This window comes from Toxorhynchites rutilus, chromosome 2 (genome assembly GCF_029784135.1).
Source record: "Toxorhynchites rutilus septentrionalis strain SRP chromosome 2, ASM2978413v1, whole genome shotgun sequence".
Lineage (NCBI taxonomy): Eukaryota > Metazoa > Arthropoda > Insecta > Diptera > Culicidae > Toxorhynchites > Toxorhynchites rutilus.
Window position 1 is genome coordinate 11,341,988 of NC_073745.1, and position 254,148 is coordinate 11,596,135.

At 39.0% G+C, this 254,148-nt stretch overlaps 15 protein-coding genes and 2 long non-coding RNA genes across 33 annotated transcripts; 9 read left to right on the plus strand and 8 right to left on the minus strand.

Annotated features, from left to right (window-relative positions):
• Positions 1-4,706: 4,706 nt before the first annotated feature.
• Positions 4,707-7,013, minus strand: LOC129768782 (apyrase-like). Its single transcript, XM_055770658.1, has 7 exons — positions 6,789-7,013; positions 6,490-6,727; positions 6,224-6,433; positions 5,862-6,155; positions 5,521-5,805; positions 5,388-5,460; positions 4,707-5,325 (listed from the first exon to the last, which is right to left on the minus strand). Exons 1-7 carry the CDS (start codon positions 6,950-6,952, stop codon positions 4,823-4,825), a joined length of 1,767 nt encoding a protein of 588 aa, XP_055626633.1. The 5' UTR covers positions 6,953-7,013; the 3' UTR covers positions 4,707-4,822.
• Positions 7,014-31,311: 24,298 nt separating this feature from the next.
• Positions 31,312-33,083, minus strand: LOC129768548 (uncharacterized). The gene is made up of 2 exons (XM_055770275.1): positions 32,834-33,083; positions 31,312-32,773 (listed from the first exon to the last, which is right to left on the minus strand). Exons 1-2 carry the CDS (start codon positions 32,961-32,963, stop codon positions 31,638-31,640), a joined length of 1,266 nt encoding a protein of 421 aa, XP_055626250.1. The 5' UTR covers positions 32,964-33,083; the 3' UTR covers positions 31,312-31,637.
• Positions 33,084-49,861: 16,778 nt separating this feature from the next.
• LOC129765537 (uncharacterized) lies at positions 49,862-50,679 on the plus strand. The gene is made up of 2 exons (XM_055765940.1): positions 49,862-50,173; positions 50,230-50,679. Exons 1-2 carry the CDS (start codon positions 49,862-49,864, stop codon positions 50,458-50,460), a joined length of 543 nt encoding a protein of 180 aa, XP_055621915.1. The 3' UTR covers positions 50,461-50,679.
• A 7,504-nt stretch (positions 50,680-58,183) lies between these two features.
• LOC129765420 (centrosomal protein of 135 kDa) lies at positions 58,184-155,308 on the minus strand. 6 transcript variants are annotated; one of them, XM_055765735.1, is made up of 17 exons: positions 72,101-72,261; positions 71,526-71,859; positions 71,034-71,461; positions 70,827-70,901; positions 70,687-70,752; positions 70,455-70,622; positions 70,346-70,384; positions 70,112-70,267; positions 66,934-66,999; positions 66,728-66,871; positions 66,602-66,673; positions 61,119-61,199; positions 60,988-61,065; positions 60,695-60,916; positions 60,380-60,634; positions 59,722-60,186; positions 58,184-59,546 (listed from the first exon to the last, which is right to left on the minus strand). In XM_055765735.1, the coding sequence occupies exons 1-17, from the start codon at positions 72,111-72,113 to the stop codon at positions 59,299-59,301; spliced, it is 2,910 nt and encodes a 969-aa protein (XP_055621710.1). In that variant the 5' UTR covers positions 72,114-72,261; the 3' UTR covers positions 58,184-59,298. The 6 variants fall into 6 exon arrangements, with proteins under 6 accessions (XP_055621710.1, XP_055621711.1, XP_055621712.1 ...); XM_055765736.1 differs by lacking the exon at positions 70,346-70,384; XM_055765737.1 differs by lacking the exon at positions 66,934-66,999.
• On the plus strand, positions 75,642-77,790 carry LOC129765424 (uncharacterized). The gene is made up of 4 exons (XR_008741431.1): positions 75,642-75,852; positions 76,991-77,239; positions 77,305-77,572; positions 77,637-77,790. It is a non-coding gene; the product is annotated as an uncharacterized LOC129765424 (long non-coding RNA).
• Positions 80,095-107,498, plus strand: LOC129765421 (uncharacterized). Of its 3 annotated transcripts, none has more exons than XM_055765740.1 (5): positions 80,095-80,590; positions 105,435-105,827; positions 105,897-106,056; positions 106,119-106,983; positions 107,160-107,498. In XM_055765740.1, the coding sequence occupies exons 2-4, from the start codon at positions 105,442-105,444 to the stop codon at positions 106,980-106,982; spliced, it is 1,410 nt and encodes a 469-aa protein (XP_055621715.1). In that variant the 5' UTR covers positions 80,095-80,590; positions 105,435-105,441; the 3' UTR covers position 106,983; positions 107,160-107,498. The 3 variants fall into 3 exon arrangements, with proteins under 3 accessions (XP_055621715.1, XP_055621716.1, XP_055621714.1); XM_055765741.1 differs by having other exon boundaries at positions 106,119-106,927; positions 107,160-107,497; XM_055765739.1 differs by having other exon boundaries at positions 106,119-107,498.
• LOC129765423 (luciferin sulfotransferase-like) lies at positions 115,648-117,798 on the plus strand. Of its 4 annotated transcripts, none has more exons than XM_055765744.1 (4): positions 115,648-115,931; positions 116,559-116,968; positions 117,027-117,484; positions 117,546-117,798. In XM_055765744.1, the coding sequence occupies exons 2-4, from the start codon at positions 116,637-116,639 to the stop codon at positions 117,740-117,742; spliced, it is 987 nt and encodes a 328-aa protein (XP_055621719.1). In that variant the 5' UTR covers positions 115,648-115,931; positions 116,559-116,636; the 3' UTR covers positions 117,743-117,798. The 4 variants fall into 4 exon arrangements, with proteins under 4 accessions (XP_055621719.1, XP_055621718.1, XP_055621720.1 ...); XM_055765743.1 differs by having other exon boundaries at positions 116,576-116,968; XM_055765745.1 differs by having other exon boundaries at positions 115,648-115,914; positions 116,576-116,968.
• Positions 144,910-147,365, plus strand: LOC129765422 (luciferin sulfotransferase-like). The gene is made up of 4 exons (XM_055765742.1): positions 144,910-145,335; positions 145,398-145,852; positions 145,909-146,002; positions 146,068-147,365. Exons 1-4 carry the CDS (start codon positions 144,998-145,000, stop codon positions 146,186-146,188), a joined length of 1,008 nt encoding a protein of 335 aa, XP_055621717.1. The 5' UTR covers positions 144,910-144,997; the 3' UTR covers positions 146,189-147,365.
• Positions 155,309-165,829: 10,521 nt separating the features above from the next.
• On the plus strand, positions 165,830-167,774 carry LOC129768114 (general transcription factor IIH subunit 4). The gene is made up of 4 exons (XM_055769542.1): positions 165,830-166,187; positions 166,250-166,354; positions 166,414-167,326; positions 167,392-167,774. Exons 1-4 carry the CDS (start codon positions 166,030-166,032, stop codon positions 167,674-167,676), a joined length of 1,461 nt encoding a protein of 486 aa, XP_055625517.1. The 5' UTR covers positions 165,830-166,029; the 3' UTR covers positions 167,677-167,774.
• A 305-nt stretch (positions 167,775-168,079) lies between these two features.
• Positions 168,080-185,827, minus strand: LOC129768115 (BAG family molecular chaperone regulator 2). 4 transcript variants are annotated; one of them, XM_055769543.1, is made up of 4 exons: positions 185,678-185,827; positions 184,312-184,631; positions 184,062-184,204; positions 168,080-168,606 (listed from the first exon to the last, which is right to left on the minus strand). In XM_055769543.1, the coding sequence occupies exons 2-4, from the start codon at positions 184,479-184,481 to the stop codon at positions 168,245-168,247; spliced, it is 675 nt and encodes a 224-aa protein (XP_055625518.1). In that variant the 5' UTR covers positions 184,482-184,631; positions 185,678-185,827; the 3' UTR covers positions 168,080-168,244. The 4 variants fall into 4 exon arrangements, with proteins under 4 accessions (XP_055625518.1, XP_055625520.1, XP_055625521.1 ...); XM_055769545.1 differs by lacking the exon at positions 185,678-185,827 and adding an exon at positions 184,689-185,504; XM_055769546.1 differs by lacking the exon at positions 185,678-185,827 and adding an exon at positions 184,689-184,703 and having other exon boundaries at positions 184,312-184,484.
• A 4,328-nt stretch (positions 185,828-190,155) lies between these two features.
• Positions 190,156-191,508, plus strand: LOC129767998 (zinc finger protein 300-like). Of its 3 annotated transcripts, none has more exons than XM_055769341.1 (2): positions 190,156-190,734; positions 190,795-191,508. In XM_055769341.1, the coding sequence occupies exons 1-2, from the start codon at positions 190,487-190,489 to the stop codon at positions 191,480-191,482; spliced, it is 936 nt and encodes a 311-aa protein (XP_055625316.1). In that variant the 5' UTR covers positions 190,156-190,486; the 3' UTR covers positions 191,483-191,508. The 3 variants fall into 3 exon arrangements, with proteins under 3 accessions (XP_055625316.1, XP_055625313.1, XP_055625315.1); XM_055769338.1 differs by having other exon boundaries at positions 190,156-190,321; positions 190,386-191,508; XM_055769340.1 differs by having other exon boundaries at positions 190,198-190,244; positions 190,349-191,508.
• LOC129765538 (uncharacterized) lies at positions 191,508-192,755 on the minus strand. Its single transcript, XM_055765941.1, has 3 exons — positions 192,455-192,755; positions 192,004-192,394; positions 191,508-191,949 (listed from the first exon to the last, which is right to left on the minus strand). Exons 1-3 carry the CDS (start codon positions 192,606-192,608, stop codon positions 191,508-191,510), a joined length of 987 nt encoding a protein of 328 aa, XP_055621916.1. The 5' UTR covers positions 192,609-192,755.
• Positions 192,756-202,109: 9,354 nt separating this feature from the next.
• LOC129768304 (neuralized-like protein 4) lies at positions 202,110-214,489 on the plus strand. Its single transcript, XM_055769856.1, has 5 exons — positions 202,110-202,511; positions 202,569-206,137; positions 206,197-206,301; positions 213,176-214,008; positions 214,076-214,489. The coding sequence occupies exons 1-5, from the start codon at positions 202,359-202,361 to the stop codon at positions 214,411-214,413; spliced, it is 4,998 nt and encodes a 1,665-aa protein (XP_055625831.1). The 5' UTR covers positions 202,110-202,358; the 3' UTR covers positions 214,414-214,489.
• Positions 214,490-222,679: 8,190 nt separating this feature from the next.
• On the minus strand, positions 222,680-224,908 carry LOC129767402 (T-cell immunomodulatory protein). The gene is made up of 2 exons (XM_055768267.1): positions 223,380-224,908; positions 222,680-223,317 (listed from the first exon to the last, which is right to left on the minus strand). Exons 1-2 carry the CDS (start codon positions 224,752-224,754, stop codon positions 222,881-222,883), a joined length of 1,812 nt encoding a protein of 603 aa, XP_055624242.1. The 5' UTR covers positions 224,755-224,908; the 3' UTR covers positions 222,680-222,880.
• A 661-nt stretch (positions 224,909-225,569) lies between these two features.
• On the minus strand, positions 225,570-227,843 carry LOC129769282 (uncharacterized). Of its 2 annotated transcripts, none has more exons than XR_008741852.1 (3): positions 227,552-227,843; positions 226,357-226,538; positions 225,570-225,992 (listed from the first exon to the last, which is right to left on the minus strand). It is a non-coding gene; the product is annotated as an uncharacterized LOC129769282 (long non-coding RNA). The 2 variants fall into 2 exon arrangements; XR_008741851.1 differs by having other exon boundaries at positions 226,357-226,541.
• Positions 227,844-228,845: 1,002 nt separating this feature from the next.
• Positions 228,846-234,092, minus strand: LOC129765539 (uncharacterized). The gene has a single exon (XM_055765942.1). It carries the CDS (start codon positions 234,090-234,092, stop codon positions 228,846-228,848), a length of 5,247 nt encoding a protein of 1,748 aa, XP_055621917.1.
• An 8,431-nt stretch (positions 234,093-242,523) lies between these two features.
• Positions 242,524-243,459, plus strand: LOC129765540 (probable cyclin-dependent serine/threonine-protein kinase DDB_G0292550). Its single transcript, XM_055765943.1, has one exon. The coding sequence runs from the start codon at positions 242,524-242,526 to the stop codon at positions 243,457-243,459; it is 936 nt and encodes a 311-aa protein (XP_055621918.1).
• Positions 243,460-254,148: the final 10,689 nt, after the last annotated feature.

Below are 254,148 nucleotides of genomic sequence, written 5' to 3' on the forward strand. Positions count from 1 at the left end.
ATTTTCAAAAGGATCGGTCTACTGGGCGAATTTCTACAGCGTTTTTTCCGTGATGCAATTTGATGTGACACCCTTTATGTCAATGGTTTGTCAAGGGAAACATCTATGAGTACCCTGTGGAACACAGCCAGGTGTTTGCGAAACAAAAACCATACAAACGAAAACAAAGAGTATTCAGACCGATGGATTCTTGATTTTGCCAAAAAAGTATGCCCAGATTTTGTCCCTGCAGAAGACATATCTCGTAATACATCGCCTTCCAATAGTAATAACGAGACATTGTTTTCTATGAATGAATTCTCACTTGCACTTCTTTCGTGCAATAATTCAGCTCCTGGTTCCGATGGAATCAAATTTAATCTTTTGAAGAACCTTCCAAACGTCGCTAAGAAACGTTTATTAAGGTTATTTAATAAGTTTATTGAACAAAATATTGTCCCTATCGAGTGGAAACAAGTGAGAGTAATAGCCATTCAAAAACCGAATAAGCCAGCTTCCCACCATAACTCATACAGACCAATAGCCATGCTATCTTGCATCCGTAAGTTATTGGAAAAAATGATACTCCGACGTTTAGACGAATGGGTTTTTTTTTCCAAAATATATATTTTTATCAAGGCTCATATGGCGTTAGCCTCACGGGGCCGGGAGTTCAATACTTTGACAATTTTTCTTATTATCTATGTTAGTAATATGTAACCGATTACTCGCGGTTGGCTCGAGGTTAGTATTACAAGTGTTCTCATAATTGGTATGTTGCAGTCTTCGATGCTCTGTACGTGTGCCCGACACGGGATACCTCCTATTGGGATGCAGCTGACCATTAATCAGCTACGCCTCCCTAGTCTGTACCCCATATCTAGCGTGGTGCGTCTTTCTCGCCTCGAGGAATCCAGGATAGAATGGTCACTAGCCGGCGCAATCATCAGCTCGTGTAGAGTTGTCATAAGCGGTACAACCTTTGGCTCTTGTTGAATGATCAGTGGACTGCACAACCTTTGGCCCGTGTATCTGTAAAGAGTGTGTGTATGTATTGCCGCGACTAAGTAAAAGTTTATCGATCGGATAGGAGGGATATGAAACGGGGACACAACGAAGGAAACTAGACGAATGGGTTGAAGAGAATAACTTTTTATCAGATACGCAGTTCGGTTTCCGCAAGGGCAAAGGGACAAATGATTGTCTTGCGTTACTTGCTTCCGAAATTCAGACGACCTTTGGTAATAAAAAACAGATGGCTTCTGTTTTCTTAGACATTGAAGGCGCGTTTGACTCAGTATCAATAAGAATTTTATCCGATAAACTTCACAACCATGGATTTTCACTAATTTTAAACAACTTTTTGTTTAATCTGTTATCCGAAAAGCACATGCACTTTTCTCATGGAAATTGTGCCGTTTCTAGGACTAGCTACATAGGTCTCCCTCAAGGTTCTTGCTTAAGTCCTCTTCTGTTTAATTTCTATATTAATGATATAGATGATCATCTTGCAGATGGATGTACTTTGAGGCAACTGGCAGATGATAGTGTTGTATCCATATCAGGTACGAGAACTATTGATTTGCAAAGAACGCTGCAAATTTCCTTAAATAATTTATCTACATGGGCTGTGAATCTAGGTATTGAATTCTCAACTGAGAAAACAGAAATGGTTGTATTTTCTAGGAAGCACCAACCTCCCGAACTTCTGCTTCAATTGTTCAACAAAACCATCGTTCAATCCACAAGCTTCAAATATCTTGGAGTTTGGTTTGATGCTAAATGTACACGGGGAAAACATATTGCATATCTGAATAAAAAATGTCAACAGAGAACAAATTTTCTCCGGACAGTTACTGGAACATGGTGGGGTGCTCATCCAGAAAACCTAATACGGCTGTACAAAACTACAATACTGTCAGTCATGGAATATGGTTCGTTTTGTTTCCGTTCGGCTGCTAAAACCCACATCATTAAACTGGAGAGGATACAGTATCGTTGCTTGCGTTTAGCCTTAGGGTGCATGCAATCAACACACAACATGAGCCTTGAAGTCTTGGCAGGTGTTTTACCATTGCAGGTTCGGTTTTGGGAACTGTCCTATCGCTTCTTAATCCGAAGCGAAATCATGAACCCATTAGTAATTGAGAATTGTAAGAAGCTTCTCGAGTTGAACCAACGGTCGAGATCCATGGATCTGTACTCTCATTACATTTCTCAAGAAATAAAACCTTCAGCAGTCAATAATGTTAGCTTTCCGAACTTTTGCAGATCTTCCGTTGATTTCGATCTTTCTATGAAGGACGAAACTCGAGACATTTCAGATCATCCCTAATATTTTCGCTTCAAAATATAACCATATCAATTCTTCAAGAATGTTTTTCACTGATGGTTCAAGAATCAACGGATCCACTGGTTTTGGTATCTTTAATGAACATTACACTAGCTTTCATAAACTTGAAGACCCTTGTTCAGTGTATGTTGCCGAACTGGCTGCAATATATCATGCAATTAAGACCATTGAGTCCTTACCACCTGATCACTATTTTATTTTCTCGGATAGTCTTAGCAGTATACAAGCCATTCAATCCTTGAAACAACAGACGAAAGCATCATATTTTCTTATCGAAATTAGGAATGCATTGAATTCTCTTGTTGATAAAAGTATTCGAATCACTTTCATTTGGATTCCTTCCCATTGCTCTATTCCTGGTAATGAGAAAGCGGATACACTCGCAAAGATGGGTTGTATGAAGGGCACAGTTTTTGATAGACAAATAGCGTATCGGGAATTCTTCTCCATTTCCCGACAGCATTCACTCACCAGTTGGCAAAACCAATGGAACAGAGATGAGCTTGGGAGATGGCTATACTCTATTATCCCCAAAGTTTCAACGAAGGCCTGGTTTAAAGGGTTAGATCTTGACAGAAATCTTATTAGAACTATGTCCAGATTGATGTCCAATCATTCCGCGCTAAATGCGCATCTCTTCCGCATAGGTATTGCTACTAACAATTTATGCAAACGTGGTCAAGGATATCATGACATCGAGCACGTTGTTTGGTCATGTAATGAATTTTGCAATGAAAGAATTAAACTGGTTGCCGATTTAGAGGCTCAAGGAGTACACTCACGCATGACAGTTCGCAATATCTTAGCTACTCGCGACCCTAATTTTATGTTCCCCATATATGTCTTCCTAAGAAGCGCTAATGTTATTATTTAGGTCACATCTCCTACTCCCACTGTCCATTCTCCCTTCCTTTCCTATTACACAAGCAGAACTTAGTACCCGTTGAGATAAGATCATTACAGGAGCTATTAACATAACAAGGAGGCACTCACTACCAAAGGATACCGTTGCTACATCAACTGGCGATGTAGTTGTTACGACCCACCACAGGCACTGTTCCAGACAAGGATAATACCGACGAGGCAACGAAGGAATGAATTATATTTTTTTTATATTGCACTGTGGTTTTAGCTAATTAGACTTAAGTTAATAATTATGTAGTTATAATATATTCAAATAGTTTTAAAATGTATTGTTTGATGGTGGCTCTTTATCCACTTGAGCCTAATTAAATCAATAAAGGAAAAAAACAACGTTTTCATGTTTTCTTTAAAAAAAAAACAAGCAATCGTAGTTTTGTTTAAAGTCAAGACAGCGATGTAGTGTATTTGATAAAGTTTTTTCTTATAAAAATATGAATTTTTGTCGAAGACATCATTGATGGCAATTTTCTCAGAACATTTCAGTGTGTAAATTTTGCCCATCTTCCGAGGTATGGGTGGAAATTGTAAGGGCTATTCACATAGTTAAAATTCAAAAAATATGTTTTTAGGAAAAATAAATTTTATTTTTTAATGAAAAAAAAATGATATCTTTCTACGAAAATTTAGATTTCCTACATTTCATCCTTTGACCCAGATTTTGTAGGAATTATAGTTATGAGTTATAATTTTTTGTTAAAATAAAAAAAACTTACCCTTTTCAACAAGTAGTCTATTTTTTTAATATTTCAAGTATGCAAAGTTGCTTAAATGTTTCACTGCTATGGTACTGTCAATGACCAGTCAAGTTGCATTGAATGCATTATGCATTAAATGCATTAAAAAAAGACTAATGATGGATGGCAATGAAAACAAAAACAACGAAAGAGATATTAGTAAGCCTTCTACAAAAATGCTTCTACGTTATTATTGGGTGAATTGCAACAGCCATGTCGGAAACAGTCAAGCAAATACTTTGCAATGCTTTGTTCCCGGAGTGAAGCTCCAGCCAGCTCCAACTCAGAGCGAATAGGTTGGATATCGTGATGCACTTCCGATGCGGCATTTAGAACATTCTCTCCCTTTTCGAGAAAGACGAGAGCATCGAATGGAAATCTGGTGCCGGACATTCAACAGTGCTACGCGACCGTAAAATGCAGCAGAAGCAAAGAAGGAGGACCGAGATCAAGGTGGGCACATCATTCTGCTTCTTTGGCCGGGATGCCAAAATGAACATTATGCGAAAGCGACAGTCGAGGTCGGTCGTGAGTACCCAAACGGAGTGGCTGAAGGTGTTGGTGAAAAACGTCTTCCCAATGAAGCGCAACGTCGTGGTTGTAATGACTGAAACTTGCCTGGACTTTCCTATGGCAACCATTTTTGAAGAAGACTTAACAAAAGTAGGATTCAAAGAATGTTTATTCCATTGAATTATTTTTGTAGATTTTTCCACCGGTATCCGAAATTAGAATCGAATTGTAATAGAAACTTTGTTATTATTTCTCAACGTTCTGCCACATATGATTACGCTTTGCTAAGAATTGATCACCCACCTACTGGCGGTGTTTATTACAATAGCGGAGTTCCATCTTCGTTCAATGAAAGTGCAACATTAGTCTTGCAATCCCAGTTGATTGCACAGACCTGAATGCGTCCTCTCTGGATATCATCAATTACACCCACCTTCGCCACATGTTCTGAAAATGCGTCCGAATCCAGCGGTCCGGTCTGTCGAGAGGTGGCATTTTTCATCCAAGCGAAACCATCTTTACCATCGGCAAGGTAGGAGGGAACCGCCACGTAATACTCGCTGGCAGTATTCAGTGGCTGGTAGACTTCGTTCTTGGTGTCGAATTGGTTGCGGACATCGATCGAAACAACTCGATTGTAGAATGGCTTGGTCACATCTATGCGAATTCTCAAGCCGGACACTTGAAGACAGTTGGTTCGATTTTCATCATCCCAGGTGAAGGAATGTTCTGCCGCTGCCCAAATATCTTGTCCACGAAGGCGAATAAGATCAACCGTTGACCCGAAGGGAGCAGCCTCGATGACAAGTCCATTTGTAATGTCTGAAAGTGATTCGGAGAAACAAACTTCACGGGATGAGTATCATGAACAAATGATAGCATACCTCCGGGGTAAATTGGGTTTCTGAAATTTCCTGCCTGGATGATTGCCGCTGGTCTGAAAGTTTCGTTAGTCCACTAAAGAACATTAAAGAGCATGGTTACAATGTAACATATTTATTGAATCGCAATACTGACTTGGCTCGAGAAGGCATCAGCAACTACGGTACCCAGAGAACATTCCAGGTATCTGCAAGAATCCCGATTCAAACGAACATTTGTGTGTCCGATAACGGTTGATCCCAGTTCAAGTACTCGTTTGCGCCACAGTTTTATATCTTTTTCGACTTTTCTGTCTTGCTCAACAGACCCATCAACATACACCGGATAGCCTTCCCAATATTTCAAATTACCATCATTGTCAAAGTAAACCGTGAGCCGGCCGACATATTTCCCAAATGCCTTCGCTTGGACAACAGGGGTCTATACAGAAAATCGAAATTGAGTTTAGATGATTCCATCGAAGCATTATCACTCACCATTTTCGAACTGTTCTTACTCTTCACCAACAGCGGATAATCTCCTTCGATCACATCCACCTTTGCGTCATATGGAGCCTTCGAGTCACTCGGATACAAGAAGGAATGTGAATGTGCGCCAACAATTAGATCGATAAGCTCACCTGCTTCGGTGGCGAGTTTTTTATCTTCATCCAAACCGCAATGAGAGAGAACAATGATATGCTGTATCCCGCGCTTACGCAATATTTGTGCTTGGTCCTTCACTGCTTGGATAGCGTTGGAGAAAGTCACATTGCCCGTTTGAGCGACGGTCTGAAAAAATCATACAAAATATTAAAATATTAATATTTTCGATGCAATCAATGAATCTATTCACTCACATGTGTTTTGTCGTATAGCACGCCAATAATTCCAACTTTTCTCCCATCAATTTCAAAGATGACTGACTTCTTGATATTCGAATGTTTTAGTTCTTTCTCTCCATTCAACTCTAAGTTGGCAACAACGGTAGGAATGTTGGCTTTGTCCAACTCCTTCAGATAAGGTGCCAGCCCTTTCGGACCATGATCGAACTCATGATTACCTAGAGTCTGTTGAAGAACAGAATAGAATTTAGTCTATTACAGAGCTTTACATACAGGCGTACCATAACAGTGGGTCGCAGTTTCTTGATGAATGCCGCCGTAACATTCCAGCGCAGCAAATTGTACCACAACGTTCCCTGGAAATTGTCACCGGCGTTCAAATAGATCACATTCTTGTTTCGGTATTCCTTCAGCAGACGTTTGATTGTGGTGTAAACACGCGAGATTCCAGCAATGCAGCCAACAGTGCTTCTCTCAGTCGCGGTGCAATTATTGGATTTTAGATTGGTTTCCTCGAATCTAAAAATAGCAAAGACTGTATCAACGGAACGCGCACCGCATACGCGGGTACAGCATTTACCTAGCATGAAAATCGTTGATATGCACCAGCGTCAGCGGAAACAGGTTCCGTAGCTTCCGAGCGTCGTCTGGCATGTTTTTGGTAGCCGAAACCTCGACCGCAAGCAAACAACCCAAAACAATCCATACCATACAAAACTTGTTCCACTTATTATACGTACCCATGCTGCCGATATTGTTCCTAATGAGACGATTATCGTCGAGGGAGAACTGTGTGGAATTTGGACCATTTCAGCGCTATTTAACATACTCCAGTGTTTACACTAGACCCCACTTGAGTCCAGAAAAACAAAAAGAAAACACGCATCGGGGATTCACTCCGTCTTGGAGAGAATCGATCTGCCGTGGCTGCCCGTATTTAGCAAACAGCATTCACTCGCGGGAAAGTGAATGGATTCAATTTATTGGATTTTTTCCTAAATTGATTAGAATGTTGGAAATTATGTTGTCAGGAAAGATCGGCTTCATACGTTGATTTGCACAACTGGTTCGTTTGTTGGTTTGCACAACGCAGTTCGTTAACATTCCTGCATAAGTAAAATTTCGATGGATTTGATGGCCAATTGCCGGCAAAAAAAGGCACTCGTGAGAAAATGAAAAAAAAAACACACGCGATTCAATTACACGTCAAAGCCATCAAAAGTGACAACATGTAATTGGACGAATTGCTTGGATTTATCTTTCACTTATGTTACCCTGATTTCTAAGTTAGCTCAAAATAATTTCTCATTGGACTTTTTGCTATGATTCGATGTGACCGAGTCTTAAAACCCATATCGTGACATAAAAACTATAAGCAATGCTTGAAAATCGTGGGCTATTTTAGCACTGGTGTCCGATAAATACTTATAATCCATCAAAGTAAGGTTTTTTTTATTCGACTTCTGGTTTTGAAAAGAACGTTGTTCACACAAGCGTCTTCGAAGCATTTTCCATCGTATGAATCAAAGTAACACCCTAAGACAAATTTTGAGAAATAAAATTGGTGAAAATAAAATCGCGTTTAAGAAATAAAAACCGTAATCTCGATCAGTGCATTCGGCATGCTTTTTCGAACACAAACATCTTGACTACTATTCATCTATCTTGTTCCTCGCGCAAATATTAGGATTACAGCTGTTACAAAAAGATAAGGCGTTCAATTCCAAATTATTGCGCTTTATACACGGTTCCTTTGCCTTGCACTCACTAGCACTCACCTCGCCTCACACACGGAGGACAAATACTCTTTCTAACTCAGGAAATCATTTCAACAATTATTTTAGTGATAGCAGTATCCGTACATATCAAGATCTTTGCGAGCGTAAATTCTATCAAATCTTCGCGCAGACTACCTATTCTTTCTAGACTTTTTTTTCTGTTCGATTGAAACAATCAAGACTTATAATTGTTGGTAATGTTCCATTAACTACCGTTTTCAGTGCATTTCCCAAGCCGTTTACTCTTCTAATGCCACAACCAGGATCAGCTAATGTTTCAGTTTAAACTGGATTCTTCCAGTTTTCGATCTAGTCAAACAGTTTAATCCTAAAAAAAATCCTGTTTTTTGAAATATTATCTACTTTTATGCAGTTTTTGATAAGTGTGCTTTTATGTAAAATAAATCCACAATGTATCTCTCCCTCCAACTTTCTTTCTTTTAGACCTTTATCGATCTTGAATCGATTTTTCTTTTTCTTACACACTCAACTCAATGTTATTTTTCTCCACTTCCTAATTCAATACGCGCAGTGCGTTTGGTGAAAATATACTGTTACTGTAAGCCATCCCATGCCAAACCGATATAGTGGTTCCCAGATTTTCGTGAAAAGTAGTTATTTTTTTCTGTACCACAAAACATTAGACCCGTATTTTTCATTTTTTCGCTAGGGTGACCATTTCCATTTTAGGGTGGTTCGAAAAATCAATTATTTCCACTTTTTCCCAAAAATGACTTTTTTTTTAAATTCATAACTTTTGAACCACTGGACCGTTTTAGATGATCGACATATCAAGTTGAAGTCTAGCTAGCTAGCTGGCTAGCTTTTATAAAAAAATATTGAACCAGCAAAAAAAAGGATTTATTTTTATTTTTTATTTTTATTTTATTCCACCATCTTCGACAACGTCGTACAGACTGAAACCTTAAGATCTAAATTATTCTAAGTTTCTTATTCTAGTACTAAACACATTCTTGGACAGAGTAAAATCAAACACATCACTAATATTGTTAAAAGAACGTAAACACAAATTGAAACTATTGTTGAAACCATAATTCGTTCTATGGAATGGCATAAGAAATAACGATGAATTACGAAAACGAAGGAGAGGAATATTCCACGGAACTTGACGTAACAGTTCGGGACAGTCCACATTGCTGGTTATTAGATTATAAACAAATATTCTTTGTAAAGGGTGTGTCACATCAAATTGCATCACGGAAAAAACGCTGTAGAAATTTAATTTTTAGGAATTATATCTTCAGCTTTCGCTTATAATCAGATAAGAGTGTATAGATCACGTTGGCCATGCTTCACTGTCAATTTTTCGTAAATTTGGAAAAATGTCGTCGAACGAAAAAGAGCGTCGTGAATTAATCCTGCGCACTCATTTCGAGAATACGGAGTTGTCACATCGGGACATCGGTAAGATGCTGGGAATCGTCCAATCCACGGTCAGCAGAGTACTAAAACGATACTTCGAGAACCTAACCATCGACCGGAAGGTGAAGAACGGCAAAAATGGATGCTCCGTCAGTGAAAAAGATCACAAGCGCGTAGTTAAGCAGTTTAGACGTGATCCGAGAAGTTCGGTCCGGGATGTCGCCAATAAGCTGAATTTGTCAAGTTCATTCGTCCAGCGGACCAAGCAGCGGGAGGGCCTGCGTACATACAAGGTTCGGAAGGCTCCTGACCGCGACGAAAGGCAAAACATGGTGGGGAAGACGCGAGCCCGGAAGCTGTACACCGAAATGCTGACGAAGCCGCATTGCCTGGTAATGGACGACGAAACCTACGTCAAAGCGGACTTTCGTCAGCTGCCGGGCCTGTTGTTCTTCTCCGCAGAGGACAAATTCAGCGTTCCGGAGGAGATTCGCAAGCAGAAACTATCCAAGTTTGCCAAAAAGTACATGGTGTGGCGGAGCGCCCCCTTCGTGATGACCGGCACGGTAAACGGGCAGGTTTACCTTAAGGAGTGCCTACAGAAGCGCTTACTACCACTATTGAAGCTGCACGAGGGCCCGACCATCTTCTGGCCGGATCTCGCTTCGTGCCACTATTCAAAGGACGTGTTGGAGTGGTACGAAGCCAACGGGGTCACCTTCGTGCCAAAGGAAATGAACCCGCCCAACGCGCCGGAGCTTCGCCCAATAGAGAAATATTGGGCGATTATGAAGCAGGCCCTCCGGGAGAACCCAAAAGTTGTCAAATCGGAGGCGGACTTCAAGAGAAAATGGATTTCTGTTCAAAAAAAAACTACAACCTGACGTTGTACAGAACCTTATAGACGGGGTAAAGAGGAAGGTGCGAGCATACGGGCTTGGGCTCGAAGTATGAATAAAAAGAAAATGCCAAAAGTTGTTTAATAGTTTTTATTTTACTGTCTAAAATTTTCAAAAGGATAGGTCTACTGGGCGAATTTCTACAGAGTTTTTTCCGTGATGCAATTTGATGTGACACACCCTTTAGTTTGGTACGCCTGGCTGATAGTGTTTCCAAGTCAATCAGTTTGCAACGATCAGCATAACTCGGAAGATTTATCGGATCATTCCAAGGGAGCTGTCGCAGAGCAAACCGCATGAAACTTCTCTGGATTCGCTCCAACGCAACGATTTGTGTAACGAGGAATGGGGACCAAACCGGTGCAGCATATTCCATGATGCTCCGAACTAGCGCGCAGTATAACTTTTTGAGGCAATACACGTCAGAAAATCCAGAAGCATGGCGACGAATGAAATCGAGCACAGTGTATGCTTTAGCGGTTGTGATTACTATGTGTTCATTAAACTTCAGTTTAGAGTCGATCATTACTCCTAGATCACAGATCGAGTTTGCGCGTTCTATGGGCTCCAGCCCCATGTGGTATTGGTGGCGAATGACATTATTGCAGCGACTGTAGAATATGGCTTTACACTTTTTACTATTCACACGCATACCGTTATCATTGCACCAGATTAGCAAACAATTAATATCATCTTGAAGTTTGATGCAGTCAATGAATGATGCAATCTCACTGTAAATTTTGAGATCATCGGCGAATAAAAGCTTGGATGTTGAAAGTAGCTCACATAGGTCGTTAACATACATCAGCAAGCCGTGGAATAAAGGTGACGTATAATTTTCATCAAAACGAATATTGCAGATTTTCTTCGTGATTTTTTTTTTCTTGTAGGTCATTTCAGTATTTTGAAGACTATTTCTCGAAGAAGTTGTGAAGTTATTGGAGCCATTTGTTTAGCGAGTGGAATTCCCCGAAGAAGATATACGAATTTTGAATTTTCAAGTGTTTTTCGGTGTGTGTGAAGCTTCCCGCTGTATTGAACCTTGGTGCAGGATATCTGAAGATTCCCTGCCTCTGGAAAATATAAAACAGCTAAGTTTTTGTTTTGTGTTACTTAATTAATTAATTAATTTAATTTAATTTTTTTTTATATATATACAAAAATAATAGTTTTATTTTCTGTGAGTGTTAGGCATTTTATGCTCTCTCTGCTCTCATTTTTATTACACAATTCTATCTAAATGGAGGGGAACGAACCCTCCGATGTTGATATGAGCATCGTAGCTTCTCCTAGTAATTGTTTTTCTGAAGTTCGTCCTTCGAAGAAACATAAAAAACAATCACAGTTAAATTCGACACAGCCAACAATTGATTCTGTTTCACTCAGTTCGGTTCAAAATCTAATTAATTCTCCTCAACATCCAATCATTGAGAATATTCCTCCCAAGAATCTTTCTCGAATACGACAATACCAGAACGTTTCGGGTTCATCGAAAAATCGTTGGGTGGTATTCTTCCGTCCCAAAGGGAAACCGTTAAGAGTGACCCAAATTTGTAAAGACTTGAAATCTAATTACTCAAGTGTCTTGGAGATTACAAAAGTTAATAAAGACAAACTTCGTGTTGTGCTCTCGCATTGTAAAGACGCTAACGCAGTTGTAAATAATTCTTTGTTCACTGCTGAATATCGAGTGTATATTCCGGCACACATTGTTGAAATCGATGGTGTGGTTTCGGAAAAATCTCTCCAACTAGCAGATTTCGAAAAAGCAGAGGGTATTTTTCATGATGTAAAACTTCCTCATGTGAAAATTTTAGAAGTTCGATCGCTGAATTCATTTATAATTGATGGCAACAAGAAGAAATATTTCCCATCTGGTTCTTTTAGAATCACCTTCGAGGGCACAGCTCTTCCAAATTATGTGCTCATTGATAAGCTTCGTCTTCCAGTTCGATTATTTACTCCCAAAATAATGTCATGCACTAATTGCAAACAGTTAGGTCACACTAAAACCTTCTGTTGCAATAAAATTAAATGTTCTAAGTGTGGAGTCGATCATGATGAAAGTATTTGCAACAAGGATGCTGATAAATGCATTCTTTGTGGAGGTGTTCCTCACACAGTTAAAGACTGTCCAAAATACAAATCCCGTTCAATTAAACTTAAACAGTCACTTAAAGATCGTTCTAAGCGATCCTTTGCTGATATACTCAAGGCAGCTCAGGTATCCGAGATTTCAGAAAATCGTTTCTCTGCTTTATCAGAGGATGATGAATCGGATACTACTTTCGATCCAATAATCGCGGGAAGAACCAGGAAGAGAAAAAATACTTCCTCCTCCAAGCCTGCTAAAAAAAGAGGATTATCCTCTAATCAACCAGAAGCTTCTTCTCATTTTTCTGCTCCTTCCAACAGTAACCCTCCTGGTTGGGGATCCTCTAACTATGACGTTCATTTCCCTGAATTGTCAAGTCATCCCAGATTTGCTTCTCGATCGGTTCCTGAACCCCAATCATTTTCAGGAGGTATTTGCTTTTCTTCAATTGTTAGATGGATCTTTGATATTTTCGGAATTTCAGATTCATTGAAATGTCTCATTTCTGCTTGGCTTCCTACTATCAGTCAGTTAGCTAAACAAATGGTTGCAAAGTGGCCCCTCCTCTCCTTCATTAATTTCGATGCCTAATTTATTGGATGAGTCAGAGAATTCTACTATTCTACAGTGGAATTGTAGAAGTCTTCTTCCAAAACTTGACTCTTACAAGCAAATGCTCCATTTTTTGAATTGCGATGTGTTTGCTCTATCTGAAACATGGCTTCGTTCGGACAATATATTAAACATCCATGATTTCAATATTATTCGTTTAGACCGTGATGATTCCTATGGAGGAGTTCTCATAGGTATTAGAAAATGTTATCCATTTTACAGGATTCCCCTGCCTTTAGTCACAGGAATTGAAATTCTTGCGTGTCAGGCACGCATCAAGGGTAGAGATTTGTGCATTGCTTCTATTTATATTCCACCAAGTACAATGCTTAATTATCGAAACCTTGTGAATATAATCGAGCTTCTTCCACAACCTCATCTTATTTTGGGAGATTTCAACTCACATGGCATTGGCTGGGGTGAATCTTTTGATGATCGAAGAGCTAATTCTATTTATGATCTTTGCGATGAATTCAACATGACAGTTTTAAATACAGGTGATATAACAAGAATTGCTCCTTCATCAGGCCGCGCAAGTCGCTTAGATTTATCCCTTTGTTCTTCCTCTTTATCATTAGATTGTCATTGGAAGGTTATCCAAGATCCACATGGAAGTGATCATTTGCCGATCACCGTTTCTATTTCAAATTATTCCAAATCGTCTGAAACTATAAATGTTCAGCATGATTTATCTAGAAACATTGATTGGAAGAGATATTCTTCAATTATTTCAGAATCAGTGGCATTAGTTAATGAGTTACCCCCGTTAGAAGAATATAATTTTCTAACTGGTTTAATTCATGACAGTGCTATTGATGCCCAAACGAAACGTTTTCCTGGGAATTCGTTTCGCAGACGTTCTCCTAATCTGTGGTGGGATCAAGATTGTACAAATCTCTATAAAGAAAAATCGAATGCTTTCAAGAATTGGCTCAGGCTCCTGCGAACGTTACGACAATTACATTTATCTGGAGCGTAAATTCAAAAGCTTCATAAAAGCCAAAAAGAGAGGCTATTGGCGTAATTTTGTGAATGGGCTTTCCCGAGAGTCTTCCTTGAGCACTCTTTGGAGAGTTGCCAGACAAATGAGAAATTCAACTCATTCAAATGAACAAGTTGAATATTCTGAAAGGTGGATCTTTGACTTTGCCAAGAAGATATGTCCAGACTCAGCACCTGCTCCACCTCCCTTCTTGGAGACATCTGATGATATTGCGCCTCCGTTCAGTATGGCTGAATTTTCGTTTGCACTTCTGTCATGTAACAATTCGGCGCCGGGGTCAGATAGGATCAATGCGAAGGATAATGCGAAGAAACGTTTGTTAAAATTGTTCAATGTTTTTCTTGAGCAGAACGTTGTTCCGCATGAGTGGCGACAGATTAAAGTTATAGCTATTCTGAAACCTGGTAAACCTGCGTCTGATTATAATTCTTATAGACCAATTGCAATGCTCTCTTGCATTCGAAAATTATTAGAGAAAATGATTCTATGTCGCTTAGAGAGCTGGATAGAATCCAACAACCTCCTCTCACCTTCGCAGTTCGGGTTTCGTAGAGGTAAAGGAACTAATGATTGTCTTGCTCTGCTTTCATCTGAGGTTGACATAGCCTTGTGTAGTAAGCAACAAATGGCATCAGTGTTCCTAGATATCAAGGGTGCGTTTGATTCAGTTTCCATTGAGGAATAATTTTCTTTTTGAAAAACTTCATCTAAATGGGTTTTCTCCAAAATTAAATAGTTTTTTGTTTAACCTAATGCGTGAAAAACATATGAGTTTTTCCCATGGTTCTTCGTCAGTTTTACGGATTAGCTACGTGGGCCTTCCTCAAGGCTCATGTCTTAGTCCAATCCTTTACAACTTTTATGTAAATGACATCGATGTTTGTTTATCAGGAAACTGTACTTTGTGACAATATGCAGATGATTGTGTAGTGTCGGTAACAGGCAAAGACAGTATTCATCTGTATAATCCCTTGCAGATTTCTCTTGATAATTTGGTTGAGTGGGCTTGTAAATTGGGTATTGAGTTTTCTTCTGAAAAGTCAGAAATGGTTGTGTTTTCAAGAAAACACCGTCCCGCACAATTGCAACTTAAACTTTTGGATAGAACAATTAGGCACTCGCCGTCCTTCAAGTATTTAGGAGTTTGATTCTAGAGGCACATGGGGTAAACACATAGGTTACTTGAAACAAAAATGTCAGAAACGAATAAATTTTCTCCGATCCATAACAGGGACTTGGTGGGGGGCGCATCCCGTCGATTTGATTAGGTTTTATAAAACAACCGTTCTATCTGTTATGGAGTATGGAAGTTTTTGCTTCAGGTCCGCTGCCCGTACTCATATTATGCAACTGGAAAGGATCCAATATCGCTGTTTGCGTATTGCTCTAGGATGTATGCAGTCAACACATACAATGAGCCTAGAAATTTTAGCTGGTATCCTTCCTCTTTCTGTGCGCTTTTTCGAGTTATCATTTCGTTTTTTGATACGTTGTGAAACACTCAATCCGATAGTGATAACAAACTTTGAAAAAATGCTAACCTTAGGCACTCAATCTAAGCGAATGTCGCTATATCTTGAATTTCTTACCCTGGAAAGCCCATCTGCTTTACTTGGTTTCCAGACCATTCCTTCAATTTTGTTCAATCCTTCTATTAATTTTGACTTGTCAATGAAAGTTTATGTGAGTGGTATATCCAGTGATCTCCGCCAAATAGTCATGCCTGCAATTTTCTTGTCAAGATATAAACATATTGACTCAACCAAAATTTTTTTTACTGATGGATCTAATCTTAATGGTTCCACAGGTTTTGGGGTATTTAATATTAACTTCTCCATATTCCGTAAGCTTAGTTTACCCTGTTCGGTGTTTGTTGCGGAATTGGCTGCAATATACACTGCATTACAACATATTCAGACCTTGTCCCCTGAACATTTTTACATTTTTTCTGATAGTCTCAGCTCTTTAGAGGCACTTCGTTCGGTAAGGTCTAGATATTCTTCGTATTTCTTGTCTGGAATCCAACATCTTTTAAGTGTTTTGATAAGTAGATCATTTAATATCACTTTTGTATGGATTCCCTCTCATTGTTCGATACCAGGAAATGAAAAAGCTGATCTTCTTGCTAAGAAGGGCGCTACGGAAGGACTGTTATTTCATAGGCCAATTACTTTTGATGAATATCTCCATTTTCCTCGTGAACGTGCACTTCAATGTTGGCAGACAAGTTGGAATGGTAGTGATAAAGGTCTGTGGCTGTATTCTATCATTCCTAAAGTTTCCCTCAAACCATGGTTCAAAGGATATAATTATTCTCGTGATTTCATTCGAGTAGTGTGCAGACTCATGTCTAATCATTATTCTTCGAATGCACATCTTTTTCGAATTAACATCAGTGATAGTAACCTATGTATTTGTGGTACAGGTTACCACGATATTGATCACATTGTATGGTATTTCTCTGAATTTCAAAATAAAAGGTTATCTTTAATAGAAAATTTTCGCAAAAAGGGAATGCCACTCAATGTTTCGATCCGTGACGTTCTGGCTACTCGTAATCTCGATGCAATTATGTTGATTTATTACTTCCTCAAATCCATACACTTTCAAGTATGAGTATGTGTGTATTTTTCTTTTATTTTTGATTATCGTTTACTTCTCCAACTTTTTTGTTTTGACGTAGGACTACGTCTTTCATTTCTATACCGGGGTGTAAAATCAAAGTTTCGAAAACGAAAGCGTTACGCCGAAGACCGAGATTTTGAGCGTTAATAGCTCTTAAACAACTGAACGAAATGGTATGATAAACATTTCATTCGAAAGATAAAATGTCTACGCGTTCTATACTTGTTACTTTTTGATCCAAAAACTTGTTTCAATAGTCTTAAAATTGTTTTCAAAACAAGCTAATGAAATCACCAATCGGTATATAAGCGAGCGCCGCTCGTAAATCCACTCAGTTCTAATTGAACAGCGATGGGAGCATGTTGTCGCTGTTGTGGTGAAGCTCTCCGTTTATCATGAAAGCGCGGATGAACGGTGTCACCTGTTTGTGCACCCTAGGTCAGAAGGGAATCCATCAGGAGGAGAGTGATGCCACAAACGGTTCCCCGGGAAGACATCGCTACACACACATACACGCGCGGAATTCTTTCCGTTTGGCTTTCCATTCAGCATCGAGAAAGTTCCGGAAAGATCTAATCATTTCTGGAAAATAATCTGCCAGTTCCTCTGGGAATTTAAAAATACATTCATGTGAAAGAGTTTATTTGAATGTTTTCTAACCATATAACACAGCGATCAAATACATTTAATTTTGTAATTTTTCAACCAAGTGTAATTAGCAGGAAAGCTTCTGAAGATTATTCTTCCCCATCAGTAGGATATTTCCGTATCCAATATTGTATGCGTAAGCAATCGATTATTGCTCAGTCGCCGAAAGTTTCGAGCTCAGAGAGGTCATTCCCCTCTAGTATGCCTTCCAAATTGCCATCGTAAACCACACCTTCTCTCGATTCAATCACACACAAAAAGCATACTTAAGCGATATTCTGGTGGTGAGACACATTTATTTTTCGTGAGGACATTGACAAGACAACATCGTTGCCTAACGTGCTGGAAGAGGTGGACGGCGAAGGATCGACACATACACGCGCAGAACTCTTTCCGTTAGTATGCCATTCAGCATCGAGAAAGTTCCGGAAAGATCTAATCATTGCTGGAAAATAATCTGCCAGTTCCTCTGGGAATTTAAAAATACATTCATGTGAAAGAGTTTATTTGAATGCTTTTTATCCATGTAACACTGTGACCAAATATGTTTCAAGCAAGTGCTATTAACAGATGGTTATCGAATTAGCATTGAACACTGGTGGGCTTCCAGTATCGAGGAAAATGTGGAAATATCTAATCATTACTGAAAATAATCTGCCAGTTCCTCTGGGAATTTAAAAATACATTTATGTGAAAGAGTTTATTTGAATGTTTTCCATCCATGTAACACTGTGACCAAATACATTTGGTTTTGTGATTTTTCAATCAATCGCAATTAACAGGATAGCTTCTGAAGATTATTCTTCCTCATCAGTAGGATATTTCCGTATTCAATATTGTATGCGCCCGCAATCGATTATTGCTCAGTCGCCGAAAGTTCCGAGCTCAGAGAGTTCATTCCCCTCTAGTTTGCCTTCCAAATTGCCATCGTAAACCACACCTTCTCTCGATTCAATCACGCACAGAAAGCATACTTTAGCGATATTCTGGTGGTGAGACACATTTATTTTTCGTGAGGACATCGACAAGACAACATCGTTGCTGAGGATGCTGGACGGCGAAGGATCGAGATCTGCCCTGAAACGCGAGCAGTTTGTTTGAAACTGTGAGGGAGCACAGAGAAGCCGATCCTTCAGGAGAAGAGAAGGTGACCATCGAAGCAGCCGCTACACATACACATACACGCACGGATTTTTTTCCGTTTGGATGCCATTCAGCATCGAGAAAGATCCGGAAAATAATCTGCCAGTTTCTCTAGGAATTTAAAAATACATTCATGTGAAAGAGTTTATTTGAATGTTTTCTATCCATGTAACACTGTGACCAAATATGTTTCAAGCAAGTGCTATTAACAGATGGTTATCGAGTTAGCATTAACCACTGGTGGGCTTCCAGTATCGAGGAAAATGCGGAAATATCTAAACGTTACTGAAAATAGTCTGCCAGTTCCCCTTGGAATTGAAAATTACATTCAAGCGAAAGAGTTTATTTTAATGTTTTCTATCCATAAAATATCCATATAATACATTTGGGTTTGTGATTTGTCAATCAAGTACAGTTAGCAGGAAAGCTTCTGAAGATTATTCTTCAGAACAAGATTTTTCGTATCCTATATTGGATGCATAAAACCTTGTGCCTCCAACGTAATGCTCTTGTTTACGAAGTCCCCCAAATATTCATTTATTCATTCATTCAGAATGGATTTAGATTCAACTTCAAACAAATGATCTCTAAATCAACGATAGTCCTACGTCACCCTTGCGGTTATACCATAGATATAACCCACTTCCTGTTTTTTGTTATGAATATTTTTATTATTTATCAATAATATAGGGTTATTAACGTTTTCATTTTTCTTCAACTATTTTCCTAAGAACTCAAAAATACTCAGATGCACGCAATTGCTCGCAATCTTCAAGGAGGTGGTTTTCTCTATAAAAAATCCTCAAGAAGAAGTCTTAAATAATATTTCATAATGAATTGTTGTATAATTATTTATATTGTTCTATTTCTTGAAAAAATCATAGGGTTTTTATGCCTTTATGAGAAAGAACATTTGCATAGTTCTACTCACAGAGGCTTTTCCCTATACATAAACACGGCTCATTGATGCTTAACGTTGATGAGCCAGTTGAAAATAAATTAAATTAAAAAAAAAAAAAAAATAGGTCGTTAACATAAATAATAAACAGAAGCGGGCCGAGAACACTTCCTTGTGGCACACCAGATGGAATGGTGAATATTCTAGAGCGCACGGAATTAACAATAACGAAAGCTTTACGATCCGATAAGTTCGAGTATATCCATTTGGTAATCCATGAGGGAAAACCAATGTGATTCATTTTTTGAATGATGAGATTGTGCGGTACTGTATCGAATGCTTTCACGAAGTCAACATAAACTGAATCCATTTGTCGCTTTGATTCAAAAGAACGTGATATTGCTGACACATAGCACATAAGGTTTGTTGTTGGTGAACGCCGTTTCATGAATCCGTGCTGGCTGTCAGTGATGATCGGTGCAGTCACTCTATACAATACTGCGTGAACCAGCTTCTCAAACACTTTACCGAGACAGCAGAGAATGGATACACCACGATAATTGGAAACACAATTGGAATTTCCGGATTTGAAGATCGGAACTATACATGCCATTTTCCACGCGAGTGGGAATACTCCGTCTTCTATGGAGCGATTGAAAACTGCAGCTACAGGTATCGCAAGCGAAGCGGCACAGTTTTTCCAAAACACCGGAGGTAGATCTTCTGTTCCAGGTCCTTTAGTAGAGTCGAGGTCTTCGAGAGCTTTCCTAATATCATCCAGATTAAACGGTATACATGGCAGATTAATGTTGAATGTCTTGATATGGTCATAGCAATTCTGTCGTTGAACAGGCGATGCTTTGCTGAATACGCTTTCGAAGAATTTTGTTTTCGTAATAGTTGATTGTAGCCGTTTTTTTTTTGTTGTTTTCATGCCTTTGGACTACAGAGCGCTATATTATTTTATTTATTTTTTTTAAAGCTGAGGATTTCATACATAACATATCTCGATATCAGAGATGATATTCTTTCGTTTTTAGGATATATTTTTCCAAAGTTAACCGATGATTCGAAAAAACATTTTTTTTACCTTTTTTCCATTACAAAAGTTCATTGCTTCTGAACTACCAATTCAGATGATCGACATATCAAACTGAAGCTTATGAGTTAGTTTTCTTTGAAAAAATATTACTTTTGAGAAAAAGTGTGATTTTCGTTTTTGAAATCATTGATTGAGTCAGTCTTTCATAGTTTTCTTGGTTAAAAATAGAGGGCGCTATATTTTTTATATTTTTTTCTGGAATGCTGCTTTACATAACATATCTCGATCTCAGAGATGCTATTTTTTCGTTTTTGAGATATGATTTTTCAAATTTATCATGTTTTAAGTCTTCGTCCAATATTCCTATGTGACTAGATTAGACCTATGCGACTAGAATCCAGTCTTCCCACACACGTAATCTTTTTTAGATAGAAGGTTAGCTCATTGACTTTAATTTAATACGTCGATCATCCAAATCGGTTCAGTAGTTCAAATGTTATGAATTTTTGCAAAAAGTTATTTTTGGATAAAAAGGTAAAAATGATTTTTTGGACCATCGGTTAACTTTGAAAAACCATATCTCAAAAACGAAAAAAATAGCATCTCTGATATGTTATGTACAAAATCCTCAGCTTTCAAGGAAAAACATTAAAAAAAAGTGCGAGGTAAATGTCAGATCCAAAAAAATGAAAACGATGAAAACGACAAAAAACAACTACAATCAATAATAACGAAAACAAAATCCATTGTTTTTGCAGGTTCAATATTTTCTAACAAAAACTCATTGGCTTCAATTGATATGTCGATCATCTAAATCTATTCAGTGAGTCAAAAGTTATGATTTTTTGCAAAAAGTTTTTTTTGTGAAAAAGTTGAAAAAAAGGATTTTTCGGACCACCGGACAAACACTATATTTTAGTCGTGTTTCATCTGCCTTATGGACTTCTGCAACAGGCGAGGCGAGTTGTAATTTGGTTCCTCCCATGTTGTCCAATTCGTCGGTTTTTGTCCAAAACGAAAAGCTTTTATGAATACTGGAATCTTATTAAATTACTTCAACGTTATTCACTTGCACTTCTGTTTGTAATTATTGATCTTTTTTCAACCAAAATCAATTCTGAATGGATCGATGAACGAAAATCGGATCTCCCTTTCTATGTGGTAGTATGTCGTACAAAATTTTGGTTCAATTTAAATTGGTCATATGATTATGATAATTCTGTTTACATTCATTGAAAATGCAACAATTTGATATGTTTTCCACTGTAAGTGTTCTATTTACGATCTACTGTGTAAGATCATGCAGTTTTTCCATCAAAATAAATGGTGTATTTGATGATAAATTCAAACTTTTTTTTAAGTCTATAGAGAATTAATATTAAAAACTTTTATATCTCCAAACACCTCCCCTTCGATATTTTCTTGTATATTTTCATTGGAAAGCCCTTCCAATTTTAAAAATGTTTGACGTACAGTGGGAACTCACCAAAGTGGAGATATGAATTTTTGAAAATTCATGAAGTTTTAATACTTTGTGAAATCGTAACCATTTGAGAAAAGTAACATGAAATATGGAGTCTACACGTGATTCTACATGAGAAAAATATGTATAACTTTTTATCCTAGAACTAACCGTTCTCGGGATATAACCAATTCAATAGAATTAAAACCATGTTCGTGAAATATTAGAAAATGCATAGGGGTGGTGGGGGCAAAGTGGTCACGTTCAGGCTGCTGTTGATGTCGTTGGCTGTTGTTGCTGGGTGCATGCTGCTGGTTGCTTCAAGTACTACGGATCTATGTTGCTGCTAATTATTACGTTTCACTAGTATGGATAACCCAAGTGGTATTCAATACAATCACTTTTGAAATTTTCGCGTCTAAGTAGTATATATACATAGTTTTTTTTTATGATGTTTGTAATTTTAAGTAAATGTAGTTTAAATTTTGCTATATCAAGACACCTTTTATTGAATGTTTTCTTAGTTGCTCTCATGTATTCTAATGGATGATCTCAATCCAACTAACAACACCTCTTCGAATGTGTGTTTACCGGGTGTTGTGTTAAAATCGGCTCTTCCAAATAATAAGTTATCGGTTTGTTGTTTGAATATTCAAAGCATCTGTGCTAGGAGAATGAGCAAATTTGAAGAGCTTAACCAGATTATCAGTACATCGGGCGTTGATATCATATGTATTGTAGAATCATGGCTGAATGAAAAAGTGAATGATAATGTTGTGCACATCGATGGGTACAATACTGTAAGACATGATAGAGTATGTAGGCTGGGTGGAGGAATCTTGATTTACATCAAATGTTCTATAAAGCACAAGATGGTTAGCAAATCGTATAACGTGGGTATGAATAACACTGAATTTATCTTCATTGAAATTTCAATGAATAACAACAAAATATGGCTGGGAACGGTTTACAATCCTCCGTGTTTGTCATGTAGTGAACTACTTTATGAAAAAATTAGTGAGATTGGTGTTGCTTACACTGACATAATCATACTCGGTGACTTCAATACAAATCTGTTGGATCACACGAATAAAGTATGTGAATTCAATAATGTTTTGAACAGCCTCGGTCTAATCAGTGCTGGTATTGAACCAACTTATTTTTATGCTCATGGTTCTTCGCAATTAGATTTAATATTGACCAATAGACCGTCCAAACTGATTCGATTATTATACTGCGGCTCCAAACAATGTTAGTTCTTATAGGGATTACAAACATGTGAACCCGCAATATGTTCTTGAACAATTTAACAATATCTCTTGGGATATCTTTTTTAATTCTGATGATCCTGATGTTCTTTTAGAATCATTCAATGAAAATATTATTTTCTTGTACGATACATGCGTACCACTTAAAGCCTGGCGTTCAAAAAAGCCATACAACCCGTGGTTTAATGCTGATATTCAACGAGCAATAATTGATCGTGATCTAATGCATCGCACATGGAAACAGTCAAGAGACGATCAAGACTTAGCAAGCTTCAGAAGAATGCGAAACAGAGTAAGCTTAATGGTAAAAAATGCTAGGAAGAATTATTTTAATCAAATTTTTACTTCGAACATGAGTAGCGGAGAGTTTTGGACGAAGATTAAGAGCGTGGGATTAATTAAATCAACAAAGAGCTATGTGGATGATTTTTCGGCCAATGACATAAATGAGTATTTCTCAACAAATTTTTCAAGTTCCGTTCCTACCACTAATTTTAATTTTAATGTAGATGACAGTGTTCGATCTACTTTTCTGTTTAGTTCAATTCACGAGTATGATGTAGTAAACGCAATTTACGAAATTCATTCAAATGCCATAGGATTGGATGGGATTCCCATTAAATTTATAAAACTAATTCTTCCAATATTGCTACAACCAATAACTCATCTATTCAACTCCATAGTGCGATGGTGTAAGTTTCCAAATGGATGGAAATATGCAAAAATCATTCCAATAAAAAAGAAATCAAATGCAAACTCACTTTCAAATCTACGTCCCATCTCAATTCTTTGTGCTTTATCAAAAGCCTTTGAAAGAATTATCAAAAAGCAAATTTGCTCATATATCAATAATGAAAACCTACTTTCACCATATCAATCAGGTTATCGTGCTGGCTATAGTACCAAAACAGCCATGCTAAAAGTAATTGATGATATTGCTGTTGTGTTAGACAAAAGTAATTCGGTAGTTCTGATTTTGTTAGACTATTCAAAAGCATTTGACACAATATCGCATGCTTGTTTATGTAGAAAATTAAGTCATAATTTTGGCTTTCGTATTGAAGCAGTCTCTTTTATAAATTCGTATTTGGAAGGTCGCCAACAAGCAGTATTTCATGAAGGGAAGCTTTCTTGTTTCTTGCCTATTACGTCCGGTGTACCACAGGGGTCAGTACTGGGGCCTATTCTGTTTTCGCTTTATGTGAATGATTTACCTTCAATATTGAAATACTGCTATATACACATGTTTGCTGATGATGTGCAACTATATTTCGACTGCACCAAATTCAGTATCGAACAAATAAATGTTATACTTAACGAGGAACTACAGAATATAGCAAACTGGTCTAAAGCAAATGTAATGCAGATCAATGCCTCCAAAACCAATGCTCTGTTCATATCACGCTGCAGATCACCTGCTTTGCCAGAATTGTTTTTGGAACAAGAGAGAATACGTTTTGTCGACCATGCAACTAGTTTAGGAGTCAACATTGATTCCAGTTTCAACTGGGATAGGCATGTTTTAAAGCAATGTGGTAAAATATATGGAGCACTTCGGTCCATTTACCCATGGGCTTATTATTTAAATACAGATACAAAACTCAAGCTATTCAAGTCTCTGATACTTCCTTATTTTATGTCTGTAGATTATCTGTTGACTAATGTATCAGCAGCTGCAATTTATAAAATCAGAGTTGCTTTGAACTCTTGTGTGCGTTTTGTATACAAACTTAACAGATTTTCTCGTGTTACTCATCTGCAGAAGAACTTGTTGGGATACTGTTTTTACAATTTCCCAAAAGCTAGGGCAGCCATATTCATTCATCAGCTCATTACTACTCGCAAACCTGAATATTTATACAACAAGCTGTGTCCATTTCAAAGCGCTCGATTACGTAAATTCATTATACCTCGATACGAAACTGCACAATATGGTAAATCATTTTTCGTAAGTGGAGTTGTTCACTGGAATGAACTTCCCCAGGATGTATCCAATATATCTAATAAAGCAGCATTCATTAAAAGGTGTCGCGAAATTTTCTAGTTTGTAATTTTTTGTATTAGTTTGTTATTTTTGTACTAGTTTAGATTTTTTTTGTCTCGATAATTCGTGGCGCACTTCATGTATACTTATTTTTTCGTTTGTAACCAAAAAAGACAGCAAGTCTTATGTTACTGAAGTATAAATAAAATAAATAAATAAATAAATAAAAAGTGGTCACCTGCTTGTTTGGTACTAAAATATTGACTATAGATGCCTTATTGATAATCACCTTATGTTTGAAGCATTTAATGACTTCTGAGTCACCCTGTACTTTAGTAGAGCTGTCGCATGTCAAAATATAAATAAAAACAGAAATTGCTCTCTCGATAGCCATTCGGCCGTAGCTCTGTCCGCATGGTATCTAAGGAATTTCTCGCGAAATTTAGTTTATTCAATCTGATATGATGAAATCATCAGTTTGGACGACTGTTCATATATTCTAGGAGAGCTGAAAAGATATTTTCTTTAATCTCAGCGATTAATCAGCATAGCACTCACTTTGATGTTTGGGGGCAAAGTGGTCATAGGTGAATAACGACTTACATTGTTCTGTTTACTAAAGCTGATAAACTCAACGCATTCTGCTCTTGAAGAGGTTCCTATTGTGGCTTTGACCTTAGGAAAATATGCCACTCCAACTAAACCAAACCTCATTATGCGGAACGTTATGTGTTTCATACTACGTTTTTGTATGCATGAGAAAATTTAAATTGGGACTATAGGTAAAAAGGCCAAGCCTTTTTCATACATGTACCTACTATATCAAATATTATTTGAACAAATTTGAACGAAATATATGTGCGAGTGACCACTTTGCCCCCACTAGGTGACCACTTTACCTCCAAGCAAAAAAAAAGTTCCTTTTTCTAGCCGTTTGCTATCTTGAACAACAATGAGTTGAACTATAATATTCTTCCAAAAACACGAATTAAAGCGGTATGTGGACGCCGGAAATGGGAATATTCCTTAGGGTGACCACTATGCCCCCACTTTCCCTACTGCTGCTCTGCCCTAATCTCGCAAAGTGACGCAAGCGCCAAAGTTGATTTTTTTCTTTTTTTTTTGTTATAGATTGTTATATCAAATACATAAACAAAACTGCGAAGTTTTGCAGAAATGTGAAAAAATGACCCCTTAAAAGCATGAAAACGGAGTGGCGTAAGCGCCATTTTCACAATGATTGAACGTGTAACGAACGTTCCCTGACCGTGACAAGCCACTTACGTCGAGGAAAGCTGTTACCAAACAGATGTCCAGCTAGAGGCGGAATGTTCACGGGTCTCGAATCCCTCTCCCCTGCGGGTTTATTGTATAGGAGCGTTCCTACCCACAATGAGGCAACTCAAAGGGGGGAAGGACAACATTCCGGTTCATAGTTTTTTTTTTGTCTTTTTTCTGATCATCTACTACTATGGTACTATGGTAGGAACTGCCAGGGTGTTGCGGCTCCACTCAGTTGAAGGAAACTCGGGGAAACTTGCACTGTGTCCTGGAGTCCCTCCCGAAGCCTCTGTCGGGTCATTTCAAGCATTTTTGGAGCACATTTATTTGAATCAGTTTTCTTCTTGTGGGTACCGTTGAGAATTTGCTTGAAAAAAACTTTGTTTTTTTTTTTGAGAGCAAAACGCTGGTGCTAACTTGCCCCAGAGCCACTGCGCACTTTTAAAAAAAGCTCTTGATTTGTTTCACAAAAGCGAATATGCACCATTATCTACTATAGAATGAAGGTTTCCTTGACAATGTAGTGTCGAACTTTCCAGTTATTTAAGGTAACAAAATCGTCATCCCCAAAATTGAAAAAATTAGATCAAAACAACGCAAAACTCTTTATACCTCACAACTTTTTGCCATTTTCATGAGATGTATCTTGTTTACATGTGTAAGCTACTGGTGTAATAATGTGTGAAACGAATACACTGTTGCCGAATTTTTATGCTTGTCTGTTTTAAAAAGGCCAATGCGCACCACGTCACCAGTGACTGACGCAGCCTGAGCAAAAACTCGGTGTCAGTTACCGGTGATTGACGTAGCAGTCATCGTGTTAAACATTATTGATCGAGAGAAAATAAGTGTAGCTCAGTGTACAATGTGACTTTTTGATTTAGACCGTATTGGTTTGGCGATTTGCTTAGGGGGTCCAAATTACCCCCATTTACCCTACTAAACTGTTAACTAAAACGCCAAATCGCCTCCGCCACTTTCTCTTCGTTGGGATGATAACTATATAATATTATAACAGTTTTTACAATTCAGTTGGCGCTGCTGAAAAATTCAAATCGCTTTTTTTCCTGTGTATATTTTTTTGCTCACTATTTTCTATATATTTCTCCTCTGTTTTTGGAAAATAGTTCAGCAGGTTCTATAAATCAGTAGTAAGAAACGTGCCGACAATTTAAAATACTGATAGCTCATTAGAAGTTCTTTTGTTTGGCCGATCAACGTGTTATAATAACGTTACTACAAGTTGCTTTTACTCTTTAATATGTCTTCAAAAAAAGTCGTTGATTTGTGTCTAATCCGTGAAAATCTTACGCAAAATGAATGTCTTTCACGCGCGTCGACTCGAATAAAACATCTGTTCTTTTAGAATTTTCCGCATGTAGCACATTTTGATGCATGAGATGAACTTCAAGCCCAGCAACGACAACACGGAAGCATTTGTTGTAGTTCAGGAAGGCTGCACACTACAAACAGTATCACTCAAGGTGTCTACACGTGTGCCCATGGATTGGTTGTCAAACGCATGCTGCCGATTGATCGCTACGAATATGCTACTAGTGATTCATCAAGCGTGTCCGGATTATGAGGAAGCCAATGTGTTATGTTTCGAGAACTAACCGGCATGTTCTGCCAAGAGCGCAGCGGTAGCATTTGCATCTCTTTGTAATTGAACATAAAAACAGGAAGTGGGTTATATCTATGGTATAACCGCAAGGGTGACGTAGGACTATCGTTGATTTAGAGATCATTTGTTTGAAGTTGAATCTAAATCCATTCTGAATGAATGAATAAATGAATATTTGGGGGACTTCGTAAACAAGAGCGTTACGTTGGAGGCACAAGGTTTTATGCATCCAATATAGGATACGAAAAACCTTGTTCTGAAGAATAATCTTCAGAAGCTTTCCTGCTAACTGTACTTGATTGACAAATCACAAACCCAAATGTATTATATGGATATTTTATGGATAGAAAACATTAAAATAAACTCTTTCACATGAATGTATTTTTAAATTCCTAGAGAAACTGGCAGATTATTTTCCGGATCTTTCTCGATGCTGAATGGCATCCAAACGGAAAAAATTCCGTGCGTGTATGTGTATGTGTAGCGGCTGCTTCGATGGTCACCTTCTCTTCTCCTGAAGGATCGGCTTCTCTGTGCTCCCTCACAGTTTCAAACAAACTGCTCGCGTTTCAGGGCAGATCTCGATCCTTCGCCGTCCAGCATCCTCAGCAACGATGTTGTCTTGTCGATGTCCTCACGAAAACTAAATGTGTCTCACCACCAGAATATCGCTAAAGTATGCTTTCTGTGCGTGATTGAATCGAGAGAAGGCGTGGTTTACGATGGCAATTTGGAAGGCAAACTAGAGGGGAATGAACTTTCTGAGCTCGGAACTTTCGGCGACTGAGCAATAATCGATTGCGGGCGCATACAATATTGAATACGGAAATATCCTACTGATGAGGAAGAATAATCTTCAGAAGCTATCCTGTTAATTGCGATTGATTGAAAAATCACAAAACCAAATGTATTTGGTCACAGTGTTACATGGATGGAAAACATTCAAATAAACTCTTTCACATAAATGTATTTTTAAATTCCCAGAGGAACTGGCAGATTATTTTCAGTAATGATTAGATATTTCCACATTTTCCTCGATACTGGAAGCCCACCAGTGTTCAATGCTAATTCGATAACCATCTGTTAATAGCACTTGCTTGAAACATATTTGGTCACAGTGTTACATGGATAAAAAGCATTCAAATAAACTCTTTCACATGAATGTATTTTTAAATTCCCAGAGGAACTGGCAGATTATTTTCCAGCAATGATTAGATCTTTCCGGAACTTTCTCGATGCTGAATGGCATACTAACGGAAAGAGTTCTGCGCGTGTATGTGTCGATCCTTCGCCGTCCACCTCTTCCAGCACGTTAGGCAACGATGTTGTCTTGTCAATGTCCTCACGAAAAATAAATGTGTCTCACCACCAGAATATCGCTTAAGTATGCTTTCTGTGCGTGATTGAATCGAGAGAAGGCGTGGTTTACGATGGCAATTTGGAAGGCAAACTAGAGGGGAATGACCTCTCTGAGCTCGAAACTTTCGGCGACTGAGCAATAATCGATTGCTTACGCATACAATATTGGATACGGAAATATCCTACTGATGGGGAAGAATAATCTTCAGAAGCTTTCCTGCTAATTACACTTGGTTGAAAAATTACAAAATCAAATGTATTTGATCGCTGTGTTATATGGTTAGAAAACATTCAAATAAACTCTTTCACATGAATGTATTTTTAAATTCCCAGAGGAACTGGCAGATTATTTTCCAGAAATGATTAGATCTTTCCGGAACTTTCTCGATGCTGAATGGAAAGCCAAACGGAAAGAATTCCGCGCGTGTATGTGTGTGTAGCGATGTCTTCCCGGGGAACCGTTTGTGGCATCACTCTCCTCCTGATGGATTCCCTTCTGACCTAGGGTGCACAAACAGGTGACACCGTTCATCCGCGCTTTCATGATAAACGGAGAGCTTCACCACAACAGCGACAACATGCTCCCATCGCTGTTCAATTAGAACTGAGTGGATTTCCGAGCGGCGCTCGCTTATATACCGATTGGTGATTTCATTAACTTGTTTTGAAAACAATTTTAAGACGATTGAAACAAGTTTTTGGATCAAAAAGTAACAAGTATAGAACGCGTAGACATTTTATCTTTCGAATGAAATGTTTATCATACCATTTCGTTCAGTTGTTTAAGAGTTATTAACGCTCAAAATCCCGGTCTCCGGCGTAACGCTTTCGTTTTCGAAACTTTGATTTTACACCCCGGTATAGAAATGAAAGACGTAGTCCTACGTCAAAAAGTACAGAAAACCCCGGTGGAACGATCTGATTTTCGACTGTTTTGCTCAGACTAAAATTATCTGGATTCTGATAGCACAAATTCTGATCATTCACATACTCTCGTCACAATGCGCAAAGTAGCGTAAATTAACGATAAATTGCTATATTTTACTATTGTTGCGCTGAATACAATAGTAAAATTATATAGTAAAGTTATTTGACATTTACAACGAGATTTTGAATGTGGTCTAAAGCTTGCTACTTAAAATACATTCAAGGCGTAATATTTGCCATAGAAATCCCAATTAATCCCAATTAAGTACTAATAAACATATCCCAACATACTCTACAATCGATAAAACTGATGAAAATAACGTGAAAATTACGAGGATTTGGTCCGTTGATAATTTTCCGATTAGATCCAGCACAGTTATCAATTCAAATGCACCTTTTATGGAAGTTGTCCATAATCGTAACATTAAGACCCCTGAGGAGGCAGTTCTTGAAGACCGGCCGGCCGTTAGGAAAGAAATAATACTGGTACTCCTGACTGTCTGTTGATACTGGCTTTAAGGTAGAGGAATGGGTGGAATACTATGCGTTAAATATACAGCAGCTGATACGAATGTTGGGGCTCAAACGCCAAGGTCTTTCACCAACTGGTGCATTATTCGTCAGAGGAGTGATATTACTGATATTTGGAGATCCCTTCTAGTACCATATTTTTCATATCTGGAAACTTCTAATTAAAACTTGACTCTACCTAAAAATTTCGAAGGCTTGACTTTTACTTCATAAGAGAATATCAAAAATGATTAGAATCAGTTATTTTAAGCAAGTATCAGAATTTCCACGAACGGTATCCGTATTACCGTCAGGATTTTTTTTTCTAAATAAAAATATTAAATGAAAACTTTCAATAGAACCCGATTTCATTTGTGTTTTTGAAATCCACAATTTAGTAAGATTAGATATGCTATCAAGACAATCTTTGGTAATGAAACGAATTAAACTCGATGTACCCACAAACGTTCAAATTCATGATTCCAGGGTTTCCCTGTTTCACAAGAACAGTAAACTACCAATTTATATAATAAATTATACAAAAATATATTTTATTGTCTTGTTATGGCTAAATAAATATTAATAAATAATATCATTGTCTTCAATATCAACTCTCTGCAGTCAGTCAGCTTCCAACATTGACGAATGTGAACATGGCCCCACCATAATTAGCTATGCCAATTTGCGTTTCATTATCAACCCTAATTATCAAACTTAGTCAGCGTACAACAAGTGAATGAATCAAAACAACTACACAACACATTCAGTTCAAAAACTATCTTCGTTCACTAACCAGTCCAGTAATGGCGAACAACTTGCTTCCGTTGAGTATTGTTTACATTTTTCTAACACTATTACTGTTGGTACGTATCTATCATAATGAATTACCTAAACTAGCAATCGCGAAATCTTCGGCAGTGGAAGATGCTTCGTCATAGCATTGAATTCGTTCACATCACAAGCGTACGAATATCCACCGGGGATATAATCCCGTTTCCATTGCACCCAATTGATTCTATCGGAAAGATCATTACAAAAGATGTACCCCTCTTCGATCTCCTCCAAAGTAGCGTGTGGATTGTTCACTCCCACCAACACAATTCCAGCATCATTCTCCTCGTCATGAAGAATTTTATAATAGATCTTCGGCACCGGCACCCGTCCCTCATCGTCTCCGTCAGGATCGAAATCCAAATAGATCTCCTTCATATCTCCATTGGCGTCTGCCAGTTCCAGCACTCCGTACGTTCCCGTGTAAACGGTTACATGCATATTTCGCCGAGCAATGAGATCCCTCACTCCGGTTTCGACACGCTGCCAGTTGACGGCATTGAACTTCTGCCACTGAGGAGCTGCGTTAATGAACCAAAAGCTAGCCCTTTGATGGTGGCTAAAAAAGAAGTCCGCTTTCGCAGCCAAATGGCCGCGCGCGAGAAAGAGATCCTTCTTGACATCCAACAGAGCGTCAGCACGTTCCGGTGACCCAAGGATTCTACCCAAAGTTCGCTTCTGAGTTTCGAATGTATACAGATTGGATATTTTGGTGTCCGGAAAAAAAGCACCCTGAATAAAGTAAGGCCTGGTGGTGGGTTGATGTCTGCTATTCCAGGGTGACAGGTGATGTTTAACGTAATGTGTGCGGCGAACTATCTCGTCGAAACACACCTCGTAAAGCTGTAGGAATCTTGTGTCCAGTTCAAATCCGATCTTCACTAGGGTGCCATTGTTGAAACAGCGCTCATCGGTCCGGATTGCAACGTGGAAAGCAGGGCTTTTGCAAGATAGCTGTGATATGTTGTAGAGTTCATCTCCGTAAACAAACTCATCATTTCCGTTGCATGAAGTGACGATTGAGTGTGCTTTAGAATCGGCAAAACCACGCGTACAAAACAGTTCTATCAGTTCCCCCTCGTGAAACAGTAGGTCTGTGGTATTGATAATCGGCGTGAAATATCTCGTCGTTCCCGGAACAAGAAACAGTGGCTGCTTTAGGCTTAGATCTTTATTCAAAGATATCTTGCAGCCTGAAACAAACAATTAAAGCTTAACGTTGTTGAAGCAAGTGATACATATGAAGTACTTACCACTGTCCTTCGAGAGTTCTTCCTCCAATAAGTGCTTAAAGTCAATTGTCGACGTCTCCAGTGAAATTCTCGAGAAAGTCAAATCGATTCCGAAGAACAGCGGGAAGAGAACAACAAAACAGTTCCACATTCTCCGGCGATCTCGCAAAAAAGATGCTTATTTCACATTCACCTTGACGAGCACAACAATACAACCGAAGTGTTTCGATGCGCGCCTAACGGTCAGCCCTCGTCGAGTGGCCGAAGCGTAATGAATACACTGTGCGTATCAAAACCACGTTCGCCTGTGCCGTTACAAACAAAGCTCGATGAACAGGTTGAATGAACGATACGCGTTAACCGCACTTAGAAAACAAAGCTGGAAATTCGGTTTGTTTATGCCGGTATCCAAGTTTGAAAATGGTCTAGTAAAAACGGAAGTGAGCCTGAGTTCTACAACATTGAGGAGATATGCAAGAAAAATTCTTGCGGTAACATCATTTGAGGGTATTATTTCGATAGCAACCAAACATTCAGTGACACACTTATTATCGGATTCGGTAAAATGGGACAACATTCTGCACTGGTAGACCTGTATCAAACATTAGTTATAAAACGATCGTTTGTGGTGTTTCGCTGCGTCATTTTGAGTTGTGATACGGATGCCAACGAGCACGCCGAAAATGTATTTTTGAATAGAAAGCTCAAACAAACGCGCATGACAGTGCAAGTCAAAGAATCGAACCCGAAGTATCCATCTCGACACGTGTAACGCTAATCATTCGGCCATAGTAGCCACTGAAAGAAAAAAAGAATAAGAAATACCAAGATTTAAAGGACATATCCCTGCAGAAATAACAGCAAAAGGCGTTCTCAATTGGAATACCCGTGAAGATCTTGTTTTTATCTTGAAGGGGAATTTCTTAGAAAAATTGCTGTCATTAGTGCTGGTTCTGAAACGGTTTCTAACGATATGTGTTTCGGTTGCGTTTGACGAGAAAAGTTTTTCGAAGCTTAAGTTCATTAAAAACTATTTTGGCTATATCGCAATCTCACGTTAAAAACAATCGATCTTTTAATTTGAAAACGCATTAACAAAGACGATTGAGTAAGAAAATGTTTTTAATAATTTTACTCCAATCAAGGCGCGAAGAGTACGTTTCTGATATGTTTGTAATTGATTTTTATAAAGTCTGAAGTTTAATTTTTGAACCGTACAGTACAATTTGAATGAGTTCGTAATGTTTTGAATAATTGAATTTTTATTTTTTTATCTAAGAAAAGATGGGGGAGTGGTGGGGTTGCAACCAGACTCTTCCGCACCGGGTGCGAATGCTTCACTCGACGCCACTGATAATGAGATTTATAGAAATATATATAAAAATACAGTCATTCCATGCCAACCCGATATAGTGGGTCTCAGGGTTTCGTGAAAAGTGGCTATTTTGTTCCTTATCGGAACATATTAGATCCGTATATTTTTATTTACTCAATAGCTTGGTTATTTCCATTTTAGAGTGGTCCGAAAAGTCAAGTTTTTCCTTTTTTTTTTAAAAAATTCATAACAGGAAGTCTTCGTAGCCTCATTGGTTGCGCGTTTGCTTACTAAGCGATCGATCGTGAGTTCAAAACTAAGGGCCCTCAATTGACTATCTTTATGTTGTTATAGAATAACTAGGTCCACGCAACAATCATCAGCGATGGAGATCGAACCACGGTCGAATGGAGATCGATTCACCCATGCAACTGCTCTGCTCTGCATGAAACATCGAGCTGTTGTTCTATTAATAACCCAACAATGATGAATATCAACTGTCTCCTTTATGCCTGAATGGCTATTACTCTGTATTTTACCATAATGTAATGGAACAGAAAAAAATACTCTTACGGCTAAATGGCTGCTACTGTGTAATGTACAATATATCGAATTCATGAAAACATGTAACATGTACGCACTGAATCAATCAGATTCTCCAGCATTGTTTGTGGAATTTTATTCCACTCATATCTAACAACTCACGAACTGTTCCAAATTGTTGTCCGCCAGTGTAAACATGCCTTATCAGAATTCCCCAAAGGTTCTCAATAGGGTTTAAGTAACGATCTGGCCAAACCTGAATGTTTTCTAGGGAAACCGTGACAAAAACTTCTTGCTGACGTGAATGGCCGGATTATCTTACTGGAAGATGATGTTGTCGTCCATTAGGTCTTCGGTAAACGGTATCAGTACACTAGCCAACAGCTCCAAAGAGGTTTCCGATTCATTATTGTCGAAATTGTTGCTAGAGGCGTCTTGAAAAAGCAGCCCATACCATGAGACTGCTCCTTCCAAAGTTCCTGCTCAATTTGAAGATTTTCTCGAAGATCATGCCAAAAATACGCTCAGCAGTCAGGACCATCAAGATTGAATTTCTTTTTATCGAATAAAAAACCTCATCCCACTTCGCTTTCCAATTCATGTGTTGTTTCGCAAATTCCAATCTCACTTGTACGTGCCTTTGGGTTAAGGTTAGGTTTCTTCGCCTTTTCTATGTAAATCAAAAAATCAAAACGTCATTTTGATGATTTGACGAGTGGTCGAGATATTGTCATTAAGGTTGGGTAAATACTAAGATGTCAACTGCGCGTATAGGAGTTTTACTTCAAAATATTAAAAAGCTCATTCCAAAAAGATAGAAGTACTAATGATTGCCGAAACAACATATTTACTATAGGAATACACACACGAAAACTTCACAATTGAGATTTTTTTTTTTTTAGCAGACTTATCTCACTTCTTAACTAGGCGAACCTAGCCAGAATTTTCACCTGCCCCCGGGCTACTGAATGCCAAAGGGGGACTAGGCTCTGCGGAATGCACGTATCTGCATGCTCGTGCTGTTTTAGTCCTGACCGAGGAATTGTCGGACAATCGCGCAGGTGCTAAGGATGACCGACTTTTGGATGCCGGCCAATTCCTTCTCCATGTTCAACACCTTTAGCGCTTCCAGAAGTGTCTTCGGGATAATTCCAGTTCCAGAGAGAACGACTGGAACAATTCTTGGGACCTCCCTTAGCCCCCACAGTTCCTTGAGCTCCACGGCCAATGGTCGGTACTTGCAGATTTTGCGACCGTGGGTCTCCTCCAGATTCTGGTTCAGTGGAATAGCGACATCGATGATGGTGACTTTGCGGTCGCTCTTGTCGTAAACCATTATATCTGGGCGGTTGTGGTGGATCGAGAGGTCGGTCAGAACAGTGCGATCCCAGTACAGCTTGAAACGGTCATTTTCCAGGACAGGTGCAGGCAGGTACCGGTAGTTTGGTACGTTGTCTTCCAGTAGAGCACATTGGAGCGCCAGTTGTCGATGAACAATACGGGCCACGTTGTTGTGGCGCTCGGTGTAGGCTGCGTTGGCCAAAACGGGACAGCCTCCCATAATGTGCTCTATGTTTTCACCTGGTTGATGGCACATCCGGCAAATGTCATCAACGTCTTGATGCCAGACGTACCGCCTGCAGTTTCTCGTCGGCATTATCCTGTCCTGGATGGCTATCATGTCGGCTTCTACTACTGAAGAGAGTTCACCACGCGTTAGCCACAGATTAGATGCGGCCTTGTCGACGTGTGGCCGGTCCAGTTGATGGGGGTGGGCACCATGCACTGCCTTCTGTTTCCAAGCTGCAATCTTCTCCTCCACTGTCTGCAGATTGCAGTTGAGTTGGTACTCCGCTTGCGCCAAGTGCAGAGCGCTGTATCCTCTGTCGGCGGCGCAGACAGCCCGGTATAGCGCGTTTTGGTTGGCGCGTTCTGCGAAGTACTCGCGCAGTTGTCGTACCTGGGCAACACACAGTGCAGATATGTCGACTATTCCAAGTCCCCCTTCTTTGCGTGGCAGTGAAACTCTCTCCAGTGCCGATTGAGGATGGTGCATTCCGGCCTCTTTGAATGCTTTCCTCATCCTCCTCTCAAGGTCCTCTAGGTCAGTTTTGCTCCATTTGACTACACCAAAACTGAAGGTCAGCAGGGGAACCGCGAATGTGTTGATCGCGCGTACCTTGTTCCCCGCGTTGAGGAAAGTCCTCAGGACACAGTTCACTCGACTCAAGAACTTGTCTCGCAGCTCCGTCTTGATGTCGGAGTGGCGAATCCCGGTGAGCTGTCGGAATCCAAGATATTTATAGGATTCGCCACGAACCATGTCTCTTATGAACTCGCCGTCATAGACCTCGTAACCTCCGGATTCGGTAAGCTGCCCTTTCAGCAGATGGACACAGCGGCACTTGTCGAGGCCGAACTCCATGCAGATGTCCCTGCTTATGTCTTCGACAACCCGGATAGCTACACCTAGACGCTGACGTGAATCAGCGTAGACCTTGAGATCATCCATGTAGAAGGTATGGGTCACTTCTTCGTGGGCGCCGTCGCCATACCTTATTTTATAGCCATGACCGTTTCTATTGAGCGTCCTACTGAGGGGGTTCAGTGCCAGACAAAACCAAAGCGGGCTGAAAGAGTCGCCTTGGAATATCCCCCTCTTTATCTGCAGCGTTCTAGACTGCAACACATTTTCCCCATCACTGAGGTGCAGAGACGTGCTCCACTGCCTCATCGCATGCTGCAGGAACCTAACGACGACGGGATCAATCTTGTATAGCTCCAATACCCGGACGAGAAACGAGTGAGGTATGGAGTCATAAGCCTTCCTGTAATCGATGTAGGCCATACTTAGGTTCCGCTGGTTATATACCGCCTGGCCGACTATGGCTGCGTCGATGATGGCCTGGTCTTTGCAGCCATGCGTATTTTTCCTGCATCCTTTCTGCTCTTCTGCGATGATGTGATGCTGTTCGCAGTGAGCAGAAACTTTGGCGGTAATTATGCTGCTCAGTATTTTGTACAGACTCGATAGGCACGTTATCGGTCTGTACTTTGATGGGTTCAATGTGTTGCTGTCTTTCGGGAGGAGGAAGGTGACGCCACGGGTGGCGAATTCAGGAAGGTTGTGTGGGTCACGTAGCACCTTGTTGAAGCACTCAGCTATCTTTGGATGTGCGACGGTCAGCTTCTTGTGCCAAAAGTTCTGGACACCATCGGGGCCCGGTGCTGCCCAGTTCCTCAGGTACCGCGAGGCTTCGCGGACATCGTTCTCTCCGACGATGATAGCTGGCATCTCTCCAATTTCACCACAACTCTCCTCCTCCCGTCTTAACCACATTTGCCCGTCGCGATGTTCTACTGGGGTCTCCCAAATACCAGCCCAGAAGTTCGTCACATCGCTAATATCTGGCAAACCTTCGCGGTAGTCGGGCTTCTCGTCGCTAATGTGGTCGTAGAACGCTTTTTCGTTATCTCTGAACATCCGATTTTGTTCCTGGCGCTTTGCAGAGTCAGAGTAACGTTTCAGCCTTTTAGTTAGGACGCTCAATTGCTGTACCAGTGTGTCGAGTTTTTCCGTCAGCTGGTGAGCTCCCAGCTGGCGAAGTTCAGTAGGTCGCACGATCACAGCAACTTGGCGACATAATTTCGCCGATCTGCTGCCTCTTTTGTACGCCATCAGTCTTCCAATTGCGGCGCGCTTGTTTAGGATCCGTTGCTCCAATCTCCTTCGCCATGGAGGCTCACGCCTTTCACGGAGATGTTGGAGCAGTCCGCCTCTTGGCCTAATACGGTATCCTAAACTTTTGGCGGTCGCCACAGCAGCACAGTACACTTTCAGTTGCAGCTCCTCCATGTTCTCAGCATCAACCAAGTGCAGCGGAAGAACGTGCTCGTTCATGAGCTTTACTGCACTTGTCAGCCTGCGGGAATGCTGCAACTTCGGGATCCTGGGGCGCGACAATGGGTCTGTGTCGCGGAACTGTGAGATCGCCTCGTCGTAGTGGAAGACCAGATCGCGTAGTAGTTGTTGATCTGGCTGTGGGTCTTCCGGCTCAGGGGGTTGTTGTACTGTGGCCTCCACTGGTGCTGATTCGCGTGCCCCACTCGCGAATGAATTGCTCAGCCGTACTGAACTTCGTCTCGACACATCGCTTGCTCTGTTGTTCCTGGAGCTTATTTCTCTCTGCACCTGCTGCTTGATCTCGTCGATTTGCGTTTGGGAGAGCATGTTGTTGCGTACTATCGCTCTACGCCTCGCGTTCATCGCGTTCTGATCAAGCCTCCCGACGAACTCTGGATACGCTTCCTCGAACATTGTTAGTATTCGAGGGCGACCGCTCATGTCCGTCTCCAAAGCAGTGCAGATGTAATAGGCGCGGATCACGAATTCATTCATTTCGTGTGTCCACATGATCCGGCGCCTAGTGGTACCCACAAGTGTGGACGACTGTCGTCTGGCAGTCGCAACACGTCTCGTAGGCGCAGCGTTTCTTGGGTGATGTCGATGGCTGCTGTTTCCGTGTGGCGGTAGCTCTTCGGGTTGAACCCGGCTGGTGGCCCGCTCTTGCACATCGCCCTCCAGCCGCTGGCCGCTCGCTCTTACACCCGTTCCAGGACCAGCTCCAGTTCGGGGACCCTCCTCGGGTGATCGCATTCTAATTATTCTTCGTGATCGTAGCTCCATTTTATTGGGTGTATCTCCTTTGCCCGGGAGACAGCGGGTTGGCAAGGCCTCCATGACCCGGGAGGCCTTCCCCGGGAGAGATATAGCGCTCTGACTCGCTCGCACCCCCTCACTTAGCCACTTTCGACACCCGTTCTCGGAGCCAAGACCAGGTGTGTGTTTCCAGTTCACGCCCGATCTAAAAATGTCGTCATATGATCTTCGTGGAGGCGTGAGATAGGAACATTTGAGACCAACAGGCAGGCTCCTACCCTATGTTGATCCCCATTTGAGAACCAATTTTTTTTTTTTTTTTTTTTTTTATTAATTCGTTTATTTTTACAGGCTCAGTTACTTAAGTTTAAAGGAGCCGAATTCTTAAATATAATTTTAAAAAACCGATTACTCGCGGTGTACTCGAGTTTAGGAGGGTGACATATTTTTAGGAGAAGGATGGGATATAAGGAAATTGTAACAATGTTGATGAACACTCATTTCTTAAATCTATAGCAAGGGGACGAATTACCCGCGAAGGAAGGAAAGGAGGGTAATCACAATTGAGATGATTTGGCTTATTTGGCTTACTATTAAAAAAATATGATGTAAAAAAAACTAGGTGCGTTTATAGAAATTTCTCCCACTGTATACCTCGATCAGATATATTCTCACCCGTTTACATTTCTGTTCTCGTGAATAAATCCTTTTATAGTTATAGGGGAAAAGGGGGGAATTTGGACCACATAAGCAAATCGCCATTCTTCGGCATAAGCTTCGAGTAACCGGTCATGTGCTGTGAGCGTCTCCGTTAAAGCATTGTTTTCGGTTACCGTTGGCTGTTATTTTTTTTTTTATCGCCCGGGTGTGCTTTTTTCGCGCGTTTTCGAACTGTTCGAGATATCGTAAAACGCAGTGTGAACTCGGAATTAGTGAGAAAAGCAGAATCATCAAAGCCTGGCAAGGCCAGCCGGCTTTCAGTTTTCGCCGATTTGTCGCCATCGCAATCGAAGTCGGACATCGGTGCTCAGTTGCACGCACACAATACCAGCGCGATTCGCTGTTCACTTACAGCAGTGTGAAGGAGAGCATCACTTCTTAGTGGTGTGTGATAGTGCCGAGCGCTCAAGCGCTCCGATTGAGAAGCAAGCAGCGGTTGCCAGTTCATCAGCACTGGGTGCATTGTGATTAGAGGTACCAATTACGGAATGGCAGAAGGAGGGGGAGGATCTCCAGATATGGAGATCTCTGATGATGACTCCCCTCTGGTTGAAAAAACAAATAAAGGAACAGCGAAGACACTTAAACGCGTTCCTACATCAGAGGATGTTTCGTCCGGGGACGAGTCTGCTAACTCTAGCAAGCCCCCCTCTAAAAAACCTGCAAATATCTCCTCTCCAACCCCCCTCGCTCCTACCCCAGCTCAGATTTCGCCTCCCCATCCTGTTGTCCCCGATCCCCTTCAATCCTCGTCATCTCCTTCTCCTCCTGTTGTCTTCTCTCCACGTGTCAAGGTCTATCCTGAAGATGCACCTGGAACTGGTCCGTGGGTTGTTTTCTTCAGGCCTAAGCCAAACGGAAAAGCACTTAATGTTATTCAGATCATGAAAGATCTGGCAAGATACTCCTCCGTGACAGAAATTACGAAGGTTAGACCGACCAAACTGCGTGTTGTCGTGGCTGATCGGAAAGACGCAAACGGTATTGTCGTCGACCAGAGGTTTACCCTGGAATATCGTGTCTACGTGCCTTCCCATGACGTAGAAATCTCGGGGGTGATAACCGAAACGGGTCTGACGTGCAAATCAATTATGGAAGGAGATGGCAGATTTAAAAAGCTGCCTTTGATTAAGGTTAAAATCTTAGAATGCCGACAACTCGGCAAAGTCTCCCAGGAAGGGAAAGAATCGAAATTTACGCCGTCCGACTCGTTTAGAGTCACTTTTGCTGGCTCCGCCCTCCCTGACTACGTTATGGTGGACAAATTGAGGCTACCGCTGCGACTCTTCGTGCCAAAGCCCATGACTTGCCTGAAATGCAAGTCAGTTGGTCACACAGCAGCTTACTGCGCCAACAAGGAGCGCTGTGCCACTTGCGGAGAGCAACATGTGGACAAATCCTGCAGTGCGATTGAGCAAAAGTGTCCATATTGCGGAGGAAATCCGCACGTGCTCTCGGCTTGTGAAACTTACAAGAGTCGCTGTTAGAAGCAGAAGCGCTCTTTAAAGGAACGCTCGAAGCGCACTTTTGCGGAAATTTTGAAGGGCGCTTCTCCATTGGCCCAACAGCAACAACCTTTAACCGCAAACAATGTCTTCGCTTCGCTGCCAGTTGACGAAATGGAAGCGGATACAGCTAACGAGGGCACACCGTACATCTTCCAAGGGAATCCCCGGCGCAAAAATGTGACCACTCCCAAAGTTCAAGGACAAGCCCCTCCGGTTATACCCTCTGTTAGCATGCCTAAAAAATCGAGTGCAGCGGACAAGCAAAATCAGGTTCCTCCTGGCTTCCGTGGGAATAATTCACCTTCGAACGACCCAGCACTCGAAGGGACATCAAAAACCCCAACTGTCCCTATTTTACCGACCAGTTCAACTTCCCAATCGGGATTTATAAAGTTGACTGACCTTGTGGCTCAAATCTTCACATGCTTTAATGTTTCCGACTCCATCAGAACCATTGTCATATCAATGCTTCCAGTATTAAAGACAATTTTGCAACAATTGATGCAAACATGGCCCCTCCTTGCAATGATTATCTCTCTTGATGTCTAATTCAAATAGAGAGGTCGGAGATATCACTGTTTTACAGTGGAATTGTCGTAGTCTTATCCCTAAATTGGATACATTCAAATTTTTAATTCATAACTTCAATTGTGATGTTTTTGCTCTGTCCGAAACTTGGCTTTCTTCGCGAGATGATCTCTCTTTCCACGATTTTAATATTATACGCTTGGACCGTGATGACAGATACGGAGGGGTGCTATTGGGGATCAATAAGTGCCACTCATTTTTTCGAATTGACCTTCCACCTATTGGAGGGATTGAAGCTGTTGCTTGTCATGCAAACATCAGAGGAAAAGACCTCTGTATTGTCAGCTTGTATTGGCCTCCGAGAGCTGCGGTTAGCCGCAAGCAACTTGTTGACATGTGCTCACTCCTTCCTGAGCCACGATTGATCTTGGGAGACTTCAATTCTCACGGAACTGCCTGGGGGGAACAGTACGACGACAATCGTTCACTGTTGATATATGATCTTTGTAACAGCTTCAATATGACACTTTTGAACACTGGGGAAACAACACGTGTACCTAAACCTCCTGCTAACCCAAGTGCTCTTGACCTCTCGCTTTGCTCGAATTCACTATCGTTAGATTGCAAGTGGAATGTAATCCAGGACCCCAACGGTAGTGATCACTTGCCAATCAAAATTTCCATCACCATTGGGTCGAATTTTTCTGAATCTATAAACATGGCATATGACCTCACAAGACACATTGACTGGAAAAAATATGCGGACGCGATTGCTCTAGCCATCAATTCCAGAGATGGTTTACCTCCATTGGAGGAGTATAACTTCCTTTCTCGTTTGATCTATGACAGCGCGGTTCGCGCTCAAACGAAACCCATCCCAGGCTCCACTATTCGTCGAAGGCCTCCCAATCCATGGTGGGATAGCCAATGTTCCAAGCTTTATCAGGATAAATCGAACGCATTCAAAGCTTTTCGGAAACGTGGAACCCCTGAAAATTTTCAGACGTATTTGGACCTTGAAAATCAATTTAAAAACTTGATCAAAGGGAAAAAACGTGCTTATTGGCGAAATTTCGTGGGAGGTTTGTCACGAGAAACGTCAATGAAAAAATTATGGAAAGTGGCTCGAAACATGAGAAATCGCTCTTCATCCAATGAAAGCGAGGAATATTCACATCGATGGATTTTGAATTTTGCACGGAAGGTTTGTCCTGATTCCGCTCCTGTGCAAAAAATTGTTCGAGATATACCACAAGATAGGTGCGATCTTGATTCCGAGTTTTCGATGGTAGAATTCTCTCTTGCTCTGCTTTCATGTAACAATTCTGCTCCGGGATCGGATAGAATTAAGTTCAACTTGCTGAAAAACCTCCCTGATGTGGCGAAACATCGCTTGTTGAATTTATTCAATCGGTTTCTGGAGAATAATATTGTTCCAGATGATTGGAGACAAGTACGAGTTATAGCTATTCAAAAACCCGGAAAACCCGCGTCCGACTTCAATTCGTACCGCCCAATAGCAATGCTGTCTTGTATACGGAAATTGTTGGAGAAAATGATCTTGTTTCGCCTTGATCGATGGGTTGAAACGAATGGCCTACTCTCAGATACACAATATGGGTTCCGCAGGGGCAAGGGGACGAATGATTGTCTTGCGTTGCTTTCTTCAGAAATTCAAATGGCTTACGCCGGAAAAAAACAAATGGCTTCAGTATTCTTGGACATAAAGGGGGCCTTTGATTCTGTTTCAATAGAGGTTTTGACAGACAAATTACACTCTCGGGGTCTGCCGCCTCTATTGAATAATATATTATATAACTTGCTTTGTGAGAAGCATTTGAACTTTTCTCACGGAGATTCGGCAGTAAGTCGGGTCTCTTACATGGGCCTCCCCCAGGGCTCATGTTTAAGCCCCCTTTTGTACAACTTCTATGTAAGCGACATCGACAATTGCCTTACACAAAATTGCAGCCTAAGACAACTTGCAGATGATGGAGTGGTCTCTGTCGTAGGATCAACAGAATCCGACCTACAAGAACCCTTACAAGATACTTTGAACAATTTTTCAACCTGGGCCATTGGGCTAGGGATCGAATTCTCCACGGAGAAAACAGATATGGTGGTTTTTTCTAGGAAGCATAGACCAGCAAAACCAAAGCTTCAACTTTTGGGTAAACCGATCACTCATGCTATGTCATTCAAGTATCTTGGGGTCTGGTTCGACTCCAAATGTACTTGGGGGGCCCATATTAGGTATCTGAGTAAAAAATGCCAACAAAGAATAAACTTTCTCCGTACAATTACCGGCACCTGGTGGGGAGCCCACCCAGAAGATCTTATAATGTTGTATCGATCAACTATTCTCTCAGTGATGGAGTATGGCAGTTTCTGTTTTCAATCAGCTGCCAAAACACACCTCATTAAACTCGAGCGAATTCAGTATCTTTGTCTCCGTATTGCGTTGGGATGTATGCCCTCAACGCATACCATGAGTCTCGAGGTTTTGGCAGGCCTACTCCCACTAAAAGATCGCTTCAATTTATTATCTCTTCGGTTCTTCATCCGGTGTAAGGTCATGAACCTATTGGTGATCGGAAATTTTGAGCGGCTGATCGAGCTAAATTTTCACTCCGGATTCATGAGTTCATATCATGAATTCATCTCCATGCAGGTTGATTCTTCTTCGTATATTCCCAACCGTGTTTGTTTCCCTGACTACATCAATTCCTCTGTGCATTTTGATCTGTCCATGAAGCAAGATATCCATGGATATTCAGATTACCAACGATCGAGGATCGCTCCAACGATCTTCGATGAAAAATATAGGGGTATCAATTGTGATAATATGTACTTTACTGATGGGTCCACTATAAATGAGTCCACAGGATTTGGAGTGTTCAACGGATTTTTTAGCACCTCACACAGTCTTCAGAATCCTTGCTCAGTGTATATTGCTGAATTGGCAGCAATTCATTGGGCGCTGGACAGCGTCGCCTCACGACCTGTTGAACACTATTACATTGTAACGGATAGTCTTAGCTCTGTCGAAGCTATCCGTTCAGTGAGGCCGGAAAAGCACTCGCCGTACTTCCTTGAGAGAATACGAAAAATTTTGAGTGCTTTATCCAGACGCTGTTATGTCATTACCTTTGTGTGGGTCCCTTCTCATTGCTCAATTCCGGGTAATGAGAGGGCTGACTCATTAGCAAAGGTAGGTGCGATTGAAGGCGATATTTATCAGCGTCAAATCGCCTTCAATGAATTTTACTCTTTAGTCCGTAAAAATACCATCGCTAACTGGCAACGCAAATGGAACGAAGATGAATTGGGCCGGTGGCTTCACTCGATTATCCCTAAGGTTAGCCTCAAACCATGGTTCAAAAGTCTGGACTTGAGTCGGGACTTTATTCGCACCTTCTCCCGACTCATGTCCAATCACTGTTCGTTAGACGCGCTACTCTTTCGTTTCAATCTGGCCGGCAGCAATATCTGCGTTTGTGGCCGAGGTTACCACGACATCGAACACGTTGTTTGGTCGTGTGAGGTGTATCTTGTTGCCAGATCGAATTTAGAGAACTCCCTTCGGGCTAGAGGAAGGCAGCCCAATGTGCCGGTGAGAGATGTGTTGGCTCGGTTAGACCTTGATTACATGTCCCAAATATATGTTTTCCTTAAATCTATCGATGTTCGTGTGTGATTATCCTTATATCCTTATACCCTCCATTTCTTCCTTTGTGAGTAATTGGTCCGCTTGCTATAAACAGAAGAATGAAATGTAAATTCACAACTGATGTACGAATAGATTTAAGAATTGAGTGTGTGTGATTATCAACATTGTAATAATTTCCTTATACCCCATCCTTTTCCTGAGAAAATGTCACCCTTTTAATCTCGAGTCCACCACGAGTAATCGGTTTCCCACATTACTAACCATAGATTTAAGAAAATTGTTCATATATATAGTTTTAAAAATATATTTAAGATTTCGGCTCCTTTAAACTTATGTAACTGAGCCTGTAAAAATAAACGAATTTATAAAAAAAAAAAAGCAAATCGCCCAATATTTCCAAACCAATAAGGTTTAAATCAAAAATGTCACATTATATACTGAGTTTGTTTTCTCTCAATCAATAATGTTTAATCATTATATCAAGCTTCAAACTACCAAATATATCATAAAATAAAAGAGATGATTTTTGGATATTAAAATTTGATGCGGGGTGATTTGGTCCAAAGTGCGTTTCATCGAAAAAAAACATGCTTATGTTTATGCAAAGTATTTTGGGATAATGTTACAATCAGTAACAGTGTTTTGGGATCGATACCAGGTGTTTTGGCCAGATTCCAGACCAGAAGAATTGGATTGACACCATCTCGAATTCTGCATGAATTTTTTCACTGTTGTTCGAGCATTTTCAAACACATTCGTTGTTGGTCAAAGAAAATCCGTTCTCGATGGTCTGCGTTGCTCTTTCAAGCTCCTCCTTCCAACGTTGTCTGTCCATCCTCTTTTTGTAATTCAGCGGCATCTGGAATCAATCAGACCAAAAAAAGTCTCAAACCTGTAGGACCAATTCACCCCACAGAAACGTGTCCATGTCACCCCACACAGCATGCAAAAGTTAAAATGCAATTAATTTCATTTATTGTTATCAAACTTCCAGTTTTGCTGCATCAAATTGTTCCTCTTCTGTAAGCGAACAGAACTTTACTGCACAATACTCGAAAAGTTTGTTTAATCAGCGGGAAAAACCTTAAAACCACGATCGGAAAACTCACATTTTTTGACAATCAAAGTGCTTGCTGTGTTCATGCTACTGTTTCCTTCCACCTGTCGAATTTTACCAAAGTTTTTTTACGTTAGTTACATATGGTTCAATAATAAAAGAAAATGACATTATAAAAAATCCAAGTTGAGCCGTACTTTTAAAAATAAGGTGTTACGGCCCAGTCCGAACAAATAAAAAAAACATTTATTTATAAAAAGCACTTTATTCATAACACATTCCTACACTTTAACACTCTAAACATTACATATAAAAACACTTTCTTACACACTATAAACACATCCAGACGGTAATCCAGGACCCGAATCCGCACCTGTAAAAAGAGGACAATTAGAGCAGATACATATTATTCACTTACCTTTTCATCGTCGTCCACGTATACCCAAACAATCACCTGAAACGATAATTATTTAGAACACATAATTGCACGGCACATAATACTTACCTTTGAAGACAAAACAATAACGGAATAGGGAACGCATGGAAATGAACCCGCTATACAAAGCGTATTGTTTATAGCGAACATTCGAGAAGGAACCCGACTAAAGAATCAATAGCAATTCAAATGACTATGGGACCAATCATATAAATAGGGCACAAAATGTTAAGAACAAGTCAGTAGAGGCGAATGAACTGCAAAGTTTAAAGCCTCTTAAAAACAAAGAAAGAAGAAGAACAAGTCAGTCGTAATAAATCCGTCGATCAATATAGATCAAGCGTCTTATCTATATTTCGATCATTTCTTCATTTCGCCACATCGGGTAGCCAGTCTACTCATCTACTACTCTGGAACTCTGCTCAGATACCTCTCTGGGCGGAGACATTATTGGCGCTGAGGACAGGATTCTCTACTCTCATCTCTACTACTAGAACTCTGCTCAGAAACCTCTCTGGGCGGAGATATAAGGGATGGTCCAATCACCCTGTATGTCCAACTCACCCCGTGTTACCCTACATATCCACAGGTATGATACCTTTGTGATACAGGTATTTTACTAAGCTTCATCTATTCAAAAGTTTCATTGGGCATGCCTGTAACAAGTAAACAAGAAATCTTTCAGTTCAGCCAAGTCACAAGAAGAAACGATTGCTACCCGATTAACCCATTCCATAGCATTTTCTGAGTTCACTGTAACCTGACAACTAAATTTGTGAGTTAAACTGTTTTAATATACAGATTATCAAATATTTAACTCGTTGGATGAATTCCAGATTGTAGCCTATCCGCTCAACTCTGACGGTTGTTTGCTTGATCCTTCTGAAATCGCTCATGGTCCATCTTTACTCGACAGCATTCGCTCTCTCGATCTTCAACCAAAAATCAATCATAGCTGTGCTCCTTTCAATATATGCATATTAAATTCTACAATAAGATCAAACTGTACTATGTTCCAATCGTTATCACAATTCATATTTCTCATGGTACACGCGCCTGCTCTTATTACTCTAATTTTTTCTTTTTAATTTTGATTTCCATAAAAATTATATCGCGATATCGTGCTTTTCAGCGCAGTATACAAAACTGAACTTAATAAAAGTACTTGATTCAATATAGGATTTTTCATTAGTAACTTTATCAGCCAAATAACCCCACAAAATTTCTATCGGTTTCAAATCGGAGAACTGTGGAGGCCATTCAAGTAGTTTAATTCGGTTTGATGTGAAGAACGCAGTGGTGTTTTTCCAGATTTTATCCATACCCTAGAGCGGCGTTTTTGTCCTAATAGCTCCAACTTACATCCGCCAGATCGTTGAAACCCTTTTCCAGAAGTTAACAGACGCTCAGCATATTTTCTGAAAAATACCTATCTCTTATTTCATTTTTTTTTTGCAATTTGGTTTGCAATTGAATTAAAAAACCACTTTTGAATTGCCGAAAACAGCGAAAACACTTTTGAATTGCCGAAACGATGTGTTTCGACCGGTTTTGTATCAAATGAAAAAAAAATTAGGTAGCGAATGCAGCAAATGCTCTTCACGAAAAACCAAGTGTCCAAGTTTTACAACAGCAAGAATGTGATGATTTTTATTGAACGGTGCTTGTTCTCGATTTACGATGATAAAAGGTTTGTAAAAACCATGAGATTCGTTGTAGTTGATCGCATCTTTACGAATCCGTTTTAAAATTCCGAAATCAGTGTTTGAGATACAGCGTACAGAGCGTTGTGAACTAATTTATCAAGGACTTTGGTCAAGAAGCACAGAATGGAAACGCCACAATAGTTTTTCACATCATATTTGGAACCTGCCTTGATGATTGGGCAGATTGAAGCTACACGTATCTTAATTTTCATAACAAAATGGCACACTTTGACTCGCAACTGTTAATTAATTGAAAAGCATGTCGAAATTGTTCAGTCATAGTGAACCGAGTCTTGAAAAGTGCTTCTATGGTTCAGTCAGAGTGGATCATGTACATATAAGAAGCCAAATAGCTGTCCGTTTTTGGGCATGAAACATGATGTTTTTTACAATTATCATACATCAATGTATTGCCAGAGAGTAGCTAACATTTCTGGGAACAATATTGAATTGCCTGGATTCATTCCTGGAATCCATCAATTGTTCGAAGGGAAAAATTGGGGGTAGCGAAGACCAATACTTTGAATAGTTTAATTAATTCATTCTATTATTCAAATAAATGTGGAAACACATGCTAGGAAGGTAAAGAAGAAAAACAATTTATCAAATTCGGACGAAAAATTCACTGGGGGATTCTGCCGATTCCCAAAGAATCACTGAGTCATTGTCACCCTATATTCTGAAGTGTAGTGACGGCCCTTAGGTTCAGCACATTATTAACTTCGTAGAGAAACAGCACCACTCCGGATGCATGAGAAGCATGATAGACCAATCGTTAGAAACAAGAACTGCACTTTAAATTGTTATTGCCGCTTTATCCATTTGTGAACTCATACTCAATCTATCCACACCTAGTAATACTGTGTTCAATTCTTTCTCACATAGCACGACGCTAAGCATGTGATAATGCATGAGATAAGCTTTTCGAGTAACAATGACTACATAAAGGCGTTCATCACCATCCAGAACGGAACATTCAAATCACATCACAGTACCACTGTCAATGTGGATCTTATGGTATATCAGAACGTTACCAGCGGGATGGTTGTAGCTGTGTCCCTGGATTTCAAAACCGATGGCGGGTACCAGAGATTGGTTTCTACAGAAATAGATTTTTGCGCTCCGGGCGTCTCCTACGCGGATGATCCAATGTTAAGCATTTTGATCGAAACGGTGAAGCTCTACGGCAATATAACCATCACCTGTCCGTTCTTTGCGGTAAGCAAACCCTGATACACATGATTGACTTTCAAATCTAACGCAGTTATTTCCAGGAATATTATGTCCTCAAGGAATACCCACTTGATGCTAACAAAAACATCATCAACCTTGCGCCACCTGGAAATTTTCGCGTAGGCGTCGCAGCAAAGCATAGAGTATCTCGAAGGAAAGCTATTCCGGTCTTCAATGCCATAATGGATATTTCCATTGTTGCTGATGAGGGGGAAGATATCGAGGGTGCTGCCACTGCTGACGATGATGACGAGGATCTAGAAGATTTTTAGCTTGGGTTTATATACGAGGGGTTATTTGCGAGGCTAGTAAATTGCAACTAGCACTTGCGTCTATCCGATTTTCCTGAATGAAAGTAACCGTTTAAAAAGAAATAGATTGACTATATTCTGTAGTGACAGAATTAATAAGTTCTTAGTTGGTTTTTGTATGACCATATAGTCGGTGTTCAATCAGACCTGACTAAGTAACAAAATAAGAAAAAAATGAATTCATGGTAGCAAACAATCAAGAATTTCTTAGCCTACATTATACTTTTATCAGATAATGTTGCTAATAGTTACAAAATCACTAATGTTGCAAATAGTCAGGTTTATGGCATAAATTTATTTTGAATGATGAACAAAAACTGATAATAGTATGCAGTCAGAGTGGACCAAGTGGATACGACCATAGCGAGTAGAGAGAAGCCACAACCAGAAAATGGAAGGAATTTCGAATGAAATATTGGATTTTTCTGTATCAGAAGATTCTCCTCTCTGTCCTTCAATGAACTAGGAAAGTAACTCATATTGAAACACAATGTATATGCTTTTCGAACAAAGATGATAGAACATATTATTATATCTTGTTCAGACAGTAATTATCTGATTACTAAACTTTTCATAATCGATTGAAAATCCAACTGTGGTCTTTCATTGACTGCAAGTAGCCTGTTTCAGAATCCCGTTTGTCGCTGAAGTATATTTTTTCTTAGAAAATAAAGAATCGTACATGGTTCACTGTACTATGTAGAGCCCGACTTGTGGTTTTTCTCCCATTATCGGAACGGCCATGGTCAGACAATTGGGTCGATTGATTTTAGAGGAGCTTTCTCGGTTACCTTTTCAGGTTTCCAAAATATACAGTTCTCCAACATATCGCTGGGATGATTGGTTTAGCGGAGTTTTCTCGTTACCTTCTCAGGTTTCCTACAGTTAACTCAGACAGTAAGGATTTCAACAAAATAGTATGTGAGTTGAATAGTAGAATATATAGCCGGTCGAATTGATTTAACAGGTCTACCTTTTTAGGTTAACTAAAAATAATTTATGTCGCGCGTTGTAACGCAAGAGAATTTCGCTTCGTTGAGTGGTCGATAGTTCGCGTTCACATAATCACATCACTTACCACAGTGAATCCTGATTCTTACCTCTCCCACTAACAACTATTCCTTCCATGATTTTCGCTAGGGAACCACGCTATAGAGGCGACCCTTCTGGCCTTCGGGCGGCGATTATCATACTAACGCTCCCTTCCTTCCCCTGGTGACTGTAAGGACGTGGCCGGCGTCGTTATTGACCATTTAAAGCTCGAATCATCGAGAATTGCACAACGAGAATGATTTGCTAGTCCCAAGCGTCATTCTGTGTGTTCTGTGTGCAATTTGGTTGGTTCAGGTCAATCATGGAGAGCAACTACGAAATGTACAGTCTACCCAAGCTCAAGCTCAAGCTCATTATCGGAACGGCCATGGCATTTCGAAGGTAAAATACACGGATATCAGTCATTTGCTGAAATACGCTCTTCCAATCCACCACGAATTTTACGAGAGTTTGAAGCAGGATGACAGCAAGGATGATTATTTAGATTAAATTTTGTAAAAAAGTTTTGAGGTGATGCAAAATTAATCGGAGTCGGAGACACAGAAAGCGGAGAGTCGATATTCGTGTTGCGTCTTTGAGAACGTTGAACCCTTGTCATAAAAGCAGTTTGTTTCATTGTATAGATTTAGTCGTGAAAATTGTACAGTTAAAAATCCACGACGACTGCGTATTAGATAAATGATATAATGTTGGAGAGTAACTAAAAGCTGTCGAAAAACAGCTGGGGAGAATGATTAAAAGCTAAGACTACACAACTTCAAACTTTGAGTTCGATTTACTGGAAATCATAATTATATTACGTTGTCCTAGAGACCTCGGGTTATCGTTCGATTAATTCAAATAATCGAATATCTGCAATTTTAATAGAGTAGGGTAAATGATCTTGGTTTGTCCAGTCGAAAATATGATCATGGTTTGCCCACTTTTTTGAATGCTCTAATTCAGCGCTCCTGTGTCAAATAAGGCCTTCGAATGTTTCGAAACATATAAATGAAATTGCCTTTTACATGATTTATAGTAGTTTGATAGTATATTTTTACGAAATCACATGTCCTTTAATTATAAAATACACCTTCTATTTGTGTCAATGCGCCCCTCATTCGAGCTAAATTTTAATTGATCACCAGATGATTATTTGGCACGTATTCAGACCTTTTTCGGATTACAACACTTATAAATATTGTAAACATCATGCTTGCTCACCATTTGTATCGGATTTACATAGCTAAACCATTAAATTAACGCATTTTGATGAACTCAATTCTGATCATGAGTTGTCCAATTCAATAATGTTGTTTTGTCCACATGATTTCTATGGCAACCGCTTGGCGCGCTGCAGTTTGTTTATGTTTGTTTATGGTGTGCTTCGCGCATAGCAGAAGTATGGTTTTTCTGTGTTGATTGTGTTGAGGTGAACACTTCTAAAATGCCCAAGAAAAGGCAATATTCTGAAGAAAGCCTAAATTATGAATGAATCAATATGATGACAGTAAACTCAAGCAATGATAAATGCAACATCTAATTGTGAATTCGAATGTTTTCATTCAAAAATGGAGATTTCTGAAACCGGACAAACCATGATCATTTTTTTTTGGGCATACCATGATCAGAGGTGGTCAAACCATGATCATAATTCTTCTTTAAGGAAAATCGTTAAAAAACATAAAAATTTTAATAATTTCAACACCTTATGGTAGTATTAGCAACTAGAGACTTGGGGCTTTTCAACAAACCCAAACTCGTATCGATTATGTGTGATTTGCATGAAGAAAAATCGATTTGCATTTACTAGTTGCGTAAAAACACCCCAAATTGGACAAACCAAGATCATTTACCCTAATTATGTATCGAATAATGAAAAATCAAAATATGAATACATGGAATAATTATCACAGTAATCGCGATTAATGAAAAAGGGAACCATTTTTTCAAAAAATACAGTACAAAATTAGTTCATCCATCATGTCGTTTTGTCAAAATTCATCGAATATACTAAACCTTTAACGGTTGAAGCATAAAAATAATTCCCTAAGGTGGAGAAGACTGGGAAGAACAATTCAGCATCTGCAGGAGTAAAAGACGGAATTGAAAGAGGTGGTCCAAGCTCCCGTACTGAAGTGGGCAAAGGTGCGCACCTAACTGTTGTCGTCCAATAACTCTTGTAATAAAAGCAAATAAAATTCAGTTTGCTTACCAAATTGTAACTATATATATTACCTTCGAAACGTAGTACAAGAATTTCGAGTTTGGACAAAAACCTATTTTGATACAAAATGACAAATGCGTACTTTTGCCCCTGCTCAATCGTAAATACTGGTCTGAACTACCCTAGGTGCTCGCTGGCACATCCCAGCAGAAGTAGAAATGTCAATAAAAGAAGGTTCAAATCATAAATCACTTACTGATGAGAACTGATTCAGAAATACCGAGGTCTGCCGCAATCCGACGCTTCGAGACTTCCTTCCGAAGCCTCTGCCGGGCCATTTGAGCGTTTCTGGAGTGTATTTCTTCAAAAAAAATTTTTTTGAGAGCAAAACACTGGTGCGAACTTTTGCCCCACAGTCACAGAGCACTTTTGCCTCACAAGCAATTTTTGAACTAATCGAATTTTAAAAAAAAGGTCTTGAACTTTTTCACGAAAACGAATTTTGCCCCGTGCGCACCTTCGCCCCGCACTACTCTACTAGTGGTCAATGATTCTATAAATAAACTTCTTTTGAACTAGTAGTTATAGGGATCACGAAGAAATTCAAATCTGTTATTTCAACAACATTCTGCTCGAAGAACAGGTCATTTTGAGCAGAAAAAAAGGATGTTTGTACAATAAAAACAGGAAGTGGGTTATATCTATGGTATAACCGCAAGGGTGACGTAGGACTATCGTTGATTTAGAGATCATTTGTATGAAGTTGAATCTGAATTCATTCTGAATGAATGAATATTTGGAGAACTTCGAAAACGAGAGCGTTACGTTGGAGGCACAAGGTTTTATGCATCCAATATTGGATACGGAAATATCCTACTGATGGGGAAGAATAATCTTCAGAAGCTATCCTGTTGATTGCAATTGATTGAAAAACCACAAAACCAAATGTATTTGGTCACAGTGTTACATGGATAGAAAACATTCATTTAAACTCTTTCACATGAATATATTTTGAAAATTCCCAAAGGAACTGGCAGATTATTTTCAGTAACGATTAGATATTTCCACATTTTCCTCGATACTGGAAGCCCACCAGTGGTTAATGCCAACTCGATAACCACCTGTTAATAGCACTTGATTGAAACATATTTGGTCACAGTGTTACATGGATAGAAAACATTCAATTAAACTCTTTCACATGAATATATTTTGAAAATTCCCAAAGGAACTGGCAGATTATTTTCAGTAACGATTAGATATTTCCACATTTTCCTCGATACTGGAAGCCCACCAGTGGTTAATGCCAACTCGATAACCACCTGTTAATAGCACTTGATTGAAACATATTTGGTCACAGTGTTACATGGATAGAAAACATTCAATTAAACTCTTTCACATGAATATATTTTGAAAATTCCCAAAGGAACTGGCAGATTATTTTCAGTAACGATTAGATATTTCCACATTTTCCTCGATACTGGAAGCCCACCAGTGGTTAATGCCAACTCGATAACCACCTGTTAATAGCACTTGATTGAAACATATTTGGTCACAGTGTTACATGGATAGAAAACATTAAATTAAACTCTTTCACATGAATATATTTTGAAAATTCCCAAAGGAACTGGCAGATTATTTTCAGTAACGATTAGATATTTCCACATTTTCCTCGATACTGGAAGCCCACCAGTGGTTAATGCCAACTCGATAACCACCTGTTAATAGCACTTGATTGAAACATATTTGGTCACAGTGTTACATGGATAGAAAACATTAAATTAAACTCTTTCACATGAATATATTTTGAAAATTCCCAAAGGAACTGGCAGATTATTTTCAGTAACGATTAGATATTTCCACATTTTCCTCGATACTGGAAGCCCACCAGTGGTTAATGCCAACTCGATAACCACCTGTTAATAGCACTTGATTGAAACATATTTGGTCACAGTGTTACATGGATAGAAAACATTAAATTAAACTCTTTCACATGAATATATTTTGAAAATTCCCAAAGGAACTGGCAGATTATTTTCAGTAACGATTAGATATTTCCACATTTTCCTCGATACTGGAAGCCCACCAGTGGTTAATGCCAACTCGATAACCACCTGTTAATAGCACTTGATTGAAACATATTTGGTCACAGTGTTACATGGATAGAAAACATTCAATTAAACTCTTTCACATGAATATATTTTGAAAATTCCCAAAGGAACTGGCAGATTATTTTCAGTAACGATTAGATATTTTCACATTTTCCTCGATACTGGAAGCCCACCAGTGGTTAATGCCAACTCGAAAACCACCTGTTAATAGCCGCGCGTGTATGTGTGTGTAGCGATGTCTTCCCAGGGAACCGTTTGTGGCATCACTCTACTCCTGATAGATTCCCTTCTGGCCTAGGGTGTAATGGTGGGACAGGCTCTTGGTGACACCGTTCATCCGCGCTTTCATGATAAATAAAGAGCTTCACCGCAACAGCGACAACATGCTCCAATCGCTGTTCAATTAGAACTGAGTGGATTTCTGAGCGCCGCTCGCTTATATACCGATTGGTGATTTCAATAGCCTGTTTTGAAAGCAATTTTAAGACTATTGAAACAAGTTTTTGGATCAAAAAGTAACAAGTATGTAACGCGTAGACATTTTATCTTTCGAATGAAGTGTTTATCATACCATTTCGTTCAGTTGTTTAGGAGCTATTAACGCTCAAAATCTCGGTCTCCGGCGTAACGCTTTCGTTTTCGAAACTTTGATTTTACACCCCGGTATAGAAATGAAAGACGTAGTCCTACGTCAAAATATTGTGCATCATTTTCATGATGTGCTCTTTTTTCAATCGTCCGGGATATTCAAAGTTAATTCAAAACAAGGCTGGCGGTTGGACTTATGTCTTGGTGGACCATTTGGCTGCAAGGGCCTTGTTGAGACCGTATCGGCTCTGTGGCAGACAAGACTGAGTATTGGCTTGTCTTTTGACATTGCAATTTTTTTAACTTATATCTGTAAATAAAATCAGTTCGTTTTTTTTTTGCTAAACTGATTTAAATGCTGAGAAAAAAATATCTTTCAGATAACTCGTCTTGCTCAAACCTCTGTAGGGGAAGAAGGCGGGACCATCATCAATCAATTAAATGAATTATGAATCGAATATTTAAAAACCACACCACGATTAATCGAAAATCGAATAAACGAAAAATTTAGACATCTCTACTTAGTCCGGTCTTACTGAACACCGCCCATAATCACCTCGATTTTGCGACAGATTTGAAGAATCATATATAAGGGAGTACACCCAGTACACCACGGTTTCGATAATCCCCTAAGCTTCAATAAAGTTCGACTCCGCTGAAACTGAAATATTTAGAACAGGATTTTAACCCATCGATGAAATGTGTATAAAGCTGTCATTTTTAATCACTTCTCGAGAAATTCGGTGATCATCGCTGGTTGTAGTCTTCCACTTCCTTCCTTTACCGGTCCGATCCGCTACGCCTCCTAGTTCTCCATGCTTTTTGCATATTTTTCGTGCTCCCGCTTCACTTAAATCGTATTTTCGAGCAATTTCTTTAGAAGAAAGATCATCTTGACGGTTTTTAACTAAAAGTTTACGGATATCTACGGAAACTTGCTTTACCCCCATTTTATCTGATTAAATCGCGCACTAATAATGATATACGGATAATCAAACAAATTGTTTCGACGTTTCTTTGCAGGGATAAGTTTTTTTAGACTTACGAAGGGTAGAGCACTATTGAAAAGAAATTTTCTGAGCTGTGGAATAGTGATCTGATTATGTTACTAGGAATGTTACTAATAATTTTGACAAAGCGTGAATAGAATTTATCTACAATTATGCTTTAGTATGAGTAACATATGCAAATCTTTGACAAAATTATTACTCCAATCGTTAGTATATCAAAAATACTACAATTCATCTGAATTCATCACATTAGAAAAGCTACAAGGAGTTCAACATTAAGATAGTGGGTGCGTACTTCGTTTTGTCCAGTACAATGATTATGATTTCGACAAAATCAAACTTAATATTTGATGCTATGTATTTTTAGGGGCTTTCAATCGCTCTCCCCTATTGTTTTTCTATCACTCTTAGTTAATCTTTAACAAGGTCGTGTAATTATATTTTTACAAAAAAAAAAACCTCTTAGGGTCAATCAATAGACCGGCTATGTATACTTGGTCCACTCAGACTGAACAATTTGATCATTTATGATGTACACAATCGACGTGGATTTTAAACTGTAAAGTTTCCTACAATGAACTTTATAATGAAACAAACCGTTGTAACCGTTGTTTTATAGTTGTAAACAGTATTTTATCTACCAAAAATAATCGATTTGTATGAATTTTCAAGTATAATTCTCGATTTTATAAAAAAAAAATGCTTCAACGACAAACGGGTTAGCATGATTTTGAAACTCAATGAAAGTCCACGGTTCGATTTGAAATCGATCATGAAAAGTGTAATAATAACAATTTTTTACTCTCTGGTACTTGGTCCACTCTGTCTGAACAAGATATAATAATATATTCGATCAACTTTTCAATAACTATGATTTATCCGAAAAGCGTAAGCATTGTGTTTCAATATGAGTACGTGTTCAAAAGAGAAGTATCCTCTGATGTGGAGAAATTCAATCCCCCCTATTCTACGCGGCGAATGACGTAAGATTGCTCAAGTCACGATGTTCCCGGAAGCGAACGGGGTGACTATAGTTTGTCACTAGGTAAGATTTGAAGTCGTGTCTTCATATGTTATCGACTATCAAACGGTATCAAATAGGAGCTAAAAAGTAGGGTGGCTTCCAGAATAAAGCGAGAAACTCTGCCATCTCACCTCATTCGCCGCGCAGAATAAAGGGGAATATTTCATTTGAAATCCCTTCCATTTTCGTATGCACTTGGTCCACTCTCACTGCATACTGCTTCTGCTGATCATTCAAAATAAATTTATGTCTTAAACATGGCTATCTGCAACATTAGTGTGATCTGATAAAAGTAGTTTGATTTTTTGCTATCATGAACATTTTTTTCCTTTCCATGTTACATTGTCCGGTCTGACTGAACATCGACCAAACACGAATTCCATCTTCGATTTTCGACACTTCTAACGTTCCAGTGGAACTTTTGCCTTCTCAACGTAGCATCACGTCATTTTTATTAGTACATAGTACTTGGTTGAGATCTCTATGCTGAATAACACGCATAATGTACTTTGGAGTGGCAAGCTTTAAAATACGCGTGACCACAGTGCAAGCCGGTAGAATTTCCTTTGACGAAAAATCTCCCAGCTAGAACGGGAATCGAACCCGAACCCCCGGCATGATAGTGTGGCACGGTAACCACTCGGCCACGGGAACACTTTTCGACACAAAATGTTGAAATATTCATCGCAAAGAAATATTTCACGGCAATAGTTCAATGTTGACATGTCAATTGTGGTTTCTCAAAGTCTATTTGCTGGTCTTGTATAACCTTCACTTCCATTATATATTCCCAACAAAATAAAGAATTCAAATAACGAACTAACAAATACAAGTATTCTAAAATAAATCTACCAGAATGGAAATCTACAGTTACTTCCTGGGACCAATATTCGGCTGCCTCTTTTCCTCTGTTGGTACCTTAATCCTAAAGTTAAGCACGTACTTCTTTGGATCACACGCGGGCGTTGCTTTCTGAATAGCGGCATTTCCACCAACGCTCCTGCCAGACGTTCCAGCCCCATAGAATCGAGGAGCAGGCTTTTCGCCACTATCATTCGCTTCAACTGACTTACTAGCACTAGCATTCCTTCTTCGTCCTCTCGCTTCAAGTATTCCATCTGAAATTCATTAAATTACATCAACGCACGTGCATGCTACCTGAATTGGAATCAAGGACGCTGCATAGATCCGGCGAAAACTGAAACTTTGCGAAATTATGCAGTCAAGTAGGTAGCTGTGCACAAGATATTAGCATCTTTTGCACGCTTTCGCTCTCGCAATCATTTAACTTACAATTTATCGTCGTTATCCCGTCGTTAGTTGTTCCCGATAGGGGCAAAGGATGCTTTGCGTTTTGCTGCCGCCTGCTTCGGTGATGCTGTAGGATCTCTCCCCACTTCCTTTGCTCGCAATTACTGCTGGCGGTCGTAGTGGCAGAGATCCCACTGCCACCACCACCGTCTCTTTCAATCACTAACGGAGAGGATAGGTTTCCATTTCTCGCTTTCGATGTCCTAATTGGTGTTTTAAATTGACGCAAATCGTCGATAACCATTATGTCACTGGTGTCCCATGCAGTCATGTAATCGTAATCACTGTCCTCCCTCTGGTCGCTCGCCAAAATTAACTTTTCGCCCAGTGAATTTTTATAAATGACGACTGTTGAACTCTTTCCATCCATTTTATCGCTGTCGGCCCGGTTACTCGTTTGTTCCGGCTGCTTCACGACAGCTTGCACGACATTCTCGCTAACCGCAACTGTGATCGGATATAGGTTGAAGTTTAATGTTAATGGGAAACTAGTAGTTGAGGCTTTGTGTTGCAAAGCCACGAGCGTTGAAGAAAAAAAACGTATCGTATAATTGACCCAATTGTAGCGCATGTTTTTTTCTCATTCTCAGCTGTTAATGATATAGGAGAAAGAATCGATATGTGAAGAACTTAGACTCACCTTTTTTGTTCTCAACACTGCTCGCGGCATCATTCGATGAAATAACTCCAATAGATTCCGGAAGTGGAGGAACTGATATGGAGTTTACTTCTATAGCACTAACGTTCTGAAACGTATTCGCCGAAGAACGCACTCCTCTACGAAGGGTTCTTTTGAACTTCTCATATCCTGAGTCACCGAAGTTGACTCGGGTTGAATTCGATATTTCTTCACCGGAGTCTAAATCTACCGATTCAGATGATGATAATGGACGACCTGCGGAGAGGTACGATCAATTTAGAGAAAAAAAATTGTGACAACTTTGGAACGATGTACCTCTAAAAAATACGGGAGTGATTTCCAAAGATTGCACATCGTTCTTATCTGTTGCGTTGGTTACAGAATGTATTATTCGACGCTCCAAAGAGATACTACTGCGCCCACGTAACACCGAATCAATCAATCTGCCACTCGGCGTGTAGTTTTCCAGAGAATCGGCTGGCGTTGACACAGTGGAATTCTTCCCTGCATGGTCAACATTTGGTTGAGATATCGCTTCTGAGAATGGCAAAAAAATGTACCGAAATTATCGTCATGGTCATATGAATAAGTTTTATTGTCTAGCAAACCTTTCTCAACATTTTTCAGTATTGTGGTTTCGTTTCTACGTCTTTTATCATACGACCCAGTACACATTTTTGAAAGCGCTAATGCAATAAACAATTATTTCAGTTAGAATATAAACCATTAAAAGACATACTTTTGTTCAAAACCGGTGTTGGCTTTACTTCGCTTCTGATTTCACCATTTTTCGAATTGATCTGTTTGAATGATGCTGGATCTACAATATTGGGAAAAGAATTTGTTTTCTATTTTTTGTATGCACTTCCAAAATAATAGTTTCAATTCTAAAATTGTTGCAAATTCGAATTCCATTCGATGGATTTGCCATGACACTCATCTGCGAGTCGTTAGAATTTAATTTTTTTTTTTTGCTATATTAATTGTTTACCTGCAATTTATAGACGGAAGTAGAACAATACCTTCGTGCGGATATTTCTTCAAGACATTATGACAAGACGTTAGGTGAAAAAAAATCCATTGGCTGAGGTGATCGATATCTCATATCATCCATTCCATGCTAAACCGATATAGTGGTTCTCAGATTTTCGGCAAAAGTGGTAATTTCGTTCTTTATCGCAAAACATTAGACCCGTATTTTTTTATTTTCATTTTTATTAGGGTGCCCATTTTCATTTTAGGGTTGTTCGAAATTTTTTTCCGCTTTTTCCCAAAAATGACTTTTTTTAAATTCATAACTTTCGAACCACTGAACCGATTTAGATGTTCGATATATCAAATTGAAGCCAATGAGCTAACCTTTAAAATATCGCACTTGCACAACCGCAAAGTTTTTGAATTGGGAAGTAACTTGTACGAATAAGATAAAGAAAAAAAATTAAATAAATTTGCTTATAGGGGACGATGGTATCACTTCATTCTGGAAAAAGGGGACTCTTGCCTAAAATAGTTTGAGATTCTCTGATCTAGACAATTACAGAGATGCTCGGTGGAAATATAGAATGAAAAAATATTTTTTTCGAAATTATATAAAAATCGACTGAGACTTTCTAAGTTAGACTGGCACAAAAATCGTAATTTTTCAAAGAAGTGTCAACCGCTGGACTAGTTTTTGTCATTTACCCTGACAATTCAAGACTTGATGTAGTGCTTGGCAAAAACACAAAAACCCTAGAAAATAAAGTTGCATTAAAAAATTATAGGAGGTTGTGTCCAAGATACGATCGCATTGTTGACGTAGAACTACGCTGCTATTTTATTTAATTCGCTTGTTTATACCTTCGGATATTATTCTATAATGCTGTGAAATTTTCGAAACAACTGCTTAGTAGAATAATCTCTGAAATAGTTTTTGACGTAGAACTACGTCTTTCATTAAGGGTGTCAAATCAGAAAACAGGTCACGTTTTTATAAAGTTAACGTTAATAACTATTTTTGCCGCGAACGGATTTGGGCGATTTACATACTAAACGAATCGGAAATTCCGTAAGATTTGTTTAATATGCCATACATTAGAATCCCCTGGTTAGTAAATGGTTAAAATTCATGAAAACTTTAAGTGTTTCTATTTTCCCATACATTTGTTCTGTCCATTTGAGTGCTTTCCCGAACACAGCTATCAATAACGAGCAACTTATCGACTACCAACGGAGGGGAAATCGTAGGATTTAAAGTCTCCGTGAACAAAGGAAAAGAAGAAGAATGAAGGGGAATACTTGCCTAGAGTATAAACAGTGGATCTCGCTGGGGCAAACTTTCATTCGGCATCGGACTGTTGAGTAATCCAGTTCACTTTGCTTTCGCTGCGCTTCGATCTAAGATTGGACCCCACCAGTGGTAATCCAACTTGGAAATCGTCGTTTGATTTTTCTGTTCGTTTTTCGCGTTATTCGTATCGTGTGTTCTTCTTTCCGCGTCATAAATTGGACGCTTCGCGTAGTGCGCGATGAGCAAGAAGAAGAGGAAGGCAGGCTCGAGCCCTGCAAAAAACGAACGCAATGCCAGGGGCAATGAAATTTCGAGGCAAGCGTCATCTAATGATGCACGCGATGTTGGTGCAGTGAAAAGCGCTCGCGCTGAACCGTGCCTTGGCGAGTGTGACACCGCATCGAACAACAGCGAAGTAGACGATTTCAGCGCGTCGGTCGAAAATGTAAACGCCGTTATCCAGGCATCAACCAAAATCAAGCTCCCCCCGCTGGGGGTGAAGGCGGTCGCTCTTGACAAACTCATCAGCGAATTTGCATCGATGGGTGTTACAGCATAGTACAAGCTGTGTGGCATAATTCAGTCTTTTTCCAAGCAGTTAACATTGTTTCTTTTTCATCATAATCATAAGGGCTGTTTCATAAGGGCTTCCTTGGTTCCTTTGAGAATGCATCAAGGCATTAAACTGACGTTATGGCGAAGCAGGCGTTAAGGTTATGCTCCAAAAAAATATTTGGGGAATACCAAGCATCTTGAATGTCTTACTGAAATGTTATAAGTTATTTAGGTTCGCGTGCCAGTCGCAAAACTGCCTTCAACTAGGATTCCATTTGCGCTAATATTGATCATAATGAAACATTGCTACTGTTTTAGAGGTTGTTGATATTAACAAAAAGAGTTTATTTCGCTTGATTAGTCACCAACAAAGTAAATTTCGTTCTGGAATTTTGTATGTGATTAGGTTTCGTTTGCTAGTAGCAAAAATTCCTCCGCTAAGGGTTACAGCTGCGCTTCTCATGCAGAGCATGAGAAAGTAATGCAACTTTTTTTGAGGCCAGCAATATTAACAGAAGCATTTTTTTAGAATAGCGCAACATGATAAGACGTGTTTATATTCCTAGTTGTTTCAAGCCACCAATGTATGGCTCCGTATGCATGCTATGGCAAACGCTTGTTTGACGCTTGGTTTACGTTATACGAACGATGCCTAGAGGTGCGATTCCACTGAGGCAATTCTAAATAACATGTAGCATGATATTTGATACTAGCAAGTGTTGTCATTGTTCTTTCCATGCGGTGCCAAAAATATATTGATGTAGTTATGAGATGTGGAATAATGGTGCTGGTGCAACATGTATATAATCGACTGTTGCCGAATCTATGTCAATTGCGAAAACAGCCACTGGAATAAATTGCATACGACATACGATCAGCTAGTGTTTTGTTTTACGAGAACAAGAATGAATCATCAATCAATTATCGTCAACTGATTCTACAATGAAAAAATTATAGGAGGTTGTGTCCAAGATACGACCGCATTGTTGACGTAGAACTACGCTGTTATTTTATACAAGTCGCATGTTTATACCTTCGGATATTATTCTATAATGCTGTGAAATTTTAGAAACAACTGCTTAGTAGAATAATGTCTGAAATAATTTTTTCATTGTAGAATCAGTTGACGATAATTGATTGATGATTCATTCTTGCCCTCGCAAAACAATCGTATGTCGCAATTTATTTCATGTCAATGCATTGAAAATTTACCTCGAAGGCTATTCCGGTGGCCTTTTTCGAAATTGACATAGACTCGGCAACAGTCGATTATATACATGTTGCAGCAGCACCATTATTCCATATCTCATAACTACATCAATATATCTTTGGCACCGCATGTAAACAACAACAATGACAACACTTGCAAGTATCAAATATCATGCTACATGTTATTTAGTATTGCCTCAAAGGAATCGCACCTCTAGATATCGTTCGTACAAACTAAGCGTAAACCAAGCGCCAAACAAGCGTTCACCATAGCATGCATACAGAGCCATACATTGGTGGCTTGAAACTACTAGCAATATAAACATTTCTCATCATTTTGCGCTATTCTCAAAAGAAACGCTTCAGTTAATATTACTGGCCTCGAAAAAAGATGCATTACTTTCTCATGCTCAAGATAAGCGCATCTGCCATTCTTAGTGGAGAATGTTTTACTACTGGCGAGCGAAACCAAATCACATACAATATTCCAGAACGACATTTACTTTCATGGTGACTAAATAAACGAAATAATCTCTTTCTGTTCATCTCAACAACCTCGAAAAGAGTAGCTTTGCTTCATTATGATCACGATTAGCGAGCGCAAATGCAATCCTAGTTGAAGGCAGTTTTGCGACTGGCACGCGAACCCAAATAACTTATAACATTCCAGTAAGACATTCAAGATGCTTGGTAATCCTAAATAATTTTTTGGTGCACAACCTTAACGCCTGCTTCGCCATAACGTTAGTTTAATGCATTGATGTATTATCAAAGGCACCAACGAAGCCTGTATGAAGACGGAAAATAAACAATGTTAACTGCTTGGAAAAAGACTGAATTATGCCACACAGCTTGTACTATGCTGTAACACCCATCGATGCGAATTTGCTGATGAGTTTGTCAAGAGCGACCGCCTTCACCACCAGCGGGGGGAGCTTGATTTTGGTTGATGCCTGGGCGTTTACATTTTCGACCGACGCGCCGAAATCGCCTACTTCGCTGTTGTTCGGTGCGGTGTCACATTCGCGAAGGCTCGGTTCAGTGCGAGCGCACCAACACCGCGTGCATCATTAGATGACGCTTACCTCGTAATTTTATTGCCCCTGGCAATGCGTTCGTTTTATGCAGGGCTCGAGCCTGCCTTCCTCTTCTTCTTGCTCATCGCGCACTACGCGAAGCGTCCAATTTATGACGCGGAAAGAAGAACACACGATACGAATAACGCGAAAAACGAACAGAAAAATCAAACGACGATTTCCAAGTTGGATTACCACTGGTGGGGTCCAATCTTAGATCGAAGCGCAGCGAAAGCAAAGTGAACTGGATTACTCAACAGTCCGATGCCGAATGAAAATTTGCCCCAGCGAGATCTACTGTTTATACTCTAGGCAAGTATTCCCCTTCATTCTTCTTCTTTTCCTTTGTTCACGGAGACTTTAAATCCTACGATTTCCCCTCCGTTGGTAGTCGATAAGTTGCTCGTTATTGATAGCTGTGTTCGGGAAAGCACTCAAATGGACAGAACAAATGTATGGGAAAATAGAAACACTTAAAGTTTTCATGAATTTTAACCATTTACTAACCAGGGGATTCTAATGTATGGCATATTAAACTAATCTTACGGAATTTCCGATTCGTTTAGTATGTAAATCGCCCAAATCCGTTCGCGGCAAAAATAGTTATCAACGTTAACTTTATTTTATAAAAACGTGACCTGTTTTCTGATTTGACACCCTTAATGAAAGACGTAGTTCTACGTCAAAAACTATTTCAGAGATTATTCTACTAAGCAGTTGTTTCGAAAATTTCACAGCATTATAGAATAATATCCGAAGGTATAAACAAGCGATTTAAATAAAATAACAGCGTAGTTCTACGTCAACAATGCGATCGTATCTTGGACACAACCTCCTATAATTTTTTTATCTGTGCAACGGACAATTTCGGGGTTCGGATCATGCTTCATTTGCATTCGTGGATATCCGAACATCAGTAACAACAGTAACATCAGTAACATCAGTAAGCGAATTGAATGAACATTTATAGTCCTACGACCACAATGCGATCGTATTTCGAACACCCTCTATAATTTTATGTTAGAGATAGTAGGTGGATATTTCGATGAAATCACAGAAATGTAACCAATGTCTTAAGAACGCTGAAATTGAGAAAATATCTATTCAATTTACCTCTTTTATCGACCCTCATGGCGGTAGCTTCCTTTTTCGAGTCCACGTTTGAAGAATGTGATTTAGAATGGCCTAGTGAAATTTGTATTATTTATATATGTACCAAGAATATAATCGCGTTTAAACCTTTTGATGATTGCATATGATTTGATGAATTCACTTCGTTATAAGATTTTCCAAGAGATTCCACTCCCAAGGGCACATGGTCAGACCGGTGATCAGATTGTCGATTTGAAATTATGGGATCTGACACTCTATGTTTGGGATTCTCTATGAAATATAAAAAATCTAGTTATTGAACAGATGCATACGACAGGGTTGCTGACATCCACCTTTGAGATCGTCTATCGTTTTCGAATAGACGTAAACACTGTATTTTCCCTTCGCGGATTGTTTTCCTGTACAATATAGATACTTGTTTTATGAAAAAAATAATGTCACTATGTTTGAGCAGTTATAACGGGTGGCAACTAAAATTTTGGAATTTTTATTAAGCCCCCTATGCTGAACAACAAACTAGCTCAGAGAGAAATGAAAATGTTAGAATTGCATAGAAATCTCGGTAAAAGTGTGTGTGAGGCAAGACGTGCCGTCTCATATACCACCCTTTATTATATGGCTTGAACTCGATCAACTATCACAATCGCAGCTCACGTCAGAGAGAGAGAGAGAGAGAGAGAGAGAGAGAGTCAAACAGCCAGCCAAGTAAGACGTACATTCGTGCTCCGGGCGCAATGGGTGATTCCCAGCGGCAGTATCAAGCTACACAAAGTTTACGATTCAAAATTTGAAAAGGGAAAATGTTGCGGCTTCGACTTTTTAACATAACCTAAGATCCTTAATAACTATTCGCAAGCAAGGTAGTGGAAGACCAAACAAATTGATGACGCAAAAGGACTCTTTTCTCTTTTTCGTGCCTTCAACCTCGAGAAGCTGGAATTGACAGGTGGTTCGTTTTCAACAGTATGAGGATGAGGCATAGAAGATGCGAGAGGGGAAGAAAAACGACAGCGACTATTTTTGTTTACAAACAAACCAGGTCTAATTTTTATGCTACAGAGCGTTTTCACACCACACCAACAGTTATCTATGCTGAGAACCGGTATCAACCGAACCAGCTTAGTGTCCCACAACCTGTACGATCAGTTTAATCTCCAGCTGAAGCAGCAGTCGCCGGGAAAGACATGCCTGAATACCCACTGGTGAATAGCGTACCGCTGAGCTCACTCAATCGTAATGGGTCGCCAACGACTAACCAAAGCGAACTTAAAGGAACTTAAAGCAGTACGGCACTAGTCCGCCGGCTCTTCCATATACCCACCAGTAAAACTTCCACAATCACTGGATTGCTAATCCCAGCAGCAACGGCAACATCCCTCACGTCCCGTAAAAGCAATGGAAACAATAACTTGCAGCAGTCATTGAATCACAACGATGATGCCAACAGCGTAAAACGCCGTTTATGCGCAACAAACACACAGTGGTATGCTATCCCCATTGCCCATTTATTGTCCTCTTCCTCGAAAAACTTTATCCGTTTGTTTGTAAAAACATTAGGCCGCTGTCAATCCAAACTCAAGTAATGGCTGAAGAGCAATTCTGACTTAACGCTCCACCTTATTATACCGCCATACCTTCAACATCAAGGATTCACTGAGCCAATGGGATTGAACTATTCTCACCAGTACATCTGCAAAACATCAAAAAAGTTAGAATAAAGAGACGAAAGAAGACAAGAGCCCCGGGATACGCTGAGAAACAGATGAAATCGCTGTAATCTCAATAATACTATTCCATTGATAGCTCTACTGCATCTCCGTACATAAAATACAAGTTTGAACATTTGAACAGAAAGTGATGATGTACATTGCCATTTCCGAGAGAGGTATTTCTAGGCCATGGTTCAAGCCCTCCGGTTGCCTATCAATCAAGATGTGTACCAGAACGAGTGTTTGAAGAAAATTTTGATCCCGTTTCAACGAAAAGATGAAACATACTCATGCAGATGAACAATATGTGTTTTGGGCGGATAAAGCGTCATAACATTACGCAAAAAACAACAAACAAATTTGCCTCAGTGCCGCCCAATCGAAGATTTCTTCTGAGTTTTGAGCTCCTCGGTGCACAAAAATAACTGGAGAGTCACGAATTGCAAACAGGAGGTTGGAAGAATCAAGAGATGCATTCCTAAAGTTGACATGAAGGCGTACAACGCTCCTGTCCCGATGTCAAACGATGTTTTTGATTCCTATACAGGGGGTCACTAGGGTGCCAATGAAAATGGTCATCTCGAATTTCAAAAAGTTACGCCATAAAAAATGTAAACCACCACGAAAAAACACCCTATGCAAAATATCAGCTCAATCGGACTTAAGGAAGAGTGACGCAAAGCGGTCAAAGTTTGAGTTTTTTGAAAATCAAAAAACTACCCAAGGACTAAAGGACTAAAGGAAATCGAGTTTTTTGAAAAAAAAAATTAATGTCAAATGTTTTAAAATTGCATGAAACGTCGAGATCTAGTGTCATCTCGAAATATTGTTTTTGTTAAAAATCGGCACTCTGGGACATTTTTCGTAGAGTGACCCCTAGGGTGCCAATGAATGTATGGAAAAAAATCGACACTCAAATTTCAAAAAGAGTGCCAAGAATTTTTGACAAGAAAAAAATTTCGGGAAGACACTAGATCTCGTTTCATGCCATTTTAAGACATCTGGCATCAAAAATTTTTTTTTGGAAACCCCGATTTCCTTTACTTCCCCCTTGGGTGATTTTTGATTTTCAAAAAACTCAAACTTTGACCGCTTTGCGCCGATCTTCCTTAAGTCCGATTGAGCTGAAATTTGGCATAGGTGTTTTTTCGAGGTGGACATTTTGTATAGGGTAACTTTTAGAAATTTTAGAGTCGATTTTTTCCCATACATTCATTGGCACCCTAGGGGTCAACTACGAAAAATGTAACGTCTGTTAAGAGTTTTCAAATGCATACTACGCAGAATCATTCTCACGATATATGTTATAATATATACCATTAGACGGCAAATTTATCCAGCATCTTTTTCGCCTGAGACATTAACAGTGGAAATAATAAAACAAGTGAGCAATTTATCGAATAGAAGAGGTATGTTTTGCGAGCGGATGCGAAGGTAAATCATGTATCATGCAATTATGTGCAATAATTCGTTCTATCAAGTGTCACACATACAGCGATCGTTCTTTAAACTAACAGACTTCTGAACAATTAAAAGAATTACATTAAAAAAACAACTGGTCTGAACAATCACAGTCCTACGTCAAACCTCCGTCTATGCCCCTAGGCTCAGCCAATGCCTTCTACTTTTTTCAACAATGGACAATGTATCTTTAATGTCAATAAATCAGATCTTCTTCAAATATGTTTGTCTTTTTTTTTTAAGATTGAGAAAGAAAATCCAAAATTTTAGTTGACACCCTTTAGTATGCATACACTGGGGTAGAACCAATGTTAATACTTGATTCACAAGAAGCGCTTACCTTCAACAGTTGTATTCCTATTTTGTGTTTCAACCGTTCCTTTGTCCTCGCCAAATTTCTCAGTACGTTCTATGTCCAAACTCATAGGATTTGGTTGGTTAGGAGATGGAAAGTTTGATATTTTTGGAGGGGATCGTTCATATCGTTTTGGATTCTCTTTGGAATATGAAAAGAAGAATGGCATACAAATAAAAAAAAAATATGATTACTGACATCTATCTTCGTTATCATTACTCATTTTCAAATCGGTATAACCGTTCTCGGCTTGTTTTTCTGCGGAAAGTAATGTTAAATTATATTTGAATAACAAAATTCAACAGTTATTTCCCAAAAAACCACTTACTTTGAACAATTCGGTTCCTATCGTTTGTTCCAGTCGTCGTATAAAGTTTTGGGTTCTTGCTGTTATGGATTTTCCCAGAATGTTCTCTTTTTAGAGGTACAAGATCTGTTGGGTCGGTAGACGTACGATTTAAAGGATTTGGAAGACATCGTCGATGTTTTGGATTTTCTTTAAAATATAAAATGAGATTCACAAACAAATGCATGGGGCATGGTCACGGACGTCTATCTACCTTCGTAATCTTCACTCGTTTTCGAATCGGCATAGACATTTTGTTTACCCCTCCTAGATTTGTTCTCTGCAAAATAAAATTTTAATCAACAAAAAGGTAAACATGTTGAATTCAACAGTTCATTTAAGAAAAGCCCTTACTTTCTTCAGATGTATTCCTAATGTTTGTTTTGTGTGACTTTCTGTAAGGAATAACTTTCCAACCAATAGGTGCATCTGAAAATATCATGACCATAAAAATATACGTATAATCACACTTAAAGGCTTTATAACACGAACAAGGGAAATTATAATGCAAGATGATGCATATTGATCCGTATTTCCTGATAGTTAGTCAAAATCGTATACCTTCCTTAGATTGTGTGTCTTGGTCACGAAATGATTTCTTCTCAGAAGGAACACTTTGGTCCTCATCACTCGGATGTGTGGGCACAATCGCAGATGGAATTGCTGATACCTTTAGCACTTCTTTCTGGGATTCCATCGGTCGACTACTCGGGCTATGTATCCCAGCATGCTCGGGAACTGATAATGTTTTGCGATTGTTGGTTAAAGTTTTTCGATGATGTCTCAAACCAACATCACTTTGGGATGATTTACAATTTGATTCACCCCGCTTTGAGACACTACTCCCAGTGTTTTCTAGTATCGGAGATAAAAGAGGACTTTCGGGTGATAAAATGCTTGAAATGATTATTCCACTTGTGACACTTTCCAACTGAGCCGAACTTTCAGACTTCAATGCATTGGACGCAGACTTCAAATATTTTTCAATTCTAGCGGTACACAATTATTTATGAGTTTTCTATAATCCTTTGAAATGGCAGTGAAGTTAAATACCTATTATGATCATGGTTCTCCCGGGATTGTAGCTGTTGATCACGAAATGTTTTCTTCTCAGATAGAGCATTTTGAATGTTTTCATTCGACAGTTTGGACTCAACCGTAGGTGGAATTGCTGATACATTTGTTACTGCTTTTTGTGATTTCACTGGTAGGCTGATATTGTTCGACTCATAATCACTACTTGGGCTATGTATCCTAGCGTTCTCGGGAACAGATAGCGTTTCGCGATTGTTGGTTAAAGTTTTTCGTTGATGTTTCAAACCAACATCAATTTGGGATGTATTAAGCTTCGATTCACTTTGCTTTGAAATTATATTCCCAGTTTTTTCTATAATCGAAGGTAGGAGAGGAATTTCGGATGATAAAGTACTTGAAATAGTCATTCCGCTTGTGACACTTTCCAGCTGAGCCGAACTTTCAGACTTCAATGCTTTTGATGCAGTTTTCAAATAGCTTTGAATTCTATCGGTATACAATTATTTACGAGTTTATTATATCAACAGTAATTTTCTATAACACTTTAAAATGGCAGTAAAGATTGTCTTGAAAATAACTAAAAAGTAGAATACCTATTATAATCATCTTCCTCTCTGGATTGTAGCTGTGCGAATCGATCGTCTGTAACCATTCGTCTCAACTCTTGTATCTGAACACTGTATTCGTTCGCCAGTGCCTCGCATCGAGCAGCATTGCCTTGCTCTTCTATCAACTTTCTACTCAAATCATCCATCTGCTGCTTCAACGAAGCTACCTCCTGGTTCAACTGATTCGAAACAATTCTCTGTTGTTCGACCTCCGAGCGACTTGCGGCCAGCAGTTCCTGCAACCCGTCAATCGCTGCCTTGTCACCGGTTTTCATCAACGATAACTGTCGCTTCAGCGTGTCATTCTCTCTGTTCAGCTGTTGGCGAATATTCGAATGCTCATTCAGCTCATCGTTTAGCTTATCCTTTTGCATGTCTAATTTATTACATAAATCCTTGGTGGCTTCCAAATCTTCACGAAGATTGTGCTTCTCCTCCCTGAGACATTGAACCTCAGACTCGAGCGAAACAATGTTCGTCGACAGCTCATTAATCTGCTGCTCGTGCGTCTTAATCTCTGTTTCGCGCAATCCGACCTGCTGCTGGAGTCCGTTAATGCGGCCCTCTGCTTCCTGGAGCAATTTTCTGCACGTTGCACGATGCGCGAGAATGGGATTCCCAGAGGAAATTTTTGTTCCATTCCCGAACGATGCAGCGAAGGACCAGAGCGCACGGTAAGTGAGTGAGAAATTGATACGAGAGAAGGATATAAGTATAAAAATAAATTGGCAATAAAACAATAAACGTTGGAAAAACTAATTATCTCCTATAGCCATATTTATACCTACGAACACGAGAGGCGACCGTGTGTTATAAGTGTGGTTCACCGCACACACGGACCCAACCCATTCCCATACGTTAGACGGGGAACGGATTACAAATGGAATCGGGCAAGAGAGAGATAGACAGAAAAAAAGAGAACACGAGAGCAAGGATATCACTAACCGGGGGGCAAAAAGTTAATTCCAGTTATTTTCTAATTTATGATACTAGAGTGCGAATAGATGAGCGGAAGTGCATCAACCTGAAGCTTCCTCGAAGGAAATAAAATGATAGAAGGTATGATCTTGGTCGGTTGTATTTGTGTATAGTATTGTGTGATGTCAAATGATGGTGGAAAAAGCAACATAACGTAGATTGACTATTAATAGAATGTAATACTTACTTTGCTTCTGCACTCTCAGCTTCCAAGGTGTGATTGCTGATTTCCAGCATGTTAACCCCTTCAGAGAGGGATTTGTAGTGCTCCAACATCGACTCACGCTCCCGTTCCTGAGAAAAAAAAACGAAACGAACAGAAATTGACTCTGATTCGCAATCAACATTGTCTTAATTTGTTCTCACAATACAAATCTACTAATTGAAATAAACAAGCTAATCTGTTCGCGAACGTATATCTTTGAAGCAGTCTACGTTTAATAGATAAACACTGCAATCGTCATTCCAGCCGTCTCGTATTTTCTTCTGCATTCCGAATCAAGTCGTCGCTATGCTAAACCTAATTACCTTAGTGCACAACAACTCCTCCGCACGCTGAATCTCCTGAACATATTCGCGTAATTGTGACTTCATCCTTTCCACCTCCTGCTGGCAGTCGGCAAGCTTTCGCTTCGTTAGTGTTAGCTCCGAGGTGGCATCACTCAGCCCATTCGCCAGACGGCTGCGAATGATAACAAACATTGAATATAAACTGTGCGGGAGCGGAAGTCAAATTGCATTCGAGTAATGAAACGAAGAACAATTGATTTAAGGTCAAATATTTCTTCAATATATTGAAGAAAGAAAAGATTTTTTACATTTTTTATTTTTTGAAACATTCATTAAAAATAGGGTTGCAGCAATAGTATTTCAAGTGTTCGTCTCCACCCAACTTAGAATTATAGAATAAAGATGTGGAGTACAAAAAACGTTTAGCTTTCGGATTAGGATTGTGGACACCTCTCCCTCTCTTACGTAACGAAGTTCGTGTTTCGAACACAGTATGTAACGCAAGTTCTAACCGCCTCATCTTCCCCTTCTCATGTTACGTAATTCGTGCACGACAGGTGAATATTCCAGAAAAATAAGAAAATTTAAAAAAGGTTTACACATTGGAAAGATTTGCGAAAAAAAATAGTACGCATTTGTTCTGCAGTGAAAAGTTTTTTCAATTGAAAATAACGTTGACGAAATTGTGAAAATAATTACTAGCACGAAATAATGTTCAATTCTGAGGATTCAGATATCAAGACGAAAATGAAGATGCAACGCAAAATGAAGTTCATAGCATGTTTATGTTGATTTTCATTCCACTTGTTTTCATTGATAGATTTGTTTAATTTTTATCGATAATTGCTTGAGCAGAGAAATTTTTATTTCGATGTATGTGGACAAAAATATCGGGAAGAAATGAGAAATCAATTTCTTTCTGTTTTTTTAAAGATAGCAAATCCAATTAACGTTATCAACTATCTTTCATTTGATTTCTATAGCGTGGTTGTAGAAATTCCATTCAGTACTGAGATATTGTATGAACGAAAAATTTCCAATCCATATTTGATAATAAATAGTTCAATAAATAATCATCGAAAAACAGTTTTGAAAACTCTAATAAATTCTATACACCCAGGATTGTTTTACTCGCGGGATAGAATTTTGTTATGATTTGTCGCGGTACACCATAATAGATATACATATATATAGTATTTTCTCAAATTTTCATTTCTAATCCTATTGAGAATGGGGAAAAAAAGAAAAAATAGTGAACCATATAGGAGAATTATCTTATTATTATCTTCAAAAAATCACACATATCTATAAAATGCCTAGGAACTCTTCTAAATACGAGTTATAGTAGTACTTAATCTCTAAATCCTAAAAAAAATCAATATTTCAAGATTTTTTTACTTTTTACTTCAATTTTTTAGGAATTTATTTTTTGATTATATTTCTCGATATATCATAGTAAGATGCACTTTCATTTTTTTTTCAAATCCTTTCAAATAACTTTTTTAAATTTTCTTTAAATTAATTTATTTTACCCATACAAGTTGTACAGGTTTTGGCCTATAACTTTTCTTAGACCCTTTTCCGACGAATGAAAATTTGGGTAAAGATAAATAAAAATATGTTATATCGAATGAGTACTATCTCGAGAATGTGTTTTCGTTCCTTTCAAATAACTTTTTTTCAATTCTCTTTAAAATAATTTTTTTCTCCCATGCAATTTGGCCTATAACTTTTCTCAGACCCTTTACCGATTAATGAAATTATGGCAGGAAGATAGGTAAAATATTTCTCTATCGGATAACTTCGATAACTCTATTCGAACAACTTTTTTTGATTTTCAAAATGTATATTTTCCTATATTGACCCATGCACACGTTTCAGTATATAACTTTTCTTCGTCACGATCAAGAAAAAAATGAATTATGCAAAAAGATGAATGATTCAATTCTCTATCTAATGAGCAAGGACGAATGTTGTTGTTCTGAAAACAATTTGATTATCCCCTCCTTTTTTCAACAGTTGCTCACTAACTATGTTTGCAGGATCAACTGGTAGTCATGGACGAACCGGCCGATGAAATAAGCTGTTAAGGAAGCCCCGTGCCCCGTGAACACAGCTGCGTTAAATTCCAACATTCCAAGAACAACACTCATAAGACACCTCAAATTTTTTCCACACCTAGGACCACTTCCGACAGCTTTCAGTCAGCAGCAGGAACAAGAAAACTCAAATAAAGTGACAGAACTGTTGTAAGTATCGAACACCTCCTCGACCTAGAAAGAAGAATCTATGGGAAGTCCGTGACGGAAATCAGAAAAATGGCTTTCGAACTGGTGGAAAAAACCGACTGGTTTTTAAAAAATAATCCGAATCTATCATTCCGGATACCGGAAGCTATCTTAGACATGAAAAAGAATTATAAAGCCCTTCTAGGTGATTTTAGTCAAGCTTTTTTGTTCAATCAATTCAAGAAAAAAATCAACATTCGTCTGTACTAGGATTGGACGATCTCGGATCAATTTTTAGAAAATCGTTTTTTTTTTTCATTTCGATTTTCGATTTTTTGGATCGATCTTTTGTACTCGAGAAAATAAAAAAAAAGATTTTTTTCCTTTCGATTTTTTCGGTCTTAGAAAAACTTTTTGTAGATTTTATTTTCCGTACACATCGATTTTAATCTCACCAAAGACCTAACCTAACCTAACAATTTTCAATATAATGTCAACATTTGGATCGTTTCCTCTACGATTAAATTCCGTACAAATGCTGACAGAGACAGAACTAGCGGCAGCTCAACTAGATGTTGACCTCTGCTCCAGGCCACAGGTTGTTTTTTAGAACTGGCGCCAAAATGAAGAATCGACTTCGGCTAAATGACAGACGTTGAGCACGATTGGCTTTTATGGGATCGTTGTCAGTTGAGTTCTGGCCAAATACCAGTTGTTGAATTTCTAATAATACTTCTTCAATTCATTATTTATTAAATAAAACGACTCTCTGACCCTTGAAAAAAAATTTTTTTTGCTGGACTTTGCTAAGGGTCAAAGCTAAATGCTTTTTATGTTTGAATAGAAATATGAAATTTGTATTCCCTATTTAAATAATAGACGACGCTCCTATAGAATAAACAGATAAATGGAAAAAGGAAAAGAATGATTTTTCGAAGATTGATTCTTTGATACCGATCAAATCAATGGATCGATCCCTATGCCGTTTAGAAAATCGATTCGACAAGATCGATCTTTTTATAAAGATCGCCCAATCCTAGTCTGTACCACCCTCTCCCTACCTAATAAAGTTGTGATATCAGATTAATCATAGTAATTTTTTATTCTCGTTGAAACAAAATAGCTAAAATCACATACATACTTTTTATGGTGTTCGTAGCTTCCCAGTTCCAAACATAATCGAGTAGTCATTGGCCCGATGTCGACCGAAACGAAGTAACATGCTACAAAAGTGCTGGAATCTACCTCCGCTTTACCCCCCGCAGGCAGCACTGACTATAGTTGAACTATAATTGTATGCAATTTTTTGGTACTGAGCGAAACGGCATCACTGTAGAGATTGCTTTTTCTCTTTCTCTCTAAATTGTCATTCAAAACATAACAGAGAATGACTCGAGAACTAAATTTTGTAAGTAAGGATAATTTTGATATTTAATAATAAAATATAAATGATGTTTCCTTGATTAATTTCAGTAACAAATTCAACAACACGAAGACAAAATACAGGCGAATTTGTGGTGAACGCAGCTAGTCTTTGTTGATATATCGCGTGAAAGGAAGGAAAGCAGCAGCAACAGCAAAAATGTATAAATGAAAATGAAAGAATAGCGGTGATCTGAATGGAATGAAAACGGAGTTTGCAGCTTCGGTAAAGTATTGTTTTTGGGATCAGACCAAAGCGCTCATCTCACCATAATCACCAACAACAACTTCAACACGAACGTAACCAATTTGAATACCCGTAAGTATGACTGGTTTTAATTTTTACTTATGATATGAATTTTGTTCTCTTTATTTCATTTCAGAATAAAAAAACTCATCCATCTCAACAGTCATGATTGCCCACGAAGTTAGGTGTGTCTGCTAGAGGGAACGAAAGGGATAAAAATAATTGAGCCGACTGCGATTCCGATGAAGAAATTTGTAGCTGACGGGAGTTTACTGATGACGGTATAATCGCTGCGAATAGTATATATCAACAGTGCACAATTGTATGAATTTATTATAAATAAATATTTGTAAACAACGCAATTTTTTGTTTTTTTTTTGCTTAACATTGAACTTTTTGAAAACACACAGCCATAAAAACGGTTGAGCAGTACTGCAATCGGTCGACGCGGTGCCAGATTGGCACAGGTTTGGCTCGAAATTGGTTGTCGAATACGAAGGGTAGGTCGACAAAATCGTTGCAAAATGGCACGATATCGGTTTCGTTGTCGACACCGTTTGTTGGGACCAATTCGACACAACAATGTAGAGTGGGTTACTACACCCTTCATTCTTCAACTGTAAAATTATACAAAACCATAAAAAACGCTTACCTATTCTCCGTAACGGCGTTATCGTGTGAACGCTTCAGTGTCGCCACCTGCTTTTTCAACGTGTCTGTTTCGGTAGCTACGCTTCGCAGTGTGCTTTCCTTCTGGATGTTGTCTACACTAGCGTTTCTGTAAAGATAAAAATAGAGGGCTTCAAGAAACGAATTTGTTTGTTTGTTTATTTAGTCAACAGGTAGCATTGTACCCCTAGACAAGAGACAACCGATGGAAATTCAACTTAATTGAATTGATTGTTTAACCGAGAAACAGAAATTAATTCAATATTGAGTATTCTCATTCTTCCTTCATTATTGATAACAAGAAGTTAACATCTGATCGCTCCACTGCACTTGTTTTTGCAGCATTAATGGTTTTGATTCGCATTTATTTGTTAAATACCCTGCGCGAAGGTCAAGCTCACTATCAAGGGAATGCGCTCGTTACGTAAAAACGACCATCATTCAAACCGCGCTGCGTATGTACATCACACTTATGTTAAGTGTTTAGGCGCCATTGACATTGTGGCCATCAGCAATGCAACGAACTACGCGGAATCAGTCAACGGCGTACCGTCAAACCGCTGTGAGACATCAACCGTACAAGTTAATTAAGAAAACAAAACGAGTAAAATGCTTGCACGATCCGGTAAAAAATGCGGCAGCGGTTTTGCGCCCCAAGAAGCTCTGCTGGTGCTGCTATCGGTCCGATTTTCATCGCCCGATCGTTATCTTTTGTCACACCGTTCAACTGTGGTTGGCGCTTCCGATTGAATGGTGGCGAAACCATAATTCATGGCATATCATGTCGTCAACGGTTAATTTTGTCGACAGTTGCTTTGCATTGTATTTAAAAGAATTCATGAAAATATTTAAAATTGTATCTCCAGAGGCGTTGTTTGAAACATACATATAGCGAACTTTTCGTTGGTGCAAAATTGTTTGCATATCCTCATGTGTTGTACTTACAATTAATCTTAAAAAAATACAGAGAGACTTGTAAGATTGTAAGAAGTGACTACCTTTGGCGCATGGCGACCGTATTTAGGTTTTTGAACGGAAAATTTCAAATCGCATTCTTTCGATTGGGTACCGAGAGCAAGTAATTCGATACCGCTGGATTTTCATTCGCGGGGCTATCCTTGAATTAATGAACAACTTAAGACCATAATTCGAAACCATTAAATGCATGAAAAACTTATCGATCATTCGAGAATTTGGTACAAATTTCATTTCAAAATAAAACTCACAAAAATTGTGAAATGCTTAATAATGATAATATAATGCAAGCATTTTAGCAGAATTCTCACCAATATCCCGTGCTCAAATGTTGCTGGTTCCCGTAGAGACGAGAAACAAAAAAAAATTGTTTAGAAAAAATCACACGGCGTAAGCGGCCAAATTATAGGTCCAAAACGAGAGATTAATTACTCATTAAACTCGTATCTCAATTTGTTCTTCGTTTTGTATGCCGTATGACAAAAACTACCGGTATTCTGATCAAATTCTCTTTCATACATAAAGGCAACAAAAGTGAATGATTCGAATCGACAAGAATGAAATTTACCAATAAAAAATACCAAATACTTTAAACCAAGAAATATCGAAACATGCAAATCACCAAACCTTTACCAATTAAAATAATGTACAAGATCTGATCACACAATTCTATTTCCAGAAGAAAATACTCAATCTCAAACCAAACTAGTATACAGGAGCTAGCATGATCATGCCGAATACACGCAAGTCTCAATGATCATCCACTTTTCTCTCGCATAGAACATCTAAATTTCAACACAAACACAAGGAGGTAAGGTAAGAAGGTGATCAAAGTAAACATCATCTCCCACTCACAGTGTTTGCTCTCTTCTCATTCTCTACCTTCGATCGAGCTGCACACGCCGAAACGAGCTAAACCTTCTTCACAGATCAACAACAGAGCATTTAGTCTCTCTTGTTCGATCGCCGCGTAAACACCTCTCGATGTCCATTGAGATATATCTTAAAGCTTTTTTTGTAACACATAGAATAGTAAAGATCTTTTATGGTCAGTGAAAGAACGGTGCTGTTTTGGAAGACAAGTAATACCCGAGTTGCACATCAAAGTGACAAATGGTTGAGATATTCTGTTCATAGAACAACTCATTTCCGAGCCTGTTGGCGTTGATTGATGGTATCCTGGAACAGGTTTTCTTTGTTCTATCCATACGCCCTCGTGCTCTGAGTCCAGTTCAGAAGTGACTGTCGCATTCGGTTATGTGTGAGTGAGTAGGTGGTAAAATTGTGTTCTGCCCCATTCTCGTGTCTTCTGAAGGCCCAACAGAATTGATAGCAATATAGACGCAGGGATATAATAAGGCATGGTGGCGGTGCATTATTGTATGCACTCGCGAAGCACTGCTCACTCGAACGGATTCACCAGTTGAGCCGGAGAACATCCACAAGGTAATGAGGACCGTAAATTAATTATGTAGAAAAAAAACTATGATTGTCCAGAATGTATGCACTAAACTTGGAATAAATTCAAGCTGGTTCCTGGTTCGCACGTTTTAACTTAATCGTGGAACTGGCATAAAACGTGTCTTCGCCGTCGGTGACCTTGATCTTTCGCATTGTTCATAAGCGATTCTGGATGTAAATGATGCGAATTGCTGAACACAATAAAATTCTACATGCTATTCGTTCGGAACAGAGTGATTTTTTGATCATTATCTCAATAACGAAGACTTTATTTATAGGAAGGGTTTGGTGAACTCTAAAATCATTCTAGAACCATTAATTGGCAGTGCCCCTAATTAATATTGATTATTTCCATTCATGTGTCTCGCAGGACAAAAAAACAGCCATAATTGACTACGGATGTTCAAAGTGTTTTATTTTTTGCTCGGAACCTTACCGATCCTTATTTAATTAATTCGCTCGAAGCGGATCAAAGAGGACTACATTATATTCTTTGTATCGTGGCGATCATTATAATCGATGGATATTATTGGACTATGGGAAATATTTGTCAAGGAAAAGAATTAGTTTCCATGAAAAAAATATAGTCTACATTCGCATCTGTCATAATTTTAACAGCAATTATCCTGATCCTCAAGTGTTCTTTGTACAACAAGCTCGATTCTACCGCTGCAAAGTTTCCACTAGATACCTTCTAGCACCCAAAACAGGTCTCCAATGCCGGTTATTATTCAATCCCAGTGTGAGTGCTGTTCCAAAGTAGGGTGCGAAATGACCAACTCGCTAACCTACATTTAGATTTTAACGAACTCGCGTGGATAAAAAACGAAAGGTATTCGCTCGCAAATCTACCATGTCAAAAGCATGCTGCAGTGATACCAGCCAACCTGCAACATACTTCATATCGGCTGCTGTGTAGCTGTTGCTGTTGCAGCTTCTGGGCTTGTTTTGCCTGGCGCAGAGAGGTCTTAAATTTCATTAACCAGTTTTTGCTCAGTTCGCGAAAAAATCTAGCGTGAAACTGCATATTTGGAGGGAGTGTAAAAATACCGTCACAAATAAGGAGATTTTTGCTCCATTGCACGTTGTTTATATTCCAGTTGCAAAATGTCAAAAAGAAACACTGTAGAACCATAACGTAACTTGTGGACGACCTTCAGTTTGTTTTTCCCAAACGTGAGGGAGAGCGCCCACAACTGGCGAGAGAAGATCCTCTTCCTATGGTCGCGGTTCGATCGTGAGTCGTGACTGCACTGGAAAAGATACATTTGCCGAAGTAAAGGGTTACCGAAGGTAACGAGAAGCAATCGTCGATAAATGACATTTCGCGCAATTGCATAATATCACACAGCGCTCTGAGGGTTACCTCCAACGGTCGTGGGGTGGCTGCTGTTGATGACTGGCGATTTGAGAAGATGATGACGGTAATGATTATTGTTCCGACGGCTAATGGACCTCCTTCGGGAAACGACGTTGCATCTGCGGTTACCAACGCGGGCTCCGAAGTGGATTGAAATTGTGTCAGGAGGAAATGTAAGGAAATGTAATTGCCGTGGTGCAATTGGACGTTGCAATTGAAATTCGACAATGCTCCGTAAACTAACCTAACGCTCGTTTTCGAGTACTCCCATCAGTGATAGATTTAGGTTCAATGAAAATTAAACCTTTTAGATTCGCAAACAAGGAGGCACCGCGTCCCACATCGAGGTGCAATCATTTCGTGATGGCTATTGATCATTAATTGGTTGAGTGAAAATGCATTTGGCGAGTTTTCTGAAAACCGACCATTCCGAAAATGGACACTCATTCTAATAATTCGATCATAGCAACATACAAAGAATCCATATCTTGCAAAACAACCCTTCCAATTTGGGTTATTCGGTTTTTCGGACCATTCAAATGAGCAAATCAAAGAACGCGAGGGTTACACTATATAATCGATGTACCGTCGATGGGGGTGAAAATGAGTAGTTTTCGAACTTTTTGTTGAATAACTATCGTAAATTAGAGTAAACACAATTCTGATTGCGCAGAAATGTTCTCTAATGATGAACACTCGTAAGTGTTCAAGGAATTGTTGATGAATATTAATTTTTCACTGAACTACGATTAAATGAAAGTTGATCCAATCTCACCACTTAGATGGGATGGGATGACAATGGGTCAAAGTAGTGAATATTACTTTCTATTAGGAATTGTGTTTAGTAATAATTTCTCAAAAATTTCAAGTTAACTTAACAACATCTAGTGTCTTGAATGATTATTTGAGTTACGAAAATAGTGTCAATCCACCTAGAAATGCGATGGAAATGTTTATGTACAGCCACTTTTCACTACAATAGATCAAACTAATGGTCACAGTGGTACAATGCTCCTACAGAAGAAGATACAGCCATTCCATGTCAAACCGATATAGTGGTTCTCAGATTTTCGTGGAAAGTGTTAGTTTTGTTCTTCATCGCAAAACATTAGACCCGTATTTTTTATCATTAGGGTGACCATTCCCATTTTACACAACATACGAGAAAACCAGAGAATTAAATTATTGAGAACTTTCATCAATTATATTGAATTCGTCAATGAAACAAATTCACTGATAGATACTTCAGCCTTAGAATTTTATATAAATGTAAATATATAATGATTTTTTTTTATAATGAGTAAACTAACTTGGCATTGCATAAAAAAAAGAAGTTAGAATTCCCCTTTAGATTTTTTCCCATTTTTTCCAAAACTGACTTTTTTTTTAAATTCATAACTTTTGAACTAATCGGCCCGATTCAGATGATCGATATACCAATTTGAAGCCACATGAAATACCACATATGCAGGAAAATTGGATTCTAGACGCATAGATGTTGTCCAGTCGCATAGGAATATTGAACGAAAATTGAAAACATGTTAACTTTGCAAAATCGCTCGAAAACGAAAAAAAACACCTCTCTGATATTCGGATATGCTATGTTAAAAAGACCTCAGCTTTCAAGAAAAAATATAAAAAATATGGCCTTAGTTCCGAAACCATGTAAGCTATGAAAAACGATTACAATCATTAATTACGAAAACAATGGTTTTCAAACAAAATTGCTCATTGGCTTTAATTAAATATATCGATCAACTAAATCGGCCCAGTAGTTCAAAAGTTCTGAAATTTAGAAAAAGGTCATTTTTGGGAAAAGGGGGAAAATATAATTTTTCGGACCACCATAAAATGGAAATGATGAAAAAAATACGGGTCTAATATTGTACGATGAGGAGTAAAACTACCAATTTTCATGCAAATCTGACAATCACTATATCGGTTTGGCATGGAATTCAATTTAGTGCTTGACCCATTCTCACCCCCACTCTGTGTAAATAAGAGATTATCTCGAAAATATTGAAATTTTAACGGAAAAATATTTTTGATCTTCAAAATCAGTAATGACTCATCTGGCAAGATTTGCAAGAAAGAATAATCCTATCCAACATTTACAATTTTAGTAGTTCTGTGTTATTCGATGACTATTTACACATCAATCTTTGATTTTTTTGTATTTGTTTGTACTACAGTTAAGTATTATGCGTTGGAATTTGTGGAAATATGTCTTCTATTAAACGGCTTTCAAAAATATTCGCAATATTTGTCAAGATAATTACTAATAGATTCGTAAAGTACGCTCACGATCGCCAAATTAATGAAAAAATTGTAAGGGGTGTATGTAGGACACGACCGCATATTTTCGACGTAGAACTACGCAATTATATTATGCAATCCACTTGTTTACCACTTTGAATATTATTTTAGAGTGCATCTAAATTATTGTAAAAGATTATGTTCTTCGTTACAAATAAATTTGATGGACGTCCTTTTACGTTTGATATGATGCCTAGGACTACCAAAATATGTGAACGGAAGAATTGTCAAACGATCATTGTATTTTACATTTTTCTCTGAAATTATTGCACATCTCATGTTTACGTAGTTCTCGAACAGCGAACGTTCATTCGCCTCTAGTGTCTGAGATGACGATTTTTTCAGGCTTCTCAGTTCAAAAGTACGTTTTAGGGAAACATATTCCGGTCTGCACAACGACAAGCGAGTACAAAAGTACTCAACACCAAAAAATACCCCCAACTTGCATGTATTTGCGAAGCGGATTCCCCCAGGCACATTAATTTTGAAGTCCGCGCTAGGGACTTCAGCGGAAAAAAATACCTCCGACTTGCATGTTTTGAAAAAGCGAATTCCCCCAGGCACATTGATTTTGAAGTCCATGTTAGGGAAAGACAGCTCGATTGGAACAATAATACCCCCGACTTGCATGTATAATTGCAAAGCGGATTTCCACAGGTACATCGATTTAGAAGTCTGTTTTGGGGAAACCGTAGATCGGGCCAATCAAAACTTGGCAGTTAGGGCGTTTAGATAACGCTTGACATTTTACAGTTATTCAATTGTTCATCTCATGAAAATAACATTTTATAGACGCGTAGAAATATTTCCTATCAATTAATGCAAACACCTTTCTGATCGGTTAAGAAACGTTCGAGTATAAGCATTAGAAATACGGGTAGGGTTAGCACACAAATCGGCAGAACAAATGTATGAGAAAAGAGGAAGTTCTTCCAGTTTTCATGAATTTAAACCGTTTACAGATTAGCGAATTGTAATGTATAGCATATCAAACAAATCTTAGAGAATTTCCGATTCGATTGGTATGCAAATCATGAGAACTCGTTCACAGTGAAAATAGTTATTAACGTTAACCTATTACACCCAAACTCTCGTTGGCAGAAAAGATGCCTTTACTGGTGTTAAAGCGTCAAATGCACACGTTTTTTTAAAAGTGTTGGATGTTTGCATGTATGGCGCAGACTTCTTTTTCTATCAGACCGAATGTCAGCTTGAAATTTTACAAAAAAAAAAATTTGCAAAATTGCCAAGCAGGAATTGAACCATCTGGGGCATAAGGCTGTACCACACGACAACGCTATCCACATAATCATTGGTGCAGTTGTACTAAATCACGAGAATATTACATCACATAATAAAACTGAAGTTGGATCATAAAAGTATACTCTCGTTCAGATGCAAGAATAGTTTCGTAGTAGTAAAGGGTGTGTCACATCAAATTGCATCACGGAAAAAACGCTGTAGAAATTTAATTTTTAGGAATTATATCTTCAGCTTTCGCTTATAATCAGATAAGAGTGTATAGATCATGTTGGCCATGCTTCACTGTCAATTTTTCGTAAATTTGGAAAAATGTCGTCGAACGAAAAAGAGCGTCGTGAATTAATCCTGTGCACTCATTTCGAGAATCCGGAGTTGTCACATCGGGACATCGGTAAGATGCTGGAAATCGTCCAATCCACGGTCAGCAGAGTACTAAAACGATACTTCGAGAACCTAACCATCAACCGGAAGGTGAAGAACGGCAAAAATGGATGCTCCGTCAGTGAAAAAGATCACAAGCGCGTAGTTAAGTAGTTTAGACGTGATCCGAGAAGTTCGGTCCGGGATGTCGCCAATAAGCTGAATTTGTCAAGTTCATTCGTCTAGCGGACCAAGCAGCGGGAGGTCCTGCGTACATACAAGGTTCAGAAGGCTCCTAACCGCGACGAAAGGCAAAACATGGTGGAGAAGACGCGAGCCCGGAAGCTGTACACCGAAATGCTGACGAAGCCGCATTGCCTGGTAATGGACGACGAAACCTACGTCAAAGCGGACTTTCGTCAGCTGCCGGGCCTGTTGTTCTTCTCCGCAGAGGACAAATTCAGCGTTCCGGAGGATATTCGCAAGCAGAAACTATCCAAGTTTGCCAAAAAGTACATGGTGTGGCAAGCGATCTGCTCTTGCGGAAAGCGGAGCGCCCCCTTCGTGATGACCGGCACGGTAAACGGGCAGGTTTACCTTAAGGAATGCCTACAGAAGCGCTTACTACCACTATTGAAGCAGCACGAGGGCCCGACCATCTTCTGGCCGGATCTCGCTTCGTGCCACTATTCAAAGGACGTGTTGAAGTGGTACGAAGTCAACGGGGTCACCTTCGTGCCAAAGGAAATGAACCCGCCCAACGCGCCGGAGCTTCGCCCAATAGAGAAATATTGGACGATTATGAAGCAGGCCCTTCGGAAGAACCCAAAAGTTGTCAAATCGGAGGCGGACTTCGAGAGAAAATGGATTTCTGTTCAAAAAAAACTACAACCTGACGTTGTACAGAACCTTATGGACGGGGGAAAGAGGAAGGTGCGAGCATACGGGCTTGGGCTCGAAGTATGAATAAAAAGAAAATGCCAAAAGTTGTTTAATAGTTTTTATTTTACTGTCTAAAATTTTCAAAAGGATCGGTCTACTGGATGAATTTCTACAGCGTTTTTTCCGTGATGCAATTTGATGTGACACACCCTTTAGTAATATCGTAAATCCAACAAAATATAACAAAGCAATAAGCGATTAAAATTGGACGTTTTTCGATACGCGACCGATGTTTAGATTTTTAATTTGAACCCCCAATATATTCCAGAAAGATAAATACCAACGTTAAAAAACCAATCACTGAACGATTTCTTTCGACAGTCAATAAGTAATGTTTTGAATTTCTGCGGTGGTGGATGCAGTGTATGAAAGCTTGAGGCCAGGTGGATGCTCTGTTCCCAAATTTCTCAAGGAGCTGTTTGTAAAATTTTCCGATTCAGTTTTCGACCTTGCACCGTTTCTTTTTTTAATATCTCTGAATGTGTTTCTGAACACGTCTGATGTAGAGATCCCTAAGGTTGTTCTGAACTTTGTTGATTCTTTGCAACTGCAACACATAATCAACTTTTTTGAAGAGTGATGTTCTAGAAACTCTCCTACACTTCTGATATCAATTTTTTTTAGCCCTGAAAGTATTTTGACTGGCAAGCACTATAATACTCATTGCATAAGCAAACTCTCGTGTCCGCCGTTAACATATTAAGGACCGCAAAAAAATCTTTAAGACAGACCCCCTGGGATCGCACGTTTTGGGGCAAACATGTACACTTCATTTGTTCGGATTTATGAATATGCTTATAATTTTCAACAACTTTTCCAAATAATTATCGTAAAAATATATGTTGAGGAGTTACGTTGAAAAATATTTGAGGTCATGTGGGTTAAAACTCCTAAATATAACATGGGTAACTCCTAAACATATATTTTGTTCCACATGTTCCCCAAAGTTCGCCGAAAATAGTTTTACAATCATGAACTCCTTTTTTAAATTTTCTACATGACATCTATTATATATGAAAAAATAAAAAAATTAAAAAATACATATATAAATTTACAAAAAAATATAAAATTAAAAGAGACAATGAATTAGAAATGTTAGTCCAAATATCTCGAGAATGACTGCATTTAGAAGGAGATAGATGAAGAGCTTTTTTTTTATTTTAAATCACATCGGGATTCATAATTTGTGACTAAAAATGATTGTTAGCATACAAAAATTCGAGGTCTCGAAAATTCATAAAAATTCGATGTTCCACAAAGTTCGTCAAAAATAGTTTCACACTCTTGGACTCATTTTTTGAATTTTCTACATGACTTCTATTTTATATAAAAAAAATTAGAAAAAAAAAATGAATGGAATTCGATTGCATTTGGAATTGCTCTAAAGCCACTTGGCCATATTTTCATCACAAGATCAGGCTCATTTCTGGCTAAACGGCGCCTGAAAATATTGTGGCTATCTAAATCGTCGTTATAATTTCAAGTAATATTCGTACCCATGGCAACTGAGCATTTGTAGAAAACGTTCTGAATTTACCACTCTGAATTAATATACACTGCTCGCTGTCTGGAGTAACAGCAAAACTGGAGGAGCACAAATTGGAAAAATCAAAACGTGGGATTTAGCGTAGCAGAAAATCAAGATTATGTCATTACAAAGTTTCGTGTTCTCAATTATAAATGCACTTTATACTTCTGTAAATGCACTGACAATAGTGAACACGACTGAGAAAGCACATATTGCTTGTACCAATCGACCAATCACAACGTATGATTTTCGTTTAGATAATGCTCGACATTTTTCAGTTCGATAGTTCGATAATGGAACTATTATTTGTACAATTTTAATCATTGTAATAATTTTTCAGTGAGTACCTAAATTTTTGTCATAAGTGAATAAGTAGTAAGCGGTCGAAATTGGACAGTTTTCGAAATGCAAAATATTTTCCGTTTTTCCTTTTGTACCCCCTACATATTTCCGAAAGACAAAATCCTATGTCAAAGAAGATGATAGCAAGAATAATATCAGTTGAAAATCATTGAAAAAATCCCGTTGATCTACATAACAACAACCCACCGTCGCACAATACTATTTTCATCCGCGATTTCTTGAGTCTCCAGAACCACGAAACCAAAATCGAAAGCCACATATCCATCTGACGTATCTCAGCAGCCGAAACGATGTAATGGGCTCTGATTTTACCATATCACAAATCGTGTTCTAGAAATGTATCGAGAATTGGATCGAGGTGCTGGCACAAATGCGTTGCAGTCAATGAAGCCAGTTTAAAGGATTAAGTTTTGATAAATGAGCTTGTTCTTTTGAATTTTTTGTTACCATACATCGTGTATTTTTAAATATTCAGAGTTTGGCAAATTTTCCTTTTCGCCACATAGTTTAAAATGAACATGTTTCCTAATCCCAAAATTCTCTCTCAGCACACCACAATCGAGGTCGATAAACTTTTCGCAGTGATAGTGGTATTCAAAATCTATGCTGAACGAAGCGAATCACCGCAAGTGTCGTTGCCGTAAAATCGTGATAAATGGTAAGAATAAATTTACATCAAATTTGCGCGTCTTTGATTCACCATTACCGTACACTAACGGTTGGTTAGCTGCGGTTTATTACGCTACGGTGCTATGTGGGTTTCCCGAAGGTGTCAACAATAAACAACTCTTTTTGTGTGTTTGTGTTTCGAAGAGAAAAAGGGCACGGTGCGGTTTAATAATAGGGCATGATCCCAATGCTCCCGCCAAATATGGAACAGGCAAACTTGGAAAGCCTCATTGTTGTGTAACACAGAAATAAAAGTGTATATGAAAATAACATTACGAACAAACTACGAATCAGTTTCTTCTTGTAACGAATCCAACATTGTACACGCTCAGTCAATTCTCGCGATGACTAGTATCTCGCAAGTATAGCTGGTTTCACTTTTCATTTCTTAAGCTATCGGTTTCATTGCCTGCAACGCCGAGATGCACGATTTACTTTCAACTGTTTTGCGAGCCGCTGAGATGTGGCTAGCCTTCTACGAAGCCATACTTTCGGCTTCGCGGGCGTACCGCGTCCGCAAACGAAGACACAATAACATTGGCCCATCATCAGCTGCTGCTGCTGGCTGGGTGGGCTAACCGTCGACTGTTGCGGCCTCATCTCGTTGATCTCCACTATTAACAATTTTGCAATTATTTGGTAAACAAGGAGGCTGCAAGCGACCGTCCGAGGCCGATCTCGGCGGCATGGTTTGTAGCCCATCTCAAAGGCGTTATATTTATATTTCTGCATCACTGGCGACCAACACCGGCTAGCCTTGCGCATCATTTTTGCCTTGCTAACCACCACAACTGCCCGATGATGGGTGGGCTCAGACGCTTGAAAACTAACAACTAACTAATTATAGTCGTGGCTTGTAATTAAATTATCAACCAAGCAAAACGACTGTGCTCTGCAAAATGATTAATGAGAAAACAATTATTTTAATGCAATTTTATTGAGTGTCTAAAAATTCGTAACTTGTAGCAACATTTGTACAAATATCAGTTTTTTAGTCTTCGAAATTACAGTCTATTAGACACTTCTTATTGAAAGTGGAATGAGTTAGAAAGGTTCATCCTTCACTGACGTTCTGTCGAAACGATTAGAATCAGAGTTAGAACTTTGTAAGTGACAGTATAACTCACAAAGTAAAAGTGATCTGAACAAAAATGGATACCAAACGAAGATTCAACGTCAACACTTAACGGCACTGCAGATAAGCTAAAATTTGAAATACAAATGAGAAAATATATTCAAATTGTTCGCTACATTTGATTGAAAAATATCAATGGTATGCACGGAAACAATTACGTTCACTATTTTTTTAAAAAACATTCATACGAATATAAAAGTAATATTTATAGTTCAGCACATCACCACCTTCAACCGGGTGGTATTTTCTAGTTTTTTTATCTCAAAAGGACGAACATCGCGTCATAAAGTGCTTTCGTGCTTTTGTTTTTGCATTGGTTCTTTACGTTTTGGTTCGGATTTTCAACTACATTAAACGGTTTACTGATTTCTTTACTTTTTTGACATAAGACAATGCAATCTCAACCTTTTTGGTCACACAACGCACGGAATGGTTCAGATTTTGATCCATCACCCAGAGTACTACATTTCGCCTCGGTTGTCTTTACGTTTACTGTCGGATTCTCTGTTTCCGATCAACCGCTCCCTGAAGCGTTTTGAACGCTATTTACAATCTAACGAGGAAGTGGTTTCGATATGTCATGATGTTACATAAGATCGATTTTCAACACTTTTATGCAGAATTTTCACATTGTTGCTCTTTGAAAATACATTCCCCACATATCAAGACCGTTACACATACAATGTACTTTTATTAGTGGTTACTAGATATGCAGATTAATATTTTTTTCTTCCACGGAAAATTTAATTTTTGACTCAAAAAAATATTAGTAGGACCAACAGCCAATTGTGGATAGTTCAAAACTATCATAGGTTATGAAAGCAATGCCAATTTCCAAATTTCAATTTCAAATTCTATTATCGAGAGACCTTGCATTTCACCATTACGACCCTGCTGGGAGATTTTATCCCGTATAGTTAGAAAATCATTTGGAAGTCTTGATAAAAATAATTTCTGGTGATTCTGTTATACAGAAACTAAACAATATTTACAGTTAACTTATGGTGAGCTTATCAACGTTACCTTAGTTATCAGAATGTCACAAAAACCCAAAAAAAAAATTACTCGAATGAAAAAGAAAAAAAAGGCGATTATATTGAAATCGAGCTGAAATCTGACTAAATTTAAAAATTTTAATGATTTGCATACTAATCGAATCGTGAATTCTCTAAAATTCGTTTAATATCCTATACATTACAATTCCCTAATCATTAAAAAGTTTAAAATAACAAAAATTTGGAAGCAATCTCATTTACTCAAATATTTGTTCGCTGCATTTTTGTGCTTTCCTACCTCGTAATTAACGAGGCGCGATATTTATATACCACTACCATCAGCCGAAGACGAAGTGAGATGGGAAATATTACAACATAAACTCCACCCGTTGGAAGATTATTGCAACGGGGGAATAATACAAAATAAATCATTCTTCGATGCTTACTATTCTTTTCCTCCAGCCAGCGAGCGGTTAACAATATCTCTTTAAGCTGGTAGAAGAGAGGAATAGCAAAACGGTTTTATCCGCTTACTGAGCGAATTTTCAAGAACCCTCTATTGACAATATTGACAAGGCACTTCTCTGAAATTTGTTGGATTGATGCCAAATTGAATACGATACCACAATTCTCGAATAGTTTGAATTTTGGAAATAGGAAGCATTCATATTTTTGCATACTTTCATCCCAGGGGTACGTAGCACAAAGCATACTGGGGAGAAACACGCTACAACTGCCAATTCAGCTAATCGCATTGTACAAATGTGTTCAAAACCTTCATAACGACAAACAATTTACTCTTTATTAGATTAGCCCGAACGCAACTGTAAACTGTAAAGAATTTAAAGAAAAAAAATGTCTGATGTAGAAAGAAAGCGTGATGAAAACACGCAGTCTTAACCCTAACGTAGCTATAAATTTTGTAGAATTTCAGCTAAAACTCCATCAGTATAATATAAAATCATTATCAGACATAGTTTTGGTACAAATTTCTTTCATTCTATATGAAAAAAACATGTACGTAAAACAGAATATGTATTCGATATGGAAAAGTTGATACTTATTCCACCCGAATATCCCACGAATCCAAATAACGTCAATGCAAAATTGTTGCGTAAAAAAACTTTCTGAGTTTATTCTCAATTTTCGTTCCATTTTGAAACAGTATACAAATGGATAATTTCATAGTCCTACGTCAACACGCCCGCATTGGGCGTATTTTAGTCAAATTTTCTTCTCTCTAATTTTTCATAACTTGTGGTAGTCGGATTGTTTTCATTTATTATTTTAATCAAAGAAATGTTTCAAATACAGTCTTTAATTGACTTCAATTGACTTGCGCATATGATAGATAGTTCTGTGCTTTCTTCAACGAAGTTGTTGTCGCAGATGTTGGAGACACAAAAAGTTCGGGAGGATGATAATATTACAATCAGATTTGCGGATCCCCGGTTTGACTACAAACTTGATCTAAGTCAAGGATGTGACAGTGAGTATCAGAACATGTCTCAATAGGGTCATAGAGTTCAGCGACATGACGTAAAATCATTCGTGATGTATTTTCGATGTATATTCGATGTAGATCTAATGATCAATCGATGGCTCAACAATGTTCAACACAATCTCCTTAGGAATTGAAAAGTGAATAGCGTACATCATATTCACGTAAATCACACTGCGAAAAAAAAACATTTTCTCAATCCCAACCGAAATTCACTTATTGCTCAAATATCGACATTTCAGCAAATTTCACAAAACAAAATATGTAGCATACGACCGCAAACGACGGAAGCAATGAGGTTTGCGAGCAGGAAGCCACGCGGATGAAAACACAGGATTCGATTATTCAATTCCAGCCACGTTGTCGCATAACTCGCGCGCGCATCGGCTACCAGGGTAAACAATTTTGCACCTTCTCTCTCCATATACCTCCATATATTACGGACGAATGCTGTGACAATTTACTCAGCCCTGTAGCATGACAATGAAAAATCAACTTAAAGGCAAACAAATACACCCGCTGTCGATTAGCGGCCCGCAGCTTTGTTTTTTTTTATTCGTTGTTGTTGTGCTGCCTGATATTGTTTGAAACCGCGACTCAAGTTTCACTGTTCGATGAACGTTTCTGCTTTCGCGGTTTCGCAGCGCGACAACAATTTTGTTTTGTTTCCATTTTATTGCGTGAATAGATATTTCATAAATACTCAATCTCAAGGTTGAATTTTTGGTCGGTTAGCACGCGACAGCAGAGATATTCACCGCCACGGGTACAACAACCTTTACTTTTTCCATAGCATTGCCTCGTCACTTGTGGTTGTCTTTATCGTCTGATTAAACGGCTATAAATTACAGAATACAAAAGCACTTCGTAATTTGATACACTCACTTCGTATTATATTTCATACAAGCAAAATTACACTTAGAAAGAAAAAAAATCTAAAACCCAAATCCACACAACAAACACTGCGACCTCTGATTTGTTTCGGTTTGGAAACCGGTTCTGTTAGCTTTTTCCACGATGGAAACAAGATTAGCTTGCGCCATCCAATATAGTGCAATATGTTTGAGTGCACGTTTCCCCCCATCTCCCATCTCACTTGCATCGCCAACGTTCGTGCGGCAGGGAGGGCATCACCTACCCGGCTGGCTAGCCACTCTATTAGATTCGCTTTTAGCAGATCCAATTCATATTTTTTTTTTCTCTTTTCACTATTATGTGCCAAGGCGATGGTGACTTAGTGGCACAGATTTGTGGGGTTTGGTGTTCACCGGGTCATCTTGAGATATGATTGAGATGTTTTGATCTAATGCGTTTTTCTGATACGAATATTGTCGCATGCGGTATCATATGCCGTTTAAGGGATGAGTTTACTATTTCGAGTAAAATTCAATTGTATAAATCGATTACAAACATAAACCTCTGTTCATCCATTCTTTTCCTTGCTAATGAAACACAAATGTTGAGGTTACAACGTGTTCAAAATAAAGTGATGCACTTAATTTTGCGTTGTAACAGATTCACTTCTTCAGTTCTCATGCTAAACCCACGACCAAGCTGTAAAAATTTTTTTTTAACAAAAGCCATTGGTGTAATTTTGATTATTGGCGTTACAGAAACCCCAATCTTCAAGAATTATTTTTTTCCGTTCTTCTGTTTTCCGGAAAATGACAAAAAATCAAAAAAGACGCCAATTAAAAACCTTGGCCAAAACCTACATTTTTGTTCCTGTAGGAGGTTCAATTCAATGGTTCATTGAACCTCCTACAGGAACAAAAATGTAGGTTTTGGCCAATTTTTCTGATTGGTGATACAAATTCGAATGAAATTAATCTTCATGTTAGATAATAGACTAAGCTCTCATTTGATGCCGAAGCTTTACCATATGGTTGCTTTCCAAAGGCATGAAATATTATCGAAGTTGCTGTTCGATTTTTCGAACGCTTGGCATGAAACGGGTTAAGCAAAGGATTGTTTTTGGAATCATAAATGGATTGCCTCTCGTCGTTTATAAGATCGAATTGAAAGAAAAAATGATATTCGATAAAATACCAGGAATGCTGACGAAGTACGAACAAAAAAAAATTTGAATAAAATGTCGCATAACTCCCTATTTTTTAAAAGGGCTACTTATTTTAACACCTAGGCGCATTCAAAAAGCAACCACAATAGTTGATTTTAAACTAATGTTCATAGATGTTCATAGAAATTGAAAAAAGGGAGTCTACGTTAGTTTGAGCAGGCGCTTGTTATTGCAACCATGAAAAATCTAATTTGTGATAGCGATTGAAACATATTAGAGATTGTTCTTCAAATGGAATTGAATATGTAAGTCTTGATACGAAGGAGCATAGCTATAATTGAGGTTTGATCGAAGATCGAGAGACCGAAGATTGTTAAGTGAAGAAGGCCCATGAGCGACTCCTGAAGGATCAAGCAGACAACCTTACTTCATACAAGCATGTGCATAAAAACTTAGTGAAATTCCGATATCACAAAGAGAATATTTCATATCTGTAGATTAAATCGGTTCATTTTTTGTGCCACACTGGTTATGTTGCAAAGTGCCGGACCAGCCTCTTGCTGGAACTGTGGTGCAAGGACTGTTTCTCCCTAAAGAATCGATATGAGGAATATGGTCAGGTGGGCCACAAAGACGGATGCTGCCCTAGCGCCAAAAAGAGTCTATGCCGATGGCGACCAAAAGTGTGCAGGTAAAGAGCAGTCGGAAACAAAGGAGGTATGTGTAGGCGGAAGCGAGTAACATGAAGATTAATTTCCAATTCGACACAGCATTGGATAGCAGCATCACTGATAGAAAATCCGACAACCCACAACAAGCCCTGTAACTGTCCAGGTGCCCCACCGCTCTTTCCGTTTTCGAAGACCGCAGCGAAACTAGCTCCGTACAGCTGTATTAAGAGAGGAGATATTGAGAACATGGACATTTCTAGCGATCAATCGGTCGCTGCCCATACATATTTGGTTGAGTTTAGCGGCCACCCTGACACCGCGTACATAAAAATTTCTAAATGTAGCACTTATAAACGTCTAAAAGATATTCAATACGAGATACCTATCGTCCATTTCATCAATTCAAAGGGTAATTACAAAAAAAAACGTCAACAATGGATACTTTGCATTGCAGCAATTCCAAATGAAATAGTCCTAAAAATGCAGATTTAAAAAACTTGTATTTTTGATTCCAATGAAAGTGTGTATTCCGTTTGGGTTGGAGGAAATATGAGTTTTCCACAGCAATTGGGAATTTTTTGACTCAAGCGTAACTTTTGAAAAGGGCGTATCGATTTGAGTAAGAGAAATCTTTGATAATTTATATCTCAAAAACTATGAGTCGTACCGAAATAGTGTCTTAGAAAGAGTTATAGAGTATTGATGGTTGAATATGAAAAAAATGTACATTGAGAAAAAAAATTAGTACTCTTTTTTTTTATTTACAAAATAAAAATTCAATTTGCAATATACAAAATACATATTTTTAATTTTTCTTTTTAATTTTTTCATACAAAATAGAAGTCATGTAGAAAATTCAAAATATGGGCCCAAAATGGTAAAACTATTTTTGACGAACTCAATCTCCTTCTAAATGCAACCATTCTCGAGATATTTAAAAAAAAATATTTCTAATTTATTGTTTTTTTTTTATAGTAAATAATCCCTTTTAATATGTTTGTCGTGTTATACCGTCATGTTCATGAAACATTATGAATTTGCTCATAATTTCCAACAACTTTTCCGAATATATCATTATGGTTCTTTTTTTGACTCAAGTGTAACTTTTGAAAAGGTAGTATCGATTTTAGTAAGAGAAATCTTTGATAATTTATATCTCAAAAAATATGAGTCGTACCGAAATAGTGTGTTAGAAAGAGTTATAGAGTATTGTTGGCTTAATTTGAAAAAAAATATACACTGAGAAGAAAAATTAGTACACTTTTTTTATTTACAAAATAAAATTTTAATTTGCGATATCAAAAAATATGTGTTTTTTAAAATTTTTTCGTATAAAATAGAAGTCATGTAGAAAATTTTAAAAATGGGCCCAAGATGGTAAAACTATTTTTGACGAACTTTGTGGAACATCGAATTTTTAGGAATTTTCGAAAATTCTAGTTTTTGTGTGTTAGCAGTCATTTTTAATCACAAACTATTACGAAACATTCGAAGACATGTGGGTTAATACAAAACGTAGCGAAACTAAAAAATCTTTTTTATCTTAATACAAACTTCAATCAATCAAAAAAAATGTTGGAAATTATAAGAAAATTCATAAAATTTCATGAACATGATGGTATAACACGACAAACATATTAAAAGAGATTATTTACTATAAAAAAGATAATAAATTAGAGATATTTTTTAAAATATTTCGAGAATGGTTGCATTTAGAAGGAGATTGATAATAACCTTTTTTGTTTTAAATCACATCAGGAATCATAATTTGTGGCTAAGAATGATTGCTAATATACAAAAATTCGAAGTTTCGAAAATTCCTAAAAATTCGATGTTCCACAAATTTCGTCAAAAATAGTTTTACCATCTTGGGCCCATTTTTTAAATTTTCTACATGACTTCTATTTTATATGAAAAAATTAAATATCACAAATTAAAATTTTATTTTGTGAAAAAAAAGAGTGCTAATTTTTCTTCTCAGTGTATATTTTCAAATTAAGCCAACAATACTCTATAACCCTTTCTAACACACTATTTCGGTACGACTCATGTTTTTTTGAGATATAAATTATCAAAGATTTCTCTTACTCAAATCGATACGCCCTTTCAAAAAGTTACGCTTGAGTCAAAAAATGAACCATGATGATGTATTTGGAAAAGTTGTTGGAAATTATAAGCAAATTCATAAAATTTCATGAACATGATGGTATAACACGACAAACATATTAAAAGGGATTATTTACTATAAAAGAGACAATAAAGTACAAGTATTTTTTTAAATATTTCGAGAATGGCTACATTTAGAAGGAGATTGATAATAACCTTTTTTGTTTTGTAAATCACATCAAATCACATTCCTAAAAATTCGATGTTCCACAAATTTCGTCAAAAATAGTTTTAAAAAGTTTTAAAATTCCCAATTGCTGTGGAAAACCCATATTTCATCTACCCCAAACGGAATACACACTTTCATTCGAATCAAAAATACTCATGTTTTGTCATTTGTCGATTTCATTTGGAATTGCTGATTGGTGTAAAATTCCCGAGTGTATTTTTAGAAAACAGTTTCAAAATTGAGAACCTTCCCTACAACTGTCGATACTAATGTTTGCAACATAATTGATAAATTGATGGAAAATGCTCATGCACAGTATGTTCAATTCACGAAACAAAATTTAATATTTACTTTTTGTTCCATTGTATTTTGTATTTTTTTTTTATTCACAAAACATACTGTCATTAATAATAATTTTACCTTTCTAATGTTATCAACGTTCAACAGATGGCGTTCGTGTTCCATGATTTAAAAAAAAAGTCCCCTTATTTATTAAACATACGGTGTAGTTCCTCCGCATTTGTCGATATACCTTCGTGGACAGCCTTTTTGATGTCCCCCAAAAATGATGTCGAGTCAACCAGACCACCACTTTAAACTTATTATATTGAAACCATCACTATTCTAAACTAGCTGACCCGGTGAACTTCGTCCCGCCCAAAAATATTTTTTTGATTTGATTTTTTTCGAACATTCAAGTTTTTTCACTAAGCGAACGTTCGCGGGTTCAATCGCAGAACTCACCACTGTTTGATCTTCTAATTGACCCTTTACAATTTCTTTCATTATAATTTTCCTATTACTTCCACCAACACTCGTCATTGAAATATAAATTTATATCAGACACAATTTTATGTCAAGATCCTCGATTCACTTGCAAATAACATGTTTCTCCGTTACATGGAATAGATGTTTGATACAGAAAAGTAACTTTTCATTCATAATTTTTATTTTCGAAGCGCCTTATTCTACCTGCGAATATATCGCCATTTCCGCTTCACAACTACGACATACGAAGCATAATTCCGCTAACGTGAAATCCAACTGAGCTGACAACGATGTCATGGTAGAACACATAGGAATTGATTTTTTCGAACTTTCTCTCAAAGCTTTTAAAAAATTTCAACCATAACATAAATTTGATCTACGGTCAGGAACGAATACAACAAAATAAAGCCAGCTCGAACCGGACCATTCCCTCCTAGGGTTTTCCGCTTACCAATATTTGGCCTTCCTTTTTTATTTATATAGATAGAAGATTTAGGAGTACGTTATTTCACCTGAAAATCCATTTCCACTTTCGAACAAAGATCAATTTCGTTGGCACAAACATCGAATGGACTAACACTCAATTTTCACTGTAATTGTCAAACATATGCGAATACAATTTTCCGATCTTCGTTCAGAGTTTTTAGAAAATTTTCCAATTTTTCTCTCCATAACATTGATCTACGGGCAGAGACGAATACAACAAAATAAAGATGGCTCCAATTGGGCGATTCCTTTCTCGGGTTTCGCGCTTAGCAACGCATTGTATAGATGAAGTCTCAATGATGTTACAATCGTATTGTTTTAATTTGAATCCGATGCCGAATAACACAACAAATATACCTAGAGTGCATATCCAGCAAAATGCGTGGACCAGCACAATTAGAAGGAACTATCTTAAAAAATCCCCAGACCAAAACGGAAATCCGAGGCTCTATCTAATCACAATATATGCTAACTAAAGGTCATTAGAGTAGGGTTTCTGTTTTCATATGGCTAATAGGAACATCTAGTTCATTTTGCAGTGCTCAAAAACCGATATGTGTTTATTTTACACTTTTAAAAAATCTTCTAAAGTGATCTCGTTCGTCAAACATACAGTGACTCGTGTTCCACAATCTAGGTGAAACCATACAGAACAGCTTGCGGAATCAATACTGTTTTTTTTTCAAGTTTTTCAATGAAAAAAAACCGCTCGGGGCCAGATTACGGTTTTGGACAGTTCTAAGTTCATACTGCCAAGCAAAATAACACCGGACATTTTATTGCAGTGAGTAGACATCATTTATCTTATGACCCATAGGACCAGAAGTCTCATTCAATCTAAAGCGGCCCATAGACGATCAATATTATGGCGCAATATTCAATGTTATTGATCAATAATATTGAACGTCTATGGGCCGCTTTATATTACAGGCAAAGGTTTGCTGTGTCCGGGGATAGGGATTTGACGATAACTTCGTCAAATATGCTTCTTTTCATACACCGCACAAAAAACCGCACAAAAACAGGTTTTACTGTACAACATAGTGTTCGATGTCAAGGCTTTCCATTTCATTTGACAATAAAACTAACCTCTCATAAGTATTGTGCCAATAAAACAATAATATAAAAAACGAACTTTCTGTGAAACATTCATGCTACATTACTGCCATATAAAACGGGAACGAAATTACCAAAAAAAAAAATTATGAGAGACAAAAATCACTGCGAAGTTTGACAATGCTAGTCGCTTCCAGCTTCCAGCTGCAAAGCCTGTAACTAATGCCCCTTTGACACCAGCGATATATTGATGTTATTGTGCCACGAAAAACACTCAAAAAGCCCTCGACTCACATTTATTATTGGATACTTATGACAATGCATTAAAACATACTTCCTGCCCTCGATCGCATTGAACCGTGGGAGACGAAAAACGATGCAGGCAAGGCACTACATGCTGCTGCTGCTGCTGCTAGTGCATACCAAACCAAGCGGTAGTGTACCTTTTCAGCAAACCACGCTTGCTTTGAGATCATTGAAGTCAACGGTACAAATAAGGCAACCCCGTAACTATTGCCACCTTCGAAATGGATTGACCGGTGTCTTTTTACTATTCCACGCATTGGAAACAGTCGATCTACAAAGGAACTTTTTAGGATTTTTTGCATAACCACTATACCTAAAAATACACAATGCTCAGATGAAGAACGATTTGTCTGATTGTTAGTTAGTGAAATTAAATTTTCTTTCCGTCCATCCACATTTTTGGTACATTACAACAATCCAAACAATGGAAGCCGGCTCAAATAACGTAAAGACATGCGTCGAAAGGTATTACATTTACTCTATTTTTCAGCATAACAGAAGTCGAAAATTATGCGGCCCTACGCCATATTTACTCTTAAAAGTTGAAACAACAGTGCCATTGAAAAGTGTGAATTAAACGAAATTACAGAGGAGCAAATCGAAATAATTTGAATGGATGAAAAGAAGAAATAACTGTCTTCAAAGAGGAAAAAGCAGTATGAGAGCGTGATTGTTGTAAACGATTGGAAACGATGACAATCGCCAACATGAGAGCGTCAAAACTTTTCGAAGTTATCTTCGAAAATTCACTTCCGTTTTTCTAGAATGAAAATAACAATAGTTTTTTGTTTACCAAAAAAACAGTTAAAAGTAGTAACTTCAGGCTAAACTTGAACGAATATATTTAAAATATTTATCCGCATCCACATTGTGGTTAACTTCAATTATGTTCTTTGTTTCATATTTATCTTCGCTTTGTTTTGCGTCACACGTTCCAAAGACTGGTAATCAATGCCCACTCGCACACACTTTTATTGAAGCAAAGAAAAAAACTAATGTCAATGAACTCTCAAATACGAGAATAAAATTCTCTATTTGATTTGCTTAATTGCGTTCATCTCGAACAGCAATCATCTCATCTATAGAAAAAAAAATTCTATTAAAATTCGTGACATAAATGAAATCATTTTGACAACAAAATCAGTCGGTGTGAATCAGCGAATTTAGCCAGAATCATCTAAGAAAACGTCCCGTTTTTTTGTTTACACGGATTGATCAATCCTTCCTCTAAATTTGCATACATACGCAGTAAATGTGGCCACATGAAGAACACAAACGGCTGGTATCATGCCGTTGTTAATGTGCATATAAACACCTTTGAGTCAATAAATTAAAGCAATTTGTGCAACCGGACGAACACCTCCCGGTGGAAGACTTTACCCACGATCCGCCAGCCACGTTCTCGCAAACGACTGTCGTTTCTCGTTTTTCTCACAATTAAACATTCTTGCAGCATTCGACAGTTGGGTGGGTTTTGAAAATCCCCACCGCGTGATTCATTCCTGCCGCCTTTCGAAAGTCTTAACCATCATCACGATTAGTATATCACGTTTTTCTATTGTTAACCGGTGTTACCACCGATAAAGCTGGTGTAAAACCATTTCACATAGTCCGGTTTACCGGTCAATTATCTCGTCATGAAATGGCACAGGGTAATGAAGTAATTTAAAACAACAAAACTCAACACGTCATTGATGATCGAACAGCAAAAAATAATACTTTATCATCTTTAGAATCAGAACAGCCAAGACAAAAAACATTTCTTACTCACACAAAACGGCATTGATAAAATTCTATTTTTTATTGACACATTTTGCTCTGTTAATTTCAACTGCTTTGACCTCGATAGAAATAGCGAAATTGGAAAATGTTAGCCCTTCGCCAATTGCATAAAACCCGGTGGGGCTCACCTGATAATATGTGGCAATCGTTTTGTTGTATCGACGATCGAAAGTGATAGTTTCACACTTGGTAACACACGTTCCGATTGCCACAAAAAGTGAAGAAGCGAATTTTTGTATGTTTTCATGCCACAATTGTGTTTTTTTTTTCGTTAGCTGTGACAATCCTCCAACACGTGCATCTCATTAGGAAAGCATTGTTCGAAAGATGTCACCATAACTCATAATTCAAGATACTTATCTTTTACATCGAGTTTATCGTATAAGATCATTATGCTGCTTCACTCCTTGGATACTGAACAATTGATGCAGTTTAATAATTTTGTGATTCAGTATAGTGATGTGCCCTCAATTCGTTCATCTAAAACAGTTATACCCAAACCGCGGCCCGCAAGCCGAAGGTGACCCAGCAGGCTTTTCCGGTTGGCCGATCTAGTGTTATTTTATTTTAAACTATTTTATATTTGTGATGATAACGAAAACCTGAGAAATCATTACCTATGCTTTTTCTTGAATGTAGGACTGCGTCTGACAGTAAGGGTGCAAAATAAATAAACAGGACACTTTTTTTTAAATAGAAATAGCAAATTCAGTGTTCGTTCTACAGACAATGTGGACAGAGAAAATGTTGCAATTTAAGCTCCACCCATTTTCAATTTATCGAGTATAAACAAGTTATTCTCGATTCATCCTTCCAGCTAGCGACCAGACGGCAACGAGCCTTTCCAAATGGCACCTTCCAGCGGTTGGTTGTACAGTGAATCTCGACGTTTCATGCAATTTTAAAACAATTTTTTTTTAAATCCCAATTTCAACTCAAATTTGGGTGATTTTTCGGTTTTCAAAAAACTGAAATTATGACGTTTGCGACACTAGTAAATAAAATCCGTTTTAATTAATATTTTGCATAGGGGATTTTATCATGAAAAAAAAACATTTTACAGGATGTCCCGTATGAAAACTCGAGATGACCAAAAACGACAGAGAGTCGAACTTTGACAAAAAAAATTTCGTCGAAATGACAGTAGATTTCGTTTCATGCAATTTTAAGACAATTGGTATCAAATTTAATTTTTTGATTTTGAAAACCCCAATTTTATATGGGTGATTTTTCGGTTTTCAAAAAAAACTCAAACTCAAACGGCTGTGCGACACTAGTAAATGAAGTCCGATTGAGCTAATATTTCGCATAAGGACACAACTCTCGTTTATTTTTCTCGCGATAGCAACAATGAATAATGAATCACTCATCTTCAATTGTTTCTAAAAAACCACGCAAACCCATTGGTCCTTTTTATAGCCACTAAAACTTTCGACAAAAGAATTATTTGAAGTAACAAACACCAAATTGATTTTACATATTTTTCACTGGAAGAGAGCATCTGTGAATTCGGGAGCGTTCGGGTTTATTGATGTAATGATAGTGATGTTTTGAATCATAGAGTATTTCGAAGACTCCCAGACTTTCTCAGTTCATTCGTCTCTTGCCGTACAGAAGACCACTTTGTAAAACTAAACTAAACTCTCGGTCTTGAAAAAGGAATTCGAAAAGCATCGCTGCCGTTGTCATCTGGTCGCTAGCAAGATGACTAAAAATTCGTTAATGATTTATTGGTAACTTTTTACGATCGATCAATTAATTTTCGTGAATTCGAGCATTGTTTCAGAGTTAAAAGTGCGTTAAAAAACAGCGCTTCAAGTCCAAGGTGAAGAATTTATTACAGTGGTGAGAGCTGCGTTCTTCGGTGGAAAACTGGAGGTGAAAATTTGTTCCGCAGCAGTTGTTGTCGACACCGTCACCCCACCACACACTCGATTCGGATCAGATTTTCTGTTGCCGTTCTGAGTGTTTTTCATAGCGTTAGAAATGTAATTTTGCCAAGAGAAACTGAAAACCACTTGAATGTTCAGCAAGTTTCAGTGTCGCTCTAGACAGCGAGCAATCAATAGTGCATATTAATACTGAGAGTAAATTTGAAAATCTGCTCGAATTGGCGTTTTATTGTTTCGCGAAGCGTTCTTGCCCATCGCTCAGTGATAGCATTCATTCATCGGCCTCTTCAATCACAATTTATCTCTGTCTTCAATCACATTTCTTTTGTTTTTCCATTTAGTTTTTTTTTCTTGGCTTCTTCTAAGTTTTTCATATGATTATAGAAATGAAATCTTTTGAGTGTAATCGTGCACAAATTACGTAACGCTAACAATCCGGATTTTGTAAATTAAGCAAGACATATGTTGCAGCATTTGACAGCGGAATAAAAACGTTGCTTCCAAAACTGGCAAACTTTTACGACAAAGTTACGGAAAACGAGTAGTTCCTAGAGATACCAAAATTCCTTGGACATTTGAAGGCCGCATGAAAACTATGGTCCATCAATATAGAAAGCATTCAACTAACAATGTGAAAATCAAAACAAAAGAGCCACCCACTGGAAAATTTCGGGAAGGTCTACAGAATTACTAGGGAACCCGCTTTCGCGGATAATCGAGGTTCTACTGTAGTTCCAAAAAGATGGTGCCACTCAGTACAAAAAAATTTGGAAAAAGTGCATTAGGCCTGCTGAAAGTGTGATATGAAATTCTTGTACTTGAACCGACTTATTCGATATGGATCTACGAAAAATACATGGTGGGACAGTTATAATGGGACTATTGAGCTTGATGTTGTTTTTTTAAAAGTTGGGAATAAACTATATATTTTTTGTGTTTTTCCGTAAGATTATGCATAAAAACAACATTTTATGAAGAAAAGTGAAAATTGTAAAAAAGTAACATGGGACAACTATGCGTAGAACGGCAGTACAGTCAACATTAAAATCGATTACCTGTGGTTTTACACTTATATTTCCAGATCTGTGATGAGGCATGCATCCGTCTGGGTGTGCATCCTGACATTCTACAACCTGCAGTCATCGGCACTGGCCGCAATCGTACCACCGCCGTGGAGTGATCCCAACAAAAATCCCTGCGCTACCCAGCCTGGCGGGTGGCAACTGCTCTACTGGCCGCCATTGAAAAAATGCTTCAAAATATTCCAGCTCGGCTACCCATGCCCCGAGACTATGGAGCTCAGTCCAGTCGGGGTAGGCTCCACCAGCAATGGATCGACGGCTGAATGTCGCTGCCCACCCGGCACCGCACAGTACCCCATAACCAAGCAGTGCCACCGATTGTTCGAACGAGGGCCCTGCGATTTCGGGGAATACTTCGCACCAATTGCGGATTCCGATGTGAAGAGTGCCATGTAAAAAAAGTGTTTACGATAATTTGGAGACCATCCTTTTCAGGAGTTGTTTTATTTCTCTAATTCCAGACCAAAGCAACGCTGGGGAGTTTGCAAATCGACAGAAATCTGCGATGCTGGGATGATTTACTGGCCTCAGGATAACAAATGCTACCAATTACACACGAAAGGACCTTGTACCAAAGGGAAATTAATTAGTCTGGATAACAACGGGATTGCAAAGTGCAAGGTGGGAGAATCGTATTCTACGCAAGCGATTCAATCTAAAATTCACTATATTTTCTCTTTCAGTGCGAGGATGTTGGGGAACTCAGCAATTACTTTCACGACGAAACGGAAACTTGTCATGAGTTTTTCACCAAAGGACCGTGTTCACGAACGGGCGAGCTGTTTCTACCCTCGAAGAAATGCGCCTGCCATCAACGATTACCACATTTTCACAATGAAACCAGTCAGTGTTACGAGTTGGGGACAATAGGACCATGTCCGATTGGACACACATTCATTATAGCCGATAGAAGAGGCCAACAGGTGGTGAGCAATATGAAGGCTGAGTGTCGATGTAAAGAAAATTACGTCCTGTGGAAAAATGGCTACTGCTATAAGCTATACACGCAAGGGCCATGTGATCAAGGCTCGTTTATAATAGACTCAAACGTTTGCATACAAAATCCTTGCGAAAAGGGACGGCTATACTTCCCTAAGGAAAAGACATGCTACCGAATAGGTTCTCAAGGTCCTTGTAGCCTACATCAGGTGGTTGTATTTGATTTCACGACCAGACCTTCGCTGGATGGTATTTCGTACAACGGAATTTGTGGCTGTGCAGGTGTAATAAACAATTTGGATCAATCCTGTTCCGAAGACAATGTTTCCAAGAGTGCTTGTGATAGTACACCTGACATGGTAGATATAAATAAACAATGCTTTAAGCTTTATACACGTGGTCCTTGTGGTCCAGGACAGTGGCTAGAGCCGAAGAAAACTCCAGTCAAAATACGTGCGGCCACTTGTGTGTGTCGTCCAGGATACACACCATACGACGCTCCCCATCAGAACGGCGTTATTGGGTGTCAACCTCCAGCCGTCGGACTTGCCAGGTACTTGAACGGAAGACGAATTGTATCGATCAAAGTTGGGAACTTCTTAGCGTAGTGTAGGTCTAACAGAAAAAAAAAATCTAATTTTTCCTATGGGCAATCAATGTTTTGGTCGGCTAATTGTGGTCAGTTTTTAAAAGCATGAAACCTGAATTTAAGCTGGTATTTGGGTTCAATTATAACACCTTTAACTCCAATAACGAAATCCATACATATTGTGCTCCTTCTGCAGGTGGTTCATGAGCTTATTAGGATTCGGGACTACATCGCCAGAAGAGTACTAAGTTACCAAACACTGAAGAGCAATTGACATATGGAACCACTTTCGAGACATTCACGATACTTAACTACGGATATCACGACAATCAGACCAACTCATACTTCGAAACTGCTCAGCGCACCACTAAGTGCGAACAGGTGTGAGGATAAGTATTGTGATTGTGCCATAGATGCAAAATACTGTAAAATATTTGTAAGATAATAATATACTATGTGAATTAAATGCCAATACCGACTGAATAGAGTAATTCAATGATGTGACAATAAAAAGCAAAGTATATTAAGAGGTACTCACTCGAGTTTCTTCTTCATCCGATCGATAGTATCCTTCATTTCCGTTTTGGAAGACTTCAAACTATTCAGTTCAGTTTCCACTGTATAAAGTTTCTCAGTTTTCTTGTCGAGGTCCATCTGTAAGAGTCTTAATATGGAGAAGAATACACAACAACAATTCCACGCCAAATCAGGCGACCGCAGACTCGACCCTCTCCGATTTTTTTCTTTGAAAGTTGGTACTTATGATGAAAACTACCAATAATCACAATTTATGATTATCATGATCAAATCAAAAACGACTGATTTTTAAAGGAGCGTATTAAAAATCATTGGTCTTTCTATCAAAAATAACTCAAAATTCAGATGGTCGATTAAAATATGATGTTTGACGAAGTTGTTGGAATATTAATGAAATATTTAGGAAAAATAGCATTTGAAATGCACTCGCAAAAATTTAATTTGATATTAAAATCCTATATATCTCAAAACACCTACCCCTACGATATTATTGGGAAAGCCTTCGAGTTCAACAGAGCTTGACGTACAGTGGTGCCGTGGAAAACTCATCAAAATGGAAAAAATAATTTTTGAAAATTTATGAAATTCCAATATTTTGGGAAATCATAGCCAGTTAAAAAAAAACAACAACAAAAAATGGAATCTACATGCGATTCAATCTGAAAAACCGCATGGAACGTTTTATCCTAGGACTAACCGTTCTCGAGATAAACCCAGCAAACATTAAATCGTATAACTTTGCATAGATCGTATATGAAGTGGGATCAAATCCCAAATGAATCAAAGCATACATCGTGTATATCTAAAAACGTATAAAACGTACACATGTGACAAAAATGATTTTTTTTTATGACGGCAGATTAAGCCGTAATTGCCGTGAAACTATTGTAAAATTCAACTAATGGACATCATATATGCATATCAGACAAGTACAGTTCGAGAGTCACATAAACGTATAATTTGAATCAATGTATTACAGCGTACAATCGTGTTACATGCTGTGGAATATCATTGAAAAGTGAATCACATCAGATCGTAATTGAACACATGTTACATCATATTATGAATATGAGACATCAACTAATTTCATGTTTCAGGTAAACGAAAGGAAGCATGTACCTGAAACATGAAATAGAGAGAGGTTAAACATAATTCTCCATTTTCTCAAGAGCGGTATTCAGCAGCTATTAGCACTAGTACTTTTGCTTAAAGACAAAACACAATAGAGTTTCAAGATGGCTGCAGTGGTTTATCATTACGAATAAACTAAAGTCTGCTTCATTTAATATTGGAACACAAACAATTGCGTGTAGTTCAGTCATTTATTAACGAATTCATAATTTGTTTTTCATACAAATGTAGCATTTTCTTTACTCTTTCATAAAAAAAAATTAAAAAAATTATTCATTGCTGTTTCGAAGAAATTCTCGTACTTTTCCCGTAATACGGCACATTAGGCGGCGCACACCCTTTTCGTCCACCGTTTTGGCGATTTGATTCCACCAGTTCTTCATTTGAGTCATGTTCCTAACAAGTTTTCCCTTTGCCTTAAGCCTCCGCTTCGTGATTGCCCAGTATTTCTTTATCGGCCGGAACTGGGGGCAGTTTGGGGGGTTGAGGTCCTTCGGTATTACGCTGACCCCGTTCGTTGCGTACCATTCCATAACCGTTTTGCTGTAATAGCAGCTGGCGAGGTCCGGCCAAAACATTACTGGACGGTCGTGGGCACGAATAAACGGCAGAATCCGTTTCTGTAGGCACTCTTTTTTGTAGACTTCTGATGTCATTGTCTTGTCAGTGAGAAAGACTTTGGTTTTCTGTCCACAACTGCATATCCCCTGCCAAATCATGTACTTGCGGGCGAATTTATCCACAAACACGAACTTAAATTTTGCAGGTACATCCCCCCGAGCCGTCGCCAAATAAAATTTTTGACCTGGGATTTGCCCAAAGTCCGCCTTCACGTAGGTCTCATCGTCCATCAGAATACATCCGTCGAACTTGGTCAGCACTTGGTCGTACAGCTTTCGAGCACGGATTCTGGCCACATTGTTCTGCTTCAGCGTCCGATTTGACTGTTTGCTGGCTCGGAATGACCTTATTCCTTCCCGGAGACGAATTCGTCGCACCGTACTGTGAGCGGCCTGGAACTTATTGGCCAAATCGCGGTCTGAAAGATTGGGATTCCTCTTGACGGCCTTGATGACTTTTCCACGCAGTTTCCGGTCGACAGTTCCACTCCGACGCTTCGAATGCGGCTTCCGAGCCGTCGTCAATGTTTCCTCGTACTGCTTGATAACACGCCATACGGTATTTCTGGGCATTTTAAGCTGTTTAGCTAGCTTAGATGTCGACAACAATGGATTTTCAAGAAAACTGTGCACAATTTTATCTCTCCGTTCGGCTTCCATGGCGGTTGTTTACAAAATGCTATCGTTTGGTGTTATGACATAAATACATGGTGAAAGGTAATGAATTTCCCGACACGTGGGTGAAAAAAGTTTCCAAATCCGTCCACTAGGAGCGCCAAAATGAGCAAAAGAATTTGTTCCAATATTAAATGAAGCAGACTTTATATTTAGTAGACCAGGGGTTTTCCATGCGATTTTTTACGCAGATTTTCTAAATAACGAGGGGGATTTTCGAATTAATACGTTTTTTTCAATTGACGAGTTTTTTTTTTAATTGTGATGACTTCCTTTTCCTCAGGATCGGCAACCATAAATGGGGAATCCGATTGATTCTCTCAAGTATCATAGTACGAGTTTCAACATTATATTTCAGATAGCCGTGCGAGGTAGCTACTGCTCAATAATCCAAAGAACTGGAGTTCGAAACCCTTCGGAACAAATCTCAATCGTCACCACCATTAATTTAAATATTTATATTCCACTCCCACTGAAACCTATTAAATGGTCTCCATTTCTAAGGCATCAAATATTGTCAGATATAGAAATGGGGATTCGTGAGGTTATAAATGTGATTATAACCTCACGAATAATTTCCGACATTTGTTTTTTTTTCTATGTCTGTAAGAAATCGTATATTCCTACGATAATAGTCGTATAAGAGCTAATATGAAAAGTATATTTATCCAAACCAATTCACAAGCATTTGTCACTTTTGCATGAACAGTACTGGCAATAAATAAGAACACAATGTAATCAAAAGGGAGGCGAATTCAAAGCAGTTTTCGATATTTTATTTTTCTAGAATTATAATTGCACAATTTGTTCTTCAAAATATTGAAATGAATATTAATTGCTAATATTGGTTTGGCAACTAAAAAGAATACATGTCGTGTATTTGAAACAGAAGCATATAAAAAACAATCACTAGTATCTCGTGTGCCCTCCTTTGGCATAGATAACTGTCTTCAGGCCTTGGGGCATGCTTTCAACCAAGTTTCGCAGATAATGGTAATCAATTTGTTCTCACGTCGTTAAAAGTTACTCAAAAAGCAGAGTTTTGTTGGTCATCGTGCATTTATCCATTTTTTATCAAGAATTGATCACAAATTTCCGATCGGATTCAGATCGGATAATTGTGGCGGCCAATCCTTCAACTTCACACGAGATTGGCGAAAATAGGACAACGTTGTGTGTGCCGTATGCTTTGGATCGTTGTCTTGCTGAAAGGTCCAATTCTTCGGCAAACCAATCTTCCGTGATCAGCCCTTCATATTGTGCATAAGGAACTGTGAAATTGATTCTCAAAGTTGAAAATATTCGGCGAAATATTGCATTCTAATAATGTTGATTTGAAGCATTTTTAATTTACAGCCCGATATCAGTACTATTGCTACGTCAGCAATTTTAATACTCGCATCGTCATTCGTTTTCTAACCTTTTTGATGGTAAATAAAAACAATAAACATTCGATCCAAATACTCGCCAATTGTTTGGGCCGATTGCTTTGAATCGAATATTCACTTCACCGTGTAGCAGCACATTCGTCACAACATTTGACGATTCATCGAGTCAAATGTTTGAGTCCAACATTCAAGTGAAACGTTGGACGAATCGTGTAGCGCCCGCATGATCACAGCACCTTTCTCCGGAACAAGATTGGCTTGTGAACGTATTTATTGCTCCTTAATCCTTGCTTTTATAGTCTCAACCGCACTGTTCGTTCCGATATGTTCAGTCATAAACTAATATCATACTTATGTAAAACAAACGGTTCACGAGCAAAGAGGAAAAACCAACTCTGCTCTCAGTAGCTTCGCTTCGACTAGGACTACTTCGACAATGAATTGACGAGCGTTAAGATGAAGGTTGCTAGCTTGTAGTAGTATAGGTAAACCCTCGTGTAAAAATGGGGTAATAGTGTTTGTGAGAGAAGAGCAAAGCACACGTAAATAGATCAATTCACGTATCAGACTGTGTGGCGCTTCATTGACACGAGTCTTTGAATCCATTTGAAAAAAAAAACAATTCAACGCTAAAGTAAATTGTATGAACGATATGTTCCGATGAACAATTGCAAATATAAATATGCATAGGAAGTAAAATTCTGATCATACGCGAGCGTAACATGAGCAAATTTATAACACATGCGAATTGGGGCTCTTTTGGTATCAACAAGTTCTTCCGCATAGTAACTCGATGTTGATGATTCCTGAATATTTTCCTCCGTTGATCGTATTGTTTTCACATATTCACGTTGAAGAGCCAATACCCTTCTCTTCGTTGGCCGAGGCATTTTGTTTGAATGTAATTGTTACCGATGAAGTAACAAGACGGGGTTTCCAAAACCTGAATACTTCTTTATTAAGACGTATTAAATTTTCCTGTAACGATTTACATTGATTTCAATAATAGTTCATAGCAGTGGTTAATTCAACTCACATTGGTGCCCATCTATTCAATGCAGTCCAAAATTTACTGCCGGACGGTAACTGCTTTCTTAGCTGTGACCTAGTTCGCACTGCGGATTTTATTTTTATGAGAAACTAAAATAATTATTCATCAATTGTTAATCATACCTGATTAGGAAATCAATTCTTAAGAATATAATCTAAGTTATATGATCGATTGTTCGTCACTTTTCGCAATCAGTGGCTATCAAAATAAGTATGTGTTATTAATAATTTCACTTGCAGTTGGATAAACTAAATACCTCACTAAAGCCACTTAAGAGTTTAATTTAGAAAACTTCTGCCTATTGCGCTTGAATATAACTGAATTTTTTACACCTGTACGTTAAGAGCTATCACATGCAGTCGACTCGAGGTTCAATAGCACAATGCCATGTTCACACAATAGTACGCAAGTGCTATGACCTCCTCCGTAGCGTAAATGCGTGCGTATTTGTTCGAGTTAACCTACGCTGATGACCGATCGAAGGCGATCCTTTGGGATCAAGAAGACTGTTTTGTGAAAAGGGCGCAACAGTAATACTTTTCCGTTTACTGTTTTTGAAAGCATAGGCAGCCGTGGCAGTGTTCCGAGCTCTGCAATACAATTTTCTTACCCAATGTTGAAGTTGCTAAAACTTACATTATAGACCCATTAAACGTGAAAATAATAATTGTATTGATATCAACAAAATTTCATTTTATTGATTTTCATGACATGAAACGCTATGACTCAGGAATAATTATTAGGAACATTTTATTGAGTGGTTTTTATAGCTGTTTCTATGATGTTGTCTGGCATCAGTGTCGAAAAAATAACGATGCTTTCACCAATCCAAACAAAACCATTGCCAAAACCAAAGATTGAAAAATGAAAATTCAACTTTCAGAGCACTAGCTCGAGTTTTCCGACGTTTTTCACTATACAGTGCGACAGCAGATGTAAATTTAATTTCTGTGAGTAATCGATTAGAGTTGTGTTTACTTGATGGGAAGTGTGCGAAAACGATCATTTTCTTCACACTGTTTCGCAAAATTATTGATTTTCGGACGAGCAGCCATTGTAGCAGCCATTTGTGGCTAGCTTCCACCTTCACCTTAAGAGCGAGGATGACTGATGAACTAGTCTAGCAAATGATTATCCTAATTGACGTGACGAATTAATACAAATCTGCCGCCTCTTCATTCAACCTGACTTCAACTTACACTACCACTTCCCTGACACGAATCTCGTTTTCCGCGTACAAAATCTCATTTTAACGTCCATATAAAGTGAAACGAAAACTTGATTTCTGATGCAAAAAAGTAGTTGCACCATTCATAGACGGCTTCATTGTTTACCCACCGTGAACTCAACCCAACGAACTTAGACAGTTACCAGGTATGCTATAAAGGCCTTCGCGTTAGCTATTTAGCGTGCGAAATAGCGTGCAGTTTGGGAGGAATTCTGAACAAAATTTTAGTTCATTTTGTCAAAGAGCTCAATTTTGCGAAACAAACATACAGAAAAACGGGTTCATATCACAAAGTTTACAAAATTTGTCAGTGTTTCTGAACACAACACCGTAATTTTCGTGTATGATACAAATAACATTTTGGTAGTGGAAAACTTAAAAATTAGTAATCTTTATTGTGTTATTATCAATTTCATCCCAAAAATGCATATTGAACTTGATTATTTCTATTAATGAATAATGATTTTTACCCCACTATATTTATAACAGCCACTTAAATTGCACCTTAAGGTAGAAAGGTTACATTTTTTTTGAAATAAATCATATTTGAAATATTAAAAAAAAATCTAAACTGTATATAATCTCCAAAATTGTCCGAAATTGTAAACATCGAAACATGTATACGAGATACATGAGAAGAAAGAGAGAGAGAGAGAGAGACGAGTTTATTTTGGAGAGGCCACTTCAATATGCAATCAAGTCCATTTGACGGGAAAGAATGAAATGAGAAAGTCGAGTCGTAGAGTGAGATAACAACTAAATGCCCGAATGACTGTTGAGCCATGTTGACGAAGAAACTGCTGGAAGAAGCCAAAATTCATTCCCAATTGAATAAGAATTTCTTCATAGTCCCCTGACTATTCTCAGTTAAATATGACTTTGCCGAGCCCCGAATGCTATTTCTGTATATGCTACTGTGCATCATATACCTTCCAAAATATTGGGTATATGATGCGCTTAATTTAAGTATATAATAATTTCGAAATATGAAAGTCTTTAATATTAAATTCATTTTCGAGTAAGATTTTTTAACAGTGTATTTAAAATGTTGTTTTTCCTAAATAATTCATTATTTTTTCAACAACTTTGTTAAACATCATATTCTAATCAGATATCTAGATTTTAGGTCATGATTCCTCATCTAAAAGGTAATATCAATCCTCAGCAACGGATGGGGGCTAGTTTTTAACTTAACAGTTCTGAATATGATGCAACTTGCTCGATGCTAATGCTAATATCTAGATTGAAGATTGAAGATCTAGAGTGAAGATTCTTCGAAAGAATAAATGATTTTGATTTTAAAAACGCCCCTTTAAAAAATCAGTCTTAATTTCAATTGGTTATATGATAATGTAAATTGTGATTTTGGGTACCTTCCATCATATGTACCAACTTTCAATAAAATCAAAGCGGGTCGCGTCAAAATTTGCTGTTTTTTGGCTGATTTAGCGTGGAATTGTATATGGAAAAAATACACAAACATACCAATAATTTATCCTTCTCACGCTGAAGAGACATATTGGAGGCCTTCAAAACCGAGATGTCTCCTTTGAGCTTTCCAATTTCCTTGTGAGCATGCTCCACACTGTCGTCGGCATGGTTCAGCTTTGCTTCAGCATTACCAAGTTGATTCTCCGAACACATCAGCCTATTTTGATGTTGCATCAGTGCTCTCTCAGTCTGTTCCTGCAAAATCTTCACTTGCGCATGAGAGGCGCGAAGTTTGCTGAAATTGCTTTCCACTTCTTTCAAGCGTTCCTTCAGCTCAGCATTCTCATCCCGCAACAGTTGCACCGTCGCTTGAGAAGAACTCTGCGCACTCAGTATATCACGTTTCTCCGCCTCGAGTTTAGCGATCTTAGCACTGTAATCCATAATAGTTTCTTCGTGTCTATGTTTTGTTTCCATCTGAGTCTGGGTGGCCAGCTTCAACTTATTTCGTAGGGAGTCTCTCTCTAATCCCAACTGCTCAATCTCTCGTTTAGCCGCGTCTCTTTCTCGTTCGACCCGATGGAAGGCAGATTGGACTGATAGTGAAGATTGTGTTGACACTGCGGACTGCGCAGTCCTTAGCCGTCCAGTGCTCGTGGAACACGTCGCGTTTTGTCTATTATTGAGACAAATGTCGCTCTCCAGTTTCGCTATGCGTACATCTTTCTCCGTAGTATCACTTTTCATTTTGCTAATAGTTTCCTGTAACCGAGCAACTTCTTTACCGAGACGCTCCCGTTCCGCTCTACAGTTGCCAAGAGATTCTTCTAACAACGTGTTCTTTTGCTTCAGTTCCTCCAATTCCGGGCAGTCTTGATTGCTTGTAGGAGGTAAAGTGGTTTGGTTTGTAAGTTTCAATTTTAATTTAGAATACTTAGTCTTTATTTTCTCGTAATCTCCCAGTATCGATTGTTCGCGTTGTTTCAATTCATTCAGTTGCTTATAAAGAGCACGTTTCTCGTCACTCGCCTGTCTCAAAGCATTTTGCAACGTAGAGTCTGCCGAATAAGACGATATGGATGAGCCGGTCGGCGTCAACACCAGTGACTTGGCGTCCAACAGTGTTTCCAACTCCTTAACCCTCATATTCGATTGTTGCAACTTTATCTGCAGATCGGAGTTTTGTCTATCTTTATCCAAAATGTTCAAATTCGCTTCTGACTCAACACTCAGGGCCACATTTTCAATTTCCTTCAATTCCTGCTCCAACTGTTTATTCCGTTCGGTAAGTTTCTGTATCTTCTTGTGGGCACTCTGCTGACTCTCCATCACCTCGGCCAGTTTGTTCTGAATCGAAACTTTGTCCTCCTGCAGCTTTCCAACGTCTTCGGAAAGTGAATTTACGCTACGATAACAGCAGTCTTTCGCAAGCGCAGCTGCAGGGCGACCGCCTGCGAACAGAGCTCCCAAACGTTGAATTTCTCTGTCACGATAATCGATCTGAAACGAAAACAGCGCGAGAATAATCCGTTAGTTGCGGTTCTATTTCAGGTGGGTTTCGCAGTCAGCAGTTTCGTCAGTACAACAGTGCACTTTCAGTTGTAAGTACGTAATGTTTCGTTACAAAGACCTATGTCAAGACAACGTGAAGCGATTTGAGACACCGTTCAATGAAAATTTCGTGGAAGTACATTTAACCGATGTATCGGTTAGTCCCACTGGAGACCGAACATGGTCTCCTGTCCACTGTATCTTACCGAAGCGATACAAACATTTCGCAGAGCGCATACGAAACTTAACCATCTACGAAGATGACGTATGGATTGTAACATTCCCCAAGGCAGGAACGACGTGGGCCCAGGAGATGTTATGGTTGATCGACCATGATCTAGATTATGAAAAGGCTTCCTCAGTCAACTTACAAGAACGATCAGTTTTTCTGGAGTGAGTTTGAAGTGTGTTATCTTCATTAAAACAGCAGCATTTGTGACATTATTTTCAGAGTGTTTGCATTCGTCACCAACATAGATCTGCCAGACACGATTGCTTTAGTGGAGAACATGCCGCGTCCAAGGCACATCAAAACTCATCTTTCTCTAGCACTGCTTCCCAAAGACCTGTGGATAGTGAAGCCAAAAGTTGTGTACGTGGCACGCAATCCGAAGGATGTTACCATCTCGTTCATGCACCACTACAAGTACATGCATGGATTCAAGGGCTCGCAGCAGGATTTTCTCGACGGCATCCTAATGGATCAGTTGATTTACTGTCCGCAGGTGCGGCACGCTACCGAGTTCTGGCGCGTGGCGAAACTCCACCACGTGCTATTTCTACACTTCGAAGATATGAAGCGGAGCATGGCGGATGTTCTGGAAAAAGTTTGTAAGTTCTTCGGAAAATCGTTCACCGCGGAAGAATTGGCGCACCTGGAGAATCATCTATCATTTGATGTGATGAAAGGTTAAACAGTGATTTCAAATTATTAGGTAAACTTCAATAACATGCTAATCATCTTCCGCAGAGAACAAAGCAGCAAACAATCAACAATTAGTTGAATCCACAACGGAAGCGATGGGTATTCCCCCACATAATCACAAGTTCATGCGTAATGGACAAGTTGGGACTTACCAGAGGGAATTACAACGAGAATATTTGGATAAATTGGACGAGTTCATCGCGAAACAATTGGGTGGCACAGATTTCAAATATGGAATATGAATAGCGTGGAGGGAATATAATTTATTAGATACGACAATATATAATTAAACACCTAACCCAAGAAACAAACACAACTCACTGTTTTGTATATTTATTTTGTATTTTGTATATTATAACTCGTCCCTGAAACTTGAGCAGGGATAGTCAATTATCGACATCAGTTGTAATATTTTCCATTTAAAATCTGATAAACGTTCCACGTTTATCAGATTTTAAATCGTTTGCACTGAGCCTAATCATGGGTTTTCCTTCGTTCAACTCTCCACATACGACCTTGAACTTTCCTATGCACACTAGTGATGCTAGGAAGATGCTGACAGTGATAATCTGCCCACCCAATCTCCTATGAGAGAGTGCGCGAGCTCATTAATCAGACCTATCACTTTCGTTTTCAATCGATTCTGATAAGGGTAAGTATTCCCAGATGTATGGAAAACCACTTTGATTACGCCACTATATAAAAGGAGGAAACACTCGTCGCGTCGGAAACTATCGGTAAATATTCATTCTTATAACCCTCGGAGTTCACGTGGTCGAGTGGTTAGCATCACACATATAATGCTGAAGGCTCCGGGATCGAGTTCCATTCAGACCTAGGAATTTTCCGTCAAAGAAATTGCACCGACTTAAGGGGGTAGTACACTATGGAAACTTGAGAAAATTGAAAAAATATTTCTGGCCTAAAATGTTTTTTGGGATGTCTACTTTACAGTGGTTTTTATCCCAGGGTTGTCCGAGACTCCGTTCCAAAGTTACAAGCCAATTAGTGGACCTAAGTCTTTGCGTAAAAAGCGTGGACCCAAAATTTAAAACGCGTTTTTCTCGAAATTAAGTTTTGCAAACTGGTGGGAGTTCTCCCTCCGGAGCGGTCCATTCGATTTTGATGAAATAGTTTTTCCCAGATTCTCCACAAAATTTCCTGTCATCGTACGTACGATTTTTTTGATATTTTGAAAAATAAAATTTTGATGAATGTTTTTGTCTCGATTTTTGAGGCAAAAACGCAATTTGTTCACAAAAAATATCGCCATTTCGTCAAAAGTCAATATTTTGAAAAAATCCTACGTACGATGACAGGAAATTTATCCAAGATTACGCAAAAAAAAACATTGGTTGAAATCGGTCCACTAGAAATACTAGAAACTCTCACCAGTTTACAAGGTTTTGGCTGCAAGGGTTCAACAAACCGGTTGCGGCTATTCAGGAGACAGTCCAATTGACACCAATTAATTTTTTGTTTGTTAAGTAATATACACCTAATAAAACTGTGATATCAGATTAATCATAATAATTTATTTTCTCGTCGAAAAAAAATCGTGAAAAGCACAAACTTTTTATGAAGTTTATAGTGTACTGCCCCTTAAACTGTGTTGCGTTCTGTCAAATATATACCGGGAAATTGCAGAAACACTTTTTATAGCTCCTTCAGTTCATGCAGTGAGTTCATTTTTAAACGGTTTTATTTAGCTTGCCCCGTAATTTGTATGTTTGTATGTTTGTATGTTTGTAACATGTTTGCCTGTAGCGCTTCAGAAATTTGAACCCCTTCCTGTTGACCGATTGATCTGAAATTTGGAACACACATTTATCCCTGCAGTCATTACGAAACTGTGTATTCCATGATTTTAAAAATCCAAGATGGCGGCCGCTACAAAATGGCGGATTACATATTTTCTCAAAACCTCATCAATATGGGTATCAAATGAAAGAACTTAGCTAGTAGAACACAGTTATATATGAGATATGCAAAGTCAAAGTGGCCGCCATAACAGAATGGCGGATTACATATATCCACTAAACCCCATCAATATGGGTATCAAATGAAAGGGCTTGACTAGTAGAACACAGTTATTTATGAAAAATGCAGATCCAAAATGGCAACCACCACAAAATGGCGGATTACATATTTTTTCCAAATCCCTATCAATATGGGTATCAAATGAAAGGACTTGACTAGTAGAATACAGTTATTTATTAGGCTGTCAAAAAAGTCCTGCGGTATTCTTTTTTTGAATTTTCATTTGTTCATAAAATTAGTTACAATCATCTGTTTTAAGTCAAATATGCGCCGTTTTGTTCGATGACTTGTTCCCAACGAGATGCCAACTTCATAATACCCCTGTTATAGAAGCTTGCTTCCTTATTAGCAAAAAACTCGGATAGCCAATTTTCACAGGCCTCTTTTGTGGCTAACTTCTGACTACCTAGCTCGTTCGCCATGGACAAAAACAGGTGGTAGTCACTTGGTGCAAGGTCCGGACTATACGACGGTTGCAAAAGAACCTTCCATCCGAGCTCCCGGAGCTTCTGGCGCGTCACCAAAGAAGTGTGTGGCCTGGCGTTGTCCTGATGGAAGACAATGCGGCCTCTGTTTATCAAAGATGGCCTCTTCTTCATGAGTGCTACCTTCAAGCGGTCCAGTTGTTGGCAGTACAGGTCCGAATTGAGCGTTTGGCCATAGGGAAGCAGCTCATAATAGATTATTCCTTGACAATCCCACCCAACACATAGCAGAACCTTCCTGGCCGTTAATAAGGCCACCGTCTGAGCCGCTTCAGCGGGCTTCGACCACGACCGTTTGCGCTTCACGTTGTCGTAAGTGACCCACTTTTCATCGTCAGTCACCATCCGCTTCAGAAACGGGTCGATTTTGTTGCGATTCAGCAGCGATTCACATGCATCGATACGGTCAAAGATGTTTTTTTTTGCGTCAACGTATGTGGCACCCATACATCGAGCTTCTTTGTGAATCCAAGCTTCTTCAAATGGTTACTAACGGTTTGATGACTAATCCCCAGCTCTTGGCCGATGCTACGGCTGCTACTATGCCGGTCTTTCTCGGCTAATTCAGCGATTTTGTCGCAATTTTCGACGACAGGCCTTCCGGAGCGTGGCGCATTTTCGACGACCTCTACACCAGAACGAAAACGTTGAAACCATCGTTGTGCGGTGGAAATGGAAACTGTATCGGGTCCATAAACTGCACAAATTTTATTGGCAGCTTGAGATGCATTTTTGCCTTTGTCATAGTAGTACTGTAAAATATTTCGGATTTTCTCTTTATTTTGCTCCATATTTGCGACACTATAACTCACGAACGACTTAACCAAACAAAACACATATTATAGCGCGCAAAAATACCTTTCCAACAAGCTATAGCTATACAACTAGAACTACGCGCTTACAACGACACCTCGCGGAAATACCGCAGGACTTTTTTGACAGCCTAATATAAAAAATGCTAATTCAAAATGTCTGCCACCACTGAACGGCGGATTACATATTTTCTGGGGCGAAAGGGTTTGACCAGAAGATCCCAGCTATTTGGGAAAATTAAAATCCTAGATGGCTGCTGTAACAAAGTTGCCAATTTATTTTTTTAAACGGTTCCATTCAATTTGACCTGTTTGTATGCGTGTTTGAATGTTTGTAGGGTTGTCCCTCATTAATTAAAATTTGACCCCGTTGTTTTCGATTTATGGATCTGAAATTTGGAACAAATCTTTATCTCTGCTGTCTTTATAATACTGTGTATTCTATTATCTTGAAAAATCCAAATTGGACGCCGGTAAAAAATGGCCGAATGGCTTGACTTGGAAAACACACTACATTATGAACAACATAAATTCAAAAAGGTGTTTTTTTTTTGTAATCCCCTCAATATCGGTATCGAATGAAATGATTTGACTAATAGAATACAGTACTTCACCAAAATATTCCGAAGAAAATTAGGTAAGAAATAATAAAAAAGTAAAAAAAAAACTTTTTAAGTTAAACGGTTTAATGTACTAAAAGCTAGAAAATAATTAGGCAAGTAGCAGTTAGTAGTTATCACATCCCTTCCTTCATTAATCTAGGGCTATGATGAGACTTAAATAAAATCGTGGGCATATGATGAAACAACTAACTGTGGATAATGGAAATCCGACGTGCCTACTGGAGCCGAAGGATCCGCCGTTCCATGTACTGTGAAGGCAACTAAACGGTTACATCTCTGAAGGATTGCGAGGGCGTAGACAATTTTACGAATTCGAGTGATTATTGAACATCAAATTGCATCACGGAAAAAACGCTGTAGAAAATTACCTAGTGGGCCGATCGTTTTCAAATTTTCAGACAATAAAATATAGCCGATAAGTAAGCTTTTGGCATATTTATTTCATTCAACTTCAATACCACAACCGTCTGCTTAGTTCCACTAACAAGGTTCTGTACATCTGGCCGCAGTTTCTTCTGTACAGAAACCCATTTTTTTCTGCATGTGTTCCTCAGATTTGATCTCCTTGCTTCAGAACAGCCCAGTATTTTTCGATGAGTCATAGTTCCGGAGCGTTGAGGGGGTTCATGTCCTTGGATACGAAAGTGACATACGTGTAGTTACACGATTTTCAAAAAACTCAAACTTTGACCGCTTTGCGCCACACTCCCTTGAGTCCGATTGAGCTGAAATTTGGCATAGGTATTTTTTCGAGGTGGTGGACGTTTTTATGTGTTTTACTTTTTGAAATTCGAGATGACCATTTTCATTGGCACCCTAGAGCACATTGATTATGTGATACGTAAGGTCGACGAAAATTTGGTGTACTGTGCAGAGTCAATGGATTCCCAAAACAGATTCGAAAAATATGATAAAAAAATCAGCTATCCACTTTGAAACATTTCATATTGTTCCACACATCGAAACAACAAAAGAGAAGGATGCATATCCTTCAGAATATGATGATGCGATTAATTTCATGTTGTGATCAGCCAACACCAAGAATTAGTATTTCAAGCTGTCTATAATCTATATCTTCGAGCAAGAGCTCTTTTGCCCTTAATCACAAGATATGGTTCGGGGACGACAGTCTACAATTAATAACTATCACAAACGCCCAACATCCCATTGTCCCTTGAAGAGATTGTCTCATGTCTTGGGATATAGAAGTTAAAGAAGTTAGGCCTTTGGGAAGGTTTTTAAAAAATTATAAACGAACTACCTCACTTGAACATCGAATTATGACTGACTTTATTCCTTACTAATTAGCCTGAGCTGAGTTCCCTAACGCGGCGTACGGTTATGCTGATTCTCCAGTTTGGTTCCGGTGAGCTCGATCGTGGTGGACTTCGACCTGGCCAAAGCGCTGAGCCTTAGGATTGTGTATCGAACGATAGGTCGATGTTTCGATGGGTCGTTGGTATCGATGATGTTGACGGTGCAAATATTCAGGTCGATGCGCCGTCAATGATGATGCGCTGTTTGTTCATGTGTCGCCCGGAGAACTGATGCGTTAGCTCTATTGGAAGTGGGTCACCGCTGTTGTTCGGTGGTTAGTTGATCTGTTCGTGTAGTACATGGGGATGTGGGTGTTAACTACTCTCTCCCTAATGAAGATTCGTCTCGAATCTTAAGTTGTTTTCTTCGGAGGTACAATTCGATGAGGCTGCTAGAATTGAAACCGCTGTTGTTGATTGTTGCATAGATGAACTTCTGCGAGTATCGTTGAAGTTGTTTGTGCTGGGTTTTCTAGTGATTTGTCTTGTTGGGTTTGATCTGAGGAGAGGGAAGATGTCATGCTTTTTGTGTTAGCATAGGGTTTTACCTCTGTTGATACATTTCGTGGTGTGGTGTATACTCCAATATGTTTCTTCAGGCTCATGATTGCCAATCCTATGATCATGGCTGCGAGTGGAATCAGGAATCCAATCGTAGTATGTTGCAGTGTTATGTGGTCTCTTTGCAGTTTATGGATGTGGTCTCGGTTTTCAATTCTAAGCAGGTTTACTTGTTGCAGATCAGGTTGGTTGAAGATTACTGTTGGCTGAAAGTTCACTCCAATTGTTGAAATAGTTCTGATCTCGTGATGATTAATTGTCCTCTTGTCGTCGTATTTGCTTCCATTGATTGAAACAGAGCAGTTTGGATATTTGATCAGTAGAGTTCCCGTTATCTGTCTCGATTTGATGTTGCAATTTGAATCCAGAAGAACGGATTTATCAGCGTTTCTCACGATCAGCGTGTGGTCGTCGATAGGCTTAATGTCCATTCCGATGCGATGTTCCTCGTAGGGGCAAGATGCGTTGATTCCTCTTAATGCGTTGTCGATACAACCGTCGCCTGTTAAATTCGTGAGCTCCTGTCTTTGGCAAATTCTATAATTTTCAACAATTGTACATTCGTTATTTATTCCTAGTGTCAGTGTTTTACTCAGAACAGCTGAGTTGTAGGGTGTCGATATAATTCTGTTTTTTCTTGGTAATGTTTCAAATCTAATATATTGGAACTTTTCTGACATAAATATTGGGATCTTGATCACAAATATTATTTTTGTACTTTCATGATGTGTTTCTATACTAAGAAATTCATAAATTTGGTCAATATTGTTAATGTGAATATTTTGTTCTTCTAACTTTTCTAGTACAAACTCTGTTTCATTATTGTTTAATATTGCCCTAGATAAAATCCCTATTTTCGATAGTTGTACAATTTCAAAAATGTCTCTTAGTTGGTTGTTTAGTAGATCTAGATTGAAAAATAGATCGTGAACTATTCCTTTTAAATGATTTTCATATTCTGTGTTTACGTTATTGGCAATTCTCGATATTCTTCTTAAAACCTCAATTTGGTTTTCATTTACGTGGCTAATTAAATTGTTAATTTTAGCTTCGAATTCCTGATTGATTCTGATTTGTCGGTTGTTGTTGTCAATAAGTGTGTTGGTTTTGGTTTTTGAATTTTCTATCGTTTGTCGGATTAATTGTAAATCGTCGTCGTCTAAATTGCCGGTCAATGATTTGATAAACGTTCCTAATGGGTTTAAGAGTCCTCGTTTCTGTCGGTGTATGGGTTTCAACTGTTTGTAATTGTCGGAAATTTGTTTCATCCTAATGTCCAATGTTTTAAGGTATGGTTTCGTGAAATTTTGTCGTTCGAACTGGTGTAACGTATACTGGAGGTTGGTGAAACTACTTTCGAACTTTTCCAAATCCACGATGTGGAGATGGAAATGTTGAGATGTGATAATCTTCGCTTCTCTCTCGCTAAATGCTATTATTCCATCATGTCGTGAGAGGTCTGTTATCGTCACTTCTGCTGTAACATCAAGGGCTAATCTGGAATAGAGAAATATGTGAGTACTACTTTGGGTTTCGAGACGTCATTTTCTTTGACGTCTTATTTTTGTTTTATGTATCGTTCTTCCATTCTGATCTTGGAAGGTTTTTGTGTTATCTCTTGCGATTTGATATCGTTTATACTTATCCTTTGTTTTACTTTTGACCCCTTGGCGCGCGACGTATACAGTTTCGTCCACTTCCAGTGATGGGTCAGCTTCCTTGTTTTTGTTGTGGTGCTGTAAATCTTGTTTTTGTTTTTTAATGAGAGCTAATGTTGCTTCATTGTATATTTCATTCCTTTTCCTAACAATTTCTTCAATGTTACTCGGTCTCACCTCTCCCTCTTTTATTCCAAAGAATACTTCTTTGGGTCGCATCTTGGTTGAAGAGTGAATAGTGTCGTTATAAAGTGCTACAGTGACTCTAAACAACTCTTTCTTACTTAATCCCTCATGTTTCGATCTACAACAGCGAAACATTTCTGCAATTGTTGAGTGAAATCGTTCAACGATTCCATTCACTTCGCTTTTATTAGATGGTGTGAAATATGTTTCAATTCCTAGTTCTTCTAACATGCCTCTTACTTCAACAGACTTTAGTGCTGGTTCATTGTCACTGACCAAAAGTCTGGGTATCCCATATGTTGAGAAGAATTTTGTCAGTCCTGAACGGACGTCAGGAATCGATCTCGATTTAATTGGAAAAAGCATTCCGAACTTCGATAATTTGTCTACCACGGATATGAACGTGTTTGGTTGACATATGAATATATCAACATGAACTATGTCTAGCGGCTTTTTAGGTATTGGAGTTTGGGCTAGGTTCAATTTATAAGGATGTCGCTCATATTTAGCAGTTTTACACGTATTGCACAATGTGACGTGTGTTCTAACTTTCCTTTTCATGTTCGGGAAGTAGAATTTCTGGCTGATAGCCATCAGATTTTCTTCGATGCCTCTGTGAGCTCTTGTATGTGTTGTATTTATGACTTCATTCTGTTCTTCTTCAGTTTTTAAGTCAATTAAGAACTTTTGTGAAATAACTACTTTAAACGTTTTGACGCGAGAAAAATAGTTTTTATACACAATTTGAAGGGTGTTGATGAGATTTTCTGGGCAGTAAATGCAATTTACTCTTTTAGGATCCATGAATTCTTTGAATATTCTTAGTAATATTGGTACACCAAAATTCACTTTTGTAAACGTGTGTCTTAGGACTTTGGGAAAAACTTGTTCTCCGGTGGTCTCACTCTCAGTTCCATCTATTTTCAAAATGATCTGATTGGAAAAAGTGTTTACCGGTTTTTCGGTACATGCGATAAATTCCGAGTCATCGGTGTCTGCCGAATGTTGCGTAGCAGCGTCTGATGAAGAATCATTTTGTTCTTCATTCAGATTTAAATTTTGGGGAATTCTAGAGAGGCCATCGGCAACGACATTTTGTTTTCCGGCACGATATCTTATATCGTAGGAATAGTCCATTAAAGCAATCATCCATCTGGCAATTTTACTTGATGGATCTTTCAAGTTCACGGCGCAAGTAAGCGGCTTGTGATCTGTGTATAAAATGAATTTATTTCCGAAAAGGTACGGTCGGAAATATTTGGTTGCCCAATAAATAGCTAGTAACTCCTTCTCAATAGTGGAGTACTTTTCTTCGGTTTGACTGAGTGTTCTCGATGCAAAAGCAACAGGTTTATCTCTTCCGATTGGACCTTGTGAGAGAACAGCTCCTATTGCGTATTTGGATGCATCTGTTGTCAATATGAAGGTTTTTTCGAAATCTGGGTGTATTAGAATAGCGCTGCTAGAAAGTATCTGTTTGCACTTGTTGAATGCTTTTAGAAATTCTGGAGTATGTTCTACTTTCTCATTTTTCCGAAGACATTGTGTTAGCGGTTTCGTTATCCGGCTGAAATCCTTTATGAATTTTCTATAGTATCCCAGTGTTCCTAAGAAGGATTTAATGTCCTTCTCGGTTTTGGGAATTGGCCAATTTTGGATAACTTCAATTTTTTCTGGGTTTGGTTTTACACCTTCTTCATTCACCACGTGACCGAGGAAGGAGACCTCTTTCTTCAAAAATTCACTTTTGTCGAGCTGTATTTTTAAGTTGGCTTTTTTAAGAGCAGCGAAAATTTTATTTAAGTTGTTGCAGTGTTCTTGTAAACTGCTGCTGAATACAATGATATCGTCCATATACACTAGGCAGATAAATCCGGCTAGGCCTACCAGCACAGCATTCATTGTTCTCTGAAATGTTGCCGGGGCGTTTTTCAGCCCGAATGGCATTCTTAGATATTCGTAGTGGCCGTTCTCAGTTGAAAATGCAGTTTTTTGAATATCGTCTTTTTCCATCAGAATTTGGTGGAATCCCGAAGCTAAATCTAGGGTTGTAAAATATTTACTTCTCCCTAATTTATCTAGGATATCCGTGATATTCGGTATGGGGAATTTATCATCCACAGTTTTAGCATTGAGCTTTCTGTAATCAACGACGATTCTCCATTTTTGAATACCTGCAGCATCCGCTTTCTTCGGAACGACCCAAATGGGTGAATTCCATGGTGACGTAGAAGGACGAATTATGTTTTCATCAAGCATTTTCTGAATTTGTTTGCCGACTTCCTCTTTATGGCAATGAGGATACCTATAGCTTTTCTGATACACAGGTATCTCATCATGGGTCAAAATTTTATGTTTCACAACATTAGTAGCTGTAAGGGGTTCGTTGTCGAGGTGAAAAATATCTTGATTTTCCTCAATGACATTGATCAAACTATTTTTCTCTTCTCTGTTTAAATGATCCAGACGAAGTTGGTCCATAAGTTTTCTGAATCTGTCAGGACGAGCTTCCAAAAAATTGAATTCGTTTTGCTCAACCAAGCATTCAAAGTTATTAAGAGTGATCTCAAGTGGATAATCTAATGAAAGTGTTTGATTCTCAGTTGAACTGTTCTTGAGACTGACAATGGCTTTATGACCTACTGCTTGGTATAAACCAGCACATATGAAAAGGTTTGTATTGATTTCGAGATCATCTTCTAGTAAAAAATCACCTGATTGCTCGGAAACTGGTATCTCTATATTATGAATGGTTTCTCTTGAAATTTCCTTTGAGAAAGGTTCTGGATGTTTTCTGAGCATCTGAAGTTTTGTTCCTAATATGGTTATGGAATTGTCATCTGTTTTAATCTTCGCTTTAAGTTCCTGAAGCGTTTCATACCCAATAAGGCCGTGGAAAAAATTATGAAAATCAAAAATATGAAATTTGAACGATTTATCAGTTAAGTCGGGAAATGGATTGAAGTCGACATATCGTTCAATTTTGTGAGTGCCTGAGATGTTGGAGACAACAGTTGGTGTAGGCAGCGCAAAGGATTTTTTCACAAATCGGGGGCATAAATAATTTTTGTTAGCTCCCGTATCTATCAATAATTTCAATCCAAACCCTTGACGTGTGGGAATTTCCATGTAAGGGATGAAATTTTTTTGAGTTTACCTGGGGAAATGGGATGTGCTTTCCAGTTGAAAATTTAGGTTATCGACTGCTTCGCTAGAAGTTTCTTGTTCGTAGGTCTCATTGGAAGTTTCTTGCTCATTTTCTAAATGTATTTCTGAATGGTCTTCTTCGTATGAATAATTATCCATTGGCGTTGGGTAGTAATCGTGGTGATAACTTGCCAAGGGATAACATTGATACTCGTATTGATACTCTTGAGCGTTTTGTTGAGTTTGTTCAATATTTCTTAATTCCGTTATCCGTGCTGGTCTCGGTGGGACAGCAGGAAAGAATTGGCTTCTTGCATTATAATTATGCGGTGGTCTATTAACGTAATTTACATATTTAGAGCGAATGGATTTATCAGCATTCATTGGACTCGGTAATGCTTTCCGAAGTTGTCCATTGTTGGTATTATTGCCCTGAGGTGGAGCTGGAAAACGAGGCGTAAAGTTTGGTCTGGTTGGAATACTTTCATGCTGATATGATTGATATGGTTGACGGGGAATAAATGGTCGATGATTAAACATCGGTTGACGAGTTTGTAATTGAGGATAAAAATGTATTGGTTTGGGTAAACGTGGTGTTAAAGTCGGTTTACTTAAGCCCGTACGACTTTGATAGTTACGTTCTTCTACCGCAGCATCAAATGCTTGTTTTATATTTCTGGGTTGACGTGCACGCACGTTCCCTCCAATCGGCTCTTTCAGCCCTGCTAGGAAAACCTGTAGAGCATTTTCCTTATGCGTCGAGTTTCTATCATTTTTAATATTCTCTTCTCTTGGAGAAATATTAGTATTATTAATTAGTAAGGATAGAAGATTTTGTACTTGTCCAAAAAATTGTTCAACTGATCCGTTTTGCTGAAGTTGAAACAGCTCGCGGGTAAGTGTGACTGAGTCACGTTTATCATTATAATAAGCGATGAGATTTGCTTTAATCTCATCCCAGTTGAGAGAAGTTCCATAAGTTTCTAGGACTTGGTCCGCTTCATTAATTATTTTGCTTCTTATAGCTTGAAGCCAAATTTGCTCGAAAGGTGTATTTTTAATAGGTTCCATGAATGGCATAAAATGTTCGACGGACCTAATGAAACTATGCAACTTAACGGGATTGCCGTCGAATGGTTGCAGTTCTCTCACCGCTTGGGGTGTTTGGAGAGATTTCGTAATCTTTTCAGCCTGTTCGAATATTCTGTTTGTTTCTTCAATTCGATTCATGTTCTGTCTAGGGGGTAGTAAAGGATTCGGTTGAGGTGGAGGAGGAGGTATTGGGTTAGGAGAATTGTTCATTTCCGTGTTCATTTCTCGATTTCTTAAATTATAGGGATGGAAACGGTCCATCAAATCCTATATCTCGGGGGTGAAGAAATTTGATTAGTTTTTCTTTAGAATTTTCTTAAATCTAAACGCGATATTTTATGTGGCGATTGTTTCTTACAATCTAAACGCGGCTGGCTACACACGGCGCAGATATTCTCTCTGCTGTGTAGACACTGTGCTTTCGACCGGGGGAAATCTTATTGTACCGATCGCATCTACCACAGATATTCACTCTGCTATGCGATCAGTCTCCTACGCGGTGTGAGATTAGCACTTCACCGTTGGATGGTCTGATAAGAACTTTCCGCACTAGTGGAACTACAGATATGCTCTCTGTTTGTTACACACTAGTTACTCGCTACGCGAGGTGGTCTACTTGCACATACGTTTAATTTCTTTTGATAATGATATTATTAATATTTATGCAGATATCAATTCTGCCACATTGGGTGTTTTAACTTTAGTTATATAGGAGGTATAAGATAATAATTGTGGAGAATTACTTACATGGAGAATAAAACTAATATTCGCAGAGTGGTTCTTCCCGATAGCACCTTCATTGATTGATCTGATAAATTTCTTCTTTGAAACAAACATTAGTAATGTTCAAGTCTTTTTCGAAGCACACGTATTGTCTTTTGTATTTGGGCCTCTTTTTCTCGTTATTCAGTTAAACTTCACTTTGCACTAGATTATTTCTATTTTCTGTTAATCCGATATTGTTCTGCACTTAATCAATTCGATCACTATTTCATATCTATTTCGAAACACTTGAGCGGTAATCGCATCCTACCGACTGCGCCAGTTAAAGAAGTTAGGCCTTTGGGAAGGTTTTTAAAAAATTATAAACGAACTACCTCACTTGAACATCGAATTATGACTGACTTTATTCCTTACTAATTAGCCTGAGCTGAGTTCCCTAACGCGGCGTACGGTTATGCTGATTCTCCAGTTTGGTTCCGGTGAGCTCGATCGTGGTGGACTTCGACCTGGCCAAAGCGCTGAGCCTTAGGATTGTGTATCGAACGATAGGTCGATGTTTCGATGGGTCGTTGGTATCGATGATGTTGACGGTGCAAATATTCAGGTCGATGCGCCGTCAATGATGATGCGCTGTTTGTTCATGTGTCGCCCGGAGAACTGATGCGTTAGCTCTATTGGAAGTGGGTCACCGCTGTTGTTCGGTGGTTAGTTGATCTGTTCGTGTAGTACATGGGGATGTGGGTGTTAACTTAGATATAGTGTCAAAAAAATTACTTATTTATTGAATACGAAACGGTCCCATTTACTGTTTTTTTTTTCAAACGATACAGGATGAGTCTCCTTCTATTGTGCAAAAAAGCTATTCGTTTTTTGCTATAAACGGAGTTAACCTCCTCAAATCAGGATAAAAAAGAGACTATGGTGAACTTTCTAATTTCATGTAAAAATTATTGCAATATCATGCATAGAAAAATGACTCTCAAAAGTATGAATCAGGTGGTTAGAGTCGCAAAGACCAACACGTATTTAAAAAAAAAATAATCCTTCAGAAGAGGCTATCGGCTGATCTCTTGTTTTGTTTTTGCTTCTTCTGTATTGAAAGAAACATAAAAAATTTGCCTTTTCACAAGAATGCTATCAAAAGTTCACCTAATCTATCAGTGCGAACCATAATGTTTTAAAGCCGATTTATTTTTTTTTTTTATCTTCGCTTATTTTTCGTCGGCCTATTTCCGCCACTTTAGTGCCAATCACCGACATCAGGGAGGCGACTCCACCTGTTCCTACCTATCAGACTCAACAACTCATGAGCCGGGCCAACTTCTTTTACTTCCGCTCCGAAGGAAGACGTAACCAGAGATTTTTCGCCTCAGAAAATCCCAACGACGCCAGCTGGGATTGAACCCAGGCCGATCGTAAAGCCGATTTATGAATATACACATTTTCAATGAATAAAATAACTTATTTGCGTCTTCGCATAAAGACTGACCCACCACGGCTAGAGTCGCCTTAACCCATTGCCAGTAGGTGTATATTATCCCTTGGGCCGAAACGAGAGTAAGAGTATTATTTTTTTCTTTCACCTGTAAGGCTTACCCTTAGGAAAAAAAATCATAAATACAATACCTCAAGCGCAATTAGCACAGTCCAGTTTGTTGACTCATACTATAGCGGGTTGGGCGCACAGAGCGACGACCAGATTCAGAAAACGTTGAATAGGAAATGAAATGCTGTGACGCCTCAAAACGACAATAACATACTTCACTCAATGACAAGCTCGTTAGAACTCTACGATAATAAGTGTGTAAGCTATTGGAATCGCAACAATTCATTGTGATTATGGTCAATCATAATTACCCAAAAGAACAACGTGTGCGAGAATCCCATTTCGTGACCACTAACCGCTTTATCGCTGTGGTTTCCGTTTCTCCAAAATTTAAGTGCTCGCAGCACAGTGACACACTTATTCAACTGTGTGTAGCAGACAGACCCTCTGCTCAAGGTCGTCAACGCAATCGAACAATTTCTTTCTCCTTCACTTTTCAGTTCAGTCAGCTACATCAATCCGATCGGTCGCAAACGCTGTGAGAAGCAAAGGTAGCGAAATGTTCACATCTGAGCGCTTAGAAAGCGATCTCTCCCGTTCGCTAATCTGCCCTGGGGCGCCAGCATTCGTGGAGGTTAAACTGGAAGATTTAAAAGAGAGCCCATTTACCGATGGCAAACCTTGGAACCCGAAGCCCTGCGTTCTACCTAGCAAATATGCAAACTTTGCCGATCGAGTCAGAAATTTGCAAGTGTACGAGGACGATGTGTGGATAGTTACATTTCCTAAATGTGGCACTACTTGGACCCAAGAAATGGCTTGGTTGATTGATCACAATTTAGACTACGACACTGCTAATAGTGTGAATCTCAATAGGCGATCAGTGTTTCTTGAGTAAGTCGCTCTAAACAGTTGTCTTGTGCACGTAACACAATTTCTACTTTGAACAGAATTGGTGCCATCGCTCACAACTTACCGATAGACTCCATAGCTACAACAGAGAATCTCGAACGTCCTCGACATATCAAATCCCATCTCCCATTGGCTCTTCTTCCGAAGCAACTCTGGACGGTGAAACCAAAAATTTTATACGTATCGCGGAATCCCAAAGACGTGGCCGTTTCATATCTACACCACTATCAAATGATAATGGGCTACCGGGGGACGAAAGAACAATTCCTAGATGGACTGCTCGCCGATAAAATCATGTATTGTCCACAGATCCAGCATGTGCTTGATTTTTGGCGCATACGTGACCAACCGAATGTGTTATTCCTGTCTTTCGAAAGAATGAAACGTGATTTGCGGAATCTATTACCGAAGGTTTGCGAGTTTTTTGGCAAGATGTATACAACCCAGCAATTGGATGAACTTGCAGATCATCTCTCGTTCGATCAAATGAAAAGTTGGTATATCTGGTTTAAATATTTTAATTCTCTAATATTTTTTTTTTCAGAAAATCCCGCCACAAATAATGTCGACATGGTAAAGAGCGCAATGCAGATGAACGGAAGAGGTGGCGAGTCATTCGAGTGAGTTTTTTTCTCAACACTAAACTCAACATGATTCTAATAATGCCTATCATTCGACAGATTCATGAGAAAGGGTCTGGTTGGAGATTACAAAAACGAACTACCGGCAACGTACATCGAGCGTTTCGATGCATTCATCGAACGAGAGCTGAACGGCACTAATTTCCGCTTTGAGAGCTGAGCTAAGTCCAAATATATAGGAAACGCTTAAAAATTTCACATGTCTATTCACAGATCAACAGGACATGTTTTTTTTTGCAATATAAACACTGCATGGTTTTTGGTTTGATAAAAAAAAGTTTAAAAAAAATATTGGTCATCATCATTATGTTCGATGATACCCCCTCCTATCCATGTGTTCTTGATTCAATTAATGTTAAAGTCTAATTTGAGGGGCTAAGAATGCAAGGGGTGTAAGTGACTTGATCGATTTCTCTTCATCAACTTTATCTTTCGTGAATAACTCAGCACACAAAAACCATCCAGTTTGGTTTTGCTATAGAATCCGATAATTGAGGTTCCGACCTATCAACGTTATTGTCAAATAAGCTGGAAATGTGTTTGCAGTTAAGTTATGATCAAAAGAGAAAGTCGATGGAGAGAAATCGATCAAGTCACTTACACCCCTTGCATTCTAAGCCCCTCGTTTGGTTTATTCTAATCTAATACCGCAATAGCAATTTTCCTTCTCAGTCTACTATTTCCGAATTGTCGTAACCACCGCTCCGTACGCAAGGCAAGCTCAATAATTCAGCTTCCTCCATCTCGCGTTAAACGTCCAAAAAAGAATTGGGCGATCTTTATAAAAAGATCAATCTTGTCGAATCGATTTCCCCAACAGCGTAGGGATCGATCCACTGATTAAATCGGTACCAAAAAATCGATCTTTGCCGAATCGGTCTCCACTTTTTTACAATTTATCTGCTTATTCATAAGAGTGTCGTCTTTGCTTTAAACGGGGAATACAAAAATTCATATTTCTATTCAAACATCAAAAGCATTTTATTCCTCAACAGTTTCAACAACCATTTTCCATCTCATTTTGTGCCATCAGTGGGTATTAAATGAATTAATTGAAAAAAAGTGGGTGTGTAATAAATATAACATAACCGCAAGGTTGACGTTAGACTACCTTTGTTTTAGTAAGCATTTGTATTGTATTGATTAAATTATCGATTGAATGCAACAATTTTCGAATTCAATTGAATTTAACATATTTGCTGTGAAAGTGAAAAGTTTGAACAGTTGTCATGTAAGATCAATTCATGCATTGTAAAAAAATATATTCTTCGTTACAAGTAAGTTTGTTGACCATCCTTTTACGTTTGATATGATGCCTAGAACTACCAAAATATGTGAACAGAAGAATTGTCAAACGATCATTGTATTTTACATTTCCCTCTGAAATTATTGCATCTCTCATATTTAGTTCTCGAACCGCGAAAGTTCATTCACCATTCAAATACACCCCCGACTTGCATGATTTTCAAAGCGAATTTCCACATGCACATTGATTTTGAAGTCCGTGTTAGGGAAACACAGCTCGGCGGGAACAAAAATATCTGTGTTGGAGAAACCATACATCGGGTTGATCAAAACGAGGTAGATAGGGCGTTTAGATAATGCTTGACATTTTGCAGTTATTCAATTGTTTATCTCATGGAAAATAACATTTTATTATATGATAGACGCGTAGGAATATTTCCTATCAATTGATACAAACATCTTCCCGATCTATTAAGAAATGTTCGAGTTATAAGCATTCGGAATCTTCCATTTTTCCTGCATGTTCTGTGTTTAGGTTTACATTTCACCCCCATATACTCCGGATGGACGTAGTTCCACGTCAAAAACATTATTAGAACTTCAACAACTGGTCTATGCCCAGAACACAACTGATGACAATCCCATGGAAGCCAATCATACCATACATCTGACATCTAGTCGAAATAACCTTTTGCCTGGAATTGATGTCAACATCTAGTTACTATTGATACTATTAGCCACTGGTTATGTACATCCCCTCAGTAGCTGCCGCATTTTCTAACTTTGTCAGCATTTGTACGGAAGCAAATCGTCGAAGAAACGATCCAAAGGTGGTTAGGTGGTCTTTGGTGAGATTAATATCGATGTACAATGAAAAAAAATCTAAAAAAAGTTTTTCTAAGATCGAAGGCAAAAGAATCGATTTTCTCGTTTTTCTTGAGTACAAAAGATCGATCCAAAAAATCGGAAATCGGAATGGAAGAGATCAATCTTCTAAAAATCAGAAAATCCTAGTCCAAAACCGCTATCTTAGCGGTAAATCACTCATAGATTATCCTGCTTGTTTACACAATAGCTTCCCAGGTTTGTCCACCGCTGGGAACCAAACCTCGGACCAAAGCTGGGTCAGCGATTCCGGATACCACCACCCCCACCACCTGTACAGATTCTCACCTCTTTGTGGATTGGCACGTAGTGTAAAATCAGGAATATAAAGGGTGTCCCACATTAAATTGCACCACGGAAAAATAAAATATAACCCATTAGTAAGCTATTGGCATATTCATTTCATTCAACTTCAATACTATAACCGTATGTTCGCAACTTACGCTTAACTCCACTCATAAGGTTCTGTACAACATCTGACTGCAGCTTCTACTGTACAGAAACCCACTTTTCTTCATGTCCTCCTCAGATTTGACCTCCTTGGGACGATTCCGTAGTGCCTGCTTCATAATACACATAATATTTTTCGATTGGCCTTAGCTCCGATGCGTTGGGGGGGTTCCTGTCCTGCCCATTTACAGTCTCGGTAGTCACAAACGGCGCACTCCGTATGATGAGCAGATCGCTGCTTCCTTACTTCCTCCGGAACATCAAACTTGTGCTGGGAGGTGAAAAACAGTAGACCCGGAAGCTGTCGGAAGTCCGCCTTGACGTAAGACTCGTCATCCATGATGAGGCAATGAGGCTTCGTCAGCATCTGGATGTACAGTTTCCCGTGACATTCCCACCGTATTTTGCCGTTCGTTACGATTTGGAGCCTTCTGCACTTTGCACGTATGACCTCCCGGTCCTTGGCTCTCTGAACGAAAGACTTGGACAGATTCAACTTTTCGGCCACGTCCCTGACCGAAGCATTGGGATTCCGCTTAAACGCTTTCGCTGTTAGAAATTCAATTTTACATTTGTTTCTATTCTTCATTCCATGTTTTTAAATTCCAAAAAATTGCAAAAAATTGGGCTTTCGCCCAAAAGCTTTCTATCGGGCGACGATATTTATCTCCAGCCGATCCATCCTCCAGTGATCTTTTGGCATAATGGGCTGATCCCAACTTCCGGCAAGCACTTCGTACTGTATATCTCCCCGTTCACCATGGGACTCGAAAGAAGACCGACTTGGACATTCCCTTCTCATCTATCAGAGAAGGACCTTCTTCGAGAACTTAATGTGGATGATAGTTTCGACGTCATCGCTTACCTGTAGACCGTAAAGTACCCGGTCTCCTGCCATTCGTTCAATTCTAGTATCAAGTACGTCTCGTATTTCATTATGAGAACGAAGAGAAATTTTTCACTTGTTTCGCCGGAAAGGTCTGACCTTTCCACATAAAAATGTCCATTTCGGCCAGATTCTCCTTCACCGTTTGGCCTGTTCGATCTCCCGGCTTAAGGAGCGGCAGGGAGAGGATGTCGTAAATACCAGATTGGCTATATCTGGCGAACACAAAGTGCCTCAGGATGTTCAACTCCTTCGCTGTAGAGTGGAGCTGACAGTATGAAAAAATCATCATCACAACCAAGTGCCATTACTTAGAAAGAAATAATACAGATCTGGTTTAATTGCAGACTCGCTAAACTATGATTTGTGTTCACATAACGTTTTTTTTTTTTTTTTGTGTCCCGCGTTAGACCTCTGACCATCTGGTCACTTTACCCTAAACCATACTTTTCGTTTCGCATGCCGAAAAAAAAACCCAGAGTCCCAGAGTGATTTTCGACAAAAAATTTTTTTCGATATGACACTAGATCTCGACGTTTCATGCAAAAACCCCGATTTCCGATTTCCCCCCTTGGGTGATTTTTCGATTTTCAAAAAACTCAAACTTTGACCGCTTTGCGCCACTCTCCCTTAAGTCCGATTGAGCTGAAATTTGGCATAGGGTGTTTTTTCGAGGTGGTGAACATTTTGTACAGGGTAACTTTTTGAAATTTTAGGGTCGATTTTTTCCCAAACATTCATTGGCACCCTAATATATACAGTGACTCAAATCCGTAATCGTACTCCACCATACAGATCTCTTTTCCCTTCTTTTGAAAGTCGAAAATAAGCTTTCGGAACATTCTATTTAGATAAAATTATAATGTCATATGAGAGTTAAAAGGTTTGCTATCTGTTTTCAGAATACACCCAGGTTTTTTTTTACGCGGGGGATACGTACCTCGTAAAAAAAACCGCGTAAAAAAAAAGACGGGTGGGTAATGTCGGGGACATAACCGGAGTGACGTAGGACTATACAAAGGGGACAGCTTTTGTTAAATATATATTTTAAATATATTGTTTTATTTTCTTCTCCTACGTGAATACCTACCTATCTACCTGAAAAACGGATTAGTTTACTGTTTACTCTTTATGAATATGTTGATGGTTCTGAAAAGAACCTTTGGTGTTGTGTTTTTGTTATCACTCGATATTCCCATCTTGTTCGGTTAAACCTTCCTGTTTAGCTATAGCGTTTGCCACTCGCCACAGCTTTCACAGTTGGAAAATTTCTTCCCATCCAGCTTGTGACATGTTGTTCAGTAAATTACATTTAATGCAACGTGCCGGAGAAACACTTTGCCACTCACTGAAACTAATTGTTGCCTTGATGAGCGCCGAACCGAAGCTGCTCTGTTCTTGATGCGGGTTTTCTGATTGTCGTGAGATGCTTTGCAAGCCAACTCGAGCACTCCGACGGCCGAAACTCTATAATCGCTGTTAGGTATACTGGTGCTCCGGCACCAACCCGTTCGGCCTAGTTACCCTTGCGGAGCAATCAGTGAATGCGACCAACAGGGAACTGGAGACCTGCACGGTTCGAGTGAGACTTTGCCTTTCCCTTAACTTGTCCTCCTTTGGTACGTCCACGATGCCGATGCAGTACAACCAAACGGGTTTACGGTTTGAAAGAAAATAAGATATTTTTTTGCGGTCCGAGTGTTTTATACTCTAGCGGTACACACTCACAGGATAGAGACAAATCGTTACGAATGAGCGTTAAAAGGGAGCGATGGCAAAAAAATACATTCATTACGATTTGTTCGCTCGTTGGATTCACATGCAGGCTAAAAAGGGTCCTTTTCAGGATCACAAAATTATCTTCAATCTAAAGAGTTTATTGTTTTGTTATCACTCGATATCCCCATCTTGTTCGGCTAAACCTTTCTGTTTAGCGATTGCATTTGCCACTCGCCACAGCTTTCAAAGTTGGAAAATTTCTTCCCTTCCAGCTTGTGACATATTTTACAGTAAATTACATTCAATGGCACGTCGCATTACCACCACTCAGTATCGGATTGGAGGTAATTTTAACCTGTAATTGAACATTTGCGATGACAGTGGTACAGTGTCGACTTTCAATGTGGGGTCATAATTTGGACCCCGAACTCTATGTTTACAAAAATGTCCAACTAAATATGTCGCATTACAGGTCCGTCCAATTAGCTAAATGTCGAGATAAGTGTAAATTACTGTACTTTCAATCTAGAAGCAATTTAAGAATTGGTGAAAATCAATAAGCTCAGAACAACTGCCAAATTCACATACTCATCAGATCCTAGCAAACAAATTATAAAAAAACAAATTGTGTTTTATTATTATTTTGGATAATGTTATAGAAAGCATTGAACTGTATTTCCTAAACTCTTTTTTGGAAGGTTTAATGGCCCTGAAAAGCGCCTTGTTTTATGGAATGGTTCCAATTTAGAAAACTTAGTACTCGTGGTTTTGAAAAAAACCATTTCGAACGCCCTCGATGCCGCCTTGTTCTGGATTTGCCACCAAAGCAGTTTGTATAAAGAACAAACTTTTTTCTTCTGCTACCTGATGCCGTTTTGCGATTACGTTTGCCACTCGCCACTCGCTGCAACTGCCTGTTGTCTTGATGTCCGCCGAACCGAATGTGTTCTCGAGAATTACGCATGTGTGAGACTGCGACCAATGTTTCGTTCTTTTTTTTCTTTTTCCTTTCCAATCGTGCTTCATTCTATTTCGCTGCTGCTCTGTTTGCCCGTTTTGGTCGGTACGATTTAAGGAGCACAAAATGACCCAATCAAAAATGGGCACATAATGCATTTTGACAATGCTTGATATTTCACAATTATTCAATTATTTATATCAAGAAAAATGAAATGTTATTCATCATGATAGATGCGTAGATATATTTCCTATCAATTGATGCAAAAACCTATGCGATCTATTGAGAAATGCTCGAGTTATAAGGGTTCCAAATCTTGCATTTTTTCCTACTTGTTCAGTGCCTAGATTTCCATTTCACCCCCTATATCTTCCGGTTAGACGTAGTCCTACGTCAAAACCGCGTTAATTGGAAGTTCCGCGTAAAAAAACCGCGTTAATTGGAAAATCCGCGTAAAAAAAACCGCGTTAATTCGAAAATCCGCGTAAAAAAAACCGTGTTAATTGGAAAATCCGCGTTAATTGGAAACTCCCCGTAAAGAAAAAAAGGTCACATAAAAATCCTCTTGAGAATCGTGATGGGGTGCGGCATACGCTCTGAGGGAGCTTGAAAGGGAGAGATATGAACTGAGAGAGAAAAGTGATGTTGCTCAGGTTTACGCGCAAAAATCGCGCTTATTTCATTCCTAATTGGGATTGATGCTATGCATGAATTTCATTGTGTGTGGCTCTCGACGAGCGGACTTAAATACATGTACATGAATCTTTCTTCCCCCAGCCGTTATGTGGGGTTGGATGAAACTTCGTTGCACACGAAGATCGTACGGAGGATTTCTGCTTCGCAGTGGTGTGCTCATCAACCCATTCTTGCACAAGCTTTATGCTATCTCGAGATACTTCTTCTTGCACTTGCAGATTCATCAGCTAGCGACCCAGCTTGTATTTCTCCTGGAAATGCTTTCTCTGCAGCGCTAATTGCCTCTGTTCCAACTCTAACTGCTTCTGGTCTAATTCTTTCTGTTCTGTCAGGCATTTGCGTTGCAAAATCTGTCCTCCGACTTGACGTGGTCGTTCCCATCGAAACTGGCATAGGCGGTGGTGAACAACGCGGGCAAATTGAATCTGTGTTCGCTACAGATGCATCGAACCTGGCACATAGGTGCGGCACTAATATCCGTCAATAGCACTAAGTTCCGTCATATGGTCTCAGGAAGCATGTTAGTTTTTTTTACGCGGTGACCGCGTTAAAAAAACCGCGTTAATTGGAAAATCCGCGTGAAAAAACCGCGTTAGTTGGAAAATCCACGTAAAAAAAACCGCGTTAATTGGAAAATCCGCGTAAAAAAAACCGCGTTAATTCGAAAATCCGCGTAAAAAAAACCTCGTAAAAAAAACCGCGTAAAAAAAACCTGGGTGTAATGGTTTTTATTTCTCTAAAAATGCCGAATGTATGTGCTAATGTATGAAAATTGACTCAAACACATATTCGTACGCTAGTTGAAATCTCTACTCGATTTCGAAGGCGTTGGCCAATTTCCTAATTCCATCATTATTATAGTATCCCTTGCTCATTGCAACTATCTTTAGCTGTCTTTAGCATTATCTACGAGTTTTTTTATGTATTCAGAAGGTATATTTATCAATTTTTTCATTAAGTGGTTTTTAAAAACGTTATTTTTAGAAATTTAATGGTTTCTTAACTTCTTACACAAATAACTTCCTTTGTTTTTACTGGGATTGATGTCGGAAGATTGTGGAGGAATATCAACAACTTTTGAGTAATTGTAATGGAACCATGTGCGAACTTCATATGTCTTGAGCTCTGGGTCATTGTATTGACAAAACTTGAATCCTCGATTCCATCTCATTTTGTTCACACTTTGTAAAATACTACACCTTTAGGATGTTCATTAAACATTCTGATCTATTACACCATCGATAAAAACCAAATTGAGCAATCAAAAAGTTTGTAATGTGCCTAGGAAGGGCAGCTTGAGTGCTCGAGCACAGAGGAACAAACCGTTTCTCAGCATAAAAAGATCAGTAACTCTAATTTGATTAATCCAAACAGTATGAAACACATCAAAGTCTTACTGGTAAGATGTTATTTCCATAGATGGGTCCCAATTTGATATTTTTGACTCCGATGGTTATCGTTTCATATGGAGGAAGCTAACGATGAATTAAACGTAAAAAAATCCAAAAGCAATGTTTAAACATGGGATGATATGAAAGTGCATGTATGAGGAATTTGGTTTTCATCGATGGTGTATTGGGTCAGAATGTTTACTCGATCATCCTGAAGGAAAATATGAAGCAAAGTGTGAACAAAATGGGATAGAATTGAGGATTCAAGTTTTGCCGAGGCAATGACCCAGAGCTCAAAACATATGAAGTTCGCACATAGTTATATTACAATTACTCAAAAGTTATTGATATTCCTCCACAATCTTCCGACATCAATCCCAGTAAAAAACTTAGGAAGTTATCTGTGTAGGAAATTTATAAACCATAAAATTTCTAAGAATAACGATTTTAAAAACCACTTTATGAACAAATTGATAAATATACCTTCCGAATACACAAAAAACAACTCGTAGATAAGGCTAAAGACAGCTAAAAATAGTTGCAATGAACAAGGGATACCATAATAATGATGGAATAAGAGAATTGGCCAAAGCCTTGGAAATCGAGTAGCATTTCAACTAGCGTACGATTATGAGTTTGAGTCAATTTTCATACATTAGCACATACATTCGCCATTTTTAGAGAAATAAAAATCATTATTCAAACAGATAGCAAACCTTTTAACTCTCATATGACACTATAATTTTATCTAAATAGAATGTTTCGAAAGCTTATTTTCGACTTTCAAAAGAAGGGAAAAGAGATCTGCATGGTGAAGTACGATTACGGATTTGAGTCACTGTATATATATATATATATATATATATATATATATATATATATATATATATATATATATATATATATATATATATATATATATATATATATATATATATATATATATATATATATATATATATATATATATATATATATATATATATATATATATATATATATTAACTAGCTGACCCAGCAAACTTCGTCCCGACCAAAATTTATTTTTCGTTATCACATTCAGGTTTTTTTACTCAGCTCACGTTGATGGGTCCAATCGCAGAACTATTCATCGATTGATTTTCTAATCTACCCTTTAAAATTAAAAAAAAAAATTAAAAAAATATACCTTTTACTATAAAATTCGTAGTACTTCAACCAAAACTAGTCATTATAATATCAGATTATTTTCAGACACAATTTTCGTTCAAGATTTTTCGACCACTTGCAAATAACATTTTTATCCGTTACATGGAATGAGTTTTTGATGGAGAAAATATGATAGAATAAGGACAGCCCTAAATCGGACAATCACTTTCTCGAGTTTTTCTCTTATCAACACATTCGGTGATCCATTTTTTTTTATATAGATAGATGAAGATTTTTTTTTTTTTTTTATATCTGTATTATAGTGATTTTCAACTCATTAGGCTGGTTCGTCACTTTTACTTCCATTTTTGGAAGAATGTCGGGAGTGAGAATTGAACTCGTGACCTTTAGCGTGAGAGGCATGGATGTTACCACTACGCCAGATCGCCTCCACATAGATGAAGATATAGAAGGGCGTTTTATCACACTATCAGCCCCCTCTCCGTCAGAGAGAGGGGAGGAGTGTCTATCTACCATAGAAACGTTTTGTGCCCTCTAGAACCTTCACATGCCGAATTCGGCTCCATTTGCCTGATTAGTTTTCGAGTTATGCAGAAATTTGTGTTTCATTTGTATGGCAGCTCCCCCTTAAAAAGGCTCCCCCTTAATGGCAGCTCCCCCTTAACCACCGTTAAAACATTTATTGCACCCTAAAACCTCCACATGCCAAATTTGGTTTCATATTCTTGTTTAATTCTCGAGTAATGCAGAAATTTGTGTTTCATTTGTATCGCAGCCCCCCTTTAGAGAGGGGGAGGGGTCTCAAACTATCATAAGAACCTTCCCCGACCCCAAAAAACCCTACATACCAATTTTCATGTTGATCGGTTTAGTAGTTTTCGAGTCCATAAGAATCAGACAGACAGAAAGGCAGAAAGACAAAAAGACAGAAAGACAGACAGACATCACTCCATTTTTATATATGTAGACAGTAATTTTTAATTATAATTAGGCGTTGCTCGTTCGTGTACTTCACCATAGTAAAAATGTTGATTTTGACTAACGTTTTGACATTGACAGATCATTAAAATGTTTTAAGGATTAGTTTAAACGAAGACACAAAACTGTGAAGTCGCTTATGGATGACTTTTTATTAGAATTTTTGTAACATTTTAAGAAAAAAAACATGGGCCCGTTTCAGAAAGTCGTCTAGATTTTTTTTTTGATTTTAAGAATGCCATGTTGCTTATACAGCCAATGTTTTTACACTGCGATCTGAGATGGTGCTACCAATGGGCAGTCGAGTTGGCACGAAATTCGTCATTGTTCATTGGCCAAAATCGTAGCGAACGACATTGCATCTATTGGTATAACTAGCTACGATTAGTGCAAAAATGAAGATATAAAATAAACGGGACAACTGGGTGCATGTTCTTTTAAATCGAATATAATTCACCATATCGGTTTGAGTATTATCAAATAAAAAGTTATCGATTCAATCGTTCGTTCATTCACCTTTCTGATAACCATCCCAACCATTCTCGTTCTACCAGATAAGCAGCTATCAAGTCTGGGAAAAACTCATGATCATGATTTGTCGGAACCGCAAAATAACCTTTGAGGAGTTCATCTTCGTGTTTATCTAGATGGAAACAATCCTAGACTCTTAAATTTGGTTGGTTGTTAGATCCAGGGAATCCTCTTATCGCTCCAATGGAATCTCTCATGGAAAATAGAAAACCCACCGAATGAGATTCATGCAGATTAGATTGACGCACATGGTATGGAAAATACAAAATATAAGAAAGGGGGAATGTCTCATGCGGGTTTCTTCCCTCGATCTCAAACTCTGCCAATTTCTAACCTCACCTATCTCGCAGATTTGGGACATGCAAACTTGTCGTATTTATAAACGAAGGACTTTTGTACACAAAAAAAACCGAAGTAAGAAGTAATATTATCCTATTTTAATCTCAATAAGAACGCCAAATTTATTCAAAGAATGAAACCATTTTCTTGCTGTGCTTCTACTGTTTACCATGATTTTTGCCTGTGCGGAGAAACGAGGCACTACCAGTTCATGTTTTATGTGAACATCGAGAGTAAAAACCTAGCGCGGTGACATTGAAACAAATCATCAATTGCGATTCAACTTTAAACGTTGTTCTTGGTAGATATCCCTTGCACTATGTTCGCACCGTTGTCTGCCAGTCCCTCTGTCTTTATCGCTCCGCCAGCGTTCTATCAGCGCAGCCGGTTTATGTGGTTGATGCACTTGTGATCACTGAGCTGGAATAGTCGTCGATTTGATCGGAACTTGAAATTCGCAACTATTGTGCCACCATCCGTCGTGGCGTACAGAACGTGCCGATTGTTTGATACTGCAAGAACGGCAGAATGTTCCGCTTTGAAAAAGTTACTAACGAACAAATTACGCGCATCGAGTGTCCCGGAACCGAGAAACACTATAAAATCACCAGACCTGCTGGATTTCCTAACAGTGCCCCTGCCAATATCAGGAATGGTTGTGAAAGACACAGTGTTATGATCGAAGCATTTCTGCCACTTCTCGAAGAGATTCGGAATTTCGAAGTATTAGAAGATGATGTATGGGTTATAACGTTTCCAAAATGTGGCACAACGTGGACCCAGGAAATGGTTTGGTTATTGAATAACAACCTTAATTTTGAACGAGCGAAGAAAATATCACTTGAGGAAAGATTTCCATTTTTAGAGTAAGACATATGTGAATAATTAGTTGTTACCATGCAGCAGAATGAAACAAGCGCCATTTCAGACTAACCGGGGCGTTGACACTAATCGGAGGAGATTCGGTTGGTCACGTGAGAAGCCAACCCCGACCTCGCCACATAAAATCGCACCTTCCAGCGATGCTTTTGCCCGATCAGGTATGGACCGTCAAGCCGAAAATCGTTTATGTTTCACGGAACACGAAGGATGCCGCGACATCATTTTACCATCACTATCGAAACATCGTGGGCTACGATGGCTCCAAAGAGCATTTCTTCGACGCGTTTCTCAGTGATAATCTAATCTACGCGCCATTCAGTGGCCACGTGGCGGACTATTGGCAGCTTAGGGATGAAGAAAATATGCTGTTCATCACTTACGAACAAATGAAACACGATCTGAGGAAGGTTATTGAAAAGGTTTCTTCGTTCCTGGGGAAATCGTACAGTGAACAAGAAATAGAAGTACTAGAAAATCATTTATCAGTGGAATCTATGAGAGGTAAGGCTGAAAACTTGTATCTCATTTCTCCTACTATAATCTGTGTATACCTCTAGCAAATGATTCATGCAACATGCAGACGCTGGTGGAATGGGCGCGAAACACCAACTATAGCGAGGAACGAAAAAATAATGAATCCAATAAATTTCGGTATGTTCAGTTAACATTAATTTTTGGTCGCTTGCTAAAAAAAATAATTATTTCGCTATTCTTAGTTTCATTCGGAGCGGAGATGTTGGTTCATATCGAAATGACATGAGCCCAGACTTCGTACATCGCTTCAATGAATACGAAAAATGTATCACAAACGACTGTGGCTGGAAATTGGGTCTTTGATAGAACAGTTAGTTTTGAAACTCGATTGTGTGGCATACTTTTTGGAAACTCGCAAAGAAATTAACAAACATATCATGTCGAAACTATATATTAACGGATTAGGAACACTTCTCAAGAAGAAAAAAAATCTTTTATAAGACAGTTTGAATAAAACTTTAAAAACAATAATAATTTTTTTTTTTCGAATTAGTCGTTTAGTGGCTTTTGTTTATCTCATAGGTCTCCAAGAATTAAAATATTATATACGAGAAATATTACTCGTTCTCACTTCATCACCTTTTTGGTATTCCCGAGCACTCCTTTTTTGATAAAGTTATCTTATACAAGGTCCAATTTTTTAAACACCTAGGGTAAATGATCTTGGTTTGTCCAATTTGGGGTGTTTTTACGCAACTAGTAAATGCAAATCGATTTTTCTTCATGAAAATCACACATAATCGATACGAGTTTGGGTTTGTTGAAAAGCCCCAAGTCTCTAGTTGCTAATACTACCATAAGGTGTTGAAATTATTCAAATTTTTATGTTTTTTAACGATTTTCCTTAAAGAAGAATTATGATCATGGTTTGACCACCTCTGATCATGGTTTGCCCAAAAAAATGATCATGGTTTGCCCGGTTTTAGAAATCTCCATTTTTGAATGAAAACATTCGAATTCACAATTAGATGTTGCATTTATCATTGCTTGAGTTTACTGTCATCATATTGATTCATTCATAATTTAGGCATTCTTCAGAATATTGCCTTTTCTTGGGCATTTTAGAAGTGTTCACCTCAACATAATCAACACAGAAAAACCATACTTCTACTATGCGCGAAGCACACCAAAAACAAACATAAACAAACTGCAGCGCGCCAAGCGGTTGCCATAGAAATCATGTGGACAAAACAACATTATTGAATTGGACAACTCATGATCAGAATTGAGTTCATCAAAATGCGTTAATTTAATGGTTTAGCTATGTAAATCCGATACAAACGGTGAGCAAGCATGATGTTTACAATATTTATAAGTGTTGTAATCCAGAAAAGGTTAGAATACGTGCCAAATAATCATCTGGTGATCGATTAAAAGTTAGCTCGAATGAGGGGCGCATTGACACAAATAGAAGGTGTATTTTATAATCCTTTAAAACATGTGATTTTGTAAAAATATACTATCAAACTACTATAAATCATGTGAAAGGCAAATTCATTTATATGTTTCGAAACATTCGAAGGCCTTATTTGACACAGGAGCGCTGAATTAGAGCATTCAAAAAAGTGGGCAAACCATGATCATATTTTCGACTGGACAAACCAAGATCATTTACCCTATAAAATATTTCCAAATTAGAGCGCAGCAATTCCAAATGAAATCGACAAATGACAAAACATGAGTATTTTTGATTCGAATGAAAGTGTGTATTTCGTTTGGGTTAGAGGAAGTATGAGTTTTCCACAGCAATTGGGAATTTTTTGACTCAAGCGTAACTTTTGAAAAGGGTATATCGATTTGAGTAAGAGAAATCTTTGATAATTTATATCTCAAAAACTATGAGTCGTACCGAAATAGTGCCTTAGAAAGAGTTATAGAGTATTGATGGTTGAATATGAAAAAAATGTACACTGAGAAAAAAATTAGTACTCTTTTTTTTTATTTACAAAATAAAAATTCAATTTGCAATATCCAAAATACATATTTTTTAATTTTTTTTTTAATTTTTTCATACAAAATAGAAGTCATGCAGAAAATTTAAAAAATGGGTTCAAGATGGTAAAACTATTTTTGACTGAAGCTGGTCAATGAAATTAAATGAAGTCTTTGAAACATCTTTCAGTTGTTTTTTGTCAATGTCTTCAATTTCTTCATGTGATGGTTAGTTCATTGGAATTCCTTCCAGACCTGTTTGATTTTATTCGACAAGAACTGAAACTATCGACGGAGGCGTTTTGACTATTATCGGAAAGGTAAACGTTAACACTACAGACAAAGCAACCTGGTTGCTAGCTCATTGAAACGATTGATTGTCCGCATAAATAGACGCAAGCGTTTTCCAAATGGAAAAAAAAACCTGGTTTTAATCCGCAAAATCTCCTAACCTCTCTTTTTGCCGATAATATCCTTCAACTGGACAGATCATTTCATCGGAAATTTGCATGGTTATGCTTGTAGGCCAATAAAACGGGTTGGTAATGTCGGGGACATAACCGGAGAGACGTAGGACTACACCAAGGGGTGTCCATTATTCGAATATCATGGAGCACAGATCCCAGAATGAGCAGCTTTTCTTGTACAAAATTACAGAAAAAAAATCAAAGGATAAAATAAAACCTCAGCACTCAGCAAACACTCAAACGTTTAGATTCAAATACGAAAAAATCTAAATTTGTCGTGCAAATGTTGTAGGAGTTATTGTTCAGCCGGCAACGAACACACAGTTGATGGCAAGCATATCGTAATAGGAATTTAGCGTCTGGTATCGTGATATAATTGGGCTTTGCACTCCTCTTGAATAACTGTGTTCTACTAGTCAAGTACTTCATTTGATACTCATATTGATGGGGTTTAGAGAAAAAAAAGTAATCCGCCATTTTGTGGTGGCGGCCATTTTGGATTTACCTTTTTCATAAATAACTGTGTTCTACTAGTCAATCCCTTTCATTTGATACCCATATTGATGGGGCTTTGAGAAAATATGTAATCCGCCATTTTGTAGCGGTCGTCATCTTGGGTTTTCAAGATCATGCAATATGCAGTTTTATAATGACTGCAGAGATAAAGGTGTGTTCCAAATTTCAGATCAACCGGTCAACAGGAAAGGGGTCAAATTTCAATTAATGTTGTTCCGCGCCATAGACAAAGATGTTACATACATACAAATTACATACATACAAATATGTCACAGCTAAATAAAACCGTTTCAAAACTCCAGCATTCTATCAAATCGAGCGCTATTAGCCACTTATTCACCCTGCGCGACGCTTCCACCGCTTTTAACATGCTTCGATAGGCTCTCCTGCTCCACATCCCATTGAAACTCCTGTCTCTCACTCTTGCGGTATCGCACCGCATACATCCCCGGCAAATGCAGCGATATCTCTTTTGCTCACAATCAATTTCAAGATATCGTCCATCCTGCTTGGCGTCCGATGATAGAATGTGGGCAAGCCCCACCATCGCTCACTTTATATAGCCATATAGTTAACGTTGTAGTGACCGCCTATATTTATTTATAATCTCTTTTTTGTCTCCCTCCTTCACCTTGTCCATACGTTTCGCTCGTACCCGTGGTTGCTTGTAATGAATAGCTGTTCGCTGCGGGAGCGCAGACAAAATGTATGGGAAAGTAGGGAATTCTTTCTTCCAATTTTTCATCAATTCAAACTTTATATGAGCTGAAAAACCGTAATGTGTAGCATATAAACAATTGCTGAGGATATTTCCTATTAATTTGTGTATTTGAAACCAAAATCCATTCATTAATTGAGAAGGTATTAGCGTTCAAAAACTGAACACGTTTTCACACCGAAATATTGACGTAGTCCTACGTCAAAACAACAAAATGCGTTCTCCCAACACTAATGGTGTTTGGGATTACGTCTCCTATCATGTTTTAGGTAACAAACAAGTGCTGCTACTCTTGCTGGATCGTCCCTCAGGATGTCTCTTAAACTCCCGCTGATTCCATGAAGGTTTCGCAGATCATCAAATTTCGGGCAACCACACAAGAAGTGTTCGACGGAGTTGTGGATTTGGCAGAGGTCGCAGTTGTTCTCTCATTCCTTTAACATCGTCAAACCTGACAATCGTGCCCTTGACTTTTCTGAGGAACTGCCCCCTCTCTGCGAACCACCTTTCGATCCAAAAGGTGCGGAAAGAATTGGTGATCCACAACTTCACATCGTCAAGCGGCACATCCCGAGTGAAGAACGGTCTAGTGTGACCGATTCCAGCAAACCGGTCGGCCGCTTCATTCCCTGCGATGCCGTTGTGTCCGGGAACCCACATGAGCACGGGTCGGGCAATATGTACTTCCTGATGGCCTGTACCCATGGATATTTGGACCTGGTCGCACCGATGGCATCAATGGCGCTTGCCGAATCGGAGACGACCAACAACGGTTGTAGTTGCCTCGAAGATGCCGGCCACTTCGGCCGAGAAGACCTGGCAGATATCCGCGAGTTTCTTGCTGGAAATCAGACTATTATTATTATCGCTTACCCCAAATCCAATTCCCGATGATTTTTTTGAGCCGTCCGAGTATCTGATCTCGTGGAGACGGTATTTTTCTGCTATAATGGCCTTGAAATATTCTAGCAGACCGATCGAGCTGTCCCTAATACCGTTCTCGACGAGAACAGTTGGGAACCTCTAGTCGCTCGCACCATACCAGGATTGTTTTGCCACCGGGGGGAGGTTGGAATGCGCCACCCGCTGCAGGATCGTGTTGCTAAGGGCGGTCAAATGGGTCTCCCCTCTACCGCTGGTTTTCGACAAGAAACTGACAGTCCTGGCTACGATCGCCGAATCTATGATTAGATCGAAAGGAGGTTCTCCAATTTCACCGCAGACAGAGGCAGCTGGTATTGATGGCAGGAGACCGGAGACAGTCCGTAGTACTTTGTTGTAGATTGGTGCCAGAGATTTAGGGAGCTTGTCTCCAGCCAAACACGTCAGTTCAAGGCCATATGTGAGGCGGCTGCTGATGACTTTGGCCACCCGTAGCCGGATATTTCTGTTGTTGCTCTGGTGCGGTTTGGAAATGATTTTCAACAGATTCAACCGGGTGGCACAGCTCTTCTTAACTTCCTCGAAATGGCGGAGGAAGCTAAGTTTGTGGTCTACAAACACTCCAAGGATCTTTAGCGTTTTTCGACGGGGAATGTTGTTTTGTATAGCTGGACCCTGGAGTTGGGACCCTGATGTCTGTCGCTGCAAATCACCATATGGCCGCTCTTCTGCGCTGAAAGTCTAAATCCTCTCTCGGCTGCCCACCGGCCGATGGCATTGGTAGCTGGCTGTATCCTGATGCGTGGAATCCTATGGGTGTCACCCACTGCCATCAGAAGAATGTCGTCCGCGTAGACAAACACGAAGACTCCCCCAGGCAGGACCTGGAACAGGCTATTCATGGCGACGATAAAGAGGGTGACGGCAAGAACAGAACCTTGAGGTACTCCTGTTTCCTCGTGGAAAGCTCGGGAGCTGATGTTACCATTTTTGACCTCAAAGGTACGGCGTGTGGCGAAGTTCTTGATGAAGTGCAGTAATTTCCCGTCAACGCCCCAATCTGCCAGAGTTTTCAGCACTAACGGGATCCATGTTCTGTTGTATGCCTTTTCCAGGTCCAGTGCTACCATCTCCATGTGCTGACGGTTCCTGTTGGCTTCGGCTATCACGTCTCCGAGGGTCGCGAAGTAGTTGTTGGTGCCCATACCCGGTCGGAAGGCGAACTGTCGATAATCCAAATTTTCTATTTTCGGTTAGAAAGGTGACCAGGCGTCTATTCGCCATTCTTCCCAAGACCTTGGATGAACAGGAAGTTAAGGAAATTGGACTGTAACCTTTCACGTTGTTGCTGCTTTGACCGACCTTAGGTATAGGTATTACTAGGCTGTGTCTCCAACTCTCGTGAAATTCGTGTGTATTCCACAGGTCGTTAAAGATGCTGAGAAGGGTGGACTGTCTGAGCTGGGACAACTGTTTCAGCCTCTTATAGCCGATACCGTCAGGAGTAGTTGACTCACCTTTTGCGGAACGTAGGGCGACAGAAAGTTCCTCGATGGTGAAGTTCCGGTTGAGAGGATTACTAGGACGACTCACAGAGACCACAAAGATGCTGACCGAAGTGATACCCGCTCCCTGTCGACGGATGAATTCGAGCTCATATTCGGAGATCGAGGGCAATCACGCGAAATATACACCGAGCGTGTTTGAAGTATCTACCGGATCGCTGAATGTTATACCATCCACTTGAATAATGGGGTTGTGTGTCCTTCTCTTCCCATTTAGTGCGTTTATTCTGCGCCAAAGATCCGCAGAGGACTGGTTTTCGTTGATAGACTCTAGAAAATCAGTCCAACTGTCAAACTTCGCCTTCCGGATCAACCGCCGTACTCTGATGTGTTGCGCTCGATACCTGTTCATGACAGCTTCCTTCATTAGGTCTCCTACTAGTAGTCGTTTGGCCGTACGCAGAAACTATCTCCGCTTTTTGACCTCCCCTTCGATGTCCTCGGACCACCAATGCAGTGCTTTTTTCCCCGCTCTTCCGAAAATCCATCTTGGTCTGCGAGTCTTGAGCGGCGGCGGCTGATGGTTATCGGGTGATGGTCGCTGCCATGAAGGTCGTCGGCTTTGCTCCACCCTAACCTATCCACTAAGTTGAGACTAGCTGCTGAAACATCAATGGCTGTGTTGCTCGTACCTCTACGGAAAGTGTCAGTGCCGTCATTTAAGACCGCGAGCTCCATCACCTCCAAGAGGTCGGCGATGATATTCCCTCTGACGTCTGGTGTTTGCATTCCCCAGTCGAAATTTCAGAAAAGCGAGTATTGTTACGTTATTGAGATAACTTTTTGACGTAGAACTACGTCTTTCAGGAAAGGTGCCAAATCAGTTACGTTTTTTCTGAAATAAAGTTAACGTTAATAACTATTTTCACAGCGAACAAATTATGATACCTTGCACACCAATGGAATCGGAAATTCTCTAAGATTCGTTTGATATACTATACAGTACAATCCACTAATGCCTAAACAGTTTAAATTAATGAAAACTGGAAGCATTCTCATTTTCCCATACAATTGTTCTGTCGATTTGTGTGCATTCCCAAACAGAGCTGTCAATAACGAGCAACTGATACATTTGTTTCTATCCGCTTTCAACATATTTGGTTTAAATAAGCCATCCGCTATTTGAAGCCACACCAATTCTCGTTTGGTGGTCATCGAAACAACATGGTTGGCGCAGAGCGTCGAGCGGAAAAGGATTGTTTTATTGGCGGTTGAAGGAGGAGTATGGAATAGAGTTTCTTCCACAAGAGCCCTTCTCAGAGCTAGAGGCGGAAACAAAAATAGTATAGAATGAAAACGCGGATGCGAGTGAGTTAGCATAACACAACGAGCGGATATCATTCATACCTAATGCTAATTTCACACACATACACACAGCTCGATACAAGGAGAGGAAGCTCTCTGTATCGAGGTGTGCTACGACAAAGAAGAGCAGCATACGAGAATTGTTTGTGCTAGTGCGGATATGAAAGAGTATCCAGAATATTGGAATATAGATATACACTGCATTTATTTAGATAAACGTATATTTCATGAAAGTATGCTTTTAAATTCTAGCAGGGTAACCTTACTGTTGCATATTGTGGGGTTCGATCAAAAGGGTTCATAGTTTGTGATCGAAATCTGAGTGGGAAGGAGAATGTCTGATGCGAGTTGAACCAAATAAACGAGAAGTGCTGACAGCTTTCGACTCTACTCGAGTCTTTCAAGTCTACTGAAGTAATAAAAAATTACTCCACTATATTTAAAAAGATATTACAAAATTTGCGATGCATTCTAAAATAATATCCGAAGTGACAAACAAGTGGATTGAATAATATAATTCCGTAGTTCTACGTCGAAAACCGCGGTAGTGTCCTAGATACAACAACCCATTACCATTTTTTTCTACATACTAGGTTCTATCTTCTATGCAATAAAAATATACAATATTTTTGACAACTGACAACATGCCTTCCTGAATGTTTGATATCTCATGTATTTTTCTAAGAGTTTCATTGTTTTTATGTAATAAGATGTAAAAAGATCAAAAATCGGTGAAGCGGTATGAAAGCAGATTTTTTTTTTAAATGAGCATATTTTCGAAATCAATATACAAATGGGGAAAAAATCTATATCTCAAACACTAAAAAATAGGTGATTCATATATTTTCTGTAAAAAAAGTACTTCTTAAACTGATATGAAAACTAGAGTTTAGGGTACAAGCACAATCAAAGCATTAGCTCTTTTTCCGACAGATCTTTTTTTCAACCGTACATTCCTGAAAAAGATTATTCTCTTCTGTTTAAATTGTCTAATTGGGCTGACAATTTAACAGAAATGAAAAAACATTGTCCAATCCTTAAGATAATATGTTGGAAGTGATAATTACAGCTCAAAGCTTTGATGCTAAAATAATAAATTTAAAAATCACTCACCTGTTTTTTGTAAGTTTCTATCACATCCGCCTGATTTTTCGTCTCAACCTGCAACCGCTCGATCTCATGCAAAATATCAGTCTTGCGGGGTTGATTACAGGGACAGTGGCACCTATCCTCACGCTGCTGACTATCACAACACTTTGGCGGTTGATAATACCCTGCGCGAACAGTGGAAACGAATGGTTTTCGTTCTGCATCGAAGTATAAAATGGAGTGCAAGGTGCATATATAGTACAGTGATACCGATTTGAAACCGCAAGCAATTAATACTTACGCATATTTACACCATTCTTCTTGGACTTGCTATCAGCGGATTGCAACTCACGAATTTTCGCTTCGGCCTGCAAACATCGTTCATCCAGTTGCTTCTTTTCAGTCTGCAGATTCCGTACCCTACATTTGAGATCTGTGTTGGCTAGTATGAATTTGTCTCGCTGCTTCACTAGCTCCAGATGAAGGTTGTTGCACTCGGCTAGCAAACGTGAATTGTCACACTTGTACGGCTCCACCCCAAGTTCCCAGGCCTCTTTTTCCTGGGTAATGTGGGACAAAAATGCTTTTCAAAAACTGACAATCAAAACAGGATTGCTATGATTCTCACCTGCAACAGCTGACCAATGTGTTGTTTGGCAGTTTTGAGTTTCTCCGAGGTTTTGATTAAATCGTCTAGGATGGCCGAAACGATCCCGATGGCACCGAGCGGAAGCGGATGGTTAAAACCGAGCACATCGAGTCGTTTACGCAAATCGGAATGTAGTAAATCCATTTTTGGATTGTTCCCACGAATCGACCACTCACTTTCAAAGAACACAAAAGTTAACTATTTACAATTTGAGATATACGAATTGATTTGATAATTTAGAATGTCCAAAACGTCCAAAACAGATAGCAACGGTTTTCGTGGATTTGTGTACGAATTGTGACAGAGAACGTAAACAAACGGCTGCGCGCCGTGCCAATGTTTACAAGTGGTTGTACGCATAAAGTGTTTCAATGTTTTTGGGTGAAATTTTCTTTGATGCTAAGGTAACCGATCCTAGGGTGATCCTTACTCTATTCAAGCCACTGTTTAACTCCTTCCCGTATTATTTCATACGTCACACATCAAGTGATTTCACTACTTTGCTGAGCGTTCTAGCGCCCTATGTTATACAAGTACACAACGAGTGAGACTCGATGTTGTACGGAAAAGGGTTAAAACACGATTGTAATTATCGAACGATAAGAGGGGAATCTAGAAGAAATGTAGTTATCGATGTGCAGAACTAGCCGCTAGGGTTTCTACTGTAACAGAGAGGGATTAAATTGTGTATTTCCCTTTCCTATTCCCCTGATACATATCGATAAAATAAAGAAACAACACTATCGCCATTTTTGCGAAAGAATATTACTTTTGTTCCACTGTTCGGTTGGAAAATTAGTATGAGGCTTCCAGTGCCGGGTTTAAATAGTCTATTCTCGCGTAACTTTTGAAAAGGTCCTATGTAACAAATGTAAACAAATCGAGTTAATGGATGCACGCTATTAGTTTTCAATCATTGAATGTATTACAAAAACAATCGTTCACGTATCTATCTTCTTCATCTTTTTGTAGCCAATACAAAAAATATCCAATGTACAGATTCGAATTTTAAGCACCCGGCTGTTACTTCGGACGCCACTTTCCTCCGACGGCCGAAACGTCCGAAGTAACAAAGCAGTCAAAACAACTCGCAGTCGTACTTCGGTCGTTTTGGAATTTGTTTCTTACAGGTGTTGTTATCGATTTCAGTGCAATTCAACGAGTGATAACAATAATAATCAGTCTTTAGAACGAAATGCTGATATTTGGATTGTTGTTTATTAGTTAGTTTCAAATTTTTATAGTGCAACGTAATATGTCCAATGTGCAAACGCGGGCAGTCAAAACGTCCAATGTAACATTTTTTGATCCGAGGCTTCAACCTTAATCTCAAATCACGGAACAATAGTTACGATTGGTTTTACGAAGTTATTCTTGACAGCTAGTGGTGAAAACAGTGATAAAGATTGATAGCTTTGAAGACAATTCGCGAAATAATGTTCGGGTCTTCAACTACGTTTTTCTCGAGTTGGCGAAAATGTTACATTGGACCTTTTCAAAAGTTACGCGAGTATTCAACTATTTAAGTCTGATATACAGTCATTCCATGCCAAACCGATATAATGGTTCTCAGATTTTCGTAAATAGTGGTAATTTTGTTCATTATCGTATGTTTTGTTTTTTATTAGGGTGTCTATTTTTATTCTAGTTTCAAGCAACAAAGCGTGAGTAGATGAAAAGTGGTTAGTTTTTCATCATTTGATGATTGTCACGTGAACGTGGGTTTTCTATTATAATATAGAAGGATATTCAATTGAGGGCGGACACTCCACCAATTAAGCTACGAAGACCTTCGAACCGAATTTTGACTTTTAATTCTTATGGCGGTTTACATAAGGGAGATCTATAGCTATAAATGGATTTATTCACGTGAAAATATGTGTAAACGGGTGAGAATAAATATAATACACTTGTTCGAGGTATATATAACTTGAATAAATTCAGCATATGTAAACGCTTGTGAATTTCTCACTGGTGAGAGTTGGATGTGAGATCACTAAAGTTGGATGCAGTTCTACTTCAGGTGAATAAATTCACCGAAAATATGAATATATTCATTATAGAAGTTCACGCTAGTGTAAACGGTTGATGCGATTTCTATAAATCTCATCATATTGCTTCACATGAATATATTGCTGCACATTGAGACAACTCGAACGCGATGAATTCGTTAAGTTTTTATCCGTCATAATCGCTAACAGAGATGCCATTTCTTTAATTAAATAAGAAAAGCGAATTATGATTTTTCTCTTGACATTTTTCCTGATATAAGCGAAAAGAAAAAATACAATTACTTGATTTTGAAAACGGCATCAAAATTAAAATTTGTGAGAGTTTTTAAAATCTAAAATGAAGTCAAAGTGGGCTGCTTTAAAATACAATTTGCACTATAACAGAAAAATCTGTTTATCTGGCATTCCTGAATGACATTCTATTGAAAGTGCTACAGCTCATATAACAAAACAAAAATTCAAATTTGATTTTTGATTTGAAAAGCATACCGTCGTGTCAATATTTTTCGTATTTTTGCGAAATTCTGTATTATTTTTATAGTTTTGAATTCTTTCTCGTAGTTACGATACCACAAATTTAACTATACGTTTGTGCAATCTATCTGTTAACTATAAATGATTACCCAATAGAATTTATACTTATTATTTTAAGTATTTTGTGCTAGAATCAAGAATATTGTAGATTTTCGAATCAGAAAACTTTTGGTCGATTATTTCTCGAAAACTATAACATATAAATGTTGAACTTGAAAAGGAAAAAGAACATGCGATAGAATATCGAACTAATGGAGTTAATGAACCATATGGACTTTACATTTTTGATACTTTGAGAAAACGTTTAATTTTTTGTTTTATTCTATTGTATAAAATTTCAGCGACCGTTTTACTGTCTTTGTACTGCGAGAAACATGGCGTATAATCAAATCCAGGATGTACATGTTGTGGATAATGATTTTGATCCATCATTAACGTCAGATTTATGGTCTGACGGAGACGATTTCAGCGATGATTCCAGTGATGAATTACTATTTAGATACTACGTCAGACGAAGGAATGCCATTCGAAGAAAATTGTGGGTCCATCCCTATCTGGAAAAAAACTTCACCAGAAGATTATTTGTAGCTGCAAAGGAGTTGCAAATTCCGGATAATAAATTTTTGTGCTTCTACCGGATGGCGAAGAGCACGTATTCCAACTTGGTCCAACTAATTTCTCCTGCAATTCAAAAAAAGAATACGCAGTTGAGAGAATGTGTGGATGGAGAGGAAAGGTTGCTTATAACTCTGAGGTAAAACCACCAACCTATGAATACATTTTATTATCCATTATCGCTGTTATATACTCCGAATTTTGGGATAGATTTAAACTTCTATAGACTTCCAACTGTTTTGTATAGTACTAGCTAACAAAAAACAAGTACCTCGTCGTGCATTGTGCAAGAAGGAGCACTACATTATAAAATGTAGTGCATTTGAAAAAATGCCGCATAAGGAAAAGATGAATATAATTCAAATGAGGAGATTATGCAGTAATTGTTTACTGTGGAACTTGCGGAAAATGCCACCATACGTGGTTACATCCGGGCCACGAGAGCCCAAGAAACAAAACACAACACAACGTAGAACCACCGTGGAGACGATCAGCTCCACCTGCAACAGTTACAAACGAAACGAAAAATTCTTCAATAAACCAAAAACAAGATGGAGAGTCAGTAGCTTTTCTATTTGTATAAACTAAAGTTTAAATATATTAATCACATACCTGACATCTGTACTTTTTTCCAATTTCTATCCATGCCATTTCAGTTTAATCTTTTTTTGCATAGCCAGGAAGTGTGAAGTTGTACAGTATTGGATGTTTCTCCACTTCCTGCACTAGCATGATGTTGATCTGCTGCTCGTTCATGTTCCTGAAAATTCTTCAATTTTAGATCGCTTTATTAGAAAATAACATATATCATTTGTAAAATTATATATTGAAGTAGCAAAATACTTACCTTTTGTTCGTGTTTCTATGAAGTGGGCCTCTTTTGACTGTTTAATGCTGCTGGCTATCACCACTGACAAATATTTAACTTAACGACGCATAAATTGAAATGTCAACAGAAATTGAACGAAAAGGTTACCGACACAAATCGCGCGCGACTCGACATGCTGAGTTGAATCGAAAAAGTTGGTCCGACCAAAGTTGCCAGTTGCCTAGTGTGTATGCTCCCATTTGATTACACATGTTCTCAACTGTTTTGACAGATTCGTTAAGTTGCTTTCCAACTTAGGTTGCCTAGTGTGTAGATGGCCTTATAATCATATGATGATGACGTAGGCCTTACAATTTCGCATCAACTGACAAATCCTCACTCGTTATAGCATTTCAATTTGCTGTAACTCATGCAGGCTGAAAATAATGCTACTCTCTATTCACATTCAATATAGAGAATATCACTTCACCCCTAAAAAGTCTTGTTTCATTTCACGTTCATTTGTTTCACTTTTCATACTGAAGCGTGTGTGGCACCATATGCTATAATAATAACGTTACCGATATCGCCTGTTATCCCTCACAGTAATACCCCACCTTTTATGCATATACTTGACGCACACATACACCCGCACGTTACCCACATCCAGTCGTACAGCAACAAGCATCGCCTTATTTGACATACCATCGGTAACGATTCGGCGATTCAGCTTCGCAGAGCGTGTTGGGTGATTCCTCGGTAAGGCAAGGCGCAAATTGAGACGCATATAGCGCGAGTAACTTGGCGCGATATAGCGCCTGTTTTTGTGACTAATGAAAACAGATAGAACGGCGCAAATTGGCCAGATGACGCGAGATGGTGGAGCGCTCATGAGACACGACTCGCGCGACGCTGTGGCTGAACCACAGTTTCTCGTGCTGGTCATGCTGGTTGTGGTAGTTGTGTTGGTGAACAATCATATAGCGCCGTGGGTTTGACACTGTATGGCTGTACTGGTCGGGTGATTGTGTTAGTAAATAAATATATCGCGCAACTCTGTGTTAATCAGTCATTGTATGCGAGTGGCATGTTATTTACACCAAACTGCGACTCAATATGCGCTCCACCACGCTACGTTTGTGGCACGTATGAGTCGTGTTGGTAGTCTCGCGTTCGCTTACGAGCGCTATACGCTTCTCAATTTGCGCCTTGCCTAATAGAAGTCACACGAAGCGAAGTTACCAAATCTTCAAATGAAAATGAAAGGGTCTTACATCATATGGAAGTTTCTTATACTCGAATGGAAATTTCGTTCGATAACGATGAATAACAGTGTGAAATGATGTGCAGTATGCCAGCAGATGTAATCAGTTGCCGGCGCTGATTGTAAGACTAATATACCCTCATATGCCTCTTTTAATTCCCCATTGTTTGAAAGACGGTTCAGGAAAATCCGGTTTGGATAAATGAAATTGAGTGAAACTTTCAACTGAGAGCAACGATGTGAAACTGATATAGAGCCCATTCTAATGATAATGAAGTCAAGCAGTTTTAATCTTCAGGGCAAAGCGTTTGCTTTCAAATTTAAAGGAAACGATAGCAGAAAAGAACGAAATTGAAGAATCGATGTTCCTGTGTGAGTAGAGAATACTCACAATCGGTAATGGTTCTGGTTGAAGAGGAAAGAAGAAGAAAAAAAAAACCATTTTCATCTTTTAGTATCGAAATTCTCAAGCCCTAATGATGACTTTGAATTGAAAACAAAAATTGTGAGGGTATAACTCTGCAGAATATTTTGAAACAATTTTGACCCCTTGTTTATTACAAGATCATGAAAAATAAATTGAAAATTTCCACGAAATAAATCCGCATTTTTTGTGTAATAAAAATTGTGATTAAATATGTTCCAGCCAGCGTTGTCAATGATCCAGTTTAAACTGGATTCTTCCAGTTTTTTCTTCTCGATCCTGTCAAACAGTTAAATGTCTCCTTTGAGAAAGGATGCCAGGTGAAATCTTCCAGCAATTCTAAATATTATCCAGTTTTATCCAGTTTTTTTATATGTCTGCTTCGGTTTTTCCCATTAATTCACATTGTATGAATATTATTCTTCCTTCACCCTTTCTATGCCTTGAACGATTATATTTTTCAACATGTATCGTTAGGTGCATACTATCTTTTTTTTTTTCAAAAATATTTTCTCGAGCAGGAGGATATCTCACTTTGATGTTGATATCAAAGTTTGATTTAATTTGAACAAGCCTTATATAAGAAATAGAATACCAAAGAAAAAGTTCGAAAAATGGGAGAGAACTAGCTTTTCAATACCTTGCAATTTGATCATTTCAATAGCAAAATAATACTTGAGCAATGTTGTTTTGGCATTGAATGTGCTCATTTTAGTATTGGAAAATATCAACCGGGACCTAATAAAAAATTATTTCAGAATTCCAATACGTAGATCACTGCAGTACGTCAGTTCAACAGTTTTGCTCCCGTTCGTTGCAATGTTCAAATGTTAACGAATGAGAGCTGAAACAAACCACGCAAAAACGTCAAAGGTATGTGCCGTGTTTTGCATGTTAGCAACGAAGATGACCAAAAGAAACACTACAAAAATGTCCAAATTCACGTTAGAAGCAAAATAACAGTGGATTGAGGTTAGACTCAATGCAGTGATCTATAACCAGAATTCATGTCTCCATGTATCTCATTTAATCACATTGTCGATCAATTTTGCGACGATTTTCTGTCAGCGGTTTCATGGACATAAAACAATAAATACGAGATTTGCAAGTTTCACCCAAATAAGAACATATTTTCTAGAAGTTATAGAAGAAAAGATCCTCAAATATTGTTCCACGGCAATATTCGATTGGTGGCAAAACGTTTTAATTTGCTCGAATGATATAATTAATTAAAGGTTTATTTCACGATTTTGTGAACTACAGTAAGTTACATTTAATGCAACATTTAGTTAATTGGACAGACCTGTAATGCGACACGTTTAATTTGACATTTTTGTAAGCATCGAGTTCGGGGGCCAAATTATGGCCCCACATTGAAAGTCGCCACCAGATGTCGACACTATACCACTCTCATCGTAATGTGCAATAACAGATCAAAACCGCATGAAATGTAAATGACTATACATATAAATACTTCACGAAACTTCGAAGAAAATTATATATCTCAATCATTGGAATGAGTAAAAAAAATCGTTTTCGTTAGATAAACCGATCTTCTTAAAATCAAACGGTTTTACAGGATCCAGTTTTCTTCCAGTTCTTTTAAAAACAATTTTCCAGTTTATTGAAAAATATTATTGGCAACCCTTGTCCCAGCAACACTACATTGATCGTACGCATAATAAGCAACACGAAGCAAAAAAATATTTTTCCGTACCGTTATCGGCAGTTGTACATAAGATAACACTGTAGTATTGATGTGAAACGTGGTAAACGAGTTCTTCTAGAGTAAACTGACCAGACGTCCCGCGTAAGATTCCGTCCCGCATTTGGCAAAAGAAACGAAAATGTCCCGCGATATCAATATATTTCAATATCACAATTTGATCATGTTGATTTTCTAAAATGGACGAACCTCAAAAAAAACTTTTATTTGGCAAACTGTTCAAGAGCGCTTCCAATGCATCCAAAGATTAATACGTTAAGCTGGTTTCATCGCACCGACATTGGGCTTTTTGTTTAGAGAGTGTCAACTGAAAGCGACAGCAACAAAATTGGAAAATGATTTTTATAAAAGTCCCCTATTGATCCGCAGGGACCAACGTGAGTCAGACGAAAAGTTCATCTTTGGTCCCCTAGCTCGGTCAGGGCTTAACGTTTAGAATAAGCCGGAAGAACTAGTGTATACTCGACAGGAAGAGGCAGGGTTGTTTGATGATGTATCGTAAACGAAGCGCTGGGCGGTCTTACGGTAGTTGGCCGGAACCTGAAAAAATGAAAAGTGGCTTTTCGTGGCTTTGGTGGCCGTATGTCTCTCTATTTTGGCCATTCGCCCAAAAGTTTTCTATCGGGCGCAGCTGGGGAATGTTGGGAAGGTTGGTGGTCTTCGCGACAATGTTCATCTCCTGTCGATACATCCTCCAGTGATCTTTTGGCATAATGGGCTGATCCCAGGTTCGGCATGAAGACCACATCACCTTCCCAACTCCGGCAAGCACTTCGTATTACATATCTCCCCGTTCACAATAAGACTCGAAAGAAGAGCGGCTTGGACATTCCCTTCACGTCTGTCAGAGAAGGACCTTCTTCGAGAATTTGATGTGAATGATATATTCGACGTCATCGCTTACCTGGGGAACGTAAAGTACCCGGTCCCCTGTCATTCGTTGAATTCTAGCATCAAGTGCGTCTCGTCTTTCATTATGAGTACGAAAAGAAGTTTTTCACTTCTTTCGCCGGAAAGCCACCAGCACCTCAAGCTACTCCTTCTGGGTGATTGCCTGCTGCTCAGATACGGCCGGTCTCGTCTGACGCTTCCGCCTGACGCAACTCCTTCCCTGTGGAGTGGACCTTGCAGTATGGAAAAATCATCATGTTGCTTGACAGTGTTGCTGCTGCGAATCAACAGTCTTGAATCTTTTTTGTTGTAGACTTGATAAACGTAAGATTTAAGGAAAATTTGTTCCTATAAATTATCTTTCATCGCCATCCGAAATTAGTCCATTTTTTGAATGCATACGTTAACACTAAAATCGATGAAAAATGAATTGGAAATTTCGAACATTCCATTCGGTAATTTCAAGAAAATTGTAGAATTTGAACCGTGCTTGCCAGGCGTAAATGCTCTGATTGAGCGAGGGATTTTCGGGCGTAAACAAAATCTAAACCACCGAAAAATCATCAGTTTAGACTCGCTAAACTATGGTTTATGTTCACATAACGTATATAAATAACGTTTTGTTTTTTGTGTCCCGCGTTAGACCTCTGACCATCTGGTCACTTTATTCTAGAGTGTATGTGAATCAATATACCCCTGAGGGTATACTTCATCGAAATTCGTAGGATATTTGCACATCTTCAATTGTTATACGGATTGAAAACTACAAAAATTAATAATTCAATGGAGAGCCAAAATAACAAATAAACTTAATTACTAATAGTCTTTTTCCTATCGTCTTGCCACTCATCATACGTCTTTTCTAAATAGTGCAAATTACTAACCACCTGTCAATTGACATCTTGCTTCAGATTTGAATATGAGGGGCTCAGAATGCAAGGGGTGTAAGTGACTTGATCGATTTCTCTTCATCAACTTTTTATTTAGTTAATAACTCAACTGCAATAACGTTCCAATTTAAGTTTGCTATACAATCCGATAGATGAGGTTCTGACCTATCTTCCACATTTTCAAATACAGCTGGGAATGTATTTGCAGCTAAGTTATGACCAAAAGAGAGAGTCGATGTAGAGAAATCGATCAAATCACTTACACCCCTTTCATTCTAAGGCAAGGCGCAAATTGAGACGCATATAGCGCGAGTAACTTGGCGCGATATAGCGCCTGTTTTTGTGGCTAATGAAAACAGATAGAACGGCGCAAATTGGCCAGATGACGCGAGATGGTGGAGCGCTCGTGAGACACGACTCGCGCGACGCTGTGGCTGAACCACAGTTTCTCGTGCTGGTCATGCCGGTTGTGGTAGTTGTGTTGGTGAACAATCATATAGCGCCGTGGGTTTGACACTGTATGGCTGTACTGGTCGGGTGATTGTGTTAGTAAATAAATATATCGCGCAACTCTGTGTTAATCAGTCATTGTATGCGAGTGGCATGTTATTTACACCAAACTGCGACTCAATATGCGCTCCACCAGGTAACGTTTGTGGCACGTATGAGTCGTGTTGGTAGTCTCGCGTTCACTTACGAGCGCTATACGCTTCTCAATTTGCGCCTAGCCTAAAGGTGGGGCCAGAATGCCGCGCTATGCGTCCCGTTGCGACAATTGTGCTTTGACACTTCATTTTAAATATGTGTGTTTCCATTTAGTCGAACACAATAATGCGTTGCGTCATTAGCATCGTTGTACTAAACTCTAACATTTGTTCTAAACTGCTTGCGCCGAATTCGCGATGACAGTGGCATGGTGTTGACGTCTGGTGGTAACTTTAAATTAATCAAATTAACTTCAAATTATAATTTGGATCCCAAACTCGTTAGCGTAATCTCTATCAGATTAGAAGACACGAAGCCGGTTTTAAAATTCTAAAATTTGAATGAAAATTTTCATATCATGTTATTTGAGTACTTCAAACACGTATTTCTGACTTGCATTCAACCATATGGCTAAACAATTCCAACATTGTTGCTGAATTTTTTCATCATAATATAGAGTTGTCTTCATAAACAATTTTCGTATAAGACTTTTTCATCACCTGCAAACAAAAATGTTTTTCGTTTCATTTAGAATAATAGTTTGATATGGAAAAGCTAATTTTCATTCATAATTTTAATTTTGAAAACGTGTTCATTTCGACTGAAAATCAGCTATTCTTTCACGCTCCCCTAAACTAGTAAACGAAGCTCAATTCCACCAGCGCGGATATGCCAATGTGTTGTTTTTAAAAACATTCAACTGATCCGTGGACACAACAAGAACAAGATTTTCATACGAATTGTTTTTGTTTACATGAAAAGTGGTGACGCGAATGCTAGATTGTGACTGCAAATCAACAGACTGCGTCGGGCGAATGTTTTAGTACTAAACGCAAGCAATGACAGCTGATGAAAAGCAACGCACAACGCGGCATTCTGTTTCCACCTTAAGCCCCTCAATTGTATTCCTTCTGCGTATCTGTGATTCGCCCCTCGCTTCTCGAGAACTGTCAATTGTTTGTTTTTTGTTTTTTCACCATGTTTATGTGGACATGAACAAATTTAATGTATTTTCTCTTGAAACGTCTGACTTCAAATTTACAGAGGCGTATAGGCTACTGTAATTTTATTTGAAGTGCGCGAGATTTCAGTGAAAAGTTATTAAAATAACTTAAAGAGTGTTACAATAACAAATACAAATTTTCTTCGATAATGTCTGATGCGAGAGGCTCCAAAGGCGCATCTGCCTTACTGATAGCGAAACCGGCAAATCTAGAATGTAAAAATTTCGAAGAATATCTTAAATCTCGACCACCTGAAGTGTTGGAAAAACTGTACAATTATCCAGCGATTTGTCTGGCCGTTTACCGGTGAGTATTTCGTTTGTCCGGTTTTTTTTTCTCCAGCCCTCATTGAATACTTTTGGTTTTAGTGAACTGCCGGAGATTGCGCGTCAATTTGTGATAAGGATCCTGTTCGTTGAGCAAGCGATGCCACAGGCAGTTGTTTCTTCTTGGGGATCCCAAGTCTACGCTAAGTCGGTTCCAGCATAATGCTCCGTTTTTTGTTTATATAACATTTTGTGATATTTCACAGAGAAAACATAACTATCTCACGTGTTTTAACGGAGCTCGGCGTGTGGCGCAGTGCTGCTATCCCAGGAGGTCTCGACGCGTGGGAAATATCTTCGACCTTTAAGAAAAACCTGAAAATTGCCTTACTAGGTGGTGGCCGTCCCTGGTCGATGTCTAATGCGATGGATCCAGATCAAAAATCACGAGACGTAGAGTTTCTGGATGTTTATGCGATGTCCCGATGGCGGTGCGTGCTCCACTACATGGTTGGAGCTGGTAGTTCCAAGGGCATGGAGGGGGAAGGAATATCCCCCGATGCGGTGAGAATTTTACTTCATGCTAATTTAATGAAACGTGATGAGACCGACGGAAGTCCAGTAATTACGAGGCAAGGATTTCAATTTCTTTTGCTCGATACGCAAGCACAAGTATGGCACTTTATGCTACAATATTTAGACACCTGCGAGTCTCGTGGGTTGGACTTGGCGGAATGTTTATCTATGTTGTTCCAACTGAGCTTTTCAACTCTCGGGCGGGATTACAGCTCCGAGGGAATGAGTCAAGGTTTGCTCACGTTTTTACAACATTTGCGAGAGTTTGGTTTGGTTTATCAACGGAAACGGAAGGAGGGACGATTTTATCCCACAAGGCTAGCTCATAACATCACGTCGAAAAATGCGGTTCCAGCCATGCAAGAGGATGGATCCTCGGTTCAAGACAAAGGATATATAATCGTCGAAACCAACTATCGTGTGTATGCATACACGGATTCGAACCTGCAAGTTGCTCTTTTGGGTTTGTTCACAGAATTGCTGTACCGGTTTCCCAATCTTGTAGTTGGTGTGCTAACCCGTGATTCCGTGAGGCAAGCTTTTAGAGGAGGCATTACAGCAGAACAAATTATTAGCTACTTGGAACAACACGCGCATCCAACGGTATGCAACGAATCTCGTCTTCGTGTTGTCGTCCTCAATGATGTAATATGTTTCCCTAATTACAGATGCTTAATGTGGAACAAGCGGTCAACTCGAAATCACCACTCCCACCCACTGTGGTAGATCAGATCAAGCTGTGGGAAAACGAACGAAATCGGTTCACGTACACCGAAGGAGTAGTGTACAATCAGTTCCTATCGCAGGCCGATTTTAACACACTGAGGGATTATGCTCAATCGATCGGAGTGATGACCTGGCAGAACGAACGAACACGCACCATGGTGGTCACTAAAAATGGCCATGACGATGTGAAAAAGTTTTGGAAACGCTACTCCAAGGGTGGTGGATAAATACGCAAAAAATTACAAGATACCGTACGATAAATGCGCAAAGCCCATTTCGATGTTTATTTCATTCGCTCAAATAAATCAGCCACACATTTTCGTGATTCGGGTATAGTAGCAACCATTTGTTGTTGGGTATCACAATCCTCATTGCAAGGTTCTGTTGTGTTGGACAATCGTGTTACCGTGGAGGCACATAATTAAAATACATTCTTGTGAAAATGAAGTATCGCGTTTCTGGGATAACGGAGCAAAAGTTGCCCGTTTGAGAAGCTTACTAAACATTAATCGTAGTTGTTAGTCATTGCGCGGAACGCTGATTAGATTAAATGCTACGTGTTAATCTTGGACTAGATTGTTATATACAGCTTAATCATTCATTTGCTCTCGTTATTTAAGGCTGCCTTAATTGAATAGCAATGCAATGTCATTGATTTTGAATTTTAATGTTTATAATCAACCCTAGCCGTATCGGTAACAATTCAAGTATAAAATCCATCCGTGGAAGCTTACAGTGTTTGGCTCCCTGCATTCAAGATGTGTTTGTATAGTAAAGTCATATCTAAAAGCAAATTCAATGAACCACGGTTTGCTGGGTGAGATACGCAAGCAGGGCCTGCAATCGCTTCTTGATGGTCTTCTGATCATCCAACGTGCAACCAAGGAGCACGCACTCAAATTTCTTATCGGAACACATTGCCGGATCCAGATCCGTGTAGTTGGTGGTGTCCGTAGTGCTGCACGCGTTCAGGAACTGCTGGCAGCGCAATCGTGAGATCACCGGGTCCGAGCTGGAAATTATCGCATCGATCAAGCTGTTCACATGGTGGAGCGAGTCTTCCTGGGCCCTATCGCGTACGGTACACACACTCAGTTCTACCGTCGATAAACGACCACTGATCCGCTGGACGTAGCAATTGATTTCCTCGCGCTCATCTGAAAGTATAATTAATACATAGTAATTATTTGTATTTCTAGTTCTAGTTCTGTTTAAAAATTCTTTATTGGACCTTTGTCCGGGTAGTGGCAACTATGGGCCCTATTCCAGAAGACGAGACGGGCAGACGAGCGCTCGTCTCGTTTGTTTTCATATTCCAGAAGCCGAGCTCGACTAAAAACAGACGAGTAACTCGTCTGGCTCGACGACTGTTTGGCCAATGTTTTTTCTACTGACTAACATTTTACATTAATGCGTTTCATTCATCGTACCTAAATGTTTCGATGTTTTTTGCTATAAATGTGAAAAAAACTAGACTACTTTATTGTATAACTGTTAATGGAAATACATGCATATAGATTTAAAACTTTTCTTGATTTCTAATCATTGATTAGGTGAACAAACATTGGCTACAATAAATCCATAATAACAAAACGCTGAGCTTGAGCTTGGGTAGACTGTACAATACATAGTTGCTCACCGTGATTGACCTGAACCAACCAAATTGCACAAAAAACACATAGAATGACGCTTGGGACTAGCAAATCATTCTCGTTGTTCTTTTTTCGATAATTCAAGCTTTAAACGGTCAATAACGACGCCGGTCACGTCCTTACAGTCACCAGGGGAAGGGAAGGAATATTAGTATGATATTCGCCGCCAGAAGGGTCGCCTCTATAGGGTGGTTCCCTAGCGATTATCATGGGAGGGATAGTTGTTAGTGGATTAGTGGTAAGAATCAGGATTCACTGCGGTAAGTGATGTGATTAACGGGTGTTAAATAAAAAATGAGATTTTTTTCAATACCTTTCAGTAACTCAAATAAAGAGCGTAAAATTTCCTTTCTCCAAGAAAATTGCTCTTTTGGCTCCCTAGAAACAGTAGGCGTGTTTGGTTTTGCTAGTTTGAATTTAGTCAAAGCAAAGATAGCGTCGAAACAGCACGTGCTCCGCGAACGCATTGTACGGTTCTACGAAACGCATTTCCAGCAAGGAACAAAGTTCACAGTAGCACATTTTAAGGAAGAAAATGTACCTGTCAGTATGGTATATCGTATCCTGGGTTCCCTGAACGTAGATCGGAAGATCGGAAGTGGTCGTCCGGTGACGATAATGACGAAGCAGAGGAAGACATCGTTAAAGAAGCTGTTTGACAACAAGGACGCAACCAGCCTGCGTGACGCCGGTCGGAAATATGGCTGCTCCCACAAGATGGAAGGAAAAAGACGGAGGAGCAGATTGAGACGGTTAAATCACAGTGTCGGTGGATGACCAAAAAATACCGCGGGACGTCTTTCGTTCTGGACGACGAAAGCTATTTTCCGTTGTCCAAAACGCATATTCCAGGAAATGATAATTACTACTCCAGCGACAAGTCATCCACACCGCCTGAAGTGAAATACAAGTTCAAGCACAAGTTTGAAAAAAAGGTTATGTTGTACATCGCCATTTCCGACCGGGGCATTTCAAAGCCTTGGTTTAAGCCGAGCGGTCTGGCAATCAACCAACAAATCTATTGAGAAGAGTGCCTCGATAAAATCCTGCTGCCGTTCCTGAACGAGCATCACGCGGATGGGAAGTACGTCTTCTGGCCGGACAAGGCGTCTTCCCATTACGCCAAGAAGACGCTAGTGTATCTTGAGGAGAAAAAGATACCGTTCGTGCCGAAAGATCGTAACCCAACAAACTTGCCCCAGTGCCGCCCAATAGAGGATTTCTTTGGCTCACTCAGTGCCCTAGTGTATAAAAACAATTGGAGGGCCAAGGACACAAAGCAACTGACTATACCACCAACGATTTTATTTTTTTTCTCTGCTGGAACACTTGTTCTGATGTCTAGCGAAAAAATAAAAAAAAACTATTCGCTTTGGAGCCATACAAATAAACTGTTTAGGACCTGCTGAGTCTGATCATGAATTTTATTAGTTGTTTTTCTTGAAATTTACATCGAAAATTCATATACAAAAAAAATCATTTTTACCGTCAAGTGTACTGCTGTACCGCTAGACGGGCAGATGGCAACTATATTGCCACCAACATTTTCAATGTTTAAACTGTTTTGCGTTACGAAAATTATTGTTTGTGTATTTTAGCGTGTTGTTTTGACGTAGGACTACGTCTTTCATTTCTATACCGGGGTGTAAAATCAAAGTTTCGAAAACGAAAGCGTTACGCCGGAAACCGAGATTTTGAGTGTTAATAGCTCCTAAACAACTGAACGAAATGGTATGATAAACACTTCATTCGAAAGATAAAATGTCTACGCGTTCTATACTTGTTACTTTCTGATCCAAAAACTTGTTTCAATAGTCTTAAATTTGCTTTCAAAATAGGCTATTGAAATCACGAGCGAGCGCCGCTCGGAAATCCACTGAGTTCTAATTGAACAGCGATTGGAGCATGTTGTCGCTGTTGTGGTGAGGCTCTTCATTTATCATGAAAGCGCGGATGAACGGTGTCACCAAGAGCCTGTTTGTGCACCTTAGGCCAGAAGGGAATCCATCAGGAGGAGAGTGATGCTACAAACGGTTCCCCGGGAAGATCTCGAAGCAGCCACTACACACACACACATACACGCACGGAATTCTTTCCGTTTGGATCGAGAAAGATCCGGAAAATAATCTGCCAGTTCCTCTAGGAATTTAAAAATACATTCATGTGAAAGAGTTTATTTGAATGTTTTCTATCCATGTAACACTGTGACCAAATATGTTCCAATCAAGTGCTATTAACAGATGGTTATCGAGTTAGCATTAACCACTGGTGGGCTTCCAGTATCGAGGAAAATGTGGAAATATCTAATCGTTACTGAAAATAATCTGCCAGTTTCTCTGGGAATTTAAAAATACATTCATATGAAAGAGTTTATTTTAATATTTTCTATCCATGTAACACTGTGACCAAATACATTAGGTTTTGTGTATTTTCAATCAATCGCAATCAACAGGATAGCTTCTGAAGATTATTCTTCCCCATCAGTAGGATATTTCCGTATCCAATATTGGATGCATAAAACCTTGTGTCTCCAACGTAACGCTCTCGTTTTCGAAGTTCTCCAAGTTCTTCGAAGTTCTTCAACTTCATACAAATGATCTAAATCAACGAACGTCACCCTTGCGGTTATACCATAGATATAACCCACTTCCTGTTTTTTTCAATGTTTTTGTTTTTGTTTATCTTTCAGTGGAGTAAACATAAAACTGAAAATTCGTAGAAACAAATCACAATTTCCGAGGCACTAGCAACATTCATTTCGAATACATTCCTAACTATCAAATGGGTAAGTTTATATATACAATTTTAATAAGTACAACCTGCTGTGATCACGTAATGGAAAATAACGGTTCTCTGTGATGAACCATTTTTTCATTACGATATAGCTTCCGGTTACACATTTCAGCTGATGCTATGTCGAGTGACAATGAATCGGACGACAACCTCGAAAAAGAGTTAGAGGAGCATTGTGGATTTCTCCTGATGTATCTGAGGATGTTTTTGAAACAGATGCGGAATCGTTTGCTGGCAGCAATCCGAATGTATCCATAATCGATATTCTTGTGGCAATGACGATTCTGATGACCAGCGTTGCCAATGTTCCAGTTTAAACTGGATTCTTCCAGTTTTTTTTTCTCGATCCAGTCATCCAGTTGAACCCTAAAGTCTTCCAGTTTTCTGGAATATCGTCCAATTTTATCCAGTTTTTAATATGTGTGCCCTAGTTTTATCCATTTTAAATAAAATAAATTTACAATGATAAATATTATCTGTCCCTCCTTCTTCCTATTCCTTATGTAATTTTATTTTCTGACATTTATCATTCGACCTTGGATCGATCTCTGGCGAAGTTGTAATTCGGTTCTTTCCATTATGTTCAATCCGTCGGTGTTTTGTCGAAAATTCCAAAACGAAGAGCTTTCCCGAATGGTGGAAACTTATCAAACTACTTTAAAAACTTAATTGATATGAATATAAAACCTAAGTAACCTTGCTTTCGTTTACGACAAATTGATATTAGTTTCTCATAGTCACTCAAAGGAATTTTAGTTCTAAATATAGTTAATTTAATTAATGCAAACAAACTCCCCTAAATAGCTAATGCATATTTTGCATAAAATGCATGTGAACCATAGTGTATGATTTGCAAAAAAGCATACTATGCATATTTTTTCAAAAGTACTTTCTCGAGCTAGAGGAAATATTTAAGGGTCCCTCATCTTGATCTTGATACCGAAATTTGGTTTGTGCAAGCCTAATTAAAGTGCTCCCTTGGCCGAGTGGTTAGCGTCATAACTAACATGCCGGGTGTTCGGGTTCGATTCCCGTTCTGGTCGGGGGAATTTTTCGTCAAAGAAATTTCCTCCGACTTGCACTGTGATCACGCGTATTCTAGAGCTTGCCACTCAGAATGCATTCAAGGCGTGTTATTTGGCATAGAAATCTCAACTAAGTACAAATAAAAATGACGCAGGTAATACTACGTTGAGACGGCGAAGTTCCTCTAGGAACGTTAGTGCCATTGAAGAAGAAGAAGAAGAAGAAGACTAATTAAAAGATGTAAATTAGCAATGAATAACACCAAAAAAAAAATTGAGAGAACTAAGTACAAATAAAAATGACGCAGGTAATACTACGTTGAGACGGCGAAGTTCCTCTAGGAACGTTAGTGCCATTGAAGAAGAAGAAGAAGAAGAAGACTAATTAAAAGATGTAAATTAGCAATGAATAACACCAAAAAAAAAATTGAGAGAAATAGCTTCTCAATACCAAAATTTTATAATACCAAAGTAATACTTGAGCAACGTTGTTTGTGGTTATTTGAGTATTGAAATAGCACTATTGAGTTGTATATGATATTTCTTTTTTGGTATTTTACCTCGTATCTCATTCTGATCCGTACCTTTTTGAGGTATCGAACTATACGCAGTTTTGCTACGCTCTTCTATCAGCGATTTCATGGATTTTATGAAGCGATAATTACGAAACTCTTCAAGTTTTGCCCAAATAAAACCATCCCTCAAATATTGTTTCACAGTAATTACAGTTACAGTTTTATGAACAACATACAAATATTACACGAAGCATTCTATTTCTCAAGCATTGAAATTTAAAAAAATTAATTAATTTAGATAAATCGTCTAATGGGACATAGCCGGTCTTCATAAATAATAAAAAGGTTTTACAGGATCCACTTTTCTTCCAATTTTTTTTAAGAGCAATCTTCCAGTTTTTTCAAAAATATTATTGGCAACCCTGCTGATGACTATGATAAGGACAGTGAAACTGAACGGAATTTATCCGAAAAAAAAAACCAGAACTGTGCGCCTCTGGTCTCCATAACTGTAAGTTTTGAAATGTTAATTTTTGCGCTGGAAAATGTAAATTGTTTTATAATGCTGTTACCTTTTCTGCCACATACAGAACCGGATGACAGAGAAATAGAGGAGACTATCGGACTGTACCCTAATCTCGATGTGTCTGAGGACGAGCTGGAAGTTGATCCAGAAGCATTAAACAGCCGCAAATCTTTTTCAGTTTTCCTCGATAAGCTTTCGCTAAGAGAAAATGATCATGCTAAGAGGACGGAACAAACTACTTCGATCAACTGACTTGGAAAAAGCCGAATGGCCTCAGCGACCCAACGTGAACAATTTTGATTATGTTTGATAATTGACACGAAACCGTCGGTTTATTTAGCAAAATGTTCCGACGACAGTGTAATAGAACTGTTGGTTACACAAATAAACATGTACGTAGTTCAACAGGAAAGTCGAATAACCGGTGTCTCAAGGTCTAATGAAAACTTTTCTTGGAATTATAATATTGATGGGACTAAAGCCACTGACTACTGTTGAGCTGTATTGGTCCAATGAACCCTTCTTCTGGACGGAAGAGACATCTGCTATTATGCCGTGTAAACAATTTAAGAAAATTAAGGAGAACCTACATCTGAATGACAACAGGGCGATGCCTTCGAGGAATTCCGATCCATTTGACGAGCTGTTCATGGTTCGCCCACTTTATGACTTATTGAAATCTGCATGCCAGAATGGTGCAAAATGCACATCATCGCAGTCAATTGATGCCTCATTGATCCTCACTAAAACAGTATATGACATTTAAGCCAGTAAAAAGAGGATATAAGGGGCCTGATCACGAACGTCACTTCACGGTGACAACGAAATGAATTGGAGGCAATTTGTATACGTTTCATTCCGTTCTCACCGTGAAGTGACGTTCGTGATCAGCCCCAAGGTCTAGGTCTGAGCGACAGCGAATTTTCCAATCCAATTCGACATTTATTTCAGTGAACGTGACAATAAATCACCAACTGTCGGTCTGGTGTCACAAATAGTAAAGCAGTTGACCCAGCAACTAATCCAAACTGGTTTTCAAGGTTGTTCAGTCTCACGACTGAAGAAAAGAGAAACCGCAAGAGAAAACATGTCTGTACATGTTCATAAGGAACAAACGCCCCTTTTCTTTGATTCCCCTTCCAGCAGCGCACGTGCATTACATAGCGCAATAACGGCAACAACACCAGAGATAAAAATGCTGTCCATCGCTATTGCAGCATTACCGTTGAATAAAACTATGCGTTTCAGCCAGTGAGACGCTCTCACATCAAATTTTATCTTACAGTGCCAAAGTGTCTTTAGCTCGAACAGTTTTTTTACAAGTGTTTCTCTTTTAGTCTATAATAAGTTAGTATAATTTTAGATTAAGTTAGGGCAATGTAAATAAAGTGTATTATAAAAGACAACATTCCGTGTATTGAATTTCACAGTGTTTGAGAGTTTCTATCTAGCAGCTGATTCAACGAGAGTGGTCGTCAGCGTAGATCAGCGAGTGGAAAGTTTCGCAGCACGCAGCTTTTCAGCCAGCTACTTCCCGGCGATTGTGATTGTCGCATGCGTGAGGCATCACCAGCTGTCCAGTTAAACCGAGGAAAGGTCACGAGCATCTTTGCCTCCTCCCCAACCATATACAGTCCACCATCGAACCACACATAGGTAATTTCAGATTTGACAGATTTTTTACCTCCTACGAAATAGTACGGTATCTATACGATCACGGAATTCACGTAACAGCTACAGTGAACTGTAACAGATCAGATCTTCCAGTTTTCATCAATCATTTTATCGAAGGAAAATAACAGAACGAAGACGTCATATAAATATTCGCGTCGCTATAGCCACCACAGCTTCGCACTAGCGAGCAGACAACAGTCTTTCCTAATGCTGAGATCACATACAAAGGTCTTGCTCAATACAATGGAATATAGGTAGACTGTTTAGTTCCTGAAGAGAAGCAAAACATTGCATCGCGAGCCTCACTCCTATGTGATCCAATGTCACTCTAGACAGTAGAACCTAGATTATCCGCGAAAGCGAGTTCCCTAGTAAATCTATCAGCCTTCCAGAAATTAGTCAGTGAGTGGTAGGCTAAAGCTCTTTCATGGCCTCCACATTATTCGACCGCTGGTGTACACGGCTTTGCATATGGATAGTTCAATAAATTCTGTATTGATGAAACATAGTTTTCAGACTAAAACATTTTTTTCGACAATTCTGCGAATAATGTTTTGCAGAAAACTTCTAACTCGGCCATTTCTCGACAGATCTGTAATTCTTTGGCCTATAGAATTGTTCATATCTCAATCAAATAAATGACAGATCGCGCTCAAAATTGAAATCAAAACCACTGGCAATACTGTTAAGTCGGTTCGTGTCGGTTTTGTTTCGCTCGTCTACATAGTCACTCAGAGAATCAATTTTAATAATCAGGTGGAGCCAATCTAAATTGAGCGAAGATGGCGAGAGAGCACGAATTGTACACCGTAGAGACACTCACTCCCGTGAAACAAATTACTTCTGCGATTCGCTCACAAACCGAGTGAAAAAACTCGCACGGTTTACTATTAACCTAGATCGCTGGAAGAGGTAGAACTCGTTGCGTTGAATGACGGGTCTCCCACCTTCGTACACAATCGAATTGAAACACCCATAGACCGAAGCCTGTCCAGTCGCAACCTGCTTCCCCGCCTATTGTGACGAACACACATTGGAAGGAGTGACTCCGATCTTCATTCAAATTGATGATAAAATCTCGGTATTCACCAGACGACCACGGTGACATTAGGACCAAGCGGATTGGACAGCCTATCAAACCAACATCGAAAAGTTCCTGAATCACCCCAACGGGGAGCCGAACCCAACAACTATGAACCAACTCTCGAAAGATTCGTTCAACACGCAGCTCTCACGTCAATATCGAGACACAGCTCCATCCCTGGCAGGAGGTGAACCCGGTGAATGAAGGTTTTTGCGCTCTATCGCACGGCTCGGAATGTAGGCAGGAAAACATTGGGTGGCTTTCCTGAAGACTTCACCTGAAGAAACGCTGTCAATGCGAAGATCCAAATACCAGACATTGACCTTAACTCACAACTCAACCAATCTTTCTATATCCGCGACATCAACCAGGCACTGGCCGTCGCCAAGAGCAAATCAACGAGATCAGACGGGGTCGGTTTGCCGCCATACATACAAAACCGGACTATCGCCCCATTGATCGGTTGTCCCTCCAAGATCATGGAGAGAATGGTTAACCGACGAACCCAGCACCTATCCGAAAAACCTCTGCTAGATTTCCAACATCATACTTGGTGTTCGCGCCACGTGTAGCGAGCGCTTACGTGTTCTGACATGTCAGAACAAATAAATTAAAATCCTCCATTTTACATTTTACAATTGCTCTCCATTTCATTCCATCGTATCACCCCGCAACGTGCGAGAGCGAGATGAATTAAGTAGCAACATTGCAAACGAACAGCACCCGAGCCGAGTCGAGTGGAGCCGACAGGACGATCACCTCACCAACTTTCGACAAACATAAAAGCAGCGCACAACGTGATTCATGTTCCCAATTATTTTCCTAACCGCCAACGACAAAGTGATTACCAAATGTTGTGTAATGAGTGAAATATAAAGAGAAAATTTGGACTCCAAAAACTTGTGTTTTTCAATTTCCACAGTGTGCTTAGCCAGAACCATCCAACCGCAGTTAGCCCGGTTTATGCGCTAACACTTGGCCACCCTGAGCCATGCTCTGAACGAGGCAAGGACGAAAAATCTTCACACCGAGCTACTCGCAGTAGACATTTCCAAAGCATATGACCGGGTTTGAGCTCCGGCAGTTCCGTAGCAGCTGTAAAGTTGTGGTCCACAGGTCAAAATGCTTAACTTCGTGAAGAGATCCAAATTTTGAGGGAATTCGTCGAAGAAAGCGAAGTTTCCCAAGCAGGATTGCCAATAATGTTTTTCAATGGAATATTGCTTTTAATAAACTGGAAGTAAACTTGATTCTGTAAAATCGTGTTATTTTAAGATGATCGACTTTATTAAACGAAAATGATTGTTTTACCCTTCCCTATGCTCCAATGCTTGAGAAATAGAATTTTCTTCGAAGCTTCGTGAAGTATTTATATGTAGTTCATAAAATGGTGATCATATCATTCGAGCAGATTAAAATGAAGTTCCGCACCCCTCGAATATTACTGTGGAATAATATTTGAGGATCTTTTCTTCTATAACCTCTAGAAAATACGGTGTTATTCGGGTGGAACTTGAAAAATCTCGTGACGGCGCCTACCTTTTTTGACGTTGTTGACGCGTGGTGTGTTTCAGCTCCCATTCGTGAACATTTAAATAGAGACATTGCAACGAATGGGAGCAAAACTGTAGTACTGACGTCTCTGTGCACTGATTCATGCAGTGATCTATGTATTGGAATTCTGGAATATTTTTTTATTAGGTCCCACAATACTTATCCAATACTAAAATGAGCACATTCCATACCAAACAACATTGCTCAAGCATTACTTGGCGTTCCTAGAGGAATTTCGCCGATTCAACGTAGTATTGCTTGCGTCATTTTTAGTAGTAATTATTTGAGATTTCTATGCCAAATAACACGCCTTGAATGCATTCTGAGTGGCAAACTCTAGAATACGCGTGATCACAGTGCAGGTTGGAGAAAATTTCTTCGACGAAAAATTCCCCCGAGCACAACGAGAATCGAACCCGAACCCCCGGTGTCGCGGACAGATAGGCTACGAAATAAGTAAGACAAAATATACATTTTAAACAAGACCCCAGCTGAGCGAAGGAAAATGTGTAAGAGCAAGGCAAACTCAAGTATTTGCTTATCCTAAATCCCAAATGGGAAATAGTCGTTTAGTTAGGACGAAACGCAATATTTAGATAGGACCAATGTAAGGCAATTAACAAATGTAAGAGCTCAAGTGTTTGATCAGGCTAGAAAACGCTTGTAGCTCGAAATTATTGCTGGTCATAAATTCAAAACAGACGAATATTTAGATTGCGTCTGGTAAACAATTTAATGCACGCATCACTTAGGATGCATTTATTACCCTTTCCATCCCTAGCTGCGCGCTCGGCTAGATACGCCAGCAGAGTGTAATAAAATATAAGATGATGTTTGTTCAGGTTTATTTTTAGGACGAAGGATGGAAAGGGCCAACTCGAAAATAAGATAGGCCCACGGTGACGACCACGTGGTCGTCGCGTGGAGATAATGTAGAAGATTGTCCATGTGGGTGATCTAAGAAAAATGGAACCGATGTGTATCGGTTTCATGAAAGAGAGAGGAGATATTCCTCATCTTTAGGTTAAGAATGTCTGTATATATATTGTACATATTTGGAAAATAAAGTTAGTCTTAAACCACGAACTCACGCGAAAAAGCGTAAAATTTTCTTTAATTGTCAGGAAAGAAATTTTCACCCGGCATGATAATGTGAGACGCTAACCACTCGGCCACGTGAGTTATCGAAAACTATTTCACTCCAACTTCACTTGTTCTTTAGTATTTTATTTCTTATATAAGGCTTGTCCAAAAAATGAGGTATTCTTAAGTATTTCTTCCTGCTCGAGAAAGTGTTTTTTGAAAAATAAAGATAATATGCATACTTGCAAAATAAACACTATAGTTTTTACGGCTGCCATACAAATGAAACACAAACTTTTGCATAACTCGAGAACTAATCAAGCAAATGGAACCAAATTGGGATGTGAGGGTTTTTGGGTACGAGAAATGTTTCTATGGGTATGACACCCCTCCCTCTTCTGGAATGGAGAGGGCGTCCCATAAAATATTACACATATTTCAACCAAACATGACAATTGAAAATTTTCGGAAAACTTTGAAGTGAAATGGGAAAATTCAATTACCATATATTCTATAATTACATAGTGACAAGCGTTGTTAGTCCATTTAATGTTTGCGCTAACGAAATTGATGAAAGTGGAATTGGTTTTTCATGTGATAAAACGCACTCCTATATCATCTTCTATCTATATAAATAAAAATGGATCGTCGAATGTGTTGATAAGTGCAAAACTCGAGAAAGGAATTGTCCGATTTAGGGCTGTCTTTATTCTATCGTATTTTCTGTAGATTCTTGCACGAGAATTGTGTCTGAAAATAGTCTGATATTATAATGACGAGTTTTGGTAGTCCTAGGAAATTTATTTTAAAAGTAAATTGATAACAGATAACAGTTCTACGATTGGACCCATGATCGTAAGTAAGAAAACGTGAATGTTTGGAGGTATTAATAACAAAAAATAACTTTTGGGCGGGCGAAGTCAGCAAGTTAAGGACTAAAAATGAGATGCAAACGCAAAAAAAAGCTATTTCAGCACGAAAACTATGTTTTATCAATACCGAAATTATTAAACTATCCATCTATAAGGACGTTTACCCCAGTGGCCAGATAATGTTAAGACCAGGGGTACCAAATGTACTGCATCACGACAGTAATCTCATGACTGTCGCCACCATTGTCCCGTGACAGTCACGCGATTGAATTTTTACTACAGTCACACAGTGGAAATGTTATGCGACATTTATTGTTACTGTCGTGTACTGTACACGAATACATTCCCATGCGAGAGTATTTTGGTCTTTCGTCTGCGACAAACCCGCTTGCTCATTAGTGATGTTTTTGTAGATTCTGAATGCAATAGTTATACGTTGCTACCGTCGTTGATGATTTTTTTTCCCTCGTGCTGATGATGTCGGGTGTCTTAGTATGTATTTTTCCAGTACAACGTCATTTTATTTCATTTGATTTTCGCAAACTAAAGAGTTTAATCTGCTGTGCAGCGAAGATTTAATAACAATTAATAACTGGCGAATTCTGCAGCATATTCCGATATGGGAAAATTCAATTTGTCGATGACGCGGCTATTCTATGTAGAGAAGTTTTCGGGGGAAATAGTGTGAGCAACAGAAGAGAATCTGTTGAAAGAGGTGCGTGGTGAAGTGTCGTGGGTGGAAGTCGTGTGAATGAAAGTTACGCGAATGCAACTGTAGGGCCAGATTAGAATGCGGCTGGGGGAAGTGTTGCGCACTTAGCAATGTAGGTTTGGACATGAAGGAGATTTTATTTTATTTATGAATAAAATATGTTTAACGTGTAATCTTAATATTATCAACAAAATTTTAGTATTATTATCATTATTACTAACTGACCCGATAAACGTTATGCTGCCATTTAGATAATTTTTAGCGAATATATTCGTTGTTATATGACAAACAACAAGTGTATTGCAAGTGTGTTTCATATTCATATCGATATACTGAATTTGAAATACAGCCACCTTACTGCCCTCATTCACGGACTTGCAAATGTATTTAATGCTTTTCACGGAACTACAGAACTGCAGAACATTAATATATATGTTGTTCATGCAAGATTTTATTACTCTGTTACATAGAACACATGTTTGATACGGTAGAGTGTGGCTAGGATGCATAGCTCGATTGAACTTGAGTCGTCGAACGGATTACAGAATGCAAAATTGCGATCCGTTCGGGTAATTCTAACTCGATTGTATTTCAGAATACGACGGTATACTTTTACCTGGTGAATTAGGTTTGCCTGGTTGATTCTTGCTTTGAAATATATGATTCATTGACATTCAAAACTATAATTATATCATGATCTGAAGAATTTTCTACATATAGAGATATTTTGATTTGAACATTCAGCTATTTTTGAAAATGTGAAGTTAATAAAAAAACATTGCCTTTTTTTATGTACAAATTTATTTCCATGAAATCTTCTACGTGCGAAAATTTTCGTTATACTTGTTTCATTTGCGATTTTTTCGGGAATCTGTTTAATGGGGGAATCAACTCTGGTAAATCGAAAAAATTGTTTTTATGCAATGTTGTACCGGAAGGATTCTTCGATATTTCATTTCGTTGAAAATCTGCAGTAAAAACTATGGGGTCATCTCAAGAGTAACATGGCTGTGCGAATCTTTAAGCGCATTTTTTCAGCTGGTGGTACGTTTATCTCAGAATCTAGTGGACCAATTTAGCAGAAGTTTTTTTTCAGCATGCAAAAATGAATTCTGACCTACGAAAAGAACCTATCTGCTTTGATCGATTATCATCATTGATAACTTCTCTGATAACCACGGCCTTACGATTTTTGTTGAATTTTTTTTTTATTATTCAAATGGCCGACATTTTGGCAATTTTCATAATTTTCAAAAACCGCTACGTAACAATTCAGATAATAAGATTTTTACATGCTAAAAAAATCAGCCATATCGGTACACTGGATTATGAGAAAAACGTACAACTAGCAAGAAAATGTTTTAAAGATTTAAAAAAAAAATATCTTTCAAATGAAAGCAACATAATTGGCTCAAGTAGCGTACTTTTTAGTGTAGAGCCAGTTTAGTTCTATAACTCTGTCATTGTTAAAATTCGAACATATGCGTAGGAGGGTTTTTTCCATGAAATATGATCATCTATCACCTCCTGAGAGATTCTGGGAAAATATATTAAATTCTTCTTTTACATTCAATAATCAAAAATTATATGCATGAAAAACAAATTAAAAAAACATTTTTTTGACTCGATTATATACAAGATTCTATTATATACAGTGAAAAGAAATCGGAGACTGTATATAATCGAGTTCGCGCTGCATTAGTTTCCAACTTGGAGGATAAATCTAAACACTCCCAACACTGAGTATTTCCGACGTCACCAATATATTATCGAAGAAACTCTCGCCTACAATTATTAAGCTGTGCGTGTTTTTCTCATATGAATTGTTGATCATTTGTGTATCTGGATTCAGGCATCCCAACAGTAAAGCATTCTTATTACAGTCGATATGAAATTAACTCGGCTTCCTATGTGTGCACGCAACTAGTGATCACAGCCATATGTCCGATACACATCTCAAAGCGTGCTGGTGAAGAAGCACAAACGCATAAGATACAGGCTAGCATTACGATCGCCAGAAAAATGTCATGACATTTTTCTGGCGACAGTCACGTGTGACAGTAACCCGGGTAAACCGATGAGATTCATCGCTTCGTCAGCGACTGTTACGGTGACAGAGCGAACGGAATAGCAGACACGAAAAAATCGGAAACGAACAGTCTCCCCGGCTCACTACGGTCGGGCACGACAAATTAGATGAATCGACGAAACACCGACTGTTGCTGTATAGTATTACTTTATGCATTCATGCTCTGTCGCTTGTACACGAGTATAGCGCGCTCACAGAGACTGTCGATTCAATTTCATACCGACTGTTATGAAAATGCAGTACTTTTGGGATGCCTGGTTAAGACCATAACGAACACAAAGGAGCATGAGCCTACCACTCACTGACAAATTCCAGGAAGGCCTATAGATTTTCTATGGAACTCGCTGACGTCTATCGGGGTTCAACTGTATTTGTAACTCTGCGTTCTAAACGTTTTTAAAAAAATATAAAACGATCATTTCTGGGGAGATATTATTTCATAGAATGTTTTTTTTTTTTGTTATAGTGACTTCCAACACTTTTGGCTGGTTCCATTTTTGGAAGAATGTCGGAAGTGAGAATTAAAGTCGTGACCCTACGCCAGATCGTCTCCACATTCTATAGAATCAAGTGTTACGGGCAGAAAATGGTATTGAATTCGTTCCAATTTTAAAATGCGGAATCCGAGTTTTAGAAGATGAAAAGAAATCAGGAAGAGCCTATCGATACACTAGATACGACAGAATAATCATTTCATAGATCATTACACTTTGGGTTCTCCCAAATTAGATACAAGTGCCACAAATTAAACAAAAAATGTGGCATTTTAGCTTCATAACCGTAATTTCGAATCTTGGTCTTTTAACACAAATCAGTTCATAACTATAACACTAGTTATCGAGAATAATTGAACCTAAAATATATTACACAGGCGCAATTGATCCAAAAATGAGTCATGTTCATTTTCTCACATGAAAGAAAGCGAAATGAGTAATTGATCAAAGTTTACCAACATCATTGTCCAAAACGTCGGAAGTTGTATATATCAAAGCAATAACTAATATTTTAACAGTATCATAAAGTGCAAACTCACTTTCGTCTAATCCAGTTAAGTACTCGTTGTTTTTGAGCAAGTCAACCGACATCGCTAGGAAATCCTTCTTTTCCTGCAACACGAGGGCTTCCTTGCGAAGCTTCTCCACTTTCGAATCCAGCTGATCCAGAATACCGATAAACCTGTGTAGGAGGTACAGAATATACAGAATAGTTTTACTTTTGAGTACTCTCAAACTTTTATATTAGATTAATATCAAATATTATTCGTTTGTTCTCAGTAAGATAACCTTTCCATCGGTGGTTTGTTGAGCCAGGCTGTGTTCGAATCGTCCACACTAGGCATCACCGACCAGGTAGCACCATAATCTCGACCATCCCGACTTCCAAAGTCCGCTGCCACCGAATCAACCTCCATCCCTTCAAAATCTTCTCTATTCGCACCGCTCGCCGATATCATTGGCTGAAAACGTGTACAAGTTAGACTTTTCTCTGTCAAAGTTCACTGTTAATAAATCAAAAATTAGGTAGGAAACAGTTGTGTTCGCAACTACGCAACGTTTGATGGTGATGGTGTTTGGTTACGTCGATCGTATTTTTGGTTGTTTATCTGAAAGAAACATGCAAACAAGATGTCGTTATTACATCGGCCAATATTTATATTTACCTGTGGGTGCTCGTCATGCTAGAGGACGGATCGAATCCATCAAATTCCTGATCAAACTGTTCATCGAAACGGGACCGTTTAGCTGCACTGGGAAACAAATTTCCAGCCATGGTTCACGAGCGAGAAATCCGAACGCATCTAGAAAATTCGCGACATACTGACCACACGCAGCCAACCGCGTAGCATCTTTGTTCTAGAATATTTCCTTTTGATCCCACTGTACCAATAGGGTTTCGTTACACGAGAACTGCAGCTGCGTTTTAGTGAACTGAGCTTAATCATCTACAGCTTACTGTCCGATTCAACGATTCAACAGGACAAATCATGCCTGAGAAGATCTACTGAATTTTTCAATTAAGCTTAACAATTACACAATTTCTTATTCAAGTTTCAATTAAGATTTAAATTCGAATTAAAAGGGAAAATGTACACGACGACCAAAGGAGAAAATCTCGAATTTTCCCGTAATATCGTTCAGCTGCTTTCGACTTTAATTCAAGCGCCACACTGCCGTTTGCAGCTTACGTACGCAAGTGTTCGTTCTTTCTTTGTGTCAACAATTGTGATTGTGTGAGTACCACAATAAAATATTTTCGCATTCATTTCGTAAAATTACTATAAGTTTACATGAATAACATTTATTCTAAAATAGCTATGGGTTGGAGATGTCGCAAGTTGTAATTGGAACATATTGTACTTTTTCTGGAGTGCAATTATAATGTACAAACCACTAAACATTTCAATATCATATCTTTAAGCAGCTGTTATTTTATAAACCGCAATTCCTGTGCCTGTATGATTTCCTTTCCACAAACGTCAGCTGTGAGACTACGAAGGGAAGCGGGGCGGCATTTCGAACAGAAACTTGTCATTACTGTATATGCACCATTTGGTTTTCTTCATCAAAACATTGTTTTCGAAACATTTCCTAGCACGAGTGCACCCTAACAGCCACAAAACACATAATTTTAACAGCGTTCGAAACTTACCTTTGGAAGGTCAACTTACTGTGCAGTTTTACAACAGATTTTTGTCGATCAAGACACTATTCACAATGCACAATATTGTCAGGAAGCTTGCTCTTTTCAAATGTTTCAAAATCGTTCAGAGGGAGAGAGAATAGGGCATTGGAAATGCGAGAGGAATCATCAAACGCTCTCTGTTTAGGTATCTAGGGAGCAGACACCGTAGCTACCGAAAACCAAGGAAAGTGAAGTGGAAGGTAAAACGTAATGTCAGAATTGCCGTGCCGGACGTATCCCGTAAGTTTGAACTTATTTACATTGATGATATCCGAATAGCACTAAACATTGACTACAGTTTCGTCGGCACGGTTGATTGCCGTTATGAACCAGCACAAAAAACAAAGATACAAATTATGCGCCAGTGGCGATACCACGATCAAAGCGTTCCCTGAATTACATTAGCCGAGCAAGCTGGCGGAAGCATATGCATAAAGGTTACTAGGTTACTATTTTCAACGACAACTGTTTATTTATTATACTGCTTCAAATACCTTCGACGAAATCAAATGTAAACATACCAACGTGAGTAATAACATAAACAAATCCAAACTTTTCGTCTTGCCATTCCTCATACGTCTTTTCTAAATAGTGTAAATTACGAGCCACCTGTTAACTCCACCATCTTGCCGAAAACAGTATTACAAAAAAAAACAATCTCGACATGATACCATGGTGTACAGATTAGTGGCGCAGCAGATAAACTGATTCAGAAACCCCAGCTGAAATTTCAATCAATTTACGCTACAGCGTTTAAATATTTCCAGTTATGCCGGATTCACAATCATCCACAATGAGCGCGATTTTTTTTCTTCAATAGCGATTTTTATTCGTCAACCAATCAGAGCAAAGCGCGAAATCACCCATGACAGTGCGAAAAAAGGATAGAACTTTCCAAGCGTTGGCTGCAAAAATCGCGTTGCTTTGATAGGAGACACTATATACATCAGACAGGTGGAACAAAATATGCTTGATGGGTGGAACGATATATCGAAATAAATGTTCAGCTCTATACATATGAAACGCTTCATAAGGTGAGAGCTGAATCGATCACCTATTGTAAGCGTATTGCTGCCTAATCATAATTATTTTAACACATTTTTGTTAATATTTGATTGTATTCGTTAGTTTTTCAATTATTAAGAATCTGGAGTTTATACTTGCATTCACATTTCTAGCGATATGATTTTATTCCACCAATCTAGTACGACCTTGTCCATAACAAATAATGGCAGTATGATCAGAGGGATGCAGGTTTGACAGATAGATTATGACAGATTATCGCGCGATATCGCTGCCATATCGCCATTGTAAAAAGCTGCACTGGAAAATATCGCGAGTGAGTATATCGCATGCGATTAAAAGCCTGCATTGTAAAGGAAGCATTATACGCGATATAATAGTTTGTAAATTCTTTGAAAACCACCCACAAATTTTTATTCACACGGAAGAAAGTAGCGAATTTAATCGATTTTCTTCAGTTCCAGCCTGATATATATATTTTTCTTTACAGCTCAAGTCGGCTTTGATTCGTAGCATCAAAAATTATGATGATGATGACCCACCTCATACCCATACAAAGGTTTGAACCTGTTTGAACATGCCGATTTATCTAATAGATAATATTTATGTTTAACACAAATTATGAGACCTGTATTATAAAACAAAAATCAAAGTGAACTCATTCTGTTGCAGGCATCAATTTCTATTAATCGAACATAATAAATAGGCAAACACTGTAAAAGAAAAACAATGGTCCTATCCGTATCGGCATTAAGGTGAAGGTGGAAGCTATCCACAAATGTCTGCCACAATGGCGCTCATTTCTTTCAGCTCCCTCCCTCACCCCTCGCCCGAAATTCAATAATTTTGCGAAACAGTGTGTAGAAAATGATTGTTTTCGCACACTTCCCATCAAGTAATATCAACCAAACTCTAATCGATTACTCAAAGTATAATAAATTTTCATCTGACATCGCACTGTATAGTTACAAACTCCGGAAAACTCGAGCTAGTGCTTCGAAAGTTAAATTTTTGTTTTTCAATTTTCCGCAATGGTTTTGGTTTGTATTGGTGAAAGCATCGTTCTTTATTCGACAATGATGCCAGTCAACATCATCAAAACAGCTATAAAACCGCTCAATAAAATGTTATTTCTGAGTCATAGCGTTTCATGTCATGAAAATCAATAGAATAAAATTGTGTTAATATCGATTCAATTATTATTATTTCTACGATTAATAGATATATAATGTAAGTTTCAGCAACTCTAACATTGGTGAAGAAAGTTGTATTGCAGAGCTCGGAACACTGCCACGGCTGACTATGCTTTCAAAAATAGTAAACGGAAAAGTATTACATTCAATCAAAATGACTCGGCCAACGAAGAGAAGAGTTAAGGCCCTCCAACGTGAATATGTGAAAACAATACGATCAACGAAGGATAATATTAAGGAATTATCAACATCGAGTTACTGTGCGGAAGAACTCGTTAATACCAAAAGAGCCCCAATTCGTATGTGTTATAAATTTACTCATGTTACGCTCGCGTATAATGAGAATTTTACTTCATATGCAAATACACCTTCTATCTTCTTCTTTCTTCTTCTTATATGGCACTAACGTTCCTAGAGGAACTCCGCCGTCTCAACGTAGTATTACTTGCGTCATTTTCATTAGTACTTAGTTGAGATTTCTATGCCAAATAACACGCCTTGAATGTATTCTGAGTGGCAAGCTCTAGAATACGCGTGACCACAGTGCAAGTCAGAGGAAATTTCTTTGAAGAAAAATTTCCCCGACCAGAACGGGAATCGAACCCGAACCCCCGGCATGTTAGGTTTTGACGCTAACCACTCGGCCACGGGAGCACAATACACCTTCTATACATATTTATAATACACCTTCTATACATATTTATATTTGCAATTGTTCATCGGAACACTTCGCTCATACATTTTACTTTAGTATTGAGTATTTACTCGTGTCAGTGAAGCGCCACACAGTCTAATAATAGTTCGTTTTTTAAACTGAGCTAGTTCCAAACTGACTCTGTAATAAAAAAAACGTTTTCAGTTTCACGAATGCGGTGGTTTGTTGTTGTGCGTTATATAGTCTGATTTGTTTATATTTGCGACGACAAAAGTACAGTGTCGACGTTTGGTGGCGATATTAGTGCTTGGGAGGTAAATTATTCTCTATCAGATCAGAAGGGCCAAGTGCAGTGTAAAAATATAAAAGTTTGAATGAAAATTTTTGCTTCATATTGTTTGAGTACCTAACACATGTAGTTCTGACACTCACTTAACCATTTGTCGATGCATTTCCTGCTTGTTCCACAAATAATTACTTTTATAATATAAAATCATCATCAGACACAGTTTTCGTTCAATATACTTTAGTAATTTCGAAAAAAACCTCTTATATCATCACATAAAATAAAAAAAACGATACGTTAAAGTAAATTTTCATTCATAATTTTGATATTGAAAGCATGTTTATTCCATCTGAATATACAACATTATTTTTACCTCCCAATGAAAGCACACGAAGCTTAATGTCGTCTACGCGAATATACTCTTCAAAATCCGAATCCGAATTGGATTACGATTCCAATAATACAAAAGCAGAAGCAACGGGTTCTCCATTTTCATAGTCTTTCCCCCTTATTCAACGCGGCGAGTGACGTGACACACCAGCTCGCTTCATTGTGGAAGCTACCTTTCTTTTCAACTTATTTTTAATACCCGAGTCGGTAATGTTGTCTTGTTTCCTTTCCGTATTACTCTTAAAGGCCAAGAGATCATTCAAAAATGAGCATGGGTTATGGAATATTCCGGAAATTAAGCAGGTAACTTCAACATAAAAAAATTAAATGAAAATGTGAAAAGAATAGATAAAGAAAAAAATTATGCTTAAATATTAACCACCGTAGCGTAGTTCTCATCATGATTTTTTTTTATTTCCTGATGGAATTTATTCTGAGATCAATGTAATGGGGGCGAAGACGAGGATTAAGAACCGAGGCGGAACCAAGCCGCCGAGGTGACGCAATCCGAGTTGGCCGCTGACCCACCGTCGGAAGCGGCGGCCTCTCGCGAGCAAAGTGTCGCATTCGGGTAGATGTCACATTCGGGTAATTGTTACATTCGGGTAATTGTCGCATTCTGGTAAATTTTACATTCGGGTAACTGTTGCATTCGGTTAATTGTTGCATTGGGGTAAATGTCGCATTCAAGTAAGTGTCAGTTCGAGTAGATGTTACATTCAGGTAGCTGTCGCATTCGGGTGAATGTCTTTCGGCTGAGTGGGTTTCGGGTAAATGTTACACAATCGTACTGAATATAGGCCTGAAATACGAAACAAGAAAATAGAAATATTTCTCCAATTGATTTTTCGCTGAGAATTTTTCGTATGAAATATTTCACGCAAAAATCAGCTGTTAAAAAAAAACAGTAGTAATATCTCCGTTGGAAGGCAGATAAACTTGTTTTGCTGAACATGTTATTTCATGTCTTCAACATTGGTTTATTTTGTAATTTTTGATTTTGAATCGTTTTGTAATATAAAATTCGGATGTAGTGACTGGAAATAGTCACTACAAAAAAATAGGTATTTACCTTTATCTTCTCTTCGTAGTACCAAGGACTTCTCAGCATTCGTCAGACTATTTCAGCAAATGAAGAAATCAATTTCATAATTGTATCAGAGACGAACCATTTTATAGCTGAATATAAGGACTGGAAGCTTGAAAGCTATTCGTGAATTTAAAACATTATGCAGCGATTAGAGAACAAGGATGCAGCTTGCATAGCCTTCCACGAGGCCACTTCTTGTATTGACGAATATTCCGCGGATCCATGTATCTACGAGGAAATTGATTTAGAGGAATCTATACATTTCAGTGAAGACAAAAATGATGAGGGAGCGAATCGACAAGCTGGAAAATTGTTGGAAATGGGATATTCAAGAAAAAATTCATCAACAAATTATCAATGCCGCATTTGTAACAAAAGCTTCAAAAAGTCGTCTACCTTTCGGGATCACCAAAATATACATACTAACCAAAAACCTTACTCTTGCAGTATGTGTTCACGACTTTTCTCATTCGAAACATCGCTGATTTCGCACCTTAAGCTACATAACAACATTAAGGACTATAAGTGCTCCTATTGTTCCAAGATGTTTGCCCGACGTCGGAACATGCTAAGCCATGAGAAGTTAATACATGTGAAGGAGAAACCATTCATGTGTTCAATCTGTGGTAAAACGTATACGGACAGCACATGCTTTAAGAAACATATCACAAATCATCAAAATCCACAACTGACTGAACGAGCACCAGCAGTACAGGCGCAGCAGCCTAAAAGTCGAAAAACCAAACCAGAAAAACCAATATTACCCACACGTAAAGAAGCCGTTGAAAAGAAACCGCGACAACGTCGCAACACTGGTCCTAAAAAACACAAATGTGATTTATGTGATAAAATGTTTGCTCGACGCCGTAACGTATCACATCATATGATATACACACATAATAATCTTAAACCTCATGAATGCCAATTTTGTGGGAAGAAGTATTCGGATATCACTTCATTCAAGCGTCATATACGTGCTCATACAGATCCTGTAGAGCTAAGAGCTCCGGCAAAATTCGAGGCAACAGACGAGTACCTCATCGAGGATAATGTTTTGGATGATTTCAACACCATCGAACTACAATCAGGGTCAACCGACGAGGCAATTACTTTTATTGTTATAACGGAAAGTTGAGGAAAAATAAAATAAGAAAATAATATCAAGCGTTTATTCTTAAACAATGTCTTTTGGTTTCCTCTGTAGCAAATTGGCTGGCCACAATCCATGCTTTACCAGCCACTCCTAAGATAACTTGACTTACATTTATCTCTCGTTGGAAAATAACTAAATGGTTCTCTGCCTTCAAGGAAAGACCCGGCTTCCACTTCACCACAGCACCGTCGCGAGGGATAATATAGTAAAGGTTGTCCCTCAGATCCAATTTTAGACCACTGGCTCGTCCAAGCAATCGACCAAGGTAATTTACCTTTGTTTTGAGGATCATTTTCTGTACCCCTTCTTCGGGAAAATTCAACTGGCGAATCGTTTTGATAGGTAGTGAAAACAATCGACCGGTCAAGCTGTCCGAAATGTACAGCTGGTTTTGATTGACAGCGACTTCGGACAGTGAGATTGGTTTGATAGGCGATAGATCCTTCCGTCTGTTAAGAATAAATCATGAAATTCTATGTTTTTCGAACAAATAACGATCATACTCGAATTTCATTTTCCCCACTGCGCGTTTGAAAAGAGAGAAAAACAACACATAATCGGTATCTTCCAGGGTGACGAAGGCGCGAGTATCCCCATCCATCGCTTGAATAGGATCAACCACTATCGAAAGAAGCACTCTGTTGGATGCACTGAAATCATACCGAATCTCCTTGCTTCCGGCAATAATAAGGCTGCGTATAATTAGCTTCGGATTGCAGTTTGCCGCTGTATCACCGCGATCTAGAATCCAGAGCCGAGCTACCGGATCCACATCGGTACCAATTACGCTCGTCAGCCCCTCGCAACTCTCGCTTAACTCGTTAGTATTTCCCGAGAGAATTCTAGGGCGAAGTCCTGGTTTATTTTCGGGCCAAGATGCTTCCACAAGGCTAGCTAGCGAACGAGTGTAAAATTATTCGACTGGAAGAACACAACCTGTTTCAACGAACCTACCGTTTACGCTGTCTATCGTGAGAAAGGCGCGTGATTTGTACAGCGACACGTGCTTCACTGAAAATTCATTTATACCGATGGTGGACAAATCCCAACCAAAGGTCGACGGAAATGAGAAGCAAATTGAGAACAGTATTGCGATAAAAGAATCCATCGATGCAGTTACTATTCTCACCGACTAAAATATGTATACTAAAATACGGCTGGTCTTGAGAAAGTTCACCTGACTTTGTTCGAGTACGCGATTACAGCCGGGGTAATGTTATGCTGAGTTGGTCATTTTTTTCTAGTGTTTACAACTCGGCGTGCCAGACTGGAGAATAAAACCCCACAGAAGGCTAGAGTTGTTTCTCAGTTGAATTATATCGCATTCCATCTTTCAACCGATGCAGAGAGTTATTTGAATTGATTCACTGGCTTCAGTGTCTGCAATGAAAATTGTTGCACCTTCCTAAAGATGTAGAAATCATGTTCCGATCATATTACTGAGCCGGCATTATCTTTGTTTTAGTTAGAGGCGAATGAGCAGAAAAGTTTAAAGCCTCTATAATTCAATAACAATACAACAATCATTCATTCATTCTTTGCTTGGGAATGGTTTCTAGCAAACCTTTATTAACCCTCCTGTACTCGCGTGCAAAATCGTAACACGTATACTCGCGCACGGTGTCACAGACCGAAAATTGAACTTCTTTGTATTGTTGCCATTGTGCATTTTTCAGGCTTTGTTGGCATTTATTTGAAGAAGAGGGTATGATTGAATGAAAAAACTCCAAAACATATGTTTTCTTCGTCTTTATTATGTTTTAATAGTCATATAATTCAGCTTCATCAAAATAGAGTAATTTTTGATACTCTAACACAAATAAAGAAATTCAAATTTTTCACTATTATTAATTAAAAGTAGACAACTGAATATAATTCATGGAAGTATGAAAAGCTATAAAATAGCATAAAAACGTATTAATCGATTGTGGTTTCATTGGAGTAAGAATCAGAAAATAGCATAACTGCATACTCGAAACAAACATATTTTTTACATTTCATGCAATTGTTGCGTGTTTTTCGGGTTTTTTTTATCGAAGAAAAGAATGTATAACGACCTTCTAGGTATTTACCAGATGATACAGGTTCTGGAATATAAAATTTGCATATCTCTAATATTCTTTGTCTCTGTTTTTTTGGTAAACTTAGAATTAATGTCTTTTTTTTAGATGGGGCATAAAAAGATGATATAAAAGGAATTTTAGGAACTTCCTTTTCTTTTTCTTGTTTTCTTGTGGATATTGTCCATTATAAAAAAGTATCCCCGAAACTGTAACTGTTAAAAATTACTATAAGCTACCGATTAGTTTATAGTTTACTGTTTACAATTCTTCCACAAGTGAAATTCTTTCACAAGTTTGTATATGTATGACCATTATATTTAGCGAATAACTATACGAAAGTCCAACATTTATATTTTTTTAACGTGAATCTAGCGACGAATATATCGACAAATAGTTAATATATGGATCCGTTCAATCCAGTTACAAAAGGCACTGAAATCAAATAAGAAGAGTCCGGTAATGATTATATTTAATAAATATTCCACGCCACTAACATTAATTTAAACATTTCATTCAACAATATAGAATATGAAAAAAGGCACTTGTCTAAAAAAGTTACTCCTATACTCGCGTCGGTGTGTCAGACCGAAAGTGTTAAAAAAGTGACACACGTCCCATTTGTAACAACACATGCGATACTCTAAACGATGTCGAACGACGAATAACGAAGCTAGAGAGAATCGCAAAGTCGTAGTGTTGATATTTTCTGAGAAATGAACGAATTATTGATTTCTCGGTCTGACAGACCAATGCGCCAGCAAAGGGTGTGTCACATCAAATTGCATCACGGAAAAAACGCTGTAGAAATTTAATTTTTTTTTTATTTAAAAATTGAGGAACTGATCGGAAGATCCTACGAGCAAACCTTTTTTATGAGAGACAAACAGTACTAAATCCTTGATAATGAGAAGGACTTTCTCTGTGAAGCTAGATTCCAGTATGGCAAATTTTTTTTCGTGCAATGAAATTTACCCATTATTTGTTTGCAAAACCAGTTTTTTTATCCCATTTGTTTATTTATTTAGGTTCATTAGCATTTTAGCTGTAACAGAGCCGGATTTTAATCGCGTACATGTTACATGTTTACGGTTTCTATAAATTGTAAATTAAAGTAGCCATTTAGGCGCAAGAATATTCTTTTTTTTCTTCCATTGTTCAGCAGACCGGACAGCGAAGACAGTTGATATGATCACTGTTGTGTTACTAATAGGACAACAGCCCGATGTTTCCTGCAGAGCAAAGCAGTTGTACGGATGAATCGATCGTTGATCGATATCCATCGCTGATGATTGTTGCGTGGACGTAGTTGTTTTATAATAACACGAGGATGGTCAATTGAGGGCCAGAGTAATGAACTTACGATCGATCGCTTAGTAAGCGAACGCGCAACCAATGTGGCTACGAAGACCCCCGACGGAAATCTAGCTTGGATACTAGAATTCTTGTACCCTTAGAAAAATCCTCGGTCGAAAACTACTAAATACATTTGGTAATGCAAAATTAGTAGAATGTACAAATTTTTTGTACATATTGTCAACAAACCCGCATCCCTACCAGAGTTTAGTATATTTTACTCGATAACATTAGTAAGCTTGGATATTGTCATATCTGAAAATTGGTGAGAAAAGCGCGTATTAACCATTTTCATTGTTCCCATAAGGCAATACGGAGGTATAATAAGGATATAATTCTGATACGTGCATTTTCGGCGAGAAAATGTAGCCGATATTGGGCTTCCGAATCATGGTTCTGCTTGACATATGTGTTTATTAGTACGGTCGAAAATGACTATAGATTGGTAGTATTTACCAAAAAAATCGTTATATTTACAATTATTTCTCTCAGTGTAGGTTTTGGTTACATTGAGATGGCCGTACACTGTTTGCCCGGAGGTCAAATATTTGATATTTTTTGACAGATAAGGTTTGATTTGATATTTGTACAAACACTATTTTGTTTGCCACTCTTCAATTTTAAACAGTAGTAAACAATATCAAACACCGAACATGGAAAAAATCAACTGAAATATCCAAGGTAACCTAACCATGTACCGACAGGTTCGAAGAACAAACTGAAAAAATATTTTAGGCATCCAATAATTGAATATTTGCTTGTCGTGTTTTGTGTAGAATATATTTGATCAGTACACGTTGACCAAATTTTATCTGTCAAAAAGAGTCAAATATTTGGCTTCGGTCAAACAGTGTATGAGCACCCTTATACTTATGACAGACATACAGCTGTACTTGCGTTGTACTTCGAAAATTGTATGTCTGTCACCATGTACAGCGCTAGAACCATGCAAGCAACTCGGTACAATCGCTGTACCTGTACCGACCTGTTTTACCGCTGTACATGGCTACAGTTGTACTGTGCTCAGCGCCATAGACGGTTAGTGGTGGGTAGCATGAACAAGCAGAATCAAATCACTTGATAAACGTTCTTTTCATTGACTTTCTTTTAAGTTAATAACTCAGATTGGAAACTTTTTTGTTGTGTTTGATAGTTTAGACACTAAATAAAAACCTTTTTCATTGAAATATGTGGTGGAAATTGGAAAAATATCTGATTGTCAGTTTGACATACGGTACAATGTACAACCAAAGTATGTCTGTCATGGTACGACGGTACCTGTACAACGCTGTACACGTACAACGCAAGTACAGCTGTATGTCTGTCCCTGGTATTACCTTTAAAAAACGCGCTCGAAGAAACATGCAGATTAATTTAATACCAGGGACAGAAATACAGCTGTACTTGCGTTGTACGTGTACAGCGTTGTACAGGTACCATCGTACCATGACAGACATACTTTGGTTGTACATTGTACCGTATGTCAAACTGACAATCAGATATTTTTCCAATTTCCACCACATATTTCAATGAAAAAGGTTTTTATTTAGTGTCTAAACTATCAAACACAACAAAAAAGTTTCCAATCTGAGTTATTAACTTAAAAGAATGTCAATGAAAAGAACGTTTATCAAGTGATTTGATTCTGCTTGTTCATGCTACCCACCACTAACCGTCTATGGCGCTGAGCACAGTACAACTGTAGCCATGTACAGCGGTAAAACAGGTCGGTACAGGTACAGCGATTGTACCGAGTTGCTTGCATGGTTTTAGCGCTGTACATGGTGACAGACATACAATTTTCGAAGTACAACGCAAGTACAGCTGTATGTCTGTCATAAGTATAAGGATGTACATTCTGTCAATTGAGGGGCTTAGAATGCAAGGGGTGTAAGTGACTTGATCGATTTCTCTTCATCGACTTTCTCTTAACTGCAAACACATTCCCAGCTTATTTGACAATGTGGCCGATAGGTCAGAACCTCAATTATCGGTTTCTATAGCAAAATCGAATTGGAACTTTTTTGTGCGCTGAATTATTCACTAAAGAAAAAGTTGATGAAGAGAAATCGAACAAATCATTTACACCCCTTGCATTCTAAGCCCCTCAATTATATACCGGGAATTTGTGATTTTAAAGAAAATGCTCTATTTATCATCTAAATTTATATTGTCGCCTTCAAAATAGGCCTCTTCTGAAGCTATACACTTTTTCCAATGAACAAACCAGTCATCGAAAATCTTCTTGTTTCTGTATTTGAGAATTTTCTGCAGTTCACTCAGTGAATTCGTTTTTATGTATTCAATGCTGTCAAAACGGGTTCCACGAAGCGGTAATTTGAGTTTCGAAAATAGTAAAAGTCACACTGGGGAGTACGGTCGCATTCGTGTCATTTTTGGTTGAAAATTCATTCATAATGATCGATAGATGAGTTGGTACATTATCGTTGTGCAAAATCCTAGTGTTGTCTTTCCATATATCTGATTGTTTGCGACGAATTTTCTCTCTCAAACGCCTTACAATGATGGTCAAACAAGACAATGATCCGTCCTCACAGATACCTGTTGGGAACACGAAGTATCTGTTATACGAGGGCAGTCCAATAAGTACTTCGCCTACAAAAAAAAACAAAAAAATTGGAAAAGTGGTTATTTCTCAACAAAGTCTCCTTTTAGCTCGATACACTTGACCCAGCGATGCTCCAACCTCTTTAATCCATCTGGAAAACACGTTTTGTCGAGGTCTGCAAAGTAGGCCTCCATGGCCTCCGTGACCTCCTCATTCGACTCAAATTTCTGCCCGGCGAGTGACTTTTGGAAACAAAAAAAGTTGCACGGGGCCAGATCTAGAGAACATGGTGGATGGGGCAGAAGTTCGTAGTGCGATTTAACCAATTTGGCCGTGGCGACGGCGGAATTTCAATTTTTTTCCATTTTTCTAAAATCCGCGGACACGCCCGCTTCCACACATGGTCCAAACAAAACTACGTTTTTTTGAAAAAAAAAAACGATCAAAACTACGAGTTTGATTCGGCTGAAATTTTGACAGTAGCCGTTTACGAGAATGTACTACACGATAAGTAACCTCTCTTGCGATACTTGCCCGATGGTGTAAGTATCGCAAGTGAGGTTACTTATCGTGAAGCTAAGTACTTATCGGACCGCCCTCGTATGCATTCGATTTATGTTTCTTCGGATCAAGAATTTAATTCCTCAACGCAGTCAGTCATTACACTTATGATCCCTCACTCCAGGTTCGAATTCTCATTTTCGGACCATTCTTATTGATTTCCTGCCAACATCAGTGACATCTGGCGGTGGGTGTAGGCATCTCCGGTTAAGCGCCATGTACCAAGTAGGATTGGGCGATCTCAGATCGACTCTTAGAAGATCGATGTTTTCCATTCCGATTTCCGATTTTTGGGATCTATCTTTTGTACTCGAGAAAATCGATAAAATTCATTTTTTTTACTTTCGATCTTTTCGATCTAAGAAAAACTTTTTGTAGATTTGTTTTTCAGCATACATCGATTTTTATTTCACCAAAGACCACTTTACATTTTTTTAAACATAATGTCAACATTTGGATCGCTTCATCTACGATTTATATCTGTATAAATGCTGACAGAGACAGAACTAACGACAACTATCGAGGGGATGAACTGTAACCAGTTGCGCGTAGAATCACTGAACCTGATGTTGACATCAATTTCAGGTTTTTCAGAACTGGCGCCAAAATCAAGAATCGGCTTCGACTAAATGACATATGTATGGCACGATTGACTTTTATGAGATTATTGTCAGTTGAGTTCTGGGCGGTATCGTTCTGTGGCTGTGGCCTCCATACTGAGGAACAAAACAAAATACTTTTGATGTTCGAATAGAAATATGAATATTCCTAGTTTAAAGAAAAGACGACATTCATATAGAATAAATCAAAAATAAGCTTTTAATTTTTCAAAGATTGATTTGGCAAAGATCGATTCGGCAAAGATCGATTCTCTGGTACCGATTTAATCAGTGGATCGATCTCTACGCCGTTTGGAAAATCGATTCGACAAGATTGATCTTTTAATAAAGATCGTCCAATCCTAGTACCAAGTCGTGGTGGTCCAAGTAAGGCGTGAAGCGGTGAAAATTCACGCACTTTCGCGCTTAGTTTTATCCCGACGCTCTTTTTTTTCAAATTCGCGAACTAAAACGCGTTAATTTCGTGTGTTTCATACGTTCACCTCCGCGAACAGTCACAAATAAAAGCGGTCCAAAACTGGTTCCCCGTAGGACACCACAGGTGGTAGTACAGGCAAACCTTTTTTTGTGCGGTAGATAGGGACCGCATAAAAAAAGTTTCCCCCAAGAAAATAACTCAAATCTACGCCATTCACCGTTCAATTTCCTTTTGTTTTCCTGCTTTGCGATGAGACACTTTGCCTTTTCGGTTGCGCGTGGCTGTTTTGTGCTTTTAGTTGCATGTCGAAACGTGTTGCTCTTAGAAATCAGGTCATGCAAAAACATAGAAAAACTTAGAGCATTTGATGATAGGAGGGGAATGATTTCAGAAGTGGATAATTGAGACGCAAATATGCTTTTTTCGTACTGAAATGCATATATACCATCGAAGAAAAACTAAATAGACGATAACTTCGTCAAATATGCTTCTTTTCATATACCGCACAAAAAAAATCGCACAAAAAAAAACCGCACAAGAACAAAAAACCGCACAAAAACAGGTTTTACTATAAAAGGCGATGAAATCCATGTTATGTACCAATGCAATGGAAACCAACACACCAATCCGGGTCTCACAGGGTTTTTCAAATTAAACTCTCACGCGAAAAAAACGAATAGCTCTTTATAAAAAAAAAATCGCCCCGTCGAAGGTAACACTGCATTCCCCATTTCGGGACGATAATATTCGGCTACTCGTTCAGTCTAATCGGATGGTTTTTAGTGTTAAGATGTACAATTTACAAGAGCGTGTATTTTTGGTGAAATCGTATTACTCGAGCAACCGAAGCCTTAATGAAACTTTCTCCTCTTATGGTAAGAATTTCAACATTTCTCGTCGTCGATTACTTCTTCAAGGGGTACGTGAAAGACCGTCGCTATGTTAATAAGCCACAAAATTTGGAGGAACTTAGAGAAGAAATAACTCGGATTTTCAATACCATCGAAGTCGTAATGTTAGGGGCTGTCCACATACCACGTGGACAACTCTAGGGGGTAGGGGGTAGAAAAATGTTCACGCTCGTCCACGGAGAGGGGGAGGGGGTACAGACTTAATCCACGTGGACAGGAAGAACAAATATATCTTTTAAATACAATCACCAATACATTCAAAATTAAATAAAATCTGTTACATTTTTAAGAATTTCAAAACTCTCCGTATTTATCAATAAACGGAATGAGCCATCTGAGAGTGCAGCTCAGTCAAACGTTCATTTTTTCCCAAATCGTTGAACTTTTTCAGTGGCATCTATATTCTCATGTAAACTTCCTTTGATCGAACTTTCATAGTTACGGAGTATGCATAGGCGCCCATAGCCCAAAACTATAAAAATTAAACGATTCCAAGGGATTGAGATTGAAATTTCATGGTATGCGTAAATGGTTTTTCATGAGATATAACTTTCTATACATGTTGCTTTATATCGAGAATAGTTATTCTTAGGATAATAATGTCTGTATAGTTTTTCATACAGAATTGCGTGCAAAATGAATACAGTTGTAAAATATTCGAATTAATGGAATCAAGTATCTTTTAGGAGTAACGAAGAAACTTAAAATTTTGTGTTTTAATGGGTTTTTACTAATTTTCCAAAAATGCATGATATTGTTTTTATCAACCAAATTGAACCATTTTGTCTCAAATTCCGAAATTCTGATTTTTGACTCAAATGCCGAACACTTCATTTTGAAATTAAATTTATTGAACATCAATGTTATAAAAAAATTGAATAATGGACGGAATTTGAGTCTGTTCGGAATATAAGTCAAAACGGTACAGCGTTCCGAAATCACTTAAAAATTTCGACCCTTTACTCCTCAATCCTTTGTTAAATATAGATTTATAGATATCAGTGCATGCTTCCTACTTTATCTTTTCTTTCCTTGAGATTATTTTTTAATAATAAAAAATAATTTATGTATGAAAAATTGTTCTGTTCGTTCGTGTGCGCTCGAAAAGTTCGGTACTGATGGGGCTCATATTATGACAAAATATAAAACACGCTTCAAGGATTGGTTTTGCTACTGCCAACTGAAATAAAGCTGTGAACGTAAATGTACTATCTAGTATTGAATATGTATTCTATGTGATAGCAACATATTTTTTGAAAGTGTTTAAAAAATCGTGATTAAAATTGTATCTGATAATGATTTTAAATACATTCATTTTTATTCGATTGGCGTTACTCAAAACCAATCTTTGCAATTGTGGTGTTTAAACTCGGATGCGGATTGTTCAACAGTATTTTGCACGTTTTCGTGTTGGGAAACAAGATAGACTTTATATCATCGCAGTTAATACAAAAACAAAGTATTTCAAGTATCGAAAATTCACCCATGCGAAACATACGCTTTTGCTAATCGTTTCTCTGCCATAAAACCTTAATGTGCCACAGCAAAGCGTGACAGGGTACAGCTAGTAGAATGTGAAACAAATAAACTTGAATAGAGTTAAAACATAATTTATGCGCATTTCAGTTATTTCATCAATTATTCTAGTAAAATAAGGAAAAATGTCCACGTGGACAACAGGGGGAAGGGTATTAAAGTGTCCACGCTTGTCCACGGAAGGGGAGGGAGGAGTCTAAAATCGTACTTTTTCTGTCCACGTGGTATGTGGACGGCCCCTTAGAACTGTGCGTGAAAAATCTTTTTCATCGTTTGAAACGCGTTATCGAAAAAGGAGTGGCCACATCGAAAATGTCCTAAAAGAAGCTTTGTTTTCGTTTTTTTTTAAATAAAATCGGTTCACTTTTGTAGAAGTTTTTGATTTTTTTTTTGCGTGATCGTTTAAACTGAAAGATCCTGTAGATTCTAAACTTTTATAGCAGCTAACATGAAAATAGCAAACAAAATAGTTAAGTAGAACCCTATTTCATATTATTCTTTCAAGGTCACCTGTCATCGACTAGACACCCTTCATTCTGTTGGTAAACACGCGAGCTAAACAGCTGATAATGTTTGATAACAAACGCACGTGCGCGCAACAAACCGGTCCCACACTGGATTACACCAATTCCAACGTACCTTCAGCAGGCATGTAGTAGTGGTAATAATAACTGTTTTTGGATTTTGTAGCCGTTTATCGATCCAACCACGCAAGCTGTCAAAAATTTTCACTCCCGTCTCGCGAAGCTTTGTTTTTGTTTGCGTGGTTGTGATTGTCTACAAGAAATTAGCCAATTTAAAAAAGGGGTTTGTGAATCTCGTGAACAATGTCGTTCCATCGACGATGTGGCAAGCGGATTCTGCTGGCCAACAATAATCGAATGGCTATGCGGAATATCAGCGAATTCAACCACGGGCTAGTGCTGAGTGCGGAGCCACTCCAGGATGATGTCCTGTTTGAAGTGCGGATCGATGAGAAGGTATTGATCTTGGTTTGGGAGCGTGTTTTGTTATCTTATACTGATGATGTTCCACAGATACACGCCTGGAGTGGGAGCATCGAAATTGGAGTGACGACTGTCAATCCGGAAACGACGGAACTGCCTCCGTGCGCAACTAAGTTGCGGAACGGCACATGGGTTATGTCTGGGATTTCGGTGCTCAAGGATGGTCTCTCGCTGATGGAGTATTATGGGTCTGATCTGGACAAACTTGGCGAGGGGGATCGTGTCGGAGTGCTGCGAACGGCTCAGGGGGAATTGATCTTCTACGTGAATGGTGAGTCACAGGGTGTGGCTGCGGTTGACATTCCGAAAAATGTTCATGCGTTAGTTAATCTGTACGGAAAATGTGTACAGGTTTCAATCTGTCCTTCGGACAGCTTGGAATACAGCAACGAAAGTACTCAAATTTCGCAGAACATTGATATTGCAATGTCGGTAGAAATGTCCGTCAGTTCTACTGCGAACGGAGGTGGCCCCTCCGGTTCGGGAGCGGGACCAGATGGAATTGATCCGAACGATAAGTTGAGATTTCATACCCGTTGTGGATCTCTGGTGAAGTTGAGCTTGAATTGCCGTACCGCGGAAAGACGTCGGCCATTGGATGAGTTTAACAATGGAGTCGTTATGACTCATCGACCGCTGCGAGATAATGAACTGTTCGAAATACGTATCGATCGGCTGGTGGATAAATGGTCCGGTTCAATAGAAGTGGGTGTTACAACACATTGTCCTTCGGCTCTGCAGTTTCCAGCTACTATGACCAACTTACGCAGTGGCACAATCATGATGTCTGGCTGTGGTATTCTTACCAATGGAAAGGGAACCCGGCGGGAATATGGAGAGTTCAATTTGGATGAGTTACGTGAAGGCGATCGGGTTGGCATGATGCGTAAATCCAATGGCAATCTACATTATTATATCAACGGTCGTGACCAGGGAGTAGCTGCAACTAGAGTATCTCAGACTCTCTGGGGAGTCATCGATCTATACGGAATGACGATCAAAGTTACGATTGTGGATCGAGATGAACGGGAGCAACAAAATTTGGTCACTAGACGCAACAATTTGATGAGCTTACCGGTTGCAGAGCAAGAATTGATTCCACCAAGCCCCGAGATCGATTACATTCAAACAGATAGGCTTCTGTTCCATCCCATCTGTGGATCCCACGCAAGTGTTACCCACAGCGGAAGAACCGCTTTGCGTCCAAACGCGTCGGATGATTTCAATAATGGAGTGGTTTTAACCAGACGAGCACTTCGACCGAATGAAATGTTTCAAGTTCGTCTGGAGAGAGTGGTTACCAAGTGGGCCGGATCGATAGAAATGGGAGTTACCACGCACGGTCCAACGGAGCTGGATTTTCCCTTCACCATGACCAATGTGCGGTCCGGGACATGGATGATGACCGGAAATGGCGTGATGCACAATGGAATGACCGTCATTGAACAGTATGGACAAAATCTAGATCGCCTGCAGGTCGGAGATCGGGTGGGTGTGGTTCGCAAGGATGATGGGACGTTACATTTTTGGGTTAACGGTGTAGATCAAGGTCCGGCAGCCTCCAATGTCCCGGAGAAGGTTTACGGTGTGATTGATCTGTATGGGCAGGCGGCTCAGGCAAGCATTGTCGACACTTCGGAATGTGGAACCCCTGACACTGGTAATTCAACCATTTCGAATACTACTCTGTTCAGCAATGAACCGAAACTTAAGTTCCACTCGGTTCATGGAAAGAATGCACGAATCTCCAATGGTGGATTGACCGCGTGTCGGCCCAAAGCGTTAGCGGAGTTCAATGACTCGATTGTGTTCAGCAACAGACCGCTAAGACAGCGTGAATTATTCGAAATCATTCTGGAAACTGTAGTGGATCAATGGAATGGAAGCATCGAGATTGGAGTCACGGGCATTCGACCGGACGAACTGAGCTTACCGAGCACTGCAACGGATCTGGAACACGATACCATTATGATCTCCGGGACCACCTTGATGCGTAATGGTGTAACCATTCGCAACGATTTGCCGTTCGATTTGGATACCCTCACCGCCGGATCCCGGGTGGGAGTTATGCGAAACGGAGATAACATCCATTTCTTCATCAACGGAATCGATCAGGGTCCGTATTATGAGTGCAAAGCTCCGAATCTGTTCGCTGTGATCGATCTCTACGGTCAGTGCGCACAAGTCAGCATCACAACGCCACAACCGGACATTCGAGCCCCGTACGCAATAAGTGAGAACTCGCAGAGCTTACAGGCAACTTCGGTCATCCAACCGGCCCTGGAATCGAAGCACCGCTGGTCGTGTATTTCAGGCAATGTCACCTTGATGCAAAACTGGACGCTGGCTTCTCGCTGCACGAATGCGGCCCTCTCGCATTGTCTGGTCTTCTCGGAGCGACCGTTGGTAGTCGGGGAAACATTCGAGATAAAAATTACCGAAATAAATCCCCTTTACGCGGGCAGCTTGAAAGTTGGAGTGACGGATTTGAATCTCTCGGATGAGCATGTTAGAAAGAACATTCCCATCAGTATGAAACGCATTCCGGCTAATGTTTGGTACGTCAGTGGAAACGAGGTGCGTTACAATTCTACACTGCTCCAGAAATCTCTCGCCTCGCTGGACTGGCTGAGAGTTGGTGATCGCATCGCAATAGAACTGACAGCCTCTCGGACGCTCAAAATCCTACTAAATTCAGAAGATATGAATATATCCTTTCAAAACGTTTCGGAAGATAGTTTTGCCGTGGTAGAGCTGCTGGGATCTACGATGGCCGTTCAGGTTATCTCTTCCCAAGGACCTTCGTCACCTCTGCGACCTTGCAGCCTACGTTTGCAGGATTCACTCGAGCTAGGTTTGGACCCTCTCAACAAGCAGGACTCAATGCTCGAGTCAATTGACTCTGATAGTCTGTCGTTCGAGTTTTCGGAATGTCACGGTAAAAACATCCAGCTGTTCGAGGACAAGAAGACCGCCTCGCGCGTTCAGTCCTACCATCAGGGAGTTGTTTGTCTGTCCAAACCGATCTGCAAAGGACACAGCATGAGTATCAAAATCAACCAAATCAACCCCAAGTGGAAGGGTACAATTGCCGTTGGCGTGCTTGGCGTTTGTCCCGGGACGCATCAGTTCCCATTCCCAACATCGGCCATCCTGTTCCGGAGACCTTGTTGGATCGCCACCCATGATTACATCAATATAAACGGAAACAAAACTCAGTCGAAGTACGCGGAGATCTTCGAACAGATCCAAGTTGGCACCGTCATTACTCTGACGCTTAGTCACGCAGGAAACTTGGGAATCACATTCGGTCAAACGCAGCTGGACGATTTGGCTATTGGGTTGCCCCATCATGTCTATCCTGTGTTCGATCTGTATGGCAAGTGTGAAAAAATATCCATCGTCAACGGTGATCCGAAAAACGCAAGTCCCATCAATGAAGAGTTGGCGGTGATGCCTTCCGGATCCACTGGTGTCGGTGCTGCCGGACCATCGTCAGCCGACGTGGAGAATGTTCCCCAATGCGAGAAGGCGGACTTGGAAGTTCATGAGAAGGAGACCGATATTGCTTGTGTTTCGAATCCTGGATCTTCTTCGATGTTAGTATAAATTTGTTTCGAGAATTGATATGATTCTTAAATATATATTTTTATAACAGGAGTCGCTCAGTGATGGATAGTGTCTCCGAGAATCTGTTGATGAACATATCGATTAAAAATCGCACAGCCAATGAAGCTAGGACTCAGGACTTCACAAATTCATGGTAAGCTCAGACTAGAGTCGGTTTAAGAAAAATGTTTTTTTTACAATTATGCTACATCCCATGAAGAAATTGGATCTTAAACACAACATTATTCCACCAATGAATTCGGTTCATAGCTGCAGTTTTCCAACTTCCGGCCGCACTGATTCTTGTCAAGTCCTGCTCCATCTGGTCCAACCACCTTGCTCGCTGGGCTCCTTCCCTTCTTCCTAACGGAATCGTTGCGAACACCATTTTTGCATGGCCGCTGGTCGGCAATCTTGCAACATGGAACTCGTTCAACCTTGGCGACTTTTTGGATGCTGGATTCGCCGTAGAGTTGCGCCAGTTTGTGGTTCATTCTCCTTCTCCATATACTCCGTTTTCCTGCACACCAACGTATATTGTTCTGAGCACTCGGCGTTCGAAAACACTAAGCGCTAGTGAGTCCTCTTCAAGCATCGTCCATGCTTCGTGCCTATAGAGAACAACCGGTCGAATTAGGGATTTGTACGAGGTTGGTTACACTTCGTACTAGGTTGGAGTTTGTTGGACCTTGAGGATTCGCGGAACCCATAGTAGGTGCGACTTCCGTTGATTATGCGTCTTGGAATTTCACGGCTGTTGTTGACAGTTCCTCTACCACCTCGAGCTCGTCGCTGTCGATCACAGCACTACTACCAAGAAGAATTCTGTTGCGACCAGTTCCTCCTGTTAGCATTTATTTAATCTTAGACGAATTGATCTCAAACCCAATCAGCCCTGTTTTGTGTTCCAGTCTGGTATACAAGTCCGCTAACGTTCAATGTGTCCTTCCTTCCGTCGTCGGCGAAGCACATAAACAAACTAGACTTGTTGAAAATCGTGCCCCACATGTTGAAGCCCGCTCTCCGTATAACGCCTTCCAGCGCCACATTTAAAAGTAGACAGAAGAGGTCACCGCCTTGTCGAAGTCCTCTGAGATTCTCAGACGATTCCGATAGATCGCCTGAGATCCGGACACTGCACCCCACACCGTTCATCGTTGCCTGACTCAGTCTTGTCAGCTTTCGGGGAAAGTCGTGCTTGTCTATGAATTCCCATAGCTGTCGTCGGTCGATTATATCATATGCGGTCTTGGAGTCGACAACGATATGGTGCGTAGGGACCTGATACTCGCGGTATTTATGGATGATCTGCTGCAGTGTAAAAATCTGGTCCGTCAGCGAAAGAGGATCTGAGACATAATTTTGTAAACATCATTCAGCATCGTGATTGCACGGTAGTTTCCACAATCCATCTAATGACTAGCTGCTTGATGTGATGAATGGCTTCCTTAATCTCATTCATCGTGGGAGGTACATCGTTGTTGTTGACTGCACCGGTATAGCCCTCATCAACGCTGTCTTGGTCAGTGACGTATCGCCCGTCTGTTCAAACCGTTCATACGACAGGTCAGACATTCTCAGAAAAAGTGTGTTATTTCACATTCGTAGCATAGATGAGGAACTATCGAATGTTACTTTTTTGTAATATCCAAATTATCCCAATATCCTCATTTTATTTACTATTTGGGTGAAATTTCTTCACCGTGAAGAATGTATTATGATGGCTACACTTGATTATATTACACCACCCACCCGCAGCACAACACTACGAAATAAGCAGTAATGACTACCGGGTTCAAACTTTTCATCTGAACCCGCCGTCATTCAAATTCTTTTCTGCATACTTGAAGATGCGACAGGGCAAACGCAGTTAGCTATGTATGAAGCGATCACTACTTCTAATGCGTCGCTTTACGTAAAAATGACATTTGAAGTTTTTTGCAAAATCGATGGAAACGATAGAAAACACACCTTGATATCCGCCAGGGATCTCGCGTGCCATGAATTTATAAACAACAAAGTTTTAGCGGAACGTCTGGTGGAGTTCTGTATATTGATGCTAAAACTTGTAGTACAGCCGGAGGTCTTCACGCATTCATGCTTGAGTTCAACACTGTATTCTTGCTGGAATTTTTAGTGAGTACAGACGTTCTTTATCAAATTTTACAAACAAAGACATTAGGCGTAGTAGAATGTGTGCGTCACGCCAAGACTTGCCTTGCTTCTATGGAGGGGTTTAAAGCGGATCATCATTTCGACAGTATGCTCAAAGATGCAATTGATGTACTGGCGAAACTATGAATGACCGTTACGTTATCGATTGTCGTCGTTTGTCTGACTCGATTATTGAGAAATCATTGACGAAAAAACAGTTTAAAGAACTATACACCTTTTGTGTCTTTCGACGGATAAAGAGTTATTTGCGGTCGAAATCGGGCCAGAAACGAAATTATGATGATGGATGTGGAAAAAGATTTCTTTTATGAGATGAAGCCGATGCCATTCTTATATGAGGAAATTATTGACAAGCTTGCTCAAAGTTGACAGTGTTGACATTCTTTTGTTATAAAGATAAATGCTAAGAAATGGTCAAATTTGTCATCACAATACCGTTGTTTTAATGTTTCTAATGTTGATTAAACAGGTAGCTCACTTGTCCACGTGGCACCTCTGATCTTGGTTTCCTGTCTGCGCGCTGTTCAGGTGCTCATCGTAGTGCTGCCTCCACCTTTCGATTACCTCGCGTTCGTTCATCAAGATGTCTCCGAAGCGTTTAAATTCTTGAAGAACTTCCAAGGCTCTCGAGAACGGTAAAGCAACTCTATCTCCTCACACTCTTTCTCTTCTAAGCGGCGCGAAAGTAATGTGTTTGCTGCATCGCAGGAATTTCCTTTTCTTTTTCTTGTTTTCTTGTGGATATTGTCCATTATAAGAAAAATATCCCCGAAACTGTAACTGTTAAAAATTACAATAAGGTACCGATTAGTTCATAGTTTACTGTTTACAATTCTTCCACTAGTGAAATTCTTTCACAAGTGTGTAAATGTATGACCATTATATTTAGCGAATAAACTATACAAAAGTCAAACATTTATATTTTGCTTTTGAACGTATGAATCTAACGACGAATAGTTAATATATGGATCCGTTCAATACAGTTACTAAAGGGACTGAAATCAAATAATAATAGTCCGGTAATGATCTTATGCATTATATGCATAAGATATTCCACGCCACTAACATTAATTTATACATTTCTTTCAACAATATTCTAGAATATGAAAAAAGGCACTTGTCCAAAAAAGTTACTCCTATACTCGCGTCGGTGTGTCAGACCGAAAGTGTTAAAAAAGTGGCACACGTCCCCATTGTACCAAAACATGCGATACGCTAAACGATAACGAACGACAAATAACGAAGCTAGAGAGAATCGCAAATTCGTAGTGTTGATATTTTCTAAGAAATGAACGAATTGCTGATTTCTCGGTCTGACAGACCAATGCGCGAGTATAGGAGTGTTAAAAAGAAAAAAAATATGAAACGCTCCTACTCTGCTATGCACAGACTAGAGCTCAAAACAGGAACGTCTGGAAGGTATGAAAAAAATACGGCTCTCCCAGTCCACGCACTGTGCAGAATTACGTATATTGGTTTCTATTTTGTACCATTTATTCTATGCTCTCCCCAGTCAGTGCACATCGATTAGTGCACAAAAATTACGTATATCTACACACTGATTAGTAAAATTGTGTTGAAGCTTTGGGAAACTAAACTGCCAATGTGTTGGCAACGATTTCGTGCAGTGGACTCTGTGCACAAGAGAAGATCTCGAGTTGAGACAACCAGATCCAGATCTTCAATCGGCGCGCTTTGCGTAAGATGCTTTTATATAGCGGCTCTCTGAAAGCTTGTTTGACGCAGATGATTTATTACGTCATCGACATCAGTCTCTGTGCACTTTTTCGGTGAACAGATAGAGCGGCGCTCACACACTCTAGTAAATTGCCAATGTATTAGCGTATGTATCGTGCATATTTTACTTTGCACGTTAGGGGATCCACGCTTTAGATTCGCAGTCGGATTGGCGCACTCCAGATGACAAAATTTCATCCAGTTTATTTTTCGGTGTGCCAATTGAGATTCGCGCTAAGTCATCACAAATCACATATTGTCGATGAGTTTTGGAAAAGGCCGTTTGCGAAAAGAACTGTGAAAGAGAAATAACTTTTTGCGAAAATGGATTTTCCGCGGCCAAAACTGGACATGTTGAAAACGATTTGTGCTAGAAACGGTAAAATAGTTACACGGAACTTTGATGCTACAGCTCGCGACGCGAAGTAGCTTTGTGGTTCAGGGGCAAGAGTAAAGCTATTTTGTTGGCCTTGTTTGCTGTTACAAAGCCCAGCAGAAAACAGTGTAGAGATACTTTTATTTTTATTAGATACATTCATCTGACATAAGTCTTAATGAATTATACAGAGTAGGATATGCAGAATTTAATCATCCATCTTTCGCTATAAATACTCATTCAGCTACCAAAGAGCACACCAACAACAGCATGACATGTCGCACGTTTGAGCTAACTTGCATTGAAGCTGCGTTAGGTCATGCTAATGAAATCGTAAGAAACAAGCATATTTCAATTGTGAAGAAAAACAGAGAAGGCATGAAAATTCTCATTGAATTAGTTTGGCTTCTCAGTTCACATGGTTCCAAGGTCACGATTAAAGCATAACGTCTGTAAATAGAGGAAACTATAAGGACATGTGTAACTTTTTGGCTACGAAAGATATGTCGGTTTCCGTCTTCATAAATACCACGGTAATATTTTCTGGAACATCAGAATAAATTCAGAATGAGTTTAGTTTACTGCATCAATTTGGCGTATCACCTGCTAAGCTGGTTTCGCAAACATATGATGGAGCTCGAGTGATGTCAGGAGATAAAGGAGAAATCCAGGCGATCGCAAAGAAGTCGTTTCCAAACGCTTATCATATTCATTGTAAGACGCATGTTCTCAATATTGTTTTTCTGCACTCTTGCACGAATAATTCAAAAACAAGGAAATGTTTTTCTTCCCTCTCTTCGTTGGCACCATTTTTTATCCAAAGCCCAAAGCGCGATTACGAGTTGAAGAAATTTATGCAGCAGAAGATCCCGAACTTGTGCAGAGTCAAGTGGGTCTACAACTCTAGGATGATCAACATAGTTGAAACATTTAATAAAGAAATTTCTACTTGTCTGGAAGAAATCTTTGTATCTAGGTGACATAAAGTGGGATGGTGATACGATTTCATTCGCACCAGAGATTATGAAAACACTGATCGGTAGCAATCTTGACGATATTTTTCCGGAAATTGTTTTATTCGCAAAGCTAATACTAACGCTTGCTCCAACCACAGCATCGGTCGAACAAAGTTTTTTAGTTCTTCGTAGACTGAAAACCTACTTATGATCAACGATGAGAGAGGATCGACTGAAAAAACTTATGATTATGGCTATTGGGAACAAATCGCTTCTTGAGCTTCAACAGCAGGAGCAATTTATTGGAAAACCTTTTTGCTATTGATTTGCGATTTAAATTTCATTACCGTATCACCAGAAGAAATTTAATTAAAAGATCATTTGTCTCTGAAAACAAGACTCTATTATTATGTTTAAGAAACATTCTATCGCACTCCATTACGCATCTAAACTTATGCAATGTAATATTGAATTTATATACAATCTACCACGCACGATTATGAAAAATACCTCAAAATAAGAATTAGACTCAGAAATGTTTGAAATATGAGGAAACACGAGATAGTTCAGTCAATCCACTAAAATTCTTAGATAAAAAAAAACAATATTCGAGCTCTAATTAGCCCCTTTCTTTTGCATTGTTGAGCAGAAATTTATCAAATTTTGGGTTTCGTTGTTTCACCGTGTAGGTGCACAACAACACCTACAACAGAATATTCTATATTCTCCAATAAAATTGTAGATATTCATCACCATCGAATATAGTATATGAAGCAAGTACGTTCGGTTGAATTTCATTTTTTATTATCATTTCCAACACTGTATAATTGACTGAAAACTTATTTTTATACGTTTTCTAATCAGCAGTCGGTTGATTTCATTCGGATTCAACAGAAAAGTAGTCCTGAATCGTACCCGAATTCATTATTATCGTTTTCTGCTTATTTCTCTAGCGCACCGACAGTTGAATTTGAGCCCCGGAAGAAACTCGACCGAATCGCTCTGGGCGACGAAGGTGTTAAAGGGTTTTACACGAGCTTCATACTTGGATTTATACAAAACTCTGCTCACCGTTCTGGATTTTCCATTCTACTGAACTCCAGCAACTCTCTGCGCACTTCTGAGGAAGTTGCTTTTGGTTCTTTCTCAATAATTCGTATAATTTCTCGCTTTTCTCTATCGGTCAACCTGCTTGAACGTCCTTTTCATGGTTTTTGTCAAGGTTTTCGGTATTTTTAAATCGTTTAATTATGCTTTGGACTGTTTTTTTTGGCCTATGGATATTTCGGAAACTTGAAAAATACAATGAACTCGTTCATTCATACTATTTTTTTTCCTACTCATTTTCTTCAAATTCGAACGGATAATACACGGAAACACCCGATTTCAATAAAAATCAAGCAAAAATGAAAACTTTTTTATGTGACGAATATTTTTGTCCGCCCAATAATGTGGTACCTGATTATTGTGCTCCCCGTAAATGAGAACAGTAGAGTGTTTCATAAAAAACAATCGTTAGATAATGAAGATTGCACAGAACCTATCACACATGAATCAATCAATGGACGCGAAAAACAATTTAAGCGACCTATATGAACGAAAGCATGACGAATACTTGTGTCCAAAAGTGTAACTACAAAAAAAAACGATCATAAAAAATGTGCAGCTGTAAGATATTTCAAGTCACTGCATAAAAGAAATAACGGAAATTTATGTAAAAATGTTAAACTCAATAAAAATAAGAAAAATTAAAAAAACAAAATTAAAATAATATTTTATTGCAGTTGTCTGCGAGATTCACTTCAGCTGCAGCATTCGACGAATCTCAACATTCAGCGAAGCCAGAGCACACACCGATTCAACGCTCTTCAGGGCAGCTTCGACAGCAATCGTGGTGGGGAGCTCTCCCAGTCCGTGAACTTTGATGAAGGCTTCGAAGATTATCGCTCGAATCCAGCCAGCCTTCAACCAACTATCGCCAACTCTCAGGCTACGGTCAATCAAGAGAACAACACTGACCCAAACTATTTGGAGGATGTGGACAGCAACATAGATTTCAGCATCCAGCTTAACGAATCCGAAGTGGACGAAGATAGTAACACGATTGCTAATAATCGTGCCAAACTGGGGCTATCATTGCAACCCTCTTGCTCGACAGCACCAGAGCGTAGCTCACCCACTCAAACGCTATTGTCAAACACTTTGAGCGGTGCGACCAATGCCGCAAATCATCATCGTTCGTCGAACATAGTCGAAGTCGTCGAGGATCACATACGATCCTCGCGAGCCAATTCGATTTCATCATCATCGGTGCTGAGTGTGATGGAAAATAAAGACTGTGAATATCTTAAGCTTGTAATGGGTTTCAAGCGTACGCTCATGCTGCCGGATGTTTTCTTCACCGGTGACAGTTTCGCGTGCTTTTGCGACGGCTGCGTTCCATCACTGCACAACTCAGCCGTCAAGGGGTGGGCAAGATTCAAAATAAATCCACAAACACTGAGCAGCTCTTGTGCTACAAACACCAGCGAGGATTCTGTTTGGACCACTGTTTATTACAACGCAAGAGTGGAGAAAATTCGATCGGTTCTAGATCATGGACAACCGTTGCCCATAGGTAGTATCCACATTCATGTTTGTGTATTCCGCTATTTTGCTAAAATTGGCTTCCGTTCCGTTCACAGAATCTTGTCAGTTTATTCCGGAGGGCACTACCGTTGGTGACGATTTTGTTCCGGGCACACACATCCTGCTGCAATCAGCGCCCGATCCAAGTGAACGCTCGCAGCGATCATCATTCCACCGGTATATGGCAAACAACATTTGCTACCGCATTTGTGCTACATTCGAGGTGCGGGTACGCGCCCAAGCATTATCAAACATTGGATTTGGAGAGGGCACAAGTGCGACGAACGAAACTGGTCCTTCGTCCATTGGTTCGTATGTACTGCGCTATTGGACGACGAAGGAAGCCGATGCATGTGTATTAACCGCTTTGATGGTTTTACTCACCCCAGCATAAATTAGGCGGGACTCATATTGACCAGATGTATGTTAATAAATATTGAGACATCTAGCTTTCAATGTTATAGCAATCAGTATTGATTTGGATTATTCAAAAAGTTTCAAATTTTTTCTGTCGCATTAGAATATTACGTTGTTATTAATTTTTTATTGTTATGGCTTTGTAATCTCCACAGAAATAATTCTACATAAGGACGTAACAATATTGGATTGAAAGTTTATTTGTAGAACATGCGCTTTCCTGTTACTGGAAAGTGTTCAAAAAATCGTGCGCGTTTCTGTACATCGTAAGGTTTTTGTGCTCTATGGCACTCGTAAGGTTCATTTTCGATAATGTGTTGTCGACCTCTATAGTGCGGATTCAACTGAATTCGCTTCTCTACTGGCTCTTTGTTGCTCATGTGAAGTTGTTTGATTTGATTCTGTTTTTTTTATGGCGTCGTATTTCTCAAAATGAGCTAGGGTTTTGGAACGATTGTTGTAAACGAACGATCTGAGATAGCCGTATGAAATCGCGAGCGCTAAATCATACGACGGTGAAATGATACCATCGCATGGATCAGATTTTATGGAGATGATTGGGTCGAAATTAGGATTGGGCGATCTTTACAAAAAAGATCGATCTTGTCTAAACGGCGTAGGGATCGATTCACCGATTAAATCGGTACCAAAGAATCGATCTTTGTAAAATCGAATGCCTTTTTCCAATTTATTTACTTGTTTTATATAATTGTCTTTTCTTTAAACATGGAATAAACATTCCACATTTCTGATTCTGAGAATAAAGCTCATAAAAAACTTTAAAGCCCAGAAAAAATATTATTTTCCACGGCATTCATCTTGAACCGTCATGGAAGTATTTAATTGCATAAATTAATTGAAAATTATTGTAAATTATTGCTGTCTCATTGGAGGAAAACACGCGCTGCTCTTTTTCAATATGCACGGCTAATTTTATAACTACTGGGTCTCGTTAATGAATTGTGAAACTAACGATGCGCCAGACAACAATGGAGCTGATGTATCGTTCTTATTTGGATCCGCATTACTTCGTTGTTGTCATTCAATCGAGGAGTATTCACAGCGGTATTCTAACTTAGAATCTCAGCCTCATCGCCACTTCCTTTATCCACGGACTTGCTAATGTATGAATTGCTCTTTGCTCAGCTGAGGCGAATATGGTACTACTCAACGATTTTCAATTTCAATGTCTGCGTTGTTGATATTTGTGAATAACATTATCAGTATTTGTTCGTTGATATATTTGATATTCGCTTACGCTTGCGATCGTGTCGTTGGTGAAATCTCTAGGATTTGGACGCTTTGTACTTATTCCATCTACCATGCAATGCGATAATAGTTTCGAATCACCGCATGGACCATACACCATTATTGTGGTAACACATGAACAAGTGCACTGATTGATAGAAGAAATTCGTAAAGTATATGAAGGCCACGGATATTGCTCAGCACTTTTTCTTGGAGTAGCTCAAGCATTCGATAAAGTCTGCATGAAGGACTGCTCTATAAAATTAAAAATATGTTACCACAAGTATATGAAATTATGTGTTCTTACCTGCTGGGAAGAAAGTTTCATGTTCGGTATTTTTTTATTATTAATTCGTTTATTTTTACAGGCTCAGTTACTTAAGTTTAAAGAAGCTTTAAACTTAAGTTTAAAGAATATATTTTTAAAACTATATATATATATAAACAATTTTCTTACATCTATGGTTAGTAAGGTGGAAAACCGATTACTCGCGGTGTACTCGAGTTTAGAAGGGTGATATATTTTTAGGAGAAGGATGGGATATAAGGAAATTGTAACAATGTTGATGAGCACTCAATTCTTAAATCTATTCGTATATCTATAGTTTATTTACATTTCAACTTATTCTACTATTTATAGCAAGGGGACGAATTACCCGCAAAGGAAGGAAAGGAGGGTATAAGGATGTAGGGGCAATCACACACGAAGATCTATAGCTTTAAGGAAAACATATATATGGGACATGTAATCAAGGTCTAACCGAGCCAACACATCTCTCACCGGCACATTGGGCTGGCTTCCTCGGGCCCGAAGGGAGTTTTCTAAATTGAAATGGAAGAGTAGTGCATCTAACGAACAGTGATTGGACATGAGTCGGGAGAAGGTGCGAATAAAGTCCCGACTCAAGTCCAGACTTTTGAACCACGGTTTGAGGCTAACCTTTGGGATAATCGAGTGAAACCACCGGCCCAATTCATCTTCATTCCACTTGCGTTGCCAGTTAGCGATGGTATTTTTGCGAACTAAAGAATAAAATTCATTGAAGGCGATTTGACGCTGATATATATCGCCTTCAATTGCACCTACCTTTGCCAATGAGTCAGCCCTCTCGTTACCCGGAATTGAGCAATGTGAAGGGACCCAGACAAAGGTAATGACACAACAGCGTCTGGATAAAGCACTTAAAATTTCTCGTATTCTCTCAAGGAAGTACGGCGAGTGCTTTTCCGGCCTCACTGAACGGATAGCTTCGACAAAGCTAAGACTATCCGTTACAATGTAATAGTGTTCAACAGGTCGTGAGGCGACGCTGTCCAGCGCCCAGTATATCGCTGCCAATTCAGCAATATATACCGAGCAAGGATTCTGAAGACTGTGTGAGGTGCTAAAAAATACGTTGAACACTCCAAATCCTGTGGACTCATTCATAGAGGAACAATATTATGCTCCAAAAACCGATTGAATAAGTTCAACAAGCGATGTTTCGCCACATCAGGGAGATTTTTCAACAAGTTGAACTTAATTCTATCCGATCCCGGAGCAGAATTGTTACATGAAAGCAGAGCAAGAGAGAATTCTACCATCGAAAACTCGGAATCAAGATCGCACCTATCTTGTGGTATATCTCGAACAATTTTTTGCACAGGAGCGGAATCAGGACAATCCTTCCGTGCAAAATTAAAAATCCATCGATGTGAATATTCTTCGCTTTCATTCGTTGAAGAGCGATTTCTCATGTTTCGAGCCACTTTCCATAATTTTTTCGTTGACGTTTCTCGTGACAAACCTCCCACGAAATTTCGCCAATAAGCACTTTTTTTCCCTTTGATTAAGTTTTTAAATTGATCTTCAAGGGCTAAATACGTTTGAAAATTTTCAGGGGTTCCACGTTTCCGAAAAGCTTTAAATGCATTCGATTTTTCTACATAAAGCTTGGAACATATGCTATCCCACCATAGATTGGGAGGCCTTCGGCGAATAGTGGAACCTGGGATGGGTTTCGTTTGAGCGCGAACCGCGCTGTCATAGATCAAACGAGAAAGGAAGTTATATTCCTCCAATGGAGGTAAACCATCTCTGGAATTGATGGCTAGAGCAATCGCGTCCGCATATTTTTTCCAGTCAATGTGTCTTGTGAGGTCATATGCCATGTTTATAGATTCAGAAGAATTCGACCCAGTGGTGATGGAAATTTTGATTGGCAAGTGATCACTACCGTTGGGGTCCTGGATTACATTCCACTTGCAATCTAACGATAGTGAATTCGAGCAAAGCGAGAGGTCAAGAGCACTTGGGTTAGCAGGAGGTTTAGGCACACGTGTTGTTTCCCCAGTGTTCAAAACGGTCATATTGAAGTTGTTATAAAGGTCATATATCAACAATGAACGATTGTCGTCGTACTGTTCCCCCCAGGCAGTTCCGTGAGAGTTGAAGTCTCCCAAGATCAATCGTGGCTCAGGAAGGAGTGAGCACATGTCATCAAGTTGTTTGCGGCTAACCGCAGCTCTCGGAGGCCAATACAAGCTGACAATACAGAGGTATTTGCCTCTGATGTTTGCATGACAAGCAACAGCTTCGATCCCTCCAAGGTCAATTCGAAAAAATGAGTGGCACTTATTGATCCCCAATAGTACCCCTCCGTATCTGTCATCGCGGTCCAAGCGTATAATATTAAAATCGTGGAAAGAGATATCATCTCGCGAAGAAAGCCAAGTTTCGGACAGAGCAAAAACATCACAATTGAAGTTATGAATTAAAAATTTGAATGAATCCAATTTAGGGATAAGACTACGACAATTCCACTGAAAAACAGTGATATCTCCGACCTCTCTATCTAAATTAGACATCAAGAGAGATAATCATTGCAAGGAGGGGCCATGTTTGCATCAATTGCTGTAAAATTGTCTTTAATACTGGAAGCATTGAGATGACAAGGGTTCTGATGGAGTCGGAAACATTAAAACACTTGAATATTTGATCCAAAAGGTCAGACAACTTTATAAATCCCGATTGGGAAGTTGAGCTGGACGGAAAAACAGGGACAGTTGGGGTTTTTGATGTCCCCTCGAGTGCTGGGTCGTTCGAAGGTGAACTATTCCCACGGAAGCCAGGAGGAACCTGATTTTGCTTGTCCGCTGCACTCGCTTTTTAGGCAAGCTAACTGGGGGTACCACCGGGGGGACTTGTTCTTGAACTTTGGGAGTGGTCACATTTTTGCGCCGGGGATTCCCTTTGAAAATAAACGGTGTGCCCCCGCTAGCTGTGTCCGCTTCCATTTCATCAACTGGTAACGCGGAAAAGGTATTGTGTGTTGAGATTGGTTGTTGTTGTTGAGCCAGTGGAGGAGCGCCCTTTAAAATTTCCGCAAAAGTGCGCTTCGAGCGTTCCTTTAAAGAGCGCTTCTGTTTCTCCCAGCGACTCTTGTAAGTTTCACAAGCTGAGAGCGCGTGTGGGGATCCTCCGCAATATGGACACTTATGCTCAGTCGCACTGCAGGATTTCCCCTCATGTTGCTCTCCGCAAGTGGCACAGCGCTCCTTGTTGGCACAATAATCTGAAGTGTGACCAACTGACTTGCATTTGTTGCAAGTCATGGGCTTTGGCACGAAGTGTCGCACAGGTAGTCTCAATTTGTCCACCATAACGTAGTCAGGGAGGGCGGCACCAGCAAAGGTGACTCGAAACGAGTCTGACGGCGTAAATTTAGTTTGGTCCCCATCATGGGAGAGTTCCCCGAGTTGGCGACAGTCCAAGATCTTTACTTCCATTGAGGGAAGCTTCTTGAACTTGCCTTTTCCTTCTTTTTTTATTTGTTCGCTCGTCAGACCCGTTTCAGTTATCACCCCCTCAATTTCTACGTTATGGGAGGGTATAAATGTTCTATATTCGAGAGTGAAGTGTTGGTCAGCAACAATCTCGTTTGCGTGTTTCCGTTCATTCACGACAACCCGCAATTTGTTCGGTCTAACCCTGCGAATTTCAGATACAGAAGTATATCTGGCCAGATCTTTCATGATCTGAATCACGTTAAGGCTTTTTCCTTTTGGTTTTGGCCGGAGGAAAACAACCCACGGGCCAGTTCCAGGTGCATCTTCTGGATAAACTCTGACACGTGGAGCGGAGACAACAGAGGGAGAAGACGAGGACGAGGATTGGGTTGGATCGGAAACATCAGAAGGGGGAAGCGAAATCAATGATGGGAGAGGGGGGCTTGGAAGGATGAGCAGATTCGTCCCCAGAAGAATTATTTTCTTTTTGAGGGACTCGTTTATGTTTTTTCCCAGATCTTAAATGGGATTCATTATCGGAGATCTCCACCTCTGGAGATCCTCCACTATCCTCCATTTTACAAAAATTTCTGTCTTATTTCTAATATATTATTGATTTTAACAATAATCTCGAGAAAAAAAATAACAAAACAAAAATAAATTATGATAATAATATTAAACAATGAACAAATGAGTTGAATAATAATATTAATATTAAATATGTGTACCCTCATATAAAAGTTGTTCCGATACTGCGCTCTACTGCCCTAACCAGGGAGAGACAGAGGCTACGCGCTATGGATCAACACAATAGCGCAAGAATAGCTCACACGGTCACGTGATGATAATTCCCGTTAACGACAGCCACACGATGGCGATCCCGTTATGCCGATGTTCAACAGCCGCCAAGGGCTGCAAGCTGCAAGAGCGCTGCTTCCTTTGTTCCACCACTTCACAAAAGGTCAATTCGAAAGCGGACAGCAATGACCTTCACTCGTACCCTATACCAATCGCACAATAGTAAAAGTGGCAACGCACAATAACGACACTGAACTTTACTCGTCAAGAGTTGGATAGCGGATGATGTTCGGTATAACCAAACACTATCGCCAGAGCGAAAAATTTATGCTGGCGTTCCTCAGGGCAGTGTTCTTGGACCAGTTATCTATCTCATTTACACAGCTGATCTCCCGACGGCGCGGAACTTAATGACTACAACATTCGCAGATGACACAGCTATTCTCAGCAGTCAAAAACAGAACGATTGCTTCACCGGATCTCCAGGAACACATAACGGTCGTGGAAAAGTGGCTTCAAAAATGGAGAATTAAAGTAAATGAAACAAAATGTGTCTGCGTTACGTTTACGCTTAATCAAAACACATGCCCACAAATCAAGTGCAGTGGATCTGCAGTACCCCAATCGAATTAAATTAAATACTTCGGTGTACACCTAGACCGCTGTCTAACCTGGAAGAAACACATAGAAGCAAAGAAAACGCAATTGAAATTGCGAGCAAATCAAGTACATTGGTTAATCGAGAGGAAGTCGAAATTAAAACTTGAGTTCCAACTATTTCTATACATATCCATGCTGAAGCCTATTTGGCATTATGGCTGTTAACTTTGGCAAACAGATTCAGCAAGTAATATCGAAATCGTCGAAAGAGTACAAAATAAACTGCTAAGACAAATTACTGGCGCCCCTTGGTACATCCGCAATAGTGTCATACATCGAGACTTAGGGATGGCGACGGTTAGAGAAGAACTTCATAAAACGAGGAGGAAATATGCGGAAAAGGGTAAGAATCGTTCAAATCCACTAGCGAGGCGACTCGGTCAACCTATGGTAACACGTCTGAAGAAAAAAAAACCTTAATTATTTGAACGTGGTCAAACGTTAGTGTTGTGCTCCAGCACACATGTGAAATTTTAACTGTAAGAATTGATAAAAAACGTAATACTTTATTATGTTAGAACTAAATGCATAACCAAATATTGTTATTTCCACATCATGGAAGATTCAATAAATGTATGTATGAAAAAAGGAGATCTGGCGTAGTGGTAAAATCCATACTTCGCACGCTAAAAGATCACGAGTTAAATTCTCACTACCAACATTTTTCCAAAATGGAAGGTGAAGATGACGAATCAGCCAAAAGTATTGAAAGTCACTAAAATACAAAAAAAAAACTTGTTACACTCCAGCACCGCATTGCATGCTCAAGACTGGTTCTAAGGTTTATCAGGATGACTCCCCACGAAGCTACTGACAGAGCTAGTGTCCAATTTCTGTCGCCGGGAAAACTCAGTTTGTCATATCTCCGTGCCACTGTTAAGAACCGAGGGCTCTAGCACCTCAAAGAGAACGGTGGTGATATTCTCCCTAACGTCTGGTGCTTATATTTCCCAGCTGTGGTGGCAAGCGTTGGAGTCCCCCAGAATGATTTCGAGGAGTTCCCAGTCTTCTAGCGTCTCAAGTAGCTTCTGTCCTTATTTCGAGATCCTTGTTGTTGCATATCTCCAGAGAATTATTTTGTTTTGGTTTGCGTCTCCGATATTTTCCTTTGGGAGACATTTTAGAAACGCTGAAATATATGTATTTCGCAGCACATGAGGAATGAGCATGAATTCAAGTCGGGAAGAGTCCTATCGATTCAATCCCTATCACTATCACACCGAGCAAAATTTCGTATTTCTTAAATCGAGATAATCTCTTGTCGAGCTCAATCTTCATGTGTTTCAAATTGCATACATTGAAACGTTTCTGGAACATTTCCCAAAGGAATATATCAAGGACAAAAACCAAAACAAAAGAAGTCTCTGAAAATATGCAATAAATAAACAAACAACTCGAAAAATTGTGACGCTTGCACCGATAGATTTCAATCGGTCGATGCTATCGAATATCGACTCGGTATCTATGATAGGGCCCATAATTATCTCGATTTACAAAATACGGGATTTTGTTCAGTGTGATAGTGATAGTGATTCTATCGACTTCTCAATTCGATTCACATAATAGTGCCCATTCTTTCAGTTCCACAGCTGGATCTCCAATGATACACTCAAAATCCGTCAATGAAATCAGAGATTCTCGAATCCTTTTCAGCCAATTTTTGATCAGAACCAATTGCGGAATGGTTATAAGAGGATGCGGTGTACACATGCTTATAAAAACCTACGGAATAATGTCGGCTTTCTCTCATCGAAAAGAATTTCTTTGGTCAACCGAAGGGAATTCTAAAGTTGTATGTATTTATCAATTGATTATCATTAGTATCGAGTTAAAAAAAAACACTATTCAACGATATCGATAGTAATAAATTAATTGAAAAAAGGCTATCACACACACACAAGTAGTAAGGCTAAATAACAGTAACCCTACGTTATCGCAGAATATTTACCCTGGTACGAGCTGACTCAAGCTCACATCGCATCGAAGTGGAACCGATGGGCTTCCAGTGATCTCTGTATTTTGTCCTCGCGTTTTTCCTTAGCATACAGTATCAAAATAAGCAGTAATATTACGAGACATATACCTCCCAGCGCGACCACACTCATCAGAATCAGCTTGCTGGGTGTAACGAAAAGTTGGGCCTTCCATTTGTCGGCTTCGTCGATGGGTCGGGGAACCACAATCATTTGTGAATTGGGAATCAACTGCGTCCAGGTGCGAGAATGATTCGACAGACCCACCGTTAGGGAATCCACAAAATTCGGGGTACGACCCAGCCCGAATGTGGTGTACGGCAAACCGAGAGAGAAGTATGCAGATTGGGGTAGTTGAGCCGATGCACCATGCTGTGGATCACCGTCTTGGGTTGTCGTATTATATTCAATGCGTGGACCGGGGAGATTAGTACCTGAAAAAGTAGAAATGCGTCATGATATTTTTTGAATACTCGTACAATAAAATTAATCTTACCGTATGTTCTCTTCTTGCGTCCTAAAGGTGTCAACTTTTTTGGCCCACTTCGGTTCGACAGCCCAGTGAGGACAATGACCTTCACAAAGTTTGCATCATAATCCAACGAGTTTCGGAAAGCTACCGGTCGCGTCGTATTTCCCGCCTTTTCCACGAAGATCGCATCCAGAACACCGTCGTTGTAAAAATCGTAAAACGATCCCATGATGGTTCCATTGGCGAAAGGAGCCAGAGCTCTCCAACGAACGACAAACGTTCTTTTCATGTGGTTGCAGGAAACTTTTTCGCACGGGACATTTTCCAGTAGAAATGTTTGCATTTGTCCCGCAGATTTCGAAAGCGTTGCTAACAAATCTGGGTAACCATCCAAATTAAAATCGCCACCTCTCAGAGTGATCACTTGAGTGGCCCAATCGGACGGATTCGGTACAACGAAACCCCAGAGATCACCATGATCATCTTTGAAGTCAATCTGCAAATTGTCGAAACGACTTCCGTGGCGAACTAAAATACTTGAATTGGAGCATTTCTTATTAAAGCATATGGGTACAATCTGCATTAGCCTTCCATCCAGCTCAATATCCAGGAAAATAGATTGACCCAGATGTGCATCGTAATTCCCAATTGGAAACTGGATCTTATGACTATATTCGAATTTTTTCTCCGACTCAGTACCTTTCCAAACTTCATAACCGGATGTGGTGGTTAGAAATAGATCTGCAGTAAAGTCTTTATCTAAATCGATGATTGCATGAGAATGCGGAACCTTCAGATTTCCAAACTGCTGCTCCATTCCAATCACATCCGGCGGTAATCTCTGACCATCCTTTGGTTTCTTGAAGACCCAAAACTGACGGGTATCATTGGTACTCAAACCAAACAAATCAATTATGAAATCTTTATCATAATCGAGAGCAAGCGGTTGACCCTTCATCACAATTATTGGCTTTTCATCCTCTCCCGTGCAGTTCATATACTCCGATCCTCCCCAATTGATGTAAACAGATTGGTTATCGCCTGCATTCTTCACTGTAAACATTACATCCATGTAGGCATCACCATCGAAGTCCCCAGGAACAACGCTTGTGATGTGGAAATTCTTATATTCACACTTTGGTCCAGCTTGTAGCAGCGGTTTATCGTCGCTTCCGAACAGGATCTGAATAGTGCGGAAATTGTCCCGCAGCACAAACACATCGAACAGTTCGTCGGAATTGAAGTCTCCATACGCGACCGGGATGGTATCGGTCATCGACCCAAAAACCGTATCTGTGATGTCGATTATATCTCCTCCATTGACACGCGAACTACCGAACCCGAACAGCAGCAACAATCCCGATAGGACTTGGGTGACCGGGAAAAATTGAAGCTTCATCTTGTCACAATACCACTCCTGTTGAAACCGATAGCTGCCCCGTTACAGTGGGAACATTTTACAACGCAAAATCGTATAAACTCGAAAATTATTTCGTAAAATATAAAACTTTTTGTTATGATTCACGAATGTTTACCTTCCTATGTAAAACGTCACCGGACAATGTCTCATGAAATATTTCAAATATTAGGATCATGGTATGCTGATGTGGGTTGTTTAACCCAAGACGGGTCTATGGTACTAGGTGAGGCCGTTTCGTCACTAAGTTGGGTAGGGGAGCGGTATATGAAAACAGTACGGAAGAAAGCAGAAGGGGAATTTTTTCCTTGAAGTGTGAAAGAGACAGACTGATCACGAGCGAGCTTGGGCACAAGCGTATTGTGTTTTGTTTACAAACAAAACACAGTAGACTTCCAAGATGGCTGAAGAGTGGTTTTAGCAAGTTGGCCCACCTTAGGATATACTTCTACGCAGTCTTCCGAAAAACACTTACACATGTCCACGCGATGTGAAAATTCCATGCTTTTGTTTGAATTCGAACATGATTCTCGCTAGTGTTGAGTGTCTATCCCCAACACGAACAATGATACACAAACATAGACATGTGAAAACAAACACGATGTTTATAATTCAAGAACATCATGTACAAACATATCACCCGATGTCGCAGTATTCATTGCTTTCGTTTCGTTTCTTTTCATATACGGAAAGAAATTATTCATCCCAAAACATTTCTTCGTAGAATACTTTTTCACAGAAACGAACTTGAAATTTAGTTCGCATTTCAAAAATTGCACGAACTAAGAGGCTATAAGTTCATGCACCAAAATATATATTTTTATTAAGGCTCATATGGCGTCAGCCTAACGGGCCGGGAGTTCAATATTTTGACAATGTGTGCTTACAACTATGTTAGTAATATGTAACCGATTACTCGCGGTTGGCTCGAGGTTAGTATTACAAGTGTTCTCATAATTGGGATGTTGCAGTCTTCAGTGCTCTGTACATGTGCCCGACATGGGATACTTCCTATTGGGATGCAGCTGACCGTTAATCAGCAACGACTCCCTAGTCTGCACTCCATATCTAGCGTGGTGCGTCTTTTTCGACTCGAGGAATCCAGGATAGAATGATCACTAGCCGGCGCAATCATCAGCTCGTGTAGAGTTGTCATGAGCGGTACCACCTTTGGCTCTTGTTGAATCATCAGTGGACTGCACAACTTTCGGCCCGTGTATCTGTAAAGAGTGTGTGTATGTATTGCCGCGACTAAGTAAAAGTTTATAGATCGTTCATGCACATTTTGCAAGTCTGATTAAATAATCCTTGGTTTCGTTCAAAGAAAACATTCTCTGAAAAGAAAGAAGCTTTCTATTTTTTTTGCGTGCATGTTGGCAATTAAAGTCTGGGGAGCCGACTGCATAGCGGGCGACGTCGTACAAATGCTGACCAAAAAAATAAATACCCAAAAATAAGTTTTAGATGCAACCTTCAGCGGCACACAGCAGAACCAGCAGAGAAATTTCAGCGGCTAAAACACACCATTAATTTCTCGATGTTATCACATACTGAATGAAGGAAAAAACTAAAAGCTACACTTACACTGCACTACATATGCTATGTGTGCATGCGATTGCATCATCCTTTCTTCTCCTCTTCTCCGCTCGTTTTATAGCTCGGGTCGCGATCGTCGCGAACAAGCTGTATTGGCCATTTGTATTCAAAGATCCAGCCAAAATTGTTGCTCCCGTGGTCGAGTGGTTAGCTTCACGCCTAACATGTCACTGCTGAATAATTCAATTTTAGTACTTGTTCAAATAGCTTATAATAGCGAATATTACATGAATTCAAAATATAAATTGATGCGTGCACTAAATAATGATATCAAATGTGAAAAACTCTCATATCAATCGATGTTTATTTTGTTCAGAACAGAAAAAGAGGTTTATTTTATTTGCCCAATATTTTTAATGAAGCACCCATTGTCATGAAAGGAAAGCATTTTTTCCATGTCAACATACCAACACACCACGCGTTGAGTGGTGGTGGTGTGGTCTCCGATTCGCCTCTTCTACTCTACGCACTGCCGGTGCTTGGGGTGAAAATGCAAGAGAAACTGTACACCATGTTCGAACATCATGTGAAACATTGGGATTAAACATCGTATGTCCAAACATACCACGAATACAAAGATGTCACATTTTCTAACATAGGTACGAAAAAATCATGTTTGTACTCAAACACAAAACTGTGAACAGCAGCGTGGACGTGTTTATTCCGGACGCAGTGTTTTTTGTGAAACATGGAAGACTGCTTCTACGCGCCTTGGTTTAACCCAAGACGGGTCTATGGTACTAGGTGAGGCCGTTTCGTCACTAAGTGGGATAGGGGAGCGGTATATGAAAACAGTACGGAAGAATGCAGAAGGGGAATTATTTGCTTGTAGCGTGAAAGAGCCAGACTGATCATATAATCTAAGGAACTGGAGTTCCCTAGATGCTTGCTATGAAGGCAAGACTTTTCGCTCGTCCTCTCTCGAGCGCTTCGTGATTAATCTAGGGAACTTATTTCCCTAGATGTCGGCAATTGAGGCCTGAGAATCACGGTTTAAATTTATTAAAGCCAGGGATCTATTTCCCTGGACTTGGTTGGTCTCTTATGGGCTAAGCCCCTTTGCGTGAACAAATCCCGGCTAGGGCAGCCACAAAACTTCAACCTCTTCCGGCTCCAGTGCGGTCCGGTGAAGCGAAGCAAATGGTCTGCTTTTCGGATTGGGATTTGTTCCTTTTGGTTATACCTTTTATAGCGTGGCGCCTGGTTGCCAACGCTTGGGTGTATCCGGATTCTGATGCGTGACGCCTGGTTGTCAACGCTTGGTGGATTTTCGGATCACGAATTGAACTTTGAACTACGAACTTTGATTTTGAACTAACGAATTAGACTTCTGATTTGAACTGTTTGATTTGAACTGTTTGATTTGAACTGTGAAATTGAACTGTGAAATTGAACTGACTGAAACTTGAACTGTTTGATTTGAACTGTGAAATTGAACTGTTTGATTTGAACTGTGAAATTGAACTGTTTGATTTGAACTGTGAAATTGAACTGTCTTCCTAGGCCAGAATCCCCAGTATATATACCCAAGAATTCATTCCTAGGCGTTAAAACTATAAAGGAGAGAAGAGATCTCTCTTTCCTTCTCAGACAACCGAGCCCATATCGATTGTCTGCCTGCTATTTCCCTACATGTTATTACTACCCGCTTATCTCTGCGGACCTTTGTCGCTCTCGCTAGAGGGGTACAATTTAGAAAGTTTATTACTCATCGTCGGCTTAAAATGTTATTTTTGTTTATAGCCCTTCGTATATTCGATAATGGGCGAGGCCAGGCTTATTACCAGCAATAATCTTTCGCCTGGTGCCTTGTTGTCTTTGTGTATTCCAGGCGCCTTATCTGTCTATGCTGCCTGCTCACGGTCTCAAATGAACACGTGATTTCCTATCTTGTATGCCTGCGCTACACTATGAGTAATACGATCTATTCAGAGGATCGTGCGGGTCACAGATTTGTTTATTTATTTGTCCCTACTTTCTGGTGCGTCATGCACCGCTTGTCTGAAGCTATACAAAAGGAAAAGAAAAATAAGAAAGGGATGAATCACATGGCCGTATCTGGTGATTCATTGGGCTATAAATTTTCTATGCGCTCGTTTGCACTTCAATAACATTATTTTGTTTATTGGCCGGCCTTGCTATCTAAATTGGGTCCGTAACATTCCGGCCCTGATAAATCTACTTGTTCGATTTATAAAATTCCTGAACGGACCCTATGCTACCTGTGTTACTTATATCTCTATTTGTTTACATGTTTTCGGAGCATCATTTATTTTACATTCATCCTTATATTCTAACAGAGTTTAAAAACACTTTTAAATTTCAATTCTTCGGCACGTTGCCTGGTTCCAAAGGATGTCCTCTTCAATGCTTGGTCCATGGATCATACATCTTAGCTCTGACGCGAGCTTACATCAGTTGGCTGCATCTTTCGGATATTGGTGCTCTGGTAGCGAGCACTGACGTCTTCTTCCTGATTAGTTGATGGCTGGATCATTTCCCTTGATAATGTCCAGTACTGCAATTTTAACTGCCGGTCGTTTCAGGACACCTTTCGCGGTTTGGATCTTTGCTTGGCGAACTTGCCCGTCGCTCGTCACAAACGTTTCGATGACTCGTCCTTTAAGCCATTTTCCTGGTGGTGCGTCGTCGTCCGTGATTAAGACGATGTCGTTGACTTTGATCGGTTCTACTTTCTGCGTATTTTTATTACGCTTTAACAGAGTTGGTAAGTACTCCTTCTTCCATCGGTTCCAAAACAACTTGGAATAATGTTGAATGCGTCTCCATTGCGCTGTGTCATACTGACTGGTCGTTGGTGCATACGGTGGGGCATACTCTCCTGCTCTTCCTATTAACGCGTGGAATGGCGTCAACACTTCATCGTCGATGCAGGAGACTGGTATGTGTGTCAACGGTCGAGAGTTGACTAAAAATTCCGCTTGGATGAATGCAGCTTGCAACGTTGCTGCTGATGGCTTGCTCCTACCCCAAACTTTCAGGATCTCTGCTAGTGCTACTTTGACGTTTCTTATTAATCTCTCCCAAGCGCCTCCAAAATGTGGTGCTGAAGGTGGGTTGAATCTCCACTGGATTTCCATTTTTGCTGCTTCATTTTTGCCCATTTTCTCGTTGATTTCATTGACTAGCGACTTTAACTCTCGCTCTGCTCCAACGAAGTTCGTTCCGTTGTCGCTGTAGATACTGGTGACCTTTCCTCTTCGGTTCTGGAAGTTCCTTAACACGACCATGAACGCATCAGTACTGAGATTTTCTGCCATCTCAATATGTACTGCTCTTGTTGAGAGACAGGTGAATATGACGCCCCATCTCTTCTCGAGCGATCTCTTTACCGCTACTTCGAAAGGTCCGAAGTAATCTACTCCGCAGTTTGTAAATGGAGGTATATGCGCTTCTGTGCGGAAATGTGGTAAATCTGCCATCATCGGCTCTACCGGAGTTGCACGTCGTATTTTGCACCTATTGCAATTCTTCTTGACGTTTGCTAATACTGTTCTTATATGCAGTATCCAATACTTCTGCCGTAATGCTGCTATGACGGTGTTTTCGCCGTGGTGGAAATATCTTTCGTGTGTTGCTTTCACGATCAAATATGTATATGGATGCTTTTGTGGGAGCAATATTGGCGTTCTTGTAGTCCATGGTACTGACATGGCTTTCTTCAAACGTCCTCCACTTCTCATTACCCCTGCCTCGTCTAGGAAGGGTGCGTAACTGACCAATGGTCCTGACGATATTGTTCCGCCATTGAATAAAGTTTCCATCTCTGTTGGAAATGCTTCCCATTGCATCTTTCTATAGAGCACGTTCTCAGCTCTTTGGTAGTCCTTGTACTCAATGTCTGGAATATATCCACGACGTAATCTTTCCTTTGTCCTGTTTAATACACAAAGGTTCTTCACCAATTTCCACCAATCTGAGTATTCCTTGTACTTATCGATGAAACTAAGTTTGCTTAGTTCTTCGTGAACTAGCACTGTTTCTCTCAACTCTTCGTCTGTTTCCTTCTCTTCAATGGAAGGCCATGACGATTCTGAGAGCTTTAGGAAATCAGGTCCCTCAAACCATTGTGATTTTCCTAGCTTTTCCTTTGTGCCTTCATCGGCTGGATTTTCATCTGTTGGCACCCATCGCCATTCATTTTTCCTGTTATCTTCCAGGATTTCACCTACTCGATGCATCACAAATACGCTTCTTCGTTTTGGACTCTTGATCCATGACAATACGGTCTGTGAATCACTCCAAAATGTTTTGCTGACGATTTTCAACCTCGTTTCATCTATTATCGTTTTGGTTAATCGGCTTCCTAACACGGCCGCTTGTAGCTCTAGGCGTGGTATGCTCAATGGTTTGACTGGTGCTACTCTAGACTTTGCTGATAGAAGTCTTACGTGTGGTGTGTTTCCAGATATACTTCTTACGTACACACATGCACAAAATGCTTTCTCAGAAGCATCTACAAAGGTGTGTAGTTCTACTTCACCTGTTCTTTCTTCGAGGATGTATCTTGGTATCGTTACGCTATCAGCAGATTCAATAATTTCTAACCAGTGTTGCCAGTCTGACTGCAACTTCTCGGGAATTTCGTCATCCCAATCTATATTTTCTATGTGCAGCCTTTGCATGAGGATTCTTCCATGCACAGTTATATTTGAGATGAGTCCAAGTGGATCGTAGACACTCATCACGAAAGCTAGTACCTCTCTCTTTGTTGGTAAACGTAGCATTTGTGTAACATCACTTCCTAGCTTGTCTAATTTGATTTGATAGCCGAGTGTGTCAGACGTGGTGTTCCAATATACACCAAGTACCTTTTCTGTCATTGAATCCTTTTCTTCGAACATTTTGATTCCGGAAATTTGTACACGTTCCGAGGGTAAACTTTGCAGAAGTTCTCTGCTGTTTGACACAAAGTTTCTGATGTGGAAACCCGCGTGATCGTGAATTTTCATAACATGTAGTACTATCTCTGCTGCCTTATCAAGCTCTTCGAAACTATCCAAATAATCGTCGACGTAGTGTTGCTTGATGATTGCTTCAGTCGCCACTGGACAATATTTTCTGAATTTTTCTGCGTTGTGGTTTTTAACCGCTTGTGCACATGACGGTGAACAGGTTGATCCGAATGTCATCACCTGCATTACGTATACATCAGGTTTCTTACTGCTATCACAATCTCTCCATAAGAATCTCTGAGCGTGTTGATCTTCAGCTCGGATTCGTACTTGGTGGAACATCTCTTTGATGTCTCCACATACAGCAATTGCTCCTTCTCGGAATCTTACTAAAACACCGAACAATGACGTAGTAGCATCCGGCCCTGATAACAGTTCCGTGTTGAACGATACACCTTGTGTCTTTGCCGCCGCATCGAAAACCAACCTTGGTTTAGGTGGCAACTTATTTTTGTTGTGCACAATAAAGTGTGGAAGATAATACACTCTTGATATCGGCTTCATAATTTCTTCCTCTGACAGTTTGCGGATGTAGCCTTTCTTCTCGTAATCCGCAAATGTTTCTATTGCCCATTTTTTCAACTCTGGGTCTTTTTTTAACGTTCTCTCACTCGTTGTCAGCCTCTTTGCTGCATTGTTGTAGCTATTTGGAAATTTCGTTTCCTCATCTTTCCATAGAAGTCCAACTTCGTATCTACCATCCTTGTATTTCATAGTACTTCTTAGAATTTGTTCAGCCTTTTCTTCTTCAGCTGATTTTGGTAGATTCTTGACTACCTTAACGCCGAAGTCTTCGGTGGAGAAATATTTCTGCAAAGCCTTGTTCATTTCATCTTCTTGCTGAATGACCATGATGTGTCCGCCTTGCACATTGGACGATATGTTGCCGAACATGAACCATCCAAGTTTGGTTCGTAGCGCTGTGGGCTCGTTCGGTTTTCTCATTCGCCTTTCGAATGGAATTAACAAGTGACTGTGACTCAGTCCAATTAATATCGTCGGGCGTATACTGCTGTAACTGCTCAACGGCAGATTCTTGAGGTATGGATACCTTTTCTCCATCACCTCCTTGTTGAAGCTTTGCTCTGGGAGTTGGAGATTCTTTATCGTTCTCACTCCTTTCATGACGTATTCTTTTTCATTGTTGCCGTTGATTCGTACCTGAACTCTACGGCTGTTTTGTTCGTTTCTCGTGACGTTCTGCGTCCACTTTAGCATTAACGGATCAATTCTTCCGTTGAGCCCTAACTTGTTCGCAATCTCCTCGTCTATTAGAGAGAGTGATGACCCCGCATCCAAGAAAGCGAACGTGTTGATGATTTTGTCATTATTTTTCAACGTCACAGGAACTATTTGGTAGAATACGTTGGATTTTGTTAGTTGTTGGTGATTGTGTATCTCACCATCTGCTTGTGTATCTGGACTATGCTGTCCTTCCGACTGATTTGAATCACTTGATTCTCTCTCATGAGATTTATGAATTAATGGATGATGTTTGAACTTACATCCATTAATTCCACATTGTTTTGCTCTTTTGCAGTCTCGCATCATATGGTTTGTAAATGCGAGACAGCTCAAGCATACCTTTGCCTTAAAGGCTAATTCATTTCGCTTTTCAGGCTTCATAGCCTTAAATCTGGTGCATTCGAGGAGTTTGTGGTTTCCCCGACATGCTTCACAATTGCGTTTTATTATTGTCGATCTATTTTCCTGATGCGTATTTACGTTAAATCGACGCTCAGGCCTCGTGTCTCGCGGCTGCGATCTGTTAATTTCTCGCGGCTGCGGTCTGCTTGTTTCTCGCGGCTGCGGCCTGCTGGTGCCATTCAGCAGTCTATTGGTTCTCGAATGAGGCTTCAGCCACTCATTGAGATCAGCTAAAGTCTTTGCCCCGTCGTACATTTCTTCAGTCCACTTCACCTGTAGACCGTAGGGCATTTTCCTTATGATCTCTTCCACCAATCGGTGGTCAATCAGGAATTCTTCTCTATCCATAAGAGAAACATTACAGACGAGATTATCCAGTGCTTCGGATATCTCGGTAATCAAATTCCGACTCTCCCTTTTGATATTGGTGAGTTCGGCTAGTAGTTCTTTATAGACTAGTTCGGGTCTTCCGAAATTATCTTCTAGTCTATCAATTATTTGGTCCATATTATTTGGATCCATCATTAACTGTCGGACGCTCCTCTCTGCGTTCCCGTACAGCACTGTTTGCAGGCGATTCAAATTTTCAAGCCTGTTAAATTGACCTTGTTTTGTGGTCTCATCAAAGGCCTTTTTAAATTTCGGCCATTCTCTGGCCGCACCTCCATATTTTGGCAAGCTCATGAGTGCTTGTCGCTTTAGGTAGACAGTCCATTCTGGCTCTGCCTCCTGATTTTGACCTTCGATGCTGTCATTATTGTGTGCTGAACTTGTACCTGGTTCAGCTTCGAATCTCGTTGTCCTCATGGACTTTACCAGAGCCTCCATTGCTGCTCTGTTCTCTTGCAAAATTTCTTGCAAGCTGTCTCCGGAAACTGATTGTCTGACTTTGACTTTCAGTTCCATCATTTCCCTTTCTGTGCTCATGCACTTAGGGCATACCCACCTTTCATCTTTCTTGGGTAGGTATGTGAGTCCCACACATGAAATGTGGAACCACCGATCGCATTCATCGCATGCGACCATGTCCTCTTTCTTGTCTTTGTCCGTACACAGACGGCAGTGCCCATTAGGGTTGGCTTTATATGCGTATGTAGCCATTTTAATTAACGTGATTCCTTCTTGAATACACGTGAGTTCAATTCAGATCTTTTTTGAGTGCTTAAATTTTCAAGTCTTATCTCTTTCTTATAAACGTGATTCCCTTTTGAATGCACGTGTGTTCAAATCAATTTCTATGAGTGCTTGAGTTCCAAGTCTTATCTCCTCTTACAACGTGATTCCCGTTTGAATACACGTGAGTTCAATTTCACTCTCTGGCGCGAGAGTTCAAATTTCAATTCTTGACTTCTTAGTCTTTTCAAAAAGGCGTGATTCTGAGCCTCCCGATTTACTCCTCTTGCGCGAGGGATCGTGGTTCTTTTCTTGGCGAAGGTGTGAGTTTTAAATCTCCTCTCTGGAGCCACCAAAATATAATCTAAGGAACTGGAGTTCCCTAGATGCTTGCTATGAAGGCAAGACTTTTCGCTCGTCCTCTCTCGAGCGCTTCGTGATTAATCTAGGGAACTTATTTCCCTAGATGTCGGCAATTGAGGCCTGAGAATCACGGTTTAAATTTATTAAAGCCAGGGATCTATTTCCCTGGACTTGGTTGGTCTCTTATGGGCTAAGCCCCTTTGCGTGAACAAATCCCGGCTAGGGCAGCCACAAAACTTCAACCTCTTCCGGCTCCAGTGCGGTCCGGTGAAGCGAAGCAAATGGTCTGCTTTTCGGATTGGGATTTGTTCCTTTTGGTTATACCTTTTATAGCGTGGCGCCTGGTTGCCAACGCTTGGGTGTATCCGGATTCTGATGCGTGACGCCTGGTTGTCAACGCTTGGTGGATTTTCGGATCACGAATTGAACTTTGAACTACGAACTTTGATTTTGAACTAACGAATTAGACTTCTGATTTGAACTGTTTGATTTGAACTGTTTGATTTGAACTGTGAAATTGAACTGTGAAATTGAACTGACTGAAACTTGAACTGTTTGATTTGAACTGTGAAATTGAACTGTTTGATTTGAACTGTGAAATTGAACTGTTTGATTTGAACTGTGAAATTGAACTGTCTTCCTAGGCCAGAATCCCCAGTATATATACCCAAGAATTCATTCCTAGGCGTTAAAACTATAAAGGAGAGAAGAGATCTCTCTTTCCTTCTCAGACAACCGAGCCCATATCGATTGTCTGCCTGCTATTTCCCTACATGTTATTACTACCCGCTTATCTCTGCGGACCTTTGTCGCTCTCGCTAGAGGGGTACAATTTAGAAAGTTTATTACTCATCGTCGGCTTAAAATGTTATTTTTGTTTATAGCCCTTCGTATATTCGATAATGGGCGAGGCCAGGCTTATTACCAGCAATAATCTTTCGCCTGGTGCCTTGTTGTCTTTGTGTATTCCAGGCGCCTTATCTGTCTATGCTGCCTGCTCACGGTCTCAAATGAACACGTGATTTCCTATCTTGTATGCCTGCGCTACACTATGAGTAATACGATCTATTCAGAGGATCGTGCGGGTCACAGATTTGTTTATTTATTTGTCCCTACTTTCTGGTGCGTCATGCACCGCTTGTCTGAAGCTATACAAAAGGAAAAGAAAAATAAGAAAGGGATGAATCACATGGCCGTATCTGGTGATTCATTGGGCTATAAATTTTCTATGCGCTCGTTTGCACTTCAATAACATTATTTTGTTTATTGGCCGGCCTTGCTATCTAAATTGGGTCCGTAACAGATCACGAGCGAGCTTCGGCAATAGCGTATTGTGTTTTGTTTACACACAAAACACAGTAGACTTCCAAGATTGCTGAAGAGTGGTTTTAGCAAGTTGGCCCACTTTAGTATATACTTCTAGGCGCCTTGGGATATACTTCTAGGCGCCTTGGTTTAACCCAAGACGGGTCTATGGTACTAGGTGAGGCCGTTTCGTCACTATGTTGGTAGGAGAGCGGTATATGAAAACAGTACGGAAGAAAGCAGAAGGGGAATTATTTGCTTGTAGCGTGAAAGAGACAGACTGATCAGGAGCGAGCTTCGGCACTAGCGTAATGTGTTTTGTTTACAAACAAAACACAGTAGACTTCCAAGATGGCTGAAGAGTGGTTTTAGCAAGTTGGCCCACCTTAGGATATACTTCTAGGCGCCTTGGTTTAACCCTCCAGTACTCGCCTGCAAAATCATAACTCGTATACTCACGCACGGTGTCAGACCGAAAGTGGAACCACTCCGTAATGTTGCTATTGTGTTTTTTTCAGACTTCATTGGCATTTACTTAAGGTGAAGATGAAGGTAGCCATTGTAGTAGTATAGGTAAACCTACGAGTTAAAATGGGGTAATAGTGTTTGTGAGAGAAGAGCAAAGCACACGTAAATAGATCAATTCACTTATCAGACTGTGTGGCGCTTTATTGACACGAGTCTTTGAATACATTTGAAAAAAAAAATTATAATTCAATACTAAAGTAAAATGTATGAACGATATGTTCCGATGAACAATTGCAAATATAGATATATATAGAAGGTGCATTTGCATGTGAAGTAAAATTCTGATTATATGCGAGCGTAACATGAGCAAATTTATAACACATGCGAATTAGTATTAACAAGTTCTTCCGCATAGTAACTCGATGTTGATAATTCCTTAATATTTTCCTTCGTTGACCGTATTGTTTTGACATACTCACGTTGGAGAGCCTTAACCCTTCTCTTCGTTGGCCGAGGCATTTTGATTGAATGTAATACTTTTCCGTTTACTGTTTTTGAAAGCATAGGCAGCCGTGGCAGTGTTGATGATGATGATGATGACCCACTTCATACCCCTACAAAGGTTTGAATTGGCCGATTTATCTAATAGATAATATTTATATTTAACCAAATTAAGATATCAGTATTATAAAACAAAACAGCGAACTGACTCTGTTGCAGGCATGAATTTCTATTAATCGAACATCATAAATAGGCAAAAACTTTAAAAGAAAAACAATGGTACTATCCTTATCGACATTATCATAATGATAATCCCAACTTCAGACCCAAAGTTTTTTTTAAGGCATGTCAAGAAAATTTCCAACCCGGGAAGATCCTTGACAGATTGGGAATCGAACCTAATATCTAAAAGAGTCTACTTAGAACATGATAGAGATCTGCCACATTCAGAAATACTCGATATAACCATCTTATGATAAGATAGTTTACGACAATTCTGAATGAGCTATCCCCATTTTAGTTTCCACTTCAGACCCACATAAAAATTTCATTATGTATCAGTGTTCTGCAGTGTTCCATTAACATAGTCCAGGCGACCAAACGCGAGCGAGGCTCAAACTCTCGTAGACAACGCTTATTACTTTTTTTTACAATATACATAAACAAAACAAAAAAAAAATCATCATCATCAGTACGAACATGGTAGTTTAACCTGTAAATAAATTTTATTAATTTTTATCAATTGAAAACATAAATGAATGATTTAGGAAAAAAAATTATAAAACCTGTTTACAAAACAGATTTTACGTGTGAAATACACATTTTCTTGAACTCTACCTTTGTTGCCGCACGTTTAATTTCTCTGGGCATCGAATTGAAGAAATTTATACCTTTATATAACAACGAGTTCTGCGACCTACTAAACATAAAGTTGGGTGTTCTTGCATCATTCGCGTTTCTTGTATTGTATCTATGAACATCACATCCTCTTTCAATTCGATCACACAAATATCAAGGCAGCATATCGTTCAAAATTTTGAAGATGAACACCATTGTCATGTAATAAATTCTCTGCTTCACAGATAGCCACTGTAGCGCGTCCAACATCAAACTAGAGGAAGTGTATCTACTACATCTTAAAATCAAACGCATTACTTTATTTTGTAAACGCTGAAATCTCGTGTATTATTTGCAAGGAATAGGATCGACGAGCAAAAATCTATGTGCGGTGAAATCAACGATTTGTACAATTTAATTTTACTGTTTATTGTCAACTCTTTCTTCAAACGACACAAAACGCCGTACTTCTTGGCAATCTTTTTGATGACATTATTGATGTGAGACTTGAAAGTTAACGTGTCATCAATAATAACTCCTAAGTATTTGATTTCTTTCACGCGTTCTAATGTCTCACCATCTATTTCAAAATTTACGTCAATACTGGAGTTTGCTGCAGAAATGAGCATGTATTTTGTGTTGCCAACATTTAACTTTAATTGTTTAAATTTAAGCCACCGAGCCAGAGAATGCAAATCTTCGTCTATGTGTTCCGCGGTTTCTTTTATATCCTTAGCTGCGATGAACAGGACAGTATCGTCCGCGAACAAATTAATGTCACAGTATCGTAAAACTCGTCGCAGATCATTTATGTATAAAATAAACAAAATGGGCCCTAAAACACTTCCCTGTGGCACCCCGAGTGAGTTGCCAATGGGATCGGAAACAGAATCGTTGAAACGAGTCTTTTGAGTTCTATCGCACAAATAGCTTTCAAACCATTTGTACGCCATCCCTACAATTCCAATGCGCTTCAGTGTTTGTAACAATAAGGGCCTAGAAATTGTTTCAAAAGCGCGTTTAAGATCCAGAAATACCGCAAATATAGTCTCTTTCGCCTCGATATTCTCTTTCCATTTTGCTAATACCAGATTCAGCGCGGTATCACAAGAGTGTCCCTCTCGATATCCCGACTGTTCTGGTATTAGCAAACTGTTACTATCTATAAAATGAATCAGCTGAACTTTCACAACAAGTTCTAACAGTTTCTCTAATATGTGCAGCATGTTAATAGGGCGGTACTCTTCGGCTTTATCCGTCCCATTAACTTTGGGGATTGGAATCACAAGGGATTCCTTCCAAACCTTTGGCACGTGCCCAGTTCGTAAAGAGTCATTTATCAGGTCCAGCAGATCGTGTCCAATGATGTGAAAGCAATCTTGAATCATTTTCGCGTTGACATTATCGGTACCAGCCGATTTTTGCAATGAAATACAGATACCTTCCAACTCAACAAAAGTGATAGGTGAAAAACAATCTAGTCTGCTATTGATAGTAATCGGCTGTAGAGATATGCCATCCGCTCATGAGCTGTTCATTCGAATCGCTTCATCATAGTGAGCGGATTCGGATCGGCTCTTCGTTTCCCGCGCTTCATGGCATGACGTCAGTTTGTTTTCGTGTATCCCTCTTCGTACTTTAGCTTTAGCAGAGATGTCAGATAGGAAAAAAGGTTTTTGTTTTGAAGATATTCAATCGTTCGTTAATTCATTAAATTTTTCTTATATGGCCAAACAAAATAATACACATTATTATATGCTTGTAAATAAATTTAATATATTACATTGTTATTTAAACATTACTGTGGAAACACATACATTTATTTCCGCGTGCTGAATCAAAACAATTCAGAAAACCACCCGGCATAAATGTTGATGATTGATACTGGTCCTTTTGTTATCTTTGTGATCGCGAATAATTATTTCTCGTTGCACCTATTAGTGGATTTATTTTTATATCCTCGGATGCAAAAAAAAATCTCGATGGTTTTTTTCAAAAAACGTTGTCTCGGCCAATATTCCTGGAGGCATTCTATTTGGCTACTGCTGGTTTTTCTGTTGTTTAAGTTCAGCATATCCTAAGCATCTTCTATGTTGGATTTCAGCATTCAGTATTTGTTGTATATTATATTATTAGAATTCATATCAGTGTTAGTTTTTGTACAATTACGAATTCAATGCGTTTATTTTTTGCTTTCCGTCTATTAAGAAAATGCACACTATGCAATGTCCCATGGTGATTACGTTTCATATGCAATTGTGTGGACAACTGCAAAATTCAACTGAACTGAAGAGCTGTTCCAAATGAGCAGCTCACTTGTGTGAGCTGAACGGCTCTGAGCCGCTCACCATGATGAGCTGATTTGCCCATCTCTAATCGGTTGTATTATTTCGTCAGGTTCTCTGACCAACGCAATACTTTGGTTGATCAGCAGAACACTATTAACGAATTAACTGTTAAATTTCTCTGCAATAATTTGGTCTGACTGTTCTTCTGACCCTCCGAAAACTATGGAACGCGGTATACTATTTTTCGAATTTAATAATGTTTTTAATATTCTCCATAGTCCTTTACTATTATTTTGATGTTCATCGATTTTCCTCTGTATATATTCACATCTAGTCTTTTTCAAGGCCCGTGAATATATGTTCCGCGCTAAGGTGTACATGTTCCAATGGTTTTCTGAATTAGTTCTCAAAAACTCAAAAGCGCATCAGATCCAAAGAGTACCAGCTGTTCGAATTGCTCAAATCAATATGTTTTTCAACTACTAATTTATTCGTACACTCTCTCAAAATATTAGTTAGAACAGCTGCTTTATCATTCAGATGTCCAGTCATTGCCACAAAATCCAGGCTTGCCGACACAAGCTGAGACATGGCTTCTTTAGAATATCGTTTCCAACATTTGATCTTGTAATATGATCACGTTTAAACCCAACTCATCAATATTCAAGGCCTCTAAGGCAATAAACCACCCCCGAGGGCGCTGGGCGATATAAACATAAAATGTGATACGATACCCGAGCCAGCAATCTGGCCCAAGGGTTCGTTTACTATTTATGATTGTATAACTCGACGCGCACCAAGGGCAGCGGCGAGTTTGTCTTCCTTCCGCCCCGCTGCGAGTTTAGCTAGCAGCAGAAATTTAACCAAACATGTGGCGCGCATCCGGCACACATGTTTCAGCACTTTCTTTTCCTATTTACTTTGACCCACAAAGAAGTGCTTTCTCTCTCTCTCCGAAGAACGCGTCTGACCAAGGCCATCACAGCCCACTCTAACTGCTGGTGCGATGCTCCGCCCAGCATAATTTGTAAATATTCTGTGTAGAGTTTAAGCCTATTTTTGTAAACTAGTATTTAAGCCCCGAGAGTCTTTTCTTTGAATACAGATGTCAGTTGACAGTATACAGTATAGAGGCGACGCTTGTACGAATAGCGTTTGTGTTTATTAATTTACCAAATCCGAAAGTCGACGCCACTGAATGGCGTAAGATCCTTCTTCTCGTTTACATGGCGACCAGTGACACCGAGTCACGAGTGAACCGACAGATCCGATGCTGTTATCGCGTATTAAAGTGAATTTAAACGCAGAGTTTAGAGCCTACTGGGCAGAGGCAATGGTGAACTGCAAAGTTTAAAGCCTTTTAAAAACAAGAAGAAGAAGAAGCCTACTGTTGTGTTGTGTGTGTTAGGTCCCAACCAACCGGGTACGGTGTGAATATGAATCATTTAAGCTAAGAAAAATTCGCTAAATGAACTTTTAAACCAACCGGACGCAGTGCAAGTGTGAATAAATTGAGTAACGAAACATTCAGCGAAAAGATGGTGAAAGTGAAAATCGGCAAAGCGGGGAAGAAATTGGACCCCAGCGGAAACTATTGAAGCCGTTTACGAAAAATTAGAATCGCAGACACAAGTGAAATCGTGAAGCTGACAGTAGCCACCTGGATAAATAACATTCGCAAGTCAAGCAGTATTTCAAAAAAAAAAAAAATGAACATCGATTTGGATCCAACTGGACACCCCTGAGATCTGACGGAAGCAGAGGCACCCACGCCCCCCCCACCCCCGAGAAGAGGACACTTGCGGAGAAAACGTGGCGTAAGTCAGACTCGAGTTAGTCTAATCCTTTTATATACGGATATCATGTAATAAATTTATAGTCGAGGCACAAAATATTTTTTATCGTAATACCCACGCGGCAGTAGGAATAGGTAGTAGGAATTAGAAAAAAAAAAAAAGCAATTACAATACCCACAAAATTGGTTTTACATATGTACCGTTGAACATGGGGTTATTTAATACCAAACCCGTTAGTAACACGGGCGACGCTCAAATCCAAATTTTAAATCACCTAGAGAACCACAGTGTAATGCACGAAGCTCAAGGAGCGATTATCTGCGTCACACTTGCCCTCATATCCATACTACTAATTTCGAAAATATACAAAGCATATAAGGCATGCATGAATGCACATGCTATGCAAGCGGCAAAAGCTCACGCAGCCGTAGTCGACACCGTCTAAAAGAATTCGAAAATTTTAAAACATGCGTTCGAACGCAGCCTCAGCATAATAAATTCTTTACCGATAACCATTTTTCCTTGTCTCCTTGAATGGACGAAGTAACAAAGCTCATCCAATTGAATATACAAAAACTAAAACATATACACCTGACTATACAACAGGAACTGGTCAGAAAACTAAGGAAAAGTACCTTAGCCAAACGCCTCACGGAAGCGGAAGCGCTTGTGAAACAGATTAAAAAATTGTCGTCTACGTTACTAGACACAACCCACGGCTCAGAAATCATAAAAATAACCGAAAAGGCGGACCAACTTTTGAACGCAATTAAGGCGTCAATCGAAAAGGGTAGACCAAGAACACTCAAGGAAATTGCGCTAGCCGTCCTATTTTGCCTCAGGTTACAAAGAAAACCGAAAATGGCTAGCATACTCGAAATAATCAAGACTACATCGTCTATAGTTCCGCAATTCGACGGAAACATAGACAAACTGAAAGCCTTCGCTGACGCTTTAAACTTGGTGAAAACATTTGAAACACCGGAAAACAAAGCAACCATAATTAACGTCATACTAACCAAACTAGAGGGACGGGCGAGAAATGCATTCACTGAAACACCGACATCGGTGAGCGAGATAAGCAAAATTTTAAAAGCTAAAATAACGACCAGCCCACCGGAACAAGTTCTAGCTAAAATGGCTAACTTGAAACAAAACGGTGGAATCGAACAATTTTGCCTGGATTTAGAAAAATTGGTGTTCAGTTTGGAAACAGCGTACACCGCTAAAGAAATTCCGCCCCAAGTTGCCAAATCTATGGCAAACAAAGAAGGCGTCAAACATTTAGCCGGAGGGTTAAAAAACGAAAAAACCTCGCTCATCATAAGAGCAGGGAATTTCAATTCATACTCCGACGCGATGACTAAAGCGTTGGAGGAAAACTTAAATAATGCGAGCGCATCAGTATTTGCATACTCGCAAACCAACAGAAACGCCAACCGTTTCAACAACAACGTTGACACACATTATAATAATTACAGGCGCAGGCCAAACGACTTCCATAACCGCGGTAGAAACCAAAACAATTTCAACCGCAACAATTTCAACCAAAATAATTTCCAAAACCAACCGCGTAATAACTATAACCGTTTTGGCCAGCAAAACCAAGTTCGAGACCAATTCTCAAACATAAACCCACAGCGAAATAACAACAACAACAATAGGCGGAATACAAATTTTAACCGCCCTCAGCAATACATCCGCCTAACGGGAAACGAGTCACAACCGACGGACGCCCTCCAGTCCGAACCGGCATTGACATTGGAGGAAAACAAACATTACGGAGACCAACATTAAATATTTTTAAATGCGATGTGAATTGTTCAATGTTCGTTACACTATACTTACAAATGTCAAGCAAACCATGTATATTAATAATTGATACAGGCGCTGACATCTCAATAGTAAAAGAAGAAAAAATTAACGGAAAACAATTAATACACCCCGGAAATAGATGCATTATTAATGGAGTTACGGAGGGAAAGACCGAATCCATAGCAAGCACAAATACAAATATCATTTTTGACGATATCCAAATTCCACACCAATTTCAAATCGTCAACAACAAGTTTCCTATAATTGCAGATGGCATTTTAGGCAGAGATTTTCTCACCAAATATGAATGTAACCTATGCCTCAAAACATGGCTAATGACCTTCAACTATGAAAACACCAAAATTGAAATTCCGATTCAAGATAGCTGGGAAAACAATTACATTATTCCCCCTAGATGCCAAATTATAAAACACTTCCCGTCACTCAACCTAAACGATGATGCCCTTGTGATCGCACAAGAAATCAAACCAGGCATTTTTTGCGCAAACACAATAATAAACCCAAACTCACAATTCATTACAATAATTAACACAAATACCACACCAACATCAATCCCAAAAACCTTTGCCCCCACCACTATCCCCCTTAAAGAATACACCATAAATCACATTACAACGGAATTAGGAGAAAACCCAAAAGGTAGACACGAGAAACTGATTAAGGAACTCAATTTGAATCATACACCCCAACATGCCCAGGAGAAATTAACAGAATTATGCACTAAATACAACGACATTTTTGCACTAGAAGACGACATATTGACAACCAACAACTTCTACAAGCAAACCATTCACCTTCAAGACAAGACACCCGTTTACATAAAGAATTATCGAACCCCGGAAGCACAAATTTCAGAAATAAATAACCAAATCAGCCACATGCTAAATAACAAAATAATCCAAAACTCCACCTCACCATACAATTCTCCCATCCTCTTAGTCCCAAAGAAATCAAATACTCAAGATAAAAAATGGCGATTAGTGATTGACTTTCGACAACTAAATAAAAAGATAACCCCAGATAAATTCCCCCTACCAAGAATCGACGAAATCCTCGATCATTTGGGCAGAGCCAAATATTTTACAACCCTAGACTTAATGTCAGGTTTCCACCAAATCGAACTTGACGAAAAATCAAAAAAGTACACAGCATTTTCGACCTCTAACGGTCACTACGAATTCAATAGGTTACCATTCGGTCTAAATATATCACCAAATAGCTTTCAGAGAATGATGTCCATAGCACTTAGCGGACTCCCACCTGAATGTGCATTCCTTTACATCGACGACATCATTGTCGTCGGCTGCTCAATAAACCATCACCTTATTAACTTGGAAAACGTTTTCAAACAATTACAAAACTACAACTTAAAATTAAATCCCAAAAAATGCTCCTTCTTCAGACCAGACGTAACATATCTAGGTCACAACATTTCAGCGGCAGGTATACAGCCCGACCAATCTAAGTTTTCAGCGGTAACAAACTACCCCACACCATCATCAGCAGATGAAGTGAGGCGTTTTGTTGCCTTTTGCAACTATTACCGGAGGTTCATACAAAATTTCGCAGAAATAGCGTACCCATTAAACAAATTGCTCAGAAAAAACGCAAAATTTGATTGGTCTCCCGAATGCCAAAATGCATTCAATAAATTGAAAAACGAACTTATCTCACCAAAAGTTCTCAAATTCCCCGATTTCACACAAGAATTCACCCTAATAACCGATGCTTCAAAAATAGCATGCGGCGCCGTCTTAGCCCAAGAAAACGACGGTATAGAACTACCCATTGCATACGCAAGCAAAGCCTTCACAAAAGGTGAAGCCAATAAATCGACAATTGAACAGGAATTGACAGCAATTCACTGGGCAATTACGTACTTTAGACCATACCTCTACGGGAGGAAATTCACAGTAAAAACGGATCACAGACCGTTAGTATATTTATTTTCAATGAAAGATCCCTCATCAAAACTCACAAGAATGAGGTTGGATCTTGAAGAATTCCATTTTGATGTAAAATACGTTCAAGGTAAGCTAAATGTGACTGCAGATGCGCTATCACGAATAGCAATTAATTCCGAGGCACTTAAAACTATAAAAGTCCTGGGTATACAAACCAGAGCAATGACTAGAAAACTAAACGAAACGAATAACGACACAGAAATTACAGACAATAATTCAAACCCCGACGATACTGAGTCTGATCAGCTCAGAGCGTACGAGGCTATTGAACCCCGAGAATGGCAAAACCTACCTAAACTTCTATGCGGACGCGCATTAGAAATGAATAAAGAAACAAACGCTAGCGGAAACAAAAATTTGAAATGCGCAATAATGAATAAAAAAAGAACCGAAGAAAAGTCGTCGACAATAATTGAAAATGCAAGCAACACAAAAGAATCCCTGGGAAAACTAGTAAAGAAAGTTGAAAATATGGCCAAAAACTTGAAAATTAGCATGATAGCTCTAGCGTTATCAAGCGTAATTTTCCAAATATGCAGCGTGCAAACCTTTAAGAAGATTTGTAATGACACGCTCAAAGACTTGCAAATAGTGCTCTACACACCCAAGCGTGTGATAGAAAGCCAAAACGAAAGGTTCGAAATTATAAAAAACAATCACGATACACCCACTGGTGGACATACAGGAGTCACCAGACTATACAAAAAGTTAAGCAGACTCTATTCTTGGAGTGGCATGAAAAAAGATATCAGTAGCTACATCAAGAAGTGCATAAAATGCCAGCAAAATAAACACACAATACGAACAAACGAAAATTTCGTCGAAATTAAAACACCCCAAAAAGCATTCGACTGCGTATCGATTGACACAATTGGACCATTTAACAGATCCAATAATGGAAACCGATACGCACTGACCATTCAATGCAACTTAACAAAATACATCATTATTAAACCCACAATAGACAAACAAGCATCCACCATAGCCAAAGCCTTCATAGAAAACTTAATTCTGGTCTATGGAATTCCAAAACTCATCCAAACAGACCAAGGAACTGAATATAAGAACGAGTTATTCGAAAACATAGCTTCATTACTGAAGCTTAAACAAAATTTTTCCACTCCATATCACCCTCAATCAATAGGAAGCCTGGAAAGGAACCATCGTTGTCTTAACGAGTACGTAAGGCAATTCGTCAACCAAGCACAGAGTGACTGGGATGAATGGTTGCCTTACTACACATTCTGCTACAACACAACACCACACACAGATTTCTCATACACTCCATTCGAGTTAGTTTTTGGAACGAATGCTAAATTACCACAAAACCTCACAACAAGCACATATGTAGAACCAATTTACAACATGGATTCATATTACAAAGAACTCAAATATAAACTACAAATAGCATCAAATACCGCTAGGGAAATAATTGATAAGGTAAGAAAAGCCAGAAATGAGACACAGAAAACCATGGCTAGACCATCAAAAGTAGCCATTAATGATCTAGTATTCCTATCAAACGAAAACAGATCCAAATTAGACAAAGTATACGTAGGACCATATATAATAATTGACATTAAACACCCTAACGTAACAATAAGAGATGATCAAACCAATAAAGTCCAGACTGTACATAAAAACAGAATAATACCATATGAGCAACCCCACCCTAAGGGGAAAGGGATACCTAGTTAGCAGTTAATCCTTCCGACAGTTATTATCAAATGTAAAATGTATATATTAAACAAATATTAAAAATAAATATATTTATAAGCAAATAGAACACCCAACGAAGACAATCCGTATAATCATATTATAAGGATAATCTTTATAAACAAACTTAATTTTTACCTGAATACACGAAAAATGTACATATCACAAACATTGAATAAACACTAAAATTGTAAGGTCAGACGAATCTTTCCACCTAATTTAACTTGAATGACTTCTCAATGTTACGTCATTCTCCGAAAGGGGAAAGGTGTAATATGATCACGTTTAAACCCAACTCATCAATATTCAAGGCCTCTAAGGCAATAAACCACCCCCGAGGGCGCTGGGCGATATAAACATAAAATGTGATACGATACCCGAGCCAGCAATCTGGCCCAAGGGTTCGTTTACTATTTATGATTGTATAACTCGACGCGCACCAAGGGCAGCGGCGAGTTTGTCTTCCTTCCGCCCCGCTGCGAGTTTAGCTAGCAGCAGAAATTTAACCAAACATGTGGCGCGCATCCGGCACACATGTTTCAGCACTTTCTTTTCCTATTTACTTTGACCCACAAAGAAGTGCTTTCTCTCTCTCTCCGAAGAACGCGTCTGACCAAGGCCATCACAGCCCACTCTAACTGCTGGTGCGATGCTCCGCCCAGCATAATTTGTAAATATTCTGTGTAGAGTTTAAGCCTATTTTTGTAAACTAGTATTTAAGCCCCGAGAGTCTTTTCTTTGAATACAGATGTCAGTTGACAGTATACAGTATAGAGGCGACGCTTGTACGAATAGCGTTTGTGTTTATTAATTTACCAAATCCGAAAGTCGACGCCACTGAATGGCGTAAGATCCTTCTTCTCGTTTACAATCTTTACTTTATTTCCATCACTGTCATGCTGTCCATTCTCAATGTAAACAAAAATTGTCTCATGGTCAGTTGTTTTAATTTTGGCCTCGGTCGAAGAATGAACAGTAGCAAAATTTGAAAAGACGTGATCAATCAGAGTTCTACTATGTTTAGAAATTCTAGTAGCTTCGAGAACCGTTTGTTTCAAGTTGAAATAATGCGATAATTGTTTCAATTGATTCGAATTTCGTACATTGAGCCAGTCAATATTAAAATCACATTTAATTTACTGCAATCAACGATATTTTCCCACCAGTTCTCCAAAATTTAAATAAATCGCTGGTCACTGGAACTAGGGGAATGGTATACAATTCCATAATTTCCTATCTGCATGCTCCTTTCAACTGAAATAGCCAAGAACCAATTATTTTCAACAGCTTCGTTTAACCGAATGTTGAAATTAACTGATTCTTTTGCATAAATTGCAACAACTCCTGTGTGTTTAGAGTGCGACAAACAAAAAACAACTTTGTAACCCGGTATGTTGTACTGGTCAAATGATTCTTCAATAACTATGTGAGTTTCAGAAAGAAAAACCATCTGAGGACGCACGTTTACTACAAGTATTCGCATTTCTGCGTAATTTGTACAAAGCCCAGCTATATTCAAATAGATTATTGCTAACTTACTTTCACATGTAGTTTTCCGAAATTGCTATTTAGTTTGAAAAATGTTGCTTTTTTGCTTCTCCAGCAATCTCCGATACACAGGACACTGTGTACTATAAGTAGGATGATTTTCATCCAAATTCATTTTTTGTTCATTTTTAACTTTCAAGCAATTTATACATTTCCATTCTATTATGTTTTATGTTTTCCATTACATCTTGAACATGTTTGTTCTTTTTTGCAGTCGGTGCTCTTATGTCCAAATTCTCCACATTTGAAACATCGCAAAACATTAAAGGCTTCAATCACATTACATTTATCCTACCCAACACTTACTTTACCAGCAGTCATCAGGTGGCCATAGGTGTCATGATCAACTTCAATAATCGTGTTATATTTATTATATTTCAAGCGTGGATTTTCATACTTCGCAACAACTTTAACATCAGTGATAGAAATGTTATCATTCTGACTTTTTAAATAATCGATAAAAACCTCAGAGGAATATTGATCGCTCATCCCAATAATTTTCAATTTTGGTTTAATTGGTTTTGTTATAAACGTATTAAACCTCTCTCCACGATTGCTTTCAATTCTTTGTTTTACATTTTCTACATTATCCCCTTCCGCACATTCAACAATAATCGAGCCATCTTTCCCGTTCTTGAAATTGGCTATTTTGTGTATTTTGGGATCTAATTTAGTTTTTAAAATTTTTCTTGTTTCTTCACTCTTTTTATTAGACTCAACTAGTCTTACCACAATCACCGGACGAGCCTTACGAGCAATGACATTCGCATAACTTACAATGTTCTTGCTATTATTATTCAGCATCACCTTTTCTTTCAAATTACCTTTTTGCATCAAATCATTATTGTTATTCATCAACATAATTTTTTTACTCGGTGTGTCCAAATTGGCACTAATTGTGCTTGGACTAACATGTCGCTTCCTGTTCATAACAGCTGTGTCCCTATCTACATAATTTTTTTCAGAGAATAAACTTTTTATATTTTCAAACTTTTTGGCAACACTGGTTTCCAAGCTTGCAAGCTTCTCTTTGAAAAGCTCGTCGAAAGATTTAACAAACTTATCCCTTTCCTTCTCAATCGCAATGTTTATTTACTCGATGATATTTTCTTGAATGCTAGTGAGAGAAAGCGAGACCTTTTCCATCTCTCTTTGCAATCCCACAACATCTAAACCATCATCTCGCACGCCACATTTCTGGTTCGACAAACATTCCGAGCTCTGCAATACAATTTTCTTACCCAATGTTAAAATTGCTAAAACTAACATTATAGACCCATTAAACGTAAAAAGAATAATTGTATTGATATCAACACCATTTTATTCTATTGATTTTCATGACATGAAACGTTATGTGTTCGGATCGAATTTGAAAAACTCTTTTTGTAGCAGGTTGTAGTACACAGCTCAAAACTGAAAATCATTTCATTTATTTTTATGACAATTTAGGTATATAAATTACTTACATTAGTGTTTCCGTTGATCGGTTTCTTTACCGAACAAATTCTTTAATCGATCTTTATCGAGATTTACTAATCCTATAAAATAAATTTAGTTCCATATATTTTCATATTTTTTATCTAAAGCCATGTACTTACGAATCCGAAAATAACTAGAATAACGAATTCAATAGACTTTATAATTTCAATTTTAGTTTTAAACCCTTCTGACTATAGCTTTCTTGTTCAATTTAATTTAATGCTTTCTTCTCTATAGAATTATTGTTTACTTCTTCTTTCTATAAATCCTTAACGTCAAACTCTGGTCTATTCCGATCTGTCACGACGATCGTTTTCCGACAGGTTCTTCAGCGTGCCCACCGGTGTTATGCCTAAGGGCGGCGGCAACACTATGACTCAGGAATAACATTTTATTGAGTGCCCAGCAAACATTAAATCGTATAATTTTGCACGTGTCAAGTTTTACAAGAAATCCGAATAAATTATAATCGCATATAATATCAATCAAAGTATGTATCATGTATATTTGAAATCGCATAAAATGTAAAAACTCGATTACCATTATCAAATTAAGTCGCAATTCGGTATAATAAACATCAATTTTATGATGTACATTGTCGTAAAATATATTTAATGCACATCATATGCGTATATTATGCTGATGCAGTTTGTGTGTCGTATAAGCGTATAATTTAAATCGATATAGTACTGTAGAAAATCGTGTTGCATGCTGAAGAAAATCATGAAACAGTAAATCATATTAGATCCTAATAAAGGACATATTACATCATATTGAAATGTCAATGAAATGCTGATGCACTCGAAAGTTTTAACCGCTGTTGAATTAAATTGCAGATAGCCGCGCGAGAAAGCTGGTGGATGATAATCCAGACGACCGGAGTTCGAACCCATATCGGAGCAGTTTTCACCAAACATCAATCTGTGTCATTTTAAACATTCATGTTCCACTCCCAACACAAGTCAATCAAACAATTATTATTTCTACAAACATAAATACTCATATATAAAAATGGCGATTCGTGAGGCTATAATAAACATTTCACGAAAATATTTTGCGCCATTTGTTTTTTTTTCGATGTCTGTAATAAATCGTATATGAGTATGGTAAAAGTCGCTATTATAGCCGGTCAAAGTTGCATATTCATCCAAACAAATTCGGTAAGCATTTGCCATGTATGTATATGGCCTCCACTTTTGCATGCATATGCCAGTTAGGCGCATTATATGCCAACCAAATTTTAGGGCATATGATGTTATATATACGCTTGTTATGCGATCTAATGTTTGCATTATATGCGATTATGATTTATTCGGATTTCTTGTAAGACTTGACACGTGCAAAATTATACGATTTAATGTTTGCTGGATAGGGGGGTCTTCGTAGCCAATTGGTTACGCGTTCGCTTACTAAGCGATCGGTCGTGAGTTCAAACTCAGGACCCTCAATTGACCATCTTTGTGTTGTTATAGAATAACTACGTCCACGCAAAACATCATCAGCGATGGATATCGATCCACGGTCGAAATTAGATCGATTCATCCATACAACTGCTCTGCTCTGCAAGAAACATCGGGCTGCTGTTCTATAAATAACCCAACAATGATCAATATCAACTGTCTCCGCTGTCCGGTCTGCTGAACAATGGAAGAACAGAAAGAATACCCTTACGTCGAAATGGCTACTACTGTGTAATTTACCATAATGTAATGGAACCGAAAACTTAACGCCTAAATGGCTACTACTAACTACTGTGTAACTTACAGTTTATAGAAACATAAACATATGTACATGTACACGATTAAAACCCGGCTCTGTTACAGCTAAAATGCTAATGAGCCTAATAAATTAATAAATGAGATAAAAAAAATGTTTGCTGGGTAGCTTCCACCTTCACCTTAAAGAAGAGGGTATAATTGAATGGAAAAACTCCAGAAAATATGTTTTCTTCGTTTTTATTCAGTTTTAATAGTCATCTAATTCAGCCTCCTCAAAACAAAGTAATTTTTGATACTCCTACACAAATATCGAAATTCGACTTTTTTCCTGTTATAAATTAAAAGTAAGCAACTGAATATAATTCATGAAGGTATAAAGAGCTACAAAATAACATAAAAACGTATTAATCGATTGTGGTTTCGTTGATGCAAAAATCTGAACATACCATAACTGAATGCTCGAGACAAACACATTTCTTACATTACATTTCATGCAGTTGTAGCGTATTTTTTGGGTCTATTTTCGAAAAGAAGAATGCATAACGACCTTCTAGATAGTTACCAGATGATAAAGGTTCTGAAATTTCAAGTTTTCATATTTCTAATATTCTTTGTCTTTGTTGTGTAAGTCCTGTTTTTGATGGGGCACAAAAAGATGATGGGCCCGATTCACGAATACACTTCACGGTGGAAACGAAATAAGCGGCACGCCATTGAACTACGTTAAACTACGAGTTAGTGAAGTGTCGAAGATAATGATGAGTTTTTAGGCAGAATGAGCACTTTTCAAATAAAAAAATCATTAATGAAAATTAACTTCTTCGTATCAAACTGGTATTCAATGAGAGTGGAAACTTTGTTTTCTTCATGTGATATAATAATCTCATACAAAAATTTCATCTGAAGATAATTTGATATTATAATGATAAGTTTAGTGGGAAACTCCAGATGTCGACACCGTACCGTTGTCATCGCGAATACGTTTCATTCCGTTTCCACCGTAAAGTGTATTCGAGAATCAGGCCAGATATAAAAGGATTTCTAGGAACTTCCTGCGACTTGTTTTCTTGTCGATATTTTTCAGACCATATATTATAAAAAAATATCCCGAAACTGTAACTGTAAAAAATAACCATGAGCCACCAATTAGTTTATAATTTACAGTTCACAATTCTTCCACAAGTGCATTTCTTTTACAAGTGTGTATATGTATGACCATTGTATTTGGCGAATAACTATACGAAAGTCAAACATTTGTATTTTTCTTTTGTACGTATGAATATAACAACAAATAATATATTAATCCATTCAATCCGGTGACAAAAAAGGAAAAAGTCGCTCAATGAATATCGCGAAATATGTGCTAGTAAATTAAATAATATATGTCACACAAACTCTTGTTCATGAAATGGCTTGCCTAACTGTTTCACAAAGTTCATGTTAGTTCTATGAAAAATATCGCGTTAGTAGAAAGGCTTCAACTATATTTAAATCACCTACAAAAACGCCGATTGATAATAAATCCGCTTCTGTTGCATAGAAACTACACATGTAAACAAACGATGTGTGCCCAACACATGCTCTGCATATATGTGTAGCAAGCGCCCTATGTTGAAACCTCGGAGCAAAACGTGGTACATTGGACGTTTTGACTGACATTATATAAATTACGTTGCACTTTGTGCTAAATACAGACTATTATTGTTCCAAATGATAACAACACTCGAATAAAACAAAGACTCAAAATGACCGAAGACTTCGTGATGTTTTGTGATTGCTTTGTTTCTTCAGACATTTAGATATTCGTAGAAAAGTTCTAAGTAACAGTCTAGTGCTTCAAATCCGAATATGTACATTAGACATTTTTGGTATCCGTGAATGAAAGGTGAAGAGGGTAGACAAATGAACGATCGTTTTTGCAATATATCAAATGATTAGAAACTAATATGGCCGTGTGATAACGTAAGTCTCGAATAACGCAATAAAAGATTTAAAATGTGGCGCAAAAATGAAAAAAAATATTTCAGGCACGGTCAAAACAGAAGAGTATGAACCTACCACTCACTGACAAATCTCGGGAAGGCCTATAGATTTACTATGGAACTCGCTTTCGCGAATAATTCTCGCCGCTTCTGTTGCATAGATACTACAAATTTAAACAAACGATGTGTGCCCAACACATGTTCTGCATATATGTGTAGCAAGAGCCCTATGTTGAAACCTCG

What these genes read in the sequence shown, in the direction of transcription:
- LOC129768782 (XM_055770658.1), bottom strand. Translation starts at nt 6,952, where the DNA reads ATGGGTACGTATAATAAGTGGAACAAGTTTTGTATGGTATGGATTGTT. An exon ending in TGCTATACGACAAAACACAT is followed by an intron (nt 6,156 to 6,223) that starts GTGAGTGAATAG and finishes TGATTTTTTCAG; the next exon opens with ACCGTCGCTCAAACGGGCAA. An exon ending in AAACCCAATTTACCCCGGAG is followed by an intron (nt 5,326 to 5,387) that starts GTATGCTATCAT and finishes AATCACTTTCAG; the next exon opens with ACATTACAAATGGACTTGTC.
- LOC129768548 (XM_055770275.1), bottom strand. Translation starts at nt 32,963, where the DNA reads ATGTGGAACTGTTTTGTTGTTCTCTTCCCGCTGTTCTTCGGAATCGAT. An exon ending in AGAACTCTCGAAGGACAGTG is followed by an intron (nt 32,774 to 32,833) that starts GTAAGTACTTCA and finishes TGTTTGTTTCAG; the next exon opens with GCTGCAAGATATCTTTGAAT.
- LOC129765537 (XM_055765940.1), top strand. Translation starts at nt 49,862, where the DNA reads ATGCATGAGATAAGCTTTTCGAGTAACAATGACTACATAAAGGCGTTC. An exon ending in TCACCTGTCCGTTCTTTGCG is followed by an intron (nt 50,174 to 50,229) that starts GTAAGCAAACCC and finishes AGTTATTTCCAG; the next exon opens with GAATATTATGTCCTCAAGGA.
- LOC129765421 (XM_055765739.1), top strand. Translation starts at nt 105,442, where the DNA reads ATGAGGCATGCATCCGTCTGGGTGTGCATCCTGACATTCTACAACCTG. An exon ending in TCCGATGTGAAGAGTGCCAT is followed by an intron (nt 105,828 to 105,896) that starts GTAAAAAAAGTG and finishes CTCTAATTCCAG; the next exon opens with ACCAAAGCAACGCTGGGGAG. An exon ending in ACGGGATTGCAAAGTGCAAG is followed by an intron (nt 106,057 to 106,118) that starts GTGGGAGAATCG and finishes TTTCTCTTTCAG; the next exon opens with TGCGAGGATGTTGGGGAACT.
- LOC129765423 (XM_055765744.1), top strand. Translation starts at nt 116,637, where the DNA reads ATGTTTCGTTACAAAGACCTATGTCAAGACAACGTGAAGCGATTTGAG. An exon ending in GAACGATCAGTTTTTCTGGA is followed by an intron (nt 116,969 to 117,026) that starts GTGAGTTTGAAG and finishes CATTATTTTCAG; the next exon opens with AGTGTTTGCATTCGTCACCA. An exon ending in ATCATTTGATGTGATGAAAG is followed by an intron (nt 117,485 to 117,545) that starts GTTAAACAGTGA and finishes CATCTTCCGCAG; the next exon opens with AGAACAAAGCAGCAAACAAT.
- LOC129765422 (XM_055765742.1), top strand. Translation starts at nt 144,998, where the DNA reads ATGTTCCGCTTTGAAAAAGTTACTAACGAACAAATTACGCGCATCGAG. An exon ending in ATCAGTGGAATCTATGAGAG is followed by an intron (nt 145,853 to 145,908) that starts GTAAGGCTGAAA and finishes GTATACCTCTAG; the next exon opens with CAAATGATTCATGCAACATG. An exon ending in AATGAATCCAATAAATTTCG is followed by an intron (nt 146,003 to 146,067) that starts GTATGTTCAGTT and finishes CGCTATTCTTAG; the next exon opens with TTTCATTCGGAGCGGAGATG.
- LOC129765420 (XM_055765733.1), bottom strand. Translation starts at nt 155,152, where the DNA reads ATGGATTTACTACATTCCGATTTGCGTAAACGACTCGATGTGCTCGGT. An exon ending in AGGAGTTGTTGTGCACTAAG is followed by an intron (nt 73,388 to 73,621) that starts GTAATTAGGTTT and finishes TTTTTTTCTCAG; the next exon opens with GAACGGGAGCGTGAGTCGAT. An exon ending in GAGGAAGATGATTATAATAG is followed by an intron (nt 71,860 to 72,100) that starts GTATTCTACTTT and finishes CTTCGATTATAG; the next exon opens with AAAAAACTGGGAATATAATT.
- LOC129768114 (XM_055769542.1), top strand. Translation starts at nt 166,030, where the DNA reads ATGTCTGATGCGAGAGGCTCCAAAGGCGCATCTGCCTTACTGATAGCG. An exon ending in ATTTGTCTGGCCGTTTACCG is followed by an intron (nt 166,188 to 166,249) that starts GTGAGTATTTCG and finishes TTTTGGTTTTAG; the next exon opens with TGAACTGCCGGAGATTGCGC. An exon ending in AACAACACGCGCATCCAACG is followed by an intron (nt 167,327 to 167,391) that starts GTATGCAACGAA and finishes CCCTAATTACAG; the next exon opens with ATGCTTAATGTGGAACAAGC.
- LOC129768115 (XM_055769543.1), bottom strand. Translation starts at nt 184,481, where the DNA reads ATGATATCGGCGAGCGGTGCGAATAGAGAAGATTTTGAAGGGATGGAG. An exon ending in AACAAACCACCGATGGAAAG is followed by an intron (nt 184,205 to 184,311) that starts GTTATCTTACTG and finishes CCTCCTACACAG; the next exon opens with GTTTATCGGTATTCTGGATC. An exon ending in CTTAACTGGATTAGACGAAA is followed by an intron (nt 168,607 to 184,061) that starts GTGAGTTTGCAC and finishes TTATACTTTCAG; the next exon opens with ATGAGCGCGAGGAAATCAAT.
- LOC129767998 (XM_055769338.1), top strand. Translation starts at nt 190,487, where the DNA reads ATGCAGCGATTAGAGAACAAGGATGCAGCTTGCATAGCCTTCCACGAG.
- LOC129765538 (XM_055765941.1), bottom strand. Translation starts at nt 192,608, where the DNA reads ATGGATTCTTTTATCGCAATACTGTTCTCAATTTGCTTCTCATTTCCG. An exon ending in CACGATAGACAGCGTAAACG is followed by an intron (nt 192,395 to 192,454) that starts GTAGGTTCGTTG and finishes CTCGTTCGCTAG; the next exon opens with CTAGCCTTGTGGAAGCATCT. An exon ending in GTGGGGAAAATGAAATTCGA is followed by an intron (nt 191,950 to 192,003) that starts GTATGATCGTTA and finishes TATTCTTAACAG; the next exon opens with ACGGAAGGATCTATCGCCTA.
- LOC129768304 (XM_055769856.1), top strand. Translation starts at nt 202,359, where the DNA reads ATGTCGTTCCATCGACGATGTGGCAAGCGGATTCTGCTGGCCAACAAT. An exon ending in AAGTGCGGATCGATGAGAAG is followed by an intron (nt 202,512 to 202,568) that starts GTATTGATCTTG and finishes GATGTTCCACAG; the next exon opens with ATACACGCCTGGAGTGGGAG. An exon ending in CAGGACTTCACAAATTCATG is followed by an intron (nt 206,302 to 213,175) that starts GTAAGCTCAGAC and finishes ATTTTATTGCAG; the next exon opens with TTGTCTGCGAGATTCACTTC.
- LOC129767402 (XM_055768267.1), bottom strand. Translation starts at nt 224,754, where the DNA reads ATGAAGCTTCAATTTTTCCCGGTCACCCAAGTCCTATCGGGATTGTTG. An exon ending in ACGCAAGAAGAGAACATACG is followed by an intron (nt 223,318 to 223,379) that starts GTAAGATTAATT and finishes CTACTTTTTCAG; the next exon opens with GTACTAATCTCCCCGGTCCA.
- LOC129765539 (XM_055765942.1), bottom strand. Translation starts at nt 234,092, where the DNA reads ATGGCTACATACGCATATAAAGCCAACCCTAATGGGCACTGCCGTCTG.
- LOC129765540 (XM_055765943.1), top strand. Translation starts at nt 242,524, where the DNA reads ATGGCTAGCATACTCGAAATAATCAAGACTACATCGTCTATAGTTCCG.